Source organism: Phyllobates terribilis, unplaced genomic scaffold (assembly GCF_046119375.1).
Source record: "Phyllobates terribilis strain yellow unplaced genomic scaffold, ASM4611937v1 Scaffold_7__3_contigs__length_470593459, whole genome shotgun sequence".
Taxonomy (NCBI): domain Eukaryota; kingdom Metazoa; phylum Chordata; class Amphibia; order Anura; family Dendrobatidae; genus Phyllobates; species Phyllobates terribilis.
In genome coordinates this window covers 288,650,360-288,938,717 of record NW_027362767.1, presented here as the reverse complement: position 1 = coordinate 288,938,717, position 288,358 = coordinate 288,650,360, and the positions used below count along the sequence as shown (strand labels likewise).

The window sequence follows — 288,358 nt, the reverse complement described above, 5'->3', positions numbered from 1 at the left end:
AGCACGTACAATTAAAGATTAAATCCTAGCCAGTGGCAACGTTAAGATGTACTTTGTGGGTGAAATTAGCTGGATGCGCTCCCATCCCATGGAAGACCACTACGGTAGCCTCTGTCGCCTCCTGTGATGTATAACTCGCAGCCTCATGACTCCTCCTGTGATGTATAATCTGCAGCCCCATATTGTCTCCTGTGATGTATAATCTGCAACCTCATGTCTCTTCCTGTGATGTATATGCCCCAACCCCATGCCTCCTGTGATTTATATATTACATCCCCCATGTCTCCTGTGATGTGTATCCTACGTGATGTATATACTTCATCCCCGGTGTCTCCTATGTGATGTATACAGCAGTCTTGGTGTTTCCTATGTGATGTATAACCGTATTCTTGGTGTCTCCTATGTGTTGTATGTACAGCAGTCTCAGTGTCTCCTATGTGATGTATATATTGCAGATCTCCCACTGCTTGAGTTCTATAAACTCAAGTGAGCAGTGATGAATTTCCCACTGTGAGGAGACCCTCAGTATAATAACATCTGTGTTCAATACGACTTACTGCTGCAAGTTCTTAACAAAACTTATCATTGCAAAAAGTCACCTTTGCTTCAGACCGGCATAAACCTGGAAAAGCAGTTACGAGTAGCAACATCATCATTACCACCTAACATCACAGTCGCACCCAAGAGAAGCCGTTCCAGCCGTCACATAAGGTTTGAGTTAATTAAATGTTTGACCAAATATAGCAGGGTAATTTTCAACTTGATCATTTTGTACGGCTCCCAAAGGATGGCATAAATATCCAAATGGCCCTTGGTAGATAAATGGTTCCCCTCCCCTGGTCTAGACCATGATATACAAGTGTCAAGAAGTCCACCAGGTTTGGATTTGTCATTCCTTGACTGCATGTGCTTTCATTATGTTGCTATATTGTCATACTGCAATCATCAGCTGTGCAACGTCATAGCCTTAAGTGTTCTGTACCCTTAGCCTAAATATGTCATGGGTGTATCAGAAGTGACAGACAATCACCCTGCAGTTGGTTGCAGGAGATCTCTTCGTTTGGCATTACAGACAACTTCTTAAAAGCTGTATCTCTAGGACCCAGCAGCTACCTTCCTCTGGCTATTTAACACCCTGGCCTGGGTGTATAAATATCTGCTGTGTGCCAGAGGGAGGTACCGGCGATATTAATTACTCCTTGTGAAGGCTTGAGCAAGGGCAGTACTTATTCCTCTTTGGTGCTAGAAGATGTGTGCGCATTTGTCTAGAGTCGACTAAAGCTAAGCAATTTTACCTTGTTTGTACCCCCTTGTTGTCTTTAGTGTTCAGTGGGGACTGACTTGTGCTCATCCCCTCCCTTCCCTTGCCTGAGCCTAACGCCAGGGAAAGACAGGGCAAGGTACACGTGCGGCTATTTGTGAAGAACCAATATAGGGACGTTAGTGGAGACAGGGTGACACTAGATCAGCCTAGGAGGTCTCCATTCCCACCTTTCCCTAGAGTCTGGGCTCCCTTCCCTCTTCCCTTTGTGTTGCACTTAGTCTTTCCCACACCTTGTGTAACAAATTCTGAATACTTGGTTTTGGAGCAGCTATAGCTTTTTAATTTTTTATTAATTAGTAAAACTTGAAAAACAACTATATAAAAATTGCCTTAGTAGTACTGATCCGCAGAATAAACCACTATAATTAGGATGTACCTCTCCAGTTATAAACGAGGGATTCCCAGGTTGGTAGATCACTCAGAGTTCATTAGCCCACACACATATTCTGTGAAGTGTGCTCTGCGAGCCTATATACTGAAGTATGTAAAACTATATTCACATAGTATATACACTGTGTTCCAAATTATTATGCAAATAATATTTTCTCAGATTTTCCCAAATTACCTATATGAATTGCAGTCATTGTAATTTTCCAGTCAAATAACTATTAGAATACAATTGAAAGGTTTTTGTACAAACTGCCTATGATAACAGTATATTTTTAAAAAAATAAAAAACTCAAACTGCACTCAAAATGCATGTTCCAAATTATTATGCACAGCAGAGTTTTCAACCTTTTCATTTTAATAAAGAACAAAAAAATTGTCATTTTTGAAATTATAAGCATTAGCAGGTTATTACAAACTGAAATCAAACAGTTTTCAACTCAAAACTTTATTCTAGGTGATGTTACATTTGCACATAGGACCGCTTGTTCGAAAGGAGCTTCTGAACTCTCTCGTCCATTGAATTTGTCAGGTTTTGGATGGTTTCTGCTTCAGTTGTTTTGCATGAGGACAGAATACCCTCCCAGAGCTGTTGCTTAGATGTGAACTGCCTCCCGCCATCATAGACACTCCTTTTGATGATGCTCCAGAGGTTCTCAATGGGGTTGAGGTCAGGGGAGCATGGGTGCCACACCATAAGTTTGTCCCCTTTTATGCCCATAGCAGCCAGAGATGCAGATGTGTTATGTGCAGCATGAGACGGGGCATTGTCAAGCATGAAAATGATCGTGCTGCGGAATGCACGGTTCTTCTTCTTGAACCATGGAAGGAAGTGCTGTTTGAGAAACTCAACATACATTATGGAGTTCAACTTTACCCCTTCAGGGATCCTAAAAGGGCCGACAATCTCTCTCCCCATGATTCCAGCCCAAAACATTACTCCAACTCCTCCTTGTTAGCGCCGTAGCCGTGTTTGCATGGGGTGTCCATCAACCAGCCATCCTCCACTCCATCCATCTGGACCATTGAGATCATTTCATGCATGAAAATGCCCCGTTTCATGCTGCACATAACACATCTGCATCTCTGGCTGCTATGGGCATGAAAGGGGACAAACTTATGGTGTGGCACCCATGCTCCCCTGACCTCAACCCCATTGAGAACCTCTGGAGCATCATCAAAAGGAGTGTCTATGATGGCGGGAGGCAGTTTACATCTAAGCAACAGCTCTGGGAGGGTATTCTGTCCTCATGCAAAACAATTAGGCTATGAGCCCACGATGCAGAAATGAAGCAGAAAATTTCTGCAGCATTTTTGCATCTCCCTGGCAGAAAAAATGCATGCAGATTGTGCATGCATTTTTCCTGCAGAATACATGCGGATTCACATGCGTTAACGCATGTGTTTCCGTATGCGGACTGACAAGCACTTTCCAGGCGATAGCATGGATTTATATAGTGTGACCGTAAAAATAAAAAAATAAAGCTATACTTACCTCCGATGCCCCGCCGCGTGTACTGTCGCGCTCGTCCTTGCTTTTTCCGGGTTGCCGGCACATCGCGAGACAGCCTGCGGTCACATGACCTCGACGTCATCTCAGGTCGGCCGCCGGACAGGTGAATATAAACTTTTTTATTATTTTATTCCTTTTTTCACAGGTACAATGGTACCCAGGTCTGGAGGAGAGTCTTCTCTCCTCCAGAACTGGGTACCATCCGCACATTGAATCGCATATAATCCGCGTGTACAAATGTACAGACACGGATTATGTGCGTCTCAATGCAAGTCAATGGCGGCCATTCCGCTGTGCTTCCGCAAAATTAATGAACATGCTGCGGATTTATGAGCGCTGCAGAAACGCTGCGGAAAAAAACGCAGCATGTGCATTGACATTGCTGGAATGCCATTGGGGACCATGGGGTGCGGATTACCATGCGTTTTTGATGCGTTTCCGCTGTGGAATTTCCGCAGCGGAAACGCATTAAAAACGCATCGTGGGCACGCAGTCTTAAAGCAGAAACCATCCAAAACCTGACAAATTCAATGGACGAGAGAGTTCAGAAGCTCCTTTCGAACAAGGGGTCCTATGTGCAAATGTTACATCACCTAGAATAAAGTTTTGAGCTGAAAACTGTTTGATTTCAGTTTGTAATAACCTGCTAATGCTTATAATTTCAAAAATGACCATTTTTTTGTTCTTTATTAAAATGAAAAGGTTGAAAACTCTGCTGTGCATAATTATTTGGAACATGCATTTTGAGTGTAGTTTGAGTTTTTTATTTTTTTAAAAAATATACTGTTATCATAGGCAGTTTGTACAAAAACCTTTCAATTGTACTCTAATAGTTACTGGACTGGAAAATTACAATGACTGCAATTCATATAGGTAATTTGGGAAAATCTGAGAGAATATTATTTGCATAATAATTTGGAACACAGTGTACAGTACAGACCAAAAGTTTGGACACACCTTCTCATTTAAAGATTTTTCTGTATTTTCTTGACTATGAAAATTGTACATTCACACTGAAGACATCAAAACTATGAATTAACACATGTGGAATTATATACTTAACAAAAAAGTGTGAAACAACTGAAAATATGTCTTATATTCTAGGTTCTTCAAAGTAGACACCTTTTGCTTTGATGACTGCTTTGCACACTCTTGGCATTCTCTTGATGAGGTAGTCACCGGAAATGGTCTTCCAACAATCTTGAAGGAGTTTCCAGAGTTGCTTAGCACTTGTTGGCCCTTTTGCCTTCACTCTGCGGTCCAGCTCACCCCAAACCATCTCGATTGGATTCAGGTCTGGTGACTGTGGAGGCCAGGTCATCTGGCGTAGCACCCCATCACTCTCCTTCTTGGTCAAATAGCCCTTACACAACCTGGAGGTGTGTTTGGGGTCATTGTCCTGTTGAAATATAAATGATGGTCCAACTAAACGCAAACCGGATGGAATAGCATGCCGCTGCAAGATGCTGTGGTAGCCATGCTGGTTCAGTATGCCTTCAATTTTGAATAAATCCCCAACAGTGTCACCAGCAAAGCACCCCCACACCATCACACCTCCTCCTCCATGCTTCACGGTGGGAACCAGGCATGTAGAGTCCATCCGTTCACCTTTTCTGCGTCGCACAAAGACACGGTGGTTGGAACCAAAGATCTCAAATTTGGACTCATCAGACCAAAGCACAGATTTCCAATGGTCTAATGTCCATACATTGTGTTCTTTAGCCCAAACAAGTCTCTTCTGCTTCTTGCCTGTCCTTAGCAGTGGTTTAATAGCAGCTATTTTACCATGATGGCCTGCTGCACAAAGTCTCCTTTTAACAGTTGTTGAAGAGATGTGTCTGCTGCTAGAGCTTTGTGTGGCATTGACCTGGTCTCTAATCTGAGCTGCTGTTAACCTGCTATTTCTGAGTCTGGTGACTCGGATAAACTTATCCTCAGAAGCAGAGGTGACTCTTGGTCTTCTTTTCCTGGGGCGCTCCTCATGTGAGCCAGTTTCTTTGTAGCACTTGATGGATTTTGCAAGTGCACTTGGGGACCCTTTCAAAGTTTTCCCAATTTTTCGGACTGATTGACCTTCATTTCTTAAAGTAATGATGGCCACTCGTTTTTCTTTACTTAGCTGCTTTTTTCTTGCCATAATACAAATTCTAACAGTCTATTCATTAGGACTATCAGCTGTGTATCCACCCGACTTCTGCACAACACAACTGATGGTCCCAACCCCATTTATAAGGCAAGAAATCCCACTTATTAAACCTGACAGGGCACACCTGTGAAGTGAAAACCATTTCCGGTGACTACCACTTGAAGCTCATCAAGAGAATGCCAAGAGTGTGCAAAGCAGTCATCAAAGCAAAAGGTGGCTACTTTGAAGAACCTAGAATATAAGACATATTTTCAGTTGCTTGACACTTTTTTGTTAAGTATATAATCCCACATGTGTTAATTCATAGTTTTGATGCCTTCAGTGTGAATGTACAATTTTCATAGTCCTGAAAATACAGAAAAATCTTTAAATGAGAAGGTGTGTCCAAACTTTTGGTCTGTACTGTATATGCACGGTACATTTCTTCATCTCTTCTATACAGAATATAAATACAACTTTAAAACTGGAGAAAAACATTTTTCCTTGCAGTGTCTTTCTATAAATGTCCGACAAAGCATTTAATAACTAAGTAAAACTTTAATAAAAAAATAATAATGACAAACATAGATACCATAATCATATACATCTTCAGCTGACATGATGATGTCATTACTTATGATCATGTCATTACATGACATAACTTTCAAGTTGAGAGAACTAAATTCTGATAAAGGCCCCCTGTTGTGCTATGTGGGTTTAGGGGAGGTCTATTGTGGGCTCCAAGGAGATAAAAAGGAATGAGTTGATTCCCTGCCATTCATTTTAAGCATGAAAGTTTGTTGTCATGTAGGATTGTTTCTGGGGGTCCTGTGTGGCCGACAGAAGAAGCGTGAGAATGAATGAAGGTGAAAGCAGAGGGGGCAGCGCCTCCTTGACTGTGCAAGATTAATGTGTACTGGAATTCTGCAGGCCCTGGAAAAGACCATTGTATGTTGAAAATATATTGTTCTGCGGCCATCATAACTAGAGGGATCACTGTATGTAATAATCCAGTTCATAATACAATTATAGAGTAAGGATCCACTTTCCTTCATTACAGTTATTAGAGCTGTTAATGAACAGTCTTAAAAAATGTCCAATTAGCTGTGAAAATATTAAGATTTGCGAGTCCTCAGTGGTTGATGCCTTTTAATGGCTAACTGAAAAGATGGTAACAAATTGCAAGCTTTCGGGACTACTCAGGTCTCTTCATCAGGTATAGTATAACAGAAAATCAATTATCTGTGGACATCATTTCTAAATGCAGGACAAAGTTTGGATGTAAGGCACTGACAATGTAAAGAGCAACATATTTTGACTTTTTAATCCCTATGAGATTATTGCCTTTGCATGTTTTGCTATCTGTATCCCATTATGCCATTTTATTTACAATATATTAAATCTTGCATTACGTTTCTATGCTCAGCGTGACCCAATTTACATTAAAACATTTGCTCATACAGTAATTGTTTTTTTGCAGGTGTCCAAGACGAGCATCTGCTGTTCTGTCTTACATCACTTCATGCAAACTACAGGTCAATGAAATGTTTCCTCTACAAGGAACACACAGATGTGTTTATACCTTCTTAGCTGAGTGAGCACAATAGGCCTGTGCCAGAGGCCTTACTGTAAGCAGTTCACAGTAACACATAAGTCAAGGAAAGGGTGGGAGAAAAAGATATATAATACATATTTTGGAAATAGAATCAATTTTTTTCAAGATTCTCCTGACTGAATTTTGAGAAATACAAAGGATAATGTAAAGGTTTTCTTCTACTAACATTATATGCCATCTAGTCAGAAGCAAATAGCAAATACATGTTATCTTCTGTGTACCTATAATAGGAATGTTGTATTCTTCCATATTTTAGACTCTCTTGAGGCTGTAAGATCATGTAAATGGGTGTCTCATTTGGACTCTAAATGCACTACTAGGGCAAATAGACATCACAGAGGGTGATTCTCTGCTGAAACCAGTAAAATGTGGTGACTTTTCATGTGGGAAATTCAGGCCCTTTATGAAATTTCTCGTGCAGTTGTCACATCCACATGTGCTAATGTTATATGTTCACCTGGTGAGCCCATAACAACCGGACAACCGGAGACGATAGTGCAGCAGAGCAGGTCTTGACATATGACACGAGGATTGTCAAGGACCATGACAGCACAATTTTCATGAGAGCAGACAAAGAAGCATAGCAGGTAGCACAGATGAAGCAGAGTCAGATATGCGGATGTACACGGGAATAGTAATTAAATTGTAATAAGGTGTAGGGAATCAGTTCTTGTATGTGCACATATAACAAATGCAAGGAAATAGAAAGATTTTAGTGCAAGGAAAAAGGAGGGGCACTAGGCAACCCCTATGAAAACGAATAAGGAGAGAATATATTATTAGAATATTAACATCTTGTCCCCTTTAACAAAGGGGTTGTCCAGGTTTGAGAGCAAAGTCTGCAGTCATGCTGTCACGATTCCCCAGTATTGCCGGTGTGAGCAAAAGGTCACTTGGCCGCTTGTATCGATTTATATACATGCAGTCATGTGCTAACAAGTCTCATCTAACTTGTCTCAATAGCAGTGAATTGCAAGAAGCCAAGCACGTTTAGTCTTCATGTCACCCCAAGCATACAAATTGCATACAGTACAGACCAAAAGTTTAGACACACCTTGTCATTTAAAGATTTTTCTGTATTTTTATGACTATGAAAATTGTCCATTCACACTGAAGGCATCAAAACTATGAATTAACACATGTGGAATTATATACTTAACAAAAAAGTGTGAAACAACTAAAAATATGTCTTATATTCTAGGTTCTTCAAAGTAGCCACCTTTTGCTTTGATGACTGCTTTGCACACTCTTGGCATTCTCTTGATGAGCTTCAAGAGGTAGTCACCGGAAATGGTCTTCCAACAATCTTGAAGGAGTTCCCAGAGATGCTTAGCACTTGTTGGCCCTTTTGCCTTCATTCTGCAGTCCAGTTCACCCCAAACCATCTCGATTGGGTTCAGGTCTGGTGACTGTGGAGGCCAGGTCATCTGGCGTAGCACCCCATCACTCTCCTTCTTGGTCAAATAGCACTTACACAGCCTGGAGGTGTGTTTGGGGTCATTGTCCTGTTGAAAAATAAATGATGGTCCAACTAAACGCAAACCGGATGGAATAGCATGCCGCTGCAAGATGCTGTGGTATTCATGCTGGTTCAGTATGCCTTCAATTTTGAATAAATCCACAACAGTGTCACCAGCAAAGCACCCCCACACCATCACACCTCCTCCTCCATGCTTCACGGTGGGAACCAGGCATGTAGAGTCCATCCGTTCACGTTCTCTTAGTCGCACAAAGACACAGTGGTTGGAACCAAAGATCTCAAATTTGGACTCATCAGACCAAAGCACAGATTTCCACTGGTCTAATGTCCATTCCTTGTATTCTTTAGCCCAAACAAGTCTCTTCTGCTTGTTGCCTGTCCTTAGCAGTGGTTTCCTAGCAGCTATTTTACCATGAAGGCCTGCTGCACAAAGTCTCCTCTTAACAGTTGTTGAAGAGATGTATCTGCTGCTAGAACTCTGTGTGGCATTGACCTGGTCTCTAATCTGAGCTGCTGTTAACCTGCGATTTCTGAGGCTGGTGACTCGGATAAACTTATCCTCAGAAGCAGAGGTGACTCTTGGTCTTCCTTTCCTGGGGCGGTCCTCATGTGAGCCAGTTTCTTTGTAGTGCTTGATGGTTTTTGCAACTGCACTTGGGGACACTTTCAAAGTTTTCCCAAATTTTCGCACTGACTGACCTTCATTTCTTAAAGTATTGATGGCCACTTGTTTTTTTTTTACTTAGCTGCTTTTTTCTTGCCATAATACAAATTCTAACAGTCTATTCAGTAGGACTATCAGCTGTGTATTCACCAGACTTCTGCACAACACAACTGATGGTCCCAACCCCATTTATAAGGCAAGAAATCCCACTTATTAAACCTGACAGGGCACACCTGTGAAGTGAAAACCGTTTCCGGTGACTACCTCTTGAAGCTCATCAAGAGAATGCCAAGAGTGTGCAAAGCAGTTGTAGTGCCGGCGTCCCTGCCCTCTGCTAGGCAGGGACGCTGCTCCCCTCACCGCTCTGCTCCGTGCCCGGCTTCCTTCCCCCGCTCTGCTGTCAGCGCGCGCTCCGTCCCGGCGTCCTCCTCCTGCTCTGCTCCCAGCGCGCGCTCCTTCCCGGCCCCTGTGCTTAGGGCGCGCGCGCTCTCCCCTCTTCTTAAAGGGGCCGCGCGCGCCGCCCTAAAGAGTCCCCGGCCAATGGCCGGAGGACTTCATCATATATAAGGCACCTCCTCCAAAATGGAGGTGCCCGAGCAATGTTGTTTGCACCTGTGTCTCACCTGTGCTTCAGCCCTCAGGTCCCGTTGCCAGTTTCCTGCCAGTTACCTGCCAGTTACCTGCCTGATTCCTGCTTGAATACTTGTTACCTGTCTGCCAGTCTGAGGTCCGACGGTCTGCCTTACTACTCCGGTCAGTCTGTCTATGGACCAGCTTGCCCGCTCACCTGGGAGCGCTTCTCCGTTATCTGCCTGCTTGCCAGCCCGGAGGCTCCGTTGTCACGTGCTGTGACCACCAGCTATCTCAGAGACTCTTGCCCGCTCACCTGGGAGCGCATCTCCGTTACCTGCCTGCTTGCCAGCCCGGAGGTCCCGTTGTCACGTGCGGTGACCACCAGCTATTCCAGAGACTCTTGCCCGCTCACCTGGGAGCGCTTCTCCGTTACCTACCTGCCTGCCAGCCCGGAGGTTCCGCCGTCACGTGCCGTGACCACCTGCTATTCCAGAGACTCTCGCTTGCTCACCTGGGAGCACACATCTACCATCTGCCTGCTAGCCTACCCGGAGGCTCTGCCATCACAGGTCGTACCTACCCCTTACCCAGAGACTGCCCTGATCACTTGCCGTAACTCCCTGTCCGTTCACCCAGAGACTGCCACCCGCTCCCTTACAAGGGCCGCCCCCTTGTATAGTAGCTCAGAGGTTCCGCCTCCCGGACCCGTTACAGTTTGCTCGGGCCATGGAACCCGGTGGCACCCAAGCTCCCTCGCTCTCGGACCTCTGTCTTGAACTGTCCCGTCAGAGGTCCCAACAGGAGGCCATCCTGGGTCACCTGCGGAATGTTAATACTCGCCTGAACACTCTGTCTGATCCACCAACAACCTCCGCCAGTGCCATATCTTGCAATCCGGCAGCTCCGCTGCCCACTAATACTATGGTATCCTACCCCGGACCCCGGCTTTCTGCACCTCCTCGCTTCGGAGGCGACCCCGTCCAGGCTCGGGGCTTCTTAAATCAGTGCACCCTGCATTTTGAACTTTTGTCCTACCAGTTTAACTCCGACCGGGCCAAAATTGCCTTCATCATGTCCCATCTCACCGGGGAGGCCCTGGCCTGGCTGAATCCTCTATGGGAGAGAGGAGACCCCCTGGTGTCCAACTTGCCTGCTTTTCTCACGGCTTTCCGGAAAGTCTTCGACAAACCCGGACGGAAGACCTCATCTGCATCATCGTTGCTACGCCTCCGTCAGGGGAGTCTCACCGTGGGCCAATATGCCATACGGTTCCGTACCCTTGCCTCGGAGCTGGCCTGGGATAACGAAGCTCTGGTTTCCGTCTTCTGGGAGGGTCTGTCCGGCCGTATTAAAGATGAACTTGCCGGTCGGGACATTCCTACCACTCTCGATGACTTAATAACTCTTGCCACCCGGATTGACCTACGGTTCCAGGAGCGTGCCAAAGAGGTCACCCGTGAGAGAAGGATTCCACGTTTAGCTCCTACTTTCCAGAAACCCGTCATTCCCTCCATCTCTCCCCAGGTACACTCTCCTGAGCCTATGCAGGTCGACCAGACCAAGATGGTCAAAACCCGTCAGGACTCACGCCGTGCCGAGCGGAGCTGCTTCTACTGTGGCAGTAAGGAGCACCGGATCCGTGCCTGCCCGGAGAGGTCGGGAAACGCCTGTGTCTAGGTTCGCTCAGAGAGGTCCACCTAGACAAGAATAAATCCTCTCCATCCCTGCTGTTGTCAGTTTCGATCATCTACGGGGAGAACCGTTATTTCGAACTAGCCCAACTTGACTCTGGAGCAGCCGGGAACCTTATTTCACAGTCCCTGGTTGAGAAATACCGCATCCCCACCAAACCTCTGGCTGTACCCTTGTCTGTCGCTGCCGTGGATGGGGGCCTCTTACCTCGCCCCATTCAACTCATCACCGAATCCATTACCCTGCAGGTGGGAATGCTGCATTCTGAAAGTATCTCCTTTCATGTTCTGCCTGGACTCTCTCACGCCCTCTTGCTAGGTCTGCCCTGGCTCCAGAGACATGCACCCGTGCTAGACTGGCAAACCGGAGAGGTCCTTCGCTGGGGACAAGACTGTCATAAAACCTGCCTGGTTCCCGTCCATCCCGTCCGTCCCTCTCCTACCCCAGCTAATCTACCTGGACTTCCGATTCCTTATTGGTCTTATGCAGATGTCTTTAATAAAAAGGAGGCAGAGACATTACCACCACATAGACCATACGACTGTCCCATCGATCTGCTACCCGGTACTACTCCTCCCCGTGGGCGTATCTATCCTTTATCCGCTGCTGAGACCCGGTCAATGTCCGAATATATTGAGGAGAATCTGGCCAGAGGATTCATCCGGAAATCTACCTCCCCGGCGGGAGCAGGCTTCTTTTTCGTCAAAAAGAAGGACGGCTCTCTCCGTCCCTGTATAGACTATAGAGGCCTAAACCTGATCACGGTGAAGAATAAGTACCCCCTTCCGCTCATTCCAGAATTATTTGATCGTCTGAGGGGGGCTAGGATCTTCACCAAACTGGACCTTCGTGGGGCGTACAACCTGGTTCGTATTCGTCAGGGGGATGAATGGAAGACGGCATTCAACACCCGGGACGGCCACTATGAATACCTGGTAATGCCCTTTGGTCTCTGTAACGCTCCTGCCGTCTTTCAAGAGTTGGTCAATGACATCTTCCGGGACCTTCTCTACTCCTGCGTAGTGGTGTACCTGGACGACATCTTGGTCTTCTCTCCGGATCTCCAGACTCACCGGAGGGACGTTCGTCAGGTCCTGCTCAGGCTAAGGCAGAACCATCTCTACGCTAAATTTGAGAAGTGCCTCTTTGAGCAGACCTCGCTTCCGTTTCTGGGCTACATTATCTCTCAGACCAGCCTACAAATGGATCCTGAGAAACTGTCTGCCATCGAGAAATGGCCCCGACCGGAGGGGTTGAAGGCCATTCAGCGATTCCTGGGCTTCGCCAACTACTACCGCCTCTTCATACCACACTTCTCTTCCCGGACGGCCCCAATTTCTGCGCTCACCCGTAAAGGTACTAATCCCAAAGAGTGGCCACCCGAAGCAGAGGAGGCCTTTCTTTCCCTTAAACAGGCCTTCTCTTCCGCCCCGGTGCTGCATCGCCCAGATGGCAACAAGCAGTTCTTCCTGGAAGTTGACGCCTCCTCCTCTGGAGCCGGAGCGGTACTTACTCAAAAATCATCTTCCGGGAGGATGGTAACTTGTGGCTTCTTCTCTAAACTCTTCTCCTCCTCTGAGCGCAACTATTCCATAGGAGACCGAGAGTTATTGGCCATCAAACTGGCATTGGAGGAGTGGCGTTACCTGCTCGAGGGGGCTCTTCACCCGGTAATAATTTACACTGACCACAAGAACTTGGCTTACCTCCAGCATGCCCAGAGACTTAACCCGCGCCAAGCCCGGTGGTCCTTGTTTTTTGCTCGTTTTGATTTTGTCCTTCATTTTCGCCCGGCTGACAAAAACGTCAAGGCGGACGCCTTGTCTCGATCCTTTCTGGTGTCTGATCTCGAGGAGGATCCGAAACATATCATCGATCCCGCCAGAGTAATGCAGGTGGCTCCCGTGAGTCTAAATCGTCTTCCTCCTGGTAAGACGTTCGTACCAGTACCTGATCGGGAGAAGATCCTACACTGGGGTCATTCGTCTAAACTAGCTGGCCACGCCGGTCAGAAAAAGACCCTCCAGCTTATTACCCGGCACTACTGGTGGCCTAACCTGCACAAGGATGTAATAGACTTTGTTTCTGCCTGTGTGTCCTGCGCCCGCAACAAAGTTCCGAGACACCTGCCGGCCGGCCGCCTCCTACCTCTGCCAGTACCTGCTGCCCCCTGGCAGCATATAGCGATGGACTTCATTACTGATCTGCCCGTCTCTGCCGGTTGTACGGTCATTTGGGTGGTCGCTGACCGCTTCTCCAAGATGGCTCACTTCATTCCACTGCCAGGTCTTCCGTCTGCACCCGAGCTGGCTAAAGACTTTATCCGCCACATCTTCCGTCTTCATGGCCTGCCCCATCACATCGTGTCGGATCGTGGGGTACAGTTCACTTCCCGTTTCTGGAGAGCCACTTGTAAATTGCTGGACGTCACCCTGGACTTCTCCTCCGCTTACCACCCACAGTCTAATGGTCAAGTGGAGCGGATCAATCAGAACCTGACCAGTTACCTTCGGCACTTCGTTAATGCCCACCATTCTGACTGGGTGGATCTCCTGCCATGGGCCGAATTCTCGTACAACAATCACGAGAGCGAGTCTTCCTCCAAATCCCCGTTTTTTGTAGTCTACGGTCAGCATCCTCGGATCCCGTTTCCCGTCTCCACCTCGGCGGACAATCCGGCTGCGGAATCTCTTGTTAACAAATTTTCCTCCATATGGGAGAGTACCCGGTCCGCACTCCTTCTGTCATCCGAGCGTATGAAAAGACACGCTGACAAAAAACGTCTGGACCCTCCTCAATTCCGCCCTGGGGATAAAGTCTGGCTCTCGTCCAAATATGTCCGGCTCAAGATCCCTTCCTATAAGTTAGGGCCTCGGTTCATCGGCCCACTGGAGGTCATCAGTCAGATCAACCCGGTGGCCTATAAATTGAAACTCCCGGCCAACTTACGGATCCCTAACTCCTTCCATGTGTCTCTCCTCAAACCTGTGGTGCTTAACTCTTTTTCCAAGTCTACAGGTACGCCTCCTGCTCCGGTTTCTGCTGAGGACGAGTTTGAGGTAGAGAACATTCTTGCCACCAAAAGGGTAAGAGGAAAGACCTTTTTCCTGGTAGATTGGAAGGGGTTTGGTCCTGAGGAGAGAACGTGGGAGCCCCGGGAGAACATTCATGCCCCTCTCATCCTAGCTAAATTTCTGTCTGGCCTAAAAAAGGGGGGGCCTAAAGGGGGGGGTACTGTAGTGCCGGCGTCCCTGCCCTCTGCTAGGCAGGGACGCTGCTCCCCTCACCGCTCTGCTCCGTGCCCGGCTTCCTTCCCCCGCTCTGCTGTCAGCGCGCGCTCCGTCCCGGCGTCCTCCTCCTGCTCTGCTCCCAGCGCGCGCTCCTTCCCGGCCCCTGTGCTTAGGGCGCGCGCGCTCTCCCCTCTTCTTAAAGGGGCCGCGCGCGCCGCCCTAAAGAGTCCCCGGCCAATGGCCGGAGGACTTCATCATATATAAGGCACCTCCTCCAAAATGGAGGTGCCCGAGCAATGTTGTTTGCACCTGTGTCTCACCTGTGCTTCAGCCCTCAGGTCCCGTTGCCAGTTTCCTGCCAGTTACCTGCCTGATTCCTGCTTGAATACTTGTTACCTGTCTGCCAGTCTGAGGTCCGACGGTCTGCCTTACTACTCCGGTCAGTCTGTCTATGGACCAGCTTGCCCGCTCACCTGGGAGCGCTTCTCCGTTATCTGCCTGCTTGCCAGCCCGGAGGCTCCGTTGTCACGTGCTGTGACCACCAGCTATCTCAGAGACTCTTGCCCGCTCACCTGGGAGCGCATCTCCGTTACCTGCCTGCTTGCCAGCCCGGAGGTCCCGTTGTCACGTGCGGTGACCACCAGCTATTCCAGAGACTCTTGCCCGCTCACCTGGGAGCGCTTCTCCGTTACCTACCTGCCTGCCAGCCCGGAGGTTCCGCCGTCACGTGCCGTGACCACCTGCTATTCCAGAGACTCTCGCTTGCTCACCTGGGAGCACACATCTACCATCTGCCTGCTAGCCTACCCGGAGGCTCTGCCATCACAGGTCGTACCTACCCCTTACCCAGAGACTGCCCTGATCACTTGCCGTAACTCCCTGTCCGTTCACCCAGAGACTGCCACCCGCTCCCTTACAAGGGCCGCCCCCTTGTATAGTAGCTCAGAGGTTCCGCCTCCCGGACCCGTTACAGCAGTCATCAAAGCAAAAGGTGGCTACTTTGAAGAACCTAGAATATAAGACATATTTTCAGTTGTTTGACATTTTTTTGTTAAGTATATAATTCCACATGTGTTAATTTATAGTTTTGATGCCTTCAGTGTGAATGTACAATTTTCATAGTCATGAAAATACAGAAAAATCTTTAAATGAGAAGGTGTGTCCAAACTTTTGGTCTGTACTGTACATGCAGTCATGTGACCATTCTTGTAAATCGGCAATACAGGGGAATCATCACAGTGTGCACATCACATGCTGTCTTGATTCAGAAGTCTATGGTGACAGACTTTACTCTCAAACTTGGACAACCCCTTTAAGCTAACATATCTCTTCAAGCAAGTCTCCAGTTTTCCTATACTTCACTGCTATCCTGCGGTTAACTATTTCCATGTTATAATTTTGCATATATTCCAGTTTGCATTCATGCAGTGACTGCAAACTTTGTGCTCAAACCTGAAAATCCCCCTTAAAATTAGGACGCACTCCAATACCCCTTTGAAGAGACAATGAGGAGGGCCTCATTAAAAAAATGTTCCCATTATAAAGGAGGGGGTATCCTATACTGTTATTGTGTATGCAGTGACTGCAAGGGCTGCCAAAAATTAGGACACACTCCAATACCCCTTTGAAGAGACATCGAGGCGGGCCTCATTAAAAAAAATGTTCCCATTATAAAGGAGTGGGTCTCATATACTGTTATTGCGTATGCAGTGACTGCAAGTGCTGCCAAAAATTAAGACGCACTCCAATACCCCTTTGAAGAGAAGTAGAGGAGGGCTTCATTAAAAAAAGTGTTCCCATTATTAAGGAGTGGGTCTCCTATACTGTTATTGCGTATGCACCAAGTTCAAGGTCTGCCAAAAATTAGGATGCAGTCCAATACCCCTTTGAAGAGACGTAGAGGTGGTCCTCATTAAAAAAAATTGTTCCCATTATTAAGTAGTTGGTCTCCTAAACGGGTAATGCCCATGCACTAAGTGAATGGGCTGAAAAACATTTACCCCTGGTGGTACACATGAACATAATGTGTTCATGAACATACTGTATAACATACAGAATGTTAGAGGTAGGCCTCTAAAAACATTTCCTATGGGCATCATAAACACCCTTAAAAAAAATGATGTGGGTGTTGCATCATGATCACCCTGTTGATATGGTGGTGGTATAAAGGACATATTGATAATCATGCTAGAGCAACTCCATTTTGTCTGCTTGCTTTAAAATCAAGTTATAATACTCCTTGCATAACATGCATTCTTTCCTTCTTTTCTCATGCTTCTCAAGCATCTTTCCCACACTAACCTTTTCTCACAAGAACATTCTGTGAGACACCCTGATCCCGTTATCTGACTAGTCTGAGCCGGGATGGGTAACCTTGTAAATTTCCATTATGCACCGAACTAACGATAATATGACCATATGTGTATTTCCGTAATAATTGTACTAACATTGGTTTAAGCCGGTAGTATGGCTGTAGGTGATTGGCTATTGATATACTCAAAACAATATAAAATGCTAAGTAGAAATAAACGAGATTAGAGATTCTCTGAATCCTCCCATACAGAGCACTGCCTCCGTCTGGTTTTCTGTTGGATTGCGCAATCAGCATAATAATTTGACACTCACTTGGTCAACCGTGAAGGCACGTTGGTGCCCTCCCTCAACAGTGGAGGGTGAGAAGAAGGAGGAGGAGGAGGGTGATATAAAACAGACAAAATCATGAAGCGTATACCCATGTCAGGGTGTGAAGAGGTGCATGAGAATAGACCCCCAAAAATAACCACTGGATTTGACTTTATGTTCTGCTGCTATCATCCAGTGGTGTCAAGAAGTCTGTCCCAATCCAGCCCTTGTTCATTTTGATAAGAGTCAGCTTGTCAGCATTTGCAGTTGACAAAGCGGATGTGTCTATCAGTTATAATACCCCGGCACTAAAAACCCGCTCTGACAAAACGCTAGCGGCAGGGCAGGCCAGGCCCTCCAAGGCGTAGAGAGACAGTTCATGCCATGTGTCCAGCTTGGAAACCCAATAGTTATAAGGTACAGCGCGGAATCACGGAGGATGCTGGTACGGTCGGCAAGGTACTCCTTCAGCATCTTCCAAAACTTTTCCCTCCTTGTCAGAGTACCCCGCGCATCATGGCCTGGGCACTGGGAGGGGCTGAGAAAACTGTTCCAGACCTTTCACAGTGTTCCCCTGCCTCTGCTGCATCTGGTTTGTGTTTCCCTCGCCTGTACTCCTTGGTTGTCCAAGGAACTGTGACATCTGCTGCCAGCGTTGTCAGCTGTGAATTTTTTTAATGATTCTTCAACAAGGGCCTTCTGGTACTGAAACATTTTATTAGCCCTCTCTGTCACGGGAAGGAGAGATAGAAAGTTCTCCTTGTAGAGTGGGCCTAGAAGTGTGACCAACCAGTAATTACTGTCTCCCAAAATGCTTACAACACAAGGGTCACGGGAAAGGCAGCGGAACATAAAGTCAGCCATGTGTGCCAGACTGCCAACAGCCAAGACTTCCCTGTCCCCACCAAGAGGACAACTGTCCATGTTCTCCTCCTCATCCTCTTCCTGGTCCTCCTCCTGATTCTCCCTCTCCTCAGGCCATCCACGGTGAATAGACAGTATGAATGTTGTGTGGGTAGTACTGTCTGTAGCGCAGGAAACCAGCTCCTGTTCCTCCTCTTCCTCATTATCACCCAATCCATGTTGAGATGAGATGAGGCTGGGCTGTGGAGCATCAGACGTGATCAAATACTGCGGTATTAATCCAGATTTTTTTGCAAGCTGCAAAATATTATACTCCATTTAAAGTCTGCTACTTGTGTGTCAAAAATATATTCACACTTGTTCGCTGACCAATAGCATCGCTATACCCTCACTTGGGCAAAATAATTGGTCATCAGATGTTATCAAGTACTGCGGTATTAATCCTGATTGTTTTTCCAAGCTGCAAAATAATATAGTCCATTTAAAATGGGCAAGGCGCGTGGCAAGGGACAGGGAAGTGGATGTAATGCTGATGGTGCACGCAGAGGCCGAGGCTATGGGCAAGCTGAAATTGTGGCTGCTAAGGGAGCACAACAAACAGCTTGCAAAAAAAACAGGATTAATACTGCGGTAATATTTGACCACCTGAGATGATGGACAAGTTTCTTTGCTTGCACAATACAGCAATGCTAGTCAAATCAACCAAATATGTCTGTATGCTGCTAACAAGCAAATGGAGCAGTAAAAATGGTGTATTATATTGCTTTTCACCAAAGTTAGCAGAATTAAGAGCAAAAAGAATATTATCAGCCCTGATATCTATGGCTATTGATAGAAGTTACAGCAGCAGAAAGAACGTGCAATTGTAGTATTCTGTACTATACTAGGTCTCCACAAACTCTGCCTAATTTGTGCTGTCAGCAGGATTAATATTTTCTTCAGAATTAGTTCTTACAAGGACTGGTAGAGTAGATTTCTGATGGTGGTGTGGAATCTCTGTTTAAAATAACTGCCAATTCTCTCCCTCGCTCAGCTGCAGCTCTCCCTACTCTGCCTGTTTGACGGGTAGACTGTGACGAACATAGGGTCCCGGGTCTTATATAGTGACGCTATGTGGCCAGCCAATCACTGTAATGCCACAACCAACACGGGTACGGCATTACAGTGACTGTCACGCAATCCCTGCATAGTAATTGGCTGCCTAAAATGCGCCCAACATGCGGGGCGGGGACTCGAGCTCCCACCCGAGCATTTCAAAATTACTTCGCTGAGCATCGATCATCTCGAGCACTGTGATGCTCGGGCGAGTAACGAATAGTGGCAAGCATGCTCGCTCATCACTACTGAGTTCCTGTGGTTCCCAGGGGTGTACCTGTAGTCCAATGGGCCCCAGTGCACAAATTGGACCTGGGCCCATTCCTGCATGTTGGTCAGATGTATGGGCCCTTATAGCATTCTAGATACTATAAAAATATGTGTTTTCCCCCCATATAATAATGTCCCCCATCTTGGCCCCTTCCAGGAATAATGTCCCCATCCTGGCCGCTTCCTGTAATAATGTTCACCACCTTGGGCCTCATGCTATAATAATATCCCCCCATCATCTGCTCCTTCCTGGTATATTGTTCCCATCATGTAACAATGTCACACGACCTGGAACCTTTACATGATAATGTACACCATCCTGGGCCCCTTCCTATAATAATGTCCTTTATCCTAGGCAACTTCCAGTAATAATGCTCCATTCTAGCCTCTTCCAGAAATAATGTCCACCATCCTGGGCCCCATCTTATAACAATGTCCCCCATTCTGGGCCCCTTCCTGGTATAATATCCCCCATCATGTGACCCTTCCTGGTATAATGTTCCCCATCCTGTGGCCCTTCCTGGTATAATGTCCTCCATCCTGTGGCCCTTCCTGGTATAATGTTCCCCATCCTGTGCCCCTTCCTCTTGTAATGTCCCCCATCCTGGGCCTCTTCCTTTCTTCTCCAGCACATTTTAAAAAGAAACAAATGATTATTCTTACCTTCCCCCACTCCCACGAAGTGCGGGTCCTCCTCTATAGCTGTCGCAGAAGCCGGTAGCTGACTTCAGTATGCCAGCACGGGAAGAGCACTGCCATGTGCGGCCCATCACAGGCAAGCCGATGTCTGCTGCCAGCCTCTGATTGCGCGGCATCATGTATTGCAGTGCAGGGAGCCGGCGGATCTCTGCGCTGCAATACATTTCAGCTGAATGTGAGTATGAGAAACGCAGGTGAAATTAGCGGACCCCCTCCTGCACGGATCCAGCCGCAGTCACACCCTCTGCAACCGCGATCGTTACACCCCTGGTGGGTCCTAAACGCTTCCAATTTCAATAATATCCCTCACAGTTGATGGTGGAATGGTTAGGGGGGCGGCGATTTCACAAACTGACTTGTGGCAATGGTGGCATCCTATTACGGTAAAACACTAGAATTCAGTGAGCTCTTTAGAACGAACCATTCTTTCACAAAGGCAGACTGTATGGTGAGGTGCTTCATTTTATATTAGTGCAGCTTTAGGGCTGAATGAAAAATCTCTATTAAGTGAATAATTTTGTGGTCCATATAGTGTATCTAGTGAGAAAATTGCCACCTAGCACTAGTACTTTGCCGGTGATATGCAGCACAATACAGCATGGCATAACATTGTATGACATATCATAATTTGTATCACAAGGGGAAAACTTTGGATGGCATTTCCATTGCAACAGTGTCAACGATAACCCATAGGAACCATTAAAATATATAGTCGTCCGCAATGTAACACTGGTAATGATGGAACCTTTTTGTAAAAGGGTGGAAGAGAGAAGGTCACGGTCTGCGTAGTTTACAGGACCCCAGTGCATTGCACAGACAGGCGGTCTGTGCTGTTTCTGCTGCAGCCATCCCTCCTATTACACAGGTGCAGCTGGGAGAGCCTCTCTGTACAAAATACAGCTGTCCTTTACATTGCAGACAGTGAGGAGGGAGCCCCATGTATGGACTTTAACTCCATGGCAATTTTTTACATGTTCAGTTAAGTAAGCACCATAGAGGGAGAAGGGACCATTTTAACAAACATAACATTGCAAAGTCCTTTTATTCTTTAATAAAAAAAAAAATAAGGCTATAAAATATAAGAAATATTTGACAACCTCTTTGAAGTCTAAATAAATTCTCTACAAAGAATTTGTTTTTGCAGTGTTCAACAAAGAAGATAAATTATTTGGACATTTTATTGTGCAGGTTGCTATGAGCTAAGAGATTGCCAAAAATATGTACAGGTCAAGTTGCAGATAAACATCGTTGGTGTTTTATTTAAATGCCATATAAGCTCTGTTCACACTGGTGACATGTTCGAATGCATGCATTGCCTGCCTTAGGCACCTGTAAATCATGTGGCATGATTAGAAAGCAAGATAGCAAAGTCGTATAAATGGACATGAAGGTCTTTGAAAGCTTCCTCCATCAATACCTTTATATGTTTAATCTCTTGCTACATTCCTGACAGATCAACGCTTTAATACATATGTAAATGATGCGTTAAGTGCTCTGGGTGTGACAGAGCACTTTGCAAGCCTCTGCCTCCTAAAGTTGTTTCCGTACCTGGCACCAGCCTGTTTAGGATGATTGATAGCTCACCGTGTGATGTCAGGCGTCAGGCAAGGAAATCAGACAGCGAGCTGTCAGTCAAGATAAAGAGGCTGGAGCTAGGTGAGGAAACAGCTTCGGGAGGCAGAGACTTGCAAAGTGCTATGTCACACCCAGAGCACTTAACATTTCATTTACATACTGTATGTGTTAAAACCATGATTCGTCAGGAATGCACCAAGCCATAGAAGATGTAAAGGTGATGATGGATTTGGCTTTCAAAGATCTGTATAGTCATAAATGTGATTTGGGGTTTGATCTTACTGACAAATTCCCTTTAATGTGTTTTGGATCTTAAAGTGGATCTGTCAACATATTTCACTATACGAACTGTATACATTAGTGGGTTTCTAGACCGGGTTAAATTTTCTGTAAGAAGTATAGATTTGCATATTTATGTTCACAAATGACCAAGACAAGAGCCAAATCCAGACAGTGAATGTATTATAAACTGTTGAATTTTGCATGTTACACTGCTGTCTGAAAATCTTCCCTGGCCTAGAAAACCCCTTTAATAAATAGATCTCTTAGACCTGATGAGATTAGTGTATTTACTTTAAAAATCTTTATAGCATGGCTCTATAATTGTGACATTAATCCCTTTCTGACGTGTGACCTAATAGGCTCTATAATTGTGACATTAACCCCTTTCTGACGTGTGACCTAATAGTACTTCTTGGTGACCTGGGCCGATTGGACCAATGACGTACTATTAACTATAATGCGGTCCTGCGACTAAAGTCGCGGTGATCGCATTAAATTTCCTGCGCAATCTTACCTCAGGGTAGATGGCGCCGCCATCCCGGCGGATGTTGCAGCCCCCACTATCGCTGTGATTGGCTGTTCAATTCTGAACAGCCAATCACAGCATTCTCAGTGTTTCCGGCAATCAGATTGCCAAAAACAGTGATGTGCAGCCTAGGATCGATGCTACTAAGAGCACCAATCCTAGCCTGTTGCTGAGACCCCAGCCCTGACCCCAAAGCGCTATGATCGGTGGACTTACTAAAGTCTTCTCTGTTCTTCTTTCAGCAGGCTCTGGAGCAGGATCTGGAGCAGAATCTGGAGCAGGAACCGCAGCAGATCAGGAGCAGGAGACCCAGGACGCCGGAGCAGAAGATCCAGGAGACCAGAGCAGCAGCAGCGACTGGAGCAGGTGAGAAGACGGTCTTGTAGTGTCACAGAAGATTCTGTGGCACTACAAGGCCCAGCGACAGACAGATCAGATGTGACCGCTCTGTAGAAATCCTCACCAAGTGTGAGGGTCTGCAGGGCGATCACAGGGAGGTGATAGGGTGGTGACAGGCCGGTCACCATCCAATCACCTCCCGGTCAGGTAATCTGATTGGAGCGATCGATGACATCGATCGCTCCAATCAGTGTACCCGAATACAGGTGACCGGGCGGTCACAGGAAGGTGTCACCTCCCTGTGACCCCCTGTGGTGCATGTTCTACCCCAGCCATCTGATTGGTGACATTGATTGCACCAATCAGACATGGCTAGGGCAGAGCATGCAGCACAGGGGGTCACAGGGAGGTGACACCTTCCTGTGACCGCCCGGTCACCTGTATTCAGGTACTCTGATTGGAGCAATCGATGTCATCATCGATCGCTCCAATCAGAACAGTCTGGGGGCTTTCATCACATTACAGGGGGTCATGGGGCGGTGACAGGCAGGTCGCAAGTCGGTCACCGCACCATGATCGTCCTGTCACCGCGCGGTCACGCTACAATCGGTGCGATCGATGTGATCGGCGATCGCACCGATCATAGCGCTTTGGGGTCAGGGCTGGGGTCTCCTAGCAACAGGCTAGGATTGGTGCTTTTAGGAGCACCGATCCCAGGCTGCACATCACTGTTTATGGCAATCTGATTGCCAGAAACAGTGAGAATGCTGTAATTGGCTGTTCAGAATTGAACAGCCAATCACAGCGATTGTAGGTGCGGGGGGGCTGCGACATCCCCCGGGATGCCGGTGCCATCTACCCTGAGGTAACATTGCGCCGGAAATTTAATGCGATCACCCGACTTTAGTCGCGGGACTGCATTAAAAACCACGACCTAATAGTACGTCATTGGTCCGATCGGCACAGGTCACCATGACGTACTATAAGGTCACACATCAGAAAGGGGTTAATGTCACAATTATAGAGCCATGCTATAAAGATTTTTAAAGTAAATTCACTAATCTCATCAGGTCTAAGAGTTCTATTTATTAGTGATGAGCGAGCACTAAAATGCTCGGGTACTCGTTGCTCGGGTCGAGCCAATTGGAATACTCGGGTGCTCGACCTGAGCAACGAGCCCAATGTAAGTCTATGGGAGACCCGAGCAGTTTTCAGACGGCTCCCCCCGGCGGTCTTCAGAGGACCTAAAAATTGCCCAAATCGATGGGAACAGTGCTCAAATGACATGGGAACAGCATGGGGAAGTCCCCTGGAAGCATTTCTGACTCCCAGGTCACAGCTGTCAACAACGTGGTCAGAGTATTACGCCACTTTTACGGACTCACAATAAAACATACAAAAACGAAACCAAAATGGATTTTACTGGGAAATATGTTAAGTAACATCCTTTCCAGGGTAATGACTTGTATATAAAGCAAAATAAATAACCAAAAACAAAAATACTCCTCCACAACTCGGGCTATGTTCACGCGTAACGTTTTTGATGCGTTTTTGCACTTTTGCATTGCTTTCAACCAAGACAAATGCATTCACCAGGAAATGTCATTTTAACATTTTATAACCTTATCCTGCCATATGGTGTGTGACACATCATCAGACACATGCATACAGTGCTGAAAAGACACGGGAACAGCATGGGGAAGACCTCTGGAAGCATCTGTGACTCCCAGGTCACTGCCTAAAAGTGTGCCCATCATAAGTGATCTTTGGCGCATGCAAAGATGCCTCCCGCCATGAACCTGTCGTTACAGACTTGCAACAATCACCGTCCACGTCTTTGTCCCACTGCAGCGTTCAGTTGTCCCTACCCCATTCCTTGGAATGCAAGTGCAAGTATGCAGGCAGCCACCCACCCACCCACAGGCTGCAATACTATACTGCCAAATTTTTGACAGCTGATCGCATTTGAAATGTGGCCTTTCAGGCTCGTGAAGGCAGAAGCTTTTCATAACCTCATGCCGGCGGCGGCCGGGTGTCCATACTCGGTCCCCAGTCGCCACTATATTTCCCGGTATTGCCTCCGCCTTCCACAAGCACGGGTCCCACAACATTACCCGTGCCCTCCCTAGTGCACTTACTGGGAAGGACCGCCTAACCACAAACACATGGACAGGTGAATGTGGCCAGGGACGTTACGGAGCCAGTCCACAACTTTTTTTGCTAAGAGTTGTATTTAGCTTGGTGAAAGGACTGGCATAGAGGGAAACCATATCTACCCTGCATGTCATTTCTCACAGGAAGTCCTCTAAACCTGCTTGCACTTGAAATGTGGCCTGAACATTACTGCTGGTACTTTTCTGTGGGAATTTGCTTGCCTCCTACCAGCCTGGAATATTTCCAGCAAACTATGGTACGACGCCATGGTATTAGCACTGCCCCCAGTACCAGAAGCCATCTCCAATTTCCTTCTCAGGAATTTTATCTGGTAGACTGAATGGCTGCCCAAATACATTTTCTCACAAAGGAGCTGAAGATAGAGTGGCAGTAGGTGCAAGTTTTTCCAGCCTGTTAGATATTAGAGGGTGAACGGCAGCACATTGGATAAGTGGTTAGCACTGAAGACTTGCAGCGCTGGGATCCTGGGTTCAAATCCCAGCAAGGACAACATCTGCAAGGACTTTGTATGTTCTCCCCGTGTTTGCGTGTGTTTCCTCCTCAGTAAAAAAGCAGCCATAGAGTGTCCGGGTACCTTCCCACACACTTTTCTTAGCCAGGACTGCTTCTCAGCAGGGTTGTATGGTCCCGCCAGAGAATCCTCTGGTGTGCCTTGGCTTCTACCTCAGGAGAGTTCATGATAGCGCTAACTTTGCAGCTGCTATGGGGCTCTTGAGTGGGTGTGAAAGGTTAGCCCTCAGAATGAAATCCTCTGGTGGGCACAATGTTTTTCAATCTGAAACAGCTTCTCAGTGGGAGTTGTATTTCACCACAGCCATATTCTTTAGCTCGGTGAAAGGACTGGCATAGAGGGAAACCGTATCTACCCCGGCTGTCATTTCTCCATCACCAGGTTCCGCCCATTGTCACACACGACCATGCCTGGCTGTATGTTCAGCGGTGAGAGCCACAGATCAGGCTGCTGTGTTACAGATTTCAACAACTCTGCAGCACTGGGCGATTTGTCAATTAAGCATGTTATCTTCAGCACAGCCTGTTGCCGCTTGGCCAAGGTAGTGCTGCAGTGCTGTCAGCTTGTGACTGATGTGGTAATTTCGTAGATGGAGGAGGAGGTGCATGAGCTGAACAATGTGATTACATTGAGGTTAAATTGGTGACGCTGTTTTTTATACTAAAGAAAGATGATCCTATTGTTTTGGGTTTTTTTTACGTTATTTTTTAAGACATCCATTCACCGGGAAATATGATTTTAACATTTTACAACCTTATCTGGCAATGTGGTGTGTGACACATCATCAGACACATCCGGTTTTATTTATGATGGAGGGACTCTGAAAGTCATGAAGCCTATTTTTATTGGGACATTAGACGGCCCTTACTATTCTTAAAAGGCTAGCAGTCGGCCCTAGCTATTGTTAGAGAGCCTTCAGCCGGCTATTCTTTGTTGTTCCCATTATTAACAAGTGGGTTTCCTATACTGTTATGGCATATCCAGTGACTGCAAGGGCTGCCAAACATTTGGACGCAACCCAATACCCCTTTGAAGAGACATAGAGGAGGGTCTCAGTAAAAAAAATGTTCCCATTGTAAATGAGCGGGTCTCCTATAGTGGTAATGCCCATGCTGTGACTGCAAGGGCTGCCAAAATTTGGGAAAAACCCCACTAAGAATTTAAAGACACATAGAGCAGGGCCACAGTAACAAGGTATGACATGTTCCCATTAGAAAGGAGAGGGTCTGCTCTACAGTTATAGGGTAAGCAGTGAGTCCAACGGCTGACCAACTTTAGGAAAAACCCCTCTAAGAATTTAAAGACACACGGAGCAGGGCCACAGTAACAAGGTACGACATGTTCCCATTAGAAAGTAGAGAGTCTGTTATACAGTTATAGGGTATGCAGCGAGTCCAACGGCTGACCAATTTTAGGAAAAACCCCACTAAGAATTTAAAGGCACACAGAGCAGGGCCACAGTAACAAGATACGACATGTTCCCATTAGAAAGGAGAGGGTCTGCTATACAGTTATAGGGTATGCAGTGAGTCCAACGGCTGACCAATTTTAGGAAAAAACCCCACAAAGAATTTAAAGACACATGGAGCAGGGCCACAGTAACAAGGTACGACATGTTCCCATTAGAAAGGAGAGAGTCTGCTATACAGTTATAGGGTATGCAGTGAGTCCAACGGCTGACCAATTTTAGGAAAAACCCCACTAAGAATTTAAAGACACACAGAGCAGGGCCACTGTAATGACAAATTCCCATTAGAAAGGAGAAAGTCTCCCATAGTGTTGGCCTATGCAGTGAATGCAAGGGCTGGCAAAAATTTGGAGGCATTTCAATGACCCTTGGAAGAGACGTGGAGGAGGGCCTCATAAAAAAATGTTCCCATTAGAAAGAAGCGGGCCTCCTATACTTGTAATGCCCATGCACTAAGAGTATGGGCTGACAAACATTTACCCCTGGGGGTATACATGAACATACTGTATAAAAAATTTTTTTTAAGGGCATCATAAACACCCTTTAAAAAAATTATGTGGGTGTTGCATCAGTGGTGGTCACCCTGGTGATATGGTGGTGGAGGATGAGGAGAAGGAGGAGGAGAAGAGCAAATAGCCAAAATCAGGAAGCGTATACCCATGTGTGGGTGTAAAAAGGTGCATGGTAATACACCTCCCAAGAAAAGACACTGGATTCGAGTTTATGTTACGCTGCTATCATTCGATGGTGTTGAGAAGTCTGACCCAATCCAGCCCTTGTTCATTTTTATAAGAGTCAGCCTGTCAGCATTTTCAGTTGACAGGCGGATGCGCTTATCAGTTATAATTCCACCAGCGGCACTAAAAACCCGCTCTGATAAAACACTGGCGGCAGGGTAGGCCAGGACCTCCAAGGCATAGAGAGTCAGTTCATTCCACGTATCCAGCTTGGATACCCAATAATTATAAGGCACAGAGGAATCACGGAGGACGTTGGTATGGTCGGCAAGGTACTCCCTCAGCATCTTCCCAAATTTTGCACTCCTTGTGAGAGTACCCCACGCCTCAGGGCCTGTGCGATGGGAGGGTCTGAGAAAACTCTCCCAGAACTTTAACAGTGTTCCCCTGCCTCTGCTGGATTGAAGTTGTGTCTCTCTCGCCTGTACTCCTTGGTTGTCCAACGAAGTGTGCCCTCTGCCGCCAAAGTTTTCAGATGGGAATTTTTTTAATAGTTCCACAACAAGGGCCTTCTGGTACTGCCCCATTTTTGTACACCTGTCCGCCTCAGTAATAAGAGATATAAAGTTCTCCTTGTAACGTGGGTCTAGAAGTGTCACCAAGCAGTAATGACTGTCACCCAAAATTTTGAGAACGCGAGGGTCATGGGAAAGGCAGCGTAACATAAACTCAGCCATGCGTGCCAGACTACTAACAGGAAGACTACCGTGTCCTCACCAAGATGATGACTGACTATGCCCTCCTCCTCCTCTCTGTCCTCTGGCCATCCACGCTGAACAGACGGTATGACAGCTGTGCAGGTAGTACCGTCTATAGTGCATGAAACTAGCTCCTGTCCTTCCTCCTCCTCCTCTTCCTCATTGTCACCCAATCCACGTTGGGATGAGATGAGGCATCGGCTGTGTGTAATCACCGTGTATGGTTCCATGCTCCATCTCATCGTGCTCCGCCTGCAATGCATCCTCTTTTATTGTGAGCAGAGAGCGTTTCAGAAGACAGAGAAGCAGGATGGTGACGCCAATTATAGCGTCATCGCCGCTCACCATCTTGGTGGAGTCCTCAAAGTTTTGGAGGATGGTACATATGTCTGACATCAATGTCCACTCCTGAGGTCTTATGTGTGGAGTCTGAACTGAATATCGACGGCCTTGTTGATGCTGGTACTCAACAACTGCTCTCTTCTGCTTACAAATCCTTCCCAACATCTGCAGTGTAGAGTTACAATGCGTGGGGACATCACACACCAGTCTGTGAGCCGGAAACTGCAAACACTGCTGAAACATGGCAATGGCGGCAGAAGCTGTAGCTGACTTTCTAAAATGGGCACACAGGCGGCGTACTTTATCAAGCAGATCCGGCAGCTCCGGGTAGGAGTTGAGAAACCGCTGAACCACGAGGTTAAGCACATGGGCCAGGCATGGTACGTGTGTGAGCTCGCCTCGCCTCTGAGCCGCCACCAGGTTCCGGCCATTGTCAAACACGACCATGCCTGGCTGTAGGTTCAGCGGTGTGAGCCACAGATCTGCCTGCTCTTTCAGAGCTGTCCACGACTCTTCAGCATTGTGCGGTTTGTTACCTTAGCATATTAGCTTCAGCACAGCCTGTTGCCGCTTGGCTGAGGCAGTGCTGCAGTGCTTCCAGCTTGTGACTGATGTGGTCATTTCGGAGATGGAGGCTGAAGAGGAGGAGGAGACTGAGGAGGATGAGGTGCAGGAGCTGTAGACAGTGGGGGCAACCCTGATTCACCTAGGGCCCGCAATCCTTGGCGTCGGGAGGACGTGTTCCGTCCCAAGGTCCGACTGGGTCCCAGCTTCCACTATGTTAACCCAGTGTGCCGTCAGCGAGATGTACCATCACTGCCCACAAGCACTTGTCCATGTGTTCGTGGTTAGGTGGACTTTCCCGGTAACTGCGTTGTTGAGGGCACGGCTAATGTTTTGGGACACGTGCTTGTGTAATGCGGGGACGGCACACCGGGAGAAACAGTGGTGGCTGGGGACCGAGTACCAAGGGACGGCCGCCGCCATCAGGTTGCGGAATGCTTCCGTCTCCACGAGCCTAAAAGGCAACGTTTTGAGCGCAAGCAGTCATGAAATGTGAGAATTTAGTAGTGTGGCCTGTGGGGAGTTGGCTGCATATTTGCGCTTGCATTCCAGGGACTAGGATATGGACAACTGAACTCTGCGCTGGGACAAGGACATGCAGCTTCCTGATGCTGCTACTTGAGAGTGTGCAACGACAGGTGCAGGGCAGGAGGCATCTTCGCATGCACCATGGACAGGGGATTGGCTTGCATGCACAACAGCGGAAGAAGCAATGGTGCCACCCACAGACACTGTTCCTGGACCCTGGGGTTCGACCCACAAAGTCGGGTGCTTTGCTGCCATGTGCCTGATCATGCTGGTGGTGGTCAGGCTGGTCGTTTTGCCACCTCTGCTGATGCTGGCTTGGGAGATGGTGCAAATGGCCTTTTTGGGGTTATCAGCAGAGTCTTTAAAAAACAACCAGACTCGGGAAGACCTAACAGTTGTACTGGCAACTTCCTTTGTGTTGGTGTTACGGGGAATGGTTGCCTGCCTTCTGTCTGCGTCCACCACACTGCTTCTTCCTGCCTGTTGGGGTACTCTGCCTCCCTCCCCCTGTGTGCTGCTGTCCTCGCTCTGCATGCCCTCCTGCCAGGTTGGGTCAGTTACTATATTATCCACCACCTCGTCTTCCACTTCCGCACCCTGGTCCTCCTCCTGACTTTCTGGCAATTATGTCTCATCATCGTCCACCTCTTCTGACACTTTCCCACCGTCGCCTTCGTGTGACCGTGGCTGCTCAAATATTTGGGCATCGTTACACGCAATCTCCCCTTGCCCCCTTCAAGTGGACCGGGCGAGAGGCCCGAATCTATAAATGGAAAAGTGAACAGCTCTTCAGAGTGTCCAAGTGTGGGATCAGTTGTCTCTGGGTACTCTGCATGGTGGGAGGAAGGAAGATCAGGGTGAGGAATATGCGGTCCAGACTCACGGCTACTGAGACTTGACCGTGGGGAAGACAGGGTGGTGTTGGTGTTGGCTAAGTGACATTATCCGCTATCCAACCAACAACCTTTTGACACTGTTCTGGGTTCAATAGTGGTGTGCTGCGGTCCCCTAGAAATTGGGACAGGAAGGTCTGGCGAGAAGATGCGGGTGTTTGCTGTGGCACAATTTCGGCTTGCCCACAGCCTTGTCGTCGGCCTCTGCATGCACCATTACCATCACGCCCAGTTCCCAGTCCCTTGCCACGTGCCTTGCCCATGTTAAATGGAGGACAGTATCTTCCACACTCACTACAAATGACTGAGTTTGGAGCGAACTTATATATGATCCGTGTGATAGAGAAAACAGAGTTTTAAATACCTGGCCTGTAGGTAAGTAGTTTGACCAGCAAACTGCTGTGAATCGCTTCAATGACACACTAAAGGAAATTTTTAATGGAGGCCAGAAATGGCAGTATTTTCTGACAACGTATATGTGATCCGTTTGACGGAGAAAACACAGTTTTAAATAGCTGGATTTCTAGCGCTCTAATATGGAAAGGACCTGGCTGTATTCTGCAGTGCCAACAAGCAAATGGCGCAGAAAAAACGGTGTTCTCTGGATTGCTTTTTAAGCAAATAATGAGGATTAAGATCCAAAGAAAAGTATTCCTGGCCCCTGAGACCTGGGCCTTTGTATAGAAATATCTAACAGCAGCAGAAGGCAGAATTGTTCAATGTTAAAATGAACCTACCCTTAAAATTATAGACTGTTCATGTCTTTGTCAGTGGGCAAAATTACAAAAACAGCAAGGGATCAAATAATTATTTCCTTCACTGTATATATATATACTGCTCAAAAAATAAAGGGAACACTCAAATAACACATCCTAGATCTGAATGAATGAAATATTCTCATTGAATACTTTGTTCTGTACAAAGTTGAATGTGCTGACAACAAAATCACACAAAAATCATCAATGGAAATCAAATTTATTAACCAATGGAGGCATGGATTTGGAGTCACCCCCAAAATTAAAGTGGAAAAACACACTACAGGCTGATCCAACTTTGATGTAATGTCCTTAAAACAAGTCAAAATGAGGCTCAGTATTGTGTGTGGCCTCCACGTGCCTGTATGACCTCCCTACAACGCCTGGGCATGCTCCTGATGAGATTGCGGATGGTCTCCTGTGGGATCTCCTCCCAGACCGGACTAAAGCATCCGCCAACTCCTGTACAGTCTGTTGTGCAACGTGACGTTGGTGGATGGAGCGAGACATAATGTCCCAGATGTGCTCAATCAGATTCAGGTCTGGGGAATGGGCGGACCAGTCCATAGCTTCAATGCCTTCATCTTGCAGGAACTGCTGACACACTCCAGCCACATGAGGTCTAGCATTGTCCTGCATAAGGAGGAACCCAGGGCCAACCCCACCAGCATATGGTCTCACAAGGGGTCTGAGGATCTCATCTCAGTACCTAATGGCAGTCAGGCTACCTCTGGCGAGCACATGGAGGGCTGTGCGGCCCTCCAAAGAAATGCCACCCCACACCATTACTGACCCACTGCTAAACCAGTCATGCTGAAGGATGTTGCAGGCAGCAGATCGCTCTCCATGGCGTCTCCAGACTCTGTCACATGTGCTCAATGTGAACCTGCTTTCATCTGTGAAGAGCACAGGGCGCCAGTAGCGACTTTGCCAATCCTGATGTTCTGTGGCAAATGCCAAGAGTACTGCACGGTGTTGGGCTGTGACCACAACCCCCATCTGTGGATGTCGGGCCCTCATACCACCCTCATGGAGTCGGTTTCTAACCGTTTGTGCAGACACATGCACATTTGTGGCCTGCTGGAGGTCATTTTGCAGGGCTCTGGCAGTGCTCCTCCTGTTCCTCCATGCACAAAGGCGGAGGCAGCGGTTCTGCTGCTGGGCTGTTGCCCTCCTACAGCCCCCTCCACGTCTCCTAGTGTACTGGTCTGTCTCCTGGTAGCGCCCCCAGCCTCTGGACACTACTATGACAGACACAGCAAATTTTCTTGCCACAGCTTGCATTGATGTGCCATCCTGGATGAGCTGCACTACCTGAGCAAATTCTGTGTGTTGTAGAGTCCATCTCATGCTACCAGGAGTGTCAAAGCACAACCAACATTCAAAAGTGATCAAAACATCAACCAGAAAGCATTGGTACTGAGATGTGGTCTGTGGTCCCCACCTGCAGAACCACTCCTTTATTGAGGGTGTCTTGATAATTGCCAATAATTTCCATCTATTGTCTATTCCATTTGCACAGCAGCATGTGAAATTGATTGTCAATCAGTGTTGCTTCCTAAGTGGATAGTTTGATTTCACAGAAGTTTGATTTACTCTGAGTTATATTCTATTGTTTAAGTGTTCCCTTTATTTTTTTGAGCAGTGTATATACAGTACAGACCAAAAGTTTGGACACATCTTCTCATTTAAAGATTTTTCTGTATTTTCATGACTATGAAAATTGTACATTCACACTGAAGGCATCAAAACTATGAATTAACACATGTGGAATTATATACTTAACAAAAAAGTGTGAAACAACTGAAAATATGTCTTATATTCTAGGTTCTTCAATGTAGTCACCTTTTGCTTTGATGACTGCTTTGCACACTCTTGGCATTCTCTTGATGAGCTTCAAGAGGTAGTCACCGGAAATGGTCTTCCAACAATCTTGAAGGAGTTCCCAGAGATGCTTAGCACTTGTTGGCCCTTTTGCCTTCACTCTGCGGTCCAGCTCACCCCAAACCATCTCGATTGGGTTCAGGTCTGGTGACTGTGGAGGCCAGGTCATCTGGCGTAGCACCCCATCACTTTCCTTCTTGGTCAAATAGCCCTTACACAACCTGGAGGTGTGTTTGGGGTCATTGTCCTGTTGAAAAATAAATGATGGTCCAACTAAACGCAAACCGGATGGAATAGCATGCCGCTCCAAGATCCTGTGGTAGCCATGCTGGTTCAGTATGCCTTCAATTTTGAATAAATCCCCAACAGTGTCACCAGCAAAACACCCCCACACCATCACACCTCCTCCTCCATGCTTCACGGTGGGATCCAGGCATGTAGAGTCCATCCGTTCACCTTTTCTACGTCGCACAAAGACACGGTGGTTGGAACCAAAGATCTCAAATTTGGACTCATCAGACCAAAGCACAGATTTCCACTGGTCTAATGTCCATTCCTTGTGTTCTTTAGCCCAAACAAGTCTCTTCTGCTTCTTGCCTGTCCTTAGCAGTGGTTTCCTAGCAGTTATTTTACCATGAAGGCTTGCTGCACAAAGTCTCCTCTTAACAGTAGTTGAAGAGCTGTGTCTGCTGCTAGAACTCTGTGTGGCATTGACCTGGTCTCTAATCTGAGCTGCTGTTAACCTTTGATTTCTGAGACTGGTGACTCAGATAAACTTATCCTCAGAAGCAGAAGTGACTCTTGGTCTTCCTTTCCTGGGGTGGTCCTCATGTGAGCCAGTTTCTTTGTAGCCCTTGATGGTTTTTGCAACTGTACTTGGGGACACTTTCAAAGTTTTCCCAATTTTTCGCACTGACTGAGCTTCATTTCTTAAAGTAATGATGGCCACTCGTTTTTCTTTACTTAGCTGCTTTTTTCTTGCCATAATACAAATTCTAGCAGTCTATTCAGTAGGACTATCAGCTGTGTATCCACCTGACTTCTGCACAACACAACTGATGGTCCCAACCCCATTTATAAGGCAAGAAATCCCACTTATTAAACCTGACAGGGCACACCTGTGAAGTGAAAACCATTTCCGGTGACTACCTCTTGAAGCACATCAAGAGAATGCCAAGAGTGTGCAAAGCAGTCATCAAAGCAAAAGGTGTCTATTTTGAAGAACTTAGAATATAAGACATGCTTTCAGCTGTTTCACACTTTTTTGTTAAGTATATAATTCCACATGTGTTAATTCATAGTTTTGATGCCTTCAGTGTGAATGTACAATTTTCATAGTCATGAAAATACAGAAAAATCTTTAAATGAGAAGGTGTGTCCAAACTTTTGGTCTGTACTGTATGTATATATATATATATATATATATATATATATATATATATATATATACACATATATATATATATATATATATATATATATATATATATATATATATACATATACAGGGTGGTCCAAAAGTAGGTGGCCAGAAAATAATAACATTTCCTTTGATTTATATATAAAATAATATTTACTAACACAAGCATAACATTGACAATTAAATTTTATTCTGAACAATAATACAAAAGCCCTTAAATTTTATCAACGCAGTTGCTCAAACTGTTTTTCAATTACAATTTGCACAGCTTTGAAGTCGGCCTCTTACGCTTCGACAAACTTTTTTGCACAAGTCTCTTTGGGTATTAATTTCTTGAAATGCATCTCTTATGTAATTTTTCCAATCACTGACACTTTTTGGTTTTCGACTATAAACTTTGTCCTTGAGTACTCCCCAAAAGAAAAAATCCATTGGGGTCAAGTCTGGTGAACGTGCCGGCCAATCAAGTGGGCCTCTTCGGCCAATCCATTTATTAGGAAATGTTTCATCAAGATACTCGCGGACTACTTTTGAATAATGTGGAGGGGCCCCATCTTGTTGGATATAAAGGTCATTTGAATTAGGCTGTTGCTGTAACTGGGGAACAACTTGATTCATTAGAATTTCGAGATACTTATCTCCTGTGACTGTTCCATCAAAAAAATATTGGTCCTAAAACACCAAATCTTGAAATACCACCCCAAACATTGACACCAGGCTCATTTAGTTGTTGCTCTAATGTTAAATGCATGTTCTCATTATACCAGTAAATACAATTATGTCTGTTAATATGGCCGGATAATTTGAAAGAAGCTTCATCACTCCACATAATGTTATCTAAAATTGCTGGATTTTCTTCAATTTCGTTAAGCATAATCTCACTAAATTGCAGCCGCCTGTCTGGATCATCCTCCAATAAACCATGAATTAGACGTGGACGATAAGCTTTCCACCCAATAGATTTCAGGATTCGCATGATAGAAGCTCGTGAAATTCCCAATTCCAAAGAGGCTCTTCTGGTGGACTTTTTTGGACTCTGAACAAATGTTTCAGCAACAAGTTGTTTATTATCTTCTGTACAGACTGTTTTGGGTCGAGCAGTTTTTGGAGCATTAAGGATTGAGCCAGTGGCATTGAATTTGTCACGAATGCAGTAAATGGTTTGTCTCTTTGAGGCTTGAGTACCAAATGCTTCAACCCAATTTGCTCTAATGGTTTCAGCATTTTGAGATTTCCAATACTCTGTTAAAATCCATTTTTCTTCGATCTGTATTTAAATTATTTGCCATTATGTGTTATCTGAATTATCTGATAAGAAAACAGATTTGGGGGAGATCTATCTGTGAAAACTAGATCTGTGAAACTGGCTCAGTTGGCCCTAGCAACCAATCAGATTCCACCTTTCATTTTCCAAAGAGTCTGTGAGGAATGAAAAGTGGAATCTGATTGGTTGCTAAGGGCAACTGAGCCAGTTTCACTTTACACCATGTTTGATAAATCTCCCCCTTCATAACCTTATTACACTTTCTGTCAACCTACTTTTGGACCACCCTGTATGTATATGTATATATATATATATATATATATACATACAGTATATACACACAGGGAGTGAAATAAGTATTGGTGACATCCCCAATTTTCTAAGTAAATATGTTTCTAAAGGTACCATTGACATGAAATTCTGACCAGATGTTGGTAACAACCCATTCAATCCTCACAGCCCAAAAAAATCAAACCATAGATGTCCATAAATGAAGTTATGTGCAATAATGAGAAACGACACAGAGAAAAAGTATTGAACACGCTTACTGAAATGTATTTAATACCTCGTAGAAGCCTTTGTTGGTGATGACAGCTTCAAGACGCCTCCTGTATGGAGAAACTAATCGCATGCATTGCTCAGGTGTGATTTTGGCCCAATCTTCCAGGAGCCCTGAGCATCAATAGAAGAGAAATATCAGCGAGTCGATGGGTATTTATTATTTTTTGTTTTTGGACCATGCTTTTAAAAGAAAATTAAAGTGATGGACAACCATTTAAAGCTGTGGTTGAGCTCTTATTTCTGACATGTGTGAAATAAATTCAGAATATTTGCGAACATTATCATCAATTGGTAACATTTTATTTCTTTACTGGGTTAAACAAGGAGCAGAAAGTGTCTGCCCAAAGTACAACAGAACAGAAAGCATTACAGGTACAGATAAGGACTATTGAAACACAGACAGTATTAATATTATATTCTTTTTTTTAATACAACTCAATTATAGCATCATTTTAAACCATCTCAAAATAAAACGAGGATCTAGTGCAAAAAGGTTCTATAACATTAAGCACAGTGTATAAAACGACATAAGAAAGAGGTCCTCACAAAGAGGAGATGTCAGCCTCATCCTTATGACAGAGTTTGAAATGATATTAAAACAAGAGTGAAAGAGGGAAATACAGGTCAAGACCGACAGAGAGAAAAGGGGCAAAAAGTAGAAAGACCACATTAACCGCTTCACAGCTGAATGGGCCTCTTCACTGCATTGTTTTGTTATGCATTTTAAGCCTCTCCTTTCAGCAGAGAAATGGTCAAAAGTTTAGTTCCACATTGTGTTACTTTTTATTTTTATTTTTTTTTACTAACATTATATTTAAACTTCTCACTTTGTGAAAAGATTTCCCTCTAGTCCGACTTTAATGGACACCTAAAATCCTCACAACATCTTGAGAAGGGTTCAGGCACAAAACAGCCTTAAAGACAGCGCTGGCGATGTGCATTATACCATGCCTGGGTCTACTGAACCACCCTTCCTTCCACAGTAACCCCTTATCCTTGAGAGACTGAATTAGTCCAAGGAAAATTGGCATTAGACTTGACCGATCTGTACAATAGCTTGGCTGGCTAATATCAGGCTAGACTTCCCATAAACATTCATATTTGGCTCATAAAAGCCTCCATGTTATTTCATTACTGCTGGAATAAATATCTGGCTGCCAAACACCTCTCAAGCCCTTTATCTCTTGGGGAAGAAACACATTCAGGCTCGGACTGGCCCACAGGGGAACAGGAGCATCTTCCGGTAGGCCGCCCCTGTCAAGGCGTGCTAATGAGTAGTGCTATTACATTTTATTCACAATTTGCCGAAAAAAGGTATATTCTAATCATTAATTAAACAAGCTAGCCAAATTAATATTACATAGAAACAAAAATAAATTTGTGTACTAGGGTCAGGTTATTTTGCATGTAGTTGAACAGTGGGCTCCAAGAATCAATGTTACTGATGGGCCTTTGAAAATACAGTCCTACACTGAACACATTAGACAGGAAGGTCCATGTCAAGACCATGACTACCCTGACTTTAGGAGAACATCTGCCAGCTTGGTAGAGATTGGATTGCCCATGTCTAAGACCATGTCTCCCCTGACTTTAGGAGAACATCTACCAGCTGGGTAGAGATTGGATTGCCCATGTCTAAGATAATGTCTTCCCTGACTTTAGGAGAACATCTGCCAGCTTGGTAGAGATTGGATTGCCCATGTCTAAGACCATGTTTCCTTTGACTTTAGGAGAAAATCTGCCAGCTGGGTAGAGATTGGATTGCCCATGTCTATGGCCAGTTTTCCTTGAACAAAGTAATTCATTCTAATTGACATATTTGGCACCAGGAAGACACTTAGTTTTCCTTTCTATAAAATTCTTTTGGCATTTGGCAGAAATGATTTGTTTTTTTGCCTTTCTGTGGATCAACATAATGTAAACATAAAAGGCTGAAACGGATAGATATATAATATGTATTGTTTCAATGGTTCCATGTGGCTCGGTAAATAATGCACACATCCTACAAACAGCAAAGGTTTAACCCTTTCACTTGCAGAGTAACAGTTGTGTGTTTATCTGCTGGTGAAAAAGGGAAATATGGCATAGCTACCGAGGAGTAACTCAGGTCTAGAAGGTAAATCCGTAGCTTATGCACCAAAATGTACAGTTTATACCTTCCTTTCGGATATAATATTAAATATCAGAGCGTAATTGTGGATCAAACACAGTATTGCTTCATTTGTCGTCTCAGGGAAAAGGGTGTTCTCTGTGTTTCAGTGGGGTTGCTGCTTACACAGGAGGGATGCCACAGTTTTGTTGGCTGAAGCCATATTTATACAAAAATCTACAAACTTACTAGTAACCAGTGACATCACAGAAGCATTTAGGACTTTGTATGGAATATGCCGGTAATGACAAACTGGTTACCTGGTCAGCCCACAAAATAGAAGTCCCACTGTGTGCACATAACATGCCCACTCTAGTTATCTGTACCTATAGACCTTACCCTGACATTGGCAGGGGACATGGTTACACATGTGCAAAGCCACATTTACACCAAAATGACTTTGGTTTACTTTGTATATCCTTTGTGCACACTGGTGGCTCAAGAGGCCTTTTTTTTTTTGCATACGTAAAAATATATACATTTTATGTTTACTGACAATATAAGATGCAGCCCTCGCCCTTTTATTACATTGCTTTCTTTTCTGAACTGATATCAATGATCAGATACTTCCACTAAGGAGAGTAGATGAGGGAAATATAGCATCATGACCTAATGGTGCGGAGTGTGATTCAGGAGGTATTCTTCAATACACCAATACACCTGATGATATTACCTATGAATCAGATACTGTAATGTATGGAAAACCATATTAATGGCATAAGCAGAAGTTGCTGGTAGGGAAAGCAGAGCCTGCAGTATTTACTTGTGAAAAGAATTAGTGGAAATTTCAACTGTAGACATAGAAAGTCTTCTACTGCCACGCAGCATGGCCAGTGGTGAAATGCCTACGGATTCATACTAAGAAGAAAGAAACTTGTGCGGAGAACGTGGCATGAAAGTACTAGGTGAAAAAAGGAAATACTAAAAACTACTGTTTTTCAATGCCCATGTTCCAGCTTTGATGGCTAAAAACACTTAGGTTTAGTTCTTACTACTGCTGTAACTTTGGCTTTCTGATCCACATTTTTTTTAATAAACAAAAGCTGGAAGTGATCCCAGAAGAAGGAAACATTCCCAAAGGAAAGGTCTGGTTTCCCTGGTTCCCGCTTCTGGAATTTTTTTTCTCATTTTTGGCAATAAAAAAAAAAACACATTAGGAACATATTTTCTCGATTTGCAAATAAAGTATTGACATCATACTTTGATCCCTTGTTTCTAAGAAAAAATAACAAACACACCCCATGCCCACTCTTTAAACAAAATGTGCACACGCCATTTTCATACCATGCACGCACCAAGCACATACTATACACAATGGACCATGTGTACCACGTCATGTACACATTATAAAGAAATATCATGTACACATTATGGAAATATCTTGCACATACCATGCACCCATCGTGCACCCACCATACACCCACCGTGTACACACCATGAACCCACTATACACCCACTGTGCGCGCATCATGCATCCAGTGTGTACACACCATGCACCCACCATGCACCCACCATGAACCCACTATGCACCCACTGTGCGCGCACCATGCACCCGTTGTGTACCCACTGTGCATGCACCATGGACTCACTGTGCACCCACCATGCACCCACCGTCTACCCACCAAGCACGCACCGTGCATCCACTATGCTCCCACTGTGAACCCACAGTGCACACACCATGCACCCATCATGCACTCACCATGCACCCATCGTGAACCCACCGTGCACCCATCGTGAACCCACCGTGCACTCACCGTGCACTCACCATGCACCCATCGTGCACATGTCTATTCTGGAAGTCTTTCTTTGGATTCAGTCTCATAGAACATCACACTTTTCCAACCTTTGTCTCTCTGCATTAGGTTGTAGACAGGGGGGGACATGTTAAATTGCCCTTTTATTGAATTAAAAAAAAACGTTTTATTTTATTATTATTTTATAAGGTTTACACTCAGTCTAAAGTGAGGAATCCCTTTAAGACTTACTGCAGGTATTTCAGTTGAAGAACATATAATTATAATGATATTATTAACCATTAGCGCTGTAATAGCATGAAATAAAAATAATGTAAATACGCCCCAGGCATCTGCAGTAATTATACTTCATATAACAACACTTCATATTTACTTTATACTTCTTCTGCTCCTTTTATTAATCACATGCAGTCAGTCTTACAAGCACAGTCAGAAACTTTCTCTAGTCACTAACAGTATAGGTTGGTAGTTGACATGTCCTCGCCTTTTCTCGCACTGGTTTTCCTCCTGTCTTCTACTGACTATACACGGAGGCCGGCTATGCTGACGAGCTAGAGTAAAACCAATGGTACGATCAGAGGTGAATTTTTCCACATGTATATTTAAGCAAATTGGCATCCGGGTAGCTTAAACAGATATTGAACATGTTTCGTAAATGTATCTCTAATGTTTGGGAGTGAGCTACTTGGCACAAGAACAAACAATATATGCGGGCTCATCACCAAGTTCCTTCTGTGCACCTACTACAAGCTACCCACAAGGGCTCTGCTGCATCACTAATCATCACTGCAAGCGCTAGGAACATATCATAAATTATAAAGTATGGTTAAAGGTTACAGCAACGACCCTTAAAAAATTGTCTTGGCTCAGTGTGCAAGTGTTTACAACAGAGAGGAGAATAAGCTGCTGGCTGCTAGACTGGCATCAGCTTACCTCCTCTAGAAACCTAAAACTGATCCTTCTGTCCACAGAATTCTGCTGTTAGGGTAAAGTCACCCGGCCCTATACACATCAGAAAATGGCCTCGTCCTGAAGACTTACATTAATGCACCTTTAGCTATTCAGGGTGTAGAGGTTGCAGTTGTACCCGGGCCCGGTTGATTATGTGGACCCATCAAATGCCTTGAAGGACATCAGCACTATAACTTTGCAGGGCCATAGCATTGATAAATTACATATTGTAGAATAATAGAGTTATACTTTTGTAATTAAAAAATTCTATATATTGCATGTGACAACTGGGGTTAGGTGGGGGGTTGGCACAAATTACAACTACAGTACATGTAGATGTTCAGCTCAATGGGCCACGTAGCCAGAGTCTTGCTGTTCTTGCAGCACGTTCACAGGATCGATAAGGTCTCACTGCCATCTCTGCTGCAGTGCTGGGTACTGCATATCAGACCCCCGGAACCAGACACAGGTCCCTACACAGGAACTGCAGTGAAAGGGGCGCGACACTCCGACAAAGCTGAGGCTCCATGTTATTGTGATGTGTGGGCATCTTAGGGATAGTTTATCCTAAGGCTTAGCAATCAATGTAATATTACAGGAGTTATCCAGGACTTATTTTTTTTACTATGGGCCTAAAACTAATAGACAGGTAGTTGCTAACAGAGGCAACCATATGTCTCCGGCGCCGATGCAGAGATGTTACCGACCGCTTCTGCCGGCAATTCAGCTTCCTCACGTCAACAGAGAGGCTCTTCTTCTTTCAGGCTGCTCTGTCGATGGGACATGATGACTCCTGGCGTCATGCTGATTGACAGTCGGCTCCCTGCAGCTAGGCGGCGGGGAGCCAGTTGTCAATCAGTATGATGTCATCTGCCACGCCCTGTCAACAGAGCAGAGCGGATGAGAAGCTTCTGCTCTATCAACGTGACGTCAGCAGAAGCTGCTGAATCACTGCCATGATTGGTCAGTGACCCCTCTATGCCAGCAGAGACTGGCGCCGGGCACAACAGCCAAGTAAGTAGCAACCACTGGCTTGTTAGTTCTTAGGCCCATAGTAAAACAATAAATACTCCTAGATAACCCCTTTAAGACGATTCCTTTAACATAAAATGTTAAAGTCAGCAGGATTTTGTCTAGTCTACCAAGTACACCGTTGCTCTTGGTATATTTGGAGAGTAGCCGCATAGCAAATCATCGATGTGTATTCGCAACAAACTGCCTTTCATAAGAAAAAGTAGCATGTGGTGAATTTAATGATGCAAATAACTGTAGTCTATGGGCGAGACGCACATTTTGCTTGTCACTGTTTACATGAACAATATTTTTTTAAGCAAAGTCTTGTGTAACTCGATCGTTCAGACTAGTTCAGGTAATAGCATCAAATGGTTCTTATGTAAATGATCCTACACTTAATGGACGTGTTTGTTTTATGGGATGGGCGTCCAATTATTCTATGTTCAACAGGCTGAAACATTCAAGTTGTGCAAAGCTCCTTACACGTGGCCCCAGACTGTAAATTGCCCAATGCAATTAGTCTGTAAGAAGGTCATATTGAATGAAGAATGGGACAAGCAGAGGAAGTGTCATTAAAACCTTATTTGTGCAATCACTATAGTTATTCATGGAACATGGGCTACGAGAGATCAAATAAACTAATAATCATTAGAAAGCTGCCGACAGTTTACTTATGTCTGTATGACTGTCCTACCACCGCCACCGCCAAGAACAGGTCATGGACATATACCATAAAATGAGAAAATGAAAAACACATAGGCTATACCCAAAGAATAAGAGCGTTACATCTCATACTGGAAAAACAATATAGTAGGATGACTGGGCACAAAGGGCAGGCAGCAGAAACTCCATCACATGTAGGTGTGAGAATATGAATGTAAGCCAAAAGCCGGGCCTGGTTCCTTTAAAAGCAGCGCACATAAAGCAAGGGCTGATCCTTTACTACTAGATACAGAATATTTCACATTATATTCATGGGCCAGCACATAATCATCATTTCTCAGGTATGTCACACTATATATCGCCTAAAGGAGTCCTAAAAGTTATAACAGTAAGGCTCCGGTCATACTATTCCTGGGTTCTACGCTTGGTTTATATGATGGGTGGTCTTCCCAATCTATATGCTGATAGACGAAACAGGAAATTCTTCAGTGGTTTGGGTGTTCTACATTAGTATATCTACTATGGGATAAATGGTCCAAAAAGGGATATTCTCTTGCACCAAAGGAAAGAAGGTAAAACTTAGCCTTTAATCATATAGGATAAAAAAAAATTGTAAATCTAGATATGGGGAACAGAGCGCACAATAGGATGATACCCTATGGAGGGAGAGTAGGAGAGTGCAGGTTACTCTAACCTGATGGAGTTGTGACAGGCACAACTCCTATAAAGGCATGAAGAAAAACAGCTGCTGCTGTCCCGTGGCTGGAAGATGAATCCTCCAGGAGATATTGGATCCAGTTGGATGAACATGTAGGTGGGCTGCGCTGCTGAAGTAAATCAATTTTTCAGAGATGATGATGAAAAGGCTTTTTATTCACAACGCGTTTCAATGCCGTACCGGCATCTTTATCAAGTGAAAAAAACTTGATAATGTTGGGGGTGCAGTGGTGTGTTGGGGGTGCAGAAGCGGCAGGGGATTTATCGGGTATAGGTTCTTTTCCTATATTATTACATTCCTGGCCTTTCAACACATTTTTTTATCTTGGAAAACTTTAAACTGTGTTTTAGAGACATTCTACGTAACTGTACCATGCTGTACATGTCCCTGTACAAGGCCATATGGATGAAAAGAGAGAGGAATACAGGCAAGACATGCAGAATAACAAATTCACGGCTGGTATACAGTAACCCTATGGTATGCTTTTTGGATGAGAACAGGCTTTAACTTTGCAGTTCTTCTGAAGGACGGCACAAACTTTGCATACATTAATGTGCCAATGGGGCATAAAAGCCAAAATGCTAATTTCTTGGTACCTGCAGTTACTGTTTTCCCCTCATAGTTACACGCATGCATATACACATTCCTAACAATGGAAAAACAGAATGTAAACCGACAGGATTACATAATGTCATTGCCTCGGAGAGTCAAAGCTGGCGAGTCAATGATGGACCTCTGAGTGAGGAACCATATAAGTATCTGTCAGCTTCTGAATATGGTAAGATAATTGTGGAAATGTTTACATTTGACAGTAAAGGACCGAGGTCAGGAGAGGCTAATTTATCTATATTATATTCCAAAACTGATAACCACAAGTCATTATATAGGAGTTCCCATCTGGGACATTTATTATATATGACATAAATGTCCAATAAATGCACATCGTGGTGCAGATCCCGAGATGGATACAGGTACTAGTGGTGGACCTGCACCCACAGGACAATGAAGGCACGTACCACAGATATGCCATAAATGTCCCAGATGGAACAAATCCTTTAAAAAACCTGAGTCAGTGGTCACACATGGGCAATTTAAAATAAGTGAATGTACATTGTATATATATACAGTACAGACCAAAAGTTTGGACACACCTTCTCATTTTAAAGATTTTTCTTTATTTTCATGACTATGAAAATTGTACATTCACACTGAAGGCATCAAAACTATGAATTAACACATGTGGAATTATATACTTAACAAAAAAGTGTGAAACAACTGAAAATATGTCTTATATTCTAGGTTCTTCAAAGTAGACACCTTTTGCTTTGATGACTGCTTTGCACACTCTTGGCATTCTCTTGGTGAGCTTCAAGAGATAGTCACCGGAAATGGTTTTCACTTCACAGGTGTGCCCTGTCAGGTTTAATAAGTGGGATTTCTTGCCTTATAAATGTGGTTGGGACCATCAGTTGTGTTGTGCAGAAGTCAGGTGGATACACAGCTGATAGTCCCACTGAATAGACTGTTAGAATTTGTATTATGGCAAGAAAAAAGCAGCTAAGTAAAGAAAAAACGAGTGGCCATCATTACATCATTACTTTAAGAGATGAATGTCAGTCAGTCCGAAAAATTGGGAAAACTTTGAAAGAGTCCCCAAGTGCAGTTGCAAAAACCATCAAGCGCTACAAAGAAACTGTCTCACATGAGGACCACCCCAGGAAAGGAAGACCAAGAGTCACCTCTGCTTCTGAGGATAAGTTTATCCGAGTCACCAGCCTCAGAAATCGCAGGTTAACAGCAGCTCAGATTAGAGACCAGGTCAATGCCACACAGAGTTCTAGCAGCAGACACATCTCTTCAACAACTGTTAAGAGGAGACTTTGTGCAGCAGGCCTTCATGGTAAAATAGCTGCTAGGAAACCACTGCTAAGGACAGGCAAGAAGCAGAAGAGACTTGTTTGGGCTAAAGAACACAAGGAATGGACATTAGACCAGTGGAAATCTGTGCTTTGGTCTGATGAGTCCAAATTTGAGATCTTTGGTTCCAACCATAGTGTCTTTGTGAGAAGCAGAAAAGGTGAACGGATGGACTCTACATGCCTGGTTCCCACAGTGGAGCATGGAGGAGGAGGATGTGTGATGGTGTGGGGGTGCTTTGCTGGTGACACTGTTGGGGATTTATTCAAAATCGAAGGCATACTGAACCAGCATGGCTACCACAGCATCTTGCAGCGGCATGCTATTCCATCCGGTTTGCGTTTAGTTGGACCATCATTTATTTTTCAACAGGACAATGACCCCAAACACACCTCCAGGCTGTGTAAGGGCTATTTGACCAAGGAGGAGAGTGATGGGGTGCTACGCCAGATGACCTGGCCTCCACAGTCACCAGACCTGAACCCAATCGAGATGGTTTGGGGTGAGCTGGACCGCAGAGTGAAGGCAAAAGGGCCAACAAGTGCTAAGCATCTCTGGGAACTCCTTCAAGAATGTTGGAAGACCATTTCCGGTGACTACCTCTTGAAGCTCATCAAGAGAATGCCAAGAGTGTGCAAAGCAGTCATCAAAGCAAAAGGTGGCTACTTTGAAGAACCTAGAATATAAGACATATTTTCAGTTGTTTCACACTTTTTTGTTAAGTCTATAATTCCACATGTGTTAATTCATAGTTTTGATGCCTTCAGTGTGAATGTACAATTTTCATAGTCATGAAAATACAGAAAAATCTTTAAATGAGAAGGTGTGTCCAAACTTTTGGTCTGTACTGTATATGTACATACATACAGAACACACACACATTCTAGACGTATACAGTGCCAGTATAGGTTCAGAGAACAGAGAACTATTGACAGCATACAAGTAGTCATACACAGTCCAATCCAGTTTCACACAACCCACTATGTTGTTTTGATTTTAAAAATCTAATATTATGTGGGGTCTCGTTCTGTCTGATACTCTGATTCTACCATCCAGTGCCTGTTGTATTTTTTTCTACATATCAAATAAAATGGTGAAGTTTTGGGCATCGTGTCACTTGGGTACCAATTAAAGGGAATCTGTCAGTAGGATCAACCCTCCTAAGCCGTCTATATGGGCATGTAAGTTACAGGAAGCTGAAAAAAATGATGCCTTGATACAGTTATATGTAAAAGTTTGGGCACCCCTATTAATCTTAAGCTTAATGTTTTATAAAAATTGGTATTTTTGCAACAGCTATTTCAGTTTGATATATGTAATAACTGTTGGACACAGTAATGTTTCTGCCTTGAAATGAGGTATATTGTACTAACAGAAAATGTGCAATCTGCATTCAAACAAAATTTGACAGGTGCATAAGTATGGGCACCTCACCAGAAAAGTGACCTTAATATTTAGTAGATCCTCCTTTTGCAAAAATAACAGCCTCTAGTCGCTTCCTGTAGCTTTTAATGAGTTCCTGGATCCTGGATGAAGGTATTTTTGACCATTCCTCTTTACAAAACAATTCCAGTTCAGTTAAGTTTGATGGTCGCCGAGCATGGACAGCCCTCTTCAAATGATCCCACAGATGTTCAATGATATTCAGGTCTGGGGACTGGGATGGCCATTCCAGAACATTGTAATTGTTCCTCTGCATGAATGCCTGAGTAGATTTGGAGCGGTGTTTTGGATCATTGTCTTGCTGAAAGATCCATCCCCTGCGTAACTTCAACTTTATCACTGATTCTTGAACATTATTGTCAAGAATCTGCTGATACTGAGTGGAATCCATGCGTCCCTCAACTTTAACAAGATTCCCGGTGCCGGCATTGGCCACACAGCCCCAAAGCATGATGGAACCACCACCAAATTTTACTGTGGGTAGCAAGTGTTTTTCTTGGAATGCTGTGTTTTTTTGCCGCCATGCATAACGCCTTTTTGTATGACCAAACAACTCAATCTCCACAGGACCTTCTTCCAAAAAGAAATTTGCTTCTCCAAATGTGCTTTTGCATACCTCAGCCGACTCTGTTTGTGGCGTGCTTGCAGAAATGGCTTCTTTCGCATCACTCTCCCATACAGCTTCTCCTTGTGCAAAGTGCGTTGTATAGTTGACCGATGCACAGTGACACCATCAGCAGCAAGTTGATGCTGCAGCCCTCTGGAGGTGGTCTGAGGATTGTACTTGACTGATCTCACCATTCTTCTTCTCTGCCTTTCTGATGTTTTTCTTGGTCTGACACTTCTGACCTTAACAAGAACTGTCCCTGTGTTCTTCCATTTCCTTACTATGTTCCTCACAGTGGAAACTGACAGGTTAAATCTCTGAGACAGCTTTTTGTATCCTTCCCCTGAACAATTATGTTGAATAATCTTTGTTTTCAGATCATTTGACAGTTGTTTTGAGGAGCCCATGATACCACTCTTCAGAGGAGATTCAAACAGGAGAACAACTTGCAAGTGGCCACTTTAAGTAGCTTTTCTCATGATTGCATGCACCTGGCTATGAAGTTCAAAGCTCAATGAGGTTACAAAAACAAAAAAAGTGCTTTAGTAAGTCAGTAAAAAGTAGGTAGGAGTATTTAAAACAAGAAAATGATAAGGGTGCCCATACTTATGCACCTGTCAAATTTTGTTTGAATGCAGATTGCACATTTTCTGTTAGTACAATAAACCTCATTTCAAGGCAGAAACATTACTGTGTCCAACAGTTATTACATATATCAAACTGAAATAGCTGTTGCAAAAACACCAATTTTTATAAAACATTACACTTAAGATTAATAGGGGTGCCCAAACTTTTTCATATAACTGTATCTGCCATGTGATGTCTTATTTCTGATATACCCATGTTTTTCTTATATGTAAATGAGCTGTTTAGGACTATGGGCTGGACATGGACCTTCATGAGAATCTTACGCCAGAGATTTTTTAAATAAAATGGATCATTACCAGTATGATGTGTAATGGCCGCTCTCTGCTCTCCGGATCTTACTGCAGAGCTGTGTGTGATTATAACTGACACATCTGCAGGTTCCTCTCAGCTTCAGCTTCCAGCTCACAGGCAGACAGGGTTGCAATACAGCAGAGCTGTGAGAGCTGCAGCAAATGTGTTTGTAAGGAGACAAAGTTCAGTTCTACTGTTCTGTGTTTGTTATGTGTTTCACACTGGGAGCACCCACTTTCAATTAATCTAATCTCTGGAAGCAGATTCTCATGCCGATCAGTGTCCGGCCCATAGTCCTGAACAGCTCAGTTACATATAAGAAAAACATGGATTTCTCTGGAATAAGACATCAGATCGCAGATATCAAGGTATCATTTTATTCAGCTTCCTATGACCTACATGCCCATATAAACAGCTTAGGAGGGTTGATCCTACTGACAGATTCCCTTTAACATCTTGGCAATGCAACTGCAGGCATTGAATGGGAATTCATATCTGCAGCATCTACAGTATATGTATTCATGTGAATATGTTTGTTTTTGTCGTCATTCACAACAGCACATAGCAAGTAAGTGACATCATCCTACCGAGAAGTCCTGAGCTGCTCCTATTACTATTACATCTCGAATAGTGGCAGGGACATACTGGCTCAGTTATTTCCCAGATGTTCAGGTCATCTGAAGGCAGCTGTAAGTCACAGGCTTTTTAGGCTCACTCAGGGAGCTGTGCGGAGCAGCAACGGCCGAGATCTGGGAGAGTTTAAGAGTTATAAATGTCAGAAGCAAGAGAATGTGAACGAGGAAAGAGGAATTAGACACCAGAGAGCTACGACGCTCAATTGTTTCGAATACGGAGCCTGGAGGAATTATAGATTGTTTCCTATCTTTTCTTTCACTCTTCTCTCTGGGACATGAACTCATTGCCAATAAAATCAGGTGTAAACTCTGCTTAACTTATAGCATTACATGCATTATTATTACATCTGTAAGGCACAAGTATCGGATGTGTGCTCACAACCCCCCTGACTTATACAATTCTAGCATTTCTTCTTCTGTCCACTAAATTAATTTTCAACCCAAGCCAGCTAATAATGAGCAGATGGAAAGGACCTGATATCCAAGATCTGGAATGTTTTTAGGAAGTCGATTTCTCCACAACAGATGATGTATGCCTCACAATTTGTGAAACGCTCGCTGTCATAATGTAAAAACAACAAATGCAAATCTTCTATATGTTCTGTAAATCCCTGCCAAGACACCAGTGATTACAAGTGACAAATACTCCCTGGTAAAGAAATCGAGTGTGCAGTAACTGCTATATGCGAGGGATAATGAGAGACATATGATTTCACATGCCTGGTGGATATCAGAGCACATGAATAATATTCATATTCGTTGTACAAGTAGTTGTGCAAATAGCTAGGCAGAAATTAAAGGGACAATCAGAGACCATTAAGGGCCTTCAAGATATGAATGTTCAGGATCCAGACCACCAAGACCCCCACTAATCACCAGAACTAGTGGGTTACTAACCGTGAAAACAAAATATTCAGCTTCCATTCAAATATGCATACATAGTATTTTATGTATATAGTATTTATTTTTACATTTTTCCCATAAAATAGAACGGGATAATGAAGAAGTCAAACCACGGCCCAATACACTCATGTGCCATCGTTACCTGAATAAAGACAGCAAATAAGTAAAAAATTATCCTTCAACAGGAGTTAAAGGGGATAACTTCTCCGACCATAGGGCCCCCCACCCATCCGAGAACTAGGTCCCTGAAGAGTCTTGTGTAAATGGAGTGGTGGACGATCATGTGAACTTCATTGACTCTGAATGTGCTTAAGGTGAAAGCCGGAGATAACAGCAGGTCTTCGGCCACCATTCTATATACACAGGGCTCTACAGGGTCTCAGGATCGGTGGGGGTCCCAGCGGTGGGATCCCAGTGATTGACTTGAGACTGAATATATTCTTATTTCTGTTGGCAAATTGCTAAAACAAATCTGTGCCTGTAAACAATAATTCTCTTGCTAGTTTGAGGAGAGTTTTGCCATTTTACTATACTAACTAATCAGAAGCTCACTTTTAGGGCCCATTTTGACAGGCCAGTAATAGGGAAACGAGCATACCTAACGACATTCGTTTCCTAATTATCAGTTTGTCCAAGGCTGAGTTTCACATTTTATGGCCTCTGTGTATTTTTTGGGGGGCTGGTGGTCCCAGTGGTCCAACACACAACAAACAGGAAGTTAACCCCTATCTAACCGATAGGAGATAACTTCAAAACTTGAGGCAACCCTTTTGAGTGAATGAAGGTTTCTAGAGCATTCGGGTATTTCTTTACTCTGTCTATTAAGTAAAAATGTCACAATAGAAAGATAAACAAGGCATATTACTCAGATCTTAGAGTTTTGACTACTTGCCATTGGAGAAGGTGGAGCTTCATTAATTAGATGATGTTACAGAAGTTCTGCACATAGTAAGTTTTACTTATCTGTGAGACTTGAAGAGATGTTATTGTAAACGATGTCCATGTAGGAAAAATATCTTAAGTTGTTGGAAAACTAAGGCTTTTTACAGCTTACCACTTGGTTTTCAGCAAACCACGGGCAGCATGAATCTGACAATGGCTGTGAGATGGCAGCCAGGTATATTTTACTCTGAAACATGGGTTTCATTTAGAGAAAACATACTTTGCCAAGCCGGCTGGGGTCTCAACTGAGTAGCCCTAGACAGGCCCCAGAGGCTTCTCCCCACCCAGATCCCTTTGAGTGATAGGTCTCTCCCTATACACATAAATAGGGAAACACCTATAAGTCAACTGGAGTGGGGTGGAGGGTGGGAGAAGCTGCCAGGGACCAGCCTCGGACTAGTTATCAAAGATATAAGTATAAAAAAAGAATATTTGCTCGAAACCATTGCAGTGAAGTACTTCTGATTCCTGTAACTTACATTATTGCCTTTAAATATAGGAGACGTGTGTAAAACCACTGATCCTGCCGGTAGTGAGATGTATGATATCCACCTACAAATTACATGGAATGACAAGATGAAACTATCTACCATCCAAAGACAGACTGATAGGGAATGTAGATTGTGAGCCCCAATGGGTACAGAGATGATAATGTCTGTAAAGCGATGTGGAATTAATGGCGCTATATAAGTGAGTAAAATAAATAAATAAATAAAATCTATTTGACCGCTCAATGAAAATCCCTACCTTTGTAATGTCATGCTTTATTGGCAATTGTAACCTAGGAAGTAAAGCAAAGAGCTGTATATTATTTAAAAGAAAAGAAATGACTATAGAGTGCTGATAAATTGTACATGGCCTGAGATTTCCCAAATGCACCATAGCAGATCCCTATCAAGTTTTATGAGACAAAAAAAATCCTCTGAGGGACCTTTAAATAGAAACACACAATTCCTATAGAAACTGTTCATGTGTAGAATTCCCCTAGAAATGATCACAGATGTGTAATTGCCGATAAAGTATAAGCTGCCAAAATAGAAGAGTCCCATTCCTCTCTGGTAACAGAGGATGCAGTAAAAGATACTGATTTGTGTTACATATCAATTAAATGTGCAACATATGAGACCGTCCTGTAATCCTGTTACTTCTGACATGACCGGATAACAGTGACTAGAAGAGCTGGGGTGATGACTATCGAGGGCGCTCACATGGGTCGGAAGTGCAGTGAATTTCCACTGCACATTAAAGCATCGAGAATGAGATTTTACCAAACCTCTCTCACATGCTGCAGAGATAATCTGCTACGTAAATTACCGGAATCTGCTTTCAGTTTATACTGTAATCTGTATCATTGAGCGAGATGAAATCCATAGTAAGGCCGGTTTCACACATTAGTTTAATTTTTTTATTTCTCATATGTGAAAAAGGAATTTTTTCCAGTGTACTAGACCCTATTTTGTATCAGTTTTTAACAACATTTGCTTTACTCTTCTGAAAAAAAAAATCTTAAAGGGGTTTTCCCATGAACAAAGTTCATTTTAATCAATAGATCTTGAAACAATAATAATTTCCACAATTGGATGTGTTTAAACATAATGTTCCTGTGCTGAGATAATCTTATAAATGTGCCCCTGCTGTGTACTGTGTAATGGCTGTGTCTGACCGTACAGGGACATGGTCTGATCATACCACAGCTCCTGGGCAGGGGAGGAAGGAAAAGATTATACAGACAGGACAGCATGGGATCACAGCTGATTCTTTCTTTGAGATAAAATATTTTTTAAAAACAGGCAAAGAAATGCTTTTTCTTACAAAAAAAAGTAGCTGCGATCCCATGCTGTGCTATCTATATATTCTCTTTTGCTTCCTCCCCTGCCCAGGAGCTGTGGTATGATCAGACCATGTCTCTGTATGGTCAGACACAGCCATTACACAGTACACAGCAGGGGCACATTTATAAGATTATCTCAGCACAGGAACATTTTATTTAAACACATCCAATTGTGGAAGTTATTATTATTCTAAGATCTATTGATTAAAATAAACTTTAAAATTAACTTTGTGGGAAAACCCCTTTAACTTCCTCTACCCATTAAGAAGTAAAATCACATAGGGTGACATCTGTGAACTGTTTTACTTTCCACGGAGCCAACGGCTTGCATTGGTGAGTTTGATCCGCAGCACGTAAATATCCCCCGTTTGGACATGTGGAAAGGCACATTCATTGTAATAGGTCTGTGATCTTTCTACGAAGATAATGGATAGTACACAAGCAAAAAAAACGACCTGTGGAAACGGTCTAAGGCTCTATTCACACATCTATTGTATGTGTCCATGTGCGGTCAATTTTGTCTCGGACAGCACACTGATCCATAGAGTTTAACTGCTCCATGCACACATCCAGTTTAAAAACGGATTTGTGTATCTAATCCATGAGACTCAAAGGATGTCCTATTCTCATCCATTTTGCAGATCAAACTCGACCATTAATGTATCTGGGGATCAGTTTAATACAGATGAAAAATAGAAGACATTCTTTGTACTTCAGTGCTCCATCCGTGCTTCATGTCTTTTTAACTGAGCCATTGTTGAGAGTCAATGGAAAAAAAAGTTCAGATATGTCACCGCCTTCAGTTTTTTAAATAAGGGTGAGAAAGGAACATGTGCAAAATGGATGACTCATGATAATAAAACACCCCCAGAAAAATGACCGGCACCTCTTACAGGAATAAAGCAAGTGTGAACAGGTGCAAGCGGCTATGACTGTATCATATTCAAACAAAAGAATACAGCAGCCTCTGTAAGCGCTGAGATGTATGCAGACATTGAGTGGATTAAATTTATGCTGCATTAATACTAAATTTATGCTGCATTACTACTATGTAGAAAATACTTAGAAAATAAAGGTATGCAGCGCACGAACTGGCCAATTCATGTGTGTCCACTAGCCATGACAAGGAGACCTCTTTCTGGTAGGATCCTAAAGCTAATATTTATCAAACTTGCATCTCCTGGGATAAAAGTCTACAAATTTAAAGGCAGGTAGGATCCAGCACTAATTAAAAGCTAAGAATCGTCATTTTCTAAGTGTATTCTACATAGCAGTAAAGCCGTCCATATTTCATATATTCAATGTTTGCATGCATCTTAGCGCTTACAGTGTGCTGCTGTATGCTTTCGTTTCTACATGAAAATAAAAGTCTGTTTGATGTAAAAATTGAAATGGACATGTGAATGCAGCTTTAGGCCGGGTGCAGATGAGCATTATTCATGGTCCATAAACGGACTGCAGTGCCCGATCTGTAGACGGGCCTCCCGACCTGAACTTGCAGCCTCATATATGTCTATGTATGTGTAAGTTTGGGTCAGGAAACGGGCGGTCACGCCGAGCAATGTGGCCTTGTAAAATATGCTTGTGTGAACTATTTTTTTTCCATGGCAATTACATCTTATGCGGATGAACCCTATTGTTTGTGTAAACACAGTCCGTCATGAGCAAATTAATTGTCAAACTGTGTTAATGATTGGAACGGTTTACATAGTATGAGGATTAGGACCATTCATAGCTCATGTTAAGTCCATTGACTAGAAAATCCAAGTGCTTCTGTGGGTGGAAAAAAGCTCTGGAGTTGCCCAATGAAGAAGTGTCTTTAAATGCCTTTCTGATCCATAAGTCATTCACTACAATACACACTTTAATACTGAAACCTTGCACTGAATAGACACAGTGACCCGTTACCAGCAGCGAGCCTACTCATCTCCTACTGGGCAATATAAAATTGTTTTTCTACACTGTACAATGTAAATAGAACTAAAAAGTGAAAAGAGCAGAACAGATCTAAATATCTGGTTAAAGGATAGCTTTCATTAGGTTTTTGCTACATATCTGAGAGCAGCATGATGTGGGGGAAGCAGCACTGATTCCAGTGATATATCACTTACTGGGTTGCTTGCTTTATCTTCTGCAGATCTAGCAGTTCTCTGAATGCTGAGCTCTGTATAACCCCGCCCACTCCACTGATTGGCAGTTTTCATTGTACACTTCATAGGCAGAAAGCTGCCAATCAGTGGTGGGGGTGGGGTTGCACGACATGGCAACATGTTTACTAGTCCTCATGTCATAATTTCCTGCTGATAAAACAGTGATTTCATAGAAACAACACTAAGCAGCCGAGTTATTGATACATTGCTGTAATTAGGGTCCCTTTCCCTACATTTTGCTGCTCTCAGATTAGGTAGCAAAAACCTGGTGACAGATTCCCTTTAAAGGGTACGATGGATAAGGTTTCTCCTTGTGGAAAGCGCTAAGTTGGAGTTGGGAGACTTATAAAATGTAAATATGCAAATATCCTCTTCGGAGAGAAGAACTCTAGTGCCACCTATTGGGGGAGCAAGCCCAAACATTAATATCTGCACTTTAAAGGGCCTCATCATATAACAAAGGATAAGAAGCTAAATCAGGAACTCCATTCGTAAACAGCTGGATTTGCAGGGTGAGAGGCTTCTGACACTGATGAGGGAAAACACCCTGAAACACTTGTCTGGTTTCACTTCTTATCCTAAGTTATGTGGCATGGTAAATATTGGATTTATCTATTGTCTTGGTAAATATGGCTGCCTTTTTTTTCTGCCATGTTTTTGAATTTGCTGTGTCCTTTTGCTGTGTTTTTGCTTTTCATTTTAGTGTAGGGACTTCCAAGACAATGGAGACCCTTGACGTGGGTTGCGAGCTTCCGTATTTTGGCCAAAATATTGACCAATTCCTCATGCATATTATTTATGCATCAATGGTCAGTGTGTGAGTGGTTGTTTCATCCGTATTTTGCACACCTGATACCTCCGCCTTTATCAAGGGGGGCGGAGGCATCCTGTAGGTGCATTAGTTTCAATAGGTGGCACTATAGTTTGCTTCCTCGCTGAAGAGGCTACTTGCATAATTAAAGGTACTGCACTTTCCATCTTCTCCCCTTGTAGTCACTGCCAATCAGGTGGAACCTCAGCACAGCAGATGCTATTGCATACTTGGTTCAAGGGTACAAAGCAAAGTCATGTACACACATACTCTATGGTGCCACATGGTCTTTACTGATTTATATCACCGTGCAGCTGTAAGACCACATGAGAAAACCTTCATGAAAGCGCAGGTACACAGAGGTATGTTATGGGCTACTCCATAATATACTCAGTCCAATAGTAGAGTCATATGCACCATTGACCAAACTTGTGCTTAGGTCGGCACGGTTTAGCTCCCACCAGGTCCAAAAACAACGCAGAAAATTCAGAGAAGTCGTGGCACCAAAACCTCAAGTTCTTGATAAAAAACTTGAACTTTATTCCATATTATTTAAAACAGGAAGACGTTTTGGCCATAATTGGCTGTAATTTTTTAGGCTTGAGAAAGGCCAATTATGGCCGAAACGTCTTCCTGTTTTAAATAATATGGAATAAAGTTCAAGTTTTTTATCAAGAACCTGCAGTTTTGGCGCCTCGACTTCTCTGAATTTTTTAGTCCATAATATAATTCTATATTGTTCCGGGGGTATAAATGCTGGCGACCAGCTTCTTATGCACAAGGCAATTAGGAACAATTCTGCATAGCAAACTTTACTGTGCATAAGAGCCTTAAGGCTTCAACTAATATCTCACAGGTTACATGCAGATGGAATCTGCAGAAGAGTTGAGTGTCTTTACTGTTTCATTTATTTTCTTACCTTGTACAAATCATAAATCTTTAGTTGTTCTTGTAAAAGACACAACTACCTTCCGCCGACTCTCTATAAATGTGTATATGCAGGCGTGATCTTTCATGGAGACGTGGGGAGCAGATAAGTGTCTCCCAAATATTTCTGCTGCTGCTTCCTATCAAGGAACTTGTAACTAGAATTGGATGGATTGGACCTCATCCTGTCCAATCTGTTTCCTCTGATACGGAGACTTTGGGCTGCAACCATTGGGATTTGCTGATAAAAATATTATGTCTACGGCCGGGTCAGCGCTGCATTCACATCGATCACTCAGCGCTGCATTCACATCCTGCACATCAGATCCCATACTTACTGGTGTCTTTACAAATCAGACTTCTTTCATTCACATTCTGTAATGTAGCGTTGAGGCGGAGAGACGGTTCTCAATACAGTTGTGTATGGATGGTATACGACATATGCAAATTAGATCTCTCCCAGAAAGAAAAGAAAAATATCTTGTTGTTGCCACCTACCCTAAATTGAATTGTCCGACCATGTATCAAACTTTGACTCATGACCAGGGATATTAGCAAAGCCAGACACACAGAGAGATAATTTGCAGACCCCCCCCCCCATGCTGTCAGTATGACTTCCTATACAGTTGGTCCCCTTTATGAGCCAAGATGCCCCATAATTGCATGAAGGGCATCTCATTCAGCCAGGCAAACCCGGTTCTCCACTGATGTGAGGCATGTAACCTGGGAAAGTCTAAATTTCCTTTAAAAAAAATAAAATAATAATAATTATCTCAAATTTTTTTTAATTGAACTATGTATTAATTGGCTTCACATGTAGTGTTAACCCTACCTTTCCTTTCTCCCTCCAGCTTTCAGAATTCCCCCCACCCTGCTGACTTACAGGTCGCATTAGCTAATATGCTGTTGACATGACTGCACTTGTATTACACCTTGGATATCCATTATTATTCCCGTCCTTAATGCTTTATAAAATTAGTAAAATTAAACTAGCTTCTGTATCTTATAATATAACTACAGAGCTGTAAGATGGAAAATCAATAAATGTACAGCCTTTTTTTTGCAAAGCTTGAGTTGATCCTACAGATAGTGAAAGGAAATGATAATGCATGGTGGATGAGGACTTATCATTTGGTCTGATGTATTTTGATGCAATCTATAGCAAGCATAGCCCTGGGTTTTTTAGGTAAGTGTATTGGCAGCATTGATTGCATTGTGACATTTGACATCTATATACCACCTGGCACACAAGACATGATGCTATATGTCCCTCCATAAATACTATATATTGTATTCTTCTCTATAAATTCTCTTACGTTTTATCTCTCATTCTCTAATACATATTTTTTTCTGTACATGTGTGATACCATAAAAGATATATTTCTATTTTTTTTTTGCACATTCTGTTAATATTTGTGGCTCATGATGCCTGTGACTTTGTAACCAGTGATTACGGGACTTCTCCTGTAATAGAAACATCATTATGACATCTACACAGGATATGACTATTTCATCGATTCGCCCCTCTATGTGTAACCCTGGCTTGATGATATTAAAACATAGTTTTCTTTTTTTTAATTTTTTTTTTCACATTAGAAATACGGCTGCCATTTGGCCATAAGCTGTTGGATATTTAGGCCAGCTCTCAATCAGCATGACCAAGAATACATTCAGGGCAGCACTAAAGCACTTAGCATCTACCACAAGTAAGGCTCACCGGTAGTTACCAGCGGGCTCAACCGACTTAATTTCTCTAACCATGGAGTGCATTTTTTTTACTTGGCCAGGCATTCTTCCCACTTTTGCACTCATCATAAGGATACTGGACCACCCCAATCTGACTCTGCCTTACGTTGCCTCTGCATAACACAAGCATCATTTCAAGGCCACTGACACAGAACCCTTCTCAAAGTTGTGTCTCACGGCCCTCTAACCCAAAGGACACATTTTGTTTTTACCATGCTGTGTCATGGTTAACTGCTGCTGAGGGCAATCTCCCAGTGCCTCCGGGTCATAGAAAAGGGCACACCCTTTAGAGGAACTTATTCCAATCTTCTGAGTTTTCAGAAAGCACTTCCACGTGTTCACTCTTCACGTGCCGATGTCTCATCCATGCCAGGCATGGCTTCCAAGCTCACCCCATTTTGCACAGCTGAAAAGGAGGCCATGGTGTGGAGCAACATAAGCACCAGCACGCATAGCTTTAGTCTCGTGTTTCCGAGGCGGGATCCCGCTGAGACCGGCAGCAGAGATGGTTTGTGATGATGATGGTAAGGATGCAAGTGATGGTGCCGATGGTGAGGATGCTGGTGGTGGCGACTGCGGTGTTGGTAATACATGGATTGGGAGTTCAGAGATTTGGTAGATGTGTTGTGGGCGCCGCTCCCCAGGGTGTTGCAGGAATGCCATCGGACATCACAACAAACCGCATCTGTGTTAGACATATGGTTTTCTAGCAAATCTGTTGGAAAACAAAAAATATAGTGAAAACACATTTAGCAACACAGAAGTATTAGAATACAATATTCTACGTGAATTGATACCTGCATGCTTTAAAGAGAACCTGTCAGCACCATTTTGTAATGTGAAGTCATGGCTGTAATGGCACTGTAATACCGAGCATTACAGCACCAGCGCCATTACAGCCATGCCTTTACATTACAAAATGGCAGGTTCTCTTTGAGATTGACAAGCTTAGAGGCCCTTTAACATGAGCTAATAATCTGCCAATGAGCTTCTGTAAGAATGCTCATTCCCAATCATTAGCCCTAGTGAACAAGGCAACTGATTAATTAACGCTTTTTGCCTCCATGCAGTTTGCATTGGCTGGTGTAAGTGAGTGCCGATTGACTTGACTTGTCTGTCCTTGTAAAATGACTAGGTTCATAAGATTTTTTGACATTACTTTCTGCAGGATGAAATGTATGCCAAAAGAGTGTCTGGCCAAGGATGGTCGATAAACTTGGTAGACGTACACCTTAGGAGAATGTTGTGGTGAATCCAACAGTTATAGAGCCAATAGATTTGAAGGAAATTGATGAGCGGTCTGATGGTAATTGTCTTCAAGTTTATGAGCTAGGGTAAAGTAGATTGCACAATCCCCAGCAGAGGAGATGAGGCCTAGTATATAGAAATCTAACAGTGAGGCTGTGTGCCCACAATGTGTTTTTAGTTCGTTTTTTGGTGCGGATTTGCAGCGCGGAAACGCTCCAGAAACGCATTGCATACCTTATCCCATGACTTCCTATGATATTCTGCAAGTTCTGTGCACATGGTCAGGATTTTTTCTGCACGGATTTTACTCGCAGAAAAAATCCGGACATGACCAATTCTTGTGCGTTTCTGCATGCAGATTTGCCTCTACAATGCATTGGAAAAGCGCATGGCAAATACGCATGCAAAAACGCATGTAAAAAACGCAAGCGTTTTTACTGCCAAGAACATGCAGAAACGCTGCAGAAATTTTCTGCTTCAATTCTGCATCGTGGGCACATAGCCTTAATGATGAGCTTTGGTTTTAATTGTTCCTTTTCTAAGGGAAAATGAAGAAATGCCTGCGTAAACTCATTAGGGTTCTCTGTAGAACAGATATGAGTGTAACAAGAGGATATGGAAAGTGCTCACAAAGTAAGTGACACCAAGCCTACAGATGTCTGTAACCTAGGGCAATTTAATGCCTAAAGCGAAATATAAATTTTTATATTTTTAGATAGATCAAATAATAAAAAAAATAAAAATTAAGCAGGACTGGTAGGATGTTGGTGGCACACTTTCAAAGGATTACCAAAAATCCGTAAGCAAAAAAAGACAGTACTTCAATAGTAAATATGCAAAAAAACGGACTCTTTATTAGCCCATAAAGTGCAATGCAACGCTTCAGCTCATACATTCAGCCTTTCTCTAATAATAACTATTGAATGACAGTTTTCACTCTACTTCTACCCCCGATTCCATTAATGACATTACACACTGATCAAGAAACTTAAGAGAGCACAAAAATAACACATCTCATCTCAATGAACAAAAGCTTCAAGTAGAAAATCATTATTGTTATAAATTGTCTTATTTGTTCATAACAAAATTAATGTTTCAGTGGTCAAACAATTGGGGGGTGGATTAAAAATCACTCCAAAAATCAAAGTAAAAAAATTTAAATCACACATGGGACTACTTAGCTGGAACAGATGCACTGATACATAACTCATTAAAGGAGTGTGCTCCATGGACAAGTAAATGGATTGTAGCGAAATCCAGCTTTGAAGATGCCATAAAACATGAAATCTATAGTGACCAGTGCATATGCACTTTATCTAGATTGGCTTAGACATGTCAGGTGCTCCAGAGAGGAAGCGATATATAGAGCTGACCTCATGGTCACTATAGATTGCAATGACTAAAGACCCTGTGGCCTGAAACGCGTCTGTCTAATTATTCTCCCCATTGTGGGGTTGTGGCCAATATGCTGTGGACATATATTTTTTAATACTTATCTAATAAAATGTCATGTTTTATGAGATCTTCGAAGCTGGATTTCTCTACAATTGTACAGTGTCCATTTTAGGACATGATCAGATATCAAAATCAAACATCAGAATGATGTCAGTTTGAGGCTAAATACCCTGTCTGAGAACTGATTTTGATAAGAGATTCTGACAAGTGATTTTGATGAGCGATTCTGACAAATGATTCTGACAAGTGATTTTGATGAGTGATTCTGAAAAAGTGATTTTGATGAGTGATTCTGACAAGTGATTTTGACGAGTGATTTTGACGAGTGATTCTGACGAGTGATTCTGACAAGTGATTCTGACAAGTGATTCTGACAAGTGATTTTGACGAGTGATTCTGACAAATGATTCTGACAAGTGATTTTGATGAGTGATTTTGATCAGTGATTCTGACAAGTGATTCTGACGAGTGATTTTGATGAGTGATTCGGAGAAGTGATTTTTATGAGTGATTCTGACAAGTAATTTTGACGAGTGATTTTGATGAGTGATTTTGATGAGTGATTCTGACGAGTGATTCTGACGAGTGATTCTGACAAGTGATTCTGACAAGTGATTTTGATGAGTGATTCTGACAAATGATTCTGAGAAGTGATTCTGACAAGTGATTTTGACGAGTGATTTTGATGAGTGATTCTGACAAATGATTCTGACAAGCGATTCTGACAATTTATTTTGACGAGTGATTTTGATGAGTGATTCTGACAAGTGATTTTGACTAGTGATTTTGATGAGTGATTCTGACAAGTGATTTTGATATGTGATTTTGACAAATGATTTTGATGAGTGATTCTGACAAATGATTCTGACAAGTGATTCTGACAAGTGATTTTGATGAGTGATTCTAACAAGTGATTCTGACAAGTGATTTTGATGAGTGATTCTGACAAGTGATTTTGACAAGTGATTCTGACAAGTGATTCTGACGAGTGATTCTGACAAGTGATTTTTATGAGTGATTCTGACAAGTGATTTTGATGAGTGATTCTGACAAGTGATTTTGATGAGTGATTCTGACAAGTGATTTTGATGAGTGATTCGGAGAAGTGATTTTGATGAGTGATTCGGAGAAGTGATTTTGACAAGTGATTTTGATGAGTGATTCTGACATGTGATTTCGACGAGTGATTTTGACGAGTGATTTTTATGAGTGATTTTGACGAGTGATTTTGACGATTGATTCTGACAAGTGATTCTGACAATTGATTTTGATAAGTGATTTTGATGAGTGATTCGGAGAAGTGATTTTTATGAGTGATTCTGACAAGTGATTTTGACGAGTGATTTTGATGAGTGAATCTGACAAGTGATTTTGATGAGTGATTCTGACGAGTGATTCTGACGAGTGATTCTGATGAGTGATTCTGAAGAGTGATTCTGAAGAGTGATTTTGACGAGTGATTCTGACAAGTGATTTTGATGAGTGATTCTGACAAATGATTCTGACAAGTGATTTTGACGAGTGATTTTGATGAGTGATTCTGACAAGTGATTCTGACAATTGATTTTGATAAGTGATTTTGATGAGTGATTCGGAGAAGTGATTTTTATGAGTGATTCTGACAAGTGATTTTGACGAGTGATTTTGATGAGTGATTCTGACAAGTGATTTTGATGAGTGATTCTGACGAGTGATTCTGATGAGTGATTCTGACGAGTGATTTTGACGAGTGATTCTGACAAGTGATTTTGATGAGTGATTCTGACAAATGATTCTGAGAAGTGATTCTCACAAGTGATTCTGACAAGTGATTTTGACAAGTGATTCTGACGAGTGATTCTGACTACTTGGCTGGAACAGATGCACTGATACATAACTAATTAAAGGAGTGTGCTCCATGGACAAGTAAATTGATTGTAGCGAAATCCAGCTTGGAAGATGCCATAAAACATGAAATCTATAGTGACCAGTGCATATGCACTTTATCTAGATTGGCTTAGACATGTCAGGTGCTCCAGAGAGGAAGCAATATATAGAGCTGACCTCATGGTCACTATAGATTGCAATGACTAAAGACCCTGTGGCCTGAAACGCGTCTGCCTAATTATTCTCCCCATTGTGGGGTTGTGGCCAATATGCTGTGGACATATATTTTTTAATACTTATCTAATAAAATGTCATGTTTTATGAGATCTTCGAAGCTGGATTTCTCTACAATTGTACAGTGTCCATTTTAGGACATGATCAGATATCAAAATCAAACATCAGAATGATGTCAGTTTGAGGCTAAATACCCTGTCTGAGAATTGATTTTGATGAGTGATTCTGACAAATGATTCTGACAAGTGATTTTGATGAGTGATTTTGATGAGTGATTTTGATGAGTGATTCGGAAAAGTGATTTTGATGAGTGATTCTGACAAGTGATTTTGACAAGTGATTTTGATGAGTGATTCTGACGAGTGATTTTGATGAGTGATTCTGACGAGTGATTCTGACGAGTGATTCTGACAAGTGATTCTGACAAATGATTCTGACAAGTGATTTTGACGAGTGATTTTGATGAGTGATTCTGACAAGTGATTCTGACAATTGATTTTGATAAGTGATTTTGATGAGTGATTCGGAGAAGTGATTTTTATGAGTGATTCTGACAAGTGATTTTGACGAGTGATTTTGACGAGTGATTTTGATGAGTGATTTTGATGAGTGATTCTGACGAGTGATTCTGACGAGTGATTCTGATGAGTGATTCTGACGAGTGATTCTGACAAGTGATTTTGATGAGTGATTCTGACAAGTGATTTTGATGAGTGATTCTGACAAATGAATCTGACGAGTGATTCTGACAATTGATTTTGACGAGTGATTTTGATGAGTGATTCTGACAAATGATTCTGACGAGTGATTCTGACAATTGATTTTGATGAGTGATTTTGATGAGTGATTCTGACAAGTGATTTTGACTAGCGATTTTGATGAGTGATTTTGATGAGTGATTCTGACAAGTGATTTTGATGAGTGATTCTGACAAATGATTCTGACAAGTGATTCTGACAAGTGATTTTGATGACTGATTCTGACAAGTGATTTTGACAAGTGATTTTGATGAGTGATTCTGACAAGTGATTATGAGTGATTCTGACGAGTGATTCTGACAAGTGATTTTTATGAGTGATTCTGACAAGTGATTCTGACAAGTGATTTTGATGAGTGATTCTGACAAGTGATTTTGATGAGTGATTTGTAGAAGTGATTTTGATGAGTGATTCTGACAAGTGATTCTGACAAGTGATTTTGATGAGTGATTCTGACAAGTGATTCTGACAAGTGATTTTGATGAGTGATTCTGACAAGTGATTTTGACGAGTGATTTTGACGAGTGATTCTGACAAAATCTATTCTATTTGGTTATATGATTTTCAGTGCAAACTTGTCTAAAACTCATTGGGACTTATGCACAGACTGCAAGCAAGCCAAATTCAAATGATGTTTGATTTTGATGAGTGAGTCTGATGTGTGACTTTCTTCAAACATCAGAATCACAATGACTTTTAGTCACTCTGAGTATTTTCATGGTTGATCTCATAAGACAAGAAAAGCTATCAGTTAGTATCACTTGACTGGATAGCGTAATGGTAAGGCATCAGTCTCTGAAGCTACAGTGTTAAGAGTTCAAATCCTGATAGGAATATGTTTTTTTTTTTTTTAATTATGACTGTTTAGCACACAAACTACAGGGGTGTTTTACTTTTAATATCTGACACTCTGATTGTCATCCTGATGTGTTAAGAGTTTCAGACACGCTGTCTATTTGCATGGTAAATTATTTGTCAGAATCACTCATCAAAATCACTTGTCAGAATCATTTGTCAAAATCACTTGTCGGAATCACTCATCAAAATCACTTGTCCGAATCACTCATCAAAATCACTTGTCAGAATCACTCATCAAAATCACTTGTCAGAATCACTTGTCAGAATCACTCATCAAAATCACTCGTCAGAATCACTCATCAGAATCACTCATCAAAATCACTTGTCAGAATCACTCATCAAAATCACTTGTCAGAATCACTCGTCAGAATCACTTGTCAGAATCACTTGTCAAAATCACTTCTCAGAATCACTCATCAAAATCACTTGTCAGAATCACTCGTCAGAATCACTTCTCAGAATCACTCATCAAAATCACTTGTCAGAATCACTTGTCAAAATCACTTCTCAGAATCACTCATCAAAATCACTTGTCAGAATCACTCGTCAGAATCACTCATCAAAATCATTTGTCAATCTCATTTGTCAGAATCACTCATCAAAATCACTCGTCAAAATCACTTGTCAGAATCACTCGTCAGAATCAGTTCTCAGGGTATTTAGCCTCAAACTGACATCATTCTGATGTTTGATTTTGATATCTGATCGTGTCCTAAAATGGACACTGTATAATTGATTTATCTTCCTGCTGCTCTGCTGGCTTTCCGCACTTTAGATCTTACTATGGGTGAGATCACATAATCTTTTTTCTTTTCTGTTTATGGACAAGTAAACATTCGCCTTTATTTCTGAACACCTTCTAAAATCCATAACAGATAATGAAAGTTTTATTTCTGACGCGTTTCGAACAAACAACTTGCTATCAGTAACTTCACTTTGGTTACAATACAACTAATCATAAATAATTACAATGCTATAAAATCTCAGGAGAGCTAACCCCGAATAGAGAGCAGATCAGTAATGCTCACATCTAACCACCTGTCGTATATTCGGCCAATTACTTCACATTAACATGTTAATGTCCTGATGAGTAAATACGGTAATTTATATTGGGTATATACAGAGAAAAAATTCCAGTAAGAAAACAGATTTACATATATAGATGGTATAACAGGTGCCGGTGGAAAGAAGGAGGTAGTCCGCCTCACAACATATGAAGTGACCCATCTAGCCCATAACCAGTAAATTAACAATAGATATTTATATGTTCAAGTGGTTTTCTAGTTAAACCCAAAACCAACTACATAAGCTAGAAGCCACTTATGTGTGAACATTGTCCAAACTCAAGAGAATTCCATACTACAACATCAGAACAATTTACCAAGGTGAAAAGAGATTAGATGTTGGCTAATTGTGAGGGGAAATTCATTTTGATATACTGCATGTTAGAGGACGTATCCCACATTGTGATATAAAATCTGTTCAAGCGATTTTCTTATGAGACAAAATCATTAAAATGGACAAACCATTTATATATAAACATAGACAAAGCCTGGATGGATTTTATGACATGGAGGTCTGTGCGCCCCTCCAAAGAATATGTCTCCCCAGACAATCACTGACCCACCGGTCATGCTGAATGATGTTGTAGGCACCTTGATGTCTCCAGACTCTTTCATGTCTGTCACATGTGTTCAGGAAATACCTGTTCTCATCTGTGAGGAGAATGGGGCCCTAATGGAGGACCTACCAAGTCTGGTGTCCTATGCTGATTGCTAATTGAGCAGCACAGGTTGTGCTATGAGCACAGGTCCCATTAATGGACATCGGCCCTCATGTCTCACTCATGGAGTCTGTTTCTGCCAGTGTGGTCAGACACCCTGTCACCCACTTGAGGTCATTTTGTAGGCCTCAGACATTCCCCTCGATGCCTCCTTGTACAAAGGAGCAGATACTGGTCCTGTTGCTATTGATATGGCCATGTGAGGGCTTGTTTTTTGCAGGACAAGTGTTGTGCTTTTGAACAACACTATTGGTTTTACCATATCATAAACTGGAAAATGGGAAAAAAATTCAAAGTGTGGTGAAATTGCAAAAAAAAGTGCAATTCCAGAATTGTTTTTTTTTTTGTTTTTTTTTACCATGTTAAGGAAATGCTAAAACTAACCTGCCATTATTATTCTCCAGGTCATTACAAGTTCGTTGACACCAAACATGTATAGGTTGTTTTTAATTTAAGTGGTGAAAAAAAATCCAAAAATTGTAAAAAAAAGAGTCTCCATTTTTCGAGACCCGTAGCATCTTTATTTTTCGGGATCTGGGGCCAGGTGAAGGCTTATTTTTTGTGCGCCGAGCTGACGTTTTTATTGATATCATTTTGGGATAGATACGATGTTTTGATCGCCTGTTATTGCATTTTATTGCAATGTTGCAGCGACCAAAAAATTTAATTATGGCGTTTAGAATTTGTTTCTCATTACGCCGTTTACCGATCGGATTAATTCTTTTTATATATTGATAGATTGGGCAATTCTGAACGCGGCGATACAAATATGTGTATATTTGATTTTTTTTATTGTTATATTTTGAATGCGGCGAAAGGGGGGTGTTTTGAACTTTTATATTTTTTTACATATTTTAATATTTTTTAAAACTTTTTTTTACTTTTCACATGCTTCAACAGTCTCCATGAAAGACTAGAAGCTGCGATCATTCGATCGCCTGTGCTACACACAGCAGGGCTTCAGCTAAACTGCTCACTCGCTATAAGCGCCAACCGCTGGGCGGCGCTCATAGCGTCCAGGCAAAGACAACCGCAGGGGTCTCCTGCAGACCCCGGTCATGTGACGGGTGCCGATGGGCGGTACTAGTGACGTCCTTTCACCGCGGCCATGTTAAATACAGCCGTCAGAGATTGACAGTGGCATTTAATATGTTAACAGACGTGGGTGGATCGCGATTCCACCCGCGGCTATTGGGGGCACATGACAGCTGATCAGATCAGCTGTCATGTCCCCAGAAAGGTGTGGACTCTGGCACTGAGGGGATGCGACCTTGGATGTACTCGTACATCCAAGGTCGTTAAGGGGTTAAACAACTCATCTGACCAGCCCGATTGAATAGGTCAGTGGTCAGTCAGTATGATATCAGATCTTAACATAACGGTGTATATTGTATATACTTAACATTAAAACAATGTCGAGAAGGAATCGCTGTGGAATTATGGAAATCACAGGATCGATAGACATGTTACTGATGTGCAAATGCCAAGGTGTGTAAGTGTATTTCTGCACGGGGCACTCATACTTGATACTGAATAAATTGTGATGTTCCGAAATTTTGTTTCTGTTTTTTTCATCACTTGCACATCATTAACATGTCTATCTGACGCGCCCCCTGGGACATATTCCTTTTTGAGGGGAATACCCGGCACCGGATCAGATGGGGGGTTGTAGTCTCCGAGCGGCTGTGACCCGGTCCCGTGCCCAGGGCGTCAAGCTAAGTGTTATGTGGCAGTCCTACAGATGTTATTAAAGTTCTTTTGTGTCGACTACGCCACCCGTTGTGATGCGGTCACTGTGGCCGCCGCTGCAGCAGGGTCCGCTGAGGCTGATGGTGGATGCGCAGCTTGGTGGGATAACCCCCAACGGGAGGGGTATAGCCTCAGAGGGGACAGGCGCAGAGGATGGGGGTTGTGGTGGTGCGATGCAGCCGGCAATGAAGACAGACTCGGGTTGTGCAGTTAAGGGTGTTTACTTACTGCTGATGTTGTACTGGTCACTCCAGCTGCTAGTGACCACCCGAGCCGTGCTGCGTCCACCAGGTCCTGGATCCGGCCAACCCCCAAACAAGTCCGGAGCGTGGCCCTGAGCTCTCCCTCTGTCCTTTCTTCAGCCGTCCCCACCAGTGATTCACCTAGGTCCAGCTCCCTCGGGCCTTCTGTTGGGCAACCCTTGGCCTTAGGTTCCCTGACCCTCCATGTGGTATGCCTTCAGGGTGGATGTAGTGGGTGGCCGTGGCAAATGCTGCCCACAGCCTCCGGTCTCTGGCTAGGGATGTTTTTGCCCCCACCAGCTTGGGTTCCGGTACCCTTGTGCTGACTCCTCACCCGGTGCTCTAATTTGGGTTCTTGGGTCCCTTCAGTCTTCCCCCTCTGGGTCTTTCTCTTTCTTTCTCCTCTCTCTCTCTCCAGGGCTGCTGTTTCCTTCTCTGCAGCTGACTTGTTCTCAGCGTCTGACCCTGATCTAAGTTGGTGCCCTCCTTATATATCCCTCTATGTGTGAGCTCAGGTGACCAGCACCCAATGAGCTCCTATCACTACCCAGACTGCTCCCCCTATCTGCCCCTACACTACATGGGATGTACCACCCCCCTCCCACTCCAGCCAGGAACAGGCTCGGTTGTACCTGCACATTTCCAAGTGGGAGTACCGTCGGCCTGCTCCTCTGGAATGGGATGTATGTAGTGCATGCAGTCTATCTGAGCTCAGTTCCACACTCCTTCCTTACCCGGGAGTGGAATATCACACCTCTGGGTTGAGGTGCAATACCCCTGTAGCAGCCGAATCCTCAGGGTGCTACATATCCATCCTGTGATTTCCATAATTCTACCACTTTTCCATCTTGGTGTTGTACTTTCAGTGTTGAGGAGTGTAGACATCAGGTGACATCAGTCTAGTACTGACTCTTCTTCATCGTAGTTCAGATGGTCATGAAGCAACTGCATTTTAGCAACCATATTACTGATGAAACACATGGGGTTCAAGTGGACAAAACTTAGATAACTAAGGTTCTATAGTGATCAAAGTTATGTCTGGGAGAAACATGGATTTTAATGTGTCATCCACAATACAGACCATAAATTGCAGGCTGGTTCATCCAGCTCTTCCAGTTCTGATCTTCTTGGTGATGTTAAGGAGAATATCAGAGCCGGCTGTCAGAAGTGTGTGCCTCAGGGCAAACACCCTGATAGCCTGCTACAAAGATATCCCCCCTATTTGCCAATGTCGATAGCGATATTGACATCTATATGGTTAATAGAAGAAGGGACCCTCTCTTTAACCCCATTGTTACTAATCGCAGGGTCCCGATGGTTGTTTTGGCAACCTGAGGCCAAGAAATGGCTTTTGGGTCTTCCAGCTACGATGGCCTGTTAGGATATGCCATGAACAAGGTCTAACAGGCCAAGTATCAGTGTAAGGCCACGGCCCCGCTATCAGTATTTGGTCAGTATTTTTTCTCAGGAGTGGGAGCCAAAACCAGGAGTGGGTGATAAATGCAGAATTGGTAACTTGTTTCTATTATACCTTTTCTCTGATTGTTCCTCACCTGGTTTTGGCTCCCACTCCTGAGAAAAAATACTGACCGAATACTGACCAAGTACTGATAGTGGGGCCATGGCCTAACACTGACAGATCTGAGGCACTGCAATGTGTCAGACCTGCAATGAAAATGAAAAATATTAAAATAGGAAGTTAAAATAAAAAGTAAAAAAAAAAAATGAAGTTTGTAAAAATGTAAAATGATCCACATAATTCCACAAAAAAATGCAGAAAAAAGTTTTGCCACTAAAACGGCCAAACTCTAAAAATGTCACCTTATTTATCCTTTAAGGTGATGACTGTAATAAAATAAATAAAAAACATGCCATAAGTATAACTTTTTCACCATATTGACCCAAAAAATAGAAAAAAAAGTGATCAAAAATCGAATATAAAAAAGTGGGATCAATGAAAACATCTTGTCCTGCAAAAAACAAGCCCTCATACAGTTCCATTGTCAGAAAAATAAAAAATGTACAGCTCTAAGAATATGGCAACGCTAAAACCAATACATTTTTGTAAAAATATGTTTTTAGAGTGCAAAAGTTACAAATCATATAAAACTTACATACTATAGATCTAGCATCACTATAGTTGCACTGACCCAAAGAAGCTGTCTATTTATACAGCAAAGTGAATGGTATAAAAAAATAGGTAAAAATAATTTGTCAACTGCTTGCTTTTCATTCATTCTGTATAAGAAAAATCTGAATAAAAAGAGATAAAAAGAGAAAGTTCTCACCGCGCATGCGCTGACGTCCTTTGCTGGCACCGTGAGCGTGAGAATTTTCCCACGCTCACGTCAATGAGTTGAACTGAGTTCATATGACATGAACCCCGCTCAACTTGATGACGTCACTGCGAGTCACTGAGGATGCATTCTTGCGCTCCTCAGTGTCTCTGCAGGATGGCAGGCTGAATGGTGGCATCCAGCTACGATCCTGCCTGCCATCTAGATGTAGCAGAGCTTGACCAGACGGGGGACACATGGATTCTGTTCTTCATGTCGGAAAGGTAAGGATGAGGCTGGTTTATTATTTTACTTTTATTGCAGGTGACAATGGCTTCAACTGGAAGTAGAGTTTAATTTAGAACATTAAAAGGTGTCTGTCTGTGTTTATTTCAAATAAAATATTTTATTCTGGGTGTGGGTTTCTTTTTTTCACATATCACTTACACTATGGGGTTAGTAATGGGGGCGTCTTATAGACGCCTCTCCATTACTAACCTGGGCTCGATGTCAGCTGGCATTATAAGCTGACATCAAACCCAGTCCTATAACCCCACTGCCACCGCTACAGGGCAGTGGGCAGAGAGGGGATAAGTACCAGAATTGTCGCATCTTATGGATGCGCCATTTCTGGGGCGGATGAGGGCTGCGGTTTCTAGCCTCGGAGGGGGTCAATATTCATGGCCCCTTCCTAGGTTATTAATATCAGTCCCCAGCTGTCTGACTAGCCTTTGCTGGCTGTTAAAATAGGGGTATACCATGTAAAAAAATTTTGGGGTCCCCCATTTTAATAGCCAGTAAAGGCTAAGTATTCAGCTGGGGGCTGATATTAGCAACTTGGGAAGCTCCGTGGGTATTACCCCCTTCCCAGGCTACAAACACCTGCCCACAGCTGTCTGCTTACCCTCTGCTAGAGAATAAAATTACAGGGAACCTCACTCAATTTATTTTTTTAAATTCTTTAATTTAGCAATAAATTACATGTACAGTAACCAACACAGTCACTGTACTAAGAAAGATGTCACTGACATATATAATATCTAACTATTTTATGTATGTATAACTATTCTCTCTATTCTATAATGTCAGGTACTGCTGTGATTTTACAGTATGCGGCTGATGAATTGTCAGGTTTCAAGGAGATGGGTGCATAAAAATCACATGGTCCGAGTACCGTGTGATTTTTTTTCACGCACCCATTGACTTGCATTGTCGAGTCTCATCCGAGATACGTGGCAAATCGCAGCATGCTGCAATTTTTTTCTCAGTCCGATTTCAGCTGAGAAAAAGATTGCAGATGAGATGTCACTCATTGAATAACATTGGTCCGAGTACAATCTGATTTTTTATCGGATTGCACTTGTCTGTTTTTCACGCATGTGAGTATGAGCCCTTAGGTGAAAGTACGGTAAATCGGTATTTGGTCAGTCTATCTTACTAATAGTGGAGCGCTACTTTAAGTCAACATCCTTCAAATAATGCTTTACTAAGACTTTCCCCCCTAATTCATCAGTTTTTGCCAGAATTCCGGCGTAAACTGTTTAAACTGTAGCAAGATTTTAACAAAGCCCATAGTAGAGCAAAAATATTGTGACTTTTGGCATTTTTATTCCAGCTTCGGTCATGAGATCCAATTTTTTTGAAAAGTGGGCAGATCTTACATAGGAAGAGCGCAGCTGACAAATTCATCATTATTTATGCCACAAAAGTGGTGAAAATTACAACAGAAATGTCCTTCGGCCGCTGACTGGCATACATTTCTGGCGGCGGTGCATGACTGCTGAAAGAGAAGCCAAATTAATTGAAAGGCGAACACCTCTTAATGAATTTGGCACATTGTACTCCAGTCAACAGTTCATCAAGACTGGTGTACAGAATGCTAGTCGTGATGAAGCGGGGCACTCCTGCACATTTCTGTGTTCAGTTTCTATCTTTTGTAGGATGAAGTTTTCTCTGATACCATATTTTTTGGACACAAATAATTTTGCTCTAGCAAAATATTCTCATTGTTTCTTACCTGTACAGATGAAGCCTGGTAACCCTCCATAAATTACGTCATCATTGTCAGGTAGTATGAAGGGACAGCGGGTCTGCACTTCCAGGCAGTACTGCTTGCAGGGGATGCCATTTCGACACTGTCGTTGGGTCACGTTAAAATATTCTGAGCACAGCCAGGCCTTGTAGACAGCCTACGGAGGAATAATAATTAGTAAAATGTTAAAACTTTGCAAATTTAATCAGTTGTAACAATAAGTTATAAACTATAGATGTCACAGATTAAAACATCACTCAACATAAAGGCAGGTAGCACTGAGAAATGCTATATCCAGAAGAGTGCATAAAGAACTCCCGCTTATGGGACCACCAGAGAGCGATGAGCACAGTGCTTGACTACTTCCAGAGGTCACACTGAGAATGAATGGAGTGGAGGTGTGCATGGTCAACCACCATACAGGGTCAACCATGGAGGTGCGCATGATCAACCACCGCTCCATTCATACAAGGTTCTTAAGAACCCCGGTTCTTGGAGCAGTTGGGGTCCCAGTGGTAGGACCCCCCAGCGATAGGGCATAACTTCCAAGCTTGAGAATACCCCTTTAAAACGGATCTGTCACCATATTTCACGATCCAAACAGCACGCATTAATAATTAGATCACTTAAATCTGATAGGACTGGTGTGCTTTGAAAATCTGTGTCAGAATAGCTTTATAATCCTGATTTTAAATTGAGCATTTTACTAGTCCAGCCATTCTCATACAGATTTTCAAAGTAAGTACACTCGTCACATCAGGTATAAGAGATCTATTTACTAATGCGTGACGTTTCTATTGTGAAATCTGGTGACAGACTTGCTTTAAAAAAAAAAAAAATAAAATCTGGAGATAAAATATTTTTTTCTTTCTGCAAAAAAAAAAAACATTTCTGTAACTGTAAAAACATGAGATAAATCTTAGGTTGGATTTAAGAACATGAGATAACTGTTAGGTTGGATTCACACATCAAAGAATTTGACAAAGCTATGCGAATGAAGGGGGTTTTAATAAACCCTATTCACATGCAGCATTAGAGTAAGTTCACTAATGTTCACAAACTCTGCATCATATGCTTGTGAATGGAGTTTCCTCAACCGCTATTAAGAGGCAATGGGAATTGTACACATATATAAAAAAGTGAGAGAATAATTAGCATGCTACTTAATCTCATGGATTGTGAAAAGAGAAGCCAGGTAATTAGCCCGATGCAGATTAGTCACATTGAATAACCTTTATCCTTGTATGAATCTGTGGCAGAACACAGCCAGCCATAACATCTCCCATAACATAGCCACAAAATCTCCGGTAACATAGCCAGCCACATAACTCCAATACTGCAAGCCACAGAACGCCATAACACCCTGGATTTCGCTTGGGAACTCTACAGTGCCTTGAAAAAGTATTCATACCCAGTGACATTTTCCATATTTTTTCACATCTACTATATAAACGGCTTATCCCGTCTGTCTGCCCATCCAGGAAATCCTGCGTCGCTGATTGGTCCGGCCGCGGCCAATCAGCGACGCCGGATTTCAGAACAAGATGGCGGCTGTTAGCGGCTCATCTGCCGCACGGAGATCAGCGGCGATGCAGCCGGGAGATGACCGGCGCTAGCCGGTCATATCCCGGCTGCTCACAGCGGAAGTACCTGCACAGGCAGCGCCGCTCTCCGGTCCTCACTAACACGGCGACCAATCAGCGATATTGGCGCCAGTCGGCCGCATACATATTCTAGAATACCCGATGCGTTAGAATCGGGCCACCATCTAGTTATACCCATAAACGTAAATGTATTTTATTGGGATTTTATGTGATACCAACAGAAAGAAGCAAGTATTTGTGAAGTCTAAAGGAAATAATACATGGTTTTCTAATTAAAAAATATAAATATGAAAATTGTGACTTTCTTTTATATTTAGCCCCCCTGACTCATTACTCTGTAGGATCACCTTTTGACGTATGTCTCTACCAGCTTTGTACATTTAGAGGCTGACATTTTTGCTAATTTTTCTTTGCAAACTACCTCTAGCTCAGTGAGATTGGATGGCGGTGTCTGTGAACAGCAATTTTCAAGTCTTATCACAGATTCTCAGTGGGATTTAGGTCTGGACTGTGACTGGGCCATTCACACACATGAATGTGCTTTGATCAAACCATCCATTGTAGCTCTGGCAGTATATTTAGGATCGTTGTCCTGCTGGATGGTGGACCTGTGCCCCAGTCTCAAGTCTTTTGCAGTCTCTAAAAGGTTTTCCTCCAGGATTGCCCTGTATTTAGCTCCATCCATCTTCCCATCAAATCGGACCAACTTCTCTGTCTTTGCAGACAAAAAGCATCTCCACAGTATGATGCTGCCACCGCCATGTTTGAGGGTGGGGATGGTCTTTCCAGGGAGATGTGCATATTAGTTTTCCTTTACACATAGCATTTTCCATTTAGCCCAAAAAGTTCTAATTTAGTCACATCTGACCAGTTCGATCGCCCGTGCTATACATACCAGTGCTTCAGCACTGGTATGTATAGCAGAAATCATGATCTCCTATGAATGCCAACCATGAGCCAGCATTCACAGGAGTATCGTAATGACAGGCAGACCCCCAGCTGTCATGACAACCCATCAGTGCCCCGCAATCACATGAAATTTTGTGGCCCAAATGACGTGCTTCCGCTCCACCCACGGCTGTTAAAGGGTAAGATGCAAGCTCAATGTCGGAACTGGCATCAAAGATAGGGACATGACATGTGACGTAAATATACGTCATATGTCTTGAATGGGTTAAATGCTTTTTCTAACTTTAACATTTAAAAAAAAACCTGCAAATAATATTAAATAACAAAAAGACGTAACACCTTTTCTTTTGGTTTTGACCACCAAGTGGCATAACATTGCATTGCCAGCACCCAGGGCAAGATAAAGATTCTGTGCCCCCTGACCCGTGGACTGTTATCACTCTCTGAGTCTTTTCATCAGTCCAGTATTGAACCACTTTTCCCCCACATGTATTATATGTTAAAAAAATACTGATGTAATTATAGTTTGCGCTTTGGCCCTCCATTTTTTCTGCTTTTTGCTGAAATCTGACATAAAATTATAATAAAGTTTTTTTTACTACATTTTTGTTTTTTTCTGTTAGTATTTTATTACCCTTGGCCTAACGTTGACCCTATCACTAGCTCTAACCCTATCTAATCCTAGCCCTATCACTATTAGCACTAACACTAGTTAGCATTAGAAACAATATGTAAACATGTAAAATTTATTCTATTACTTTTTTTTTACAGGACACAATTTTTACATTTGGGACAGTTCTCCCAGTAGGTATGTATCTCTCTCCCAACTCACAAAATTACAAGTGAGAGGGGATGCATATCCTGAAAGCAACAAAAGAATGGCTTCACCAGAAGAAGATCAAAGTTTTGGAATGGCCCAGCCAGAGCCCAAATCTGAATCTAATTGAAAATCTGTGGGTGACCTGAAGAGGGCGCTGTACACAGGAGATGCCTTCACAATCTGTCAGATTTGGAGCTACTGCAAGAAATAGTGAGCAAAGATTTCCAATTCCAGATGTGCCATACATATAGACTCCTACCCAAAAAGACTGTGAGCTGTCATAAATGCAAAGGACGTATTAGTTTAAGGGTGTGCATATTTATGCAAACACATTATTCAAGTTCTTTATTTTTATTTTTCCACCTGAAAAGATTTAAGTTTATTTTTCAATTGAATTGAACAGAATATAGGCGACATTTAAGTTGAAAAAAGTTCTGAAATGATATTTCAGAACTTCAAGACAAAAACCTGCCATTTTAACAGAGGCATGTAGACTTTTTATATCCATTGTACATCTATTTAGATCATAATACACTGCTCAAAAAATACAGGGAACACTTAAACAACACAATGTAACTTCAAGTCAATAACACTTGTGTGAAATCTACCTGTCCAGTTATGAAGCAACACTGATTGTGAATCAATTTCTCCTGCTGTTGTGCAAATGGAACAGACAACTGGTAGAAATGATCGGCAATTAGCAAGGTACCCCCTATAAAGGAGTGGTTCTGCAGGTGGTGACCACAGAGCATTTCTCTGTTCTTATCCTTTTTGGCTGTTTTGGTCACTTTTTCATTTTGCCGTTGCTCTTACCCCTAGAGGTACAGTAGCGTGAGGCGGTGTCCACAGTACAACCCACAGAAGTTGCTCAGGTAGTGCAGTTCATCCAGGATGGCACATCAGTGCGAGCTGTGGCAAGAAGGGTAGATGTGTTTGTCAGCGTAGTGTCCAGAGCATGGAGCAGATACCAGGAGATGTGGAGGGACACTGCCAGAGCCCTGCAATATGATCTCCAGCAGGCCACAAATGTGCATGTGTCTGCACAAACGGTTAGAAACCGACTTCATGAGGGTGGTATGAGGGCCCGACGTCCACAGATGGGGGTTATGCTCACAGCCCAACACTGTGCAGGATGCTTGGCATTTGCCACAGAACACCAGGATTGGCAAAGTCGCCACTGGCGCCCTGTGCTCTTCACAGATGAAAGCAGGTTCACACTGAGCACATGTGACAAACGTGACAGAGTCTGGAGACGCTGTGGAGAGCGATCTGCTGCCTTCAACATCCTTCAGCATGACCGGTTTGGCAGTGGGTCAGTAATCGTGTGGGGTGGTATTTCTTTGGAGGGCAGCACAGCCCTCCATGTGCTCGCCAGAGGTAGCCTGATTGCCAGTAGGTACCGAGATGAGATCCTCAGACCTCTTGTGAGACCATATGCTGGTGTGGTTGGCCCTGGGTTCCTCCTAATGCAGGACAATGCCAGACCTCATGTGGCTGGAGTGTGTCAACAGTTCCTGCAAGATGAAGCTATGGACTGGCCCACCCATTCCCCAGACCTGAATCCGATTGAGCACATCTGGGACATCATGTCTCACTCCATCCACCAACGTCACGTTGCACCACAGACTGTCCAGGAGTTGGTGGATGCTTTAGTCCAGGTCTAGGAGGAGATCCCACAATAGACCATCCGCAACCTCATCAGGAGCATGCCCAGGCGTTGTAGGGAGGTCATACAGGCACGTGGAGGCCACACACAATACTGAGCCTCATTTTGACTTGTTTTAAGGACATTACATCAAAGTTGGATCAGCCTGTAGTGTTTTTCCACTTTAATTTTGGGGGTGTCTACAACTCCAGACCTCCATTGGTTAATAAATTTGATTTCCATTGATGATTTTTGTGTGATTTTGTTGTCAGCACATTCAACTTTGTACAGAACAAAGTATTCAATGAGAATATTTCATTCATTTAAATCTAGGATGTGTTATTTGAGTGTTCCCTTAATTTTTTTGAGCAGTGTATATCATGTGTAGATCAGACAATGAATGACCCGGCAGTTACTAACTTTTTTCTTAACTACATTGCTTTAAAAATAAAGTCAACAAATGCCACCTGGTGGTAATAAAATGTAAGCACATGACTAGAAGTAGATCATTGAGGCATAGGATACGTAGGATACTGCAATATAAGGGCACTAGATTTTATTTTCAGCAACAATGTTACATCAATTCTACCATAACCTCATGCTTGTAAACTGAGAAATGCAGGTATTAATAATATATTCAGTTTTTTCTTTTTTCTTTTATGCATTGCTCTAATATATTGACTAGCTGAAAAGTGTTTGGTAATCTAGCACCATTTGAGAAAAAAAAATAAAAAAACAATGGTTTTATCTTTTCATTTAAAAACAGCAAATTTATGCATGCATTGGCTGTTTTTTAAAAAATGTTATCCTTATGCTCGCTTTCCACCTGATGCGTTACATGCTTCTTTGTCTCATTGCATACTATTCCTGCCCTATTTGCCTTCATTTGACAACTTGACTAACTAACCCTACATCTGTGCCACTAGTTATTTTAAAAGTTCTAGAGTAGATACTGCTCCCCGAGCTATGATGCCGTGCTTCTTGATAGCATGAAACGCGTCAGTTGGAATGAACTCCCCGGAGTACTAGACGAAGGGGACGCATAACTCTAGGAAGGGGGATCCCCCAAATCCTGGAGTTTTTATTATCTACACAGTGGCATGTGAAAGTTTGGACACCCCTGGTTAAAATTATTGTTATTGTGAATAGTTAACCCCTTTCCAACATGTGTCGTAATAGTTTGGCACACGTCGGCTCCCTCCCATTAGTGTGTGCTCAGGCGCTATCCCCGCACCTTTCTGGGCACATGACAGCTGATCTATACAGCTGTCATGTGCCCCTAACAGCCATGGGTGGAATTGTGATCCACACGCGGCTGTTAACTAGTTAAATGCCGCTGTCAATCTCTGACAGCGGCATTTAACTCGCTCTTACCGGAAGCACGCCACTAACCCTGCCCATTGGCGACCCTGTCAAATGACCGCGGGTCACCGATGGGTTGGCATGACAACCCGGGGTCTGCAGAAGACCCCTGTGGTTGGGTTGTCATTGCCAGATTGTTATGAGCGCCGCCCAGCAGATGGCGCTCATAGCAAATGAGCAATTCTGCTACACACAGGTGATCTGATGGTCACAGCTTCTAGTCTCCCATGGAGACTATTGAAGCAAGTGAAAAGTAAAAAAAAAATGTTTTCAAAAATTAAAAAAAACAATAAAAAAATCAAATAAACACATATTTAGTATCGTCGAGTTCAGAATCGCCCGATCTTTCAAAATACAAAAACAATTAATCTGATCCGTAAATGGCGTAATGAAAAAAAATATAAATGCCAGAATTGCGTTTTTTTGCTTGCCGCTACATTACAATAAAGTGCAATAACGGGCAATGAAAACATCATATCTACACCAAAATGGTATCAATGAAAATGTCAGCTCAGCATGCAAAAAATAAGCCCATACCCGGTCCCAGATCCCAAAATATGGAGACGCTAAGGATTTTTTTTTCACCACTTAAATAAAAAAGAACCTATACATGTTTGGAACCTACAAACTCATAATGACCTGGAGAATCATAATGGCGGGTCAGTTTTAGCATTTGATGAACATGGTAAAAAAAAAAAACAACAAAAAAAACCAACAACTGTGGTATTGCACTTTTTTGCAATTTTACCGCACTTGGAATTTTTTCCTGTTTTCCAGTGCACGATATGGTAAAACCAATGATGTCGTTCAGAAGTACAACTTGTCCCACAAAAAAATAAGCCCTCAAATAGCCATATTGATGGAAAAATAAAAAAGTTATTGGCCTGGGAAGAAGGGTAGCAAAAAACGAAAACGCAAAATGGCCCAGTCATGAAGGGGTTAAGCAAGTTGAAGATGAAGTGATCTCTAAAAAGCCTAAAGTTAAAGATGACACATTTTCTTTGTATTTTAGACAAAAAAAATATTTTCATCTTTTACATTTAAAAATTACAAAAAGTAAAATGTGATTATGCAAATTTTGTGCACCCTGCATGGTTAGTACATAGTAGCACCCCCTTGCATGACAGCTTGCAAACGCTTTTTGTAGCCAGCCAAGAGACTTTCAATTCTGGTTTGAGGGATTTTCATCCATTAATCCTTGGACAATTCTTCCATTTCTGTGAGATTCCTGGGTTGTCTTGTATCTTGCATGCCCTGCTATTTTGAGGTCTAGCCACAGATTTTTGATGATGTTCAGATCAGGGGAATGAGGGCCATTGTAAAACCTTCAGCTTGCGCCTTTTGAGGTTGTCTATTGTGGATTTTGACGTGTGTTTAGGATCATTATCCATTTGTAGAAGCCATCCTCTTTTCAACTTCAGCTTTTTTACAGATGGTGTTATGTTGGCATCAAGAATTTGTTGAAGTTTCATTGAATCAATTCTTCCCTCTATTGATTGATCCACCCCCATGCTTAACGGTTGGTGAGATGTTCTTTTTCAGAAGCATCCCCCCTCCACCTGCCCCCTTTCTTTTTGTTTTACTGTGCAATTGTATATTTGATATCTTACTTGACTGCTTACCCAGTTTAGCAACTTTGAGCTTTATTACATTCTTTATCTGTAACCTTCCTTTGTACATGTTATCATATAATTAAGAACAAACAAACAAGCAAACAAAAAATAAAAAAAAAACAACTTTCTAATCCCAAGGGAGGGCAATCCTTCAGTCATTGTTCCCTAGAGGTTTCCTCCACAGGGGTTTTCTCCTTTCCTGAGTGCTGAAGGATTGAAGGATGACTCTTTGTAAGTTCGGGGTTTACTGTCTTTTTATAGATTTTAGCCTGGTTTTATTTAAAAAAATAAAATAAAATAAAAAATAAGTAAATAAATAAATAAATTAAAAGTCAGAAAGACAGGCGATTTAAATCAAATCAGATTGGGGTATTATTGTCACAGCTGTGATGTTGCAGTTAGGGAGTCAGGTGGAAGAGGGCAGCAAGTTATGGGGGACATATTTTAATTTAATAGAAGCTGTTACATAATGGCAGTGGATAGGCTGAACTTTTTTCTGGCCAACCTGAAGGATGTGATAATGTAACGTTATCCAGGGGCAACTTAGCTGTTACGCACAGGAATGAGGGTCATTGGAGCCCTTGAAGTGGACTGGCTTTGCTACTGTGGCAAGTCAGAGCAGGCCAACCCCGGATTGCTGCCTGCCGATTGCTGTATGGCAAGCAGCTTGGGGATCTCACGTTGTCCGTGAATTGCAGATTATACTTGCCTAACATTTCACCAGACTTTTACTATACTCATGTGATCTTTAATAAATCATGTGTTGTGTGTTTTGTTTTATTGGGCTATGTAGTTTGGGTCATGTGTTAATAAATGAGGGTCCATTTCATATCCAGAAGTTATGCGATCATAACAATAACATTTGTTTAAAAAAGCCGATGCATGCACAAATTTACTGTTTTTAAATGAAAAAAATATAAATGAAGTTTTAATCTTTTCTCAATTGGTGCTAGGTTACGTGCACCACTACTAGTCAACAGAAACTTCTTAGTACATGATGAGTTGATCACTTTATATTTATTCATGCTGTCTAACATATTGATGTTGGTTCACAAAATACAGCTTCTATCCTGAAAAAAATAATCTACATTAATATTGATTTTCAGAAAAATATTGGAATTACTGCTATTATTTGGGCCACATGCACACAAGCATATGAATAAATGGTGTTGTACGGCACTCTAGTGTAAGCCGTACTTTTGACGTTTTGCATAGTACCATGTTTTTCACCCTATGTATAGTATTCTGTACCAAGTTACATGTAGTTCCTTATGAGATACAGTACAGACCAAAAGTTTGGACACACCTTCTCATTTAAAGATTTTTCTGTATTTTCATGACTATGAAAATTGTACATTCACACTGAAGGCATCAAAACTATGAATTAACACATGTGGCATTATATACTTAAAAAAAGTGTGAAACAACTGAAAATATGTGTTATATTCTAGGTTCTTCAAAGTAGCCACCTTTTGCTTTGATGACTGCTTTGCACACTCTTGGCATTCTCTTGAAGAGCTTCAAGAGGTAGTCACCAGAAATGGTTTTCACTTCACAGGTGTGCCTTTTCAGGTTTAATAAGTGGGATTTTGCTGCCTTATAAATGGGTTTGGGACCATCAGTTGTGTTGTGCAGAAGTCAGGTGGATACACAGCTGATAGTCCTACTGAATAGACTGTTAGAATTTGTATTATGGCAAGAAAAAAGCAGCTAAGTAAAGAAAATCATGTGGCCATCATTACTTTAAGAAATGAAGGTCAGTCAGTTCGAAAAATTGTGTAAACTTTGAAAGTGTTCCCAAGTGCAGTTGCAAAAACCATCAAGCGCTACAAAGAAACTGGCTCACATGAGGACCGCCCCAGGAAAGGAAGAGCAAGAGTCACCTCTGCTTCTGAGGATAAGTTTATCTGAGTCACAAGCCTCAGAAATAGCAGGTTAACAGCAGCTTAGATTAGAGACCAGGTCAATGCCACACAGAGTTCTAGCAGCAGACACATCTCTTCAACAACTGTTAAGAGGAGACTTTGTGCAGCAGGCCTTCATGGTAAAATAGCTGCTAGGAAATCACTGCTAGGGACAGGCAACAAGCAGAAGAGACTTGTTTGGGCTAAAGAACACAAGGAATGGACATTAGACCAGTGGAAATCTGTGCTTTGGTCTGATGAGTCCAAATTTGAGATCTTTGGTTCCAACCGTGTCTTTGTGCGACGCAGAAAAGGTGAACGGATGGACTCTACATGCCTGGTTCCCACCGTGAAGCATGGAGGAGGATGTGTGATGGTGTGGGGGTGCTTTGTTGGTGACACTGTTGGGGATTTATTCAAAATTGAAGGCATACTGAACCAGCATGGTTACAACAGCATCTTGCAGCGGCATGCTATTCCATCCGGTTTGCGTTTAGTTGGACCATCATTTATTTTTCAACAGGACAATGACCCAAAACACACCCCCAGGCTGTGCAAGGGCTATTTGACCAAGAATGAGAGTGATGGGGTGCTACGCCAGATGACCTGGCCTCTACAGTCACCAGACCTGAAACAATTGAGATGGTTTGGGGTGAGCTGGACCGCAGAGTGAAGGCAAAAGGGCCAACAAGTGCTAAGCATCTCTGGGAACTCCTTCAGGATTGTTGGAAGACCATTTCCGGTAACTACCTCTTGAAGCTCATCAAGAGAATGCCAAGAGTGTGCAAAGCAGTCATCAAAGCAAAAGGTGGCTACTTTGAAGAACCTAGAATATAAGACATATTTTCAGTTGTTTCACACTTTTTTGTTAAGTATATAATTCCACATGTGTTAATTCATAGTTTTGATGCCTTCAGTGTGAATGCACAATTTTCATAGTCATGAAAATACAGAAAAATCTTTAAATGAGAAGGTGTAGGCATGTGTCACGCAGGTTGCTAGCCTGTGTGAACTGAAACCAATAGACTTTCTGCCAGCATGTTATATGCTGGGGGTTAACTCTTTTAAAGAATGTGGTTTTATGGGAATAACTTAGAGATGGGAGGGAAGTCATTCCCCATACCTTCACCAGAGGGTGTGGCTGAGCAACGTTTAAATGTTCAGTCCTGTTTTTTTTTCTCTGTTGTGAGTTTGGAGTGGCAAAGACTCCAGACTGGAAGGCCACAACTCAGAGAGGAGCTGAAAGCTGGGACTACAACCTGTGTGGACAAACCCCACATTGCTATGGACTATGCTATCGTTCATCTTTTGTTGTGTTGTTTTGCCAGTAAAGCTGTGTTTATTTTTGCTGGAGCTGCAGGGCTTTATGCCGCATAATAAAGCCTGCAGAGAAAACACGGTTCCTGAGTCTACTTCCAGAAGTGAGGCGTCTTACCACAGTTGGTGCGAGAGTGCGTGCAAGATTCCAGGAACACGTGTACCTGCTACAGAGACCGGTGGATGTCTTGGGTGAAGGCTGCCAGCCAGCAGGAGACGTCCGGCAGCATGGAAGAGCTTATTAAGCACCTGGTGCAGAGGCGATCCGTGGCAAGGCGATGGTTCCGACAAGTCCAGGTGATGACGCATACGTCAGGAAGACGGTAAGGAAAGCGTTACAGAAGATGTCCCCAGGGGATGATGTTGGGCATTCCTGACTGTTTTTGAGAGGGTAGTGGAACAGGAGAGATTGCCGCTGGAGAAGTGGACGAAGGTTCTGGCGCCATATCTGACTGAGGAGCCTCAGAAGGGTTATTATGATCTGACTTTACAGGACGCAAAGGAATACACCAAATTAAAAACAGAAATATTTGCATGCTCAGGAGTGACTAAGTCTGTCAGAGCACAAAGGGTCCACCACTGGGCGAATGCTGGCGACAGACCTCCACGCTCACAAATGTTTGATTTGTTACATCTTGTCCAGAAATGGCTGCAGCCAGAGTCTTCCTCTCCTGCCGAGATGGTTGAGCGGCTGGTGATGGACAGCTTTGTCCATTCCCTTCCCAGGCCGGTGCAGACCTGGGTTGCCCAGGGCGACCCTCGGAATGCAGACGACCTCGTAGGTCTGGTAGAGAGGTACCAAGTGGTCAAAAAATCCCTGGCGAAACCCGACATAGTCACCTCCCCTTACTGGAGTGACCAAAAGGGTGTGGGTTCACCACGGAAGGGGTTCAGAGCCACAACTGGGGGGGCGTCCCACATCCACTGAAGGGACTGCAAGGACTGTTGTGAAGGATGTGATCAGTTGGCGATGTCGCAATCCGGGACACGTAGCCATCCAGTGTCATACGTCTGCTGAGCCAATGGACTGCAGCCTAGGCAGACGATGTTCATACTATGCTTACCCAGCCTGCAGTGTGAACTGTCAACCCGGCGAGGGGCCACAGGCGTGTGCCACGTCCATTAATGGAGTGAGGGTCCTGGGGCTATTGGACTCTGGGAGTCCGGTGACCTTGATCAGTGCCACCCTTCACCACCAGCTGATCACTGCTGGATCTGTGGGTGTCCGCTGCATACATGGGGACACCAAGAACTACCCGGTGGCCAGAGTGACAGTCGGAACAGACTGTGGCGCCCAATCGCACGAGGTCGGGGTGGTCAAGGACCTGATACATCCCGTCATATTGGGGCGCGATTTTCCTTTGTTTTGGGACTTTTGGGGGACTCAGTCATGGGGACAAAAGCCAGGACCCTAGAGAGAAATACCTCGGTTGACATCGGAAGTGGATGAGTTTCCACTGTGTGTCCTTGTCGGCGATGAGGGCGAGACTGTGACCGAGGAGGCAGACCTCCCTGAATTGGAGGTGCCCGGAGAGAACTTCGGGGCAGCTCAAGTTCGGGACTTGACCTTGGAAGGGGCATGGGACAATATTATGGTTTAGAATGGTGTTGCCCAAGAACCGGGGGTGGATACCAGGTACTCACACTTTGCAGTTCAGGGGGAGCTATTATACTGAGTAACCAAACTGAAAGGTGAAGAGGTAGTGGAACAGTTGTTAGTTCCAGGGCCATACTGTGGGAGGGTATTAGACAAGGCCCACTCACATATTCTGGGGGGACACCTAGGGGTTGAAAAAAATCAGGAGAGAATAGTGAGGAGGTTTTATTGGCCAGGATGTTACCGGGAGACCTTAAACTATCGTAGGTCCTGCCCCACCTGCCAGAGAACCGTGCCCACCTCCCTCTTCCATTGTCCCTTAGTTCCACTACCTGTGATAGAAGTTCCCTTTGAGAGGATTGCCATGGACCTCGTGGATCCCATAGTTAAATCGGCCCGGGGCCACCAATACATCTTGGTCGTCATGGACTATGCGACCCGGTACCCCGAAGCGGTACCCTTAAGGAACTCGTCCAGTAGGAGCATAGCCCGGGAACTTGTCCACATCTTTGCCAGGACCGGCCTGCCGAAGGAAATCCTGACGGACCAAGGAACCCCATTCATGAGCAAGGTGATGAAGTAGCTGTGTAAAGTGCTTCAGATTACCCAGCTGCGAACCTCCGTTTACCATCCGCAGACCGATGGCCTGGTGGAGCGCTTTAATAAGACTTTGAAAGCGATGCTCAAAAAGGTCGTCAAGAAAGATGGTCGAGACTGGAACTACCTGCCTCCGTTTCTACGTTTCTCCGTCAGAGAAGTTCTCCAAGCCTCCACTGACTTCTCTCCGTTCGAGCTTCTATATGGCCGGCATCCAAGGGGTCTCCTAGACATCGCCAAAGAAACCTGGGAGGCTGAGGTCATGCCCCACCGGAGCATCATTGAACACATTGCCCAGTTACAGGAGAGAATGGCGAAAGTGATGCCCATCGGGAAGGAACATCTCCTCCGGGTGCAGGAAGCCCAGGCGAGGGTGTATAACCGATCGGCAAGGCTGAGACAGTTCCAGCCTGGGGATCGTGTTCTGGTTCTCATTCCCACCGTCGAAAGAAAGTTAGTGGCCAATTGGCAAGGCCCGTATGAGGTGGTGGAGAAACTCAGTAAAGTGAACTACTGAGTCCACCAGCCCGGCCGAAGAAAGCCGCACCATGTATACCATGTGAACTTGCTCAAGCCATGGCGGGACCGGGAACCTGTGGAAACTCTTTGCCTGGGAGCCACTCCTGAAGGCATGGTGGAAGAGGTCCCTATAGCAGAAACTCTATTGCCAGCCCAGAAGCAACAGCGTCAAGAACTACTACAGCAGAATCGGGAGCTGTTCTCAGAGTTGTCGGGGCATACTCAGGTGGTACAGCATGACGTGCTAACAGAACCACATGTAAGAGAGAATCTGAAGCCGTATCGGATTCCGGAAGCACGCCGAGAGGTGATCTCGGCCAAGGTGAAGAGGATGTTAGACCTCGGTGTGACAGAGGAGTCAAAGAGTGGGTGGTTGAGCCCAATCGTCCTCGTGCCAAGACCCAATGGAGAGTGGAGGTTTTGTAATGACTACTGCTGGCTGAATGAGGTGTCCAAGTGTGAAGCGTACCCGATGCCTTGCGTCGACAAACTCATCGAGAGTCTTGGACCGGCGAGATACATCACCACTCTTGACCTGACGAAGGGCTATTGGCAGATCCCCATGTCCCAGACAGCCAAGGAGAAGACGGTTTTCTCGACACCGGATGGGTGCTTTCAATACACCCGGATGCCGTTTGGGCTACAGGGGGCCCCAGCTACCTTCCAGAGGACTATGGATCAGATCCTAGCCCCACATAAGAAGTATGCCACAGCCTACCTTGATGACATTGTGGTCTTTAGTCCAGACTGGGCTAGTCATCTACCTAAATTGCAGGCCGTTCTGGATGCGTTGAGAAAGGTGGGAGTTACTATAAATCCAAGAAAATGTGCCATTGGGAAATAGGAGGCCAGGTAGTTGGTTTATGTTGTCAGGAGAGGCGAAATAAAGTCGCAAGTCAATAAAGTGGAGGCAGTCCAGACCTGGCCGCAACCGCTCTCCAAAAAGCAAGTAAGAGCATTCCTGGGAATGGTGGGATATTACCGGCAGAGGGGGGGAATATGTGACAGAGTCACTGGTATGAGATATGAGGGGAGGTATGTGTCACACAGGTTGCTAGCCTGTGTGAACTGAAATCAATAGACTTTCTGCCAGCATGTTATATGCTGGGGGTTAACTCTTTTAAAGGGTGAGGTTTTATGGGAATGACGTACAGATGGGAGGGAAGTCATTCCCCATACCTCCACCCCAGGGTGTAGCTGAGCAACCCTTAAATGTTCAGTCCTGTTTTTTTTCTCTGTTGTGAGTTTGGAGTGGCAAAGACTCCAGACTTGAAGTCCACAGCTCAGAGAGGAGCTGAAAGCTGGGACCTCAACCTGTGTGGGCAAACCCCACATTGCTATGGACTGTGCTATCGTTTATCTTTTGTTTTGTTGTTTTGCCCGTAAGGGTGTGTTTATTTTTGCTGGAGCTGCAGTGCTTTATGCCACATAGTAAAGCCTTTAGAGAAAACCCGGTTCCTGAGTCTACTTTCGGAAGCGTCCGAGTGAGGCGTCTTACCACAATATATATATATGCAGCGTTATGTGCATACCCTATTTAATATACAGTATTATGGCTGTATTGTACAATATAAGCACATTTTACCATTTACCTTTCGTGTCCCCCCTATTTCCTCATAGACTGTAAGCTTGCAATCAGGACCCTCACTTGTTTTGCTATCCGAGTTATGCTTATTCTGTAATGTCTTTATTGTCAGTACATATCCCCTCTAAAATTGCAAAGTGCTGCGGAATATGTTTCACGTTATAAAAATAAAAATTAATTACATATATATATATACAGTACAGACCAAAAGTTTGGACAAACCTTCTCATTTAAAGATTTTTCTGTATTTTCATGACTATGAAAATTGTGCATTCACACTGAAGGCATCAAAACTATGAATTAACACATGTGGAATTATATACTTAACAAAAAAGTGTGAAACAACTGAAAATATGTCTTATATTCTAGGTTTTTCAAAGTAGCCACCTTTTGCTTTGATGACTGCTTTGCACACTCTTGGCATTCTCTTGATGAGCTTCAAGAGGTAGTCAACGGAAATGGTCTTCCAACAATCTTGAAGGAGTTCCCAGAGATGCTTAGCACTTGTTGGCCCTTTTGCCTTCACTCTGCGGTCCAGCTCACCCCAAACCATCTCAATTGGGTTCAGGTCTGGTGACTGTGAAGGCCAGGTCATCTGGCGTAGCACTCCATCACTCTCATTCTTGGTCAAATAGTCCTTCCACAGCCTGGAGGTGTGTTTGGGGTCATTGTCCTGTTGAAAAATAAATGATGGTCCAACTAAACGCAAACCGGATGGAATAGCATTCCGCTGCAAGATGCTGTGGTAGCCATGCTGGTTCAGTATGCCTTCAATTTTGAATAAATCCCCAACAGTGTCACCAGCAAAGCACCCCCACACCATCACACATCCTCCTCCATGCTTCACGGTAGGAACCAGGCATGTAGAGTCCATCTGTTCACCTTTTCTACGTCGCACAAAGACATGGTGGTTGGAACCAAAGATCTCAAATTTGGACTCATCAGACCAAAGCACAGATTTCTACTGGTCTAATGTCCATTCCTTGTGTTCTTTAGCCCAAACAAGTCTCTTCTGCTTGTTGCCTGTCCTTAGCAGTGGTTTCCTAGCAGCTATTTTACCATGAAGGCCTGCTGCACAAAGTCTCCTCTTAACAGTTGTTGAAGAGATGTGTCTGCTGCTAGAACTCTGTGTGGCATTGACCTGGTCTCTAATCTGAGCTGCTGTTAACCTGCGATTTCTGAGGCTGGTGACTTGGATGAACTTACAGGGAAAAATGCAAATTACTACATCTGGGCAATAAAAATGAAAAAAGCATATACAGAATGGGAGGAATAGAGCTAAGCAACAGTGCATGTGATAAAGACTTAGGTATACTAATAGATCATAGACTGAACATGAGTCAACAGTGTGATGCAGCAGCAAAAAAAGGCAAATACAATTCTGGGATTAATTAACAGAAGCATACAGTCTAGATCACATGAAGTCATTATCGCACTTTACTCCATTTTTCAAGTTGTTGTTATAACGTATTCTAATTTACTGAGATAATGACTTTTGTGTTTTCATTGGCTGTAAGCCATAATCATCAACATTACCAGAAATACACACTTGAAATAGATCACTCTGTGTGTAATGACTCTATATAATATAGGAGTTTCACTTTTTGTATTGAAGAACTGAAATAAATTAACTTTTTGATGATATTCTAATTTAGTGAGATGCACCTGTATGTATATATATATATATATATATATATATATGTATATACACTGGGAGACTGAGGGGGGAATAATATATGAGGGCCGTTTTGTATAGGATGCGCATGGAGGCATACTGAACCTGCTGGAGTGCATTGAAATCACAGAATCGTCTGTGGTTACAATGCAAAATAAAAGAGAGTGAATTTTTTCAAACTTTTTGATCAAGTCAGATTTAGGAAAACCTGACATCGGCTTTTATTTTTGGAGAGATTTATAGGATCGGTAGTGGGATGGATCTCTCCCTCCTCTCCGGGTATTGGAAGTGGCCCATGTCCACAAAACTAATTTAAACTTTCAGTTGAGCTTTGGGTGCCTCAGTGTTTTAGTTTGCAAACTTGAGAGCAGTAGCTTTTTGCAGTACAGGTCTGCGTGAGACTGTATGAAACTGAACACAGGCCATAGAAAAGAAAGCCAGTGGCGCACCCACAAGAGATGGTGTAGTCGCCCACGGCAGCGGAGTGTTAAGGACTGTTATTAACGATCCGCCTTCGATCCGGAGGATAACGTTGGTCTTTTTGTTGTGACATGCCAAAATAAAGACTTAAGTTGGACTAACCTGGGTCACTGCCTCTTTACCGCACTGGGTGAACACCGCTGCATTACAACACATACACAGACATACACACATATACACACACACACACTGTGCCCCTGAATATATTGATTAAAATACACTTTGTCCCATGGAATAAACCACCAATATCATCTGGGAGAAGGCATGAGGGTATTAAGCAGGAGCCGAATATGTCTTCTTGCATCTCCATTGTTTTATTCAATTGTATCTTTGTTTTTAAGCTGAGGAGACAATAAAATAAATCAGCGGCACTGCAGGATCCCATCTCAGCACTCCTGGTGTGTTTAATTAGCACCATAGCTAGGAGACACTAGATCAGGGATGTCAAACTCAAACACACAGAGGGACAAAATGAAAACTTTGGACAAGGTCGCGGGCCTGCCAGTATACAGTACATTAGGCCCCACACAGTCCTCCATACAGAATAATGGGCCCCACACAGTCCTCCATACAGTATAATGGGCCCCACATAGTCCTCCATGCAGTATAATGGCCCCACATAGTCCTCCATACAGTATAATGTGCCCCATATAGTCCTCCATACAGTATAATGGGCACCACATAGTTCTCCATGCATAATAATTGGCACCACATAGTCCTCCATACAGTATAATGGGCCCCACATAGTCCTCCATACAGAATAATGGGTCCCACATAGTCCGCCATACCGAATTATGGGCCCCACATAGTCCTCCATACAGAATAATTGGTCCCACATAGTCCTCTATACAGAATAATTGGTCCCACATAGTCCTCTATACAGAATAATGGGCCCCACATAGTCCTCTATACAGAATATTGGGCCCCACATAGTCCTCTATACAGAATAATGGGCCGCACATAGTCCTCCATACAGAATAATTGGTCCCACATAGTCCTCCATACAGAAGAATAATATGACCCATATAGTCCTCCATACAGTATAATGGGCCCCACATAGTCTGCCATACAGGATAACGGGCCCCACATAGTCCTTCATGCAGTATAATGGGCTCCACATAGTCCTCCATACAGTATAATGGCCCCACATAGTCCTCCATACAGTATAATCAGCCCCATATAGTCCTCCATACAGTATAATGGCCCCACATTGTCCTCCATACAGAATAATGGCCCCACATAATCCTCCATACAGTATAATGGGCCCCACATAATCCTCCATACAGTATAATAGGCCCCACATAGTCCTCCACACAGAATAATGGGCCCCACATAGCTTTCCACATAGTATAATGGGTCCCACAAAGTCCACCATACAAAATAACATAGGGGTGGTGGTTCTGGTGTCGTGGGCCAAATATAATCACCCTGCGGGCCAGACAGTATAATGGCCCCACATAGTCCTCCATACAGTATAATGGGCCCCATATAGTCCTCCATACAGAATAATGGCCCCACATAGTCTTCCATACAGTATAATGGGTCCCATATAGTCCTCCATAAAGTATAATGAGTCCCATATAGTCCTCCATACAGTATAATGGCCCCACATAGTCCTCCATACAGAATAATGGCCCCACATAGTCCTCCATACAGAATAATGGGCCCCACATAGCTTTGCATATAGTATAATGGGTCCCACAAAGTCCACCATACAAAATAACATAGGGGTGGTGGTTCTGGTGTCGTGGGCCAAATATAATCACCCTGCGGGCCAGAGTTTGACATGTATGGACTAGACAATACACTATTGTGTGAAGGCACCATATAGCAGCCCAGGGTGTCCACAGAGCAGTAGGGACTTCATGTCCCAACATACAGGCCCTGTGCACATGGCTTTGGCTCTGCATGAGGCCTCACAGTAAGGGCTCATTCAGACGTCCGTGCACTTCATTGTGAGATCGGACCGTTAATGCATGGACATCTGAATGTGCCCTAATTAGCTGCCTTAGAGATGCAAGCAGTGTTGCCTGCAATACTAATATTATATCCACTGTGGTCGTGGGCTCAATTGCTTTTTAAGAGCCAGAATATCATATTCTGCCATTCTCCTCTCGTAGGATCTGTCATAACTACCATGGCTCCACTAATACAAGAAGCCATAGCGCTAATGTGAACTGAGGCTAAAATAAATGATGTTCAGAGTACGGAATCTCACAATGACAAATAACAGCCATTAATCATGGTTACACAGAGGGGCAGAGGCCCAAACCAGAATAGTGAGAGATCAATCTCACTATTATTCAAGATAGACTTTAGAATGGATCCAAGCAAACAGTTCATGATGAATCTTAAAAGAGTCAGTGTACACGTGGCATTTCATTAAATACATGATTAGCATCATATCCGCGTTTTGTATATTGTTCTGGCTAAACCCTCCCCGGCCCAATCAATGTGCTACCTAGAGACCGGAAGCCCTTACTATAGTGATTAAAGTGATTGTCATTGCAGAATATTTTTACAATTCAATAATTTTAATATCCAAGAACATAATATCAAAAATTAACTTTTCAGGTTGGAAATGGCTTTAATATTTAGAGAACATTTTGTTGTATTTCTGATGAACAGGCATTCGTCTCTTTAAGGATGCCAGAATAGCAGGAGGCCTCTAATGGAAGATGACAAAAGACAATTGCATGCCCAAATAAGAAAAGCTGCAATTTTAACTGCTAATTTCCGTTATGGATGGGAAACCTTTGCATACTCATTTGTGAAGGTTGCAAGCTAGCTTTCCAATTCTGATCAACCAGTGTTTTAATGCTAATGGCCTTTTAGAGTTCCATAAAAAAAACAGCAGGGAAAGCTGTGGTTTGGTCTCTGGTTGGACAGCAGAGTTGAAGCAAACAGCTCCAAAGTGTGCAGAAACACTTAGAGGTATGTAATGGTCTGGGAATATACTTATATTGGATGAGTGTTGCATTTGCCCCCCTTTAGGAGTTAATGCATAATTTCAGAACGACTGTAGAGAATAGAGGGGATTACCGGAGGAATAAGCGAGCGAAGGGCGTTGAGGGGGAGGAAAGGCAGAGATACTGTACAGAACAAAGTGGGAGTATACAGGGAGAATTTGGATATGATCTGTGACGAAGAGGGCCTGAGTCACACACAATCTAGAATGAATCTCGCAATCCACAGAAGCAGCCAAAAAATGACAAGTTAACGTGGGTCTGGAAGGGAAGAAAAACTGCAGTGTGATTTAGGGTTTTCTGTGCACAAATACAACACGGTTGTATCTTCCTGTAATGCACAGAAGGGCTATGCTAGCAGAATGAAATGGGGTAGGGGACTGCAAGAAGAACAAAGATAGGCAGGACCAGAGACAGACATGGTATGGGGGTCTACCAAAGAAAGTTACATCGCATCACTATTCCTTCCTTTGAGTATTATTTTGTAAAAGGATCCCTTTTATAGAAGGGGTTGTCACCGTTTAGAAAATGTTTGCCTGTCGCCTCAGTTTGTTGAAAAAACAAACAAACCCCACACTGCCCTGGACTCTGAGGTTCGACTGCAGCGGTGATCGATGCAGTCAATCACTGAGCTCAGCGTTACTGAAATGAAGCATGAGCTAAGGTTGATGTGACGTCACCACTGCAGCCAAACACCAGAGATCGGGACAGAACCGGAGACAAAGCGCTGGACAAAGAGTGGATAAGTAAAGTGCAGTTTGTGTTTTTACAATAAACTGAGTCAGATGTTGCCCATGTGGTCTTGTCAGATTTGAAGAATGGCGCGTAGAGATCCATTCTGTACTGCAAGCAAAAATGGACACCACATACCAAGCCTAAGGCGTTAAATAGCATCTATTACAAACCATCAGGAGGTGGTTGACTATGAGCCAGATGTCCACCTATGGGTATTCCTTCAATCTTGTCCCACAGCTCTCAAAGACAATCATAGTGCAGAGCAAAATGGCAAATGAGGCTGTAATGGAGGTCTATCCTGTTCAGCTATGAGTGCTGATCTTGTGTTGGACCCCAAGATAGCCCGAGATTGGTCTTGAGACCATGTGGACAACATCCTGAGGGAACGTGAAAATGTCACAGGAGCCATTGGTTCAGCACAACAACATCAGGCCGCATGTTCCTCGTGCTACTGTGAGCAGCCTATGTGGCCTAAATGTGCTACCATGGCCTGCAGTGTCTCCTGACTTGTCTGCCATCAAGCACATCTGGGACGTCATTGGTCGACAATTGCAAAGGGAGCTGCCAGCAGTGGATCTAGAGGATTTGCCCAAGTACATTCAACGTGGCAGATGATTCCTCAGACAACCATTAATGACCGCACTGATAGCAACCAAAGCATGTAATCGTGTATTTCTGCATGTGGCGCTCATACTTTATACTGAATAAATCGAGATGTCTTGAAAATGTTGTTTCCATTTTTTGACATTTACCTCTCAGTAACATGTCTATCCATCCAGTGATTTCCATACTTCCACAACTTTTCCTTCTTGGCGTTGCGCTTCAACTGTTGGGGAGTGTGTATCTTATTTATCTACCAGGAATATTCACATCCAAGCTACAATTTATATTTCATTGTGCATTGACTAAATTGAAAAAAAATGTAATTTATCATAATGCTGCATAAAACTTTAATCATTGATATTTCATTACACATTATCTGAATAGATGGTAAAAGGACTGGATTGTATTGTAAATGTAAAGGCCCAGAAACATATATCCGCTGCTGTTATATCAGGGAGCGTTAGAGATTACCCAGCATGCCACAGGAATACTCTACAAAAAGATGTCTGTCAATCATGTATAAGCAGTATAGTACACCTGAAGAGCCCTGCGGGGTCCACTGCACTTTATTTATTAAAAGTATTGTCACGAGCCCTAAATGAAATAACGAGCCCTAACTAACCCATCGACACTTCATTACATGAGAACGCGGAGGTTACCTGGCAACAGGAGGTGCATCAAATAAATGCATAGAGATAGACATGGATGTAGGTCTGCGCCCCTGGGATACACAGCAGTTTACATATATGATAGCGTAAATGAGCTTTTATCATGTTTTCCTCTACATAAACACTAACTTCGCAGGCTATGTCCAAATGTTGCGTTTTTGCTACGTTTTTATGCAAATTAAAAGCTGTGTTTTACAGTACCAGCAAAAGCTATGAGATTTCAGAAATCTCATGCACACACATTTTTTTTTCCTGACTGAATTGGAAAATTGCTGCGTTTTTGAAAACTGCATCATGTCACTTCTTTCAGCTTTTTTGCAGTGTTTTTTCACCCATAGAAAGCAATGAATTAGTGTAAAAACGCAGCTAAAAAGGCAGCAAAAACTGCAGGTATCAGGTTTTTCTGCATTTTTAGTGAAAAAAAGCAGATACAGAAGTATGTGAAACCCATTTATTTTTGTGATTTTCCAAATTTAAGCCATAATGTCTTGGTCTCCTCACATGAGAATGGCAGTTAGGATTAGTACTGTTTAATTAAATTACTGATATCTGTAAAATAAACATTGGCCGACCAAGGTATGAAATTGAACAATACAGAACCAACTCAAGGGCTGACCAAAGTGTGAAAGTAAACAGTGTCCTACAAACTAAATGCTCTGCTAATGTCTTATGTAAAGTATTCCAGACCAATTCACCTCCCCCCTCTGTTACATTTGTAATTGTGTATTTTTTCATGAACTCATATGAACTTTTTTGTTCAGAATGGTCACTTTTGTTTCAGACATAAATATCTTTTTCCACTAAATAATTTGATCAATACGTCTTACATTGGTGACCTGTGTTCATGCTTCTTTGGTGGAAGCAAAGCTGAACTTTGGGATCCTGAAAAACGCAGCAAAAAACGCACCAAAACCTGCTTTTCGTAAGCAGCTTCTTTAGTGTCGAGAGAGCAGATTTTGCCTGCAGAAAAAAAAAGCTCCAAAAACGCAATGTGTGAACCTAGCCTTAGGCTAGGTTCCCATTTCCGTTTTGAGCCGCAATCAAATGAAATTCATGTGGAAACCGTATCCATTGTGTAACTGATGAGAAAGGAAGCAGAGGGACCCCACTGATTATTACTGGGGTCTGCTGGGGTTCTGTCTTGTATCAGTTTTTAGAAGAGAAGAAAAAGAATGTACATGGCACTTTTTTCTTCTGTTTTAATAGCGGCCCAAAAGGAAAACCAGATAAGCCCCATAATAATCAATAGGGCCCATCTGCTTGCTTCCGTCATCATCAGTTACGCAACAGATCGGTTTTTCACATGAATTTTGATTGTCTGTTCCTATGTTTGAGCGGAAATATGACCACAGCCTTACTCATTTTCAATCCCATTTTCAGCTACAAAGAGCACAAAGCCGTCTTCTACATTTTTTTCTCCATATTGCATGCATTAACTAAAAGTGAAATGAACACGCAGTCAATCTGCAAACAGCATTCAGATATATTAGTATTGCAACCAAAAAGTTTCCATTTTCACCACTAGGGGGCATAATCCCATAGTGAGTTTAGGGCTAGAAGAATGAGATTTCAGACATTTTATCTGTAGTTTATAGTAACATACTGTAAGTACAAATTTATTATTTCCTTCTACTTATATAACACCAACATATTCCAAATACTGCACAAACAAGCTGATTTATTAGGATGTTTTTGGAGCATGGAAGGAAATCGGCACAAATGCAAAGCAAATGGACGGAGGTCAGATTCCTGCCCAGGACCTCACTGCTGCAATGCAGGGGCAAACGAAACAGCAAAGAGCCCGTGTGCAAGAACTGTGTAAGGGATTCTTGATCCCCATTATGTCCCTTAACCCCTTCCCAATCTAGCCATTGTTGGTGGTCCTGACCAGGACAGATTTTTCAAATCTGACATCTTATTTTACGTGGTAATAATTATGGAGGGCTTTCTCCCATCCCAGCGGTTGTGAGATTGTTTATTTGTGACACATTGCACTTTATGGTATATTTAGATTAATATGATTTGTGTTTATTTATGAAAATATCTGAAGTTTGACAAAAATGTGGAAGAAATAGGAACAGGTGTCTATTCACACATATGATGGCAACAGGAAAAAATACTTTGCACAGCAGGGGGACTTTCTGGGTTTTGTTAAATACAAGGGTCCCTTTTGAATTAAAGATATAAAAAAAGAAAGAAAAGAAATCATACTACATTACCAGATCTTATATTACCAATATTATTATATTTTTTCTGAAGTTTTTTTTTTTTTTTTTAGATTTTTGCATTTATATTATACATGTAATAATGTCTGGATGTATAATGAAACTCGCTAGGTACACATAACCTTATTTTTGTTTTGGGATTAGACATATTAGGTATGGAAAAATGCGGATGTCGCAATATGGTTGTTTAAAATACGATTGAATACGTGCTGGCATTTCCAATGTACTTCACTATATATATGTTTTACACTTGCCATTCTATATGTCTTGCCCCATTAAATTACCTCCCGCTTGTGGGAGTTTCCCACAGGTGTTAACAAGAAGGAGGTCAATCTAATACATACTCCGGGAATATAAACATGGCTTTTTTGATTTCACATATGCCAAGATTAAGAATGCTCTGGCATTTGAAACGCGTTGGGTTTTTTATTTTACTGTATCCTTATGTTTTAATCGCACAAATAAACTATGGATTTTAACGACTGACATTTTTTCTTCTGAAGCTGGATCATTTTGCAACATTTTTCATATTGTTTGTACACACATGGCGTCAGTATGATTCTGTGCTTCACATTCATCCACACCTGGAATCCACAACCATCTAGATGCAGTGGTGACTATTGAATGCAGTATCTAGACAGAGTTAAACAGAAGGGACCGATGCTGGAACTGATCCTGGCTGTTGAGGAATTAGCTGTTAGGCAGAGCTCTTGCAGTGATTGCACCACGTATCGCTTCTGTGCCGGGTGCCGCTTCTGTGCCATATACTGCTTCTGTGCCATGTACTGCTTCTGTGCCATGTACTGCTTCTGTGCCGGGTACCGCTTCTGTACCTGCACGATCACTATGATCTACCGATACGTCCATTTGTGTGAACACCTTCCCAATTAGGAAATGGCAGTATGTCCAATGTCAGGAAGAGGTTAAATAATAAACAATCCACCAGTAGTTGCGAGCTATGAAATATATTAGCTGAGTCCGTTACATGCAATCTAATACACAGGGCCGGCTCCAGGTTTTTGTGGGCCCTGGGCAAAAGAGTCTCAGTGGGCCCCTTTAACACATACCACGATTCATGATGCACAGATACCGCAGAGAAATATAGATATAGTACAATGCAAAGATTTCACTTCTTACATTACATGAGCGATATCTATTGTAAATTCCACAATAGCTCAGAAACCAGCGAATCGCTCCACACAGAATACTGGCCCCCATAAAATGCTCCATAAAGGACACTGGCCCCCATATAATGCTCCATACAGGATACTGGCCTCCATACAATGCTCCATACAGGATACTGGCCCCCATATAACGCTCCATGCAGGCTGTGCCCCCACATAATGCTCCATACAGGCTGTTCCCCCCACATAATGCTTCATGCAGGCCATTGCCCCCACATAATGCCCCATGCAGACTGTTCCCCCTTTATAATGCCTCATGAAGGATGTCACCCGCCCTTATAATGCCCCATACAGGATGTCACCCCCCCTTATAATGCCCCATGCAGGATGTCACACCCCCCTACCCTTATAATGCCCCATGCAGGATGTCACCCACCCATATAATGCCCCATGCAGGATGTCACTCTCCCATATAATGCCCCATGCAGGATGTCACCCCCCCATATAATGCCCCATGCAGGATGTCACCTCTCCCCCCCATATACTGCCCCATGCAGGATGTCACACACTCCCTCCCTTATAATGCCCCATGCAAGATATCAGTTCCACCCCTTTTAATGCCCCATGCAGGATGTCACCCCCCCTCCCTTATAATGCCCCATGCAGGATGTCACTCCCCCCCCCCTAATTATAATGCCCCATGCCTCCATACATTAAAAAAAAACACCAAATACTCACCTCACTTCTCACCTGCTGCCGCTGCTCTGCTCTGGGCTCCAGCGTCACCGGCGTCTTCCCGCTCTGTGCTGTGACGGCTCAGGAGAGAGCGCGGTGTAAAGATGTCACGACGCCCTCTGACCTGAGATGTCACAGTCAGAGGACGCGGAAGACACCGGAGCTGCTGCGGAGGCACGGGGAGCGTTAAGTATTGTGCCGCCGGCTGCCAGGGCCCTGAGCAAGCAGGGGGAACGGGCGCTGACACCGCTCTCCTCCACTCATGGGTCCCACAGCGTGGCAGGGAGCCCGACGGCGAGTGGGTCCCCCCACCTGCTCAAGGCCCCGGCACTTGCCGGGGTGCGCCGGGTGCTGACGCCAGCCCTGCTAATACACAATATGATCCTGCCGTTAAGATAGCAGAGGGCCCCCTTACTTGCCGGTCTATTGTGCGGATTCACACATATGATACAGGTACATTTCACTAAATTAGAATATCATCAAAAAGTTAATTTATTTCAGTTCTTCAATGCAAAAAGTGAAACTCATATAATTAGAGTCATTACAAACAGAGTGATCTATTTCAAGTGTTTATTTCTGTTAATATTGATGATTATGGCTTACAGCCAATGAAAACACAAAAGTCATTATCTCAGTAAATTAAAATAATTAACAAAAACATCTGCAAAGGCTTCCTAAGGGTTTAAAAAGGTCCCTTAGGTTCCACAATCATGGGGAAGACTGCTGACTTGACAGATGTCCAGAAGGCAGTCATTGACACACTCCACAAGGTCCAAGAGTTCCAATTTTCATTTGGAACTCAGGGTCCCAGAGTCTGGAGGAAGAATGGGGAGGCCACAATCCAAGCTGCTTGAGGTCTAGTGTGAAGTTTCAATAATCAGTGATGGTTTGGGGAGCCATGTCATCTGCTGGTGTAGGCCCACTGTGTTTTATCAAGACCGAAGTCAGCGCAGCCGTCTACCAGGAAATTTTAGAGCACTTCATGCTTCCCTCTGCCGACAAGCTTTTTGGAGATGGAAATTTCATTCTCCAGCAGGACTTGGCACCTGTCCACACTGCCAAAAGTACCAATACCTGGTTTACAAACAACAGTATCACTGTGCTTGATTAGCTAGTAAACTCGCCTGACCTTAACCCCATAGATTCTTGTCAAGAGGAAGATGAGAGACACCAGACCCAACAATGCAGACGAGCTGAAGGCTGCTATCAATATAATATATGAGTTTCACTTTTTGTATTGAAGAACTGAAATAAATTAACTTTTTGATGATATTCTAATTTAGTGAGATGCACCAGTATATAGAAGGACAGAATAGAGCAGACTGTTCTGTGAATGTTTAAAGGGAACCTGTCTCCAGAAAAAAACGCTATGAATCTGTAAATATGGGGTTAATCTGCAAGTTAATAGCGTTATTGCCCTGTCTTGTGCCTGCACGTAACCGAACGATGCGGGGAGAAAATTAACTTTATTTCCCCTGGCATCATTTGGGGTTCAGGTACAGGGGCAGCACTGGCGCAGGTTCAGTCACCGCTCTGAGAATATAGACCGGTGGCTGTATCTGCTCCCCCAGGACTAGCTGACACTGGTTCTGCATTGGGGCCGGCTGTCAGTCAGTGCTGTGTACTCAGAGCGGTGACTGAACCCGCGGCACCGCCCCCGTGACCGAAACTCAAATGCTGCTGGGAGAAAATTAACTTTATTCCCCCTATCAGCGTTCGGCTAAGTGCAGGCACCGGGCAGGTTAGTAACGCTAATAACTTGCAGATTAACTCCATATCTGCAGGTTAATAGCGTTTTTCTGGTGACAGATTCCCTTTAAACTCTACTCCAAGTTATAAGATGTGCTAGAAACCTATCAATGCCTCATTACTGACCTGGGTTGCCAACTGTACAGAAATTCCAAATAGGGCACTTTTGTTCCCTTTCCGTAAAAAAAAATTAAGGCATTCAAGATTTTTTTGAAGCTGAAGAAACTTATACAGATTATTTTGACCATAATTATCATGATTTTACAATTGATAGTGACTGCGGCTGATGTCTTTATAAGGCTGCGTGCCCACGATGCGCTTTTCATGCGTTTCCGCTGCGGAATTTCCGCAGCGGAAACGCATCAAAAACGCTTGGTAATCCGCACCCCATGGTCCCCAATGGCATTCCGCAATGTCAATGCACATGCTGCGGATTTTTCCGCAGCGTTTCTGCAGCGCTCATAAATCCGCAGCATGTTCATTAATTTTGCGGAAGTGCAGCGGAATGGCCGCCATTGACTTGCATTGAGACGCATATAATCCGTGTCTGTACATTTGTCCTTCCAGGACCTGAGATGACGTCGCGGTCATGTGACCGCAGACTGTCTCGCGATGTGCCGGCAACCAGGAAGAAGCCAGGACGAGTGCGACAGCACACGCGGCGGCATCGGGGGTAAGTATAGCTTTATTTTTTTATTTTTACGGTCACACTATATAAATCCATGCCGTTTGCATGGATTTATATAGTGTGACCTAGTTGTCAAGCACTTTCCAAGTGATGCTATCGCCTGGAAAGTGCTTGTCAGTCCACATGCGGAAACACATGCGTTAATGCATGTGGATACGCATGTGAATCCGCATGTATTCCGCAGGAAAAACGCATGCACAATCTGCATGCATTTTTTTCTGCCAGGGAGATGCAGAAATGCTGCAGAAATTTTCTGCTTCATTTCTGCATCGTGGGCACATAGCCTATAAGAATTACAGTTATATGTAAAAGTTTGGGCACCCCTATTAATCTTAAGCTTAATGTTTTTTAAAAATTGGTGTTTTTGCAACAGCTATTTCAGTTTGATATATGTAATAACTGTTGGACACAGTAATGTTTCTGCCTTGAAATGAGGTTTATTGTACTAACAGAAAATGTGCAATCTGCATTCAAACAAAATTTGACAGGTGCATAAGTATGGGCACCCTTATCATTTTCTTGTTTTAAATACTCCTACCTACTTTTTACTGATGTACTAAAGCACTTTTTTTGGTTTTGTAACCTCGTTGAGCTTTGAACTTCATAGCCAGATGTATGCAATCATGAGAAAAGTTACTTAAAGTGGCCACTTGCAAGTTGTTCTCCTGTTTGAATCTCCTCTGAAGAGTGGCATCATGGGCTCCTCAAAACAACTGTCAAATGATCTGAAAACAAACATTATTCAACATAGTTGTTCAGGGGAAGGATACAAAAAGCTATTTAAGAGATTTAACCTGTCAGTTTCCACTGTGAGAAACATAGTAAGGAAATGGAAGAACACAGGGACAGTTCTTGTTAAGGCCAGAAGTGGCAGGCCACGAAAAACATCAGAAAAGCAGAGAAGAAGAATGGTGAGATCAGTCAAGGACAATCCTCAGACCACCTCCAGAGAGCTGCAGCATCAACTTGCTGCAGATGGTGTCACTGTAAATCGGTCAACTATACAACGCACTTTGCACAAGGAGAAGCTGTATGGGTGAGTGATGCGAAAGAAGCCGTTTCTGCAAGCACGCTACAAACAGAGTCAGCTGAGGTATGCAAAAGCACATTTGGAGAAGCCAATTTCTTTTTGGAAGAAGGTCCTGTGGACTGATGAAACCAAGATTGAGTTGTTTGGCCATACAAAAAAGCGTTATGCATGGCGGCAAAAAAACACAGCATTCCAAGAAAAACACTTGCTACCCACAGTAAAATTTGGTGGAGGTTCTATCATGCTTTGGGGCTGTGTGGCCAATGCCGGTACCGGGATTCTTGTTAAAGTTGAGGGACGCATGAATTCCACTCAGTATCAGCAGAGTCTTGACAATAATGTTCAAGAATCAGTGATAAAGTTGAGGTTACGCAGGGGATGGATCTTTCAGCAAGACAATGATCCAAAACACCGCTCCAAATCTACTCAGGCATTCATGCAGAGGAACAATTACAATGTTCTGGAATGGCCATCCCAGTCCCCAGACCTGAATATCATTGAACATCTGTGGGATCATATGAAGAGGGCTGTCCATGCTCAGCGACTATCAAACTTAACTGAACTGGAACTGTTTTGTAAAGAGGAATGGTCAAAAATACCTTCATCCAGGATCCAGGAAATCATTAAAAGCTACAGGAAGCGACTAGAGGCTGTTATTTATGCAAAAGGAGGATCTACTAAATATTAATGTCACTTTTCTGATGAGGCGCCCATACTTATGCACCTCTCAAATTTTGTTTGAATGCAGATTGCACATTTTCTGTTAGTACAATAAACCTCATTTCAAGGCAGAAACATTACTGTGTCCAACAGTTATTACATATATCAAACTGAAATAGCTGCTGCAAAAACACCAATTTTTATAAAACATTAAGCTAAAGATTAATAGGGGTGCCCAAACTTTTTCATATAACTGTATATATCACTGATAACACTGATACTGAAAATTATTTATTAGGGTTTTCCAGTGTGTCCATAAAAAATATTGTTTGTCTGGGATTTTTTGATAAGCTGTCCAGAAAAAAATAAAAGTCAAGTTAACAACCCTGTTACTCACCTATGAGTTAGAAGGATTAGCTTTAGACTGTGTGCACACGTTGTGTTTTTTCAGTGCAGATTTGTCACAACACCTGAAGGGTTTCCTAGTACCAGCAAAGTGATTGAGTATATTGAAGTCTCATGCACACATTGCTTATTTGTGACTTGCAAATTAGGTGCATATTTAAATCTGCAGCATGTCGATTCTTTCAGCATTTTTGCTGCAGATTTCATCCATACTAAGGACTGGGGAAAAATCTGCACTAAAAATGCAAGTAAAAAATGTGTCAAAAACGCATTTTTTTGCCGCTGCGTTTTTCCTGCTAAGAGATGCAAAAAAGGTGCAGATATTTCTGCATCAAATACTTAACATGTGCACATACCCTGCCCTGGGCGCTGGTATTACACTGGCATCTTTGGGCACATAAACCACTGCTATTTTTCACTAACAAGAGAAAGCGGTCCATGTGGTTAATAGAAAATGCCCCATTTCTGTTTGAGAATGTGCTGTGAATAGGTTTGTGATGACAGAATTTCTATGCTGTTCCAGATGTATTTGCTCTAGTCGTTTTATTTGGTATATAACAATGCAAGTGTGAGATTAATGCAGATCGCGTGATATCATCAGTGCTGGATCCTCGATTCTGCATTGTTTATCCCTGGAAGGGCGCCATGATATCATGGGTGCCTTACAATGTTTAATAACATTTTTTTCCCCTTCTTTGTCAGACTTCATGACTCATTTTAGATTGAAAGTGTGTTCGTCATCCTGAAAGATACACTAAGGGGAAACAGACTTAAATATTTATATCGCATGACAGTATTCCCATTGATAAAAGAATAATGGGGTGGTTTCTTGTAGCCGGCATACAAGGATATCTTACAGGATGTACCTCGAGATGAGAACACATCACGTGCTGTACTTAGGACTACAGATGCAATAGAATTACCCGAATATTATATTTTGGGGAAAAAAAATCAGATTGTCTCATTCTTACTTCTGCCTAACACATGATGAGATACATACTCTCATCCGATCAGGCACATTGTACTTGTGTGTAGCTGTCCGTATTCATGATATAATGCTTGGACATCTCATTGTGTTTCTGAACTTACAGCTTACACCTCCATGCAATTCGCCAGTCTGAATAACGATATTCCTTTTAGACCCCAAAAAAGAGGTGAACTATTTAACTATTTTAAAATTATTCCTTTAGACTCCCTTGTGATATTTTCAAGCACTCTGTTTGTTTGGCAGCACCTAAATATGTTTAGCCAGTTGCCTGACTATAGATGCTATGCTCAGTGGGTGACTACAAGAACTTCAATGCTGTCACAAGTTTGTTGTTAGGTATCCCAGGGCCAGGGGCTCATTCCCTGTCCCTAGCGCTAGGGGCGCCCTAGCTATCCCTGCTCCCCGGATTACTTCTAATGGTGAAGAAGCCGGGGCCACGTACTTTGCTGAGCTCCTGAATCCGCCCTTAGGCTGTCCCCCCCCCCACCCAGGAAAACGGGGATAGTGATATATGGCAATACACCAACCAGACTTACAAGGTTAAGATGAACAGGGATAAAGGAATATACCTGTCACGGGTGTGTGTCAGAGGTGACAGACAGTCGCCCTGCAGTGGGTTGCAGGAGATCTCTATATTTGGCGTTGCAGACAGCCTCTTAGATAAGCCGTTAGGACCGAGCGGCTACCTCTCTCTTGCTAATTTGCTCTCTGCCTGGGTGTACAGTACAGACCAAAAGTTTGGACACACCTTCTCATTTAAAGATTTTTCTGTATTTTCATGACTATGAAAATTGTACATTCACACTGAAGGCATCAAAACTATGAATTAACAAATGTGGAATTATATACAGTACAGACCAAAAGTTTGGACACACCTTCTCATTTAAAGATTTTTCTGTATTTTCATGACTATGAAAATTGTACATTCACACTGATGGCATCAAAAGTATGAATTAACACATGTGGAATTATATACTTAACAAAAAAGTGTGAAACGACTGAAAATATGTCTTATATTCTAGGTTCTTCAAATTAGCCACCTTTTGCTTTGATGACTGCTTTGCACACTCTTGGCATTCTCTTGATGAGCTTCAAGAGGTAGTCACCGGAAATGGTTTTCACTTCACAGGTGTGCCCTGTCAGGTTTAATAAGTGGGATTTCTTGCCTTATAAATGGGGTTGGGGCCATCAGTTGTGTTGTGCAGAAGTCTGGTGGATACACAGCTGATAGTCCTACTGAATAGACTGTTAGTATTTGTATTATGGCAAGAAAAAAGCAGCTAAGTAAAGAAAAGCGAGTGGCCATCATTACTTTAAGAAATGAAGGTCAGTCAGTGTGAAAAATTGGGAAAACTTTGAAAGTGTCCCCAAGTGTAGTTGCAAAAACCATCAAGCGCTACAAAGAAACTGGCTCACATGAGGACCGCCCCAGGAAAGGAAGACCAAAAGTCACCTCTGCTTCTGAGGATAAGTTTATCCGAGTCACCAGCCTCAGAAATCGCAGGTTAACAGCAGCTCAGATTAGAGACCAGGTCAATGCCACACAGAGTTCTAGCAGCAGACACTTCTCTACAACAACTGTTAAGAGGAGACTTTGTGCAGCAGGCCTTCATGGTAAAATAGCTGCTAGGAAACCACTGCTAAGGACAGGCAACAAGCAGAAGAGACTTGTTTGGGCTAAAGAATACAAGGAATGGACATTAGACCAGTGGAAATCTGTGCTTTGGTCTGATGAGTCCAAATTTGAGATCTTTGGTTACAACCACCGTGTCTTTGTGCGACGCAGAAAAGGTGAACGGATGGACTCTACATGCCTGGTTCCCACCGTGAAGCATGGAGGAGGAGGTGTGATGGTGTGGGGGTGCTTTGCTGGTGACACTGTTGGGGATTTATTCAAAATTGAAGGCATACTGAACCAGCATGGCTACCACAGCATCTTGCAGCGGCATGCTATTCCATCCGGTTTGCGTTTAGTTGGACCATCATTTATTTTTCAACAGGACAATGACCCCAAACACACCTCCAGGCTGTGTAAGGGCTATTTGACCAAGACGGAGAGTGATGGGGTGCTACGCCAGATGACCTGGCCTCCACAGTTACCAGACCTGAACCCAATTGAGATGGTTTGGGGTGAGCTGGACCGCAGAGTGAAGGCAAAAGGGCCAGCAAGTGCTAAGCATCTCTGGGAACTCCTTCGAGATTGTTGGAAGACCATTTCCGGTGACTACCTCTTGAAGCTCCTCAAGAGAATGCCAAGAGTGTGCAAAGCAGTCATCAAAGCAAAAGGTGGCTACTTTGAAGAACCTAGAATATAAGACATATTTTCAGTTGTTTCACACTTTTTTGTTAAGAATATAATTCCACATGTGTTAATTCATAGTTTTGATGCCTTCAGTGTGAATGTACAATTTTCATAGTCATGAAAATACAGAAAAATCTTTCAATGAAAGGTGTGTCCAAATTTTGGTCTGTACTGTATATATACCTGGTGTGTCTGAGAGGGAGTCGACAGCTATATCCATTTCTACTTGTGAAGCTTAGCAGGAGCAGTACTTCGTCCTCTCTGCAGCTTGAGGCTGTGTGCTTATTTGGAGTTCATCTAAAACTAAGCCATTTCCACTGCTTTGTCCACCCTTGTTGTGTATAGAGTTTAGTGGAGGTTGACTAGTGCTCATCTCCTTCCATCCCTAGCCGTAGTCATACGCCAGGGAGAGAAGGGCGAGGCACGCGTGCTGCGATTGGTGAAGAGGCAATATAGGGACATTAGGGGCGACAGGGTGATGCTAGACCACACTAGGAGGTCTCCACTTCCCCCTTTCCCTAGTGTATGGGCTTCCTTTCCCTCTGTGTTGCACTAAGTCTTTCCCACACCTGGCGTGACAATACCAATCATACAAATTTGCTCTCACAAATAACAAAGCAGAACACCGGGCAGTGAAGGAAGGAAATAATCAAAGTAGGAGAAGGAGAGGATTTGCACACAACCAAAACCAAGTAATAGCCTTTAGATAAATCCACCAAACGCCTGCTCAAACAACAAAATTCCACCAACTCCTGAACCATGCAGCAATGAAGCTAACTGTGGCAATGCCTGCTTGCTAGAGGCGAGTATATATAGGAGAGGGGAGTGGCCAACAGTGAACAGCTGAGAGCATCACTGCAGATCAGCTTCCAGAAGCGCTCAACTGAACAGATGAACCCCTGCACTGCTAGAAAAAACCTGTACCATTTAATATTAACGTGATTTGCTTGTAGTCAGTGCAGGAGTACGAGAAATCAGACAGTACGGTGTTCTGGCTCCTCTCTTTCGTGGTAAACCCATAACAAATACTTCTACAAACACCTCCATCATCACTGGTCTGTAGGCACTGGTGGTATATATACAAAGGTCACTCCTCCGAGGAATGTAACTGCTAGTCCTCAAGTTGGACAGAGTAGCATTTGCTTACTAGTCACTGTGTAGAGGTGTAGGCAGGTGGGCCCACCTGGACAGATTTGACATAAGACACTTAATATTATATTATCAGAAGTGGCTGATCCTCTGGACAGTGAAAGAGTTGGAAAGGAAATGGTCTAATCAGAGTGACAGACTGCCAAAGAGACGTGAGAAAAAAGGTGGTCATTCCCAGGGTGACCAGGAGATGGGAAAATTCTACAAATAGTCAAATGGCAGTGTTCCCAGGTGGAAAAGCAGAGTGCTTAAAATTTTGGCAAGTATCATTGTACAAAAGATTTAAATTATACCTAAAATACCCCAGACTGGTTAAAAATATTAAAAAACTGATACCCTCACCCATTCCCCACAGGTACGGCTTCTCGCTGGTCTGTTCTTCCTTGTCCTCAACACATCAAAAATTGCCAGAAATGACCACGTGGCCAATCACTGGCAGAGACTGATCACCAGTGAAGGAGACAGAGTAGTAAAGTAGCGCTACAACCCCTTCGTTTTAGGTTCTGTGAAGAGGCTGCTTTTAAAACCAATGTGGACCCTACAGAAAGGAAACAATCACTCCTTCCTTTATACTTGCTCTACCTTTGGAATTGAATTGAATCCTGGATTTGCCTTCAAGCTTTTGCTTGTTCCTTTTTGTGTACTGTTGTATACATATAGTACAAAATCCAATGAAAAAAAAAATAGTTTTTTTTATAAAGTTGTATGGAAAAAGCATATGGATTTAGCTTTCTAATCTAGTGGAGGCAAGGCTTACCAGCCAAACATATGCCAATTCACATCGTTTATCAAAGCGGCATCACTGCTGAAGGAACTATATGTTATTGGCTGATACAAATATGACCCCGTCTTGCTCACAGAAATAGTTTTATCTACGATGATATTTTATTTTGGATTTGTTGCATATACCTTTAATGACATTTATGTAATTAAATACAACAGAGTCATTACTTCTGTCATATTATTGACAAGGAAGGGTAATTAGTGGGCGACATGTGGCATTTATATGCTATGCCAGAGCACATGACATGTCATTAAATGTCACAAATCAGGAAAAGATTTTATGTTACGCATGCATTTCTCATTTTACTCTGCAGTGATGATAAAGTGAGTACACTACATGAAGGCTGGATTAAGGCTGTAGAAACCCTTGGAAAACATATGGCATAGGCTCTAATCATGTTTTATGGGCCTGGTATTCCCTGACAATCTAAAACAAATATACGGTATGTGCCCACACATACTTGTGCCCCTTTTACTGTAGTCTACGGTGGTTACAGAGACAATTAAACCAGTTCATTAACTGAGGACTCTCAATTTTATTTAGATTTTAATGAACAACCCTGTGAATGTGTGGACACTAGTGATGGGCGAGCATGTTCGGCACTGCTCGATACTCAATTAGCACTGGGGTGCTCGATCGAGTATCAAGCAGTGCCAAGTATCACGTGGTGCTCAAGTGCTCTGGTCTCAGTAAGAAGCTCATTTTAAGCTCATTCCCATTCACTTTCATTGTGCTCGCTACTAGAGTCGAGCCCGTCCGAGTGTCCCACCTGCTCGATTCGAGTAACGATCACTCGAGCATTTCGGTGCTCGCTCATTACTAGTGTACACCTCTTACATATTCTACCTGACGCGCCCCCTGGGCCAGTGCTGTTAGGGGATTACCCGGAGCCGGATCAGATGGGGGTTGTAGTCTCCGAGTGGCTGTGACCCGGTCCGTGCCCAGGGTGTCAAGCTCAGTGTGTGGCAGTCCTTATGATGTTACTAGATGTTCTTTTGTGTCGACTACGCCACCCGTTGATTTGCGGTCAATACGGCCGCCGCTGCAGCAGGGTCCACTGAGGCTGATGATGTGAGTGCAGCTTAGGTAGTATAACCCCCAACGGGAGGGGTATAGCCTCAGGGGGTCAGCCGTGGAGGATGGTGGTTGTGAAGGTGCAGCAAGGAGACTCAGAGGCATAAAATGCAGTTCCAAGGTTTTACTTACTGGTGTTGCTCGGGTCACTGTGTACAGCAGTGACCACCCAAGCCGTGCTGCGTCCACCAGGTCCTGGACTCGGTCAACTCCCAGGCAACTCCGGAGTGTGGTCCTGAGCTCCTTTCTGTCTCTCCCTTCTTCTGGCCGTTCCCACCAGGGATCCACCTAAGTCCGGCTCCCTCGGGCCTCTTGTTGGTCAAGCCTCCTCTGGGCTCCCTGACCCTATTCTTGGTCTGCCTTCCGGGTGGATTTAGTGGGTGATCGTGGCAGATCCTGCCCACGACCTCCGGTTCCTGGCTAAGGTGTGCTGTAGCCTCTGCCAGCTTGGGATCCGGTACCCTGTTGCCGACCCTTCACCCTATTAGCTCTCTTATGGGTTCTTGGGGTCCCCTCTGCGCCTCTGGGTCTCTCTCTCTTCTCCTCTGCTCTGCTTCTCAGGTTACACTCTGACAGACTGACTGACTGACGTCTCACAGACTGACGTCTCACAGACTGACCCTGATCTAAGATGGTGCCCACCTTATATACTCCCTCTATGTGTGAGCCCAGGTGACCAGCACCCAATGAGCTCCTAGCTTTACCCAGGCTGCTCCCCCTATCTGCCCCTACACTACTGGGATGTTCCACCCCCCTCCCACTCCAGCCAGGAACAGACACTGTCGTACCTGCACATTTCTCTAGTGGGAGTACCATCGGTCTGTTCCCCGGAAATGGGATGTGTGTAGGGCATGCAGCCTACTAGCTCAGTTCCACACTCCATCCTTACCCGGGAGTGGAATATCACACCTCTGGGTTGAGGTGCAATACCCCTGTAGCAGCCGAATCCTCAGGGTGCTACATTCCCCCCTGGTAAATCACAGCACGTCCTCGGGCTGTAAAATATAAACATCCAAAACATACATTTTTTTTTCATAAACATAAACATTTAAAACATATAAAACATCATATACATCATCAGCAGCAATAAACTTTTCATATATAACATTCTTGTTTCTGGTTCCTCCGGTCACGGTGCAACTTGTGACCGGGTAAAGTGCGACAGTCTCTCTTGGAATAAAACAGTTCCCTATAAAACCGGTAGGGGGCGCCTTAAAAAGCGCAACTATATACAAGGGGAATATGGCCGCTCTCAGTCCTCGGCCAGGTATTAGGAAAGGAATGACCGCTCTCAGTCCTCGGTCAGTGGGAATAGGGACACACGGGATTCAGTTCAATTGGCTGGTCCCAACGGGGACTATATTTTAACTAGAACAGTTCTTATACCCTGACGGGTAACTATGTACAGTCTCTCTCTACCGTACTTCAACGAGGGCGTCCTCCTGCTCCTTCTTTAGATTCTTCAGACCCGTCCGGGTCCTCTTGCTCCTCCTCACACCGCAGCTCCTCCTCCGTCAGGCGATGCACATGGAGGGCGTAGGGTCCTTTGGCACACTTGTGCCGGGTGAAGGTGACCTCGTCCCCTACATACAGGTCACGACCTCTGTGTCCCTCCGGCAGATGGCTTTCTACGTCTCTGCGGGTTACAAAGACGTCGCCGGGGGTCTGATGGTCTCTAATAAAGCCCCATCCGTGCTGCATATTGAATTTTATCACAGTCCCGGTGGCACGGGGACCATGAGCTGCATGGGGTTTCCTCCTGGTCCGGCTCTTCTGCTCCGCGCTTCTTATCTGCATCTGCTGTTCCCGGACCCGCCTCTCTCTCCGCTCCCTCTCGAAGACTTCGAGCTGCTGGCGGCAGCACTCTGCACGCTCCGCTGCGGCCGCCCGAGTCTCCTGAGTGAACCCCATGAGGTCTTCTCCAGTGGGGTCCCACTCAAACTGTGCCTCCTCCAGCGGGGGCGAGGTCCTCTTTACGGGCTTCGGAGCCGGAATCAGGGGCTCGTCTAGGGGTCTCTCTTTCCGGAGTCGGGGATGGTGAAACTCCGGTGGCCATATAAAGGGCTGCCCATCCGGGCACGTATGCTGGGCAAATAGATTTTCACCCAGGTGCGGCACTCTAGATGTTGAGGGCGCGTTGATGGTAGCGGCGCCCGGGTCGACCAGGCCTTGCGACCAGGCTTGGGGCACCCTAAAGGCAAAGGGCACCGTAAGAACGGCGGCGCCCGTGGTTACTCGGCCCTGCGGCCAGGCCGGTGGCTCCGCGGAGGTAGGGGGCGCTGTTGGAATAGCGGCGCCCGGGGGTACTAGGCCTTGCGACCAGGCCGATGGTATTTCCTGCTTTGCCGCGCTCAGGGTCGAAGCGCGTGACGTCACAGGGGTCGCGGCCGCGGTTTCCGGTTGAGGCCTAGTCTGCGGCGGTGACGATGCAGCGACGGGCACGGCAGGGGGAATTTCGGGCTCTGCGACGGGGAGCTGGGGCAGGTACGCGGTTTCTCGGCTCGGGGTAGAGACGTCCCCTTTACCTGCCTCCGTCCGTTCAGCTCCCTTCTCGGCGCCGTCTCCTGCCTTCATTCCTCCTGTGCCATCCTCAGAGGCGGTCTGTCTCCTCGTCTCAGGCGGCGTGCTCCGCTGACGGGTTCCGGTCTGCTGGGCCATCTCTCGGCTCCACTCCGCCAACGTCTCCCGCTGCACCCGGGCCATCCTCCGTGCGAGGCCCTCCAGCGCGGTCTGTGCACACTCCCGGTCTCGGGGGAGCTGTGTTAGGATCTCCAGCAGGCCTTCTGGAGTGGCGACCTGCAACAGGCTCCTGACCACTGGGTCGGTGCTGCCTGACTCTCCCTCCATCTCCGGGTAGGCTCTCTCTGGACTCTCTTCCAGACGTCTTGTCTCCGGGTGCGCTCTCTCCAGACTGCTCCAGGCGACACCCATCTTTGTTCTCTTGTTCTGTCTCCGCCCACATCGAGGGTGGTCCCGGGGCAACTTTGTGATTGTCAGTTCCAGGGGCAGTTCTCTCACGCTGATGGACACTTCCAGCATCACAGTCTCTGTTGGTGGGCGCGGTTTCCGCTTTTGGCGCCATTCTTCGACCTGGCCCACGATGGGAGGTGGCCTCTTGCCACCCTCTGGCACGCCCATAATGGCGTCCGCTCTTCCAAGGCGGGAAATCTTTGGAAATGGCGGGAATCGTCTCCCAGTGGCGGGAAACTCCATGGATGGCGAGAAAAAGCTGCAAATGGCGGACAACCGGCGGGAAACGACCTGTGATGGGGTCCGTTGGCGGGGACCCTCCGGAACCGGCGGGAGACTTCTTTTTGAGGTAACGGTGAACTTTTCTTCAGGCACGCAGTACCCGGTTGTTGCGGGCACGTGATCCTGCCGACTATGCCAAAGTTGACGCGCCCCCTGGGCCAGTGCTGTTAGGGGATTACCCGGAGCCGGATCAGATGGGGGTTGTAGTCTCCGAGTGGCTGTGACCCGGTCCGTGCCCAGGGTGTCAAGCTCAGTGTGTGGCAGTCCTTATGATGTTACTAGATGTTCTTTTGTGTCGACTACGCCACCCGTTGATTTGCGGTCAATACGGCCGCCGCTGCAGCAGGGTCCACTGAGGCTGATGATGTGAGTGCAGCTTAGGTAGTATAACCCCCAACGGGAGGGGTATAGCCTCAGGGGGTCAGCCGTGGAGGATGGTGGTTGTGAAGGTGCAGCAAGGAGACTCAGAGGCATAAAATGCAGTTCCAAGGTTTTACTTACTGGTGTTGCTCGGGTCACTGTGTACAGCAGTGACCACCCAAGCCGTGCTGCGTCCACCAGGTCCTGGACTCGGTCAACTCCCAGGCAACTCCGGAGTGTGGTCCTGAGCTCCTTTCTGTCTCTCCCTTCTTCTGGCCGTTCCCACCAGGGATCCACCTAAGTCCGGCTCCCTCGGGCCTCTTGTTGGTCAAGCCTCCTCTGGGCTCCCTGACCCTATTCTTGGTCTGCCTTCCGGGTGGATTTAGTGGGTGATCGTGGCAGATCCTGCCCACGACCTCCGGTTCCTGGCTAAGGTGTGCTGTAGCCTCTGCCAGCTTGGGATCCGGTACCCTGTTGCCGACCCTTCACCCTATTAGCTCTCTTATGGGTTCTTGGGGTCCCCTCTGCGCCTCTGGGTCTCTCTCTCTTCTCCTCTGCTCTGCTTCTCAGGTTACACTCTGACAGACTGACTGACTGACTGACGTCTCACAGACTGACGTCTCACAGACTGACCCTGATCTAAGATGGTGCCCACCTTATATACTCCCTCTATGTGTGAGCCCAGGTGACCAGCACCCAATGAGCTCCTAGCTTTACCCAGGCTGCTCCCCCTATCTGCCCCTACACTACTGGGATGTTCCACCCCCCTCCCACTCCAGCAAGGAACAGACACTGTCGTACCTGCACATTTCTCTAGTGGGAGTACCATCGGTCTGTTCCCCGGAAATGGGATGTGTGTAGGGCATGCAGCCTACTAGCTCAGTTCCACACTCCATCCTTACCCGGGAGTGGAATATCACACCTCTGGGTTGAGGTGCAATACCCCTGTAGCAGCCGAATCCTCAGGGTGCTACATACCCATATACAGTAAAAAGAAAAAGCACACAAATGACTGAATACAAAAACAATAATCTTTGTTAAATTGTTTACTTACAAATTTTAAAAAGACAGGAGGGTAAGGTAGGTGAGTAGTTGCTAGAAGCCAATAGAAGTGGGGCATCACGGGTTGGCAGTGCACAGGTAATGTAAAGGATGTGCATAGATAATATTTACTTTATTAGCATTGAACCATGATTGGAACGTCTACTAACAGCTGGTACTGGCCATAATCACATATTAAAGTGCTATGTGTAAAATGTATAAAGACCAAGAATGTGCAAGAAAGGAGACTACTAAACACTGTACCTGAGCCAAGCGATGGTGCTACTTTCCCTACTCTGGGGGAGTCCACAGTGTTTAGAAGAGTCTTCTGTTTTGCAATTGTACTTATTATAGCAGACCTAGGTCTTCCACTTGCTGTTTATACTTTGGCCTTTATATGTCTTGCACAAAGCACTTTAATATGTAATTATGGCCAGTACCAGCTTTTAGTAGACATTCCAATCATGGTTCAATGCTAATAAAGTAAATATTATCTATGCACATCCTTTAAATTACCTGTGCACTGCCAACCCGTGGTGCCCCATTTCTATTGGTTTCTAGCCACTACTCACCTATCTTAGCCCCCTGTCTTTTTAAAATTTGTATGTTAGCAATTTAATAAAGATTACTGTTTTTGAAACTCAGTTTTTTGTGTGCTTTTTCTTCTTTTTATGATCTCATTATACAATGGCGCAGAATCTTTTCCATCTATAGTCCTGAATGAAAGTACAGTTAGGTCCATATATATTTGGACAGAGACAACATTTTTCTAATTTTAGTTCTAGACATTACCACAATGAATTTTAAACAAAACAATTCAGATGCAGTTGAAGTTCAGACTTTCAGCTTTCATTTGAGGGTATCCACATTAAAATTGGATGAAGGGTTTAGGAGTTTCAGCTCCTTAACATGTGCCACCCTGTTTTTAAAGGGACCAAAAGTAATAGGACTGATTAAATAATTGTAAATAAAATGTTCATTTCTAGTACTTGGTTGAAAACCCTTTGTTGGCAATGACTGCCTGAAGTCTTGAACTCATGGACATCACCAGACGCTGTGTTTCCTCCTTTTTGATGCTCTGCCAGGCCTTCACTGCGGTGGTTTTCTGTTGCTGTTTGTTTGTGGGCCTTTCTGTCTGAAGTTTAGTCTTTAACAAGTGAAATGCATGCTCCATTGGGTTGAGATCAGGTGACTGACTTGGCCATTCAAGAATATTCCACTTCTTTGCTTTAATACACTCCTGGGATGCTTTGGCTTTATGTTTTGGGTCATTGTCCATCTGTAGTATGAAATGACGACCAATCAGTTTGGCTGCATTTGGCTGGATCTGAGCACACAGTATGGCTCTGAATACATCAGAATTCATTTGGCTGCTTCTGTCCTGTGTCACATCATCAATAAACACTAGTGACCCAGTGCCACTGGCAGCCATGCATGCCCAAGCCATCACACTGCCTCCGCCGTGTTTTACAGATGATGTGGTATGCTTTGGATCATGAGCTGTACCACGCCTTCGCCATACTTTTCTCTTTCCATCATTCTGGTAGAGGTTGATCTTGGTTTCATCTGTCCAAAGAATGTTCTTCAAGAACTGTGCTGGCTTTTTTAGATGTTTTTTAGCAAAGTCCAGTCTAGCCGTTTTATTCTTGATGCTTATGAGTGGCTTGCACCGTGCAGTGAACCCCCCGTATTTCCTTTCATGCAGTCTTCTTTTTATAGTAGATTTGGATATTGATACGCCTACCTCCTGGAGAGTGTTGTTCACTTGGTTGGCTGTTGTGAAGGGGTTTCTCTTCACCATGGAGATTATTCTGTGATCATCCGCCACTGTTGTCTTCCGTGGGCGCCCAGGTCTTTTTGCATTGATGAGTTCACCAGTGCTTTCTTTCTGTCTCAGGATGTACCAAACTGTAGATTTTGCCACTCCTAATATTGTAGCAATTTCTCGGATGGTTTTTTTTCTGTTTTTGCAGCTTAAGGATGGCTTGTTTCACCTGCATGGAGAGCTCCTTTGACCGCATGTTTACTTCACAGCAAAACCTTCCAAATGCAAGCACCACACCTCAAATCAACTCCAGGCCTTTTATCTGCTTAATTGAGAATGACATAACGAAGGGATTGCCCACACCTGTCCATGAAATAGCCTTGGAGTCAATTGTCCAATTACTTTTGGTCCCTTTGAAAACGGGGTGGCACATGTTAAGAAGCTGAAACTCCTAAACCCTTCATCCAATTTTAATGTGGATACCCTCAAATGAAAGCTGAAAGCCTGAACTTCAACTGCATCTGAATTGTTTAATTTAAAATTCATTGTGGTAATGTCTAGAACCAAAATTAGAAAAATGTTGTCTCTGTCCAAATATATATGGACCTAACTGTACCTTATGTATAATACTCTATTTTCTTGTATCCATATAAATATCTGGTACCACACCAGGGGTTAACTTTTGATTATACATATACAGTAAGAGACTCCCTGGCACCCATGGCACAAGTGGAGGGTGCCTTGAGCCACATGCTGGGTGCCCCCTCAGTATAATCCCATAATCACACCTATATGATTGTGGGATTGTAAGTGGCCATCTCATTCAAAAACTATGGATGTTAATATGAAGTTTGGCTCCATTTCGTGGCTATAGCAAACAGCATCCATGCTTCTGGTAGGACTTTTTACAAAATTTTGAAGTGTGTCTAGTCTATGGGAATTTTTATCCATTCAACCAAAAAAACATTTGTGAAGTCAGACAGTGATATTGGCCAAAAAAAAAGTCAGACAGACAATTGGCAGAGATCAGCATGTACATTTTCTTTATTAAGGCCTCCTGACTGTCCCTCGATCGATGATGTTGGGGGACAGAAGGAATGATCATGCCCAATTTAGACTGCTGATCATTTTTTTCACTAAGAGATAAGCCCTGGCCAAGGTGTTTGTCAGCAGTTCTCAAGTAGAGAACACAGGAGCACTCGGCCAGCTGATCGTTCTTGTGTATGAGAAGTTGGGGGAGATAACTGCTGACCAATCTTTCGCCCAAATAATTGTTTGGTCGACAACTATCTAAAGTCTATGTTAGTCTTACCATCCCAAAGTATCAATGAAGGGTTGAAAGAAAATTTGTGTTTGAAGGGCTCCTACAAAGGGCTAGTCTTCTGTCAGGTCTAGGTGTTCTCCATACGCCATACTTTTTTGACTGGAGGGTGAATGAATAAAATGGGAACAGTGACTATTAAAGTAATTCTCCATTTGGAGACATTAGTACACATGCTAGCTATAGAGGGTGACATTTTTGGTCAATCCTCTGTAAGCTATGCTAGTGACCATCCAACATAGTGTGTAATTCTTTTTTTTTGCTAAGTGAGTCAACTATGTGATAACAGAAAAGCAAACATGACACAACTGCAAAATTCCTCTCTATTAATCCTCTATATTTTTTCAGCTTCCAAACATAAAACTGACCACTGAGAAAACAGTTTATTTTTTATTTGTACACCACTAGGCCAGAACAAAGGCTACGGTATTCTGAGTCCAAGCCCAAAGCACATCCTGTTAGCCAGCTGACCATCATTAAAAGCAGCCACACGGAGTATAACATTTTGGCTGTATTTTATTTTATATTTTGATAAATCAGACTTTTACAAATGCAGTGATACCAAATATGTGTTTGGTTTTTATTTTTTTTTTATTTTTAATAGGGCAAAAGTGGGGTAATTTGAACTTGTGTTTTTTTTATTTTTCCATATTTTTAAAAACTTTTTTCCTCCACATTTTACTGTATTTAATAGTCCCATTAGGGGACTTGAATCTGCAACCATCTGATTGCTTGTGCTATACATAGCAGAGCGTCAGCACTGCAATGTATTGTAAATATCACAATCTCCTATGAACGCCAGCAATGGGCTGGCTTTCACAGGATCGTAATGACAGGCACGGGGCGTCTTCAGCAGACCCTCAGATGTCATGATAACTCATTGGCGATCACATCATCGGCGAGCTGATAGTAACGTGGAATGACGTTCCCCTTTCCGAGATTGACAGCAGGATTTAACAGGTTAACAGCTGCGGGTGGAGCTCCGATCCACCCTTGCCTATTAGAGGCACATGATGGCTGATTAAATCAGCCATCATGTGCGGGAAAAGATGTGGGCTTTGCGTGCGGGCCTACATCAAAGGCATGACATATGACATAAATGTACGTTGTATGTTGTGAAGGGGTTAAGGATCTATTAAGACAGTGAAAGAGCTTATGAGTCCAAGAGAATCCATGAGATAAACTCAGTTTCTGCCCACTTTTCACAGTGGCAAGTTGCTTAGTGTCACTCCTCCTTGCAGTTATTGGCATATCAATCTGCGCAGTATAAGCTGCATCTGTCAGTCAAGTTGGGGGTAGGGGTGGAGATTGAATTTAACTAGTAAATACACTTTATCTCCTGAGTTAGTTTGACCTCTTGCTAACTTTCACAAAGTCTTATGCAGTCAATATCAAATTGATTTTCAAAATAAATACACTAGCCATATCAGGTCTAAGAGATCTAATCATAATAGCATACAGTTTGCACTGTGAATTGACAATCTGGGAGCTGTAAACTCATATGCAGTGACCTTCCCCTAATGGGGGCTCTTTTTCTGTGAATATGTGTATGTAGTGTACTGTTAATGTGTTACCATACACACCTACCACCATCTTCTCAAGTATCCTGCACCATTCCGGTCCTCTTCTGAGTGACGTCACAGCTCTTTGTGTGGCCCGGAAGTGGCTTTTACAATGTTAGCTTATGGAGCATCAGAACAAGGCGCCATAGACTTACATTGCAAAAAAGATTTCCAGCTCACACATAGAACAGAGTGATCCAGATAGTCTCAAGAGTGGTGACGTCACTGAGAAGAGGAGCAGAACCGTGCTGCATACCGGAGAAGATGGAGGTAGGGGAGTATGTTAATATACACTATACTACTGTAACATCCCTGGCGGCGTGCTTGCATAATGCACCACCTCCCACTATGCAAGACCGCAATCTTACCTGTCAGTCCATGCTGCACTCTTTGCTCCAGTACCTGTTTTGTCCATGTCTCTTGTCTGATTGCTTAGGGCGTCGGCGCGCTTTCTGCTTGTTTCTTATAGCTACTGTGTGCACAGTCCTAATGTGTCCCCAGCCTATTGCTGTGAGTCACTGGATACTTAAACCCCCTCCACCCAGTGGGAGGGGCCTGAGCAGCACTTTCTTACAGTCTGTGTTCTGTGCAACTGTTTGTTGCCAGGTCCTGTCCTGACTCTGTTTCCGCCACCCTGGGGGCCGAGCACCCAGGGCCACTACCTGTATCTCTGACTTCTAGTCTGTTTCCGCCACCCTGGGGGCTGAGTTCCCAGGCTCGTTCCTGTATCTTATTCCTGGTTCAGTTCCTGTCTGAACAGTGTCCTAGCCCGTTACTTGTTTCTCTCTATGTCCGTACCTTCCCTTTGCCTGCAGTGTCTGAACTTGCACCTAACTCCAACTCATTGTCTCTGTACTTCTGTTTGTGAGTTTTGTGTCCACTCGCTACTTCATTGTAAGTACCTTGTGTGTATCTGGTTCTGCTTGTCCCCTTTCCCTACCTCCGTATCTACCTCCTGTGTTTTAACCATCTTCCTGTATTTTCCAGTCTGTTCCATGTGAACAGAGCCCTGTCCTGTCTGCCTTCACCTTCTGCTCTGCTTGTTCACCACTCCGGTGGTTCCGCTCTGCTCAGCTTGTCTACCGCACCTGCGGGTTTTGCTCAGCTCAGCTTGTCTACCGCATCTGCGGGTTTTGCTCTGCTCAGCTTGTCTACCGCATCTGCGGGTTTTGCTCTGCTCAGCTTGTCTACCGCATCTGCGGGTTTTGCTCTGCTCAGCTTGTCTACCACACCTCCGGGTTTTGCTTTGCTCAGCTTGTCTACCGCACCTGCGGGTTTTGCTCTGCTCAGCTTGTCTACCGCATCTGCCGATTTTGCTCTGTTCAGCTTGTCTACAGCATCTGCGGGTTTTGCTCTGTCGTTGGGGAAGAACAAAGGGTGGGAATTGTCATCTCGCTCCTACAAGGGGACCCACAATCTTGGGCGTTCTCTCTTCCCCCAGGCTCCCCGGCTCTCCAGTCAGTGGATAGGTTTTTTGCAGCTCTGGGTCTCGTATATGATGACCCGGATCGGATCTCCCTTGCTGAATCTAAGTTACGTAGGATCCAGCAGGGAGATCGTCCGGCGGAGGAATTCTGTTCGGAGTTCCGTAGGTGGGCCACGGACACCCAGTGGAATGACCCGGCTCTTAGGAGCCAGTTTTTTCAAGGTTTATCCGACAAATTAAAGGATGTGTTGGCTCAGTATGACCCTCCCGCGTCACTGGAAGCCGCTATGGCCCTTGCTATTCGCATTGACAGACGGCTTCGGGAGAGGTGCCGGGTAACTCCGCCCCCTATGATGACTCCACCTTCTACAAGGGTTCCTTATATGGAGGGTCCCCTGGTCAGTCCAGAGGAGTCTATGCAATTAGGAGGGACATCATTTCGGGGGAGGGGACCGGTGGTGCGCCATAAGACAGAAAGGTGTTTCTTCTGCGGGAGAAAGGGACATTTTATTGGGGGCTGTCCATCCCGTCCCTTGCAGAGTGAAGAGTCGTCGGAAAACTGCTGATCCCAGGTTGTGTGGTGGACAGCAATCTGGGAGTAGGTATTTCGTCCCTAGGTTCATCTCAGTTTCTCGTACCGGTGGAGGTGGTGGTGGGTACGAGAACTGAGAGGATATCTGTTCTTCTGGATAGTGGGGCCGGGGCTAATCTGGTGGACGCTCGGTTTGCCCGGGTTCAAGGTATGCGATTGAGTGAGTTGGCTAAACCCATCCCCATATTCTCGATCGATGCCAGGCCCCTCGGTCAGGGAAGTTTTTTGCAAGCTGTGCATAACGTAAAACTTCAAGTGGGGGCGATACATAAAGAACTGTTGTCTTGCTACGTGTTGGAGGGTCTTCCCACTCCTATAGTGTTGGGCCTTCCTTAGTTAACTAAGCATAACCCGGTTATTAATTGGCAATCTAGAGAGATAAGCCAATGGAGTAAATTCTGTAATAAAAACTGCATGAATACGGTCATCGGTGCGGTTACTCCTAGGGTCTTACCTCCATTTCTGGCGGACTTTGAGGATGTATTCTCGGAGAAAGGGTGTCAGGAACTACCTCCTCATCGCGAGTATGACTGTTCTGTAAAACTGCTCCCTGAGGCCAAGTTACCTAAAGCTAGGTTGTATAACCTTTCTGGTCCTGAGAGGCAGGCCATGAAGGATTATATTTCTGAAAGTCTGGCTAAGGGGCATATTAGACCTTCATCTTCACCGGTGGCCGCGGGGTTCTTCTTTGTGAAGAAGAAAGATGGAGGCCTACGCCCTTGCCTGGATTTCCGTGAACTTAATCGGATTACGGTCTGAGATCCGTATCCGCTCCCACTTATTCCCGATCTCTTTAATCAGATCGTGGGCGCCAAATGGTTCTCTAAGTTGGATCTCAGGGGGGCGTACAATCTGATTAGGATGAAGGAGGGGGATGAGTGGAAGACGGCGTTTAACACTCCGGAGGGGCATTATGAGAACCTTGTCATGCCATTCGGTCTGACTAATGCCCCGGCGGTGTTCCAACACTTTGTTAATGACATTTTTTGCCGCCTGGTGGGACAGTTTGTTGTCATATATCTGGATGATATCTTAATTTACTCGCCGGATCTGGTGTCTCATCAGGAGCACGTTAGGCAGGTGTTACAGATCTTGCGGGATAATAAACTGTATGCCAAATGGTAAAAGTGTGTGTTCGCCGTACAGGAACTCCAGTTTTTAGGCTTCCTGGTTTCAGCGTCCGGTTTTTGTATGGACCCTGGGAAAGTGCGGGCAGTTCTTGAGTGGGATCTGCCAGAGAATCTTAAGGCACTACAACGTTTCCTGGGGTTTGCTAATTATTACCGGAAGTTTATTCGTAATTTATCGTCCATGGTTAAACCTCTCACAGACATGACAAAAAAGGGGACGGATTTTTCTAGGTGGTCTGACAAGGCTTGTCAAGCTTTCTCCTCCTTGAAAAAATGTTTTGCCTCGGCACCCATACTCATTCAACCTGATGCGTCACAGCCATTCATTGTAGAGGTAGACGCTTCCGAGGTAGGGGTGGGAGCAGTATTGTCACAAGGTTCGTCCCCTGGTAAGTGGCATCCGTGCGCCTTTTTCTCTAAAAAATTGTCGTCCGCTGAGAGGAATTACGATGTCGGCAATAGGGAACTCTTGGCCATTAAGTTAGCTTTTGAGGAGTGGCGCCATTTTTTAGAGGGGGCAGTCCATCCGGTCACCGTCATCACCGATCACAAGAACCTGCTAAATCTGGAGTCCGCAAAACGTCTGAATCCCAGACAAGCTAGGTGGTCATTGTTTTTTACCAGGTTTAATTTTGTTGTTACATATCGTCCTGGGTCAAAAAATGTAAAGGCGGATGCCTTATCTCGTAGTTTCCCTGGGGCCGGGAATACGGACGACCCGGTTCCTATCCTTCAGGAGGGGGTGGTGGTTTCGGCAGTATGCTCTGAGCTTGAGGAGGAGGTATTGGAGGCTCAGGGGGACGCCCCTGTTGGACCTCCAGGGAGACTGTTTGTTCCAGATCAGTTGCGACAAAAGGTGATCGAGGCACACCATAACTCAGTTTTTGCAGGACACCCGGGGAGTAAAGCAACGGTGGATCTCCTCTCGTGTCGGTTTTGGTGGCCTTACTTACATAGGGAGGTGGTAACTTTTGTCGCGTCCTGTGGGGTTTGTGCGCGCTCTAAGACCTCACATACCCGTCCGTCTGGGGCCCTCTTACCTTCGAAGATCCCGGAGCGTCCTTGGACTCATCTGTCTATGGACTTTATTACGGACCTCCCGCCGTCTTCGGGTAAAACGGTCATACTCGTAGTGGACAGGTTCAGCAAGAAGGCACATTTTATCGCTCTTCCTGCTCTTCCTAATGCTAAAACTCTTGCGCAGGTGTTCATTGGGGAGATTGTGAGGCTTCACGGGGTACCCTCCGATGTGGTGTCAGATCGGGGGTCTCAGTTTGTGTCCAAATTCTGGAAGGCATTTTGTACACGGCGGGGGATGCATTTATCTTTCTCATCGGCTTTTCATCCTCAGACCAATGGTCAGACGGAACGTATGAACCAGAGCTTGGAGACATATCTCCGGTGTTTTGTGTCAGAGAACCAGGAGGACTGGGCTTCTTTCTTACCTCTGGCAGAGTTTGCTCTTAATAATAGGCAGAGCGAGTCCACTGGAAAGTCCTCGTTTTTTGGGGCATATGGTTTTCACTCCCAGTTTTGTACTTTTAGTAGGGGGGGCTCTTCGGGGGTTCCTGAGGAGGAACAATTTTCCTCATCACTCGCTTCAGTATGGAGAGGGGTGCTGAAGAATCTGAATACTATGGGGAACCGATACAAACGTATGGCTGATAGGAGGAGAGTGTCTGGTCCGGACCTAAGTGTGAACGATCGGGTATGGTTGTCTACCAGGAATATAACACTTAAGGTTCCCTCCTGGAAACTGGGTCCCAGGTTCATCGGGCCGTACAGGATCAGTTCTATAATTAATCCGGTGGCATTCCGTCTTGACCTCCCCCCTACGTTTAAAATTCACAACGTGTTCCACAGAGCGTTGCTTAAGAGGTATGTGGCGCCGGTGATACCGTCACCTTTACCTCCCCCTCCAGTGGTGGTCAATGGTAACTTGGAGTTCCAGGTATCGAGGGTCATCGATTCACGCTTTAATCGCCGGTCCCTTCAGTACCTGGTTCATTGGAAGGGGTATGGTCCTGAGGAGAGGATGTGGGTTCCTGCGTCGGATATTAACGCAGACCGATTAGTTCGGGCCTTCCACACGACTCACCCGGATAAACCTGGCCCTGAGGGTCCGGAGGCCTCTCGTAGAAGGGGGGGTACTGTCACGGGTGTGTCGCCACGAAGATCGTCACGATTACACAGCCTGACTTCTCGCAGCTGAGTTTTTGGTGTTTTGTGTTTTTCGGCAGTGAGGGAGTTAACTCTCTTTCTCTGTGCTAGACGAGGTCCAGCCTCGCCCAGCTGCAATCAATGCTGCAGTAGTGGGACTCCTTCAAATGCCTGCCAGTCTGTTAGGGAAGTGTCGGTGAAAGCATTTCATACAGACAAACAGAGCGGATCGTGGTATTTTGGAGTTCTGAGCTAAGTGTATTTGGTGTGGTTTTTCCCTTCCTCGCTTTATCATTTATCTCCTTTCCCGTTGGTGTTCCCTCTGTAGTTGTGGTGTAGTTTTTGTATGCAAGGTGGTTTTTGGTTTGACCCTTGTACTGTCTCGTTCGTCTAAGTACTGAGTGTTGGCATATTATTTCCTGTCCCCTATTGTTGTGATCGGGGTCCTTCTCAGGACTAGATTACTGAGGTGCAGGGATCCTCAGGAGGTAGGGGTTACGCTGGCAGCCTGGACCTCTGTACCTTTAACAGTACCTCCAGGTAGAGGGATTAGTCAGGGCCCCAGCTTAGGGTCAGCTTAGGCCCCTGACCTCCTGTACGCAGAGTCAGTGTGACACTCCCCTGCCCAGGAGCTGTGGTATGATCAGACCATGTTCCTGTACGGTCAGACACAGCCCTTATGTTAGAACCTTGCTCTTAGTTTTTTTTTCCTTTGCTGGTCACATGACCTTGTTGGCCTATTTAATCCTGCTCCGCCCTTCTGGCTTTGCTGGACTTCATTGTATATCTACTTTCTAGCTAGCCTGTGCTCTGTGTCTTGCTCTGTTAGTTTGCTTGGTCTACGGACCTCAGTGTTCTATATATTTTGTTTGTTCGTCTGTCTGCTATTATTTCTGTTAGGAGGTGTCCCATATTCCTCCCAGTCCTTAGTACTTGTAGGGATTCCTTCCCCACATCTATAGGTCTCCGTACAGACTAGCTTAGGACTTTAGCAGGTCTGATCGCAGGATCAGGTCCCCTGTTACATCGTAGAGATTAAGCTGAGTTCTATCGTAGGGACAGATCTCCTCTCTTTCCTTAGCTCTGGTAGCAGAACATAACAGTAAGTCCAGCCAGCAAATTCTCTAAGGAAAGATTTTTCTGTTCCATCATGGTGTCGGTTCAGGATTTGGTTCATCGCCTGCAGGGACTCTCTCTGGAGGTAGCCGAGCTCCGTCAGCACGTGAGTAACTGTCCTGGAGCACATTTCTTGGAGCCTAAGGTATGTTTGCCGGATTTATTTTTTGGTGAACACCGAGAATTTTTTTCATTTAAAAATGCTTGCTTATTGTATTTTCGTTTGAGACCTAAGTCCTCTGGGGATGAATCCCAGCGCGTAGGGTTCATAATGTCACTTTTGCGCAAAGAGCCTCAGGAGTGGGCCTTTTCTTTGCAACCTAGTGATACATGCTTCAGATCAGTGGATAGTTTTTTTTCTGCTTTGGGACTATTATATGATGATCCTGACCGTGTCGCATCAGCTGAGACTGAGTTGAGACGTTTAAAACAGGGATCAGGTAATGTGGAAAAATATTGTACTCATTTCCGTCGTTGGTCTACTCAAACAGGGTGGAACGATTCTGCTCTGAAAAGTCTATTTCTTGCTGGGCTCAGTGAAAGGGTTAAAGACCTGCTAATTGCTTATCCTACACCTGAAGATTTGCAACAGGCTATGCAATTAGCTATACGGGTGGATAGAAGACTGCGTGCAAGGGTTAATGAGAGCAAATCCTCTGCTATGTCAGTTTCTGGTTATGAGAATGTGTGTACTAACAGTGGTGAACCGATGGAGATTGGATCGGTGGCACCTCGCTCTCAAGAAAAAGACCGTCGATTTTCTGAAGGCTTGTGTTTCTATTGCGGAAAATCTGGTCATTTGATTAAAGGCTGTGAGCTTCGTATGAAGAAAGAAAAAAAAATGGTCAGTCACGCCCGTATTGCCTGTTTAAATTCCAAGGGTATATTTTTAGCTGCTTCCACGATTGCTCAGAAAAAATTAATGGAATTTCGGGTGTTTGTTGATTGCGGGTCTACTCTGAATGTAATTGATGGGGGATTCGTGGAAAGACTCAATTTAAAACCTGAACCTTTATCATCCCCCATTGCTGTGGTTTCTGTGGATGGTTCCCCTTTGAAGAATATTACTCTCAAGGTCTGTGAATTTCCTCTCACTATTAATGGTGTTCACCATGAGAAATTGGATTTGGTAGTGTTGAATAACTTGCCTTCTCCAGTAATATTGGGATTGCCCTGGTTAAAATTTCACAATCCTGTACTGGATTGGTCTACCAGTGAAATTAAATCCTGGAGCCATAAATGTTATGACAAGTGTTGTAACGGGCGTATTGCAGCTTTGGATAGGGGAGAATTGCCTGTTCCTATTCAGGATTTTTGGAGAGTTTTTTCTGAGAAGGAATCGCAGGTTTTGCCTCCCCATAGAGACTATGATTGTTCTATTGAATTTGTCCCTGGAGCGACTCTTCCTAAAAGTCGTTTATTTAACCTTACTATTCCTGAGAGGAAGGCTTTGGAGGAATACATACAGACAAGTTTGGCCGCCGGTCACATTAGGCCCTCTAAGTCTCCTGTGGCGGTTGGATTTTTTTTTGTAAAAAAAAAGGACGGCGGTTTACGTCCTTGTCTGGATTTTCGTGAGATTAACAAAATTACTGTACGCAATCCTTACCCACTGCCATTGATTCCTGATCTGTTTAACCAGTTAATGGGGGCCAAGTGGTTCTCTAAAATTGACCTTAAGGGGGCATACAATCTGTTGCGCATGAAGGAGGGTGACGAATGGAAGACTGCTTTTAACACTCCTGTGGGTCATTTTGAGAATCTGGTTATGCCTTTTGGTCTTACTAATGCTCCTGCATTTTTTCAGAATCTGATTAATGACATCCTTAGACCTTTGATCGGCAAAAATGTGGTTGTGTATTTGGATGACATTTTGATTTATTCGCCGGATCTGGAGTCTCATTGGCGGAGCGTGCGTGAGGTATTACAGTTATTAATGGACAATTCGCTTTTTGCTAAGCTGGAGAAATGTGAGTTCGCTGTACAGAGAATTAGTTTTTTGGGCTACATTATCTCCAGCAAAGGTTTTGAGATGGATCCGGTTAAGGTTCAGGCTGTGCAGGAATGGCCTAGGCCTATTGGTTTGAAATCGATACAGAGGTTTTTGGGTTTCGCCAATTACTACAGAAAATTCATAAAAAAATTTTCTAGTATTGTCAAACCTCTGACTGATCTCACCAGGAAAGGTGCTGATGCGGTTCAGTGGTCTTCTGAGGCCATTGAAGCTTTTGTGTATCTCAAGGAGAGGTTCACCTCTGCTCCCATCCTTATGCAGCCTGATGTTACTAGGCCGTTTTTGGTTGAGGTTGATGCTTCCTCTGTGGGGGTTGGCGCAGTATTGTCTCAGGATAACGGGGATGGATTACATCCCTGTGCCTTTTTTTCAAAAAATTTTTCGGAGACTGAACTGAATTACGATATTGGTAATCGGGAATTATTGGCTATTAAACTCGCATTTGAACACTGGCGCCACTTCTTGGAAGGTGCGGAATTTCCCGTTCAGGTTCTTACGGATCATAAAAATCTGATATATCTTGATGCTGCCAAGCGCCTGAATGCCCGTCAGGCTAGGTGGGCACTGTTTTTCTCGCGGTTTAATTTCTCCGTTACTTACATCCCTGGTACTAAGAATGTTAAGGCGGATGCCTTGTCTCGTAGTTTTTCTCCCATAGTCGGTGCTGAGAAAGAGGAGAACATTTTACAAGAAGGTGTTGTGATAGCTGCTTTGGACTCCATTTTGGAAAATGAGATTCTTAAAGCACAGGAGAATGCCCCTTCTAACACTCCTCATGGGAGGTTGTTTGTGCCTGGGACCTTTAGGAGAGATTTGTTTGTTGAGTGTCACGAATCTCGGTTGGCAGGTCATCCCGGAATCTCTGAGACCAAGAGACTGGTGGGTCGCAGTTTTTGGTGGCCTGGATGGCAGAAGGAAGTCATTAAGTGGGTGCGTCAATGTACTATATGTGCTAGATCTAAGTCCTCACATACTCCTGCTGCGGGGTTGCTTTGTCCTTTGGAGGTTCCCAGTGCTCCTTGGACACATTTGGCTATGGACTTTATAACTGACCTTCCCCCCCTCTGAGGGTTTTACTGTCATCTGGGTGGTCGTGGACCGTTTTAGCAAGATGTGTCACTTGGTTCCTTTCGTCAAACTGCCCTGCGCTAAAACTCTCGCTAAAGCCTTTGTCAAGGAAATTGTCAGACTTCATGGCGTTCCTACTGACATTGTTTCTGATAGGGGTCCTCAGTTCGTGGCTCGTTTTTGGCGTGCCTTTTGTGATAGGTTGGGAGTTCATTTGTCGTTCTCGTCCGGATATCATCCTGAATCTAATGGCCAGACAGAAAGGAAAAACCAGGATGTTGAGCAGTTCTTGCGTTGTTTTGTGGCAGACAATCATGAGGGGTGGTCTGAGTTTCTGCCACTTGCTGAATTTGCTCTGAACAATCATACATCTTCTTCTGCTGGTTGTTCGCCTTTTTTTTGTTGTTCTGGGAGACATCCGTCGTTTGGGTCGTTCTCCAAGTTGGGATCTGCCGTGCCTGAGGAGGAGAATTTTTCCGGTGATTTGGAGAGAGTTTGGACGGATGTGCGTGGTAATCTTCAGGAGGCCAACAGAAAATCTAAAGACTACTTTGATAGGAAACGACAGGAGGTTTTGTTCGCTGTTGGTGACATGGTTTGGTTGTCCTCTAGGAATCTGCGGTTGAGGATTCCTTCAAAGAAATTGGGTCCCAAATTTGTAGGGCCCTTTAAGGTGCTTCAGGTTGTCAACCAATCTGCTGTTAGGTTGGAGGTTCCTACCTCCTGGAGAATTAATCCGGTATTTCATGTCTCTCTGTTGAAAAAAGCTGTTGTATCGGATTGTGACGCCTCTGCCTCTGTTCCTCCGGTGGTGGAGGACGGGGAATATGAAATTTCTCGCATCCTTAACTCTAGACGGTATAGAGGTAGTTTGCAGTATCTTGTGGCCTGGAAAGGTTTCGGTCCCGAGGATAACTCTTGGGTGAGGTCGGATGATGTTTCCGCGTCCAGACTTATCAGAGCGTTTCACAGGAGATTTCCTGATAAGCCTGGTCCTAGGGGATCCGGAGGATCCTCTTAGAAGGGGGGGTACTGTTAGAACCTTGCTCTTAGTTTTTTTTTCCTTTGCTGGTCACATGACCTTGTTGGCCTATTTAATCCTGCTCCGCCCTTCTGGCTTTGCTGGACTTCATTGTATATCTACTTTCTAGCTAGCCTGTGCTCTGTGTCTTGCTCTGTTAGTTTGCTTGGTCTACGGACCTCAGTGTTCTATATATTTTGTTTGTTCGTCTGTCTGCTATTATTTCTGTTAGGAGGTGTCCCATATTCCTCCAGGTCCTTAGTACTTGTAGGGATTCCTTCCCCACATCTATAGGTCTCCGTACAGACTAGCTTAGGACTTTAGCAGGTCTGATCGCAGGATCAGGTCCCCTGTTACATCGTAGGGATTAAGCTGAGTTCTATCGTAGGGACAGATCTCCTCTCTTTCCTTAGCTCTGGTAGCAGAACATAACACCTTACACAGTACACAGCAGGGCACATATATAAGATTATCGCAGCACAGGAACATTTTATTTATTAAACATTCAATTGTGGGACTTATTTTTATTCTAAGACCCGTTGATTAAAAGTATTCAAATACTTACCAATGGCTTTTTTCTGGTCCCACGCCTTTTCGATCCTCTTCTGCACGATGTGCCAGCACTTCTGACTAGCCACATGACAGCTTTTTCTGTGTGGACTGAGACATATTCTTAATGTAAATCTCATAGTCTTACCTTGAGAAAGTGACTTCTTGGTCTACACATAAGATGTTGTCTAGGGACAACTGTGGTCACTGAAGGATAATCGAAAATGCGTTGGGAACGGCAGAAGGAATCGGTCAGAAAGTATTTTAGTACATGTGCTGTGCACATAATACAATGACTACGCAGATAGGGGGTAGATAACAAGAATAATCACTGGAGTGCTACTTTAAAAAATTGCTTTCTGTGCCCTTTTTTCACTTCTGAGGCTAAGGTGAGCTTCAGTTGAGCTTGTTACCATTGTGATCTACGGCCTGAGCTGACAGATCCATAGAGATCTGTAAAGTTGTCAATTCTGAAATTAGCCTGACACTGTTTTTTTTTCTCCTGAGCTCCTTGGCCAGCATTACAACTGCAAAATTGCAAGGAAATGGTTAAATAGCCATTCTCCATTTGTTTCTCACTAAATTACTCCATTGACAGCCCAGCACATATATGGGTTTCACCTGGTAACGCAGAATCACACTGGCATTGTGGCATTCCTTGGCAACGCTATGCTGGGCACTAATTACCCTGGCAGCAGGGCGCCACAGGAGGATGCATTGTCGGGACGCTCCTCGGGGAGCTGCAGATCGCTGACTAATGAGTGAAGGAGAGCCCAGACCAAAGCTAACAAACCTTGCTATGTTAATTAAAGGCAGCGTTAGCCAGTAATGGTCGCTATGGCAACAGTGGACCAAGTCAGACTTTGCAGGGGAAAAAAGAGCAGAGTGTATGTGAATGATGATGACTTGTTACATGGGTGCCTCATGGCACTGCTCTCTGCGGTTCTGGTCTAGTCTAATCTAGGGTGCCAGCCGGAATAAGGCCCAGGGACAAGTGATGACTACAATTACCAGCTGTCTATCAAAGTACTTACATATAGGCTTGGCCTTTACATATGTGACCTGAAAGGACACCTGTCACATCCATGTCTGAACATACTGCTGCTCCCTTGCCCTGGTCACTAGGCGGCGCCATACTAATACCATGATTTCTACAATATGATAGCAGCATGTGGCAATTTAGCTTTTAGCTTACTCAAACTAGTTCTCCCTTTCTATTCCACCTGTGTTTTGCTGAAATGAGCTGGTATGTAATTAGGTCTCTGCTGGGAGCAATGGACTTCTTCCTATATAAACCCCAGAAATCTCTGGTTACCAGTTATTTAGTTCAGCTAGACCTGGTTACAGCCCTGACCCATATTGCCGGCGAGTCACTCTGACTTCCTGGCGCCTGTGCACCAGATCCCCGCTCTACACTGAACATAGATGGCAGGAAGATGTGCGCAGGTGCAGGATTTGGTTGCGGCGACTGCACATCACAGGGCACTGTGATATGCAGGGGAGGGGGGAAACATTATAATTCACACAGGAGGCGGGGATTTATTGTGGGCCCCGGGATGGGAACACATCAGAAACTTGTAGGAATAAAAAGATATTTCACAGCAACAAGACCTCTAATATGAGGCATACAGGTAGGTATAGATTTACATTTCTATCACCTCTATGCCCATATTAGAGGTCAGATAAGAGCCAGCGGGGTGACAGATTCCCTTTAATGTACAGTATAGCAAGATCAAAATGGGTTCACACAAAACATTTGCATTTTGGTTGCTGTATTTTTTATTCTAAAACTAGGACAAGGGTCTAAAAGATAAGAAGTATAAGTCTTTGTTCCCACAATGAGTATCTTGTGCATTTATTCTGCTGCGCAAAAAAATATTGTACTACAGTTCCAGCAAAATGAATGAGACTGAAATAAATCTCGTGCCCACTGTGTTTTTTTAATGCTGCAGAAACTGACCTGTGGTACAATTTTTAAATCTGCAACATGTCAATTTCTCTTGCAGTAAATATGCGCTTTATTTGCGCTTTTCCGCCATAGATTTGAATGAGATGAGGAAGATCCGTTGATAAAAAATGCATATGTGTTTTTATAGCGTTTGCACAGCACAAACACACCAAAAAATGCATATAATCCCCACATGACTATCAATAGTTTTATCAAAAAATAACAGAAAGTTTCAACTACAAAGCAGATTTATTTAAAACACGAAATACAAAGAGACAGAAGCCACACTGTAAAAAACGTGATAAAAAAGAAAGGCAATGAAAAAACACTAATAATCTGATTTAGCTAGATGGTGCAGAAATGCTGCAGAAAATCAGCAACATCAAAAACGTCCCATATAGTCATTGTTAGAACTTAGCCTAAAGGAAATCCAGCACTGATGAAAGAAAAACATTTCAATTTTGCAAACTGAAAGTATGTGCACACGTAGTCATTTTGCAAACCTTTCGGAGCAGAAACTCCAATTTTTTTTAGGAGTTTGGAGCTTTCGAGGAGGATTTGGAGAATTTCTGCTCAATTTCTGCTCAGTTTCAGCTCCAAACACTTCTTAAAAAAGCTTAGTGTGCACATACAGTTGTGCTCAAAAGTTTACATACCCCACAATCAGTCTGACTCACCTTCTGAGGTTGTGTGAGTCACAACCAACTGTGAAGCACCTGTCAGATGGCCGCTGCAGGAGACCCCGCTGATCAATAAACAAATGAGAGGAGATAAGAAGCTGGGCTGATCCTCCGCGCTGGTCCAGAGACAAACAAGGATTAATGATGACCCAAAACTTTCTTTATTCCTTGGCCTACGCATTTCGTGGCTACACTGCTACTTCCTCAGGGAGGAAGTCGTTTCGTGGCTACACTGCTACACTGCTTTGGGTCATCATTAATCCTTGTGTGTCTCTGGACCAGCGCGGAGGATCAGCCCAGCTTCTTATCTCCTCTCATTTATAACACAGGAAAGGGATACAAAAAGATATCCAAGGAATTGATAATGCCAGTCAGCAGCGTTCAAACTGTGATTAACAAATGGAAAATCAGGGGCTCTGTAAAAACCAACCCATGGTCAGGTAGACCAACAAAAATTTCAGCCACAACTTCCAGGAAAATTGTTCGGGATGCATAGAAAAACCCACAAATAACATCAGCTGAAATTCAGGACTCTCTGAAAACTAGCGGTGTGGCTGTTTCAAGATGCACAATAAGGAGGCACTTGAAGAAAAAGCACCTGTCATTGGCTACAGCAGAGCAAAGTGAAGGTTCTGGAGTGGCCATCTCAGTCTCCTGACCTCAATATCACTGAGCCACTCTGGAGAGATCTCAAATGCGCAGTTCATGCTAGACAGTCCAGGAATTTACAGGAACTGGAGGCTTTTTGCCAAGAAGAATGGGTAGCTTTACTATCTGAGAAAATAAAGAACCTCATCCACAACTGCCACAAAAGACTTCAAGCTGTCATTGATGTTAGACGGGGCAATACACGGTATTAAGAACTGGGGTATGTGAACTTTTGATCAGGGTCATTTGGATGTTTTTGGTTGTCATTAAGATTTAAAAAGAGAAAACACAGTAGTTTGACAATAAATGGCTTCACCAAACCAATAACCATGAGTGGAGAAAAAGTTTTTTTGTTATCATTCATATTCTCTGAAACAAGGCCAAGAAAGCAAAAATTCTGCCGGGGTTTGTAAACTTTTGAGCATAACTGTACCCCTATGCTATGAACACGCGGAGTCTTTTCGGAGGGTTTTTGGAACAGACACTGAAAAAAATCTTCAAGTTTTTAAGGAGTTTTGCATTATTCAGGAGGATTTGTAAAGTTTCTGCCCAGAGTTTCTGTTCCAAAAACTCCTCAGTAAACTCAGTGTGCACATACCCTTCTAAAAAAAAAACAGATGACCTGAAAAAAAGTCAAAGAAGAGCACATTGGGGTGTATAAACCTGTATAACCCCTCAGCTGACTGTTACTATGTAAAGTTTAGGCTGAGAATCACTAGTAGAAAACTGCTGGCTGGTAACATCTATGAAGGGGTTTTCTCATTTATGGGGCCCTAGTGACAGATCTAGACTGTAAAGGAGTAAATACTTGTAGTCATAAACCTGCCACTTCTACCATAGAAATGTGTATAGAAATGAGCAGTCTCATAGCAAATGTAGAACCAGAGGCTTGAAAAGCACAAAATGGATCAGTGAGAATTGTGCACAAGACTATTTATTACAAGTCTATGTTGTGGTATCTGGACATGGAGTTTCAATTGTTGTATTAGAGTCCACCATTTAAGGCCCCGTCACACTTAGAGACGCTCCAGCGATCCTGACAACGATACGACCTGTCAGGTATCGTTGCTGCGTCGCTATGTGATCGCTGGTGAGCTGTCAAACAGGCAGGCTCACCAGCGATCAGGGGAGCAGCGACATCGTGGAAAGAATCTTTCCACGATGTCCTGCTCCTGGTTACCAGCCTTCTGAAGCAGGAGCAGGCTGGTAACCATGATAAACAGCGGGTTACTAGGGGCATGCGCGCACCTAGTAACCCGCTGTTTATCATGGTTACCACTCTGCTACGGTGAGCGGGAGGTTACCGCTCACAGTAGCAGAGTGGTAACCATGATAAACAGCGGGTTACTAAGTGCGCGTGTGCCCCTAGTAACCCACTGTTTATCATGGTTACCAGCCTGATCATTGGTCCCGCTGGTCACACACAGCGATGTGTGCTGACCAGCGGGAGGGCAAAGACCAAAAAAGGGTCCAGGACATTTTGCAGCGATCAGCGACCTCACAGCAGGGGCCTGATCGCTGCAAAGTGTCACACATAGCGACATCGCTGGTGAGGTCGCTGTCGCGTCACCAAAACCGTGACTCAGCAGCGATCTCGCTAGCGATCTCGCTATGTGAGACGGGGGCTTTACAAGATCCTTGTTTGCTTCCAGAGATTGGAGATATTCGTTGTTAGCTATTCTAACCTTGTGCTTCTTCTCTGCCCAGGGATACAATTTTTTAGTGTAAGTAAAGATGATCAACCATTAGTTAGGGTAGGAGAGAAATCTGAGCCTTGCTCAGAGGTCTGCATAGTTGGGAGCAATACTAAAACTGCTTCTGTGTGAATGTCACATTTGTTGAGCTCTGAATATGGACAAAAATATTTCCTTTAAATGATGACAGGCATAGATTTTGAAAAAAAAGGAAAAGACTCCATGCACAGACTAAAGACCATAATATGCATAACTGGTCTATTTTATGGCCTTTCTTGCCTCTGTTGGTGGAGGGGTACCCCATTCTAAGCTTTGTTACAGCCCCCCGAGCCTCTCAGTTTTCTTGAAAAATCTTTAGATTTGAGAGTCCTTAGGGGTTGATACCTTTTAATGGCTAACTGAAAAGATGGTAACAAACTGCAAGCTTTCGAGGCTACGCAGGTCTCTTCATCAGGCATAGTATAACACAAAAATCTGAAGAGTAAGTTTTCTTGATAAGCCAATGTTGGATGAAGGGGTTATTTCCCAACTAAATATTTTAGAAATTAAGTCGATGAAGCGACCAGCTGATCAGCCAATAAACAGCCGGCTACAGTTTTCCTATATTTGCAGATTGAACTGATCCTTTCATTTTCGTCATTTGACTGCTTATGTTGAATATAGTCTTATATTAGGTACTAAGTACCAGAATCCTATTGTGTTTTCCATTGGTTGCCCAAGAAACCCATGTCACTATTAATGATGCCAAAGAGAATCCTTGTAGCAAAGGGGACCGAAGGGCATGCAGAGAAAATGCATTGTGGTAGATCTACTAGTGCTGATTATCATTCAGGCAGCATAAACTGAGATGATGCAGTCAGTAGCTGTGAAAAGTCTATCACAATGGTGCATGCAATTTCATTTGGCCTTTCTTCAGCACACATTAGACGGTGTATAAAGAATGGGTGGAAGCTGAACATGGCTTGCATGACAGGGATTGGGCCACGAGTAAAATAATTAATGATAGGTTGTTATTGGATTGAGACACTAAGGGGAGGAGGGGACAGAAAAATAGGGGAGTATATAAAGGAAAAGTGCAGGAAAGGGGCCATTTTAGGGGACCACAAAGTTAAGAGTCCCACCTGCTTACCCTGTTACTGGCATGTTGACTTTGTGGCACCCCAGGGGTCCGGTTGCCACATTAGCATTGCCTCCCTCACAAGGGGTGATGCCATGCCTGGAAGCAAGGAGGGGTCCACTAATCAGGTATACCAGCATACAACACAATCCTGGCTCCTCCCCTTAGCAACTGGAATCTGGAGGCAGGGTTAGTTAGAGTAGTTGAGAAGAGTTGAAGACAGGACAGCAACGAGGAAGGACCTGGGGAGTGGAGCTGTGAGCCAGCTCAACCCAGAGGGAAGAGCTGAAGAACCGGACAAAGGAGTCCGAGGTTGTGGGGCACTGAAGGCCCAGCAGCAGAAACCGGAGGGCAGGAGACTGCAGGTCTCCTGGCCCCATCAGACGCCCGGCGACAAAGCAGGACCATAGGGCCCAGCACTGCCACGTGGGAGCGACACATAAGGAAGGCCCGAGCTGCCTGCCATTCGGGTGAGGAACAGATGTTATACTCAGGGACGAGGGCCGCAGCATAGCTACAAGCAGCAGGGCCAAAAGAGATTAGCGCCGAGGGAAGGCCTACAACTCCACCTGGCAAGGTGGATCCCCAACTTGCTCCCAGGCCGCCCGGACCTCTACTACCAGCTAGTACCCATGCCCCGGTCTGCTTAACAACCGCAAGTAAAGATGAGAGGACACCGCCATTAAGTTGTGGACTGGTCATTATCTGAGCCATCACCTGCACTACACCGCACCAACAACATCTACCCTATAGTATCACTACATCCTGCCCTGGAGCCCCTCAACACCCAGAACAGACGAAAACGAAGTGAGCAATGCCATCACATTTGATTATCGCAAAACAATCAATGAGTTGGAGGAAATAACTGGAATTTCCTGGATTTCATGCCAAAGAATCCTAACTGAAGATTTGAACATGAGATGCGTCATGGCAAAGTTTGTTCCACGAATGCTTTCCGATGACCAGAGGGAGAACCGTCTGAGAGTGTGTCAGGAATTGAAAGAACAGGCACACACTGACGCTGATTTTTTTCTCAATGGAGAGTATTTTGTAGGGGATTAATGTTTCAGATGTTATCTTGAATAAAAAATTTAAATAAATAATTCTTGTTTTTTAAGGGGTACCCTCTAATACAGTTATATGAAAAAGTTTGGGCACCCCTATTAATCTTAAGCTTAATGTTTTATAAAAATTGGTGTTTTTGCAACAGCTATTTCAGTTTGATATATGCAATAACTGTTGGACACAGTAATGTTTCTGCCTTGAAATGAGGTTTATTGTACTAACAGAAAATGTGCAATCTGCATTCAAACAAAATTTGACAGGTGCATAAGTATGGGCACCCTTATCATTTTCTTGTTTTAAATAAGCCTACCTACTTTTTACTGACGTACTAAAGCACTTTTTTTGGTTTTGAAACCTCATTGAGCTTTGAACTTCATAGCCAGGTGTATGCAATCATGAGAAAAGCTACTTAAAGTGGCCACTTGCAAGTTGTTCTCCTGTTTGAATCTCCTCTGAAGAGTGGCATCATGGGCTCCTCAAAACAACTGCCAAATGATCTGAAAACAAAGATATTCAACATAGTTGTTCAGGGGAAGGATACAAAAAGCTGTCTCAGAGATTTAACCTGTCAGTTTCCACTGTGAGGAACATAGTAAGGAAATGGAAGAACACAGGGACAGTTCTTGTTAAGGCCAGAAGTGGCAGGCCAAGAAAAACATCAGAAAGGCAGAGAAGAAGAATGGTGAGATCAGTCAAGGACAGTCCTCAGACCACCTCCAGAGAGCTGCAGCATCAACTTGCTGCAGATGGTGTCACTGTGCATCGGTCAACTATACAACGCACTTTGCACAAGGAGAAGCTGTATGGGAGAGTGATGCGAAAGAAGCCGTTTCTGCAAGCACGCCACAAACAGAGTCGGCTGAGGTATGCAAAAGCACATTTGGAGAAGCCAATTTCTTTTTGGAAGAAGGTCCTGTGGACTGATGAAACCAAGATTGAGTTGTTTGGTCATACAAAAATGCGTTATGCATGGCGGCAAAAAAACACAGCATTCCAAGAAAAACACTTGCTACCCACAGTAAAATTTGGTGGAGGTTCCATCATGCTTTGGGGCTGTGTGGCCAATGCCGGCACCGGGAATCTTGTTAAAGTTGAGGGACGCATGGATTCCACTCAGTAATGTCACCTTTCTGGTGAGGTGCCCATACTTATGCACCTGTCAAATTTTGTTTGAATGCAGATTGCACATTTTCAGTTAGTACAATAAACCTCATTTCAAGGCAGAAACATTACTGTGTCCAACAGTTATTACATATATCAAACTGAAATAGCTGTTGCAAAAACACCAATTTTTAAAAAACATTAACCTTAAGATTAATAGGGGTGCCCAAACTTTTTCATATAACTGTATGTACAGTATATATATCTTATAAGTAATGAAATGCCCATAAAAAAATTAACTGGCTTGGTAGATGGAGATACAGTCTTAGACACAAGCTGTGGATATGGGGAATCCTGTCAGGCCATGTCACTGTGTCAATATTGCGGCCATCTTGAATGCTGCTTTCTTAGATTCAACTTCAGTTTAACAAATGGGAAGATAGGTGTATACCACATCAGTCTGGTTGAGAATTTCACCAGTGACACAATGGTGTGCTTCATGCTAAGCTAGCCTTTTTTCTTCTAATGTTAAAACAGAGGTTTTTCTTTTGTACGTGTGATATGAATGATAGTGTTATCCCAAGCAGAACATGTTGAGAATGCCCTCATCTCTGATAAATGAAGCACGTGAAAGGAATAACATAGACTATCTCATTACAATGGCACCTGACTTGGGGTAAGACGAACTTGGCAGAAATCATACAGTTTTTGGATTTGACGCGTTTGAAGCAGAAAATGAAAGGAAGCCTAAGAATCTGACTTGAACAAAGAACTTTTTATGATGGCTAAATGCTGCGTCAAAGCATTTCCGAAGCAGGTGTTCTTGTGATGGTGCCTCTAGTATGCAGTGGTCGGCCTACAGTTGGTGAACAAGCCAAAGCTCATATATGGTTGTGTGGATGGAAAGCTACTGTATAACAAATTGTTGAAAAAGGTAATGCTGGCTATGATTGAAGGACTTTACAGTATACTGTATTTCTGTTTGCTGTGTTGGGGCTCCATAGCTGGAGACTGATCAGAGTGTCAATGCTGAATCATCTACGCCCTGGTCCCAACAGAGTACCAAATATCCTAACCAAAATCGCCAGAAAGGAGGAGCAAATGGGCTACATGTGAATATTGGAGACCAGCTTTTTTTTTGGACATAGTATTACCAGATCATTGCGTTATGCTTCATAAGTGGAGTGCTGAGGACTCAAGGAACATGGCGAGGAAGGAGTTCAAGGGGAGACCTATCCCTTAACTTGCTAAGTAAGATCACATAAAAATGACTTTTGTGATTCATGGTACCCGGATGTCAGTATGTCACTAGTTGAGTTGTGGGACATTGTAATCTTACATAGAATTCAGGTATTAATACATTATTTTTTTCATATTATGCAGAATATATGTTACTGTCTACATATAAAAAATGTCCCTGGCCACCAAGTGTCTGTTCCACTCCAGCCATATTTATTCATGCAATGTTAGTGATGATATACGTTATACAATGTACACATTTTTGCTATTACTGTTCACTGGAGAGTTTAGAGGATTAATTTTTTCTATCTGCTTTTGTATTTATGATCCTACAGTTTTGATCACTTTGCTTGAAATTGATGGTCCAGCCTATGTGGAAAAGTAAAAGAAGACGTTGTGAAATATAATATCAAATACAAATGGTCTTTGAAGCAGTTTTCCTCTGCACATGGCAGATTGCTATTGTGCCTTCACTGTAGATAACTGCTTCGGCGCTGCCTGCAAAATACGGTTGTCACAAAGATCATTAATCCCCATGACAGCAGCTCGAGGCTGTCCACACTGACTCCGGGTATAGATCAGCCTCAGTAAAAGCTGTGCACACTCTGACCATGACTGATGTGAGAGCCATGCGTTTGGACAACCTGGAATGTTGGAAAAACATCGGACACATTGCTCTGAGCAAATCCATGGTGGTAGTGAAACCTATATTGTGTCTGAATGAATCAGAGATCACGTGTAAGTACAGTAATCAACAGAATGGGCCGATAGGGAAAGGTAAGGTTCATTCGCTATACAGACAGCATAGGCTAAGTGTCACATTGTCCAGCGTGGGCCATTTTGAATTCAATGTTTCGAAGACTATCCTTACAACACAGACATACAATTTGGCCCTATTATGGACGGAAAATTATAATTTTACTACAGTAACTTTTAGAATGAAAATGTACACAATATAAAGCTGAAAGTTTTTGTTAGAAAAGCCCCTTTATATAAGCTGCTTACAAGCTGTCCTGCTGCTAGGATGCCCCCAGACATCAGCTGGAATATGTAAGGGAACCTGGCAACAAGTGTCTGATTTACCTGCAGCTCCACCATAGGAAAAATCAGGCGCACAAATCAGTGTACTGTTCCATGAAATGTATACATGCTCTTTGTAACATCTCACACTTGTAACTGATAGATGAGGGTTCCTGGACACTTGCCCCAGACCACCCTTATTATCTTAGAATTGCCTCAGAGTATTTAAAAACAGGATTTTCTACACCAGATAATATATCATATATAAGTTTACACGGTATGCTCCAGCATGGTTTCAGAGAAAAATCCATCAGGAATTATTGTTTTTTTTATTTCAAATTCATGTAAAAACCCCTCTATGTGAGCATACCCTTAGAGCTATACTTTTAGCTACCATAGTCTCCTCTGGAGCATAAACCACGTTTTATTTGGTTCTACCTCTCCTCTGTATTTTCTCCACTGTGTAATGCCTAACTTACGAGGTAGAGCACTGTGCAAAAGTTTTAGGGAGGTATGGAATAAAATGCTACAAAGTAAGTTTGCATTTAAAAATAGAAGTGTTAATAGTTTATTTTTTATTAATTAACAAAATGCAAAGCGAATTAACAAAGGAAAACTAAATTAAAGCAATATTTGGTGTGACCACCTTTTGCCTTCAAAACAACATAAAAGCATCAATTCTTCTAGTTACACTTGCACACTATTTGTGAAGGAAATTGGCAGAAAAGTGTTCCTATCATGTTGGAGAACTATTGTTTCAGTCCAGCCACTACACCCATCCGGTGCCTCCACTCTTGTGCCAGTCATTGCACTGGTTACCCATCCACTACAGGAGTACAGTATAAACTTATCTGTCTCACCCACAAAGCACTCCACAGTTTGGCACCACCCTACCTCTACTCCCTCATCTCTGTCTACCATCCTATCTGTCCTCTCCATTCTAATAACCTAAGACTGACATCTCCTATGATCTGAAGCTCACACTCATGTCTCCAATACTTCTCTCCTGTTGCACCAGTTCTCTGGAATATACTACCCCAGACAATCCAGTTAATTTCCAATATCCACAGATAAGTGTGAAATAATATACATCTCTTTAGACAGGCCTATCACCTCTAGCTATTGCATGTTCTCCCTTTCTAACTTTTCTTCAGAATCTGGTCCCTCATATCATCTGTCTCCACAACCTCCATGCACTCAGTAGCACTTTGTATCTGTACTGTATACATTCTGTCTGGTTACCAATCCATGCAGCCTTATTTGAATATCCCTATATACATACAATACAAGCACTTTTTTACCTTTTGTGTCCTCCATATTTCCTCGTACACTGCAAGCTTGTGAGCAGGGCCCTCACTCCTCTTGGTATTTGTTGAACTATGTAATGTCTATTTTGTTTGTACATGTCCCATCTAAATTGTAAAGTGCTGTGGAATATGTTGGTGCTATAGAAATAAAAATTATTAATAGAGCTAACCACAGACCTTCTGTTTCTTCATGTAATCACAGACAGGCTCGCTGATGTTGAAACCAATGCTCTGCGGGGGCCACATCATCACTTCCAAGACTCCTTGTTCTTATTTACAATTCAAGATATTTCTTCATGACATTGGCTGTATATTTGGGGTTGTTGTTCTCCTGCAGACCAAATTTAAAGTCTTTCTGATGCCATTACATGATAGATAAGTATCTGCCTGTACTTTTCAGCCCTGAGGACATAAATAAATTATGCAATTTTGAAGACCGTAGACGCAGTGGTCGGCTAAGGAAACTTAGAGCAGGAGATGAAAGACACATCATGCTTACTTCGCTTTAAAATTGGAAGATGTCCAGCAGTGCATCAGCTCAGAACTGGCAGCAACCAGAGGGACCAGCTACACCCTTCTACTGTTTCGAGACGTCTAGCAAGACGTAATCTTCATCGAAGAATTGTGACAAAAAAACATACTTTCGAGATGGGAACAAAGCCAAGTGACTCAACTATGCACAAAAACATAAGAAGTGAGGTGCAGAAAAATGTCAGCAGGTGCTCTGTACTGATCAGTCAAAATGTGAAATATTTGGCTGTAACAGTAGACAGATCATATTTGTTGAAGGGCTGGAGAGTAATACAATACTGAGTGTCTTCTGGCAACAGTGAAGCATGGGGGAGGTTCCTTTGAAATTTGGGGCTGCATTTCAGCAAATGGAGTTGGGGTTTTAGTCAGGATTAATGATGTCCTCAATGCAGAGAAATGCAAGCAGATACTTATCCATCATACAATACCATCAGGGAGGCATTTGACTGTCTCTATATTTATTCTTCAGCAGGACAACGTCTACAGTCATGCAGCCTATGTTATTAAGAACTATCTTCAGCGTAAAGAAGAACAAGAAGTCCTGGAAGTGATGATTATGGCCCCCAAAGAGCATTGATCATATGAGTCTGTGGGATTACATGAAGAGACAGAAAGATTTGCACAATCCTACATCCACAGTAGATCTAGGATTAGTTCTCGAAGATGCATGGGACAACCTCCCTGCCGAGTTCCTTCAAAAACTGTGTGCAAGTGTATCGAAAAGAATTGATGTTTTGATGCTGTTTTGAAGGCTAAGAGTGTTCAGATCAAATATTGATTTTATGTAGATTTCTCTTTTGTTCATTTACGTTAATTCATGTTAAGTGATAAAAATAAACTATTAACACTTTTATTGTTTAAAATATTTTTACTTTGCAGCATTTTTGTCCTCAGCAGCCAAAAACTTTTGCATGGTAGTGTATGTCTTTAATGCATGTTATAATCTTCTAAAAATTATGTAATTATAGACTAGAGGATAATACAAGCAGTCCCAGATTTACGAAGATCTAACTTAGGTACGACCCCTAGTTACGAATGTCGGATGTTCAAAATCACCCCCCAAAACTAATATTGATTTAGCACCATTAATTTCACAGCGCTTTACAGACATTATCATCTCTGTCCCCATTGGGTCTCATAACCTAAATTCCCTATCAGTCTGTCTTTGGAGTGTGGGAGGAAGCCGGAGAACCCGGAGGAAAACTATACAAACACGGGGAGAACATACAAACTGCTTGCAGATTTTGTCCTTGCTGGGATTTGAACCCAGGACCCCAGCACTGCAAGGCTGCAGTGCTAATTACTGAGCCACCTGCTGCTCTAATACTCATCTCTCTGGCCACCCCGCTTCTCGCCGCCTGGTCTCTTTTTTCCACCATCAAATGCCGCTTCTCTTGACTCTTCAAGGGGGGCTAGGTTTTCCGGCCAGGTGTAGGCTGGAGCTCACTGCACGTCATATGGTTAAGTCATCATCGCCTGGACACAGCCGGAAGACTGGTCTATAGTGAAGAGATAGGAGATGTGGCTGGTGAGCAGAGAGTATTGGTTAAAAAAAAATACCTCTCCGTTGCACAAGGAATCGCCAAGACTTCCAGCCGTGTCCATGTCCTGGAGGTATTTGTGTGTCATAAGGTTGCCTGAACGCAGCTGGAAGTCCTGGCCTATAGTGAAGAGATAGGAAATGTGGCTGGTGAGCAAGGGGGTGACTGAAGCAGAGACTATTGGTTAAAAAACTGATCTATAGTGAAGAGGCCAGAGATGAGGTGTGCAATAGTGAAAAGAGCACCGGATGGCAGGCGTCAAGCAGCGGGGCAGCTGGAGCGGTCAGCGGTGAGGTGATTATTTTTTTTCTCTGCCCTGTTCAACTTACATATATGTTTGAGTTATGAACAAAGCTACAGAACACATCAAATTCATAACCTGGGGACTACCTGTAAAATTTATTGAAAATTAAAATTAGTAGCAGACAATATATTCCTGCCGCACCTATACATGGAATAAATTCCAGGCCAGACTTGAAGAGTAGAAATAGTCTATAAAAATCAACAAATTGGCCACTGTACAAATTCCAGAAAGCTGCTCTTTTCTCAATTACTTATAATGTTAGTTACTGGAAAATCACATTTAGTATATAATAAGCATCCAACAGTGACATATATATATATACATATACAGTTGTGGAGCATAAACAGCAATACAGACACAGCGGTACTACACATACAACAATGCACACCCAGCAGAGAACTACACACACTGCTACAATGCAAGCCATAATATACACACAGCAGTGGCATATACACAACAATATCTCAACAGCAGTAAGGAAACCTAACAGCATTGGGCAAACTCCACTAAAAATAAACAACAATAACAATTCCAGCAGTATATTATATGTGGAAAATAGTGAGGCAACAGCAAAACAGTATATAATACCAGAGCAAAATGCATCATTAATAATGTACAGAAAAAGAGAACATTGTCCATAGTGATATTACTGCTATTTTTATTTTATTAATCGAATTTTGTAAATAAAAAAGTAGTGTCTATCATAATTATGTTGGTAGGGAAGAGAACAAAGCAGGTCATAGACATTTGATATACACCAGGAGGAAAATCACCTCCAACTGTAACATCTTCTTTAGGGTTTGCTTACACTAGCGAATAAATCGGATGAGTGCAATCTGATAAAAAAAAAATCGGATTTCACTCTGACCAATGTGATTCAATGGAGCAGTGCAGATCTGTGTATATGTTCTCAGCTGTATTCGGTACAAGAAAAAATTCACAGCATGCTGCGATTCCACGCCGAAATCAGTGCGAGAAAAAACAAACAAATGTCATACGGACCATCAGTATAACATCAGGTTTTTACGGATACACTGTAATTCTATAGCATAGGAAACTATAAATGGTCCTGGAAAATATTAATAGCCGCTGAATAAAAAAAACGGATTGTATATGGACATTACACGGATGACAAGTGAGAAAAAAAATCATCCCTCTTTTCTGGATGAGAATGGGACTGAATTTTTATACTTTAGTGCATACATGTTAAACTTTGGCCCGTCGGCCAAATCTGGCCCAAAGGGTGATTATATTTTGCTCGCGACACCAGAACCACCACTCTTATGTGGGGCCATTATTCTGTATGGAGGACTATGTGGGCACATTATACTGCATGGAGGACTATGTGGGGCCCATTATACTGTATGGAGGACTATGTGAGGCCCATTATTCTGTATGGAGGACTATGTGGGGCCCATTATTCTGTATGGAGGACTATGTGGGCCATTATTCTGTATGGAGGACTATGTGGGCCATTATTCTGTATGGAGGACTATGTGGGGCCCATTATTCTGTATGGAGGACTATGTGGGGCCCATTATACTGTATAGAGGACTATGTGAGGCCCATTATTCTGTATGGAGGACTATGTGGGGCCCATTATTCTGTATGGAGGACTATGTGGGCCATTATTCTGTATGGAGGACTATGTGGGCCATTATTCTGTATGGAGGACTATGTGGGCCCAGTATACTGTATGGAGGACTATTTGGGGCCCATTATACTGTTTGGAGGACTATGTAGGGCCCATTATACTGTATGGAGGACTATGTGAGGCCATTATACTGTATGGAGCACTGTGTGGGGCCATTATTTTGTATGGAGGACTATGTGGGGCCCATTATTCTGTATGGAGGACTACGTGTTGCCCATTATTTTGTATGGAGGACTATGTGGGGGCCATTATACTGTATGGAGGACTATGTGGGGCCCATTATTCTGTATGGAGGACTATGTGGGGGCCATTATACTGTATGGAGGATTATGTGGGGCCCATTATTCTGTATGGAGGACTATGTGGGCCCATTATTCTATATGAGGCCATTATACTGTATGGAGGACTATGTGAGGCCATTATACTGTATGGAGCACTGTGTGGGACCATTATTCTGTATGGAGGACTATGTGGGGCCCATTATTCTGTATGGAGGACTATGTGGGGCCCATTGTACTGTATGGAGGACTATGTGGGGCCCATTATTCTGTATGGAGCACTATTTGGGACCCATAATAATATATGGAGGACTGTGAGGCCCATTATCCTGTATCGAGGACTATGTGGGGCCATTATACTGTATGGAGCACTATGTGGGGCCATTATACTGTATGGAGGACTATGTGGGGCCATTTTTCTGTATGGAGGAATATGCGGGGCCCATTATTCTGTATGGAGGACTATGTGGGGCCCATTATTCTGTATGGAGGACTATGTGGGGCCCATATATTCTGTATGGAGGACTATGTGGGGCCATTATTCTGTATGGAGAACTATGTGGGCCCATTATTCTGTATGGAGGACTACGTGGGCCCATTATTCTGTATGGGGAACTATGTGGGGCCCATTATACTGTATGGAGGACTATGTGGGGCCATTATTCTGTATGGAGGACTATGTGGGGTTCATTATTCTGTATGGAGGACTATGTGGGGTCCATTATTTGGTATGGAGGACTATGTGGAGCCCATTATACTGTATACTGGTTTTCCCGCAACTTTGTCCAAGTTTTTAATTTTGGCCCTCTGTGTGTGAGTTTGACATCCCTGCATTAGTGTGAGCATAGCCTTACTGTTCTGCTCCAACAAGTTTTGGCAATGACTAAAAGTGTGGATAGGAGAGTTAGACAGTCTCCTAGAAATGCTGGACAATTACCATTAAAGTTCAGAATGGATTTTTTTTTCTCGTTTATTGGTCTTAGTTTTTGTCTTTCTTTGAATCAAACAGGGTTTGGAAATATAGAAGGTTGCACTCAATCGACTTTTATAAACCCTCTATCTACTATATGTAACTTCACGATAGCATGCACATTCTGCTTTGCCATAAGCTCATGTTATAGGTGGAGAGATAAGCAGTTGCCGGGCATCAATGGTTTTAGGCTCTTAGGCCACGTTCACACGTTGAGTAATCGGTGAGTTTTTTACCTCAGTATCTGTAAGCCAAGACCAGAAGTGGGTGATAAATACAGAAGTGGTGACGTGTTTCTATTAGACTTTTCCTCTGATTGTTCCACTCCTGATTTTGGCTTTCACATACTGACCAAACACTGAATGTGTGCACGTGGCCTTAGGCTACATTCCTACAAAAAAAATTTTGTGCGCATTTGACGCTACATTTTTTTGCTGCGTAAAAACACAGCGTCTTACAGTTCTAGGAAAGTGGATGGGATTTATAGAAATCTCATGCGCATTTCTTTTTAACACAGTGTAAACTGTCCTGCGGTGTGCATTTCAGATCCGCAACATGTGAATTTCTCTTGTGGGTACGCCAAGTTTTCTGTGCGGAATTTTTCAATAGACTTCGACATGTAAAAAGCACACAGGCATTTTTAGTGCGTTTCCGCACCATGCAATCCGCACCTAAGTATAGAAAGTTCTGCCAAAAAAGTATTAAAAACAAAGCAGCTTTATTTAAAGCATGACATATCAACAAGAGACTAAAAACACTGAGTCAAAAATGTAATAAAAATGCATGTAGAAAAAAAGTGCAAAAAAGCGCAATAAAAAAAGCAAGTAACCCAATTTAAACAATAGGTGCAGAAATGGTGCAGACATTCTGCAAGATCAAAAACGCACCAAAAACTCATGATGGGGATGTAGCCTTACAAGGAAACAAAGCATCTGTCCAGTAAAGCAACGTTCCCACGATGCATTTTTTAAAAAATATGCAGCATCAAAAACTCAAGTAACCTATCTTACTTAATGGGTGCAGAAATAGTGCAGAAAATCTGCAACATCAAAAAGCTCATTGTGGCTAAAAAGCCTAAGGATCAGTATTTGGAGCGTTTTGGATGCAGATCTCCTGCGCTGTGTCCAAAACGCTGCATTGTACAGTAGAAGCACAGTGGATGGATTTATAGAAATCCCATAGAAATCCCATGCCCACTGTGCTTCTATTTGACGCCGCGTAAACTCTCCGGAAGCGCAGATTTATGAGCCGCAGCATGGCAATTTCTGTTGTGGAGACACTAGTCTCAGCAACAGAAATTTCCACAATAGGATGGATAGGGTGCGGTAACTCCGCATGTGTTTAATGACTCCCAGAGTAGTTATTATCTATGTTTGTATTGATGGTATTAGGCTGGGTATTTACCCTTTTAGAACAGGAGTCAGTTTGTGTGCCAGGTTTTTATTGCTGGGGGGGGTGTGTGTGTGATATTTTATGATAAGATATAACTTCCTGTCTCACTGTCTCTTCTTCTTCCTCTTACCAGTAGAAATAGCAGAAAGATTTCCCTCCCAAACGTATAATTGTATATTTGATATATTACTTGATTGTTTACGCTATTTAGGTTAATTAATGTATCAATGTATCCTTTATTTATCTGTAACCTTCATTTGCTATCATGTAATTAAAGAAAAAGAAAAGAAAACATATTAATTGACATTTTTGGCAAGGAAGGGCAATCCTTCAGTCATGATTCCCTAGAGGTTTCCTCTACAGAGATTTTTCCTCCCCTAAGTGCTGAAGGATGACTATTCATTCGTGAGTTGGTGGTTTAATGTGAATCATAGAATATACTTGCCTAGCATTTCACGTTAACTATAGTCATGTGATTTTAAATAAAGCTATGGCCTTTGGATACCAAAATAACGTGTTGAGTATTTTATTTTAGTGGGTTATGTAGTTTGTGTTATGTGTTAATGATTGAGGGCCCATCCCATATCCAGAGGTCATGTAGAATGGCTGAAGTGGTACTGATATGTAAGAAGGGTAAGGAGGTGGATCAAGGCAACTGCCGGCCAGTAAGTCTAACATGAACGATGTGCAAAATTTTTGAGGGAATTATAAGAGATGTCCTGCAGAGATATATTGTTTAGAATAAAATAATAACTGACAACAAGCATGGATTCATGATAGATAAGTCTTGTCTAACCAACATGTTGGGTTTCTATGAGGAGCAGGGTTGGACTGGCCCACCAGGGAACCTGAGAATCCTCCGGTGGGCCCTGACTTAGTTCATAGTGAAAACCTTGCAGATGCTATGGGGCTCTTGAGTGGGAGAGAAAGGCGGGCCCTCAGAATCAAATCCTTTTGTGGGCCCAATTTTCTTCAGTCTGACACTGATGAGGAAGTAAGTGCAGATCTGGATGTTGGTAGTTCGGCTGACGTGATTTATCTGGACTTTACAAAGGTATTTGATACTGTACCACATAGTAGCCTTATACTGAAGCTACAGAAGCAAGGACTATGCACATGGGAGAAAACTGGTGAAGGGACAGGAAACAAGGAGTCATTATAAATGGTACATCTTCTAAATAGGATAAACTCAGCAGTGTGGAACATACAGTGGGTACGGAAAGTATTCAGACCCCTTTAAATTTTTCACTCTTTGTTTCATTGCAGCCATTTGGTAAATTCTGAAAAGTTCATTTTTTTCTTATTAAAGTACACTCTGCACCCCATCTTGACTGAAAAAAAACAGAAATGTAGAAATTTTTGCAAATTTATTAAAAAAGAAAAACTGAAATATCACATGGCCATAAGTATTCAGACCCTTTGCTCAGACACTCATATTTAAGTCACATGCTGTCCATTTCCTTGTGATCCTCCTTGGGATGGTTTTACTCCTTCATTGGAGTCCAGCTGTGTTTAATTAAACTGATAGGACTTGATTTGGAAAGGCACACACCTGTCTATATAAGACTTCACAGCTCACAGTGCATGTCAGACCAAATGAGAATCATGAGCTCAAAGGAACTGCCCAAGGAGCTCAGAGACAGAATTGTGGCAAGGCACAGATCTGGCCAAGGTCACAAAATAATTTCTGCATTACTCAAGGTTCCTAAGAGCACAGTGGACTCCATAATCCTTAAATGGGAGAAGTTGGGGACCACCAGAAGTCTTCCTAGAACTGGCCGTCCAGCCAAACTGAACAATCATGGGAGAAGAGCCTCGGTGAGAGGTAAAGAAGAACCCCAAGATCACTGTGGCTGAGCTCCAGAGATGCAGTAGGGAGATGGAAGAAAGTTCCACAAAGTCAACTATCACTGCAGCCCTCCACCAGTCAGGCCTTTATGGCAGAGTGGCCCGACGGAAGCCTCTCCTCAGTGCAAGACATATGAAAGCCCGCATAGAGTTTGCTCAAAAACACATGAAGGACTCCCAGGCTATGAGAAATAAGATTCTCTGGTCTGATGAGACGAAGAGAGAACTTTTTGGTGATAATTCTAAGCGGTATGTGTGGAGAAAACCAGGCACTGCTCATCACCTGCCCAATACAATCCCAACAGTGAAATGTGGTGGTGGCAGCATCATACTATGGGTGTGTTTTTCAGCTGCAGGGACAGGATGACTGGTTGCAATTGAAGGAAACATGAATGCGGCCAAGTACAGAGATATCCTGGATGAAAACCTCTTCCAGAGTGCTCTGGATCTCAGACTTGGCCGAAGGTTCACCTTCCAACAAGACAATGACCCTAAGCACACAGCTAAAATAACAAAAGAATGGCTTCAGAACAACTCTGTGACCATTCTTGACTGGCCCAGCCAGAGCCCTGACCTAAACCCAATTGAGCATCTCTGGAGAGACCTGAAAATGGCTGTCCACCCCTGTTCACCATCCAACCTGACAGAACTGGAGAGGATCTGCAAGGAAGAATGCAGAGGATCCCTAAGTCTAGGTGTGAAAACTTGTTGCATCATTCCCAAGAAGACTCATGACTGTACTAGCTCAAAAGGGGGCTTATACTCAATATTGTGCAAAGGGTCTGAATACTTATGACCATGTAGAAATGTTTAAAAATGTATTAAAAAATAAAAACTGAAATTTCACATTTCTGTTTTTTGCAGTCAAGATGGGGTGCAGAGTGTACATTAATGAGAAAAAAAATGAACTTTTTAGAATTTACCAAATGGCTGCAATGAAACAAAGAGTAAAAAATTTAAAGGGGTCTGAATACTTTCCGTACCCACTGTAAGGATCTGTGTTAGGTCCTATTTTTTACTCTTTATTAATCACCTTGTGGATGGGATTGCGAATAAAGTGTCAGTCTTTGATGATCACACAAAACTTTGCAAAACAGTAAAAATTGAGCTACTGAGCTAGACTGTATAATATTACAGAACGATCTGGATAAGAGGTCTCCATGAGCAAACCCGTGGCAGATGAGGTTTCATGTTGATAAATGTAGAGTAATACACTGCGGCTGCAGTAATTGTGTTGTAGCATATACATTAAATTGAAATACACTTAGGGATTAAAGAACAGGAGAAGGACTTGGGTTTTTTCGCTACAAGTAAGCTAGACAGCAGTACTCAATGTCAGGCAGCTGCAAAAAAAACACCAAGATTTTAAGGTGTACAAAGAGAATGATTCCAATGTATTGCTACTGCTCCATAAATCACTGGTGACGCCACATCTAGAATATGGAGTCCAGTTTTGGGCTCCACATTTTAAAAAGGATATTGGGAAGTTAGGCTGAGTTCACACGATGCGTTTTTCATGCGTTTCCGCGGCGTTTTTGCAGTTGCGTAAACGCAGCGGAAACGCATGAAAAACGCATGGTAGAAGGGCAGCAATGTTCCCCAATTGAAATCCGCATGTGCTGTGCCCATGATGCGGATATTTATTTTTTATTTTTTGACATTCACACACTATATAAATCCATGCCGGTTGCATGGATTTATATAGTGTGAAGTTGACAAGCACTTTCCAAGTGATGCTAAAATGGCTTGGGAAGCGCTTGTCAACCCGCATGCGGAAATGAAAGTGAAGACCGCTTCATTTCCGCATGTCCCTGGCAGGAAACCGCATGTACAATCCTCATGTACAATCCGCATGTACAATCCGCATGCGTTTTTTCCTGCCAGAGAGATGCAGAAACGCTCAGGAAAAAATCCTGAGCATTTCTGCATCGTGTGCACATACCCTTAGAGTCAGTTCAAACGTTTGAAACTAAATTATTACAAGGGATGGAGGTTGGAAAAGCTGGACTTAAAAAAAAGATGCCTCATTTATATGAATAAATACATGTGTGGTCAGTGCAAAGGACTAGCACATGACTTATTCCTGTCAAGGACCTTACAAAGAAACAGGGGAGATTCATTACGTGTGGAGAAAAGGTGATTCTGGCATCTTAATAGGAAAGGTTTCTTTACAGTTAGAGTTGTGGAATGCCCGACCGCAAGAGGTAGTAATAGCAGATAATGTGACAACATTTAATAAAGGGCCGGGTGCATTTCTTACAACTAATTACAATATGGATTATAAATAATCTAGCGACAGAGAATATATAACTGGTAGAGAAAGGCTGAACTTGTTGAAACTAAGCCTTTTTTAAACTTATGTAGCTATGAAACGTAATTCACTACAAAGATGTTATGAAAGTATTCTGTGTATATGTTTCAGATATTTATTCCAATAAATACTTTTACACCTTGTGCAGAATTATTAGGCAAGTGAGTATTTTCACCCTATCATCATTTTTATTCAGATTTTCCAAGTCCAAGCTGTATAATCTTGACTGCTTATTAGATGAAGCAGATCAGGTGATGTGTATTTGTGTAATGAGGAGGGTGAGGCCTAAGGATACAACATCCTTTATCAAGGTGTGCAGAATTGTTAGGCAGCTTGCTTTCCTCAGGAAAAATGGGTCAAAAAAGAGATTTAACTGATTTAAAAGTTAAAAACATTTTTTACAAGTCTTACGTAGGGATACAGGACTTTTGAAATTGCTAAGATATTGGGTCGGGATCACAGAACCATCAAACGTTTTACAGCAAATAGTCAACAGAGTCGCAAAAAACATGTTTGGAAAAAATCACACATTCACTGCCAAAGATTTGAGAAGAATCAGACGTTAAGTGACCAGGAGCCCATTATCCTCCAGTGCTGTCATATTCCAGAGATGTAACTTCCCTGGAGGCCCAGAAGTACAATGTGTTCAGTGGTCAGAGACATGGCCGAGGTAAGGTAGGCTGAAACCCGACCACCACTGAACAAGAAACAGAATTGGAAACGTCAAGACTGGACCAAGAAATATCTGAAGACTGATTTTTCAAAGGTTATATGGACTCATGAGAAGAGAGGGACTTGTGACGGACCAGATTGATGGGCCTGTAACTGGATCAGACCTCCATTTTAACTCAGATGCCAGCAAGGTGAAAGTGGGGTACTTCTGTGGGCTGATATTATTAAAGATGAGCTAGTTGGTCCTCTTCAGGTTGAAGATGGACTGAAAATCAACTCCCAAACCTACTGCCAGTTTTTAGAAGACACTTTATTCAAGCACTGGTACAGAAAAAAAATCTGCATCTTTCAAGAAAACCATGATTTTTATGCAGGACAATGCTCCATTGCATGCATCATAGTCTCCACTGCTCAGCTGCCTTTAAAGGCCTTAAAGATTAAAAAATAATGACATGGCCCCTTCCTCACATAAACCCTATTGAGAATGTGTGGGTCGTTTTAAATGGGAAATTTACAGTGAAGGAAAAACAGTCAGCTCTCTGAACAATGTCTGGGAGGCTGTGGTTGGTGCTGCCCAAAAAGTTGATAGCCAGCAGATCGAGAATCTGACAGATGGAAGAACCTGACAGATTCCATGGATGGAAGACTTATGACTGCTATTGAAAAGATGGGTGGCTATATTGGTCACTGATAATATTTTTGAAATGTATTTTTGTACATTTTAAGTTGTCTGATTATTGTTCTTACTTTAACCCCTTCCCGACATGCGCGCTGTGGTAGCTGCGTTCCTGCAAACTGCAATATATATACAAGGCGGGATGATCGCGTGGGCTCACGCTGAGCACCGCCGCGATCAAGTGCAGGTGTCAGCTCTGTATGAGAGCTGGCACACCGCAGCAGCGCTGACGATCGGTGCTAACACCGATCGCGGAGTTTAGCCCCTCTGATGCCGCTGTTAGTAGTGGGCCACCCTGGGATCACCCAGGGACGGTGGCCTGTCAGTTCATGCTCAGAGCAGGAGTTGACATGCTTACTCCCTGCCTGTGAGATGCTGCTCTGATGCCCTGTAATGCTTCTGCATTGCAGAGTGTTAGATCAGCGATCTGTCAGTGTTAATTGATGTCTCATCCTGGGACAATGTAAAAAAAAAGTAAAAAAAAAAGTTATTAAAAATGGAAAAAATATAAAAAGAAAAAGCCCCACAAAATAAAGAACAAAAAAAAATGAAAAAAATGTATTCCAATAAATACATTTTACATTCATGTAAAAACAAAAATGAACAAAAAATAGTACACATATTTGGTATCGCCACATCCGGAACGACCCTACCAATGAAACTCTCCCACTAGTTAACCGCTTCAGTGATCACAGTTAAAAAAAAAAAAAAAACTAGGCAAACAACTATGTTTATCATCACACTGCCAAACAAAAAGAGGAATAAAACACTATCAAAAAGACGAATGTAAATAAAGATATCTCTGAAAACATCATCTTGTCCTGCAAAAAACAAGCCTCTATACAGCTCCATCAGCAGAAAAATATAAAAAGTTATAGCTCTCAGAATAAGCGATGCAAAAATATATTTTTTTCTATAAAATAGTTTCTATTTTGTAAAAGCTCCAAAACATAAAACAAACAAATATAAATGTGGTGTTGCTGTAATCTTACTGACCCGAAGAATAAAGCTGACTTATATCTGACCACCCGGAACGGCATTAAAAAAAATAACCCAAAAACAATTCCTGAAATGCTGGTTTTTGTTCATTCTGCCTCCCAAAAATCAGAATAGAAAGCAATCAAAAAATATCATGTGCTCAAAAATGGTACAAATAAAAACGTCAACTCGTCCCGCAAAAAACAAGCTCTCACATGACTGTCGGCAAAAATATGGAAAAATTATAGCTGTCTAAATACGGGGATGCAAAAACTAGTTTTTGCAATAAAAAGCGTCTTTTAGTGTGTGACAGCAGCCAAAAAAAACTATATACATCTGGTATTGCTGTAATTGCACCGACCTGAAGAATGAAGTCGTCTAATCACTTACACCGCACGAGGAACAGCGAAAGAAAGAAATAAAACCAATTGTTCACCTGCTGTTGATTTTATCATTCTGCCTCCCAAAGATTGCAGTATGGTTCGGCTCACATTTATCCTGCGCTCTACACTGAGTGCTTACACCGGGATTCAGATGAAACCCCCGGCGGAAGATACCTATAATGAGGCAGATGGAGGCACTGTAGACGCCGTCTGACCTGTGAACCAATGGTGTCTGTCTTTTTAGGCATGCACAAAGGTGCCGTCGGCCACAGTTTGTGCACTTCTGAAAAGGAAACCACTGAACAGAGGCCAGACGGAGTCCAGAGTAACTCTGCTGCCTTATTATAGCAAATGGATTCCTCGGATGTTTCATCTGAATCACTTCACTCGGAGATTTAGATGGAAACCCCAATGTAAGTGCTCAGCGTAGAGCGCAGGATAAATGTGATCCCAAATGTTATGTAAAATGTTCCCAACAAAATCTTGAACTGAATCCACAATAAAAGCAAGTCCCCACTCAGGTCCGTCCTGTGTTAATGGAAATATAGGGGGCTTCCACATTACTGGTAGTACAAAGGCTCTGGAAAAGTGCTATAGTTCCTCACCCCCCAAAAGAAATTCCACAAATTCTGTGCTCCCATATCCAAATGCATCCTCCCAGTGTGTCTAAACCAGATTTATCATCCATATGTTTGGCATTTCTGAAGCAATGACAGCTAATCTAATTTATGGGTGTGTGCCTCCAGAAGCATGAGCTGGGGACTACAACATATGGGGGACTACAATGTACTGGGGACTACAAAGGCAGTTTGCAATTTCCAATTAGCAACATCCACTGCTGCTTGTTTCTGGAAAAACACAAATGAAGTCAAAATCGTCACCTCACCTGTAGATAAATTCCCAAAGGGGTATAATTTACAAAGCGGGGTCACTTGAGGGGAGATTTTGCTCTTCTAGCACTTAGGGGTTCAGTATATGGAGTCCACAATCTATTCTATGAAAATCTGTGCTCCAGGATGCAAATAGCGCTCAGTCCCTCCTGAGTCTCGCCGTGTGGCTAAGCAGTACTGCACAGCTGCATATTTCTACATTCAGCAGAAATTGTGGAACAATTTTGGTGCCATTTTTACCCAATTTCTCAGTGTGAAAATGTAACATCTGGGGCTAAAACAAAATTTTGGGGGTAAAATATTTTTTATTCACTGCCCAATGGTATAAAATTCTGTGACGCACCTGTGGTGTCAATATGATCAATCCGCCCCTAGATGAATTCATTGAGAGGTGTAGCTTGTAAAATGGGGTCACTTATATAAGGTTCTGCTGTTCTGGCACCTCAGGGGCTCTCCCAGTGGGTCAAATTCTGATCTCCAACATGGCGCTTCTTCCCTTCTGAGCTTTGCACTGTGCCTCAAAAGTAGTTTTCTACCACATATGGGGTATGAGCATACTCAGGAGAAATAGCACAACAAATTGTATGGTGCATTTCTTCTATTAACCTTGTGTAAATAAAAAAATGGGGCTAAAAATAAGTTTTTGTGGGAAAAATTTGCTTTTTTTATTTTCACGGCTCAATGTTATAAACTCCTGTGAAGCATCTAGGAGTTCAAGGTGCTCACAACACATCTAGATACATTCCTTAAGGGGTCTAGTTTTCAAAATGGTGTCACTTGTGGGGATTTCCACTGCTTAGACACATCAGGGGTTCTCCAAACGCGACATGGCGTCCGCTAATTATTGCAGCAAATTTTGCTTTCAAAAAGTCAAATGTCACTCCTTCCCTTCCAAGCCCTGCCGTGTGCCCAAACAGTGGTTTTCCCTAACGTGTGGGGTATCGGCATGCTCAGGAAAAATTGCACATTTTGTGGTCCATTCTCCACTGTTATTCTTGTGAAAATAAAAAAAATTTGGTGTAAAGAAAAGATTTTGTGAAAAAAAAAGTTAAATGTTCATTTATTCCTTCCACATTCCATTTAATCCTGTGAAGTACCTGAAGGTTTAATACATTTCTTGAATGTGGTTTTGAGCACTTTGAGGGGTGCAGTTTTTAGAATGGTGTCAATTTTGGGTATTTTCCGTTATATATGCCCCTCAAAGTCACTTCAAATGTGATGTGGTCCCTAAAAAATGGTTTTGTAAATTATGTTGGAAAAATGAGAAAGCGCTGGTCAACTTTTAACCCTTCTAACTTCCTTACAAAATAAAAATTATGTTTCAAAAATTTTGCTGATATAAAGTAGACATGTGGCAAATGTTATTTATTAACTATTTTGTGTGACATAACTCTCTGGTTTAGGGGCATAAAAATACAAACTTTGAAAATTGCAACATTTCCAAAATGTTCACCAAATTTCTGATATTTTCACAAATAAACTAAAGTCGTATCAAACAAATTTTACCACCATCATGAAGTACAATATGTCACGAGAAATCTCAGAATCGGTGGGATCCATTGAAGCGTTCCAGAGTTATTACCTCATAAAGTGACACTGATCAGAATTAAAAAAATTGGCCTGGTCAGGAAGGTGAAAACAGACTTCGGGGTGAAAGAGTTAATGGATGAAAATAAAAATTTGAGATGGCAAAATTTACATTTTTCATTAAATTGCATAATAATTCTGCACACACAGATATTCTCCTAAGAAAGACAAAACATCACTTTTACTTTCTTAAATATTCTGGGTTTAGATTTATTAATCTTTTGTATTGATAAATAGCTCTTTAGTTCTTCATTAATTATTAATTAAGCATCGAAAATACAAATTGCCTAATATTTGTGCAAATAGTGCAATTCTAAAAGTATTAAATGTAGTACAAATACTTAAACCATCTAACTTCAAGGAGCTGGAGCAGTTTTGCCTTGAGGAATGGGCAAAAATCCCATTAGCAAGATGTGGAAAGCTCAGAGACTTATCCAAAGCGACTTGCAGCTGTAATTGCGACAAAATGAGGCTCTACAAAGTACTGACTTTAGGGGGTGAATAGTTATGCACACTGAAGTTTTCAGTTATTTTGTCCTATTTTTTGTTTGCTTCACAATAAAAAGAAAAACACATTTTCACATTTGTAGGCATGTTCTTTACATGAACTGATGCAAAGCCTAAAAAAAGCAGTGAAATTCCAGGTTGTGAGGTAGCAAAACATTAAAAATTCCAAGGGGGGTGAATACGCTGTACACTGTAAATAGGATACACTGAGACTCTAATGTATACATTAAATAGGATACATGGAGACTTTGCTTTATATCAAATTGGAATACACTGACGTCAGTAAGGTTACCATAGTTCATCGGCTATTGACGTCACCGATCAAAATTTCTCACACTGTGAACGGTGACATCAGTAAGGTGACAGGAGTTCATAGGCTATGAACTGCGATAACCTTACTGACATTAGCGCTCGTCGCAGCAGCAGGATTCACAGGCTAGTGTCATTGTGTTCTGCCGGCCATGCTGAGAGGTCACATTACTGATGTCATCACTCAGCACTGCACCTGGATGTAGCAGAGTCAGGGATGATTGTGGGATGGATATATGGCAGACCCCTTTGGAACCCCTTAAGGACCTTGGGATTTTCCATTTTTTAATTTTCGCTTTTTGCTCCCCTTGTTCCCAGAGCCATAGCGTTTTTATTTTTTGGTCAATATGGCTTTTTTTTTTGCGGGACAAGTTGTACTTTTGAACGACATTACTGGTTTTACCATATCGTGTACGGTAAAACGGGAAAAAAAATCCAAATGCGGTGAAATTGCAAAAAAAGTGCAATACCACAGTTTTTTTTTTACCACATTCATTGAATGCTAAAACTGACCTGCCATTATTATTCTCCATGTCATGAGTTCATAGACACCCAACATGTATAGGTTCTTTTTTATTTAAGTGGTGAAAAAAAAATCCAAAGTTTGCTATAAAGAATGGCGCCATTTTCCGAGACCTGTAGCGTCTCCATTTTTCGGGATCTGGGGCCGTTTGAAGGTTTATTTTTTTTGCACCGAGCTGACATTTTTATTGATACAATTTTGGGGTAGATCCAATGTTTTGATCGCCCGTTATTGCATTTTATTGCACTGTTGCGGTGACCAAAAAAATGTAATTAGGGCGTTTAGATTTTTTTTTTCGTTACGACGGTTACCGATCGGATTAATTTTTTTTTATATTGATAGATCGGGTGTACTAATACACCCCAGGCTTTAAAGGGGTTAAAGGTAATAAATGGGTAAAAGAGGGTCAGGGAGTGCTTACAATGAAAGGACTTATCTCTGTGTGTTTATTGCTTTTGAATACGAGGTTAGTAATGACACCTCACCATTACTAACTCCTGGGCTTCATATCAGCGGACATTACACAGCTGATATCAACCACAAAAGCAATACCCCGCTTGCCAATGCACCAGAGCAAGCGAGAAGAGCCGAGGCTAAGTGCCAAAATCGGTGCATCTAATTGATGCGCCATTTCTGGGGCGGCTGAGGGCTGGTGTTATTAGTCTGGGAGGGGGCCAACATCCATGGCCCCTTTCCTGTCTACTAATATCAGCATGCTGCTGTCCGCTTAGCCTTTGTTGGTTATTAAAAATAGGAGGGACCTCATGTCATTTTTTTGGGGTTCCCCCTTTTTAATAACCAGTAAAAGCTACACAGACAGCTGTGAGCTGATATTAATAGGCTGGGAATAGGCCATAGATATTGGCCTCTTCCCAGAATAATAACACCAGCCCCCAGTTGTCAGCTGGTTAATAAAAATAAGGGGGACCCCATGCTATTTCTTCCATTTAATTTTATATTAGCTAAATCCATGTACTGTAAATACACACGCACTACACTAATTATATATCTCACTGATATCTTCCTGTCTATATATCTATTCTATTCTGACGGGTCACGTTGTGAATTTACTGTACTCGGATTATGAAGTGTCGAGTCTCCTATGAGATGGGTGCGTAAAAATCGCACGGCACACGCATGGTCCCTGTGCCGTACAATTTTTTTCTCGCACCCATTGACTTGCATTGGTGAGTCTCAGCCGTTTTAGGCGGCCATTCGCAGCATGCTGCGATTTTTGCCTCACCCCAATTCCAAGTGAGGAAAAACTCGCACATGAGCACTGCCTAATTGAATAACATTGTTGCGAGGTGCAATGTGATTTTTCTCCCATTGCACTCGCTGATTTTATACACAGATGTGAGCGAACCCTAATACATAATTTGCACCCTCACGACTGGTAGCAAGAGAGGCCATTTTGGGAACATTTTTTTCCGAAATTATTCCAAATCTGACAGAGATTGCAAGTAATAGGAGGCAGAGGATGCATAAAGGTATTAATATGGATGCAGAAATATACAAAACAAAATGCTGTGCTAAACCATTCCCCAGTGGCGGGCAGGCATGCTTTGTGTCCTGTCATGTAACAGACTGGCATGATGTAGAGTACTGTGCATAGGATGAACTGATGTAACCCTGTGCACTGTACGGCTGCCATAGCTCCACTACTGTGTGGACATCTGTGGCACCTGCTTTTATGCTATGGTCGCACATGTTAAATTAATATTCGGCTCTGGTAGATTCTTGGTCACCAGTGCAGATTTTCCTTTCTGTGCCTGTGGGATAGTGAGTCACCATGAATCCCAATCACACGCAGCCTTCCTGTGTCAACGGTGTTTCCCTCGTCATCCTGAACCCTGCTCCCCCATTACAACAAAATGCTCACAGACACAGGTCCGTTACCATGGAAACTCCGGGATATGGTGTCACAACTGCCATGTCTGAGGGAAACTAGCAGGGTGAGATAAATACTGATAGAAATAACAAATACCAGGGAGGCAGACAGGAGGATGGAAAGGGAGGAGAGGGGCGAGGAGGTCCATAAAACCAGAGACGCAGGAAAGATGAGGCAATGTGCTTCTATGGGACATGTGAACAGGAAGTGAGGGGAATGATGATGAAGTCAAGCGTCTCCATGTGCACAGAACATTGCAATATGGTTTTGTAACCATGGAGCTGCAGGAACTTCCCAAACAAGACGTGGCGCCATGTAAATTCCCACTGCCCATAGCATTGGCAGCCTTATACCACCTTGGTTACCCAATATATTAATATTGTGTGACGGATGCTGCAAGACTGCATTTATATCACGTATAGGCACTTACCACCACTAGTGAGATCATTTTCTTTCTTTATAGGAGAAAACCTAAATTTGCATATTTTTCCCATTGAGTATTTCCTATAAGACTCCAAATACAACTGGTCTCAATAAAGAGAACCAATCTCCGTCAAGGTGGTGTGATCGAAATACACACCCCAAAAATAATGTACTTAACTTTTAGTTATGCTACTCACCAAATAGTGGCAACAAGTGGTAAGGGTGGCAATAATGCCCAACCATCAGTATGTCACCACTAGAAGATGGCTTAGATCCATCTAGTGAGGGCACATGAGGCCATGGGGTGTTTTACTGCCTACTGATGAAAATACAACAAATCACTATCAGCTTTACTGTTGGTCTCATAAAAACAAAGTACTAGCAACCACCATGCACTGGGACAGGGGTTGCATCATCAGGCGCCACACTAAATGTTCCACTGACCACCAGGTACCAATAACTGATAGATCAATTGATTTCTGGTCAATAAGAACCAAATTTCATTTTTCATCAAGTACATTGCATCTATCAAAAAGGAAGACAATGCTAAATATTTTGATTATTTGCCGCTGCTTATGAAATAGTATTCACCAGACACATGGACAACTGTAAAACCTACGAGTATGGAGTACTCAAGGGGAGAGATTGTGGACTGCTTACTGCAGAGAGCTGAGAGCACTTTAGCCTTTTAGTGGCTGCCCAGTTAGTCAGGTGCAATGGTTCAAACTTTGCTTTTTGATCCTTGAAGCTTATAAAACACTACCCAATGGCATGTTACATGTACAGCAGGGATGTCAAACTCAAACACACAGAGGGCCAAAATGAAAAACATGGACAAAGTCGTGGGCCAACCAGTATACAGTATAATGGGCCCCACAAATTCCTCCATACAGAATAATGGACCCCACATAGTCCACCATACAGAATAATGGCCCCACACAGTCCTCCATACAGAATAATGGGCCACACATAGTTCTCCATACCGAATAACGGGCCTCACGTATTCCTCCATACAGAATAATGGGCCCCACATAGTCCTCCATACAATATTATGGGCACCACATAGTCCTCCATACAGAATAATGGGCCTCACAGTCCTCCATACAGAATAATGGGCCTCACAGTCCTCCATACAGAATAATGGGCCCCACAAAGTCCTCCATATGGAATAATGGCCCCACATAGGGGTGGTGGTTCTGGTGTCGCGGGCCAAATAAAACCACCCTGTGGGCCAGATTTAGCCAACAGGCCAGAGTTTGACACGTATGCTCTACAGGTTTACCCTCTAGGGCTGTCAGCAGTCCCAACAAACTCTTTTTAAGATTGGGTTTATAAGGGTGATTTCGCGGTCATAATAAGGACCGCAAAGCACGGACTGACCGAAGGTCTTCTGACCCGAACTTACAGCCTCATAGACACATATAAGACTGTAAGGAGAGCTACGGTCAGTCCGGGCATTGGGGTATATATATGGACCATGACATGCGCTTGTGTGATCTGTTTGCTAATTCAGACTCTACTGTATTCTGTGTTATAAAAGGATTTATATCTGTCACTGATTACAGATTACATAACAGAGGAATGGATAGTGAACCCTTCATATCATGCACAGTGAATGAGTCACAGTTTAGTCAGCCAGAGTCTACAAGACTGTGGCAATTGTCCTTAATTCATGCCAAGCAACCACCATTCAATAAAAATGTCAGTCTACTTAGATTATTTGGATATGGTAAGCAGAAAAGTAGAAAGAGGTTGTTTGCGGACATCAAATGAAGGTACAATTTGATCTTTTGGGGCTATGCAGTATTTCTAGAACATGCGTTAGATGTTGGAGGACACATCTTGATCATCTGTATTACCTTTTAAAATGAGGGGCATATCTATAGGGGGCGCCAAGATAGCAATTGTACCTGTGCCACACTCACTTTGGCACAGATTCTGATGCTAATCTGCTCCAAAGTCCATAACAAGGAGTATTTGATTGTGGCTTTTGTTGTGGATTTTGGAGAGGATCCGCTACAAAGTTTAAGTAAAAAAAAAATGTGAGTGGAAACCCTTAGTGGACAACAGTACTATAAATGGCTCATGGTGGATGATGGGGGAGGGGGTCGTTACAGTTTTTGATCTAAGGCCACGGCCCCACTATCAGTATTTGGTCAGTATTTTTTCTCAGGAGCGGGAGCCAAAACCAGGTGAGGAAAAAATCAGAGAAAAGGTATAATAGAAACAAGTCACCAATTCTGCATTTATCACCCACTCCTGGTTTTGGCTCCCACTCCTGAGAAAAAATACTGACAGAATACTGACCAGACACTAATAGTGGGGACGTGGCCTAAGGCTGGAAACTTTAAAGGGGTAATCCAGCTCAGTTTACTTGTGAGCGCTACCTGCCACATGTACAGGTGAGCTGGCAGATATTTGTAGATGCAGCCGACCTCACTTACCTCTCAATGTGAAAGTGAGCGACGTCAAATTATCACTGTACATTACATCTGCTGTTGTCTTGAGTGGGTCTGTAAGGGTTCATACTACTAATAATAGCTTTAGAACTATTTTTTGGCAATAATGCTCTCGCTTTTATATGCCCAGAAAGGGCTCTCTTCCTGTTCATTTCCTATACATTTTACAGAGATTCGTTTCATATAGTGACCAGTTTTTTTCATTCAACAATTTGATAAAATGTCAATTGCTAAAGAATGATGTATAATATAGCTTATGGAACTCATACCCAAGTCTGCAGAAGCCGGTGGCCACTTATCCATGGATCAGGCCAGCAGAGGTGTGGAGTTGGCATGGAGCTCTTCTCACACATGCTGGGGATATACCTGAAATTCATAGACATGACTGCAGAATGAATCGACAATGTGCTATGTAAATATTTATGGATCTTCTGCAATTCTCACAAAGGAATCAAAAGCCACATAAAGTTATTTGTTCTCTGCTCAATACTTTTCAAACACAAGTGTTAAGTGTTGAGGTAAATAGGGACTCCCCCATCACCTGATGAATTTACACTTTATACATTAGTAAAGGGCTGTACTGTTCTCCAATGTGAGCTGGCATCTGCTGGGAGATGGGGAGAATGCTGCATTTTCCACTTTTAGTAATACAACATGCCATAAAGTCGTCAGCGATCTCTTTCCTAGAGGATAATTCCTAATTCCTGATATGCGAGTGCTGCTTTTAAGCAGTCATTATTCTGAGTAATGATGTTTCCTGAGCACCACACACAGTTTAAGCACTTACCCAGAAGCTCAGTTCACTGATGTCTGGTCCCTGGATTACTGCTCATTTCATAATGTCCAGGGAAGCTTTAGACTAGCTCAACACACCTATGGAGCATAACTCTCATTATTGTACTCCATGGTGCTATTTACACAAGGGGCCTGATCTATCAAAACCATAGCAACAATGCATGTGGCATCCAGGGTCATTGTGGTCAACTACAGTTTCTCAGTATTTCTCAATGAGTCCTGCAGCATTTATACATTGTAAGGTTGCTAACAGACACATAGTTGATGGGAGGTATGTATCACAGAGATGGCTGTCCTCTGCGATGTAACCCGGAGTGTAGCTCTAGTGCACGTAAGCACTAAGAGGACTGCTTGGTTCACCTGGGAGCCGCGTTACGAGTAGTTTGAGAGATGAGCGGGTCTTGCTACCCACATACCTCACCTCTGGGTGTGGTTAAGGTATAAAATGGAGGCCGTTGTTTGGCACATGGTCTGTGTGTTTGGAGGAAGAAGCCTCCTGTGTGTTGCTGTCTCCAGACCGAGCCAGGGTACTGGACGCTATTCAGCCTGTGTGCCCACAGGACTGGCTAACGTTAGACGTTGCTTAAAGGACTCTATACTTTGATTTTGCCTGCACAAAAGGCTGTTTGTTTTCCTTTTGCTTTTGCAGGGTTTATGAAGTAATAAACCGACATGGACATTTAAATGAAAACGCTTCCTGTTTGCCTCCCGAAGCACCCAAGTGAGTAGAAACCCCACAACATCAATGTAATGTCAAAATACTGTAACAAATTATAAGGCTACATTTCTTTTGGCCATTCCTCATTTTCTTGTTGACTAAATTAGATTTTCATTTTTAAATCTCATGTCAAATGTGTTCATTACAAATCACATTCTACAATTGATTATATGTTGATTTCTAAACCACTGTTATTTTATTGATTGCGGTCTTATGGTTGAAAAACAGCATTTAAATGTAACAGTTCTTTAATAACAGTAACTATTTTGCCTTAAACAACCTACATATTTGAGAGACAGGAAACATTTTTATCAAGAGTTATTTTTTATGCACTTTTTTTATAGCATCAAGGGAAAGAACCACTGCAATCATTGTGACCAGCCAGTAACAGGATCCATAAATCTCAGAACTAGATTTCACAATCTGAATCTAACAGCATGTCAATTATAGTCTGCCCTAATGCTGACCACCAGGTTCCAGACAATAAATGTACCACTAACCACCAGGGCCCAGGCAATGAATATACAACTGACTTTTAGGTACAATACCAGACAATAAATTTACTACTGACCAAGAGGGACCATAGAATGAATGTACCACTAAACAACAGGGACCAACAATGAATGTACATCTAGCCCCCAGGCCCTAGACAATGATTGTACCGCTAACAACCAGGGACCAGAAAAAGAATGTGCCACTAATCGCCAGAGGGACAAGACAATGAATGTACAACTGACCACTAAGTCCAACACCAGACAATTTTTGGATGATGAATTGAACAGTGCTCCGTGAGATGTTGAGAGCTTGGGCTATTTTTTACAACCTGATTTACTCTTCTTCATAACTTTATCCCTGACTTGTCTGGTGTGCTCCTTGGTTTTCATGATGCTGTTTGATACCTAATGTTCTCAAACAAATCTCTGAGGCCTTTATAGAACAGCTGAAGTTATACTGAGAATAAATTACACACAGGTGGACTCAATTTATTATGTGACTTCTGGAGATAATTGATCATTCAAGATTTTATTTAGTTCAAGTGGAAAAGTTCAGGGGTTTGAATATTTTTTTAAGGCACTGTATCTACATACAAATTATTATGATGACTAGGTGCAAATTTATTCTCTTGTCCCGCTCCATCATCCACAACAGCGGTCTGTGGCCACTGCATGGGAGTACAGCTTTTTACCTGCTCTCATCCGCGGCTATTCTTTTGATTAGCCAGGCTGGTGCAATGCTATATGTGTGTCACAACACAGCGATGATATTGAGCCAGGCCAGCTAATCAAAAAGAAAAGCCACTGACGAAAGCAGGTAAGAGGAGGCATTTCCTCTCCAGCACAGGAGATCACCAACTCTAATGGTGACCAACATCAAAGATGGAAAAACAAGTCAAAGTCTAAAAGATGTAATTTCTGTAAAGAGTGAAATGGGTTTAAACTTAAAAAAGATGTGATGCAAATTACTTTCACCATGTCCTGAACAAGGCAGGTCAGGATAATGTTTTGTACAATAGTAATGGCCTTCAAGATCTAATATTAAAATTACTTTCTCTTTAAATAATTCAGCTCAACCTGGTCAGGAACATTCTTGAAATATGACTTGCTGCAAGCAATCTGTAATTATCCCAAGTGCGCTCACGCAGGAAATTTTGATATGTGTTCCAGGTTCGTAAGAAACAGATTGAGAAACTTTGTTCTAGATCAGTGGTTTCAAGACATTGAAAACACGACTGCAGCCTGGATTTCATATTCATTTTTGTTTAGAGTTTGGGCAGTTCAAGCCGAATTCTTATTTACAGATATTTCTACTAAAATGCTAAAGAATGCCTAATTCTGTTTCGTCTGACTTATTACAGCCGAGTCTGGCTGCTTCTAACTTGGATTCAAATTTGATTCACATTTTACCAAGAGGAACATCTGTTACTGCTGGAAATAGCATGGTGTCACCACTCATTTTGTAATTAAGGTGTGTCCTATTTCATACATATTGACTATGTCCACTTGGACAGGAGGAACAATAGAATAAAAGAAGAATGGCACAATAAAAATGTGCTCCTCTCCAATGTGTCCTGAATGCGGCAGCTAGGTTCGTATTTCTGTCGTGCCACTTCACCGATGCCTCTACCTTGTGCCAGTCATTGCACTGGTTACCCATCCACTACAGAGTACAATATAAACTCATCGCTCTCACCCACAAAGCTCTCCACAGTTCTGCTCCACCCTACATCTCCTTCCTCATCTCTATCACCCTACTCATGCTCTTCGTTCTGCAACTGATCTAAGACTAACATCCTCCATAATCCAAACCTCCGATCTCCATCTCTAAGACTCCTCTTGTGCTACACCAGTTTTTCTGGAATGCACTACACCAGACAATCAGATTAATACCTATCCTGCACATTTTTAAGTGTGCGTTGAAACACATTCTCTTTAGACAGGCCTTCATCAATCTAACTCTTACCTGTTCTCTCTAAGTTTTCCTCAAAATCTGGTCCCTCCTTTTAATCTGTCTCTTCATCCGCCATGCACCCAATAGCACTTGGTAATTGTACTTGAACAGATACTGGCTGATGACCGTATCATACAGCTTAATATCATAACCTCTATTTATTATAATGATGGCTGAACCATATATGACAAGCACTTTCCCTTATTGTGTCCCCCCATTTCCTTATAGATTGTAAGCTTGCGAGCAGGACCCTCAATACTTCTGTAACTGGTGAACTGTGTTACTTTATATTGTCTTTATTGTCTGTACATGTCCTGACTCTTAACTTAATTGCAAAGTGCTGTGGAATATACTGGAGCTAGATCATGAACATGAAGAGGAAGTCCGGGCTGCAGCTGATCATTGACTTCCTCTTCATGTTTAATTCGTACGAAGGCAGGGACATGGACGCCAGCACTGATTGGGCACCAGGCTCATGTGTCACAACAACAGCACGGAGGACTCGGGACTGCGAGTGCCAACACCGCTGGAACGGCGCCGGCACGGGAGGTGAGTATAGGCTTTTTTATTTTATCGGGGCCAAATATTTACATCCTAGTAGTGGACAACCCCTTTAAAGAATCATTTTTACTGTTTTTTCTACACATGCTGTTTATTACTGACTTGAACCAATATCTGATCTTATCAGTTAGCATAACTTTGCTCCATGTGTCTGGACAGAGTCTTTAGCAGGATAACATTCCCAAGTGTTGCATCTGCTATCCCTCCACCCTCTGTCACCCTCTACCCTCCGTCACCCTACTTTTTCTTGGTTTTTGCCCTCTGAATGGTGTGTGTATTATCATTTGCTGTATTCCTTTAGTCACATTAAATAGGTTTTTATTGACCTTTAAAGGGGACCTGTCAGATACTTGTATTCTCCATAATAGAACATTTCTAGAGGATCTATCCTGCATTGTGCCTTTTTCCCTCTGTTATTCTTCCTAGAAATTTAGAAATAAACTGACAGGTAGGTATTAGCGGATGGGGGGTTGCCTTACACGATATGACACTGTCAATCAGTACTAACAATATCAGTGTCAGACTGAAGAACATTGGGCCCACCAGAGGGTCCACCTTTCTCCTCCATTCTCCATAGCAGCTGCAAGGTTTGCACTATGAACTCTCCTGAAGGAGAAGCCAGGGCCCATCGGAGGATTCTCCGGTTCTCTGGTGGGCCAGTCCAACCCTGAACAGTTTTAGACTGTGTAGGGAGAATATAGGTGAATGTTAACACCCATTTGCCAATTTACTAGAATTTTTGGAAGGAAGGACAGAATAACTGTGCAATACAGGATTATAAAAACACAAGATCGGGAATTGGTATATTGTGAAATCCAAATATTTATTAAACTAGACATATCAGGAAGGATGACAGGTTATCTTTAAAGTGTAACTGTACCTTCTCAGAGACATGTGAAGAGTATTGATTGTTGGGGTCTAAGTACTGAGACCCTCACCAATAACTAACACAAAAAGTGCCACAGTGCTTTGACCAACACTACTGTCCTTCGAGACTGAAGATGGACTTACTCTTCACAGTCAGTACTGGAGCAGTCTGCTGAGTATGTCTGCCCCTCCACACTGCTATTTAACATATATTTTTCCTGGGTAAAATACTGATATACTAATATCTTGATTGAGATTTGGTCAGCAAGAAGATCATCTGGATATTATTTCCGGTGCATGCTGAATGTTGTAAAATCTCACCAGTGTTTGCTAAAAAATAAAACTGCATTTGCAGATGGATACACCGTGCTGGTTTGCACCACCTGATCTTCAGACACAGTATCCATTGGTCTTCTTTAATCGTTTACTATATAGGTACAATGGAAATGTGGCCCACACAATAGCACTTTTATCAACAGTCTCAGTCTGTGTTTGTAGTCCTTTTTGATGAGTTACATGGACTCATGTGATTTCGTAATTTCTTCCCACTCACTGTAAAAAAGCAGAAACTTGAGACTAGTAAGACCAAGCTTTATTTTCTAATTCTCTAGGGTCCACTCAAATTTCTCAGATGCATTCTTATTGTAATCTTTAAAATTCTTCTTTACACATATATATCTTTACATCTGCACTGCTTTAGTAGCTACAGCTGCTAAAATCTATTATGACTCAAAGCAGTCTCTTCCAGATATAACTATATGTATTTCATACCATTACAAGTGGTTTAACAAAGCTATGGCAAATACTATATAGGAAGCATAATGTAGTACAATGTTGACTGCAGTGTTAAGTACAGTATGTGTATATGGATACATTTATACCATACTAATTAGTGATGAGCGAGAATTAGTGTTGAGCGAGTATGTTCTGTCCGAGTATGCTCGGGCCGAGCTCCGAGTATTTATAGCTGCTCGCTGATATGGTTAAATCGCTCCCGCATGATTTGCAACTGTTTGACAGTTTTATTACATGTGAGGAATGTCTATTTCTTACACATTCCTCACATGTAATAAAGCTGTCAAACAGTTGCAAATCATGCACACGGGAGCGATTCAACCATATCACCGAGCAGCTATAAATACTCGGAGCTCGGCCCGAGCATACTCGGCGAAAGGGTTAACAGAACATACTCGCTCAACACTAGCGAGCATGCTTTCCACTTCTCGCTACTCTATCGAGTATCGCAGATGCCCGAGCACCATGCTGTTAGACAACCAATAAACATGTGAGGGTTGCCCGCCATAAACAGTAATGCCGTAGCAATGTTGGTTACTGGCATTACTGTGAATGGCAGGCCGCACCGCGTCATTGGGTCTTATATAAGACCCATTGACGCAATGCTCGGCACACTCACCTCTGAAAGGAGTTCAGGGAGAGTTGATCTAGAAGGGACAGCTTAGATTATAGCAGGCATATAGGCAATGTTTAATTGCTATTGCAGTAATTGCATATCGCTGCTGCACCATTAAAACAAAAGTCCTTTTCAGGGCTACAGACTGTCCTTTCTCTAGTAAAACCGCTGTTATCTGCATTCAGTGTAAGGATAGCTGGTAGAGGAGGGATAGTTTAGGATTAGAGCCATATAGGCAGGGTTTATTGACTTACAGTCCTTCTATAGGTATACTGCTGCTGCAACCTAAAGACATAAGTTCTTTTCAGGGCTACATATTTTCTTTTCCCTATTAATACAGTTAAGTTTGCATTTAATATATTAAATACCTAATTTAAAATGCACAAAGCATGCTGTAAGGGACAGGGAAGTGGACGCGCTGCTGATGGTGCACGCAGAGGCCAAGGCTGTGGGTCCAGACATCTCAACCCCACCTGATGTCAGCAGCGGAACATAAAGCCAATTTAAATGTTCCTTTTTTTGGTGTATTCCCATGCATCCCTTCCCACCCAAGAAAGGGTATACAGTTCATGGCTTCTTCTTTTTCTTGTCCTCCTCCTCCTCCACCATATCAACAGGATCATCATACGACCCTCGCTCCACATTTTTAGAGGGTCATCATGCGGTCCTTGCTCATAATTTTTAAAGGGTCATCAGACAGCCCTCGCTCATAATTTGTAGAGGGTAAACAAGCATCTTTCAAAGAAAGAAATACTCAGTTGAAATAAGAACACCATGCATGTCAATGAGTAGCAAGTCAACTGTAGCAAGGACCAGGGCCGGCTCCAGGTTTTTGTGGGCCCTGGGCGAAAGAGTCTCAGTGGGCCCCTTTAACACATACCACGATTCATGATGCACAGATACAAAAGAGAAATATATATATATATAGTACAAGGCCAAAGATTTCACTTCTTACATTACATGAGTGAGATCTATTGTAAATTCCACAATAGCTCAGAAACCGGCGAATCGCTCCATACAGAATACTGACCCCCATAAAATGCTCCATACAGGATATTGGCCCCCATATAACACTCCGTTCAGGATACTGGCCCCCATGTAACGCTCCATACAGGATACTGGCCCCCATATAACGCTCTATACAGGATACTGGCCCCCACATAATGCTCCATGCAGGCTGTTCCCCCCACATAATGCCCCATGCAGGCTGTTCCCTCCACATAATGCCCCATACAGGCTGTTCCCCCCACATAATGCCCCATGCAGGCTGTTCCCCCCCTTATAATGCCCCATGCAGGCTGTTCCCCCATATAATGCCCCATGCAGGATGTCACCCCCCTTATAATGCCCCAAGCAGGATGTCATCTCCCCTTATAATGCCCCATGCAGGATGTCACCCCCCCTTATAATGCCCCATGCAGGATGTCACCCCCCTTATAATTCCCCATGCAGGATGTCATCCCCCCTTATAATGCCCCAAGCAGGATGTCATCCCCCCTTATAATGCCCCATGCAGGATGTCACCCCCAACCCCTTATAGTGCCCCATGCAGGATGTCACCCCCAACCCCTTATAATGCCCCATGCAGGATGTCACTTCCCCCCTGCATATAATGCCCCATGCAGGATGTCACCTCCCCTTATAATGCCCCATGCAGGTTGTCACTTCCCCCATATAATGCCCCATGCAGGATGTCACCCCCCTTATAATGTCCCATGCAGGATGTCACTCCCCCCCTTATAATGCCCCATGCAGGATGTCACTTCCCCCCATATAATGCCCAATGCAGGATGTCACTTCCCCCCATTATAATGCCCCATGCAGGATGTCACTCCCCCCCATTATAATGCCCCATGCAGGATGTCACTTCCCCCCCATTATAATGCCCCATGCAGGATGTCACTTCCCCCCCATTATAATGCCCCATGCAGGATGTCACTTCCTCCCCCATATAATGCCCCATGCAGGATGTCACTTCCCCCATTATAATGCCCCATGCAGGATGTAACTCCCCACAGTATGCCCATTGCAGGATGTCACTCCCCCCCATATAATGCCCCATGCAGGATGTCACTCCCCTCCATATAATGCCCCATGCAGGATGTCACTCCCCCCTCCCTTTTAATGCCCCATGCAGGATGTCACCCCCCCTTTTAATGCCCCATGCAGGATGTCACCCCCCCCTTATAATGCCCCATGCAGGATGTCACCCACCTCCCTTATAATGCCCCATGCCTCGTACATTAAAAAAAAAAATCAAATACTCACCTCACTTCTCCTCACCTGCTGCCGATGCTCAGCTCTGGACTCCTCCGCATCGGCAGCGTCTTCCCGCTCTGCGCTGTGACAGCTCAGGAGAGGGCGCAGTGGAAAGATGTCACCGCGCCCTCTGACCTGAGACATCACAGTGCAGCTGCCGCGGAAAATGCAGGACCTGCTGCGGAGGCACGAGGAGGGGTAAATATTGTGCCGGCTGCCGGGGCCCTGAGCAAGCGGGGGAGGAGGAGGGCGGGCGCTGGCACCGCTCTCCTCCGTTCACGGGTCCCATAGCGCAGCGGGGTGCCCGGCGGCGAGTGGGCCCTCCCTGCCTGCTCAGTGCCCCGACACTTGCTGCCCGGGTGCTGGAGCCGGGCCTGGCTAGGACGCAATTGTGTAGTACTGAAATGGTGAAACAATGGTATTATCCTAAGATTTATTCCAACACTAACTTTAATTGTACTGCATAATCATCCTTATTATGGTAAAATTGGATATAATTGAAAACGTGTAATCTGTTTTGTTTTTTATTGTTTTTTAAATGGAATCTGTTAGTAGGTTCGACTCTCTTATATGAGCGTGTAGATTACAGAAAGTTAAATAAAATGACACCTTGATATCTGCAATTTATTGTCTTATTCCAGAGAAATCCATATTTTTCTTAATACAGTCAAGGCTGAAAGTGTTGGCACTCTTGAAATTGCTCCAGAAAATGAAGTATTTCTCTCAGAAAATTATTGCAATTACACATGTTTTGCTATACACATGTTTATTTCCTTTGTGTGTATTGGAACAACACAAAAAAACGGCGAATTTCAGATAAAACTCCAAAAATTGGCCGGACAAAATTGTTGGCACCCTTCAAAAAATGTGGGTAAACAACTTTGTTTCAAGCATGTGATGCTCGTTCAAACTCACCTGTGGCAAGTAACAGGTGTGGGGAATATGAAAATCACACCTGAAACCAGATAAACGGCGAGAAATTGACTCAATCTTTGCATTGTGTGTCTGTGTGTGTCACACTAAGCATGGAGAACAAAAGGAGGAGAAGATCTGTCTGAGGACTTGAGAACCAAAATTGTTAAAAAATATGAAAAATCTCAAGACTACAAGTCCATCTCCAGAGATCATGATATTCCTTTGTCCACGGTGTGCAACATAATTTTAAAAGTTTACAACCCATGACACTGTAGGTAATCTCCCTAAATGTGGATGGCAGAGAAAAATTGATGAAAGGTTGCAACGCAGGATAGTTCGCATGATGGATAAACAGCCCCAATCAAGTTCCAAAGAAATTCAAGTTGTCCTGCAGGCTCAGAATTCTTCTCTATTCTATCTGATCCTGGCCTGCCATATCAAGCGGCTGCATGCGGTCTGCAGAGGCGTATCGTCAAGGTAATAGCACACACCCAGCCAGGATCCCCATTTTGCTGTAGTGTGGCAGGGCGCGAATGCAATCCTCAGCCACGACTGCCCTGCCTGTTAGATGTGATCTCAGGTATGTGATCTGCATACATATGGTCACATGCAGACTAGATGGACACAGCCTTGCTTAATGCAAGTGTATTGCAGTCTAGTCGGAATGTGGCTGGAAGTACGCAAATCGCATATTAGCAGTCACATAACCGCCCGCATCCCAGTGCAGGCACTTGAGAATCCTCACAGTGAGCAGTGCGCGATGTGAGGATTTGCAAGTCTGCAGTCACATAGAGTGACTGCAGACTTGTAGTCTAAAGCCAGACAACCCCTTTAACCAGGGAAAACAATTTGGCAAGAAGGGGAGAAAAGAAGTTGGATAACTAAATTCCAGCATAACCCATTGTGAAGACCCGGGGTGAGGGTAAAACAGTGTGGCAATACTTTATTGAACCACAAAGCGGACAATAAACACACAGAACAGTCCCAGCAAATACCCAATATGGTACAACATTACACAGTCTCATCCTTCTTTCTCCACCCGCCTGGGATAGAACAGCTGCGACTTTGGAGACTTCCAGGGCCGACTACCTCAACCAGTGGCCCCCCACTTCTGGCGGGCCCCCACACCCATCATCAATAGAATAGGAAAGATGATGAACATGAAGCAGTTTGTTAAATGAATGATGAGATGCTGCCTTTGTCTGTGCATAGTGAATCAAGTATATTGTGCCAAGTACTGCTCAAATAAGGTATTGAAAGACCAACTCCAGCATAGGGGCCCACCAGAGGATTTACCTGTCCTCCTGTGGGCCAGTCCGAGTCTGGTTACATTACATTACCCCTGTGTCTGTTACAAGCTGAGCACCTTCTTGTCTCCACTGTAGCCTCTATACCAAAGAGCTGGAGTCACCAAGGACAGAGCAGAAGAGTGGACTGAGGCATCCTCTCATCACATACAGAACTACAGCTCTTATGTCTGAGTGTCTGGATCTGGCAGGACATGTAGGCACATTGTTAGACTCAGGGAAGGGACATATACATGCCAGCTTGATCTACTTGCTGCATATTGTTCAAAAAGCTAATATAGAACAGCACACATGGATAATAGTATACTGGACAATTTCAGGTTGTTTGGAGAAATCTGGGAACATTATTATGGCTGGGCCTATGCTGCAGCATTTAGATACGCTGACTTGCCAAGATTGATAAGGAAAATAAGCATACATTATTATATAATAATGTTGTGTGAGAACATCCGGCCTCCTCCACATTTCTTTTTTCTGGGAAAAATGGAGCTTATAATAATTAGACACGTGAGGAGTGTTACTGAGCAATTCTGTGCAAAACCAAAACCTGTCACTGAACACACTATATACTGTATTGATGAAAACTGCAGTCTACAAGAACCTCAGCTGGTATTTAGAGGCAGAAGCGTCGCTGGACGCTCCTGGGCCCAATGCAAACCATCTAACATCTACTTTAAGATCACCTCTGACATTAAGGCTCAGATGAGACAGCTACCTTTGTATATGCTTTAGCTACACCCCTATGATGCAGTTATGATCCACAGGTAACAGTGAAAAAAATGAAAATTACACAAAGTAACATTGGCTTTAACATCTACTAACAATGAGATGGATGGATAGAGGCGCCTGAGCTCAGGATTATTCAGTCCATTGAAAATGGCAGCAAGCCTCGCCGTTCTTCACCCTGCTAAGTGGTGAAACGGTTAATTTTCAAGAGCTTAATTGTAACGCTTTTGGGTTTGTCTTGAGATTAAACGTTTATTCTTCATGCTGCGGGAAACATAAATGCTGCTTTTGTTCTAATCCGCACAGGTCACCATGCAACATAAAAATGAAAATATAGAGTGACGGGAGGAAGACTTAATGTCAACAGCAGTACGTGTGCTTGTCTCCCCGGGTGTCAGTCTGTATCTGCAGCACACCCGCCTCTGCTCTGCATCGGGAAGTTTCCACACTGCAGTATGCGTTCGCCACAGGAATTCTGTCTCTTTGAATTAAGCTGGGGGTACCCAGGTAGTTTCCACAGCAGTGCTGCAAAGCATCCAATAATGGGGGAGCACCACGCGGGGGAGGCAACGGCGGTGCTGGCACAGCGATGCGTGGGCATCCCAGACATGAACCATTAGCAGATAAACAGCCTGCAGCGACAGGAGCACAAAGCACAAGCAGCTCAGGAGGGAAACCCAAATGCGAGAATGGCAGTAGTAAAGATGCACTGTGCCTCATTCCCCGGAGTCTCTCTCTGCTGCAGGGGTAACGCCAGAAGGCTCCGTTCTAACATGAAAGGGGGAATCCACCACCAACCTGCTGCTAGATTATTGGGAATCCCTGCATGTGTTTACGGAAAAGGAAGGAGCTTTGTGACCGACTTGAAGGTCTAGCATGTTATACAGCATTATGATGATGATACATAAGATAGGATGGATGGCAATAAAAATAGTATGATTCAGATGCTCCATTACAAGAAGGCTCCCTATATTTTGTCCTAGATGGTAGTCCAGAGTTTCGTATTTCCAAGCCCTCATCCATTAGGTCACTTGACGTCTAAGGCTATGTTCACACATGTTAAGTTTTTCAGGGTTTTTTGCTGCAGATTTTTATGCAAATTTTCAGCTGTGTTTTGCAGTACCAGCAAAGTCTATGAGAAACCAAAATTCTCTGTTCACACATCTTGTTTTTTTTCGCTGCGCATTTTGTGCCTTGATTGTATTCTTGGCAACTAGAGCAGGTCACTTCTTTCAGCGTTTTTTCACCCATAGGAAATAATTTCTGATGTAAAAAAAGACAACATGTGGGAACATAGCCTTAAAGTCATCTCTCTAGTGCACTATAACTGAGCTAAAGGGATTGGTGGTGGCATAAATCATGACCATAAGAGGGCGCTATTTTCTATTCTCCTCTGAGCATATAGGTTATCATAAAATATACAATGAAATGTTGCCACAAAGCCATGAATAAGACGTAGGTACATTCTGTATCAGGTGTCAGAGCATAGAGCGGCAGACATAAAGCCCTGCATACTGCTGTGACTGTGATCTCGTAAAGAGTCATTTAGATGTAATCCACGGGTGTCTGCAATGCATGTGATTACATCAGATCTACACCTGACAATGTCAATGCTGTATGTTCTGGCTGAAGCCACATCTGGATCATTTATACGCACTATCGTCACCAGCCTGTGATAACAATAACACAGAAAATGTGCTGCTTATACATAGGATCTAAGGGGTAAATTTTCTCCTTGTGGAGAGTGACATGCCAGGTCTGTCAAGCCAGTATGAGGAGACTTAAAGGGAATCTGTCACCACTTTGGAGTTATCAGACCTCTACTATGGCCATACAGGGTATAGAAAAGTAAATCTATACATACCTGTATGGCCCATAGAAGAAGTTTGATTGCAGAGAAAAGCGCTTTAATCATTTTTATTTTGTACAGGCTTGGCATCTGGGGGACGGCAAGCAATCCCCGCCTATGTGCTTATTATTCCCCTAAATCCCCGCCTATATGCTTAATTATCATATCCCCCCTCCCCTGCACGTCACAGGGCCCTGTGACGTGCACTGTGCTCCCTGACTCCCTGACTCACATAGAGCGCGCTTTGCTTCCTCCCGGCCCCGTCTGCCTGTGCTCTGCGCCGCAGGGTTCTATTGCATAGGCACCAGAAAGTGACAGTGGCCCCCCGGCGCCTGCGCAATAGATTCCTGCTGCGCAGAGCACAGGTAGACGGGGCCGGGAGGAAGCAAAGAACGCTCTATGTGAGCAGGGCTTTGCGCATGCCCGGGAAGTCAGGGAGCACAGTACACGTCACAGGGCCTGTCACAGGGCCCTGTGACCTGCAGGGGAGGGGGGATATGATAATTAAGCATATAGGCAGGGATTTGGGGGAATAATAAGCACATAGGCGGGGATTGCTCGATGTCCCATGGACGCCAAGCCTGTACAAAATAGAATTGATTAAAGCACTTTTCTCTGCCATCAAACTTCTACTAAAGGACATACAGGTATGTATAGATTTACTTTTCTATACCCTGTATGGCCATAATAGAGGTCTGATAACTTCAAAGTGGTGTCAGATTCTATTTAAATGCCTTGCATGCTCCTCTGGGAAACTAAATATGTCAATTTTCTCTTCAGAGAGGAAGAGGACTTGAACTCTATAGCGCCACCTATTGGAAGCAGTAATCCTACAAGTCAATATCGACCCTTTAACGAGCTTTGCAATATGACTTAGGATAAAAGCCAAATCAGAATCTCAATTTGTAGACAGTGTTTCGGGGTATTGCCCCTCAGCAGTGCAAAGTATGAGATCTGATTTGGCTGGGGTGCATATATGTATAATCATATCTATGCTTATACATATACATTCATTTACTAAGAAGGTAACTTAGCTTTAAGGATAGAGCCACCATGATGCCTCCACCTAGAAAACGACTGTAAACTCTATTGAACACCATTTTACAGCATTTATCTAGACATACAGCCCACATAATAATTGCACAACCATTCTGCTGTACAATCTGTATGTTTGCCCAGAGTTGCCTCCCCAATACTTCTTCTGTTGGAAACAGTCAACAAGATTGCTGTCAGATATTTCTTATAGAGAGACTGGCATTTAGCCTTATCGCTCTTATCTATATTTATTATGCAGTTAAATCTTATCTGTTGTTGGTTGGGAAGCAAGTTAATCAAAATGAATGATTTCAACCAGAGCCATCTTTAACAGGTGAAATTTCACAATGAGCTATCTTTTAGTCGATTTATGTCCTGCCGCTATCATCTATAAAGAAGTCAGTCGTATTTAAAATTTTGCCTGATAATTGCAAGTTCATGAGAGACCTTTCTGAGAAAGAATAATAATAATCTTTTAATTTATATAGCACCAACATATTCCACAATGCTTTACAATTCACAGATGTTATGGGCACTGTCCCCATTGGGGTCACAATCTAGATTCCTTATCAGTATGTCTTTGGAGTGTGGGAGGAAACATACACAAATACAGGGAGAACATACAAACTCCTTGTAGATGTTGTCCTTGGTGGGATTTGAACCTAGGACCATGGTGCTGCAAGGCTGCAGTGCTAACCACTGAGCCACCGTGCTGTCCACAGAATTTTACCTGAAAGATCATTCATCTTTGCTTGATATCACTGAATGTGAATGGCCAGTTTGAAAGATTGCAAAGGCTCCCATATATTAGATAAGTTGTCTGACGCTGCCAATTTCATTGGGATCGGATAACCATCTCATGTGTACAGTGGTCTCTCAATTGTCCCCCAACAAAACATGTCATGGGTCATAAGGATAATGTGGTTGGAATTCAATAGCCTGGAGAGATAAGTTGCTGCCAAATGATTCTGACATAGAGAACAAAGGATTGCTCACCATGATGAGCGTTAACGTGTGTGGGGGCTTCAGGAAGAATAGATGCTGCCGAATCATCGTTTGTCCGAAAGTTATCTACTGTGTATGGTCAGCTTTACAGCAGATATGGACTAAAATGTGTATAGCAGCTTCAGTGAAAGGATCGCTCACCAGGTAATTGTTTCTTCAATGGTTGTTCAACCATCAGCCTACTTCTATGTATTCTTACAATTTTCCTGGCTGGAATCCCTGGGCATGACTGACAGCCTGTGAACACGCTCTGGTATGGTAGGACCCTTATGCAAGCTGTCAATCATGCCCAAGGAGGTGTTATTAGAAGATCAATGGCAGGACTCTCGCCTGGAAACGCCTCCCTAGATTAGTCCTGTCTCTTAGAATAAACGGTGCGGCCGCCGCAATGAAAGTCCCATTGTTGGGAGGAAATGATCTTCATCCCTCACAGAAACCTCGGGCTTTCAGTCACGGCCAACGCGCTCAGTACATAGTGCCCCCGGCATTGACTGACAGCCTGCTCCATACTAATGCAATGCAGAGCTGGCTGTCGTCAGTGCCGAGGCGTGGTTGTAGCCACCACTCACTGTGTACTGAACGTTAAATGAAGCCGCTTCTCTATGACTGAAAGCTGGAGGATGCCGGGAGGAATACAGTTAATTTCCTCCCTGCAGCCGGGCTTTAAGTGCAGCAGTCTCACAGCTTCAGAATGTTATTAACCTGCAGATTTACCACATATCTGCACGTTAATAGCATTTTTTGGTGTGACAGGTTCCCTTTAAAGTTCATTTTTCAAAAACTCCAGCATAAAGCCCCTCATACACATTAAATAACCGTTGGCTGCACAACTGAGAGGACAACAGCTATGTCTCAGATGTTCCCCATACACAGAAATGTTTGAGCCAAGTGCTCCTTCTTTCTCTATGAGAGAACCACTGCCCGACTCCTCTAGTGGCATCTGGTCTCCTCAAGAATACAAGGATTGGCCTTTGGAAATCCAAAATGCTGGATCCTTCTCTGCCCCCAGCATCATCTGGGACCCGATACACATTAGAATTTATTCTTCAGTATGCAACATACAGTAGAAGATATGATCAGATTAAAGACATCCCCATGCATGCCCCTATGTTAGTGGTTGGGAAGAGTCAGGAGACCCGACACGTTCTCTTCAGTGTGTCTAATCTGGACATATGAATCTCGTTGACCCCAGTCAACAGCCAAGGCAAAAATAGGATTGCGTTTAAGGAGCTATCAAGTGCTTGTGAGGAGCAGGAGTACTTGATATCACACAAAGAGACTTCCCCAATTATATAATCTTCCCTCTTCTTATGGTAAATGGAAAGGATTTGACTCTAGGGAAGCAGCAGGGTTCTGAGAACTGCATGATATCTCCAGCAATACTGTGCATGTCTCACTCATGACACTCCTGTCTGATAAATACTATACATGGTTAAGCTGTTAATGATTCCTCTGAAAACTGTATCTCTGTATCTCCAGGTCACACAGTAGCAGATCTAGACTCTAGGACATAAGGTCACACAAGCAAAGATGTGGCAGATTTATTGCAGATGTTAGGTAAAAGTCAGCTCAACCCACCATTTTTTGGAGGATTCGAGGTATAATCTAATATACGGGGACAGTACGTGAGGGGTAACCATTGTAATTGAAGTAGGAACAAGCTTGTTGGTTCTCTGTTCCACCAGGAGATAAGTGCTGCCAAAGATCACTGCCAAGCAGCTTATCCCTCACTCTCCATTGAGATAAACATGTGCACCCTGGCTGATCCATGTTTATTTGGGAGTTGGGAGAAGAAGGGTTGAGAAAAACCTTTGATCATCTCATTGGACTTGGTTTGAGTTATGAGCAGGGGCTGTACATCCTTCCATAGTAGGGGCATGGAGCATGCCACATGCTTATAGCCAAGAGCATGAAACTTTACTCATATTAAGAATAGATCCTTGTTTCCACAGTCTCCCAGCCCATGATACAGGAGAAATTAACTATTTTATATCAACTATGATATGGCTAATAAGACATATGGAAAAATGCTGTCTGGATGAGACATTGACTCCATTCTCAACGACTATTGTGACTGATTGCTGTGACCTTTAACACAGCAATCTGTTGTCTGATCACCACAGTGTAGACATTTTTATTATAGCAATAATTATATAACATTATCAAGATGAGTCCACCAAAGGAGGTGTCAATGGTGAAAACATCACTGGTTAAAAAAGGAGCTCTGACAGGTTTAAATACAAGCTATCCTGTGGTGTCTTGAAGTAATATTATTTCTCACACTTAAAAGGGAACATGTCAGCAAAAAAATGGCATTTGCCTGCAGCCATAGTGCTAATCTGCAGGTTAATACCATTTTACATATGTGCCACAGCCTAATTAGAAGTACAGCTGCTGGGAGAAAAGGAAGTGATATTCTCCCTGAAGCCGCTCCTTTCCAGCCATCAGGGCAGTGCAGAGGGCTGTAACAGTCAGTGCTCATTATACAGCATGGCTGTAATCACTCCCAATGCTCCTTGACTGACAGCCCACTCTGCAGCATGTGTCCTGAGCAGGATGTCAGTCAAGTAGCATCGGGAGTGATTACAGCCATGCTGTGTAATGAGCACTGACTGTAGCTGCTCCCTGGAAGCGAGCGTCTTCAGGAAGACTATAACTAGCTTATATGCATGCAGGCACACTTCTAAATAAATTTCCGAACATACCTGCAGGTTACCACTATACCATTGTTTTTACAGACAGACTCCCTTTAAAAAAAACATAGTTCACACCCATAGACCTGACGCGCCCCTGAGCCTGTGTCGCGCTGCGTTGCGCACGCGGGAGCTTACCCGGAGCCGGATCTCTTGAGGGTTGTAGTCTCGTGGCGGTGATCCGGTCCGTGCCCAGGGAGTCAGACTAAGTGGCGCTGTATTAGCGGTAGATGTTGGACGACTACGCCACCCGTTGAGTACAGCTAAGGAGCTGCTGCTGCAGGACAGACCGCTGAGGCCGGTGGTAGGATTGTGCAGCGTGATAGTATAACCCCCAACGGGAGGGGTATGGCCTCAGGGCAGCCGACGTGGATGATGGGGGTAGCAGGAACCACTCGGAGACGGTACGGTGTAGTTCAGGGTCTTTACTGGTGACAACGATAGACCCTCCCGGAGTACTGGCTAGCGATTGGGGCCTGGTCAGTCCTTGAGCAGATGGGATCTCCCCTGGCCAGGCAGAGTTGTAGGCCTCCCAAACTAACGATACTCTTCTGGCTACCTTGCTAGAAGCTGGTATAAGTAGCCCACGTCCCTGAGTGTACCGTGTGGTGCTCACCCGTATGGCCGGTGACTCGGGGCCTTCTAGTAGCTTCCGCTCCACGACGGCGGTGCTGGTCCCACGCGTGTGACCGTGCCTTCGGGTTTCTGGGCCAGAGGACCTGCAATCCCCTGCCGGTCGGTTTCTGCTGCTGGATAGGAGTTAGTCCCCACAGCCTCGGACTCCGGGTCCGGTGATAACTTCTCAGTCAGGGCGAGCTCTGCAGCTGCCAGCCCCTGACTCCTTGTAGCACTGCTCCCACAGAGCTCCTGATGTTCTTTTCCTATATCTGCTTCTCTGTCTCTACTTCTTCTCTACTCTCTAACCCTGTCTCAGCCCTAGGTTTATATAGGGGAAGTTCTTCCCCTCCCAGGACTGGGCAGGAGGTGTGGCATGCACAGGATCCCTGACCAAGAGACCTCCCACCTGCTCTCAGACATAACATTGCTGTTACTGTGGAAACCAGACCCCTGGGGTGCCACAGATCTATTTCCTAAAGGGATTAAAACCCAGCACTTGGCAACTTGTGGCTTTAGACCTGCTATGATAATGCGATTATAACCCTGGGCAGAGACATTGTAGCCTCAAACGTCACTCTCACGTGACCAAAACCAGCACAAGAGGTTATTATCATGAAGAAAGCCCCAGCGCATATACCCGGCCAGATCACTGGGGGAATCGCTACTTGCAGCATTCTGAAAGGGGTCTCAGTTGGGACCACCCATTTAAAAGAAAAATCAAACACATTATTGATATCTTACAACTTGTTCATTGTCCACTTTTGTAGACTTTGTGAAGATTAGCCGAGCACTCTGCCAGACTATATTTTAGCTTTCAAACAGAGCAATTTAATGTTCACTAATTCCTCCCCACTTCTGGTTTGTCTGCCAAACTGCATTAGTAGATTGATCTTGAGAGAACAGCAGTCGTATTGTCAGGTCTAGTTGGAATTATGTCATAGGCCAGGAAAATGCAAAAACTGCTTCAAAATGGTTGCCTCATGAAGACAGCCCAGTCCATGTTGTCTATGAGGCCATATGGACATCATAGTGGTGTCTACAAGCTCAGGACCTCCCTTTACAAGAGAATATGGAGAGGGGCTCTGTACGATAAAATTCTGTTCTCATAAAGTCCTTGTGTGTTGATATTTAGATGAATGGCCACCATGAATAGTTTCATTTCTTTTGCTGTGGCCGTAAAGGAGGAAAGACCTGGCAGGCAGTTGTTTGCTCAGGGTGCAGGAGCGGGTGGCCGATCAGAAACCTTCTCACTCACTGTATGACCTCTGTCAAGTTTAACCCCTTTCTATTGACCGAAATAGTAGTATTTCACATCCAAGACCATTGTATATATCACATTTGATATAATGGACATCTGTAATATATTTCAGCCCTTTGAATTACGGTAGTTTATTCCACTTACTGAAAAGCAGCTTTGGTAAATCTATAATCACGTCAAATCGCTCAAGCTAAAAGATATTCGGCAGCTTTATAACAGTCTGTAGTCTGTTTCATAAAGGGCAGCCTACAATCTGCTGTCAGATGTATTAGGCAATTGAGTGGTTTTTAATTCCTCCATAGACCTGCACCATTGAGCAATTCTTCATGTTAAAAGGACTCTGTCAGCACAGAATGACTGTTCGAACCAAGTCTCGACGCTTGGTGAATCTCCCAATCACTGGTTTTCCATCCATATCCACCCCTCTTCTTTGATTGACAGCTCTGGCTTCATAGAGCCAGAGAAGGGAGGAGATAGATGGAAACTAAGCAGGTATGGAGATGTATTTAAATGATTGCTCATGCCATGAAGCACCAAGCGCCTGTACTTGGTTTCAACAGTCATTCTGTGCTGACAGAGTCCCTTTAAGAGAGCGATTTAGTAACACAAAACCATATTTATGCAGTTCCCTAAATATTAGTATACAGAACTAAGACTCGTGATGGCAAAGCTGTAATAATGTACATGTAACGTGGGCGAGGTACTTGTGCTTCACGCCCGACACGCTACATGAAAATGGGGGTCCTGGCTGGATGTGGGGACTTTAGCTATAGGGCGCTACGCCCTTGCAGACCGCATGATGCCGGTGACTTTGGCTGGCCAGGACCAGATGTTGTAGAGTTCAGTGAGGGAGACCACCATTCAAAAACAAACAGTCTATTACTGTACAATAACATAAAGAGAAGTATATACAGTGGATAGTGGGTGCAAAACTTCATGGATGTTTGTATGAAATTCTCATATAAATCCGTCCCTTCCTGTGCTCGCTCCGCTATCTGTCACTTAGCCTCTCTTTCTAGCTTTACCACCACTCAGCACAGCACTTCAGGAGCTTCCCTAGGCTCCAACAACAGCACCAGAGTTCTGTTGTTCAACCCCTTAGAGGAGCGACTTTTGTCACTGTGGCCATTACTTAGCTTCTCTGCTTGCCGACGCCTTGAAACTACCACATGGGGCACTCTCACTTTGTCCCGCTTTCCTTCTCAGCGCTGCTCTGTCATTTCACCCTATACCGTCCCGTTAGGCTTCAGACCTCATCTCCGGAGAATCACTCACTCCTTCTAACACTTTTCCTTGTCTCCACTCTCGATCACGTTATCCACTGCCTCAGTCTCCGCTCACTTTAGGTACACCAAATTCATGCGGCTCTGCTGACTTATTAGACCAAAGATCTGCTCTAGCTGCAAGCTAGGTCCTATCTGCCTTCCTGACAGGAAACTCCCCATTGCGCCCACACTCAGCTCCTCCCCCTGGGCTAGTCCCAGCTATTAACCCTGTAGGTTATCTAGTGCTGGGCAGAACCCAACCTCTTACTACCAATACTTATTATGCATTCAAACTTCATAAAGCATTGCAATAATACAGTGTTCCCCAACTCCAGTCCTCATGGCCCACCAACAGATCATGTTTTCAGGATTTCCTTAGTATTGCACAGGTGATGGAATTATTGTCTGTGCAGGTGATGCAATTATCACCTGTGCAATACTAAGGAAATCCTGAAAAGATGGCCTGTTGGTGGGCCTTGAGGACTAGAGTTGGGGAACCCTGCAATAATATACATGTCTTCAAGGGGGAATGGGGCAATGCCTTCAATCTTCTTACATACAGCATATGTCATGGGTGTAGCTAAAGAAGGCGAGATAGGTACATGACCCAAGCGCTGCTAAGATGCCAGAGGGAGGCACCATCAATCCTCTCTACCTTGGTGAGGATATTTAGGTAGTGGGTTAATGCAGCAAACTGTATTTGTACCCCAGGTGAAAGAAAAGCCTAGCACCTGTTACTTTTACCTCCTTGGTTTTGCTATGTTAACTTGCTTTAGTTGCTTCCTATTGAAGAGAATTGAATAATATCACATTCCCAACTGACACGATTACGGTTTGGTAATGAATTTGGCTTTAAAGGAGAAACTATGGTTTTATAACACTGCCGATAATCACTGCATGTTGTTACATCCACGGCTTTAATACAGCTTATATAAAGTTCTGGGAACACAAGGGTTTTGACACACTAAGTGGCCAAGGCAGGGGCGGACAAGGCAGGGGCGGACAAGGCAGGGGCGGACAAGGCAGGAGCGGACAAGGCAGGAGTGGACACAGACTGAAGAGGGCCCCTGTGAAAGATCTATATCTGGGACTTTTGTTGCCCAATAGCTCATTATAATGCACAATTTCACCTGCTTTGGAATGTGGAAATGGGCCTCTGTGTGGCCACACAGGTTGCACCAATGCTATATCCGCCCCTAGGCCAAGGTGCAGCTGTGATGCAGATTGTCACAGACCTGGCCTGCTTTTTAAATGATTGTTAGTTTTCACATTTTTTTGCAGGTAAAATCATTTGAAAACCGCCTCTACTTGCAGTTAAACTGTATGTCATTTAAGGGTTTGTCCTTATAACTGCCATATTTGACAGGTTTACCATAACCCATCAGGCAATAGGTGATCATTTGTTTTAAAGCAGTTTTCTGGTGAAAACAAGTTATAATTTATGCACTAAATAGTTAATAAGGTGTTGATCAGTGTGGTCCGACGGCTGGGCCCTGCACCAATTACCAGTCAGGTATCTTTTATCATAACTAGCATGGAGCGGAAGTGCACATGGGCAACCTGCTGCTACTTTCATTCCCAGTGGGGTTGCCGAGTGCTGTTCTCAGATTTTTCAGGTAGCCCTATATTGAATTAATGAAATGGCGGTCAAGCATCTGACCTGCCTCTTCATTTTTGGGTAAAAATTCCCATTCAAAGACAAAAACTCCTCGTTCTTCCTGAGTATAGGTGATAATGTGCTTTCATTGGACAACATCTTCAAAGGGGCTGTCCACAACTCGAACAACCCAGTCTCAATCACTATCTTCCCCCTTAGAAGATAACACCTATATTTACCAGAAGAACCTGAGATGAGTATAGGTGTTATTTTTTTTTAGAATGGGGGAACATAGTGAGTTAGAAGTGGTTGTCCGAGTAGTGGATAACCCTTTTAAGGACTGCAACTTATTCAACTCAGCTCATTGTCAGCATATAGGTCTTTAGCTCGCCTTCTTTGTCTAAAGCAGACCCAAGATACACAATAGTATTGGGGCACCTAGACATTTCCCCTACAGGAGCTTTTATGACCTCCCATGCAAAGCCATAGGCATTAATATGGAGTTGGTTGGTTGCAGCCATAATATCTTCTATTCTCAGAAGGCGTTCTACAAGATTTTGTTTGGAGGTGTCTGTGGGGATTTTTGCCCATTGATACACAAGTACATTTGTAAGGTCAGACACTGATGCTGGATGGAAAGGCCTGACTCACAATTTATTTTCTAGTTCATCCCAAAGGTGTGGGATGGGGGTTGAGGTCAGGGGTCTGTGCGACCAGTCAAGTTCTTCCACACCAAACTCACCCAACTATGCCTTTATGGGCATTGCTTTATACATTTAGGTCAAGTCATAGCTGGAACAGGAAAAGGCCTTCCCCAAACTGTTCCCACTAAGTTTGAAGCATAACAATTGTCCAAAATGTTTTGGTATTCTGAAGCATTAATATTACCCTCATTGGAACTAAGCTTTTAGATCACCCTCTGAAAAACATCTGTCTCCCACCAAACTACAACTGGTGCAATGCAATAAGGTAGGAAACGTTTTCGTTACAGTCGCCAAACAAAACTTGTCGAAAAGATGCCAGATAGAGAAGCATTATACCTCACTCCTTCCGATGCTTGACATTTGGGGTGATGTAAGGCTTGCATGCTGCCCATCCCCCACATGTTGATCAGATGTAAGGGCCATTGTAGCGTCCTAAATCCTATAAAGGCATACACCTTGCACCCCCTCCCCCATTATGAAGTAATTTCCCCCCACCTTGGGCTCCTTCCTGGTATATATGCACTCCTTCCTGGGCCCACCCTAGTATCTATGTCCCTCATCCTGGTATACATGTCCCTCATCTTGGCCTCATCCTGGTATATACAGTACAGACCAAAAGTTTGGACACACCTTCTCATTTAAAGATTTTTCTGTATTTTCATGACTATGGAAATTGTACATTCACACTGAAGGCATCAAAACTATGAATTAACACATGTGGAATTATATACTTAACAAAAAAGTGTGAAACAACTGAAAATATGTCTTATATTCTAGGTTCTTCAAAGTAGCCACCTTTTGCTTTGATGACTGCTTTGCACACTCTTGGCATTCTCTTGATGAGCTTCAAGAGGTAGTCACCGGAAATGGTTTTCACTTCACAGGTGTGCCCTGTCAGGTTTAATAAGTGGGATTTCTTGCCTTATTAAATGGGGTGGGGACCATCAGTTGTGTTGTGCAGAAGTCTGGTGGATACACAGCTGATAGTCCTACTGAATAGACTGTTAGAATTTGTATTATGGCAAGAAAAAAGCAGCTAAGTAAAGAAAAATGAGTGACCATCATTACTTTAAGAAATGAAGGTCAGTCAGTCTGAAAAATTGGGAAAACTTTGAAAGTGTCCCCAAGTGCAGTTGCAAAAACCATCAAGCGCTACAAAGAAACTGGCTCACATGAGGACCACCCCAGGAAAAAAAGTCCAAGAGTCACCTCTGCTTCTGAGGATAAGTTTATCCGAGTCACCAGCCTCAGATATCGCAGGTTAACAGCAGCTCAGATTAGAGACCAGGTCAATGCCACACAGAGTTCTAGCAGCAGACACATCTCTTCAACAACTGTTAAGAGGAGACTTTGTGCAGCAGGCCTTCATGGTAAAATAGCTGCTAGGAAACCACTGCTAAGGACAGGCAACAAGCAGAAGAAACTTGTTTGGGCTAAAGAACACAAGGAATGGACATTAGACCAGTGGAAATCTGTGCTTTGGTCTGATGAGTCTCAGGAGAGTGATGGGGTGCTACGCCAGATGACCTGGCCTCCACAGTTACCAGACCTGAACCCAATCGAGATGGTTTGGGGTGAGCTGGACCACAGAGTGAAGGCAAAAGGGCCAACAAGTGCTAAGCATCTCTGGGAACTCCTTCAAGATTGTCGGAAGACCATTTCCGGTGACTACCTCTTGAAGCTCATCAAGAGAATGCCAAGAGCGTGCAAAGCAGTCATCAAAGCAAAAGGTGGCTACTTTGAAGAATCTAGAATATAAGACATATTTTCAGTTGTTTCACACTTTTTTGTTAAGTATATAATTCCACATGCGTTAATTCATAGTTTTGATGCCTTCAGTGTGAATGTACAATTTTCATAGTCATGAAAATACAGAAAAATCTTTAAATGAGAAGGTGTGTCCAAACTTTTGGTCTGCACTGTATATGGTATACGTCTTCCGTCCTGGTATATATGTTTCCTATCCAGGCTCCATTATAGTATATATGATCTCTATCCTGGTATATATGTTCCCCATCCTGGTATATATGACCTCCATCCTGGTATATTTGTGCCCCATCTTGGGTCCCATTCTGTTATATATGTTCCCCATCCTGGTCTATATGTCCTCCATCCTGGTACATATGTTTCCCATCCTGACCCCATTCTGGAATTTGGCTGAGGCTACAGATCATCTAAAGATCGTGCTGCTAAATCGTTAGAAAATGGAGTTGCATTGCGACCTGCAATTTGCAGTGGCTGTGACATCTAAGTGACAAAAAAACAAAATCATTCATGTCCCGATTCATCAAGACCAGCATTGTTCATGCCAGTCTTGATGAGGGGGCGTGTTGGAGTCAGATGTTCCTTATTTATTAATAGAAGCATGCCTCTTAATGAATCAGGAGAGTCTTAAAAGTGGAGTAATAATTGTGGCATAAGATACGCCGCAGTTCGTCATGGATTTGACGTGGAGACGATTCCCTGTCCCCCCCAGCGCTGCCCATTTTGACAGAGCTGGCCGAAAGTGGCATGGAAACGTTAAAAGTGCAACTCCGTGTTGCACAAAATTTTTGTGACCTTTCAAAGTGTTTTACGATTTCTGGCGTAATCATTTTGATAAATCGGAGCGTTAGACTTTTTTTGATTTGCTTGCCTCCTTCGCAATGGGAAACCCTATTACCTAACATCTTTGGCCCCACAACGAGTGTTACAAGAAAGGTCACCGTATGACCCTGCCTTAAAGGATTGTGTCATCCGGTACATTGTCATACCCACGGGATGTACCATAAGTATGCCATTTAGGAGTAACCCTTTAAATGAGACTGGAAATATTCAGACTGGTTGTTCCTGCTGAATCCACTTCTGGCTTTAGCGTAGAAAAATGCATCAAAAACTGCCTGTGTGATTCCAGCCATAATTATACCGTATAATGTTAATGATGACGAGGACCCATGAGGACGCGGACTCCCCTGTGACGCATCTCCTCTATTACCCTGATTGCTCTCTTTTGTAAAGAAGGTGATTTGGATAATAGATATATTTAAGTGAATCACTAAAATGTATTTCTCTCATATATAAAAGACAGTTCACCAGAAATGAACTTTCACTTCAAGGTATCTATAAACATTCACTGATTTTTCATTGAACTGACAGCCATGTTTTATATTTTCAATCAGTACTTAACATTACTGTAGATTGGCGAGCGTGGTGTCAAACAACACGGCATGTGAAAGGTTAAACAATGAGTCGGAATAAAAGAACAATTAAGGCGTATTATATAAAGGTCTGGAGAGGTGTCCTGTTGGGGGCTCCTCTCTGTGAGCTCCCCCATCTCATCATTTGCAGGGCTCTCCTGGGATGTCTGGTAGTGAATTAATAATGACAGTGCGCCTGGTTCTGGAGCGGTGTTACACTGCGCACCCCCTCCCCCTGCAGAGATTGCCGCAGCCGGAAAGGTTCCCTCATCATTTCCATGGGAACAGGCAGGAACTGAGACGCTAAGAGACATCTTGATGGGGACTGAATGAGGCCATCAAGGGCTTTCCTTAACTCATTGTTACCCTGCAGTACGCTATAATAAACTGACATTTACCACAGATCATGTTTGCTTGGCATTATAACGTATGATACATAACCCTACAGGTGACGGTAATTACAATATCAGGCTGGTGCACAGGGTAGCGCGGTCTGTGAAAGTGCTGTAGCCCATGGCAACCAGGCAGGAACACCATGCGAGGCAGCTGCAATAAGACTGCTACAGCGTAGGACGGCCAGAATATTGGGGATTTTTTAATTACCAATCTTTGTCAATGAATATATCAATCAATGTCAAATTCTGAATGTGAGACTGCTTTACATGACTTCACACGGAGGCACAAATCCAGTAGAAAACATGCTATATTGCAGAGCCATGGCTCCCCTAGATGCATTGCTTACCGGGAAGATTGAGGCAGGGTTCACACAAGCTTATTTCATGGTCCGTATACAGATTGCAATGCTTGGACTGACCGTGGGTCTCCCAACCTGAACTTACAGCCTCATATGTGTCCAGGCTTGGACTGGACCAGAGGAGAGCAGGAGAATCCTCCGGTGGGCCCCTGTACAACAGTCGGCCACCACCCTCTTATATGAGCAGTACTTGACACAATATACTTGAATGACTATATACAGACAAAGGCGGCATCTTATTCATTTAACAATCTACCCAGATCATTGTTATATACATTTGTGATTGAGGATAATGTCACATTTGCATGTAGCTGAAAAGTGGGGCCCTGGAGTCGGTTACTGGTGGGCCCTTGGCACCCCAGTCCGACACTGTATGAGTTTGAGTCAGGATATCAGCGGTCAGTCCGGTCAGTGCAATCCTATTTGCTCATATTAACCCGGCCTAGCTCTATACGTGGTACCTGTAGACTGCTATAAGAACCCATACTACATGATCTCATCCAGTGGCACTGGAATGTAAGTACATATAGCGTAAAAACAAATGTGGCATAGATGAAAACCTACTCATTTCAGACAACTTAGACTGAATTTACATCACATGTTTACAACCTGTTGAAAGGTTCTATTTTATGTATTAGTAGATCATGTATTAGGTACCTTTTTTATAATTGTCCAAAAAAAAGAGAAACAAAAAAGAACAGTACATTTCAACATTAGTCAAAAATATGGCATTAAGGGCATCAGGTTTGTACTAGAACAACAATATCTGATCCCCAAAGGTTGTACTGAACTGACTGAGAACTGCCATAAAAACCAGCAGATAAGGTTTATTCATGATTAAGTTTATTGATGGAAAATTAACTGTGGTAGTGTGAGGATGTGGACTGTCTTACCCCATCCCTACCCTGAAGACAACCGTCGTATGCATATGTGTAATGTGAATAGTGTTATGTGTTTTATGCATTTAATGTGTATAATCTCTATGTTATGTGTTATGGTAATGTGTAGAATAGTGGGGCAAATGCGGGAACCCCATGATAGTGTATAAAGATAAGTTTTATAGGTTAAAGGAAGCAAGAATTATTAGTAATATACTGTAGAAGTAGGAAACAGATAAAGAATAGTTAATGTTAGGTACAGACCCACAGGTGGAAGGGGAATAGTGTTAATAAAAGGAGAGGTGCTTCCTGGTTGTGTGTAGTTAGGAATAGTATAAGGTTTAAACAAGTTATTTGTGGAGTTCAAGTGCAGTGGGCTGTTAGGGCCAACATGGGCCTATCACTTGGGGCAGTGGATTGCCATACATCTCCTCCATGCGGATCCATTCGTCGGGCCCGGGACCTTGAGATTGTTGCCGGGGTTATCGGTACATCGCACCTGCACGCTTGCAGGGGAAGATGGACACTGATCCTCAAAGGTGGAGGATTATGGAATCCGGGTGCACTGCCATCGGTGGAGAGGGATCCCTAGAGGTAGTGGAGACACCTGGAGAAGGGATGCTCTATCGGGAATGAGTGCGAGGCCTGAAGTTATATTCGGAACCTGAGGGAAAGACTGTAACCTGTTGTGCCCTATCCTACATGCTCCACTGTAATGATTGAACTGTTCAGTAAAAGTTTGACTGTTGAAAAGCACTTGGTGTCCCCTGGATTGGGTTCGGCGGTTCCGAAAGATGGAAGTCTGGAGTCAGCAGAGGCTTACGGCCCACAAGTGAGTGTGATGCACCTCACATCTAACAGCATACTGGGAATGGAACACGATTTTCCTGTAGGGTGCCAGAGCGTGCAGGTGCTACAGCTTGCCCACGACTACCCTGCTCCGGCACTTTACAGTGGCAAAATCACCTTAAAGGGGTTGTCTGGGCCAAAAGAAAAATCCTCAAGGGGCTTGGAGCTGTAAAAAATAAAGTTCTAAAGCCATCGTACACATTAAAGTAACATTTGCTGATATCGATGGGTTCAGCAGACAGACTAATGTGTATGAGGACCCCCAACAGATGATTATTGGTGGAATTAGGGATGCGGCATGTCCGATTTCAGATTGATGATCCTTTTGTTCTCTAATGGTAAGCCGCTGCCAGAGGGTCTCTCATAGAGAACTCAGCAGAGCGAGCGCTACCGTGTATGGGAGAGCCAGGCGAGATCGCTGTTTGGCTGATTGTGTATGTGGGGCTATAATCACCTAATGGTACCCACCTTGATCCAGCACAGGCTGCTCCTCTGTCTGCCCTAACACAGGAAGAGGAGACGTTAAAGTTCACCTAGCAGCATGACCACTGCAGCCTGTGATTGGCTGCAGCGGTGAGGTGAGTTGAGCAGAGCATCATAGGTTGTTTTTCTGATGATGAGCTGCTCAAGTCACCTGACGCCAATAACAGACTGCAGCGGTTCTGCTGAAAGTGGAATGGTCACGTCTTCTCTTCCTGTGTGTGCTGGATACAGATGGCTGCAAGTAGTTGAGTATCACTTAGTTTGTTATTTTTTACAACTCTAAGCCCCAGGGGCACTTCTCTTTTTGCCCAAACAACTCCTTTAGGGGCTAATTCATACAACCAGATAACAGCTATATTTTCTCATCCAGTTTGCAATACAAGCCTGACTAGGAGTCTGGTGACCCCCAACCAGAAGCATCATAGGCATATATAATGCTGTTCATTTGGGTCAAGAGACATCAGTCAGACCGAGGCTTTTGGCCATAATATGGATAAGAAAGTACGCCTCCTATCCGGTTGTCTGAATTAGTCTAAATATCTTGATATCTCATTTTAAGAACGTATTAAAGCCTTAAAGAAAACAGAATACGGTATATATCGAAAGACACCAAAGACAGATTAATACATTGTCTTGTTGCAGGGGAACAAATCAGCCTTGTACCCCTGACTGGGCTTGTAATTTGCCAGCTGTATTGAAATTAATAGTCACCATCTAAGCGACTGCATGCATAGTAGGTTACTGCTGCCATGGTAAATGTGTAAGTATTAAATACGTAGGTTTGTAGGTTCAATTCCAACCTCAGACGCCTACACTCCCTTTGGCAAATCCCTTTATCTTCCTCTGCATCTGATTCTTCCCAATAAGCTGGAGATAAAAAGCAGGTGTTTATGGGATATGATCTGCATATTCTAGTGAATCACTGCAAGACATTCTGGTCATAAGGTAACACAGTCCTCTATACATATTCTGAACCATACAGGTCAATGTGATGCTTAACTATTTCACTGCTTTAGAAAGCAGCAATTTTGGGTTTCCTTTCTGGAAAGGGTTCACACTGTCATTCACAGAGATTATCTCGGGCACCACTTCAGTCCATACATTACAATCAAGGAATAAGGAGCAATGTGTCTCACACGTTATACCTTAGCGAGCTGTGACAGGACCAACAGAGCAACGTTAGTAAGAGGCCAAAGGGAAATGATCCATGTCTGATGCAGAAAGTCTCGTAGACAAAGATAATATATTTCTCATCAATCTTTCAGAGTTGTGGCTGAAATAAATGTGATTATTGAAACAGGAATCGCGTCCAAGCAGTAAACCCTAAAATATAGTGTAAAGGAATCCGCATGGATGTCAATGACCGAGCCCTCTAAACAAGCCAATCATGTCTGCTGAGCATATTTGCAGGGGATGAATAGTTAAAGGAGGGCTGTTAACATATAGTTTCATGGCAGCTTTACTTGTCTTCAACGGCATTGTGAAGTCCAAAGATAGATGTAATTTTCACTTAAAGGGGTTGACAAGTACATTTTAATTAAGAGATCTTGGAATAAGAATAAATTTCCCAATTGTATGTGTTAAAAAATAATGCTCCTGTGCTGAGATAATCTTATAAATGTGCCCCTGTCCCAGAATATAGATTTTTACCACAGTAACATGATAGAAAAACCCATCCCATCCTTTAGCCTGTAGCACCACTTCAAACCATAGCCAACCCTTTGCCAAGTTCAAAATCATTGCGCTGCATATAACCCTATCACTTCTCCACCCCAACTCCATGACACCCCCACAAGCCTAGTAGAGCTACCAGTAGATGGATAGCAGTGGACAAGGAGGATACTGCATTGACTGTGGACATCATAGGTGGCATAAATGGGATAAGTAGACGGAGGGTGGGCATTTGCAGCTGCATTGACCAGAGCTTTATTATTGTCACTTTATATATCATCTTGATTCATTTATGCCATGTTTTGAATGATCAACTACACTGTGTTCCAAATTATTATGCAAATAATATTTTCTCAGATTTTCCCAAATTACCTATATGAATTGCAGTCATTGTAATTTTCCAGTCAAATAACTATTAGAGTACAATTGAAAGGTTTTTGTACAAACGGCCTATGATAACAGTATATTTTTTAAAAAATAAAACACTCAAACTGCATTCAAAATGCATGTTCCAAATTATTATGCACAGCAGAGTTTTCAACCTTTTCATTTTAATAAAGAACAAAAAAATGGTCATTTTGAAATTATAAGCATTAGGTTATTACAAACTGAAATCAAACAGTTTTCAGCTCAAAACTTTATTCTAGGTGATGTAACATTTGCACATAGGACCCCTTGTTCGAAAGGAGCTTCTGAACTCTCTCATTCATTGAATTTGTCAACAGCAGCCAGAGATGCAGATGTGTCATGTGCAGCATGAGACGGGGCATTATCATGCATGAAATGATCTCGATGGTCCAGATGGATGGAGTGGAGGATGGCTGGTTGATGGACACCCCATGCAAACACGGCTACGGCGCCAACAAGGAGGAGGTGGAGTAATGTTTTGGGCTGGAATCATGGGGAGAGAGATTGTCGGCCCTTTTAGGATCCCTGAAGGGGTAAAGATGAACTCCATAATGTATGTTGAGTTTCTCAAACAGCACTTCCTTCCATGGTTCAAGAAGAAGAACCGTGCATTCCGCAGCAAGATCATTTTCATGCATGATAATGCCCCGTCTCATGCTGCACATAACACATCTGCATCTCTGGCTGCTGTGGGCATAAAAGGGGACAAACTTATGGTGTGGCCCCCATGCTCCCCTGACCTCAACCCCATTGAGAACCTCTGGAGCATCATCAAAAGGAGTGTCTATGATGGCGGGAGGCAGTTCACATCTAAGCAACAGCTCTGGGAGGGTATTCTGTCCTCATGCAAAACAATTAAAGCAGAAACCATCCAAAACCTGACAAATTCAATGGGCGAGAGAGTTCAGAAGCTCCTTTCGAACAAGGGGTCCTATGTGCAAATGTTACATCACCTAGAATAAAGTTTTGAGTTGAAAACTGTTTGATTTCAGTTTGTAATAACCTGCTAATGCTTATAATTTCAAAAATGACCATTTTTTTGTTCTTTATTAAACTGAAAAGGTTGAAAACTCTGCTGTGCATAATAATTTGGAACATGCATTTTGAGTGCAGTTTGAGTGTTTTATTTTTTTAAAAATATACTGTTATCATAGGCAGTTTGTACAAAAACCTTTCAATTGTACTCTAATAGTTATTTGATTGGAAAATTACAATAACTGCAATTCATATAGGTAATTTGGGAAAATCTGAGAAAATATTATTGGCATAATAATTTGGAACACAGTGTATTGTAACACTGTTGCTCACTGACAATTGGATCCCTCTATAAAGTACCACCTTTTAGATTTTGGAATATTTTCTTAATAAAATTGATGTTTTATGATTATTTTTGGTAGTCTATTACTCTACTTGTTTCTTTAGATGATACTATTTGGAGTTTCTACTGGTGATTTATATTGTGATTATTTAGAGGCCTAGCTATTAGGGATGAGCAAACCCATGTAAATTCGGGTTCGACCGAATTTTAGTCCAAAGTTCGGTTCGGGTATCAGAACTCTACTCTAACTTTAACCAGAACCCCATAGAAGTCAATGGGGACCCAAACTTTGGTGTTGTAAAATGGTCGTAGTAAGCGCTAGGGCGTCTAGGGATTTGGTCTCTCTCTCTCCCCTACTGGACTTCGCCCGGAACTCCAAACACTAAAATGGACTTCGGGGAGAAGTCTGTGTTTGGAATTCAGCGCAAGAACCCCAAACTTTACAGCTTGGGTTTGCTCATCTCTACCAGCGCTGACTGGGAAGAAATAATAGGAGAACTGCGAGCTGAGTTGATGGGAGGTGAAAAAGTTGATTCGTTCAAGGCCAGAACCAATATCTCTCAGATCCAGGAGTGGGTTCCAAAACAGAAGATACCCGGCTTGTGAGGCGTGCCATTCATCAAATCAAAGTGCGGTATGTGTCCACTGTTTAAGATGTGATGAGAAAGGACATTATGCCAAGGAATGCCAATGGTCACGATTGTTTGGGTTAAAAGACAGGAGGTTGCCAGTGCGGGGTGACACAGAGGAGGTCCCAGAAGCAAATCCAAATCCCACCAACCCCCAGAACGGCGCATGAGGTAAAACGGCTGCGTCAGCACTATCACCAAGTGTGTTCCCGTCTACAACAGCTGCAAGAGAGACAGGAGCATCAGTTACTTAATGCCCAGTGCGGAGGTCAAACGATGTACTCCTGGGAGGAGGATTCCTCGGTCAGTAAAAATAGCCTCATGTTTGGAATTCAGCACAAGAACACCGGACTTTACAGCTTGGGTTCGCTCATCTCTACTAGCTATCTAATAGAGATATTCCTATCTCCAGTATTTAGGCGTTACCTTGTAAATACAGTGATAATCAGCAAGGGAATGTTGCCGGTTGCCAGAGAGCAGGACGGCTTAGTTTTCTCTTTTCCATTCAACAGTACTAAACTTTGAGAACCACTGGTGTAATCTACCGAAATGGCAAAAAATTGAAAGCTCAACTGATTTGGCTTCCTAGGTTTAATTTGTGTTTGTCAAATCTGCTTCTTTATATTGAAGTCAAATTGCTGCTCTTGGAGGTTATATTACTGGATTTTCTTTAAGAATATGTCTTTGAGCAGGACAACATGTTGAATGGTCTTCAATGACATTATCTACTACAGGAAAGCATAAAATGTTGGCCAAGAGCACACTTGTGATCTGCTACTCATCTCGACCACTTGGATCTGTCATCTTATTTTCCAGAGCAGCACATGCACATATTCTTAGGAATACGATTCTGAGGAAAAAGCTGCAGGGTCATAACTTAATCTAGGATTGAAGGAGGTTGGAGAGAAAGGCTTTTGTCACTACATAGAAGTTTACACAAATAAAGTATATGGAGCTATTTCTGATAAAAAGCTGCTATCATGATTCATGTTTCTGAAGATCCTCAGAACAGGAGATAAACTGTCAATAATTCCTGTCCATAATCCTAGCCCTAATCCATAAACGGAGTTTTTTCGCAGTCTGAAATGCTGTTTATAGACTGTAGATTGGATTCGAGTCTCAGAAAAAATAATTTAGGCCCCTAATAAAGTGAAAGGAATTGTCAGGCTAGATTCACACACAGCGTTTTGCACTGGTTTTCTTTTTTCTGGTGGTGCTTTCGTTAAACATTTGAACAGTTTCTTGTAGGTGAAAGATGCGGCAGGCAGATGTTGCTTTATAGTCAATAGTCACAGTTTGTAAAATCTGCATACAAGGGATTACGTTTCTGGTGTTTTTGTGGTATTTTTGGGATCAGGTTTTTTTTCCACCAAACTATATCATTCTCTAGTTGTGTTTTTCTATAGGCTTCTCTATAAGGCTTCAAATTAGTTGAAAAAAATGCAAGTACAAATGTAAAAAAAAAAAAAGTCAACAAAAATGTTTGTAAAGAAAATACTATGAAAAATGCTTGTAGAAAACATTAAAAAATACTAAGAAATGTATCCCTTTTATAATGTGCTTTACTTCTGTTATCGGCGCTCTTTGGCCTTTCCTGGCGCATGCAAATTATAGTACTTTGTTCTGCCCCCAACAGGGCAGAGAGAACAGGAGCACGATTGGGTAACACTGTGTGGATGATGTAGGACAGGTCATACACATAAAGCAGGGAATTAGAACGGCGATTATTGGAAGAGAGGAGGTGCCGGATCAAGACCTGAGACGCCCATCAGATCGGAGCGCACTGTATTTCTGTGCTATGCAGAGGGGATTGAGTACTTAAATACAGCTTACTAGAATGCTGTAAAAGAGGCCTTAAAAGTGGTGGCCATACTTTATATTGGGAAAACCTGGTGACACGTTCCCTTTAAGGGGTTAATTGTGGATGTAAAAAAATGTATAATACAGATTTAAAAAAGGAACGTATGGACAACACTCAGACCCCCTTAAAGGGGTTGTCCAGGTTTAGCATGAAAGTCTGCAGTCACTCTTTGTGACTGTAGACTTGTAAATTCTCACATCTTGCACAGCGTGAGCAGTCAGGATTCTCCAATGTCAACGGCGAGAGCGGTCATACTCCAGGCCACAATCCGATACAAGTGAATTGAGCGAGGCTGCACAAGTCTAGTTGAAATGTTCATATTGCATATTTGGGGTCACAAGACTGCCTGGCCTTGCCACCGGCACTGGGGAATCCTGGCAGCTCACGCTGTGAGCGATGCAAGGATTCACAAGTCTGAAGTCACATACAATGACTTTCGTGGCAAACCTGGAAAACCCCTTTAATCATGCCAACTTTGCCTAAGTCCAGTTTAAGTCGAGGGTATGAAAAATTGTCCGATTTGTCAACCATGTGTCACCCTTATGTCCATTTTATTAATCCATCTGACATCTTTTTTATATACAGTTGAAACCAGAATTTTACATACACTATATAAAAAGACACATCTGCATGTTTTTCTCAATATCTGACATGAAATCAGAATAAACCTTTCCTGTTTTAGGTCAATTAGGATTACCATTAATTTTTAATGTTTGCCAAATGCCAGAATAATGAGAGAGAGAGAATGTTTTAACGCATTTTTATTACTTACTGCAAAGTCAAAAGTTTACATACACTAAGATTACTATGCCTTTAAACAATTCTGGACTGCCCATATGATGATGTCATGTGTTTGGAAGCTTTTTTGGCAACATCTGAGTTAATTAGAAACACACCTGTGGGTGTATTTTAATATATACCTGAAGCACACTGCTTCTTTGTGTAGCATCATGGGGAGTCTAAAGAAATCAGCCAAGATATCAGGAAGAGAATTGTGGACTTGCACAAGTCTGACTCATCCTTGGGTATAATTTCAAGATACTTGAAGGTGCCTCATTCATCTGTACAAACAATTATACGCAAGTACGAACAAGATGGGAATGTACAGCCATTATACTGCTCAGGAAGGAAACGGGTTCTGTGTCCCAGGGATGATCGTGCTTTGGTCCGACATGTGCATATCAACCCAAGGACAAAAGCAAAAGACCTTGTGAAAATCATGACGGAAGCTGGTAAGATTGTGTCAATAACCACAGTGAATCGAGTACTGTATCAACATGGGCTGAAAGGCTACTCTACTAGGAAGAAGCCATTACTCCAAAAGTAACATAAAAAAGCCAGATTAATGTTTGCAAATGCACACGGGAACAAAGACCTTAATTTTTGGAGACATGTCCTGTGGTCTGATGAAACTAAAATTGAACTTTTTGAGCACATTGACTATTGTTACATTTGGAGTAAAAAGGAAGCCTAAGAACACCATCCCAACTGTGAAATACGTGGGTGGCAGCATCATGTTGTGGGGTTGTTTTGCTGCAGTTCACAAAATAGGTGGCATCATGAGAAAATAATATTATGTGGCAATACTGAAGCAACATCTTAAGACATCAGCCAGGAAGTTAAATCTTGGGCGGAAATGGGTCTTCCAAATGGACAATGACCCGAAGCATACTGCCAAAATGGTAACAAAGTGGCTTAAGGATAAAGTCAATGTTTTGGATGGGCCATCACAAAGTCCTGATCTCAATCCTATTGAAAATTTATGGGCAAAGCTGAAAAGGCAGGTGCGAGCACGGCGACCTACAAACCTGGATCAGTTACACCAGTTTTGTCAGGAGGAATGGGCCCAAATTCTGACCAACTATTGTGAGAAGCTTGTGGAAGGATATCCGAAATGTTTGACCCAAGTCATTCAGTTTAAGGGCAATGGTACTAAATACTAATGAAATGTATGTAAACTTGTGACTTTGCAGTAAGTAATAACAATGCCTTAAAACATTCTCTTTCTCTCATTAGCTGGCATTTGGCAAATATTAAAAATTATGGTAATCCTAATTGACTTAAAACTGGAATGGTTTATTCTAATTTCATGTCAGATATTGAGAAAAATATGCATATGTGTCTTTTTATAGAGTGTATGTAAACTTCTTGTTTCAACTGTATCAATAATTAAAAAAAATAAGAAAAATAAATACAGTTTTTTTGTGTTAACCATTACAATGGATCTGCAAAAAATGGGTGCCATATGGATGGTGTCCATATTGCACCTGATTTTTTTTTTATGCACCCATTTAGTTTACTGGGTGAGTGATCTTAAAAAAAAACAAAAAAAAAACGTTATCAGAGTAGTCCATGCTGCTATTTTTTTTAGATGCAGATCATCAATAAAAAAATTAATTGGAACAATCCCATTGACTTGTCTTATACTGAAGCTTTTTCCACAAACCTCTATAATAATCTTGTCAGATTTTCTTTCTCTATAAGGCCGGTTTCACATGTTGGGATATTTCCGGTACCGGAAAAACCAGTGCCGGAGATATCCGTGTCCGTGTGTCCATGTGCACCTGTGTGTCACACGTGTGACAACCGTGTGCCGCATCAGGAGCACACGTACCGGCGCCTGGGAATTAGTGTACAGTTAGCGCTGTTCCCAAGCACTGGGTGCTGAACGCTGCCCTCATCATTGTTCCCTGCCGACACTGCGATCAGCACCAGCAGGGACAATGATTAGGGTAGTAGTGTCTGCTCCCACAGTGTCCACCTGTAAAAATAAGAATAAAATAAAAATATCCATATACTCACCTGTCCTAAGTGTCCCCCGCTGTAATCCCGGAGACCGATCAGCAGGGGAGCCGGGTAGAATGACTCCTGCAGCGAGTGGGCCCTGGAGCTGTGCTCAATGAGTGACAGGACACTGCGGTATGTGTTTACACAGACCCATTGACTTGAATGTGTCCATGTGATCCGTGCTGCCGGACAAAAACAGACATGTCTACATATGGATCACACGGTCCATGGAGACACACTGACATGTGCGCAGACTCATTCATTTGAATGGTGTCAGTGTCTCCAGTACGTGTGGAAACCGTCACCACTCGTACCGGAGACACTGACGTGTGAGAGAGCCCTCACATAATGCCCATAGACCGCACTATATTTTTGAGTGGACAGGGTCCATTTAACAGCAGAATATGTTAAAAATGAACATATTCCACTACAATTACGCCCTAGAAGTTCTTTATGTAGGTATTACCAGGCAAATCTAAGGCCTATCACTTCTAATGCTCCTAGACCAGTGTATGGAGCCGACTCTTCTCTTTGCACCTTGATAGTCACAATACCAGAATTTAGTGAATATCTAATACAATTGAATGCTTGACATATATAAATAAATACTGCAGTATCTCAATAATATTCTTCCTTCAACATAACTGAATCAGTCAAGAAGAAGCACAGATATTTCTGCACGATCATGTGTCTGATTAAATGGCATCTGTCACCAATACATGATGGACGTCCTCATTTTACTGATAACCATATGTCACATGCAGAAGTAGTGCTGTTGCTTCAAAAGCATCCAGCAACTATAAGAGTTAACACAGTCACAAGAGACAGGAAGTATTGTGCTTCAGAAGCATCCACCAACTAGAGGGGTTAACACAGTCACAGGAGACAAGAAGTGTTTTAGCAGTGCCCCAGGGGGATTGTGGGGAGCTTGTTATTGTAGTCGAAGAGAAAGGTGGTATGTTATCAGGATCTGACAGAAGGCAACTGAACAGGATTCAGATCAGGAGAGAAACTAAACACAGGTCAAATAAACTCCCTGACTAACAGTGCAGAGTATTATTGGGCAGGTAGATAAGGACTGGAAGGAATTGTGTCACAGGGATCATCTCCCTCATCAAACCCTCCCCCCCTCCATCTCCATGCAGGATAAAGAATGCTGTATATTATTGTGTCCTTGTGAAGGAAAAGACCTGTGGTTGTGTATGCATACTGTGTAATACTGTGCCTTGTGAATAAACTACTGTATTGTTACTGGAGCCGGTTGCTCAAGAAACTCAGACTGTACTGTAATGAAGATTGTTGCTGTAATATTCCTGAATTGCACTGGCAGTGCTTCAGATTAAATTCCATTGATAAACTGTTGAAAAAGACTCTTGTCAGATGTGTCTGGTCAGCAATTGAATCTATTGTGTGCCTGAGAGAAGCTGCAGCCTATGGTCGCCCTGAGAAACAGTTCCCCCAGGATTCCAACAAATTCATGAAACCCGTCTCGCCCTATCTGAACTTAGCGGATACTATTTCTTCCAAGAAAGCATCCTCGGCACTTATAAATTAAGGCAATGTTCACACGTTGCATTTTTTCCGCAGGCAAAACCTGCTCTCTTGGCAGTAAAGAAGCTGCTTACAAAAAGCAGGTTTTGTTGCGTTTTTGTCAGTGTACATCTGTCTCTTGTGCATGCTGATAAAGTTTAGTGCATAAAAAAAAAAAAAAAACATGATTCAACTTCCTCAGGTTTTGGCACCAAAAACGCAGCAAAACCTAGTACCGGCATTTTTTTTGCAGAGTTTTTACGCTTACTCATTACTCAAAGCAGCAACAAGCGCAACAAAAACGCAACGTGTGAACACAGCCTTACATAAAGAAGTGGCCAATATATATCTATATATTCTTACTGCCTCACCTGGAGGAACACCATCCTTGAGACCACTAGGGGGAGAATATCTCTGGAAAATACCATAAATGTCTTAAGAGTATGTCTCCATAAGGCTAATCCGCTAATCCACTGCGAAATATGCATGGCTAAAATCTGCAGCATGTATCCCAAATCCCAGCGCTACAGGGCAGATTTTCCCTGCAATGTCTAGAAGAGATTTTATGAAATCTTATTTACAATGCTATTACTTTTATGTGAAATCTGGATAGAAGACCCACTGTACCGTCTTCAGTTTCCAGCACCGCTCAGATCTTCTTCTGGACCATGTGACCACTATTCAGCAACGCAGGCACTCAATGCAACTATTGTGTGGAACGGAAGCTGCTTTCTCAAAGTAAGTCTATGAGTCTGAGAACGGGGCTCCATCGATTTAGATTGAGGAAGCAACTTCCGGTCCACACATAAACCCCATTGTGATCCCGCAAGTCTGGTCCAGAAGAGAAGCAGAGCTGCGCTGGAAACTGGGGAAGACAACGATTGGTGACTGTGAAAATGTACTCACACTACAGTATATCACATACATATGTAGAAAGGATTAAAAATAATTGCTGGCAGAAGTACTTTAAACCAGCTTTCCACATTAGATATTTGTCTGTAGATCTCGCCATGGTTGACAGGATACTTCCACAATTGTCCACAGATATCTCCCACCGGGAGCAACAAGGAATGGACAAGTTGGATTTGAACATGTTTGATTTTTTGTTTCTTCACTATATACAGTGTGTGGCACCAGGTGTAAACATTTCCCTCTATCACTATAAGGCCTCATTCACATGTCTGTGTTTAAACACGTATGTGAAAAAATCGTACCGGTGTCATCAGTGTTTTGCATCAGTGTGTTGTTTTTTACTATCAGTGTGTCAGTGTCCATTTTTACCATCAGTGTGTCCATTTTTGCCATAAATGTGTCATCACAGTGTCCGTTTTTACCATCAGTGTCATCAGTGTGTCAGTTTTTACCATCAGTGTGTCATCCATGTGTCCGTTTTTACCATCAGTGTGTCATCAGTGTCCATTTTTACCAACAGTGTGTCATCAGTGTGTCAGTTTTTACCATCAGTGTGTCATCCGTGTGTCCGTTTTTACCATCAGTGTGTCATCAGTGTACTGTGCTTACCATCAGTGTTTTGCATCAGTGTGTCATCAGTGTGTCCAGTTTTACCATCAGTGTGTTTTCTTTATACTATCAGTGTGTCATTAGTGTCCATTTTTATCATCAGTGTGTCTGTTTTTTACCATCAGTGTATCTATTTTTACCATCATTGAACGGTCCGTGTGTTTGGCTTTACCATCAGTGTGTCAGTGCGTCCGTTTTCGTTTTTACCATCAATGTGTCAGTGTGTCCGTCTTCGTTTTTACCACCAGTGTGTCAGTGTGTCCGATTTTGTTTTTACCATCAGTGTCAGTCTTTTTCATGGATGGATCAATAAATAAATTACAAAGCTTCTCCTGTACTTTACATTGTTAAAAACAAACAGCACCCGGATTTCCCATGGACACCATCCGTGTGCTCTACGTGTTTTTCACGGATCCACAGACTTGCGTTGACCCTTGTCATCCGTGCTGCTGTAAAAAACGGACGCGTCTCCATGTGTTTTGCATAGACACACGGTCAGTAGAAAAAAATACTGTATGTGCCACACTGACATGTGAATGAGCCCTAACATGCACAATAGGTTGTGCTGACCGTTCACATTTATAAGAAAGTTGTGGAACAAAGGGCTTGTCGGAATGATAATATGGCTGATGGCTATTTGTGTACGGACAGCTTTTCTGCATGGATGAGGATAATCTGCCTGCAGGGTTTAGTGCTGGATTAGCGCACATAACCCCCTCTTTATGCTTTCTTTAAATGCTCTTTTTATTAAAGTAGTATTGCGACTGAAGCCAATAAACCCTATCCTCTTATATTGTATAAAACGTGATAGTCATCTGTTGTATTTGGTGAATGAAATTCTCATGATTTTACAGATCTCGGCTTGTAGTCACTTCCTTTCATCCATGATGGTTGTCTTCCATATCCTAGCCATGTCATTATCACCAAGGATAAGCTATGTGGGCTAAAAACAGGATATAACTTTAAGGCCTCATTCAGATGTCTGTGTTTCATGTATGCTGGGCAGGTTTTAGACAAAGTGGGGCCCTGGGCAAAAGTTTAAAGTGGGGCTCTAAATGCTCTCATATTGGACCATCACACTCAAACATTCAGGTTGCATTTACATGCGCTGAGTTCAGACCGTTAAATGACTGCGATCGTCAACCGTAAAGTTGTTCGGAGGTTGTTTACCGGCCTCATTACGCTGGCTGACGAAGAAAGATGTTTTTTCCTCCCCTTCTTCCAAGAGCCATAGTTTTTTTATTTTTCTGTCCACATACCATGAGGGTTTGCTTTTTGGGGGACGAGTTGTAAGTTTGAATTACATCATTCATTCTGCTATTTAGTGCACTGTAAAGCGGGAAAAAAATTCCAAGTGCGTTGAAATTGCAAAAAAAGTGCAATTTGACAATTGTTTTTTGAGCTTTTTTTATTTACCATGTTCACGATACGGTAAAGCTGACCTGGCAATATGATTCTCCAGGTCAATACGAGTATGCAGATACCAAACATGTATAGTTTTTTTTTTATTTAAGAGGTAAAAAAATAATTCTGAAATTTGAAAATGGGGACACAAACAACATTTTTTTTTACAGAGGCCCGTAATGTTTTCATTTTTCGGGATATGGGCTGGGTGAGGGCTTATTTCTTGTGCCCTAAGCTGACGTTTTTACTGATACCATTTTGGGGTAGATACAATGTTTTGATCGCCTCTTTTATTGCAATGTTCTGGCAGCCAAAAGACGTAATTCTGGCATTTTGATTTTTTCTCTAGTTACGCCGTTTACTGATTGGATTAATTTATTTTATATTTTGATAGATAAGACTTTTACAAAAGCAGCGATACCAAATATGTGTATTTTTTTTTAATTGTTAGAATGCTAGTATCATTGTAGCTCCTGCTGTAGAGGCTGGAGACCCTGGGCAATTGCCCAGTTTGCACTCCCTAACGCCGACCCTACATGTACTTGTTATATCCTTGCTTTTCACGAATAAAATACGTACCCATTATAGCTTATGGAACTGCTCATATGTCTTTCTTTTTCTGGACCGCGTGTCTGCAAAAAAATCACGCGGAGCCATGTCCACATGACTTTAGAGTCACTGATAAGCATTACCAATACAAATGTATGAGTCAATGAGAACCATAGACAACACATGCACGGCATCGGTGTACTATCTGTGTGCTGTCCGTGATTAACATTGCAATGAAGGGAGAAGATTTGTCTTTTTTTTTATTAGTGAAAATCATTGACGAAAACTGATGGTAAAAACTGACACACAGACTGAACACTGATGACATTGAGACCGTTATTTACATACAATAAAAATCCCGAACGTCTGAATGAGACATTAGGATAATTAGACTTTTATACTGAATCGTTCTTGATTAACCAATATAAGGGCACAGTCAGACGGCCGTATAAATTGGAGCGAGATCGGAAAGCAGGGCATGGACTGGCCGGCGGCTCACCCTACCCAACCTTGACAACTACATAGAAATACATGAAGCTTCACTCTCAGGTCGGGAGAGCCGCTGGCCAGTCGGTGCATTGTGTTCTGATCTCGGTCGGATTTATATGGCCGTCTGACTGCGCCCTAATAGAAGTATGTGAGAGATGTATAGCTTTGGAGATCCTGTGTTACTTGATTATTAAAGAAGTTATCCACTACTTGGACAACCCCTTCTGATACCCCACTCTTGGCCCCGATAAAATAAAAAAGCTTATACTCCCCTCCCATGCTGGCACCGTTCCAGCGGTGTTGGCACTTGCGGTCCCGGGGCTCCGGTGCTGTTGTCGTGGCACATGACTCTTGCGCCCAATCAGCGCTGATGTCACTGTCCCCGCCTTTGTACGGATTGAACATGAAGAGGAAGTCAGAGATCAGCTGCAGTCTGGACTCCTCTTCATGTTCATTTCGACAGGAGGTGGTGACAGTGACGCAGACGCTGATTGGGAGCCTGGCTCACATATCACAACAACTGCACGGGAGCTCTAACCGCTGTAAAGGCGCCGGCACGGGAGGTGAGTATAAGCTTTATTATTTTATCTAAACATAGGGAGAGGGGGGAGGGAAGGAGAGTCGCTCACCCGGCACGTTGTAGCAGACAGGCTGTCAGTGTCCTCGCACGGAGCCGCCAGGGACCAGGCGCGGCAACAAATGGAAAGAAAGTAAAATCCTCCAGCAAAGCAGCAGGTACTTGAAATAAAACTCAGCGTTTATTGTTGCAGTTAAAACAATAGCGGTTCCTCCAGTGGCATACAACCAACACGTTTCAGCTAGCAAGCCTTATTCATGGTAACCTTAATTAAAGGGGTCTTCCCATGAACGACAGTTCATTTTAATCAATAGATCTTGGAATAATAATAACTTCCACAATTGGATGTGTTTAAATAAAATGTCCCTGTGCTGAGATAATCTTAGAAATGTGCCCCTGCTGTGTACTGTGTAATGGCTGTGTCTGACTGTACCAGATCATACCGCATCTCCTGGGCAGGAGAGGAAGCAAAAGAGTATACAGACATTACAGCACGGGATGGCAAATTATTCTTTCTTTGAAGTAAAACATTGTTTAAAAACAGGCAGGGAAATGTTTAAACCTCACAATAAAGAATCAGCTGTGATCCCGTGCTGTAATGTCTGTATACTCTTTTGCTCCCTCCCCTGCCCAGGAGCTGTGGTATGATCAGACCATGTCCCTGTACGGTCAGACACAGCCATTACACAGTACACAGCAGGGGCACATTTATAAGATTATCTCAGCACAGGAACATTTTATTTAAATACATTCAATTGTGGAACGTATTATTATTCCAAGATCTATTGATTCAAATTAACTTTTGTTCATGGGAACACCCCTTTACAGATTACTAGCCGAAAATGCATTGGTTGTATGCCATTGGAGGAACCGCTATTGTTTTAACTGCAACAATAAACACTGAGTTTTATTTCAAGTACCTGCTGCTTCGCTGGAGGATTTGTTTTTCTTTCCAATTTTATTTTATTGGTACGAAACATTTAGATTAAGAAGAGGCTGTCCTTGTAGTGGAGAACCCCTTTAAAATATTAGTAATGTCGTACCAGCAGTAACCATAGATAGCACCATGAGTGGTGCCAAGTGACACAAATGACAGCTCTGCTACATCTGACAAACTTAGTATCACTAAATATGGATAATGCATCCTTTTATATTATATAACTTGACGGGTATACAGTGGTCCTCTCTGAAGAAGACTTCAAAAAATTCTGCTGCAACCAGGCAGCAACAGGACTGAGGACACTGGAGGACTGGAGCAAATGATAGTATTACCTAGAGCCAACTGCAATATATAGATGGTCTTTTACTATAACACCCTCTGTCCCTGCCTAGCACTGACGGTGCGGGGAGACATCAATATCTTGCCTAAATGAACTCTTGTAGAAGGGACACGGAGTTCAGCTATGACATCGCTGTTCTGCCACAAACTGAATTTTGTATTTTGATAGCATCAGGCGATTAGTGAAAAACATAAAAGGAGCTTGAGGGAAAACCAAAACTCATGGACTGACTGCAGATCTGCACTGCCGTACGATAATGTTAGATTGAATAGTTTGAGCTCATATTCTTAAAGGAGTTGTCAAGAATTTGAAAAACATGGCTGCCTCCTTCCAAAAGGTGCACCAAACCAATACACAAGTATTGCATCTCAGCTCCATTGAAATGAATGATGCAGAGCTGCAGTACCACGTACAACCTGTAGACAGGAGTGGAGCTGTTTTTAAATTAAAGCAGCCATTTTTTTTTAACCATGAACAACCCAATTAAAAATATGTCTTCTCATATAGCAGTGGCCAACGACTGATATGTCACTGATACAGTGAATTAGTGAGACTTCTGAATGCATAATGATCCCAGATAATATTAATTTGCAATGCTTGATACCTACCCTGCTGCATGGTCTGGTTGTTATACTGGAGAGTAAGGCCAGGTATATACTGCACAACCATGGCCAATAAACAACCACAGATTAGCTACGTGTAAGGCGATCAGCAGTTTAATCACCTATCTAGACAAGACGGCTGAACTTCCGTGAGCACAGAGTTCTGTGGCCATAGAACATTATGTTCTCGGCAGCACATTCCGCAGGTTGTGCTGCATATCAAGCTGATTTTTAAACTTGCTTATAAATCATCTCATCCGACAAACAAGTGTTTTTCTAATTAGTGAGATGATTGCTGGCCTGTTTAAGCTGCATTCACATGTTACAGTCACAGTGCATTTTTTTTTTGCAGCAATTGGCTGCCCAAAAACGCACCATGGCTGCAATGTGCGAACACAGCCTTAGACTAGCTGATAATCGGGAAAAGCTTGTTCTTGGGAGAATTTGTTTCCCAGTTATTGGTTTGTCTGAATGGGACCTAAAACTGTGCTTTTGATTAGATTAGGCTAGCAAAATAGCAAGAAAATTAATGGTTAAACTCAAGTAACAGATTTGCTAACAGAAATAGGAATATATTCTTACATAGTAACTATTGCTTTAAGCTTTAAATGCACAGTAGATAAGAAAATGAGCAACTTTGCCATTTATATTGTCAAATAAATCTGCTTCTTTCTCCTCCAGGACTGGTTAAATTCTGTAAAACTTAAATTCATTGAAGACAGATTTTCACATTAGTGGGATAAGAAGTGACTGTTGGTGCTTATAAAACTCTATGGAGAGGAGAGGGAGGACCAAGAAGGAGGAGCTAGAGACAGATACAGACCTGCAGCTGCAAGTTCTCCTAAAACTACAGTTACATTTCTCCATAGAACTTCATGAGCACCAACTATCATCTCCTATCTCAGTGATGGGAAAATAATTATTCACTGAAGACAGATTTTATTCATGAATTTAGAATTTTGAGAATGAATGATCAGTCCAGGAGGAGAAAGAAGTAGATTTCTCTGATAAGATATATTATAAAGAGTATTATTTTAATTTGTACTTGATTTATGAAAAAAATATAAAATGATGGTTACACTTTAAGGCTGAAATATTTCGTCATCCTAAAGGCAGAAAGTATTTTCCATGTAATAGGTCATGTAATCAGATGGCTTTGGTAAGAACATTTGTTTGCCCTAACAATCAGTTAGTGTCAGTCCCTGTCCTGTCATCTCTGTCCACAAGCATGCATTCACATGCGGCATTTTTAGTGCGTTTTTGTTCTTTTTCCGCATGAAAACTATGATGGGGCTTTGTAACAAAAGTCTACATAATCCTACTGCCATTATATTAGATCACAGCATGCTATCACTTATAATATGTTTTCCAATGGCGCTCCATTACCTGGCATGTAGACATGCATATGTGCCATGTCATATGACTGGGAATTGAAAACTGCAGTATGCTTTCAAAGTTATGCCATATTAAAATCAAATTTTATTTTATTTTAACTGTTTAAGGCAGATCCCTCAGCTGAATGGCAGAAAGTCACAAATATCTTGTGATGTCTGAATGTCAAAATCATAAACGCACTGTGGAGTTTTGTCCTAAAAAGTGCTGAAAATTCATGTTTAAGCCAAAATCACATAAATAGAGTGACTTAATAGAATTCTATATTGAACTATGTAGATCATGTCATAGAGCTTGTAGTAGACACATATTTCGGTATAATCATGTCCCATTCCCCTCCTCCCTTCACTTGGCTCTTCCTTCTCTTGACTCAGTGCCCTTGAGATGACAGCAGTGAGAAGCTCAGCCCGCACGTCGCAGGACAATCTACCACCAGAGCCATTCAGCAAAGTGCATAACGAGCTACATATGCCGCACGTTCAAGCTTCCCTTCCTGTACATGTGCCCACACGCATGCCGTAGGTGATCAGCTACCATCAAAGAGAACGGCAAACCAAATGGATTACATTTCATAATCTCAATTTATTCTCCTCAATCTGTAATGTTCAAAACCAGTGCTCTGGAATAAAATATCCACTTGTGATATCCGAGGTTATCAAATCCCACAATATCTTTCTACTCGTGGGTAAAATCTTATCCAGTTATTGCATCTTACTGAAGAATCAGAGCTTGCATGGCCACCTGTCACGGGTGTGTCAGAAGTGACAGACAGTCACCCTGCAGTGGGTTGCAGGAGATCTCTACGTTTGGCATTACAGACATCTTCTTAGAGGCTGTGTCTAGGACCCAGCGGCTACCTTCCTCTGGCTAATTAATACCCTTGCCTCGGTGTATAAATACCTGCTGTGTTCCAGAGGGAGGTGCCGGCGATATTCATTACTCCTTGTGAAGGCTTTAGCAAGAGCAGTACTTCTTCCTCTCTGGAGCTTGAGGATGTGTGCGCATTTGTCTGGAGTCATCTAAAGCTAAGCAATTTCCCCCTGTTTGTCCTCCCTTGTTGTCTTTAGTGTTCAGTGGGGATCAACTAGTGCTCATCTCCTCCCTTCCCTAGCCTTAGTCATGCACCAGGGAAAGACAGGGCGAGGCACACGTGCGGCGATTTGTGAAGAGCCAATATAGGGTCGTTAGGGGAGACAGGGTGACACTAGACCAGCCTAGGAGGTCTCCACTCCCTCCTTCCCCTAGAGTCTGGGCTCCCTTTCCCTCTTCCCTTGTGTTGTACTAAGTCTTTCCAACACCTTGCGTGACACCACCAGTTTATTATGTAGGGAGGTGGCCCCAACCTATGGCTCGGGAGCCACATACAGTGGGGAAGTATTTGATACACTGCCGATTTTGCAAGTTTTCACACCTACAAAGAATGGAGAGGTCTGTAATTTTTATCGTAGGTACACCTCACCTGTGAGAGACAGAATCTAAAAAAAAATCCAGAAAATCACATTGTATGATTTTCACATAAGTAACACCTTTCTGACATGGAGCGTAATAGTATGCCCCATGTCAGATCTTCCTGTTTGGTGTGGGTTCCGGCGCTAAGCCCTCACCTTTCCGGGCACATGTCAGCTGATCTATACAGCTGACATGTGCCCACAACAGCCGCGGGAGAAATCGTGATCCACCCACGGCTTTTAACTAGTTAAATGCTGCTGTCAATCTCTGACAGCGGCATTTAACTTGCGGTTCCGGGAAGCACGTCATTGGCTCCGCCCAACAGCGACCCTGTCACATGATCGCGGTTCACCGATGGGTGGGCATGACAGCCTGCGGTCTGCAGGAGACCCCTGTGGTTGTCACTGCCAGATTCCTATGAGCGCCACCCAGTAGCAAGTGAGTATTTCTGCTACAAACAAGCAATCGGCTCATCCCCTGTGTGTAGCAGAGGGGATCAGACAACTGCAGCTTTTAGTCTCCCATGAAAACTATTGAAGCAAGCAGAAAGTGTAAAAAAAAAAGGTTTTAAAAATATAAAAAAATATATATATAAAACCTTGTCGTGATTTCCTAAATTTACTTCCATAATAAAAGACATCATGCCATGTGGTTCTATGTTGTTCTTCAGCACCAGTGCCAACGTTACTTTATGTGGAGATTTGCAAATGAGGACATAACAAGTTGGCATGTTCTAATCACCATGTATTTCTTTTTATATATTATTCTACCACCCAATTTCCTGGAGTTTCTTGACGCCCGCTTTCTTTATTTGTACATCTATAAATCTGTAAAACACCCAAGTCCAGTTTCCACTTGTGGGCTACTAACACATGTTTCTAGTCAACTGCAATTTCTTACACCCATCCAGTTTAGAGTTGATTGTCACTTTACAAACCGGTCAATATATAACTGGTCCCTGTAACTCCATAGTGAACCACCATATGGTGCCTCCATACTAGAACCAATGCTCCAAGTTCTAGCTTCTACCCAAGTTATATTGCCTGGATTAAGAATGATTACTCATGCATTCTGAATAAAGAAGATCTCAGTAGGTGATGGTAGATCATTAGGATGTAATATATATACACTGCTCAAAAAAATAAAGGGAACACTTAAACAACAGAATATAACTCCAAGTAAATCAAACTTCTGTGAAATCAAACTTCCACTTAGGAAGCAACATTGATTGACAATCAATTTCACATGTTGTTGTGCAAATGGAATAGACAATAGATGGAAATTATTGGCAATTATCAAGACACCCTCAATAAAGGAGTGGTTCTGCAGGTGGGGACCACAGACCACATCTCAGTACCAATGCTTTCTGGCTGATGTTTTGGTCACTTTTGAATGTTGGTTGTGCTTTCACACTCGTGGTAGCATGAGCTGAACTCTACAACCCACAGAAGTTGCTCAGGTAGTGCAGCTCATCCAGGATGGCACATCAATGCAAGCTGTGGCAAGAGGGTTTGCTGTGTCTGTCAGCGTAGTGTCCAGAGGCTGGAGGCGCTACCAGGAGACAGGCCAGTACACCAGAAGACGTGGAGAGGACCGTAGGAGGGCAACAGCCCAGCAGCAGGACCGCTACCTCTGCCTTTATGCAAGGAGGAACAGGAGGAGCACTGCCAGACCTCTGCAAAATGACCTCCAGCAGGCCACAAATGTGCATGTGTCTGCACAAACGGTTAGAAACCGATTCCATGAAGGTGGTATGAGGGCCCGAAATCCAAAGATGAGGGTTGTGCTCACAGCTCAACATTGTGCTGGACGCTTGCCATTTGCCACAGAACACCAGGATTGGCAAAGTCGCCACTGGCGCCCTGTGCTCTTCACAGATGAGAGCAGGTTCACACTGAGCACATGTGACAGAAGTGACAGAGTCTGGAGACGTCGTGGAGAGTGATCTGCTGCCTGCAACATCCTTCAGCATGACCGGTTTGGCAGTGGGTCAGTAATGGTGTGGGGTGGCGTTTCTTTGGAGGGTCGCACAGCCCTCCATGTGCTCGCCAGAGGTAGCCTGACTACCGTTAGGTACCGAGATGAGATCCTCAGACCCCTTGTGAGACCATATGCTGGTGCGGTTGGCCCTGGGTTCCTCCTAATGCAGGACAATGCCAGACCTCATGTGGCTGGAGTGGGTCAGCAGTTCCTGCAATATGAAGGCATTGAAGCTATGGACTGGCCCGCCCGTTCCCCAGACCTGAATCTGATTGATCACATCTGGGACATCATGTCTCGCTCCATCCACTAACGTCACGTTGCACCACAGACTGTCCAAGGAGTTGGCTGATGCTTTAGTCCAGGTCTGGGAGGAGATCCCACAGGAGACCATCTGCAACCTCATCAGGAGCATGCCCAGGCGTTGTAGGGAGGTCATACAGGCACGTGGAGGCCACACACAATACTGAGCCTCATTTTGACTTGTTTTAAGGACATTACATCAAAGTTGGATCAGCATGTAGTGTGTTTTTCCACTTTAATTTTGGGGGTGACTCCAAATCCAGGCCTCCATTGGTTAATAAATTTGATTTCCATTGATTATTTTTGTGTGATTTTGTTGTCAGCACATTCAACTTTGTACAGAACAAAGTATTCAATGAGAATATTTCATTCATTCAGATCTAGGATGTGTTATTTGAGTATTCCCTTTATTTTTGAGCAGTGTATTTAGTCACTGGGAATCTGACCCCTGTAACTCCCAGTGATCGTAAGAATAAAGGGTCCACAGCACTGATTCAATTCTGTGACCCTTTCCTCTGGATATGGGGCATGTTCCCGGCCACTGATTTCAGCATAGCTCCATTTAAGTAAATGAGGCTGGCCACGGATCCCTGCACAGCTGGTGGCCCGGAGATCACCTGTGCAGGAAAAAAACTGAAGGGAATGCAGCACTGAAGCCGTGCCATGACCCCTCTATTCTTCGGATTGATAGGGTCACAGAAGTAGGACGCTTATCGATCATATATCTTAAAGATATATTGTCCCTTGCTCCTTGAATGAAGCATAATGGCCAACACTGATCAACAATCTATTATCATTTTGGTTAAATGAAGTTAAAGTATAATCTAAGGCTATGTTCACACGCAGCGTTTTTGCAATTTTTTTTGCTTCTTCAGAAAAGAAGCTACATTTTACAGCACCAGAAAACACTGTGAAATTTCAGAAATCTCAGGCACACGCTTGTTTTTTTTTTCCTGACTGAATTTCAGCACTGCAGCATTTTTGAAATCTGCAGCATGGCAATTCTTTCAGAGTTTTTGCAGCATTTTTTTACACCCACAGAAAGAAATGAGAAAGTGTAAAAACTCTGAAAATAGAGACAGAAAACCAGTTTTGCTGTGTTTTTGCAGTAATTTTTGATGAGTTTTTCGTGAATAAAACATGTACTGTGCACAAATTATACATGTAATCTGCACCCAAGCAATGCAGCAACAACGCAGCAAAACCTGTATTCGAAATGCAGAGTTTGTACTGCCAAGAGAGTAGGTTTTGGATGCAGAAAAAAGTGCTGCAAAAACGTTGCATGTGAACACAGCCTAAGACCTCCTGAATAGGACACATTATCCGTTATTTACTCTGCCTCAATTCAATTACTACGTCCAACTGCAAGTTAGATTTCTTGTACACTTAGGAAGCCAACATAAACCTATCAAGGTCCAGTGATGAATGGCGTGATGGTGGTGGGAGTTGGTGACTCAGGTGGAATTTCTCTTAGGATCATTCATGATTCTCAGGATAATGTGGTTCCTACCAGAATTCATGTATTTTATCCACAAATTCTGCCTCACAGTTTCTGTGGTTGTTGCAATCTCGGCTCTACCAGTCCCATATGATGAACATGCAATAAGGTATGACACTTGTGGAACATAAGGATCTAATGTTCCTGCTTTCAGTGATAAACCTGTCATTTGCCACTTCTATGTTACTACCATATATTTTAATGCCTGCGAGGTTTATGTAGCTTACAAATTGAAATCCCTGAAGTTCTTCAAAGATCAAATAATCTAAGAAGAAAACAAAATTATTATTATTTATTTTTTTTAATGCTAAATGCTGCTATAACCTATACTAGGTACGGTTCTGAGAAGGTCTGGACGGCATGGATTTCCGTTATACTTAGTATAAATTTTAATACTTACATGAGTTTTGTTTGCCACCATGATATATTATAGATTTACTGTTGTAGTTTTTTTTAATTCATTTTAGCGCTGGAGTGGTGTCACTAATCTAAGTTTCCTGACTCTAGTCTTCTACTTACTAGCCGCCGTCTACAGCTGTTCCCAGCGCCGCTCCAATCCCAATTCTTCTTCTTCATGCAAAAGCTGTAACTTCTTTATTTTTCTGTCCACATAGTCGTGAGGCCTTATTTTTTGCAGGACAAGTAGCCATTTTGAATTACACTTTGTTTTACCATTCAATATACTAGAAAGCAGAAAAAAAATTCCAAATGCAAGAAATTCAATTTCACAATTGTTTTTTTGGGAATTTGTGGGCTTCCAAAGGGGAAGCCCACGTGAAACGCGCGTTGGGGCTGGTGATGCGCTTCTCCATGTGGGTACAATGGGTAAGAACCATTTACTGGAATATGCCGCTTGTTCCTGTGGTTACATATGTTGATCACTAATCCTTCCCCTATACCAGTGTTATGCTGCTACAACACTTTATTATTATCTATTGCACTCTTTAGCTGAGCTGTGCCGCTGATTTGGGAGATAGGATGTAGTAGTGATTATTCAGATGATAAACTACAAGTGTACAATGCCATTTATGTGCCAGATTTGTATCTTCCCCCACCCAGGTAAGTGGGCACGCATGTCTTTTTCTGTACCTGATCTATGCTAGTCACCTGTCTGTATTTTTTCATTTAATTGTATGCCATGATGAATTGTTTCAATTAAGTTTTTTTATATTTAATTATGGACTCGTTTACTCCATGAATTTTTCTTTTTGTGTCTATCAGGTTCTGAGCCTGTTTCAAAGAGGAGGACCAGACATATGATGTAAATCTATGTCATATGCTGGGAAGGGATTACTATTGAATTCCACCTTTCCATTGTTCACTTATATGTACAAGGTTTATTTGGGAATACCATGACTATCTGTACATTGGGAACAGTTTTGTTCAGGGTGGGACACAGAAGATAGGATCTTATTTAAAAAAAACAACAAAAAAAAACAATACCCACTCAATCAGCTAACTGTGCATAAAATTACTGGAAGATGTCGATATTCACAACTAAGTTCCCATTTTCATTAATGATTATTGAGTGCTGGAATCTTACTGCTCCGGTACAATAATAGCTAACCTCCGACTGATTGCTATAAGCCACAAGACCATTTTACTGTAAGACAGTTCTGATGAATGAGGACCGATAAGTATAATTCTGTACAAAACTCACATGGGAAACAGGCGTCTGTTTTTCCTGCCTCACACTATCTATATATAAGATAATGTATAACTTACTTCCTTTGCATTATCAAAGCCGGAGCCTCCTAAAGAGTTAGCTTTGCTGCAAACCACCCAAGCATGGACTGGCAGGACATACAATTTAGATTAAAGTCAGTGGAACTGGCTGATTTTTGTCAGGGCTGGCCGACCATCTGATGTGTTTTGAGTCTACTAAGATGGTGTTTGGGGAGATAAAGATCAGACAGGGGAATTTAAAGGGGACCTGTCAGCTCTCCTGACATGTCTATTTTAGTAAATACTTAAAAAAAAAAAAACAATTCTGATGCACTTTTTTTTAAATCTTGCTGTTGTACGGTCCCTCTGTTATCCCTCATAGAAATGAATATATATATTGACAACTGAATTTTAGTAGTTGGGGGTGTGTCCCAGTAATGTCCAATCGGTGCTGCTGTGTTGACTGACTGTGTATGGACACCCCCCTTTTAACAAGAATAAAGGTAACACCTAGTTGTCAATGTGTTCACAAATATCCATTAAGACTAGCAGAGGAACACTGCAACATAGAAGAAAATAAAGTACGGAGAATACAAGTACCGTTCTATAATCACTGAAACAGACATGTCAGGAGTGGCAGCTATTGAGGAGCGAGTATGTTCGGTTAACCCTTTCGGCGAGTATGCTCAGGCGAGTACCGAGTATCTTCAGCGTGCTCTGTGATATGTTTGAATCACTCCTGTGTGCATGATTTGTGATTGTTTGACAGCTTTAAGCCAAAGCATACTCACCGAAAAGGTTAACCGAACATACTCGCTCATCAATAGTGGCAACAGGTTCTCTTTAAACACCTTTTTGCTTTTATGGGAGACAAGCTTTTTTTTTCCCTTCCTCCATTGAAAACACATGAACTTGGCCAAGCTAAGCGTTCATGTGTAATGGAGAAGTAGAGAGAATTCTAAAAATCCAATAATACCATTCCAATTGTTTGACCATTTTTTATGAAGAATCATAGTGAGATCTAAACAGATTTAATGATTTATGAGAAGTAATGCAAATAGTACCAACAAGGTAAGTGTCAGTATCAGAGCTTGGGATACTTTGGAATGCCAATTCTAAGGTATTGTTTCTTCTTCAGGTCGCTGCATTCAGCCATTCCTCACTCTTAGAAATACTTGAATACTTTGACAACAGAGTGTTACCTTTCAGGGTCAGACTGGGTAGAGACCCTCCATATAGACAAGAGGAATAATAACACCAATTTATCAATTGTTTTCAAAGAGCGTAGGAACCATCCGACGCAAAGTTTGAAGAAGAGATGCTCCAGCACTTTTACTATACGAAGAATAAAAGTAATCTCGGAAACAAACATGTAACAGAGAGCTGGATAATAAGAGAAGCTCTGGCCCAATTTGCTTGTACAAGCGACAAACACTGCAAAATTACAGGGTGGATTTCAACAGATGTCTCTATTTTTAGTGTAAAACAATAATGTTTCAGCCTAAGGAACAAGGCTTTCCTCAGATGTCAGGAGAGCTTCTTCATGTCAGGAAAGCTTGCAGGTCCTCTGTTTTACCGAAAAACATGACAGTGGTCACAGGATGACCTGCTTCCCTTATTACTATCCTTGGGTCATGGCCTTTTTACAGAACACAGGCTGCAGGGAGCAATTTTTTTTTATCCCTGATGCCTGAAACCTCAAATACACGGACACCCATCATGGTGTTGAAAAGTCACATCGGGAGAAAACAGTAACATTTTCTTCTGATTAGACAAACCGTAAAATAGCAGAAGTGAACGGGTTGTGTCATCACTTCCTTGGGTTTTGTTGGAGGGACATTTGTTGGATGGTCTGGTCTATTCAGCTGTCTTGAAAAGCTAAGAAATGAAATAGCAAAGCACTTTGCTGGCATCACTATTACTTGATTCAGACACCTGCCGATAAGACATTGGAGCCATATCCTAGCTACAGTGTGACAAGACAACTCCTTCAATGGATACCAATAAAAATGTTGAGGCCGATCTGATAAATGTTCAGATAAACAAATAGGATTCCATAAGATGAGACCGTAAGATTTATGTTCAGCAGATAAAGGTGGGGGCTGTAAAATGTTGTAAAATTACTTTATGAAATGCCCAGGGCCCAGGAAAGTCTGTTTCCAAACCATAACAAATTGGTCACCTAGAAATGTCAATATACACGTATGCTAACCACGCTACCTGTTTAATATAGCACACATCAAGTAAGGGCTTATTACCCCTCTAATAGTTATCCCTTCCTAGAACAACAGAAGAAAATTAGAAAGGATCATGGATGTGTTGGTTTCTGGGACAGTGTCAGTAATTCAAAATTGTCTCATCGAATACTGAACATTAATCTGGCAAAGGGTTGGATAGACAGGAAGTAGATGAAACGAATCCCAAAAAATACATTGGCTTGTAGTTGCCAAAAGGATAATCCATGACCAGATAATATATACCCAGCTAACAAGAGTTTACAAAGTTCTCTAAAGAGGTTACACCAAGTTTGAAAGTTATTCTCTATCAAGGGATATGGTATAACTTCCTGATTGCTGAGGATCTGACCACAGATCCTGAAAATTGAGGCTCTGTAGAGCTCAGGGGCGGACATATCATTGGTGCAACCTGTATGGCCGAACAGGGGCCCAAGAGGTAAGCGGGCCCATTTATACCTCCAAAGCAGGTGCAATTCTGCATTTTTAGGAGCTCTTGGGCTGCAAAGGGTCCATATATTGTCTTTTTCTGTCTGTGTCTGCCAGTGGTAGAGCCCCTTGTGAAGTAAGCGTTAGCCGATTATGCGCACCTCTGCTCCATTCATTCTCCATGGGACCGCTCGAGATATCCAAGCAGAGCGTTTGACTGAGCTTCATTAAGAATGAATGCAGCAGCAGTGTGCATGATTGACCACTACCCTATTCCTATAGGGCTTTTCAGTTCCCCGTTTTTTTGGAGTGGTGGTATCGGCAGTCTAACCCCCCGGTGATTTGGGAGTCATCCTCTATCTTCTAGTTAGCTGATGACTATCATACTGGGTACAACCTATGTAATTGGTTGTTTCATGAAGGAAATCCTCTATTCTTTTAGATGTTCTTCTTGCTCCTTAGTGGGAATGCTTGTACGCACTATTAAGTTCCCCAGTTTTATAGACGAAAAGGACTACAGTACATATGGTGCTATATAAAATAAAGGCATGTTATTTGTTAGCGCAGTGTTTCTTAAACTGTGAAGCATCCATTAGTTGTTGGTGAGGCGCAGCTGGGAAGGCAGTTTTCATAGAAGTGATTGTACGCTGCACAGTACTTTCTATGGCTGCAGCAAGATTTTGTTTAGCAACATACATAACTCATTTTGTAATGTTATATTCTGTTCAGGTGAGAAAAAAGAAAATTAAGAGATATTTTGAACTTTAGTATAAACTTCCACCTCAGAGGGGAAGGCCCAGGCTTCAGTTATCTGTTTGGTTATGTCCGGTATTACTTTTGTCTGCTTGGTAAGGCCTGGGCATTAGCTTGATCTGTCTATTGAGGCCCGGCCTTTACCCTGGATGGAGATGAAGCCCGGGCATTAACTTTGTTTAATGAGGCCTGGGCATTATCTTGGACTGTCTTGTAGGGCCCGGGCACTATCTTGGTCTGTCTGGCGAGGCCCGGGCATTAACCTGGCCCAACTGAAGAGGCCCAGGCATTTTCTTGTACTGAATGGTAAGGCCAAAGCATTATTTTCATCTGTCTGATGAAGGCTGGCCATTATCTTGGTCTGTCTGGTGAGGTCTGGGCATTATCTTGGTCAGTCTGGTGAGGTCTGGGCATTATTTTGATCTGTCTGATGAAGGCTGGGCATTATCTTGGTCTGACAGATGAAGCCTGAGCATTATCTTAGTCTGTCTGATGAGGCCCGGGCATTATCTTGGTTTGTCTGGTGAAGTCTGGGCATTATCTTGGGTTGACAGATGAAGCTTGGACATTATCTTTGTCTTACTGGTGAGCCCTAGTCATTATCTTGGTGTCGTGAGCCCCGGGCATTATCTAGGTTTTTTGGTGAGCCCTAGGCATTATCTTGGTTTGCTGAGCCCCGGGTATTATCTTTGTGTTGTGAGCTCCGGGCATTATCTTGGTCTTTTTGGTGAGCCCTAGGCATTATCTTGGTCTGTCTGATAAAACCCGGATATTATCGTGGTTTGTCTGGTGAGGTCTGGGCATTATCTGATGAGGCCCCAGCAGAAAAAGTTTGAGCATACCATTGTTATATAGCATAGGCTTGCAGACTGTCATTTGTGATGTATGGGTTAACCTCCCCATCTCTGACCCTGAAAATTATATTTGGTATAATGTCTGCAACTCTTTTCAATCTGGTAGCATTGAACATAAAACAAGTTAATTTTCAGTCCGATGTGTATTTCAGAACACGTATGAGTCAGAATATACAGTACAGACCAAACGTTTGGACACACCTTCTCATTTAAAGATTTTTCTGTATTTTCATGACTATGAAAATTGTAGATTCACACTGAATGCATCAAAACTATGAATTAACACATGTGGAATTATATACTTAACAAAAAAGTATGAAACAACTGAAAATATGTCTTATATTCTAGGTTCTTCAAAGTAGCCACCTTTTGCTTTGATGACTGCTTTGCACACTCTTGGCATTCTCTTGATGAGCTTCAAGAGAAAGGGCACACCTGTGAAGTGAAAACCATTTCCGGTGACTACCTCTTGAAGCTCATCAAGAGAATGCCAAGAGTGTGCAAAGCAGTCATCAAAGCAAAAGGTGGCTACTTTGAAGAACCTAGAATATAAGACATATTTTCAGTTGTTTCACACTTTTTTGTTAAGTATATAATTCCACATGTGTTAATTCATAGTTTTGATGCCTTCAGTGTGAATGTACAATTTGCATAGTCATGAAAATACAGAAAAATCTTTAAATGAAAAGGTGTGTCCAAACTTTTGGTCTGTACTGTATGTTTCTCACAATTGAAGTGATGATATGACTGCGTGCACTAAATATACGTGTTACAGTAATGCTGGTGTGCCAGACGGACTTGTGTGTGTGGTTTTATCCGTGTGACAGTGAATGTTCTGCAGATGAGGATAAAGGTTATTTAGATCATTCTACTGTACTGACCAGAAGCCGGTTATCTCCAGGAGGGGAGTGAAATATGCCATTATGGGAAGACTGACTATTCTCCTTGTATTTGCCTGCAATCTTTGAGGCTTAACATTTGAGTCATTCGTAGCTGCGTCTGGCTACATTTCAAGCCTATTTTTGCCTTGTTGAGCTGATAATGGGAGTGTGACGATGGTGGCATGTATTGCCTCACTATGTGTGGAACTCAAGACTGACTTGTAGAAATACAGAGAGCATAGGATAAGGACATCACATTCACCGCTGCTCGGTGTAGACCAACACAGCTACTGGATTATGATGATATTACTGATAGCAACAACATATTGTATTGGGACTAAAACTTATACAAGTTGTCTGGTTGAATAATTATTAGTTTTTGGTGGGCTATTCCCATTCATGACCTTCATCTATTATCCAGTGCAAAGAGCAGTAATAAAGTGTGCCTGTAACTTTCTAAATGTTTCATGTGCTGTGCTAAGCTTCAGTTTCACTGTAGTGGCGCTGCAGCCTGCAGGGAAATGGAACACCTACCTCCCGGTTCCATCACACATTGCTGGAAGTCTCCGCAGCGGGACACTTTGTGATCATTTTATTATTAGGTACCACTCTATATAAAGGGGATTGCATCAGTCATGTTTTTGGAGTTTTTTTTTAACAGCGCTTTTGGTACATTGAACAGTTTAACATTAAGTTATCAAAAAATGATTTCACAATTAAACACTGCCGTAAGATTGGGGGAGGGGATAGTGGGGGGAAGAATGAATAAAGATTGGTGTTTCATATGCCATACTTGAACAAAAAGCTAAGAAGGAAAACATCTGCAAGGAGTTTGGTTAAAATTGCAAAGTGATTTGTAGGGTTTTGTACTCACTCAGCCGCGTTAGAGGTAGGCACAGAACACTGTCCAAGGCAGGTTTATTCAGGCCTCATAAACCGCACTTTCAAAGGAAACAAAACACAACCTTCTCCGGTACAAAGTAACAAAGCAGGAAAATAAACAGGCCATATAGTACTGCAGGTTCGCCCGCTCTCAGTCAGTGTCCTGCAGCACAGACACGCTGGAGGTCTCCACACCTCCTGCCACAGACTCTGAATGAGACACTCTGTCTCAATTTTATACACAGACCCTGGAGTGGGGATATGTGATCAGCCAATCCCACCCGTCTCTTCTGACTGCTCGAAAAAAAAGTCCCTGATACGCCCTATTAACCGTCTCAGCACTATGTGTGCTGGAGCATGCTTTCCCAGTTTCACATCACTGAAGCTGCCAACCTCAGCGATACATATCTCCCCTCAAGGACATGTCCAGCAGCCATCTTACAGATTGTAAAAACAAACAACTTTTCAATTTGCCTCTTATTAATAATCCTCTTCGTTCTCAAGAATGAATGGATTTTTAATTCAATAGTCTACAGATCGTTGCCTAGGTTGCTATCCATCTCAGCAATTTATAAGATTGGCCTGTAACCTAGGTAAGGAGTGCGAGCTTGCAAGATGATAGCAGCATCTGAGAAAGCACAGTTCAGACCAGCGGCACGACCATGCAGCTGGCCTAAATTGTAAATCTTCGGGAAAGCACCGCCTCCCGACCAGCCGGTGCAACCTTTTAAATACAACTAATTATAGTGAATGTGTTATTGCAGAAATCAACAGATTTGTATTTCTGCTTACTGTCACGCTGCATTAAAGGTAACTTGTGACTGAAACATGACCACAGTCACTAGGATTAGTTGCAATGTGGCAACCTTAAATTGCACTATTAAGTCGCTATGCAGCTGTATAGTGTAAACTCTTAACCAAAAGGTTAAACCCTTTTCAGACATCTAAAAGATGTCCTCATTTAAAGTAGTCATATCACTGCATTATTTGCTCCTTTCAATAAACTTTATATGAAACATCTTTAACAGAAATGTATCCACCACTTTTAGGATCCTCTTAGAGTCGTATGAACATATGATTGCTTCAGCCAATCAGTGACAGCAGTCATCATGTGCCATTACTCATCATACTACAGGCCAACCATATAGAGGTACTACTGAGCTCCTGCCTTTCTTCATGTTCACTGATCTCTGATTCCTCTTTATCTTAGTTCAGGGGTCTCAAACTGAGTCGGGTACATAGAAAAAAAATTGAAGTTGAGGGGCTGCATTCTTTGTGGGACAGGATGACGTTTTCAGATATTATTTTTCTATACAACTTTTGGATCATTCCTTACTACATTTTTTTTGTCTGTCAGTATAATAAAAAAAGACATTTTCGGCGTTTTTATTTTTTACGGTGGTCATCGTATGGGTTATGGTACAGTTTTATAGCTTGGGTCATTCCAGACGCAATGATATCAAAGTACTTTTTTTGTTTACTTTGTTTTTTTATCATAAAACAGCATTTTTAGTGACAAAATATTTTTTCCGTTATTTTTTTCAAACTTTAATCTGAATTTTTACTATTTTTTTCCTTTCTCTTTTAAACTTCTTTACTTTATCCCTATATGGGACTTTTAACTTTTTACTTGCCTGATCACTGATCTAATATCGTGCATTACTTCTGTACTGCCGGATATTCTGTCAGTTTTACATGACATGACACTTCACTTGTTAGACCCTGCTTATTGCAGAACCTTACAAGCTGGCTGACCTGAAGGCCATTATTTGGACATGGCAACTACCAGCACCCTGCGATCGCGGGGTACCAATAGGCTTAAAGAGGGAGTCCCCGCCCTCAAAAAACATGTATATCTAAGGGGTTAAACGGTCTCAATTGGTGCTAAAACCAACTGTGGCCTTTTCAGCAGGTAGTTAGCTATGATATTCAGCGGACACTCGCTGAAGATGGTGCCAGTTCTGCTTGTGAGCCGGCGCTCTGTCACACTGTGCTCTGGCGTGATGTCATTGGGGGTGCCTGACGCGCTCCTCCTTAGGCCTGTTCTCAGCTTGTCAGGGAATGTCTCATGAGAGCTCTGGTGACCCATGAGCCCTAGAATGCAGCCTCAGGGGCCACATGTGGCCCGTGGGCTGTGTGCTTGGGACCCCTGTCTTACAATAAGCTAAGACTGCTTCTCCTCTCAATGTCATGTCTCTTTTCTTCAAAGCCAACTCTTTGCAAGCTGGTTAATGGTATAAAAGATGTAACCAGCAAAGCAATTTTTAGTGGTCTAATATATGCAGACCAAGAGCATCACTGTCTATTATATAAAATAGCATGATTGCGACAAAGTATGCACACATATGAATAGTCATGCACATCTAGGTGCTGTCAGAACGCTATCACCGAAGCAGTTACACTGAATGGTTAGTCAGCCATTAGGCAAATTGCTAGCTTGACTGTGAAATCACTAGTTGATTATATAAAATATATGTATCACTAACTATGTATGTAGCTTTGCCCGACTATCTCTCATTTATATATTCAGCTCATTTGTCTGATCTATCTTTTTTTAATTGTGTCCATAATGAGATGCCGCTTTACGTGGCGAGTCTGTGCTATATAGGGACAGGCCATAGATTTCACACCGCGATGGGTAATGCAACATTTCAACTGTGGTGGTGCTTTCCTTTACATTTACCGTATATGTCGGGACATCCCCCAAAGTACAAGCTGAATATGTCCATAGGACTCGGAGAGCATGGTGCACATCCAGCACAAGGCTATCTCCAAACCCTGGGATATAGAACAAAGCAATAAAGATATCTGTAGGAAGGTATATAACAGAAGCCGATACAGGGAGCTACATACGCAGACAGGTATGTATGGCCAGACTGAATTTATGTTTGTTTGCATGAGATTGCTGGTGTAGACAGTGGAGCTCCTTGGCACAGGTAATGTATTGCTGTCTAGTAATAAATTTGCTTGTGTCTCATGATGCGTTCATCAAACGTCTGTAGATCAAAACATCCACGGATGAACCATATGCTCACACCTAAAGCACACAAAGAAATGTAGATTTACATGAGTCTATGTATATATTTATTGGAGTGTCAACATTTCTGACAACTCATTAGGAGCAATTCTAAAGCATCATTTATTTATTACATTTTCACGTTGCTACAAACACATTTACAAGAATGTATCTTACAAATAGTTGAGCAAAATGATTAGTAGGACCCAGATCCAGTCTAAGAACGCCGGACCACTGCCCTGTGAAGTTTCTCCTACCTGCCGTGGTTCCATCCATGCGTCACACCGTAATCATGATGTTGTGCGGGGCCTCCTAATCAGTAGAAGCACCGGTGGGCGATACCTGCTGGTAGGTGGAGGTTCACAGGGCTGGTGGGCGATGCCTGCTGGTAGGTGGAGGTTCACAGGGCTGGTGGGCGATGCCTGCTGGTAGGTGGAGGTTCACAGGGATGATGGGCGATGCCTTCTGGTAGGTGGAAGTTCACAGGGCTGGTGGGTGATGCCTGCTGGTAGGTGGAGGTTGACAGGGCTGGTCGGCGATGCCTGCTGGTAGGTGGAGGTTCACAGGGTTGGTGGGTGATGCCTGCTGGTAGGTGGAGATTCACAGGGCTGGTGGGCGATGCCTGCTGGTAGGTGGAGGTTCACAGGTAAGATGGGCGATGCCTTCTGGTAGGTGGAAGTTCACAGGGTTGGTGGGTGATGCCTGCTGGTAGGTGGAGATTCACAGGGCTGGTGGGCGATGCCTGCTGGTAGGTGGAGGTTCACAGGACTGGTGGGCGATGCCTGCTGGTAGGTGGAGGTTCACAGGGCTGGTGGGCGATGCCTGCTGGTAGGTGGAGGTTCACAGGGCTCTAGACCAGTGTTCACAGATTACTGAGGTGGCCGCTGGACCAGAGTCATACAGATCTTTTTTGCTCAACTCTACTTACATAGACTGCATAAAGTGTAATGTTAGGCTGGGTTTGGATGATGCAGGTCACTTTAGCACATGAAGTATTTTTTTTTTACCTAAAACGGAACAGAGTGTCTGAACATCTTAACTTCGCCTTAGAGCATGGGTCACCAACCTGTAGCTCGAGAGCCACATGTGGCTCATGGGCCCATGTTGTGTGGCTCGCGGCTGTCTGCCAGCTTAATGCATTAGCACCAGGTGTAGCAAACAGCTATTAAGAGATTAAGAGTAGATCTTTAGATGATGACTTTTGTATGTAGCCCTACACAGAGGAGCAGATCTGAATGGGGTAAGGTAGGAAACCCTGGAGCTCGGCATACTGCCTTGATGTGATTTCAGTGGAAAAGCTTTAGCTGTCGTTATACCGGTAATGGGGGGGCTCTGGGTGTCACTACTGTGAGTGGGGCAGGAGCGGGATGTGGCTTGTGACCCTATTTCATAGCTGAATTTGGCTCTCAAGGTCAGAAAGGTTGGGGACCTCTGCCTTAGAGAATCCGGCCAAGCATAGCCAACCTACAGCAATTATCTTGCTTCGATTTCAGCTGAAGTGAATATTGCCATATTTTGATCTACCCAATGTCTACTAGTTTGAACTTTGGCAATAAATTTATTCCCATATGTACTGTTTCCTTATATTGAACCCAATAAAGTAATTATTTACACAGGGCTGAGAACATCTTTGGAGTAAGATCTGAGAACATGCAGAAGACTCATTGAATGTTAGTGTTGATAATCGGACAAAAAGTGTCCATTAGGCCATGGCCCCACTATCAGTATTTGGTCAGTATTCAGTCAGTATTTTTTCTCAGGAGTGGGAGCCAAAATCAGATGAGGAACAATCAGATAAAAGGTATAATAGAAACAAGTCACCAATTCTGCATTTATCACCCACTCCTGGTTTTTCCTCCAACTCCTGAGAAAAATTACTGACCGAATACTGACCAAATACTGATAGTGGGGCCGTGGCCTAAAACTGCTAGTTCCCATTTGTCGGTCCATGTATACATGCCATCCCAAGTATGCACAAAATGGTTGTTTGTCTGGTGATTGGATAATTTATGCTGGCATAATCATCATAGTTGTCGGCAGCACATCTATGGGGACAAAACAATCGTATTAACAATCTTGGTGAGGGGCGGGGTGCTCCTTAAGATTGAAAGATATGGCCAGCATCATGGCCACGCCACTGGCCTGAACTGTCTGCTCTCTCAAGTGGCAAAAGAAAGGCAGCTTTACCTCTTATGCATCAGAGCAAAGCAAGAACACTGAAGCCTGTGGGTGCAGCAATCCGGCCAGCTTTACAGCAGTGCTTGCAAGCCCTAAGGATGTATTTACACTGGCCAATTATCATGAACAAGCGCTCCTAGCAACACTCGTTTTCCGTTAATCTGGCCGTGTAGACCGACTGCCAATTACCCGATGAACTAGCTCGAACCTTCTTAAAAATCATTGTTCTTGGCAGCACATCATCCTATGTACATAGCACGTGCTGCTGAGAACAATGACAGCCTATACGCACAGAACGATCTATTGCTGATCATTCTGTGCACATAGGAAGTGCAGCCCACCTGTCTTGTTATTAAACGACCACAATTGGCAAACATGTAGCTGATTGTGGGTTGTTTAACAATGCCAATATAAATGAACCTAATGGCAAAAAACTTGTAAGTACACATTCCTTGCCTAGGAAACTGGACACTTCTGATAGATTGCAGAAGTGGTCGGTAACCTTGGCAAAAACCTGAAAACTATAGAACTAAAATTTTCTCCCATCTTGAGAATTGAGATTCTTGATAAGAAGTAAATTGCATGTGTTTACAAGCACTTTGCAACTTTACCCATTTTAACAAGATTACACCATCCCTTTCAGTGTTTCCCTGAAATGATTCATTACAAAGTATCCGCTCAAACCAATGAATTGTATGTGTAATACAGGACAGGTCCTCTAGAGCAAGAAACATTCTTATAACCCTTCTCCACTCAAAGGGCTCATACAGACGGTCCAAGTATGATCCAACCAAACATCGAATCGCACTCGGACCAATGTTGGCCTATGGGGCCGCGCAAATGCATTTCAGCATGCCTGAATTTGATCCAATATTGATCGAGTATGACATGCCCCCTGGGCCGTGGGGTACTCGGAAGCCGGGCCGGTCGGTGCTGGGGATGTCACGGTGGCACTGACCCGGTCCGTGACCCAGGGCAGTCAATTAAAGGGAAAGTAAAAGGGAATAAAGTTTTTAGGATAATAATGTTCGTGACGCCACCTGTGGTATGCTGCTATATGGGGCCGCCGCTGCGGTGCAGATCCTCTGGAGCTGATGGTGACGCAGCAGCGTTGGTTCAGCTCTCCACAGGCAGAGCTTAGCTCCAGGGCAGTGGAGATGATTTGAAGAGTAGATGTTGTCGGCTGGGACAGTGTCATGCAGGGCTGAGGGCGCAGGTAATGAACAGACAACACATTAATGGCGGTTTCCCTTTAGCTTTACTTGCTGTTTGGCAGAGCAGACCGGGGCACGGGTACTAGCTGGTGGAGGAGGTCCGGGCGGCCTGGAAGCAAGTTGGGGATCCACCTCGCCAGGTGGAGTTGTAGGCCTTCCCTCTGTGCTATTCTCTTTGGCCCTGCTGCTTGAAGCTATGCTGTGGCCCTCGTCCCTGAGTAAAACGTCTTTTTCCTCACCCGTATGGCAGGCAGCTTGGGCCTTCCTTAAGTGTCGCTCCCACGTGGCGGTGCTGGGCCCTATGGTGCAGCTGTTCCGCCGGGCGTCTGATGGGGCCAGGAGACCTGCAGTCTCCTGCCCTCCGGTTTCTGCTGCTGGGCCTTCAGTGCCCCACAACCATGGACTTTGGTGTCCGGTTCCTGTGAGGCCCAGTCAGCACTGAAAGAAGAGATGAAGAAGAGCGGAGGAGGCTCCAGGAACACAGAGGAGAGAAGGGACCCCAGGGGTGTGGACCGGCTGGTAGCCACCATATGCCCGCATCTACCTGAGTAGTGGGGTCAGGCCAAGGGGGAGACCGGTCCCCGAAACTAGTGGAGGCGGGGAACTACCCTCAACTAGAAACCGGAGGCTGTGACATTTTATATGGTGCAGCCCCTCGCTACACCCGCTAGGAAGGCACCACATAGGGTCAGGGAAACTGGCGCCGAAGTTTACCCAGAGAAGGCCCGAGGCAGCCGGACAGAAGCGTGGTCACTGGTGGGGTATGACAGGCCAGAGGAAGGACACGAGAAGGGGGTCCTGCGAAGCGCTCCAAAATTATCTGAGAGTTGGCTGAGCCCCCTCACCTGGTGAACATGGTGCGACGCGGGAAGTTACAGCCGGCCGGAGTAAAGTGGAGTAATGAACTGTGAGTAAAGATCCTGGACTGCATTACAGAGACTCTGAGTTATTATTCCCGCGCACCATCACCCCCATCATTCACCTACACTGCCCTAGGGCTACACTCTTCCCGTGGGGAGTTATACCATCTCTGTGCTGCTCACCAACATCAGCTCCAGCGGTCTGCCCTGCAGCGGCGGCTCATCCTGACCGCAATCCACGGGTGGCGTAGTCGGACACTTGAAAAAAATGAAAACCATATCAATAGACTGCCACTGGTTTGACCACCCTGAGCCACGGGACCGGGCGGGTCACCACCACGGTGACTACAACCCCCAGCATCCCACCAAAGGCCCGGTCCTGGGTTCCCCACGTGGCCCAGGGGGCGAGTCAACTTTGGCGTAGTCGGCAGGATCGTGACCAACCCGCCACAAGCGGGTATTGCGTGCCTGAATAGAGACTGTTTCACTGTATTGAAAATGGCGCCCGCCCCAGAAGAACAGACGCCATAATGTGCGCGCCAAAAGATAACAGGAAGCCACCTCCCATCGTGGGTGAGGTCCCAGAATGGCGCCGACGGCGGAGCCCACCCTCAACAGCCATGAGTGCGGCTGCAGAGATGTCCATCAACGTGGGGGGGCTGCCCCTGAGAGTGATTGTCAGAAGATGGCCCCAGGACCACCCCCAATGGGAGCGGAAAGAGAAGAAAACCGGGGAGCAGGGTGTGGTTTGGATGAGTCTCGGCAGACCACACCCGGAGATGGCAAGCAGCACCGACTCCAGCACCCTGACGGGTGGCTTGCTGCAGGCCATCGCGGCACCGTACAGCCTCAAGGAGCTGATGGCGCAGCTCCCAGGAGGAGACCCGGAGTTCCTTCGGACGGCGTTGGAGGATTTGGACCGGAGGATGGTCCAAGCGCAGCGAGAAGCTGTAGAAGAGTGGAGAGAGGAGATGGCCCGGCGGATCGCGGCCCAGCAGCATGGGACGCCGCCAGCACCGACCAGCGAGCCAGCCCCTGAGGACGAGGAGCGGAGGCCGGAAGCTGAGAGTAGCGCAGCCCTGGAGGCAGGTAAGGGGGACACCCCCGCCACCAGCCCTAATGCCACCAACCTGCCTCTGGACGCTGTCGCGGAGCCAGACGTTCCGGGCGTCGCTGCGCCTACCCCGCTCCCACCGCCGGCACGCAGGCCCCAAGCCGTGCCCCCTGACCCCGGATGCGGTCGGAAGCAGCTCGCTCCAGGCCCGGTCGCAAGGCCTGGCATCCCCAGGAGCCTCTGAACCGCGTGCGCCCCCGGTCCCGAAGCCACCACCCCTTGGGACCGACCTGTACAGCCAGCTCACCGGACCCGATGGAGAGCCGGTCCCTGTGCCGGAGGGATGGGTTCACTCCAGTCGGCGGAAGGACCTGTCCGCAGAGGCCGAGGCCCCGCTTGTTCCACTCCTGCCCATACCACAGCCAGTCGCCGTCTTCCAGCTCCCGGAGGAAGAGGTCCAGATAGAATGGGACCAGTCTGGGGAGGATCCGATGGGGTTTGCACAGGAGACGAGGGCGGCTGCAGTTCGCAGGCGGGAGATCTGTGCGCAGCTAGCAAAGGAGGAGCGGGCGCGGCGCCAGAAGAGGGAGCAGCTGCAGGCTCAGGGGTCGAGTCACTTCTCTCTGGGGTGAGCTTGTACACAACTCCCTTCCCCAGGTCCTTCCTCGTCGCTGTCCAGTCTTCAACACCTCTTTCCTTACTTTCTCTAACCTCGCCTCCAGATTCCAGTTGCTAAGGGGAGGAGCTCCCCTTTCTGGTCTGGAGCCAGGAAAGTGTTGTATGCTGGAAAAGCTGATTAGGGGACCCCTCCTTGCTTCCAGGCACAGCATCACCCCTTGTGAGGGAGGCAATGCCTCTGTGGCAACCGGACTCTTGGGGTGCCACACATTCGGCCATGCAAGTCAATGAGTCAGCGGAAAACATTAGACTGCACTCGGATTTCATCTGCGTGCAGTCCAATTTCCATGGTCTGACAGAATGGAGAAGATCATCTTCTCGTCATCCGAGAAAATCGGGTCATAGTATGATCATACTCTGATCAGAGAATGATAAGGGTATGTCCACAATCAGCGCTCATGCACCTTCTCTTTATTTGAGCTATGTATTTGCTTTGATAACTCTCTCGGATGAGCTACACATAGCAATGACAAAAAAAGAAGAAAGCGCCAGCTGAACGGGTGTAGACGTTTCAATTTTCTTGAGCATGACTGGCTCTTCAGTTCTGTGCTCCAATACATGTACAGACACACACAGTATACACTAATGTTGTGCCCAGGTAAGTGTTGCCCCTTCTCCAAATAAACAATTATTGTGTCTCTACTATTTTGCCAGTAATCTAATGTATGTTGTTATTGTTAGACACAATTAATAGTGTCTGTTCTCACAACTTGTGTGTTTGCATTATTCCTGCCATGGAAACTTCAATGCATATCTAGCAAAGTAAAAAAAACGTAACAAAAGGATTGAGCGTTGATTGGTAAAACATTATTTTAGCAATTACCTTATGACTATGGTTATAGGATTATAATTAGTGATGAGCAAATGAGCTAGTTACTCGCCCGAGCGTCACGGTGCTCGGCGAGTATTTCCGGGTTGCTCGGGCGGGAACTCGGGTCCCCTCCCTGCATGTTTGGCGCTCTTTAGAGATCCAATGAACATGCAGGGATTGTCTGCCACACACTGTAATGCCGTAGACATGTTGGTTGTGGGCATTACAGTGATTGGCTGGCCGCACAGCGTCATCAGGTCTATATAAGACCTGGTGCCGCCATGCTCGTCACAGTCTACCCTGGAATCAGGCAGAGTAGGGAGAGATTTGCTTATTTATAGTTAGTATAGGTATTCCACTATATATATCTATATACAGTACAGACCAAAAGTTTGGACACACCTTCTCATTTAAAGATTTTTCTGTATTTTCATGACTATGAAAATTGTACATTCAAACTGAAGGCATCAAAACTATGAATCAACACATGTGGAATTATATACTTAACAAAAAAGTGTGAAACAACTGAAAATATGTCTTATATTCTAGGTTCTTCAAAGTAGCCACCTTTTGCTTTGATGACCGCTTTGCACACTCTTGGCATTCTCTTGATGAGCTTCAAGAGGTAGTCACCGGAAATGGTGACTACCTCTTGAAGAGCTTCTAACTCTACATTACAGATCTTGGGAAGGATTTGTGAGCAGAAGAGGGCAGTTGTTGAGTACCAGCATCAACAAGGCCGTTGGTATTCAGTTTAGACTCCACACATAAGACCTCAGGAGTGGACATGGATGTCAGACATATGTACCATATGAGGACTACTTTGAGGACTACAACTAGATGGTGAGCGGCGATGAAGCCATAATTAGCGCCACCATCCCGCTTCTCTGTCTTCTGAAACGCTCTCTGCTCACAATCAAAGAGGAGGCATTGCAAGCGGAGCACGATGAGATGGAGCAAGGAACCATACAGGGTGATTACACACAGCCCAGCCTCATCTCATTCCAACGTGGATTGGGTGACAGTGAGGAAAAGGAGGAGGAGGAGGAACAACAGGAGCTAGTTTCCTGCGCTATAGACTGTACTACCTGCACAACTGTTATGCCGTCTGTTCAGCGTGGATGGCCTGAGGACAGGGAGGAGGAGGAACAGGAGGAGGAAGAGGAGAGCATGGTCAGTCGTCCTCTTGGTGAGGACATGGAAGTCTTGCCTCTTTGCAGTCTGGCACACATGGCTGAGTTTGTTATGCTGCCTTTCCCTTGACCTTCGCATTGTCCAAATTTTTGGTGACAGTCATTACTGGTTGGTGTCACTTCTAGACCCACGATACAAGGAGAACTTTCTGTCTCTTATTCCCACGCAGGACAGGCCTATTAAAATGGGGCAGTACGAGAAGGCCCTTGTGGAATTATTGAAAAAATTCCCATCTGAAAACGCTAGCTGCAGAGGTCACAGTTCGTTGGACAACCATGGAGTACAGGTGAGAGGGACATAAATGCAATCCAGCAGAGGCAGGGGAACACTGTCAAAGTTCTAGGACAGTTTTCTCAGACCCTCCCATCGCACAGACCCTGAGACGTGGGGTACTCTCACAAGGAAGGAAAAGTTTCGGAAGATGGTGAGGGAGTACCTTGCACCATACTAATGTCTTCCGTGATTCCTCTGTGTCTTATAATTATTGGGTATCCAAGCTGGACACGTGGCATGAACTGTCTCTCTACACCTTGGAGGTCCTGGCCTGCCCTGCTGCTTGCGTTTTGTCAGAGGGGGTTTTTAGTGCCGCTGGTGGAATTATAACCGATAGGCACATCCGCCTGTCAACTGAAAATGCTGACAGGCTAACTCTTATAAAAATGAACAAGGACTGGATTGGGCCAGACTTCTCAACACCACCGAATGATAGCAGCGTAACAAACTCAAATACAGTGGGGTTTTTTTGGGAGGTGTATTCCCATGCACCTCTGTCTTCAAACCCAGACATGGGTATACGCTTCCTGATTTTGTCTATTTTCTCTTGTCCTCCTCCTTATCCTCATCATCCTCCACATCCTCCTTCATATCACCACCATATCTGCCATATCACCATATCTACGTCTCTTGCAAGAGGCATTGGAGTGCCTCCAAATTTTTGGCAGCCATTGTATTCACTGCATAGGCAAACAGTATAGGAGACCCATTCCTCTTTAATGGGAACATGTTGTACTCGTTACTGTAGCCCACCTCAATGTGTCTTTAAATTATTATTGGGTTTTTTCCCAAATTTTGGCAGCCCTTGCAGTCACTGCATGGGCATTACCACTATAGGAGACCCACTCCTTTATAATGGAAACTTTTTTTTTACTGAGACCCTCCTATATGTCTCTTCAAAGGGGTATTGGGGTGCGTACAAATTTTTGGCTGCCCTTGCAGTCACTGCATATGCAATAACAGCATAGGAGACCCACTCTTTAATAATGGGAACAACAAAGCATAGCCGACTGCTGGCCCTTTAAGAATAGTAAGGCTGTAAAAATAGTGTTTGTGACTCTCACAATCCCTGCTTCATAAATGAAACAGGATGTGTCTGATGACGTTTCACACACCACATGGCCAGATAAGGTTGTAAAATGTTAAAATGACATTTCCCGGTAAATGCATTTGTCTTGGTTGAAAGCAATGCAAAAGTGCAAAAATGCATCAAAAATGCTACGTGTGAACATAGCCCAAGGTGTGGAGGAGTATTTTTGATTTTGGTTATTTATTTTGCCTTATATACAAGTCATTACCCTGGAAAGGATGTTCCTTAACATATTTCCCAGGAAAATCCATTTTGGTTTCGTTTTTGTATGTTTTATTGTGAGTCCGTAAAAGTGGCATAATACCTCTGACAACGTTGTTGACATCAGTGACCTGGGAGTCAAAAATACTTCCAGGGGTCTTTCCCGCGCTGTTCCCATGTCATTTGAGCACTGTTCCCATCAATTTGGGCAATTTTTAGTCCCTCTGCAGACCGCCGGGAGGAGCCGCCTGAAAAATGCTCGAGTTTCCCATAGACTTACATTGGGCTCATTACTCCAACCGAGTACTCGAGTATTCCTATGTGCTCGACCCGAGCAACGAGTACCAGAACATTTTAGTGCTTTCTCATCACTAATCATAATCAGTTCGGTATTGCTTAGATATGAAAAAATTGGTTAATATGAAAAAGTCTAAAAAGTTTTCATCCCAGGAGACACTCTTTCTTCCTGTCTGCTTAAACTGCTGCAAAGACTTGTGTAGGGACAATTATATATTGATTCCAATATTTTTGACCATTGAGTTCAGTTTAGTAACATAAACATACATTCATTTTAAAGGTTTTTCATCATGTAATTGGTGTGTGCACATAGGTGTCGACACTCAGAAATAGTGTCTGTTAACACTCAACTATAGATGTCCCCTCTGACTATTAGTAACAGAGTAAAATATGCTCACACTATGTGCTTGCTCCCTAGCATATTGTAGTAAGAGCTATATGCTACATCACAGTAACACAATGTGATTGTCAGGTGGCTAGTATACAGGGAATCAGTCACCAGGTTATTGCTCCCCCATCTGAGAGCAGTATTATGTAGGAGCAAAGACCCTGATTCCAGTGATGTATCACTTACTGGGCTGCTTGCTGCAGTTTTGATAAAATCACAATTTTAGCTGCTGCAGGTCTATCTGAATGCTGAGCTCTATAACCCTACCCACACCACTGATTGGCAACTTTCCGTGTATACTGTGCATAGGCAAAAAAATGCCAATCAGTGGTGGGGGTGGGGTTACACGTGCTAGGAGGACTGATAAAAAAATGATTTTATTGAAACTACAACAAGCAGCCAAGTAAGTGACATATTACTGTAATCAGGGTCTTTGTCTTTCCATTATGCTGGTCTCAGATTAGATGGCAAAATCAAGGCAATATTAAAAGATAATTATCTCTCACAACTGGTGCAGCACCCATCAAGGGGGGGGGGGGGGCACTTTTAGACCTAAATCTAACCAATATTCATACAGTTAGGAGGTCACTTGGGTAATAGTGATAACAAAATAACAAATTTTTTCGCATCCTTTAATAAATTCAATAGTAGAGCAGCTACAAAGAGACTAAACTTCAGGAAGGCGACTTTCCAAAGGCTAAGAGATGATCTTGGTGCTATAAACTGGGACAATGTCCCATAAAATAAAAGTACACAAAGCAAATGGGACACTTCTATAAACATCCCGAATAGGACCTGTGCACAACATATACCCTATAAGAATAAACAAGGTAGAAATAGGAGGAAACCACCATGACTAAATAAAGCTGTAAGGGGTGTAAGAAATGACAAAAAGAAAGCTAGTGACAAGGAAATAAATATATAGAGCGAAAAAAATGAATTGTGTCAAAAGCAAATCAAGGCAGCAAAGAGACATTGAGGCTCATTGCCAAAGAAAGCAAAAATAAAAAAATATTCTTCAACTACATTAACAGTAATAAACTCAAACTTGATAGTGTTGGCGACCTTCAAAATAATTTGGGAGAAATGATGGAAAAGGATGAGGGAAAGCCCAATCTTTTAAATGCTTTATTTTCTACAGTATTTACACAAAACACCCACAACAGATGAGAGATGCCATAAATTCTCCATTAAAGAGGTTGTCCACTAATTTAACATTGATAATAACCTATCCTTAGGATAGGTCATCAAGGTCTGATCGGTGTGCATGCAGCACCTGGCATCCCCGCTGATCAGTTTTTTTTCGGCTCTCAGTTATGATGCTGCTCTGTCTACTGATAGTGGTCGTGGCCGGGTACTACACAAATCAATAGGGGGTGGATGTACAGTACCCGGCCACTATCAGTAATCGGATCAGCTCCGTAGCTGAACACTTCCAACCGCCGCCAGCTACTAGAACAGCTGACCATCAGGGGTGCCGGGTGTGACACCCCTACCGATCAGACATTGATGATGGTTTGGTCCTGATAAACTAATCTGATAAGCTTCTATGAAAAAGTAAGTTCCTGACTGGACCAGTAGATGTCCTCTATCTGGACTTTTCAAAGGTGGTTGATACAGTGCTACATGAATGGTTTGGACATAAAATGAGAGCAATGGGACTATGGGAAAATATGTGTAGTTGGGTTAACATCTACCTCACTGATATAAAACAGAAGGTGATTAATATTGGAACACATTCGGTTTGAGTTAACAGCGAAGTACCATGGGGGTCAGTATTGGGCTCTCTTTTTAGCATATGTATTAATGATTTTGTAGAGGACATATAGAGAAGAATTTCAATATCTGTAGACACTAAACTCTGCAAAGGTAATTTCAAATAACAGAGGGATTAATATAAACTGGAGGCTTGGGCTGAGAAATGATAATTACATTTTAATGTAGATACTGTAAATGTAAAGTTATACACTTGAAAAAATAAAAACACTGGCTAAAATGGTCAGTGAAAAAACTTTGGTATATGGGCAGACAGTACTGTAAGCTCAACTTTAGTGACCAGTGTCAGGCAGCTGCTTCCAAAGCAAATAAAATCATGGGTTGCATTAAAAGAGGCATAGATGCTCATGACAAAGAACATAGTTTTGCCTCTATACAAGTCACTAGTGCGACCACTCTTAGAATACTGTGTACAGTTCTGGTCTCCAGTGTATAAGACGGACATAGCTGAACCAGATCGGGTACAGAGAAAGGCGACCAAGGTTATTATGGCAATGAGTTGATTGCAATACAAAGGAAGATTTTCAAAGTTTGTTTTTTCAGTTTGGAAAACAAAGGCTTAGGGGCAATCGTATTACAATGTACAAATATATGAAGGTACAGTATAGAAATCTTTCTAAGGCCATGTTCACATGTTGCGCTTTTGCTACTTTTTTTTTCCGCAGGCAAAACATGCTCTCTTAGCAGTAAAGAAACTGCTTACAAAAAGCAGGTTTTGCTGAGATTTTGCTGCTTTTTGTTTTTGCTGTGTTTTTGTCTGGTACATTTGTCTCTCGAGCATGCTGATAAAAGTTTAGTGCGTAAAAAAAAAAAACATGATTCAACTTCCTCAGGTTTTTGCATCAAAACCTGATACCTGTGTTTTTTGCTGTGTTTTTGCGCTTACCCATTGCTTTCTATGGGTGAAAAATGTGCAAAAACACTGAAAAATGTGACGTGCTGCATTTTGCAAAAACGTAGCAGTTTGCCAAATCAGTCAGGAAAAACCCAATGTGTGTGCATGAGATTTCTGACATCTCATAGACTGTGCTGGTACTGTAATGCGGCTTAAAATGTGCATAAAAACGCAGCAAAAAAAATGCAACGTGTGAACATAGCCTAATGATCTGTTTACACCTAGGCTTTTTATGATGACAAGGGGCATCCTCTAAGTCTAGAGCAAAGAAGGTTTATTCATCATCAGACATTTTTTAAAGCACGAGTAGTGAGAGTATGGAACTCTCTGCCACATGGTGTTGTAATGGCTGATTAATTAAAAAGTTCAAGGAGAGCCTGGATGCCTTTCTTGAAAAATATAATATTATAGGTTATGGGAACTATATTATGTGATGCGACATTGATCCAGGGAACTAGTCTGATTACAATATGTGGAGTTGGGAAGGAATTATTCCCTTAAAGGAATTCTGCCAACAGGTTTTTGCTTCCTCATCTGAGAACAGCATAATGTAGGCAAAGAGACCCTGAATCCAACGATGTATCACTTAGATAACACAGAGTTCTTAGATGCAGCATGTAGCAGAGATGAGAAAGCTGCCCACACCAGGCTCTCTGTGTACATAGCTATAGACAGTGAGCTGCTTATCACAGAAGGGGGTGGAGTCAGACCAGGAGGCATGTGCTTCTGTAATCCAGACAATGACAATCACAGACTTCAGTATGAGTAAATAACAGCACACAGCCAGTCGTGTGACACATCGTTGAATTCTGTGTTTTAACCCCTATCTCATGCTATCCTCAGACTACATAGCAAAAAGCTGCTGACACATTCCCTTTAACATGAAGCAATTAGCATCTGCCTCATGGGGTTTTTGCCAAGATGTTAGGTTATGGTTTTTGGTTGGTAAGGTTAGATTGGGGTTTTTGACCAACATGTTAGGTTATACATTTAACTGCATGGATTTATGTCTACTTTCAACCTTAAAAATGATGAAACTATAATTCCAATGAGACCTGTTAGCTAACAGCCATAATGTAGAATAGAAAATTGGAAGAGCACACTATACACGTAAGGTGGGTGCAAGTCTTCCCAAGCAAAATATCCGCTTATTGCAAAAATATACAAAAATAGAAAAAGCAGGCAGCAGTCCAATATTTACCAGAAGCGAAGTGGACTTTATTTAGCCCATGTGGCGACGTTTCAATTGCAGTGAGCCTTTTTCAAGCCATGATGGCTATAACTTACTTATCGGTAGTCTTTCACAAGGTGCCTGGCTAATAGCAAAGTTGACCATAGACATAGGCTAGCTTTCCACCAATTTCCAATCTCCACAACTAACACCAATGACAAAATCTCAACGTGTCTTCAAAGAAAGTTCATCCGGGGAACATAGAAATATCAATAATATCCATATAGAAGAAATGATACTGGAAGGAACTGTAACATGATAACCACTTTCTGATCCTCTGGTAATGGACATGGTGGCATATTCAGCACATCAAACTGAATGCCTCAGACACCCTACCATTTATGCCCCCTATGCCACACAGCATGCTGGAAACACCTCGCAAGCCATTAAAATTTGGTCCTTGACAAAGTCGCTCAGTTCCTTGAGCCTGCCCATTTTTCCTGTTTCCAACACATCAAGTTCTAAAACTTCCTACTCACTTGCTGTCTAATAAATCCCACAGCTTGACAGGTTCCATTACAAAGAGATCATCAATATCCTTCGCTTCACTCATCGGTGGTTTTAATGATATGTGTGATCAGCGTATATATCTTCCAGTGTGTCTGAACCACCGACATTCATGTAATCTGTCGTACACTGTGCAACATGGAACCAAACTGCACCATCTAATGAAGACCCCATAGTTCAGTGTGAACTCAAACCAAGTTTTCCCTGAGAAGCTTTGAAAAGATTCTGTTCTTTTTTTTTTTAGGTGAACTCCACATTTAGAAATATCTGAATTACGCCATATTTTTATAGTATAAATGGCTCCATCCAAATGCATTAGCAGTATATGTGATATGGATCCGTGTGCATGACACCTAATATTTTATCTGATGCCTACATCTATAAAACGACACCAGAACATTAATATATTTATATGATCTACCTAATCTGCTCAATGTGGACATTTTGCCCCATGTCCATTCTATTCTGAAGAACATCTGCTTCATCTGAGGTTCACACTCCATAGCAGGTGTCAGAGGCTGGGGGCCTTCATCTGCAGAGCATTGCACTATTCTTCAGGTGCCTTGTCTCTTCCAGATGACTGCCGCCTTTCCCACTCTATTCTATATCTGGTAGATTTCCATCATTCTCCATTGTGCGCTGTCACCATGCTGCTTTCTGTCATTCTCTCTGCTCAGTCTACGCAGACGGCCATTATTTTCACTCTACATATGAATACGTGTATTATTCTGTTTTGCAAGGCATTTGTGCTTGTGTCTTTCTGTGCCTCTTTTTTTTTGCTCCCTCCTCCCCCTCTCTCCTTTCCCCCCTCTGCTACAGATAGCAGGCTCTCCTGATTGCAATGCAGGAGTTGGCGTCTGCAATTTCTGGCAGGCGGTTTTAGTTGCCATGGTTTCTGTTGGTTTCTGTTGTAGTAGGCAGCCGCCCGGGTGGCCCATTACAGAAAGAGGCTGGTAAAAGGGGCTAGAGGTCAACCAATCTCAGCGTTTATCACATACCACGTCTGCCTGGCACAAGAGCCACAGATTGTGCAAATGTCAATTGAGGAAATTAAAGTTTTATTAGCTGAGCTGGGGGTATAACAATTCATTAACAAGTCACGGGGTCCTGCCAACACTTTCCATCGTCTTTATAGGGCACGCAATACGGAATAAAGACTATTTCTCCTCTACAAAATTATAAGAATAATTTTGTCTAATCTGCTGAGAACCCTGGAATAATTTAAATATTCTTGCGATGCCACAAAGTAAGAGGATACCACAACATGTAAGAAGATAACCTGTAGTCTACATTAACCATGGACAATTGGTGGAGGAAGGTTGAACTTGATGGACCTAGGTCTTTTTTTCAACCTATGTAACCACTTATTGTAAATGGCCCTTCACAAAAATTGTTGCAAAGCTAGTCTTAAGCCAAGTATTAACATCAAGGCTTTTTAAAACAGGGGTGGACATATCATTGGTGCAGCCTGAGGACCAAGAGGTAAGGGGGCCACTACTACCTCGAAAGCAGGTGCAATTTTGCATTTTTAGGAGCTGCCAAGGGCCCATATATTGTTCTTGCACCAGGGCTCATTTCTATGTCCACCAGTGGGTTAAAATGTAGCAGTAATGAGACTTTAAGCTTTAAAAATATAGTGTGTAATTTCCTATAGTCCTCAGCCCCATTCCAGAAATGTGACTTTCTCCTGTAGCGGCAGCCTGCAGTGTGCTGCAGTGCTCCGAGCCCGGCCATGCTTCCCTTATGTACTGCTCCATATATGGTTCTGGAGAGGAATGTGCCGAGCGGAGACAATCCTACAGGCAGAGAGTGGTGGCTCAGGCTTGATGAAGCACTGCAGTGTAGTATTGTGGGCAGTGTTTAGTCCATGAGGTGCAATGCAGTGTGCAAACTACAGAACAAGAACACTGTGCCTTCAGCTATGCCACATTGTCACATCACCTACAAATCAAGCAATGTGCAAGCCAATCAGGATCCGGAATAATTCCCCATGGTTACACAATAAAAGATTTTGTCCAGGGTTACACATACCCAGCACTCCTCCCACTGCTGCGTCAGGATGTACAGTGCAGTGGGCACATCTCAAAGGACCAGCTCAAAAAGGAAGTAACACTTACAACATTCCAAATATTGAATCACTTGTTGAGGAAATGTTATTTTCTGCATCTCCAACCAGTGCCAATACTTTAAATAAAATGCTACCAAAGATACTGCAGAATAATTTAAGGAACGGTAACTGGAAGTAATATTTGCATCCATACAATCAAGCTTGTTTAAAGACGGACTGGAAGGACCTTCTCAACAGATAATTATAGCTTCATAACTGGAACTGATCACTAGATATTTTATGCACTTTTTAAGAAATCTCATTAGTTTACCAGTGTACGGGAGAGTCAAGTATTTTCTACTGGTGTCCTTGTAAGAATAACTTTTAGGAAAGTATGTTACAAAAAGGACAAAAGTTCTTACATTTGGGGGGGGATGAGGAGTTTGGTAGGACACAAAGAGTTGGTTTAAATGAAAACTGTTTGGTTTTGTGAACAATGTTATCTGTTAATATATAACTTAACAAATCTGATGCATTCTTTGTATCTCTGTTGTTTAAAGACCTAATAAAGTAATATTTAAAAAAAAGTTCTTACAAGTCTGTACATAGTACCTGGTATAGATGATATAACTACCATTGTGATTCTATCTATCTATCTATCTATCTATCTATCTATCTATCTATCCTATATTGCATCGTATTATTATAGTAAAGGGTATAAACATACCAGTAGCAAGCAGTATTTGTAATCTTAGTACTATCAATCATGTAATAGTAATATAGTGTCTTAATACACAGTCTTTTTTTTTACTTTTTACTCCTTCACATTGTTCTTATGCTTGCATCACTGGAACTAAACTAGTTCATAAAGCCTGAAAAAATGACCATTACAGGACTACAACAGAGGAGATAAGGCTCAGGGTATCCAATAAAGATTACACTAAAGATCCCACTATTAGCAAGAAAAGCAAAAGATTTAGTTAACCAGAACTCACAGCACAGAATCAGAATTGATGTAGTAATTTAAAGTGGAAACTATCCTCTTCCATAATTCTATTGGCGCAAGGAAATTGTGTGTCTATTGATTCTCGACTAAAGGAATAATCAATTGTCCTCCAGCTGTAGCCTCCAATGATTGACAGGCTGAGGTGACCTCCATATGAGCTGGTAGAAATATGTTGGGTTTGGTGTCTATAACCTACTTCACCAGCATCTTGTGAAGTAGCCATTTATGCTATGGCGTAACCTTTGACCTGCCCAAGATCACCTGGAGAGGGTGGTGTGGGTACATCCTCCTTACCTTGCAGTCCCCCACGCAGGATCTGACAGAATACTCCCCAGATTGCAGGTACTTCTCTAACACAAAATCAAACTCCTCGTATTTTTCCTGAGCGTGTTGATCCAGTCTCTGGTAGGCTTGGACACAGGTGCTGCACACCTCATCGTCAGTGACAGCAGCAGAGGCTGCAGGGGCCCCCATGAAGTCCTCCATCAGGTTCTCCAGGCTGCAGTTCAGGCTGTCCGGGTTGGACATGCCCAGCAGCAGGTCCAGGATGGTGTAAGTATCACAAAAAGACAGAGTGAAATTGTTAAAATAAGCCTTCAAAAAGTTCCTCTTTTGGTTGTAGGAAGTAGAGGAAGGGGAGTAGGTTCTTGAGGAGGAGGATTGGGGGGAGGAGGGGGCCGTAGACCCCCTATGTCTTTGCAAATGCAATTTGGTGCAGGCAGTATCCAGGTGAGAGGACCTGGCACCAGTGCAGTGCGGACGATAAGCAGCAGATTTGGTCGAATTGCTTAGGAAGTTGCCCCAGCACCCCCTGTCCTCCCCGGGGAAGCTCTGGAGGGACAGCAAGCTAGAGTTGTCCAGCTCCCCCCGGCCGGGCTGCTGGCTGTATGAGAAGTTGCCTCTTGCTTTGGCCCCTGCAGAGACCAACCAGAGGTGATTAGACAGCAGGACGGTGAAGAACAAGAGAGAGGCGAGGGACAAGCGCCATCTCTGAGCCCTCTCGGAGTCGGCGCACGGTTTGTCACTGTGTCGGGGTTCCCAGCAGATCTTTAAGACGGCCTCATCTTCCCTTGGATACATCCAAGCCCCCCTGATCATATTTTAGGGGGTGGGAGAATTCGGCGGCCGGGTACTCTCAGTCTCTCCCCACCCCCTATGTTTGTGGTGGGTTCCGTGCCACCAGCACAATGTCACCTGCCTCCAATGAGGGGGCCTGCAGAGAGGGGCATCATCGGGGGATGGGGGACAAGGAGATGGAGGGTCAGATACTGGAAGGAGAAATGAGGATGAATTGTAGAATATTGAGGATGTGATGGAGCAATGACAGGTGGATGGAGGGATGGGAGCTCCCCTCCCCTACCCGCCCTGCCCGGGTCACTCAGTAACAGGCCATTGCAGGAAATATTGGGAAAGCAACCAAGAAAAAAGAACCCCCCTCCCTGTGTAAAGATTCAGCCCCGGGGCACAGTACATCAAGGAGAAGTCCACAGGGGATGCAAGGGACAAGCCATGCACATCCCCCCACCCACCCCCCTATGGACCTACAGCAGAGCCAGGTATGGGCATCCCCTGTGCCTAGCACCTGCTGCCCATCCTGCCTGCTGATCCCGGGCTGCTGCTGCTCCTCCGCTCCTTGGAAGGTGGCTGTGCCCTCCTTATTGTTTTCTCTTCCTCTTCTGATGGGCACTGTTCTTCTGCTCCCTGGGCATCCTGCTGCTAGGACTGAATATTCCCATGCCGTCTCTTCCTCGCAGTGCACCCAGGCCGAGATCACCCAGCTGGGTCTCCTATTATTTCTATTTAATCTGTCGCCATCTTCAGCTGTGCAGAGAACACCTTGAGAAATTGATCAGAGGGGCGCAGGCACGTCAAAGCGTGGCCCCGTGCTCACATGCACGTGCACTGCCTTCCCTGCCTTATGCAACTGTGGGGTTTTTTTTATTATAAAAGCCGCCCCCCTCCTTCTTTTCGCAGACTCTCCACCCCTTCCTTCCCCCTCCTCTTCTTTCATTCACTATGTGCAGCTTCTCATTCATCTTCTCTTCCATTCAGCTTCTTGTGTTCTAGCAGCCCTCTCCCCCTAATAACGGGTGAGTCAGCCTTTACCATAACCCTGGCTGCCAGCTTCTTGCCCGAGGAGCTTGCATTCCTCATGTATATCCTACATAAAGCACAATTCAGTTGTCAGAGAACTATATGGTCGCACTCGATCACATTGGTAATAAAAGCCTTACATGTGATAAAATCATAAATGGAAAGTGGAATTGGTGCCTATCCTTGGTTACCAAAATAGAGTCAGTGTGTGACATCTTCCAGATCTCAGCTGCCAGGTGACACGTATCCTGGTCTGCAATTAGTCAGTGCTCAGACACAACACATAGACAATTGGATTACTGACAGTAAAATGTCCCATTTGGAACTAGTATGGACCAGAGGAAAGCTGATATGAGGTGTTAATTCACCGCAGCAGGACAGCCCTAAAAGGACAAGGCTGACGCCAAGCTGCCCCTCCATACTGCTCGAAGTTTCACAATAAATCTGAATGATAGACCAGACTTATTGAATTTATAGAAGAAACCGGTTGTTAAGGCAGATTTAGCTTTAAAGCTTTTCCTGGATTGATGGTGCTGTACATGTTCTTGTCAGAGTGTACCGCAAGTAAGAGGTCTAATCATACATGTAATGTATAGTAACTAACTATAAATGAGCATATCCATCAATAGAGGATCAACTTCGAGTCGAATTTCCAAAAATTTGTAGGTACCTGTGAAGTCAAATACTCTGCGATTCGATTTGTGAGGACTGGATAAAAAAAAAATGCTTGGCGCCATTTCAAACACTACCTGGACCTGTTGAAGTGTCATTTGTATGCAAAACGGCCGTTGCCCTCATGGTGACCCACTCCCCCCGCATCCATGTTGTTATGTTTTATTAAATAAAGAGGATTTTAAAAAAGTCTTGGAATGCCATCCTTCATCTCTATATCTGCATTTTAAACACTGCTGAAGACTCAGAGTATGGACTAATTGCGTCATGCGGGTTTCCCCATACTGACCTGCAGCTATCACATCACATGGTCTAGTACAGACACCTCCAAATGAAAAAAGACAGAGTGCATGCAGAGAAGCTAATTTGCCAAATCTGCTAATCTGGTTGAAAAACTTCACTCAGAGACTGAACCACGCAAATGGCATACTTTATTTTGTAGACATGGGGTTTAATAGCATTCTTCTTCTAGGTGGGATTAGTAAAATGTATTGCTCTTTTCTGATAACTCGGCACGCTGTAATTTGCTCATCTATGTATCTCTTGGTCTGAGTAAAGCCTTAGGAATTCTGATGGGAGGGGGTGAGTTCGTCTCTCAGCGCCATCTTTGCCAACTCGACATGAATCTCTCTGTTATCAGCCATGCACATGCATACGTCATTCCCAGGAAATCATTTAGTTGTTCATGTCTACAAATAAGAACAGGAATTGTTAATTATATATTCATTAACTGTTAACATAATCCATGTGCATATACACATTTGCATACATACATACACATAGATTATTCCATCATCGGTATATTGATTCACACTGATTAGGTAATCTATTAAAAGAAACTAAGTGATTTTCTATAATATATATATTTTATCTTGACACTCCTATGGATGGAAAAATTGCCTAATCAGCGCTGAAGCCGATTGAAAATGGGAGTGATCGTCTCATTTGCTGAATTCTAACATAGAGATTCCAGTGATATATAGGGAACTGCTGTGGCTGTATAGTTTTTGAGTGTGACTGTGAATTGATTGATCTGTGATATACAGCATTAACAACACCTTAATAACAGCCTCATCACTATTCTTCTTGAATTGCAAACAAGGAAGGGCATTATTAAACCCCTTGGTGCTATTTTTGCTGCTAAATTAAAATCCTGAATCCAAGGCTGGTGTGTCACAGAAAGTGTGCTTCCTGCATTCACTGTAAGATGGGCAAGCCATTTTTTTATTTTGACATTTTACTGTGCAGGTGTTAGAACCTTGCTGTTAGGTTTTTTTTCCTTTGCTGGTCACATGACCTTGTTGGCCTATTTAATCCTGCTCCGCCCTTCTGGCTTTGCTGGACTTCATTGTATATCTACTTTCTAGCTAGCCTGTGCTCTGTATCTAACTCTGTTAGTTTGCTTGGTCTACGGACCTCTAGGTTCTATCTATTTTGTTTGTTCGTCTGTCTGCTGCTATTTCTGTTAGGAGGTGTCCCATATTCCTCCCAGTCCTTAGTACTTGTAGGGATTCCCTCCCCAAATCTATAGGTCTCCGTACAGACTAGATTAGGACTTTAGCAGGTCTGATCGCAGGATCAGGTTCCCTGTTACATCGTAGGGATTCAGCTGAGTCTTATAGTAGGGACAGATCTCCTCTCTTTCCTTAGCTTTGGTAGCAGAACATAACAGTAAGTCCAGCCTGTAAATTCTCTAAGGAAAGATTTTTTTTTGTTCCATCATGGTGTCGGTTCAGGATTTGGCTAAACACCTGCAGGGACTCTCTCTGGAAGTGGCCGAGCTCCGTCAGCACGTGAGTAACTGTCCTGGAGCATATTTCTTGGAGCCTAAGGTATGTTTGCCGGATTTATTTTTTGGTGAACATCGAGAATTTTTTTCATTTAAAAATGCTTGCTTATTGTATTTTCGTTTGAGACCCAAGTCCTCTGGGGATGAATCCCAGCGCGTAGGGTTCATAATGTCACTTTTGCGCAAAGAGCCTCAGGAGTGGGCCTTTTCTTTGCAACCTAGTGATACATGCTTCAGATCAGTGGATAGTTTTTTTTCTGCTTTAGGACTATTATATGATGATCCTGACCGTGTGGCATCAGCTGAGACTGAGTTGAGACGTTTAAAACAAGGATCAGGTAATATGGAAAAATATTGTACACATTTTCGTCGTTGGTCCACTCAAACAGGGTGGAACGATTCTGCTCTGAAAAGTCTATTTCTTGCTGGGCTCAGTGAAAAGGTTAAAGACCTGCTAATTGCTTATCCTACACCTGAGGATTTGCAACAGGCTATGCAATTAGCTATACGGGTGGACAGAAGACTGCGTGCTAGGGTTAATGAGAGCAAATCCTCTGCTATGTCAGTTTCTGGTTATGATAATGTGTGTACTAACAGTGGTGAACCGATGGAGATTGGATCGGTGGCACCTCGCTCTCAAGAAAAACACCGTCGTTTTTCAGAAGGCTTGTGTTTCTATTGTGGAAAATCTGGTCATTTGATTAAAGGCTGTGAGCTTCGTATGAAGAAAGAAAAAAAAATGGTCAGTCACGCCCGTATTGCCTGTTTAAATTCCAAGGGTATATTTTTAGCTGCTTCCACGATTGCTCAGGAAAAATTAATGGAATTTCGGGTGTTTGTTGATTGCGGGTCTACACTGAATGTTATTGATGGGGGATTCGTGGAAAAACTCAATTTAAAACCTGAACCTTTATCATCCCCCATTGCTGTGGTTTCTGTGGATGGTTCCCCTTTGAAGAATATTACTCTCAAGGTCAGTGAATTTCCTCTCACTATTAATGGTGTTCACCATGAGAAATTGGATTTGGTAGTGTTGAATAACTTGCCTTCTCCAGTAATATTGGGTTTGCCCTGGTTAAAATTTCACAATCCTGTACTGGATTGGTCTACCAGTGAAATTAAATCCTGGAGCCATAAATGTTATGACAAGTGTTGTAACGGGCGTATTGCAGCTTTGGATAGGGGAGAATTGCCTGTTCCTATTCAGGATTTTTGGAGAGTTTTTTCTGAGAAAGAATCGCAGGTTTTGCCTCCCCATAGAGACTATGATTGTTCTATTGAATTTGTCCCTGGAGCGACTCTTCCTAAAAGTCGTTTATTTAACCTTACTATTCCTGAGAGGAAGGCTTTGGAGGAATACATACAGACAAGTTTGGCCGCCGGTCACATTAGGCCCTCTAAGTCTCCTGTGGCGGTTGGATTTTTTTTTGTAAAAAAAAAGGACGGCGGTTTACGTCCTTGTCTGGATTTTCGTGAGATTAACAAAATTACGGTACGCAATCCTTACCCACTGCCATTGATTCCTGATCTGTTTAACCAGTTATTGGGGGCCAAGTGGTTCTCTAAAATTGACCTTAAGGGGGCATACAATCTGTTGCGCATGAAGGAGGGTGATGAATGGAAGACTGCTTTTAACACTCCTGTGGGTCATTTTGAGAATCTGGTTATGCCTTTTGGTCTTACTAATGCTCCTGCATTTTTTCAGAATCTGATTAATGACATCCTTAGACCTTTGATCGGTAAAAATGTGGTTGTGTATTTGGATGACATTTTGATTTATTCGCCAGATCTGGAGTCTCATTGGCGGAGCGTGCGTGAGGTATTACAGTTATTAATGGACAATTCGCTTTTTGCTAAGCTGGAGAAATGTGAGTTCGCTGTACAGAGAATTAGTTTTTTGGGCTACATTATCTCCAGCAAAGGTTTTGAGATGGATCCGGTTAAGGTTCAGGCTGTGCAGGAATGGCCTAGGCCTATTGGTTTGAAATCAATACAGAGGTTTTTGGGTTTCGCCAATTACTATAGAAAATTCATAAAAAATTTTTCTAGTATTGTCAAACCTCTGACTGATCTCACCAGGAAAGGTGCTGATGCGGTTCAGTGGTCTTCTGAGGCCATTGAAGCTTTTGTGTATCTCAAGGAGAGGTTCACCTCTGCTCCCATCCTTATGCAGCCTGATGTTACTAGGCCGTTTTTGGTTGAGGTTGATGCTTCCTCTGTGGGGGTTGGCGCAGTATTGTCTCAGGATAACGGGGATGGATTACATCCCTGTGCATTTTTTTCAAAAAAATTTTCGGAGACTGAATTGAATTACGATATTGGTAATCGGGAATTATTGGCTATTAAACTCGCATTTGAACACTGGCGCCACTTCTTGGAAGGTGCGGAATTTCCCGTTCAGGTTCTTACGGATCATAAAAATCTGATATATCTTGACGCTGCCAAGCGCCTGAATGCCCGTCAGGCTAGGTGGGCACTGTTTTTCTCGCGGTTTAATTTCTCCGTTACTTACATCCCTGGTACTAAGAATGTTAAGGCGGATGCCTTGTCTCGCAGTTTTTCTCCCATAGTCGGTGCTGAGAAAGAGGAAAACATTTTACAAGAAGGTGTTGTGATAGCTGCTTTAGACTCCGTTTTGGAAGATGAGATTCTTAAAGCTCAGGAGAATGCCCCATCTAACACTCCTCATGGGAGGTTGTTTGTGCCTGGGACCTTTAGGAGAGATTTGTTTGTTGAGTGTCACGAATCTCGGTTGGCAGGTCATCCCGGAATCTCTGAGACCAAGAGACTGGTGGGTCGCAGTTTTTGGTGGCCTGGATGGCAGAAGGAAGTCATTAAGTGGGTGCGCCAATGTACTATATGTGCTAGATCTAAGTCCTCACATACTCCTGCTGCGGGGTTGCTTTGTCCTTTGGAGGTCCCCAGTGCTCCTTGGACACATTTGGCTATGGACTTTATAACTGACCTTCCCCCCTCTGAGGGTTTTACTGTCATCTGGGTGGTCGTGGACCGTTTTAGCAAGATGTGTCACTTGGTTCCCTTCGTCAAATTGCCCTGCGCTAAAACTCTCGCTAAGGCCTTTGTCAAGGAAATTGTCAGACTTCATGGCGTTCCTACTGACATTGTTTCTGATAGGGGTCCTCAGTTCGTGGCTCGTTTTTGGCGTGCCTTTTGTGACAGGTTGGGAATTCATTTGTCGTTTTCGTCCGGATATCATCCTGAATCTAATGGCCAGACAGAAAGGAAAAACCAGGATGTTGAGCAGTTCTTGCGTTGTTTTGTGGCAGACAATCAAGAGGGGTGGTCTGAGTTTCTGCCACTTGCCGAATTTGCTCTGAACAATCATACATCTTCTTCTGCTGGTTGTTCGCCTTTTTTTTGTTGTTCTGGGAGACATCCGTCGTTTGGGTCGTTCTCCAAGTTGGGATCTGCCGTGCCTGAGGAGGAGAATTTTTCCGGTGATTTGGAAAGAGTTTGGACGGATGTGCGTGGTAATCTTCAGGAGGCCAACAGAAAATCTAAAGACTACTTTGATAGGAAACGACAGGAGGTTTTGTTCGCTGTTGGTGACATGGTTTGGTTGTCCTCTAGGAATCTGCGGTTGAGGATTCCTTCTAAGAAATTGGGTCCCAAGTTTGTAGGGCCCTTTAAGGTGCTTCAGGTTGTCAACCAATCTGCTGTTAGGTTGGAGGTTCCTACCTCCTGGAGAATTAATCCGGTCTTTCATGTCTCTCTGTTAAAAAAAGCTGTTGTGTCGGATGGTGACGCCTCTGCCTCTGTTCCTCCGGTGGTGGAGGACGGGGAATATGAAATTTCTCGCATCCTTGACTCTAGACGGTATAGAGGTAGTTTGCAGTATCTTGTGGCCTGGAAAGGTTTCGGACCCGAGGATAACTCTTGGGTGAGGTCAGATGATGTTTCCGCGTCCAGACTTATCAGAGCGTTTCACATGAGATTTCCTGATAAGCCTGGTCCTAGGGGATCCGGAGGATCCTCTTAGAAGGGGGGGTACTGTTAGAACCTTGCTGTTAGGTTTTTTTTCCTTTGCTGGTCACATGACCTTGTTGGCCTATTTAATCCTGCTCCGCCCTTCTGGCTTTGCTGGACTTCATTGTATATCTACTTTCTAGCTAGCCTGTGCTCTGTATCTAACTCTGTTAGTTTGCTTGGTCTACGGACCTCTAGGTTCTATCTATTTTGTTTGTTCGTCTGTCTGCTGCTATTTCTGTTAGGAGGTGTCCCATATTCCTCCCAGTCCTTAGTACTTGTAGGGATTCCCTCCCCAAATCTATAGGTCTCCGTACAGACTAGATTAGGACTTTAGCAGGTCTGATCGCAGGATCAGGTTCCCTGTTACATCGTAGGGATTCAGCTGAGTCTTATAGTAGGGACAGATCTCCTCTCTTTCCTTAGCTTTGGTAGCAGAACATAACAGCAGGTCTGTTTTGCCTCACCTGTCTAAATTGTCAAGTTGAAGACACAAACAGCCCACACAGGCTGTTGAATTATCTTTTTCATTCATCATGGAAACCCTGACTAGAATTTTTGTTTGATTTCATATTTTTCCTGAGTTGCCTGGATGGTGTGGTAACAAAATTTTAGACACGAAATAAAGGTTACTCTTGTGTCAAAAATGTATTTTAAAGCAAAACGTTGTGTGTTCAATGGACAGGGTATCATAATAGAAAAATCCCTATTTCACAGAAGAAAATGTGGAAGCCGCAAGTAGCAGCAACAATAGCACTGCTGGCAGCAATTGTCACAGCAATAATAGTACCAAATTCTGGACAAACTTGGCCTCCTATACCACTGGCACGAATATTATCAGCTGGAGTCAGCGTTTTGCTAAGTTCAGCTTCTCCACCGTTATAACACTTAGTGTTGTACATAACAGGATTTTTATTCTGTCAATAACATTTGTTTCTGTTCTGCCCTATAGTCACCTAACCCACAGCACCCCAGGAGCAAAGGAACATACTACACCAGAATAACTCATTCCAGTTGATTTTTTTGAAAATAAGAATAGTCAGCCATTATTCTTGGATGACATGGGTCTGGAGGAGATGGTGAACACAATTTTAATGCCAAGCTGTGTTGCTAGATCTGTGAGACCTGGTGGGAGAGGCACTGACAGTGATACTAACATTCTGAGCCAGGGTGTCATGATTTCACTCCTCAGTGTGTCTGGGATACAGTTACTGACGACTCAGCCGTCCAATCCAGTACAGGGGTGTGCTGAAGCTGTCAGTACTTTGACAGCTCAGTGTCCAGTCTGGTGCAAGGGCATGCTGAGGTGTCAATGTTTTGATTAATAGCTTGGCTGTCCAATCTGAGACTGGGAGGTGCTGACTGTCTCCAGGTGTTCATTGTCCCCGGTGATTGCCCTGCTACTTAGAGTGGGTATGGAAAGCATTCAGACCCCTTTAAATTTTTCACTCTTTGTTTCATTGCAGCCATTTGGTAAATTCTAAAAAGTTCATTTTTTTTCTCATTAAAGTACACTTTGCTCCCCATCTTGACTGAAAAAAACAGAAATGTAGAAATTTTTGCAAATTTATTAAAGAAAAACTGAAATATCACATGGTCATAAGTATTCAGACCCTTTGCTCAGACACTCATATTTAAGTCACATACTGTCCATTTCCTTGTGATCCTCCTTGAGATGGTTATACTCCTTCATTGGAGTCCAGCTGTGTTCAATTAAACTGATAGGACTTGATTTGGAAAGGCACACACCTGTCTATATAAGACCTCACAGCTCACAGTGCATGTCAGACCAAATGAGAATCATGAGCTCAAATGAACTTCCCAAGGAGCTCAGAGACAGAAATGTGGAAAGGCACAGATCTGGCCAAGGCTCCTAAGAGCACAGTGGCCTCCATAATCCTTAAATGGAAGAAGTTTGGGACCACCAGAAGTCCTCCTAGACCTGGCCGTCCAGCCAAACTGAGCAATCGTGGGAGAAGAGCCTTGGTGAGAGAGGTAAAGAAGAACCCCAAGATCACTGTGGCTGAGCTCCAGAGATGCAGTAGGGAGATGGAAGAAAGTTCCACAAAGTTAACTATCACTGCAGCCCTCCACCAGTTGGGCCTTTATGGCAGAGTGGCCCGACGGAAGCCTCTCCTCAGTCCAAGACCTATGAAAGCCCGCATAGAGTTTGCTCAAAAACACATGAAGGACTCCCAGACTATGAGAAATAAGATTCTCTGGTCTGAAGAGATGAAGATAGAACTTTTTGGTGATAATTCTAAGCGGTATGTGTGGAGAAAACCAGGCACTGCTCATCACCTGCCCAATGCAATCCCAACAGTGAAACATGGTGGTGGCAGCATCATGATATGGGGGTGTTTTTCGGCTGGAGGGACAGGACGACTGGTTGCAATTGAAGAAAAAATGAATGCGGCCAAGTACAGAGATATCCTGGATGAAAACCTCTTCCAGAGTGCCCTGGATCTCAGACTTGGCCGAAGGTTCACCTTCCAACAAGACAATGACCCTAAGCACACAGCTAAAATAACAAAGGAAGTAGCCTCAGAACAACTCTGTAACCATTCTTGACTGGCCCAGTCAGAGCTTTGACCTAAACCCAATTGAGCATCTCTGGAGAGACCTGAAAATGGCTGTCCACCAACGTTCACCATCCAACCTGATGGAACTGGAGAGGATCTGCAAGGAAGAATGGCAGAGGATCCCCAAATCCAGGTGTGAAAACCTTGTTGCATCATTCCCAAGAAGACTCATGGCTGTACTAGCTCAAAAGGGTGCTTCTACTCAATACTGAGCAAAGGTTCTGAATACTTTATGACCATGTGATATTTCAGTTTTTCATTTTTAATAAATTTGCAAAAATTTCTACATTTTGTTTTTTTTTTCAGTCAAGATGGGGTGCAGAGTGTACTTTCATGAGAAAAAAATGAACTTTTTAGAATTTACCAAATGGCTGCAATGAAACAAAGAGTGAAAAATTTAAAGGGGTCTGAATACTTTCCGTACCAACTGTAGCTGAGCTGTTAGTCCCAGACCTCTGCCAAGTAGGCATTCATCTCTGTGGTTTGTCTCTGTGCCTTGTGTTCTGCTTTTTGATTTTGTTGCCTCACCTTAGACCTCCTTTTGACCATCTGTCTATTTAACTCCTTTGTTCTGATCCACTATCTTCCTAGGTTTTCGACCTCGGACCGTTACCTGACTACGCCTTTGTCTCCTCCCCCTGTTTTTGATGTAGCCTCCTGGCTTTTGACCTCGGACTCCTTGACTATCCTGACTCATGGCTTGTCCAAGAGAAGTGACTCAGCATCACACAGGGCAAATCTCGAGGCTAAAAGCTTGGGGGGGGGATGAGTTGAGTAGGGGGGACAAGTAATTCGGGCCATTTACTGCAAAGAGTTAATTATAAGCCGAATTGGGGATGATGATCTTTCTGAGGTGGACAAGACCTGGGAATCAGACAGGGGTGCCGAGGAGGTAATGTTATGAGAGGATGTGGTTGTTAGCCTAAGCAATGCACAGTATAGGCGATGTGTGGCTAAAATGTTGTCTGAGGCAGAATCTGCCAGTTCTGTGGTAAACTCTGGAGAAGGTGATGTTGTTACTGTTGTTGATTTAGGAAACTCAACAGTTTCTGAAGTCGGTGGTGGTCATGGTGGTAGCAAGTCCTTTGTGCAAGCATCTCATGTGAGGAATTTTTTTACAGGTGCATGTACATGTGAGCTTGGCACCAATCTATTGCATTGTGCAGTCTGTGCTGTTGGAAAATAAACCAAGCACATACTGGCTAACATCGACTAGGAACTACATCACTGTCAGCATATGAAACCAGCATCGCCTGCTCATGTGAGAAAAGCAAACTGAGCAGCTAGATGAGCAAGACTCAAGCTGTCTTCCTTCCTCTCTTCACAATCATCTTTCTAGTAACCAATCTGCACCTGCAAGTAATGCCTTGTCATTGTCATCAGCCCCATCATCATCCTTACCTAGTGCTTTCCATACATTTCTTCTACCTCTATTGCATTGATGTTCTCGTTTCTTGTGCCCAAGAAACATACGTTCAGGCTATGTGCCCACATTGCGGAAATGAAGCAGAAAATTTCTGCTTCATTTCCGCATATCCTCTCCCGGAAAAACGCATGCGGAATTTCGTAAGCGTTTATCGCGCGTTTTTTTCCCGCGTTTTCGACATGCGGAATTGCCTTGCGTTTTTTATTGCATTGCAAAGGCAATTCTGCATGCGGAAATGCAAAATTAAATGACATGCTGCAGATTTTTTAATCATCCAATTATGTGGAAATTGTACTCCCACATGTCCAAGTTTGGCATAATTGATTCCAGACCACCTGGATTGTATTAACTTTTGTAAAGGAATTGCATACGCTCAGGTTCAATGGAAAATACCTAGTCTCCATTATTTATTGCACTCAAAAGTCATCTGTCCGGTTTACGCCCAAAATGCAAAATGTTTTCAACAGCAAAATTTAACATTAAATGTGCATCAATTTTTTGAAAAAAACTCAATTTCATTTTAATTTTGAGTGAAATTAAATTTTATTGCGACTGCATCTGGGTTAAATTTTCCCGGTAGCAGCCTGATCAAAATTGTGAAAAGGGTGCAAAATTGTTCAAAAATTATCCAATAAAAATGCTTTGAATTCCATAAGTGAAATTTATTTAATAATAAATTATCAATTTTTTCCACAATTGTTCAAAAATTTTGAGGTCAGGGGAATTGAAAATCTGTGTTCCCTAATCGGTGAAGCTTTTGCACAGTGAACAATTACCGACTATATGTCTGACCAAAAACACCCTCACCACTCCCTGCAGAGTCAGCACTTCCTTTTGTGTGCAGGCCCTGCACGGGGCAGAACAGAAATCGAAAAATTGTTACATAGGGTGAAATTGTTTAAACATATCAACTCCAAATTCTTTGAATTTTATAAGTACAATTTTTCTTTTAAAAAATTAACAATTTTACAAATATCTGAGGCAGCAGTGGCACTAATTACAATATATACTGTAAATATGACATGATGGACCAAATGGTTTATCTGCTGGTTCAACAAACTGATTCATATCATTAAACAGGGTTGCACTGCCTGAACAGCCTGGTTCGTTAGTACCTGCACTGTCATTTCTGTAGCATATAAATGAGCTCCAATTCCATGGATTTCTTGCTCAACAGATTGGGGCAATGAAAAGAAGTGGCAAAGTTTGCTATGAGTGTCCTATCATGTCCAGACTCAAGTGTACTGTTCGAGACGGCATTCAGTACTGCCGCTGGCTTTGTGAAAAGCCTGCCAGCGTGAAAAACCTGACATTTGGCAAAATGAATCAGGCACGGACCAATACCAATTTTCATTCACCCACATTTGATGCCAATAATTAAATCGGCCATACCATCTGCCTGTCTGTCCATTTTCTGTATTCTACACCATTTTGCTGCTGCCAGTGCCGATGGCCCACACTCAGCCAGCATTTACTCCCTGTCAATTATGTAATCTATAATGTGGCACTGCTTCTGCTGGGGCTGATGTTGCTGGCACTAAAATGCCACACATCTCCATGCCTGCCCTGTTCAAATTCTCTACTGTTTGGCTTCTACAGTTACTATGGCCAATCAGGGCATTATTGCCATTACTGGTGTATGGGGCCCTTTGAGTAGAAGCATAGAGGAGGGCCTGTACTGGGTGAGACACACTGTGCAGCCAGCACAGCCGAGCCACTGTATAAACTGCCTGGCAGACTGCGTGGCACACTGGGGCTCGGGATAATTACTCTACTTTTGCTTTAATAAGCCCTGGGGCCCAGTCACTCCAAGCTGCAGCAAGGGGGGCCGGCCGCGTCTGACATCAGTGACGTCAGACGCTGCCGGCCTGCCTCTATCCCTAAGCTGCCGGCGCGCCACTTGTGGCACATTATATGTAGGAGTTAAGGGCTCGAAAATGATGAGTTGTGCGTGCCTACTCGCCCATCCGACCTCCCATTAACCCACCCGTTGGCCCACCCACCCGCTACTCTTCTTGTGCCCCTCTCCCTGCTCGTGCAGTGTGAAGTAGGAGGCCATCTCTGTCTGCTGCTTGACTGTAAACTACTAAATACTACTAAATTCAACCGTACTTACTGCTGCTGTGTTCGATGGGAACTGTAAATGTATGATTGGTGAGGACGTGGTGCAAAAGTAGAGTTTTTCAAAGAATGGGACTGTGGAAGGTTAGCGGGGTGGAGGTGGAGCCTGGGGGGAGTCTCAAGGGGGCCCGAAAATGTTGCCAGTATGGGCCCCTGAAATTCCTGGTGGCAGCAAGGCTGCCAATGCACGGCCACACCTTCCACACATATCCTTCCTAGCTACAAAGTGTGTTTTATAGTGTCTGTACTGCTGCCAGAGCAGCTGTTGCTGGTTCTACACTGCCACACATCTCTTTACCTGCCTCATACTAATTCCCTACCATGTGGCTTATTCCACCGCCACTGCAGAGCGACATCAGCCACATATCTTCAGGCTGCCCACTGTGTTTTATAGTACTATACTGTACTGATGATGAGAAACAAACTTTCTTGATGGTACATAAAAAAAAATTAGCTCCCATAATCGGGCTAATTTTTTGGAAAGGTTTGATGACCAACCATTGCTTCTTCACTTTGAAAACTGCTAACTTATTCCTACTCTCTAAACTAAGGAATCATTTTTGCATGGCCTAATGAAAAGCCTTTGTAATTGCTTAATCGTTTGGTAAATAATAAACGTGTATACAGATCTCAAAGATGGGATTTTTTTTTTCACTCCTAGTTGATAAGGCAGTCACTATGTCTACTTTGTGATGTATACAGCAGTCTCAGAGTATCTTATGATATATAAATTATACAGCTGTCTCAGAGTGTCTTATGTGATGTATGTACAGCAGTCTGAGTATCCTATGTGATGTATATAGAGCAGTGTCAGTGTATCCTGTGTGATGTATGTTCAGGAGAATCTCAGTTTATCCTCTGTGATGTATACAGCAATGTTTCAGTGTATCCTATGTGATGTATATACAGCAGTCTTAGTGTATCCTATGTGATGCATATACAGCAGTCTCAGTGTATCCTATGTGATACAGCAGAGTCTAAGCGTATCTTATTTCATATATATACTGTACAGTACATCAATCTCAGTGTATTTGATGCGATGCATATACAGCTGTCTCAGTGTATCCTATGTGATGCATATAGCGGAGTCTTAGTGCATCCTAAGTGATGTCTACAGCAGTCATCCCACTCTTTGAGTTCTATAAATGTTACTGTTATAAGCACGCCGCTAGGTTCAGATATGTAGGTTGTTTCACTTGCTGACCAGACACACCTGACAAGAGTCCTCATAAACGGTGGAACAGTAGCATTTTATAAGAAGCAGCACAGCCAGTGCAAGTTAAGTCTTATGAGCAACAGGCTCCAGTGCCAAACAGTACAGTTTCCTTAGCAGCACAGTAGTTCTCATTCTTCCCAGTAGTACAAGACAGCACAGTTCTAATGCAAAGGCACATTAATGAACACAGCATTCTTTACAGCACATTGAGATGGAGGAGGGGGGGGGGGGGGGGTTGCTGAGGGAGATGATCCCTGTGACACCATTTCTTCCAGTCCTTATCTTTCTTTCTGTTAATTCAGGAACTCTACCTGACCTGTGCTTAGCTTCACTCCTGACTTGAATCCTTTTCACTTGCAGGGGCACTTCTGTAAGATACAGAACACACACGCCACCTTTCTTTTCTGCTCCAGCCAGACAGTAAACAACTTCCCCACAATCCCCCCTGGGGCTCTGCTAAAACACTCCCCTTCTCCTGTGTTAACCCCTCTAGTTGCTGGATGCTTCTGGAGCACAATACTTCCTGTCTCATGTGCCTGTATTACTTCTAATAGTTGCTGAATGCTTTTAAAGCCACAGCACTACTTCTGCACATCACATAACATAAGCAGTGATTAATTTCCCTAGTTGAGGCAACATTGAATTATGCATCTGTGTTTGGAACAACTTCCTTCTGTGAGGAAGTATTTTCAAAACATAACATTTGCTACGAGTCGACTACATTTCAGAATGACCAATGTAAACTTGGAAAGGCAGTTGTAAGTAGCAACATTATCATTACCACCTAACATCACACGCCTGACCAAAGAAAAGGAGTGTTAGCAATCACATTAGGGGAGAGTTCATTAAATGTTTGACCAAATATAGCAGGCTAATTGAAGTTGATCATTTTTTATGGCCCGTAAATTGTTATAAATATCTAAATGACCTTTAGCAAAATAACATTTACCTACCTCTACCCTAAAAAGTAAGACATTTTATCAATAGGAGTAATTTTAGTAAAAAAGGTAATCAAGGAATGATCCATTACAGTAAAGAACCCAGATTTAAAAATACAAGTTTACAAAGAATCAGCTCACAAGTGCAACAAAACTACTTGTTTTAAAATAGAACTATCACCACAATTTACAATACAAACTGCATATATTTTAAAAAAAAGTTAAGTTAGACCTAATGAAACTTACTTTGATTGTCATCCATGTTAGAATGGCTGTATAATTCTTTTTGAAAGTTAAAATATTAACCGTTGTTTTATTTTTTCTTCTTACATCAGTAGTATATATGAAAATAAGAAACTTTGTAATATATCGTATTAGAGAAATCCACTTCTTTCTCCTCCTGGACTGATCATTCATTCATAAAATTCTCAATTCATGAGTAGAGATGAGCGTTGTTCTACTCGAACTGTTCGCCAATCTCAAATTCGAGCTGTTTTGGGCGGTGTTCGAGCCAGTCGGCGAACACGAACAATTTGAGAAAAATTCGGCTGTTCGAGGTTATGTTCGATAACTGTTCGTGCACCAAAATCATAACTGGATTTTTTCTCAGTAATGATGAAAATTAATGTTAATACGCAGTTTGAGTGTACAGCGGGGCGGGGGGAGGGGCAGGGGATGGATCTCTGCAGGAACAATGAAGATCTCCATTTTTTTTTCTCTTTCCCGCATTTGCAGTGGGGAGGTGCAATCTGTCAGCCTATCAGCAGCGCACACACGGAGCGAAGTGCTTTTTTTCACACAAGCAAGGGCATGTGTGATTGGCAGTGTATGTCACATGTCCTTGCCCTATAAGACCAAGCCATTTTCCCCGTCGCCACCATTTTCTCACTGCTGCAGCTGCGTGTTAGACGGCACCGCTGTTGCTGTGTGCGATATACCTTGCTAATTTCAAGCCAATTTTCGCACAAATATACAGATAGCTTGGGAGTAGGGAATAGTTGTGATTGCAGTCCTTTTAAGGACTAGGTTACAGCATTTCCTACGACTTTTATCAGGCAGGTCTGTGCTCTTAAATAGATAGATTGTGGGAGTAAAGACTAATTGTAATTGGAGTCCTTTTCAGGACTAGGTTACATCAGTTCCTATCAGTTTTTGCCAGGCAGGTCTGTGCCAGTGCTGTGCAAGTTTTTTTCACAGCATTTGGCTGAATCTAGCAAAGCTAATCCTTTTTGGCCTATTGCAGAGTGTGTTAGTCAGTGGAGTAGCCTATCTGTGTTGCAAGATATACCACCTGTGTATAGAATACCAATTTTTTTACTGCACCTAGTGAAGTAAAATCTTTTGGGCATAGCATCATTCTATTAGTCCATCTATACTGACCTCCATCAGGTTGCAAACTGAATATAATTTTTTTCTGCATCTAGCTCTGAAAAAATATTTGGGCTTCTAGCGGTGTGTGGGACTTGGTCTATTAGTCCATCTATACTGACCTCCATCAGGTTGCAAATTAAAAATATTTTTTTTCTTCATTTATCTCTGAAAAAATATTTGGGCTTCTAGCAGCGTGTGGGACTTGGTCTATTAGTCCATCTATACTGACCTCCATCAGGTTGCAAATTAAAAATAATTTTTTTCTTCATTTATCTCTGAAAAAATATTTGGGCTTCTAGCAGCGTGTGGGACTTGTTCTATTAGTCCATCTATACTGACCTCCATCAGGTTGCAAATTGAATAAAAAAATTTTCTGCATCTAGCTCTGAAAAAATATTTGGGCTTCTAGCGGTGTGTGGGACTTGGTCTATTAGTCCATCTATACTGACCTCCATCAGGTTGCAAATTAAAAATAATTTTTTTCTGCATCTAGCTCTGAAAAAATATTTGGGCTTCTAGCAGTGTGTGGGACTTGGTCTATTAGTCCATCTATACTGACCTCCATCAGGTTGCAAATTAAAAATAATTTTTTTCTGCATCTAGCTCTGAAAAAATATTTGGGCTTCTAGCAGTGTGTGGGACTTGGTCTATTAGTCCATCTATACTGACCTCCATCAGGTTGCAAATTAAAAATAATTTTTTTCTGCATCTAGCTCTGAAAAAATATTTGGGCTTCTAGCAGTGTGTGGGACTTGGTCTATTAGTCCATCTATACTGACCTCCATCAGGTTGCAAATTAAAAATAATTTTTTTCTGCATCTAGCTCTGAAAAAATATTTGGGCTTCTAGCAGTGTGTGGGACTTGTTCTATTAGTCCATCTATACTGACCTCCATCAGGTTGCAAATTAAAAATAATTTTTTTCTGCATCTAACCCAGCCAATAGTTTTGGCCTAATACCACAGTTTGGCCACTCAGCTCTGCTCGGTTACCATCCATTGTTTTTTTGTGCAAACAACTCCAGAGTTGTGAATTAGTTAACCACCAAAATGAGTGGAAAAAGGCCTGCTGCTGGTGGAAAGGGGAATAGGCGTGTTGGGAAGGGGAAAAAAGGTTGTGTCCGTGGGGTAGGTGCAGAAGAAAGACCATCTTCCAGCCAAACTAAAATGTCTACTTCTTTTAGCGGACAATGTGATAAGATCCCTTTCTTACGGCCACGCCAATCGCTACAAATTCCAGATGAGGCACAAAAACAGCAGGTGCTTCAATGGATATCAAGTGCTCCTTTAAGTGGGCTCTCCTCCACATCAACTTCAACATCACAAATACTCCAGTCCTCAAAGGTGTCACCCAAATCGCACTTGCTTCCTCACAGCTCCCAAATCTCCAGCTGCCCGTCTGAGTATGAGGTAGAACAGATGGTTGAGTCTGCAGAGCTGTTTACTCATACTATAGCCTGGGAATCAGAGGTCGACTCCAGCGCTTCTGTGAATCCAGACGAGGAAATGATCTGCACTGATGCCCAGAATCTTTATGAGTCGGATCCAGGACCAGACGCAGAAGGTTCTGACCATAATGTAGACCCTCATTCCCAAACTGTAACTCCTGTTGGTGGAGACAATGAGGAAGACGATGATAAGACTCAAATACCTGATTGGAGCGACAACTTTAGTTTTTTGTCAGGGCAGGAACAGGTTGGCTCTGAGGACGACGGGTGTGATAACGCACAGGGTGATGATGATGAGGTCGGAGATCCCACTTACTGTCAACCCACAGTCAGCCAAGAGATGAGGTCAGCAGAGGAGGTGGAGGAAGATGCTAGTGACAACGAGGTCAGGTTGCGCCTTCCTGGACAGAGACGTAGTACTGGAAGCACGTCAACAACTGCATCCTCAAACACAACTCTGCCTCTCACCACAAGTCGTGGTGGCTCTTCAGGTCGCATGGGTGCTAAGCCTTGCATAGCCTGGGCATTTTTTCAGATCGATAAAGATGACCCAACTCGTGTTATCTGTAACATTTGTCAGCAAAAGCTAAGTAGAGGCCAAAAAATACATAGTTTGAGTACTTCATGCATGAACCGGCACATGGACATGAAGCATAAGTTGCAGTGGGAAGCTCAGTGTGCTACAATGCGGTCTAGCCGGCCGGGCCAACCACCGTCTGCCATATCTTGTGCATCCGCGGCCTCTTCATCCTCTGTGACTGGGGGGACAGCAGTCACACCTGTTTTGGGGCGCAGACCTGCCACCTCTTTACCCGCAACAGCCAGCGTGATTGGCAGGTCATCATTTTCTTTGGAGGTGGTAACACCAGCTGGTCTTGAGCGCTGTCCGACATCGATAGCACCACCTTTGGATCAAGGCAACCTAACATGTCCGCCTGCATCTTCCTCACAGACCGGCAGTTTGCCGGGGACACCCTTATCAACCCCGTCTAAGCACAATAGCCAGCCCTCGGTCCCTCAGATGTGGACAAGTAAAAGACCATTTCCTCCTAGCCATGAGAAAGCTATGAGGTTGAATTTCACCATCTGCAAGCTCTTGGCTACAGAAATGCTGCCTTTCCGCCTGGTGGACACAGAGGATTTTCGAGACCTTATGTCCGTCGCAGTGCCCCAGTACCAGATGCCCAGTCGGCACTACTTCTCAAAGAAAGGTGTGCCTGCGCTCCACCAGCATGTCGCACACAACATCACCGCTTCTTTGAGAAACTCTGTGTGTGACAGGGTGCATTTCACCACAGACACTTGGACGAGTAGGCATGGACAGGGGCGTTACATGTCGCTGACTGGGCACTGGGTAACTATGGTGACAGCAGGACAAGGGGCTGCTGTCCAAGTCTTGCCGCCCCCACGAGTTGTGCGTCAATCCTCTTTATGTCATTTTTCCTCCACTGCTTCTGCCTCCTCAACCTCCTCTCGGTCTTCCACCTGCACCCAAAGCCTGTCTGGTCATGCCACAAGCTTTCTAACTGCGCAGAAGGGATCCTGCACACCTCCTTACTATGCTGGCAGTAGGGCTCAACGTCATCAGGCGGTTTTTACATTGAAATGTCTGGGAAATGTGAGTCACACAGCTGAGGAGTTGTGGTCAGCTCTGGAGAACCAATTTCATGAATGGTTGTCTCCACTGGACCTGAAACCAGGGAAGGCCGTGTGCGACAATGCTGCAAACCTGGGTGCGGCCCTTCGCCGGGGCAATGTCACACACGTGCCTTGTATGGCTCACGTGTTGAACCTGGTTGTCCAGCAATTTTTAGCCCACTATCCCAGACTAGATGGCCTTCTGCAGAGGGCACGGTCGCTGTGTGCTCACTTCCGCCGTTCGCATCCCGCAGCTCAGCGACTTACATCTCTACAGAAGTCGTTGGGCCTGCCACTTCACCGGCTAAAATGCGATGTGCCTACCCGGTGGAATTCAACTCTGCACATGTTGCAGCGACTGTGGCAGCACCGACAAGCCCTGGTGCAATACGTTCTGACGTATAGCCTGGGCCAACGAGATTCAGAGGTGGGGCAAATCACGCTGGAGGAGTGGTCTCAGATCAGGGACCTATGCACCCTTCTGCACAGTTTTGAAATGGCGACGAAGATGTTTAGTGCTGACGATGCCATTATCAGCATGACTATTCCGGTGATTTACATGCTGGAGCACATGTTAAACAGAATTCGGAGTCAGGTGGTGGCACAAGAGGAGGTGGAGGAAGTAGAGGAGGAGGAGTTGTATGCGGAAGGGCTAACATCTGCAAGGTCCAGACGGTCGGCAGCACCAGGGCGGCAGGCATGTGAGGGTGGGGGAGATGATTTTACCAGGGCGCATGGTAGCAGCCAAACTAGTGAGGAAGGTGCAGGAGCCCAGGAAGAAGTGGAGGACGAACTGATGGAAGACTCATCAGATGAGGGAGACCTTGATCACATTTCTGTTGTGCGAGGTTGGGGGGAGAGGACAGAGGAAGGAAGCATGATTGTTACCTCGCCACCAACACAACAGGGACTTGGTGCTCCTGGATGCGCAACACACATGAGTGCCTTCTTGCTGCACTACCTGCAACATGACCCTCGAATTGTGAGAATTAGAAATAATCCTGACTACTGGGTTGCCACACTGTTAGATCCCCGGTACAAAAGTAAATTTGCAGAAATTATTCCTGCCATAGAAAGGGATGCACGCATGCAGGAGTATCAGCAGAGACTGTTGCAGAATCTTACATGTGCTTTTCCACAAAATACCAGTGGTGCACGTAGTGAATCTCACAGTTCCAACTTGCCAACCGTGGGACCGTCAAGTGTTCAGCACTCAAACCGTAACAGAACCACAGTATCTGCTGGTAACATCAATTTTGCGGAATCATTTCACCACTTTTTTAGCCCATCCTTTGCAAGGCCACAGGAGACAAGAAGTCTGACACATAGTCAACGCCTAGAGACGATGGTACAGGAGTATCTCCAAGTAAACATTGAAGCCACGACTGTGTCACTGGACCCTTGCTCTTTTTGGGCTTCCAATCTGGATAAATGGCCGGAGCTAGCCACTTACGCCTTGGAGATCTTGTCATGCCCCGCAGCCAGCGTTCTGTCTGAACGTGTGTTCAGCGCTGCTGGTGGTGTGCTGACAGATAAGCGCACGCGGCTCTCCACTGATAATGTAGACAGACTCACGTTCATAAAGATGAACAAATCATGGATCCGAAACGACTTTTCTACCCCTGTGTCATCCTGGGGAGAGTAAAAGCTTGATGATTGGTTAAAATCACCCTACCAACCGTTTTAAGCTTTCAAATTACTAATCATGTTTATCTGTATCTTGACTGGAAAATAATTTGGGCTTTGTAGCAGTGTGCAGCACTGATCCTATTAGGCCATCTATAATAAGCTTCACCAGATTTAAAATTAAAAATAATTTTTAGCTGCATCTAGCCCAGAAAATAATTTTGGGGCTCCGAGATGCGCAAGACACATAAGTGCCTTCTTGCTGCACTACCTGCAGCATGACCCTCATATTGTCAGAATTCGAAGTAATCATGACTACTGGGTTGCCACACTCTTAGATCCCCCAAACTTTTCGATCAACCTTTTCATTTTAATAAAGACCAAAAAAATGGTCATTTTTGAAATTATAAGCATTAGCAGGTTGTTAGAAACTGAAATCAAACAGTTTTCAACTCAAAACTTTATTCTAGGTGATGTTACATTTTCACATAGGACCCCTTGTTCGAAAGGAGCTTCTGAACTCTCTCGTCCATTGAATTTGTCAGGTTTTGGATGGTTTCTGCTTCAATTGTTTTGCATGAGGACAGAATACCCTCCCAGAGCTGTTGCTTAGATGTGAACTGCCTCCCGCCATCATAGACACTCCTTTTAATGATGCTCCAAAGGTTCTGAATGGGGTAGAGGTCAGGGGAGCATGGGGGTCACACCATAAGTTTGTCCCCTTTTATGCCCATATCAGCCAGAGATGCAGATGTTTTATGTGCAGTATGAGATGGTGCATTATCATGCAGAAAAATGATCTTGCTGTGAAATACACGGTTCTTCTTCTTGAACCATGGCAGGAAGTGCTGTTTGAGAAAATCCACATACATTATGGAGTTCATCTTTAGCGCCTTCAGGGATCCTAAAGGGGCCGACAATCTCTCTCCCCATGATTCCAGCCCAAAACATTACTCCACCTCCTCCTTGTTGGCGCTGTAGCCGTGTTTGCGTGGGGTGTCCATCAACCAGCCATCCTCCACTCCATTCATCTGGACCATCGAGCGCTGCACGGCACTCATCCGTGAACAAAACAGTTTTGAAATCAATCTTCATGTAATGTTTGGCCCACTGGAGCCGTTTCTGCTTGTGTGAAGTGGATAGAGGAGGTCGACAGGATGGCGTATGCACAGCTGCAAACCTCTGAAGGACCCTGCATCTTGTTGTTCGGGGGACGTTGGAGGCACAAGCAGCTTCAAAAACTTGTCTGCTGCTATGACAAGGCTTTTTTGCCGCTGCTCTTTCAACCTGACGTAATTGCCTGTAGGAAAGAGTCCTCAATTTGCCCTTATCAGCACGCACACGTGTGTACTGTGAATCAGCTACATACTTCTTGATTGCCAAGACACTTCATCCTGATCATCGCACAATGTTGATTGTAGTCATGCCTTGACCTAAACACTCCACAATTTGTTGCTTCTCAGCAGCCGACACATCCTTTTTCTTTCCCATTTTGGCAGAAAATGTAGGCTGCTTAATAATGTGAGAGAGCCTTCTTAAGTAGTCTTGCCTTTCATTGGACACACCTGCCAAACTAATTAGCACAGGTGTCTGCAATTGCTTACAGTGATATAAAGAGCCCTGACACACATCACCATCAATGAGTTTAACTGACAAACAAACAAATTCTTCCCTTATCACTCCTAAACACTTTTTGCATAATAATTTGGAACGCGGTGTACATGTGCTTTTCCACAAAACACCAGTGGTTCACGTAGTGAATCTTACAGTTCTAACTTGCCAACCGTGGTCTGTATGGAATTGTTCAATAAAGGGCCCAAAATTAAGATAACATAGATGGGAGAGGTCTCTATGAATAGGAATTCCTAAGTATTTGATACCCTGTGAGGGCCAGGCAAAGGGAAAGTTGGACTGGATGGAATCCTATATGGATTTAGGGAGGGAGACATCGAGGGCCTCAGACTTCGCTGCATTGATTTTAAAATTTTACCATGTAACAAAGTGATCTATTTCAGCCATAACAGCATGGATGGATATATGTGATTGAGTGATATATACTAGGACATCATCAGCAAATAGAGAGCACTTGTACTCGGTGCCTCCCACCTCAATCCACCTAATATTGGGGTTATGGCGAATTGATGAGAGCAGGTGCTCCGTCACTAGAATGTATAAGAGAGGGGACAGAGGACATCCCTGCCTTGTCCCATTGGTGATTGTGAAAAGTGATGAAAATGTTGTGACGCACCCCCTGGGCCTTGGGACACCCGGAGCCGGACTCTTTTTGGTGGATGCTGGTGGTTGTAGTCTTCGTGGCGGCGATCCGGTTCCGTGGCTCAGGGCGGTCAAACCAGTGGCGGAACTATTTATGTGGTTTTGATGTTTAAATGTCCGACTACGCCACCCGTGGATTGCGGTCAGAGTGAACCGCCGCTACAGGGCAGACCGCTAAGGCTGGTGTTGTGGGTGCAGCAGAGCGTAGCATAACTCCCCACGGGAGGAGTATAGCCTCAGGGCAGTGTATGCGGAGGATGGGGGTGATGGTGCAGGGCAGCAGCAGTAACGACACGGAGTCAGTGATGCAGTTCAGGGCCTTTACTCACAGTTCTTATTATCCAGACCACGTCTGCAGGTAACGGCTGCCCACGTCGTACTGTGCTCACCAGGTGAGGGGCTCAGACAACTCCCAGATAACTTTGGAGCGCTTCACAGGACCCCCTTTGTGTGTCCTTTGTCTGGCCTTTCTTACCAACACTTCTGTCCGGCTGCCTCGGGCCTCCTCTTGGTAAACTTGGCGCCAGTTTCCCTGACCCTATGTGGTGCCTTCCTAGCGGGTGGAGCAAGGGGCTGCGCCACATAAAATGTCAGAGCCTCCGGTTTCTAGCTGAGGGTCGTTTCCTGCCTCCACTAGTTCTGGGACCGGTCTCCCCCTTTGGCCTGACCCCTCCACGCAGGTGGATTCGGGCGTGCGGTGGCGACTCGCCCGTCCGCACCCCTGGGATCCCTTCATTCCTCGTTCCTGGAGCCTTCTCCGCTCCTCTTCCTTCCTTCTCCCTCTTGCAGGCCTGGGCCTCTGTTACTAGGCCCGCCTCCGGAGCAGAGCTCATGCAGAGCCCCTGCTCCCTGCCACTTCTGCTCAGACTTCTCTGCACTGAACTAAGATGGTGCCCACCTTTTATACTCCCTTCTCAATGCACCCAGGAACTGCTTCCTCCCTGCTCCTGCACTGCAGGGTTCCCCTTCCTCAGTGTTCCCTCCCCCCACTCCAGCCAGGGACAGGGACTGTCGTGCCCATCTCAGGGGCATATTGGTCGCCCTGCCCCACGGCAATGTGGTGTAATGCATGCAGGTGTCGGGTCCTGATCCACACTCCATCCTTATCTGAGAGTGAGATATCACACCTCTGGGTGAGGTGCAATACGTCTGTAGCAACCGAGCCCTCGGTGCTACAGTTCCATTTATCTTCAGCCTAGGTGACGTATTGTGATACAGGGCCGTGATTTTGGCTATAAAAGGGTCCCCTAGACCCCTACCCCAAGCTTTTTAAGAGAATCATATATGGCGTGCCAGGAGACTCTATGGAATGCTTTCTCAGCATCCAACGAGAGTATCTACTTACAAATTTTTAACTGCATCTAGCCCAGGAAATACTTTGCGCCTAGTTGCAGTGTCTGCTAGTCAGCGGATTATCCCGGCTGTTAAGCAAGCTACACCACCTGTAGTTTGGACACTTCATTTTTTCAAAGGAAATGCTTCGGGACCACGGGATACTCAGTGAAGAGCATCAGGAGGTACCCCAAGGCATAGGGGCTCGGACTGGCAGTAGGATGCCTTGCGGTGGACAGCCGAGCTCGATCCTTATAAAAGCTTTTTAACTGCAGCAGCTTTAGTGGACGCTACTGGAGCTGGAATTACGCGGCTGCTGGCATGAGACTTGCCCTCCAATAGATCCTTGTAAATGGATTTAAAGTGTATTTATTCAAATTAGAGAGACAATTTAAATTAAAAAGCTTAGAGCTGCCTCCACCACAGGGGGGCTCGCTCGACCCACCAGCGGACAGGCACCAGTATTGGGAGAAGGGGGCTGGCCGTCAGGGTTCACCGCGGCTCTGGCACAAACCCGGCGACACGGAGGTGGCACGGGCAGGAGCGGACTGAACGTGTCGGCTTCTCACTTTTTGGATTTTAGAAGGGCATGACATGCCTATATCTGTGTCTCCCCCTCCTTTTACTCCTCCACCTCTTTTCTTTTCGCATGACTATATGTACTTGTCACTTTTCCATGTGTTAGTTGTGTCTTCTGAGCAGTTTGTCAGCTTTTGGACACCTTTGAAGGTGTTTTCTATGTGTTTCTATGTGTTTTTGTTTGCCTGCCATTGGTTTTAACGGTGTTCGAAGGTGTTCGACGAACAGTTCGACGAACAGTTCGGCGAACACACGGGTGTTCGACGAACCGAACCGAACTCGAACACTACGGGGGTGGCTCAACACTATTCATGAGTAAAATCTGTCTTCAGTGAATACAGATTTCCCTCCACTGAGATAGTTGACATTTGGTGCTTATAAAGTTCTATGGAGAACTGTCATTTTAGGTGAACTTGTAGCAGCATGTCTGTGTCTGCCTCTAACTACCCCTTTCTCCTACCCTCCATAGAATGTTAAAAGACCCAACTGTTACCCAGGAATTGAGAGTAAAAGATCCATCCAAGAAAAGAAAGAAGCATATTTTTCTAATAAGGTATTTGCAAAGTTGTTTATTTTAATGTGAACTATTGATTTCTGAAAAAATTAAAAAGATGGTTACTCTTTAAATTAAAATTCTGTCCACCCAGCTTATAGACAGTTTCTCAGTGTACCTCCTCCCTGATGCTGCTGAAAGCTCAGTACAAGCTGCAGCTGTCAGGCAGCCTTGGTCGAAGAGATTGAATACACTTGGATACATGAGTTCTCTGACAATTTAATTGGCCTAAAAAAATATTTCAACATCAAGATTACAGTCATTCTAACATGGAGTTTCATAGTAAGTATACCAGCCTCATTGGATTTAAGAGATCTATTCAATAATTTATGCAGTTTTTATTGTGAAATCTGGTGACAGTTTAAAGGGGTTGTCCCATGATCAAAGCTTATTTTAACCAACAGATCTTTGAATGATAAATATAGTTCCATAATTGAATGTGGTAAAAAATGTTCCTGTGCTGAGATATTATACATGAGCTCCTGCTATGAAGAACAAAATGGCTGTGTCTAACCATGCAGAGCTCTGCCTCAGTTCATGGTTGGCACATACCACAGCTCCTGGTTGGGGGTAAGAGGGGCACAAGTCAATTAGACAGACAAAACAGCCGGGGCTCACAGCTGCTACTTTCTGGGGTAACACATTTCCCTGCCTGATCTCTGGTGGATGCTGAGCTTACAGTGAAGGGTAACAATGTTTTGAACTTTTGACTTTCAGGCTCCATATCTCACCATCCACTACAGCTTTGAACGTGACACTACGATTATTTTATAGACAATCATCTTGGCTATCTCATACATAAATTTGACTTGCAACTATTTAGCATATGATTAGTTATGCAGATTCTTGTCATGTCATTACATTGTTACTGTTTTGCTTCTAACAATCTAAATTTTAATTTTTATTATTTTATTAGTATTTTGTAAATCCACCTTTGGCTTTCAACACTGCCTGAATCCTTCTGTGCATGCTCTCGATCAGACTCAAGCATGTCTCTACCGAAATCTGATCCCAGGTTTCTTCTACACGTTCCCAAAGTTGGTGCATACTGGTCGACTCACTTGGGTATGTTTACAGATTTTTCTTCAACTCTGCCCACAAGTGTTCGATGGGTTGAGGTCTAGGGATGGTAGGGGCCAATCCAGCACCTCATTGTCATTGAACCATTTCTTCACCAATCTCAAGAAATGCTTCAGGTCGTTGTCCTGCTGGAAAACTATGTCGTCCTTTTCATACCCATAGTACTTGAATGTATGAAGTAACTCCTCTTGTAAGATACTCACATATAGTGCAGCATTGAGACCACCATTAATCCTGGTCAAGTATCCAACACCTTTGACTGTGAAACAACCCCATATCATCAGGCTTCCTCCAGTGAACTTGACAGTTCTTTCAATTTCTCGATCCGTTAGCCTCTTTTCTCCTTGTTTCTTCCAGACCCATTTGTACCCATCAGAGCCTAGTCTATTGACTATTGTCTCATCGCTCCAAATTATCCATTTCCAATCTTCTACTGTGCAATTTTTGTACTTTTTTGCAAACACGAACCGACACTTCTCATGACGATATTGAAGTCGAGGCTTCTTCATCTTTTTTCTGGCCACCATTCCAGACTTCTGTAACGTGTATTGCACAGTGCTTGCATGGACGTCTGTGATCTCACTATTACGAAGCATATGAGCCACCTCTACTGTCGTGTTTGTCGCACCAGAACTGATAGACCTTGTGATGAGCCGACTTGTTGACTCCGATATTTTGCCTGGACGTCCACCTCTTGGCTTTAGAATGGATGGACGGACTTCATTCCATATTCTTCCAATTGTCATGGCACTCACATGATGCAGTTTGGCAATTTTGTTGGCCTAGAGACCTCTATCGATGAGCTGGATGATGCTGTTTCTCTTTTCTTGGGAAATCTTTTTCATGGCTGCTCCTTGATTCGAACCAGTGACGTTTCACTTGGGAATCAACCTAATAACAAACTGAGCTATTAGGGAATGTGAGAACAGGTTTTATTTAGTAGTATACAGGAAGAAAAATATTTTTCCACCAACAGGAGCAAAACAGTAACAATGCAGTGACATGACAAGAATCTGCATAACTAATTATATGCTAAATAGTTGCAAGTCAAATTTATGTATGAGATAGTCAAGATGATTGTCTATAAAATGATGATGGACGTTCAAAGCTGTAGTGGATGATGAGATATGGAGCCTGAAAATCAAAAGTTCAAAACATTGTTACCCTTTTGCTCATCACTGTATATGTCACTGACTTGATTTATAATGAGCTCACAGGACTGATGATGCAGCATAAACACTCACTCCTATGATAAAACAAACAGAAAAAAAATTGTTACCTTAGAAAGTAGCAGCTGCTATAGCCCCTGCTGTGTTATCTGTTTAGTACCTTATCATAAGTGAGTTATTCTTCCCACCCCTGGCCAGGAGCTGTGGTATGTGCTGGCCATGAACTGAAGCAGCTCTGCATGGCTGGACACAGCCATTACACAGTACACAGCAGGGGCACATTTATAAGAGTCTTACTTCAGGAACATTTTTTAACACATATAATTATGGTACTTAGAATTATTCCAAGATCTATTAATTAAAATGTACTTTGTTCATGGGACAACCTCTTTAAGCAAAGTTATTTCATATTCTGGGTTGTGTATGTACAGAGAAGGAGCAATGTCTTAATTACCTGATGTTCACTGTTTAATTTCTGTCCAGAAATTAACATATTGGAGATAAAGTAGTGATCAAGAGCAGCACTTTTTAACTTCTTGTAAGTAATGTAAGTCTACTCGCTTTAGATGTTCCCCAGACTGAAATTGCTTCTTACATATAATAATAGTTCATATTCAAATCCATTTTAAAAGAGTTTAGATCATCTTTCAGCCCAGCAATAAGAGCAAAGAAACTAAGGAGCTGTCCTCAATGAGCAGTGCTGAAGTTACTTCTCCCTTCAGAAGTCTCTGCACTCAGCTCATGGTCCCAGGAGCAGATAAGAGCACACAGGTGGTGATAGAGGAATTCAGAGTTTAAAAAGCAACAAAGGATCAGCAATTTTTAGTCCTGGACAAGTGCCATTAGGCTATAGTCCACTGATCCTACAAAAATTGTGTGTTTGACCAGCTTTGATCTACAGCCAGCTTGGAGATTTATCTTACATGGTGCAAATTATTTTTTTTTATTTTACAATAGAATTATTCCTTATAGTCATCAATAGAGATGATCGGATGTTTCAAAATTCAAATTCGCCGACTTCGACAAATTTTCACAAAAAAATTTGACTCGTCATGAATAAATTTACACCAATCTCAATACTGGAAAGCTTGTACAGGTAATTGCTTGGAAAATACACATGGGGGACAGGAGAGAGAAAGAACCTCCCTGACCATAAGAGCTTACACTCTATAGGGAGAGAGACTTACCCAGTGACTTTGGAGATGGAAGGTGACTCTGCCGTATAAACTGTACTCCACTGGGAACCGCTGATCTGTGATGGCCCCGGTACTGATCGCCACTGTACAAGGTGTGATAATCCGCTAGATGTCATAGCTGCAGAGCATTATGGGGAGGCCCACGCGATAACACAAAATGATGTTAGCCTGCTCTCTGATGTTTCAGCAGTATGTGAAATGCAACCTGTGAATCAAATCTCAAAATGGTCTAATTTGTGTGAAACTGCAAATTTCAGGAAATTTGACTTGAGCTCAGTCCTGTGTGGGTCAATGCACTCATCTCTATTAGACTGATGTGACCCGCATAACCCATCACAGCAATATACACAGTATAACTTTAAAACTCAACTCCTTTAATGGATGGAGGTCGGTCACAGCATAATAATGTAAACGTTTAAGGAACCTCTCTGTTCCTGGTTGAGCACTATGAGTGCAAATTGTTGTGCAAAACGGCCGGACTCCCAGTGGGAATGACCATGTAAATATAAATCAACAAAACTGACCGCTGCTGTGACTTAAAAAACACAAGATATTGAATCATAACGTAAGCGTTAACCAGAATGGGTGGGTGGGACAACCAGTCTCCGGGTTCCACTCTGTGAGGAGAGACCGGAAGATGAGAGGCAGGAAGATTTATGGGGAACAGGCATGGGAGGAGGACAGGAAAAGGGGGATCATTGGATAGGAAAGACAGGAGGAGGGGACATGGGAATTCACAAAATTAAACCTCTTATACAGGGCACCTCAGTCAGATGCATCTGACTAATGGTCAGACTGCCCTAAAGACTGATATGACCCGCATAACCCATCACAACAATATTCCCATGAAATAAATGAAACAACACAGTATAACTTTAAAACTCAACTCCTTTAATGGATGGAGGTCGGTCACAGCCTAATAATGTAAATGTTTAAGGAACCTCTCTGTTCCTGGTGGAGCACTATGAGTGCAAATCGTTGTGCAAAACGGCAGGAATGGCCATGTAATTATAAAACAATAAAACTGACCACCAAGGAGGAGCGTAAGGACTAAACTGCGCTCCGACCCTCACCCATTAACATTAACGCCTGCTCAATTCCTTCCTGGATACCGGAAAGGAAAATATTCAGGTCAATTTCGGTGAGATGGACACCATCAGGAAGCATGAATCTAGAATTGTCCCCCTCAAGCTGGCGATGTCGTACAATAACGCCCCCCCTTGAAACGCACAAAGCGAGACATGCGAGCGTTGAGCGTTTTCCTAGAACACTCGACCGCCGCCGACTCCCTAGCACCCTGCCACACAACGCGAGGAATGACCTCTGACCACACCAGCGCAAGCTCAGAGAAGAAGCCGTGGAACTTGTCCACGTCGGACCGCATCATAGTCAGCAGCTCGGCCAAGCGGAAGGAGTAGAGGTCATTCCCGCCAGCATGAATAACGAGAATGACAGGGGAGGAAGCGGCGTCAGCAGTTGTCACAAGTGAAAGGATAAACCTGACAAACGACTCTGGGCAACTGACCCTGAGGCACCTGTACTGTGAAGGAGAAGCAGATACTGTATGGTGACCTCTAAGCGAGCAGAATCTGATGAGCAAACTGGTCTGTTACCTACAAACTCCTGCCACTCATTCCAGGCCTGACTGTTTGACTGCCAAGTTGCTGGAGCCACAGATGACCGTACCAGTGGCATTAGTTGCTCTCCACCACCTCCCATATACTGGATGGGCATGGAAGACCCTCTGCCTGGGCTCTGGGACACAGCTGTCAGAATCTCTGCAAATCAAAACGCGAAAGTGAGTCAGCAACACCATTAATAGAACAAGGAATATGGCGAGCCCGAAGCCATATGTTAAAAGATAAACATTTCAGTACTAGAAATCGAATTAACTTTATCACCAGGATAGATGAGGATGAGAGATGATTTATCGCGTGAATCACACTCATGTCAGACCAGAAGCAAATGCGCTTATCACGCAACTAGGGACCCCAGATGCAAATGTCCACCACAATGGGAAACAGCTCCAACAAAGTAAGATTTTTGACCGAGTCCCTGGAGTACCAGGACTCAGGCCACTTTTCGGCGCACCACTGGGCTCCAAAGATAACACCGAAACCCAAGAAGCCTGAGGCATCATAAAAAAGAGGCAAATCCTCATTTGAAGACTCCGCTGACTGAAAACAAGTGCAGCCATTGTAAGAAGAGAGGAACTCTCTCCAAAACACCAAGTCAGCCCACAATGGGGATGTTATACGGATCTGATGATGGGCAAGCTTTACAGTGGAAAGGGAAAAATGGCGAGAAAAAATTCTGCCCATGGGCATGACCCGGCATGCAAAAATGAGAAGACCCAACAGGGACTGCATTTGCCGAGGAGTGAAACTTTTCACAGCGAGGAAACGGGCAATGAGAGAACATTTTTTACATTTTGTCCTTGAGAAGACGAAGAACCATCTCTACTGAGTCAATATCAATACCCAGGAAAGATAAGGTAGACGTTGGGCCGACTGTTTTCTCAATGGAAAGTGGAACTCCAAAACAAGACATAAAAGAACAAAGTGTCCAATAAAAATTGCCAAGAACTGGAATCCTGTGGGCCAATGAACAAAAAGTCATTGAGATAATGAATGATTGCAAAGGAATTTGTTTCATACTTGATGACCCATTCGAGAAAGGAGCTGAACAGCTCAAAATAATGGCAAAAAATAGAGCATCCCATTGGAAGGCAGGTGTCATAGTAGTATTGCCTATCCACAAAGCAACCCAAAAGGTGATTGTAGTCCTGATGAACGGGTAAAAGACTCAGTGTCAGATTTTGCCATTAATGATCCTTGACCAGCTTCCCTAACTAGGGCAACCGCTCTATCAAAAAAAAGAAACATAAGTGACGGATGCCATCATTCACTGAGAAACCCTTAGGATGTGAAAGGTGATGAATCAAGCGGAACTTTCTGCTATCCTTCTTTGGGACTATACCTAGTGGGTATTCCCGCAGATTGTAAAAGTGGGGGGTTGAAAAAGGACCCTTTATTCTTCCCAAAGATGTCTCTTTTTGCAACTTTTCGGACAATACCTGAGGAAACTCCCTGGTAGATTTTAGGTTTGAGGAAAGAAACGGGAACCTACTGAAAGTGAAAGGAATAAAGAAGCCAAATGTAAAACCGAAATGAAGTTGAGCCCCTGCCTCTTTAATAGGATGCAGGTCGAGCCAAGGCCCCATCCCGGACACGCTCACAGGAGTCCTTATTTTCTGATTGACCAGGGGACTTTGTTGGAAACTTTGCGGGAGGGCAAGAACATTTAACGGCTGCGTGGGGAGCTCCGCAAGCGTAACACTCATGTTTGTATTTACAGAGTCCGTAAAAACAGCAGTGTCCCTCACTAAATGGCCACTGACCCGGAACCGTCGAGGGGGCCAGGGGCTGCTGACTGAAAGGAAGATGACGCCTTTTGGGCCATCATAGTCTGAGCCATGTGTCCGTGGCTTTTACACCCCATCCCAAATGTGGCTGTAGGGACAAGCGCCTTCTAAAGTCCTCATCATAATGCCACCAGGTATTACCGCCGTGGGCCTTGTAAGAATTATAAATTGAATCAATAGAAATAAACATCTCCGAGCAACGCTCGGGGTGCTTTTGACCCATTACTCAGCCCATAACAAAGAAGGCCTGAAGCCAATTATTCATTGTCTTCGCGACCTTTGGTTTACGATCGTAAGGTCGATCAGCCACACAACGTTTCTTATCAATGGTGTGTTGGCCAGTGGAGACCAGCGACCAAATATCTATGTATTCATTTGACCAAATTTTACTCCAAGTTTCTTCATCTAAGTGGGATCCCAACAGGGAGATACCGCAAAAGAAAACATCTTTATGTATGCTAGCCTGGACTGGAGGAGGATCACGCTGAATCGGGGGGTTCTGAACTAACATGAGTGGGCTAACTAAGATTTTCCTGTTTGAGATGGGAGCTGCTACCGGCATCATACCCTCTCTCCCAAACCCCTCAATATTGGTACTCACTACAACCTTGCTGAACCAACGGAACGGGAACTGGAGGGGGAGGAACCATACCGTCTTGTCGTTGAAGCTGGGTGACCTATCATGGTGCCTTGATCGATGATGTGAATGCCTCTGTGAATCAGCTGAAGCGTCAGACGACTCCTCTGTGGATGACTGTGACCGCCACCGTGAGGACCTTGAGCGGTAGCTCCTTATGTCTGATCTAGAGCAACGTGAATAATGCCTGCTGCGTCTGTTATGAGACCTTTCGGAACGCCTGAGTGGAACTGGGCTGGGGGAAGTTAATGGGGATGATGAATTTGCGGTGCGGGTGCTGCGCCTGCGATGGTGGCGATGGTGGCGATGGTGAGCCTGCACCCGCGAATGGACCAACATTGGGAATGGATACCATATCAGGGCCAGAGGGCATCAGAGGTAAGGTGGACAAGATGACTGGGTCAGGGAGAGTAGCCAGATGAGCAAGAAGCTACGGGGAAGGTAGAAGCTGTGGGGGGAGTGGGGATGGTGGCATGTCTGGGGGTATATTCATAGTATGTGACGCATCGCCAGACGGTTGAGCTGAAAGGGGGTGAATATGGACACTGGGGGGTGCAAGGGGCTGTGTTTCACTAGCAGCCTCCTCAATGGAAGAACAGCTGCAGCTAGCCTGGCCACCCATGACTGTGTGTGCAGAATGCAGGTGTGAAGGGGGGGAAAATGAGGCACAATGAGAGGCTCTGCAATGCTCTGCAGCACGCAGCGTGCAGCAGCCTAAGGGGATAACCGATGTGGGGGGGGGGGGGCATGTTACTGCTTGGCTGGAAGGTAGAGGGTGGCAGGGGGACCACCGGCTCTGCAGTGCGGAGTACACAGCGTGCTGCAGCCACAGGTGCAGTGTAATGGCGGGTGGGTGTGACTTTATTTAAACTTTGCGTGCTGCTATGGACACGGCGTGCAGTAGCCTTGGGGACGGTGTACAGAAGGGTGGGCGGTTCTTTATTTAAACTTGGCGCCTGAAGCACCGGAAACACAGAGTGCGGGAGCCGAGGATGATCTATCATGGCGGCTGGACGGGGCTACATTCAAAACTGGCGTAGAAAGAGCCGGAACTGTCAAAGGCGCTGCTGCAGTGCCTTTGGGACATGAAAGGCTTGCAGCCGCTGCTGCCATTAAACTCCGGCGTGTGTATGAGGCCACCGCCGACAAGCGCGCAGCTTTTGTGCGCACCCGCCGGGATAAGCCGCCACTGGAACTGAGTCTTGCCAGCGGACGGATTCGCCGTGCGGACTGCCAGCCGCCGGAGGGGGTCTGATGCTGCTGAGGAGGAGGAGCACCTGGCTGACCAAGTATGCGGGTAAGCCAGGCATTCCCCCTGTCTAATCCTGTCCCTAATAGCCTGTGCAAGGCTGTCACTGTCCATCATCTTACCCGTCTCTCACCAGCAGGCAACCAGTCTCCGGGTCCCACACTGTGAGGAGAGACCAGAAGATGACAGGCAGGAAGATTTATAGGGAACAGGCATGGGAGAAGGACAGGAAAAGGGGGATCATTGGATAGAAAAGACAGGAGGAGGGGTCATGGGAATTCACAAAATGTAACCTCTTAAACAGGGCACCTCAGTTAGATACATCTGACTAATGGTCAGACTTCCCTACAATCAACTAAAATCTAAGTGCTTGTGATCTATGGTCACTGTATTAAAAACAGGCACGATTTGGTCATGCAAATCGCTACATGGCTTCATGATTACTTCCAGAAATCATGGTCTATGTGTTGCACGCACGCCACTAGGTTCAGACAGGGCGAGACCGGTTTCATGAATTCTTTGGAATCCTGGGGGAACCGTTACTCAGGGCGACCATAGGCTGCAGCTTCTCTCAGGCACACAATAGATTCAATTGCTGACGAGACACATCTGACAAGTCTTTTTCAACAGTTTAACAGTGGAATTTAATCTGAAGCACGGCCACAATTTTCATTACAGTACTGTCCAAGTTTCTTGAGCAACCGGCTCCAGTAACAATTCAGTAGTTTCTTCACAAGGCACAGTATTAGTCTCTTCAGTAGCATAATTCAACATAGATTAGATCTCTTAGCACCACACTTCTATGCATACACAACCACAGGCTTTCCTTCACAAGGACACAATAAAACACAGCATTCTTTATCCTGCATGGAGATGGAGGGGGGGGGGGTTTGACGAAAGATGATCCCTGTGACACAATTCCTTCCAGTCCTTATCTTCCTGCCTGATAATACTCTGCACTGTTAGTTCAGGGAGTTTATCTGACCTGTGTTTAGATTCTCTCCTAATCTGAATCCTTTTCAGTTGCCTTCTGTCAGATCCAGATAACACACCACCTTTCTCTTCGGCTTCAGCCAGACTACAATAACAAGTTCCCCACAATCCCCCTAGGGTTCTGCTAAAACACTCCCTGTCTCCTGTGATTGTGTTAACCCCTCTAATTGCTGGATGCTTCAGAATCACAACACTTCCTGTCTCCTGTGCTTGTGTTATTTGTAACATTTGCTGGATGATTTTAGAGCAACAGCACTACTTCTGCATGTCACATATGAATACAGTTTGACGTTAATTCACAAAAGCAAGTTAAAGCTCAATCATGCAAAGAAGAAGCCATCGTTGCCATCTCTTGCAGACTCATCCAGCGCACAGTTCCTGCACCTGATGGTATGAAGTTTCATTAGTGCATATTTCATGTGCAGCTTACACATCTTGAAAAGCACAATCAATGCTGAGCATTATATAGAGGTTTTAGAACAGCATGTTTCCATCTAGACTACGTTTCTTTCAGGGAAGGCCCTCGATATGTCAGTAACACAACAACATGGCTGCACAGAAGAAGAGTTTGGGTGATTAACTGGCCGCCTGCAGTCCAGAGCCTTTCAACAATAGAAAAGATTTGGTGAATCATGAAACGAAAAATACGGCAAAGACCCAGGACTGTTGAGTAGCTAAAATCCTACATCAGACAAGTTCGAGACAACATTGCTCTCCCCAAACTCCAGCAATTTGTCTCCTCCCTTCCCGATTGTTTACAGATTATTATAAAAAGAAAAGAGGATGCTACACAATGGTAGACATGGCTCTGTCCCAACTATTTACAGATGTGTTACTGCTATCAATTTCTAAATGAGATGTGTTTTTTTTATGAAATGGAAAAATATCTAACTCTCAGCTATAAGAGATTTTCAAATCACTACATTCTTGTTTTCTTTACATTTTACTCAGCGTCCCAACTTTTTGGAAGTATAGTATGGATCTGCTCTATTTAACCATCAGGGAGACATTTTGGGGAGTCCAGGAGAGGACAAAGTCACTAGGCCCCATGGATGTTGTTTTGGGGTTGCTAGGAGGGACCCACCGGTCGCCTAGAACCCATGGAGACATTTGGAGTTGCCAGGAGTGACCTACCGGTCGCCTGGCACCATGGAAACTCTCGGAGAGGCCAGGGTGGGACCCTTGGGTCTCCTGGTCTTGTACCTCGATGGACTGTTAGTTTCCTAAGCTTGCCGCTACCTCCTCTCTGTGGGGGCCCACCAGAAGTGGGGGGCCACTGGTTGAGGTAGTTGGCCCTGGAAGTCTCCAAAGTCGCAGCTGTTCTATCCCAGGCGGGTGGAGAAAGAAGGGTGAGACTGTGTAATGTTGTACCATATTGGGTATTTGCTGGGACTGTTCTGTGTGTTTATTGTCCATTTTGTGGTTTAATAAAGTATAGCCACGCTGTTTTACCCTCACCCTGTGTTGTCTAAGTAGCGTTAGGCTCACAGAAGACCGCGGGTCTTCACAAGGCTCATTTTGTGCAGTAATAATTTAGCCAACATAAAAAGCCCAGTATTACATCTAATAAAGCATGTTAGAATGTGGTGTGACTTGTGGATTTTAGTCTAAAATACAACTAACCGGTTCCCTTCAACATGAGAAACAAGGCACAGAGGAGCTGTCTAGTGAGCGAGGTGCTGAAGCATTTGTTCTCCTGCAACATCTGTAAACTGTTAATAACATATATATTACATATGTAATAGTTCTTGTTTCAATTAAAACTATCTATATGTATTATAATGTAGTTATTATGGGGGAAGAAATTTGTTCTGGCTTCCTGTCAGTAATCACTATAATCAACCTTGATTCAGCATATATAATATAGATACTAGGTTTGTTCACTCTAAAAAGAGACGAGGCATTAAGAAGTCTTGTCTACATGTACATTGCATATACTGTACATTGCATTATACATGGTGGTGTTGTGAACACTATGTTACAAGCAGCATACAGTCTCCAGAGTCTCCTTCTCAGAACATTTATAAGAAGTGACAGGTCTGAAAACATTCACGCATGCCTTGATTATACCAGTAATGTGATGCTTAGACCTGAAGAAGAGACGTGATTAACATAGGAGTCAAGAAGAGTTTTCTTTTTATAGACTTTAGGTTTGCTGATTAAGATTCATTCTAGTAATGCTGTCTGCGCCTGTTTAATTGTTACTAAGCCAATACTATACTTGTTAACACTTGTATGTAGTCTCCTAGAAATAGGTTATTTCTGTAGGTATATCTAAATGCTTCACAAGGTGTGAGTCTTGGCTGAAGAAAAGGAGAGGACACCAGTGCTAGTTGGCCTACAACAGAAGAAATTGTTCTAACATGTCTGTAAGGTTGGTGATCTAAAATAGCCAATACCAAAAGTCTTAGTGAGCATAAAGGGAAACTTATTGAGGCACAGTTATTGGTGGTAAACCGTGTGGAATAAAAGTTTAGCATGAAGATTTCAGGATATATTACTTACTGAATACTAGAATATAGTATGGAATTTTAACGCTTGTGGATCATGAGCTATGGGCCCGGCTTACCCTGGAGGGGCGTAACTAAGCAGCTACCTGATTTTCACTGGAGCCTCTGATGGTGAGGTTAGGCTTGAGTGGCCAGTAGCTGCCAGATGCCACTCCAGGATTGTTTTCGGAGCATTAGCAACTGACTCCAAGGGTCAGAGATGCTGGTTCGGATAGAGTGTCACGGACATGACTCGTACGGGTTCAGACTGTATGGCTCCAGGATAGCAGGCATGGTGGCCACAGGTATTGGTGCAGACTATGCGCCTTCTGGATAGAATACAGGATGGCCACTGGTACTGATACAGACTGTGCGGCTTCTGAATAGAAGAAAGGACAGCTGCTGGTACTGGTACAGACTGTGCGGCTTCTGGATAGCAGATGGGTCAGGTATGGAAGCAGGATACAGGTTAGACAACACAGGACCAGGATCAGACAAAGCGGACAAGGGGACCTAACAACAGACCGGCAAGTAACTAACTAGCACAAATGTTGCTCAGGCACCTCCCAAAAGGTGGAGGTGGCTTAAGTAGTATGTGTCTCCCAGCTTCTGACTGGGGACACTTTAGGAGAGTGTGCACTGTCTCTTTAAGAGACAGGGAGTGCGCACACTAATCGCTCTACCAGGGGATGTGCCAGGTGTGTGCAGACCCTGGGACACAGGAGCTGGGGCAGGAGGTGTGGACGAGCGGCTTGGATGGTGCGTAAGTGCATCTTTGCCGGGGGAGAGGAGTGGAAGCGTGCAAGGATGCCGGCTCTACAGGGATGATAAGGCCATAGACAGGATGACGTTATGGACCACAACCTTTATTAACTGAGGAACAATTACTCTGTAGGTAATTTCTATATGTTGTGGTTTTCACTGTCTGGCACCGCTTCTTTCCTTCTGATCTTTAGAAATTGTTTCACTTTTCCTTTGAAAAGAAAACATGTGCAGCTTGGTTAAGTCCTGCAACCTCATGGACCTGGACCCACTCTGTTTACCACTCCATTTACAATGAATACTATAATTCTCTTTCCAAAAGAAGGAAATGCTAGATGACACGTGTAACGGGTCTGGGAGGCGGAACCTCTGAGCAACTCTACAAGGGGGCGGTCCTTGTAAGGAAGCGGGTGGCTCCCAGGGAAGACGGGCAGGTAGTCACGGCAAGTGACAGGGACAGTCTCTGGGTAGAAGGGCAGGTAGTCACGGCAAGTGACAGGGACAGTCTCTGGGTAGACTAGCAGACAGGTAGCAGGTGGACGCTCCCAGGTGAGCGGGCAAGAGTCTCTTGACGGGCAGGTGGTCACAGCAAGTGACGGCAGAGCCTCCAGGTAGGCTAGCAGGCAGGTAGCAGGTGAGCGCTCCCAGGTGAGCGGGCAAGAGTCTCTGGACAGGCAGGTGGTCACGGCAAGAGACGGCAGAGCCTCCAGGTAGGCTAGCAGGCAGGTAGCAGGTGAGCGCTCCCAGGTGAGCGGGCAAGAGTCTCTGGAC

The 288,358-nt window shown here is 43.6% G+C and overlaps 1 protein-coding gene across 1 annotated transcript; it reads right to left on the bottom strand.

The window, feature by feature from the left end:
- Nucleotides 1–56,759: 56,759 nt before the first annotated feature.
- Nucleotides 56,760–248,878, bottom strand: NALF2 (NALCN channel auxiliary factor 2). Its single transcript, XM_073640927.1, has 3 exons — nt 247,239–248,878; nt 73,262–73,433; nt 56,760–59,490 (listed from the first exon to the last, which is right to left on the bottom strand). The coding sequence occupies exons 1-3, from the start codon at nt 248,040–248,042 to the stop codon at nt 59,114–59,116; spliced, it is 1,353 nt and encodes a 450-aa protein (XP_073497028.1). The 5' UTR covers nt 248,043–248,878; the 3' UTR covers nt 56,760–59,113.
- Between the last annotated feature and the right edge of the window lie 39,480 nt (nt 248,879–288,358).

What these genes read in the sequence shown, in the direction of transcription:
- NALF2 (XM_073640927.1), bottom strand. Translation starts at nt 248,042, where the DNA reads ATGATCAGGGGGGCTTGGATGTATCCAAGGGAAGATGAGGCCGTCTTA. An exon ending in CCTGCGTGGGGGACTGCAAG is followed by an intron (nt 73,434 to 247,238) that starts GTAAGGAGGATG and finishes ATTCCTCCGTAG; the next exon opens with GCTGTCTACAAGGCCTGGCT. An exon ending in ACCAGGCTTCATCTGTACAG is followed by an intron (nt 59,491 to 73,261) that starts GTAAGAAACAAT and finishes GTTTTCCAACAG; the next exon opens with ATTTGCTAGAAAACCATATG.